This window comes from Phyllostomus discolor, chromosome 1, assembly GCF_004126475.2.
Source record: "Phyllostomus discolor isolate MPI-MPIP mPhyDis1 chromosome 1, mPhyDis1.pri.v3, whole genome shotgun sequence".
Lineage (NCBI taxonomy): Eukaryota > Metazoa > Chordata > Mammalia > Chiroptera > Phyllostomidae > Phyllostomus > Phyllostomus discolor.
In genome coordinates, this window is record NC_040903.2 from 105719516 (window position 1) to 105963308 (window position 243793).

At 38.3% G+C, this 243793-nt stretch overlaps 4 protein-coding genes, 2 long non-coding RNA genes and 2 pseudogenes across 29 annotated transcripts; 7 read left to right on the top strand and 1 right to left on the bottom strand.

Moving 5' to 3' along the window:
• The first annotated feature begins 7568 nt into the window (after nucleotides 1-7568).
• On the top strand, nucleotides 7569-9591 carry LOC118497509 (cAMP-responsive element modulator-like). The gene is made up of 3 exons (XM_036012087.1): nucleotides 7569-7595; nucleotides 8651-8748; nucleotides 8898-9591. Exons 1-3 carry the CDS (start codon nucleotides 7569-7571, stop codon nucleotides 9151-9153), a joined length of 381 nt encoding a protein of 126 aa, XP_035867980.1. The 3' UTR covers nucleotides 9154-9591.
• Nucleotides 9592-56557: 46966 nt separating this feature from the next.
• On the top strand, nucleotides 56558-78931 carry LOC114493236 (cAMP-responsive element modulator). Of its 6 annotated transcripts, none has more exons than XM_028508010.2 (4): nucleotides 56558-56780; nucleotides 61342-61377; nucleotides 65194-65350; nucleotides 78595-78931. In XM_028508010.2, the coding sequence occupies exons 1-4, from the start codon at nucleotides 56741-56743 to the stop codon at nucleotides 78737-78739; spliced, it is 378 nt and encodes a 125-aa protein (XP_028363811.1). In that variant the 5' UTR covers nucleotides 56558-56740; the 3' UTR covers nucleotides 78740-78931. The 6 variants fall into 6 exon arrangements, with proteins under 6 accessions (XP_028363811.1, XP_028363813.1, XP_028363810.1 ...); XM_028508009.2 differs by lacking the exon at nucleotides 78595-78931 and adding an exon at nucleotides 78182-78352 and having other exon boundaries at nucleotides 56573-56780; XM_036027286.1 differs by lacking the exons at nucleotides 56558-56780; nucleotides 78595-78931 and adding exons at nucleotides 57309-57703; nucleotides 78182-78352.
• A 2286-nt stretch (nucleotides 78932-81217) lies between these two features.
• LOC118500909 lies at nucleotides 81218-85689 on the top strand. Its single transcript, XR_004903493.1, has 2 exons — nucleotides 81218-81430; nucleotides 83352-85689. It is a non-coding gene; the product is annotated as an uncharacterized LOC118500909 (long non-coding RNA).
• Nucleotides 85690-101049: 15360 nt separating this feature from the next.
• Nucleotides 101050-102646, top strand: LOC114492007 (annotated as a pseudogene).
• A 9406-nt stretch (nucleotides 102647-112052) lies between these two features.
• On the top strand, nucleotides 112053-134720 carry LOC118500924. The gene is made up of 3 exons (XR_004903510.1): nucleotides 112053-112117; nucleotides 130574-130579; nucleotides 134681-134720. It is a non-coding gene; the product is annotated as an uncharacterized LOC118500924 (long non-coding RNA).
• A 3058-nt stretch (nucleotides 134721-137778) lies between these two features.
• Nucleotides 137779-142264, top strand: LOC118497539. Its single transcript, XM_036012233.1, has 4 exons — nucleotides 137779-137840; nucleotides 138074-138691; nucleotides 141160-141229; nucleotides 141459-142264. The coding sequence occupies exons 1-3, from the start codon at nucleotides 137779-137781 to the stop codon at nucleotides 141209-141211; spliced, it is 732 nt and encodes a 243-aa protein (XP_035868126.1). The 3' UTR covers nucleotides 141212-141229; nucleotides 141459-142264.
• Nucleotides 142265-148819: 6555 nt separating this feature from the next.
• On the top strand, nucleotides 148820-229399 carry LOC114492776 (protein transport protein Sec31A). 19 transcript variants are annotated; one of them, XM_036027318.1, is made up of 29 exons: nucleotides 148843-148997; nucleotides 161447-161529; nucleotides 162185-162308; nucleotides 163699-163897; nucleotides 165361-165456; nucleotides 166837-166977; nucleotides 168575-168717; nucleotides 175075-175174; nucleotides 177851-178012; nucleotides 178211-178363; nucleotides 185037-185276; nucleotides 186444-186518; nucleotides 188149-188187; nucleotides 188675-188752; nucleotides 196083-196158; nucleotides 196592-196770; nucleotides 198447-198573; nucleotides 201888-202033; nucleotides 203237-203410; nucleotides 205797-205970; nucleotides 208278-208370; nucleotides 209054-209180; nucleotides 211012-211350; nucleotides 218843-218881; nucleotides 220322-220380; nucleotides 221407-221661; nucleotides 224822-224941; nucleotides 227398-227469; nucleotides 228824-229399. In XM_036027318.1, the coding sequence occupies exons 2-29, from the start codon at nucleotides 161451-161453 to the stop codon at nucleotides 229001-229003; spliced, it is 3789 nt and encodes a 1262-aa protein (XP_035883211.1). In that variant the 5' UTR covers nucleotides 148843-148997; nucleotides 161447-161450; the 3' UTR covers nucleotides 229004-229399. The 19 variants fall into 19 exon arrangements, with proteins under 19 accessions (XP_028363102.1, XP_035883211.1, XP_028363103.1 ...); XM_036027329.1 differs by having other exon boundaries at nucleotides 148861-148997; nucleotides 161450-161529; XM_036027309.1 differs by lacking the exon at nucleotides 148843-148997 and adding an exon at nucleotides 149102-149532.
• Nucleotides 223847-224673, bottom strand: LOC114491451 (annotated as a pseudogene).
• Nucleotides 229400-243793: the final 14394 nt, after the last annotated feature.

Genomic DNA, 243793 nt, shown 5'->3' on the forward strand with positions numbered 1-243793 from the left:
TGTGTCCCATAAGTGTTGGGTTGTTGTGAGTTCATTTTCATTTATTTCCAAAAACCGTTTGATTTCTTCCCTAATATCATTCTTGGCCCATTCATTGTTTAATAGCATGCTGTTTAATCTCCATGAATTTGAGTGTTTTGGTTTTTTTTCCTTGGGGTTGGTTTCTAGCTTCAGTCCCTTGTGATCCGAGAAATTGCTTGGTATGATTTCAATTTTCTTGAAATTGTTGAGGCTTGTTTTGTGTCCTATCATGTGATCTCTCTTTGAAAATGTTCCGTGTACATTTGAAAAGAATGTATATTTACCTTCTTTTGGATGGAGGGCTCTGTATAGATCAGTAAAGTCCATTTCATCAAGGGTATTCTTCAATGCCACAATATCTTTGTTGATATTTTGTTTGGAAGATCTGTCCATTTTTGATAGTGGGGTGTTAAAATTTCCCACTGTAATTGTGTTGCTGTCCATATCTTTCTTGAAGTCCTCTAAGATTTTCTTTATGTATTTGGGTGCTCCTATGTTGGGTGCATATATATTTACAATATTTATGTCTTCTTGGTGGATTCGTCCCTTCAGTATTATGAAGTGACCTTCTGGGTCTCTCTTTATGGACATTTTTTGGAAGTCTATTTTGTCTGATATGAGTATTGCTACCCCGGCTTTTTTTTCCTGTCCATTTGCTTGGAAGATTTGTTTCCAGCCCTTCACTTTCCGCCTGTGTAGGTCTTTATCCTCAGGTGGGTCTCTTGTAGACAGCAGTTATGTGGGTCATGTTTTCTTATGCATTCAGCTATTCTATGTCTTTTGATTGGAGCATTTAATCCATTTACATTTAAGGTTATTATTGATAGGTACTTATTCATTGTCTTTTATGTAAATGTATTCCCCCCCTCTCTCTCTTTTCCTTCTCTTTCTTTAAGCAGCCCCTCTAGAATCTCTTGCAGAGCTGGTTGGTGGAGATGTATTCTTTTAGACTTGTTTTGTCTGGGAAGCTTCTTATTTGGCCTTCTATCTTGATTGAGAGCCTTGCTGGATAAAGTAGCCTTGGTTGCAGACCTCTGGTTCCCATTACCTGGAGTATTTCTTGCCATTCTCTTCTGGCTTGAAGTGTTTCCATTGAGAAGGCAGCTGTTAGCCTTATTGGGGCTCCCTTGTATGTTACTTCCTGTTTTTTTCTTTGCTGCCTTTAATATTCTCTCTTTGTCTTGAAATTTTGCCATTTTAATTATGATGTGTCTTGAGGTGGGCCTCTTTGGGTTCCTCTTGATTGGAATTCTCTGTGTTTCCTGGATTTGTGTGACTTTTTCTCTCATCAAATTAGGGAAGTTCTCCTTCATTATTTTTTCAACTAGGTTTTCGATCCCTTGCTCTTCTTCTTCTCCTTCTGGTATCCCTATTATACAGATATTATTATGTGTCATATTGTCTTGCATTTCCCTTAATCCCTCTTCATTCTTTGTGAGCCTCTTTTCCTTATCTTGCTTTTTCTGGATGCTGTTTTCTACTTTGTCCTCCAGCTCGCTAATCTGATCTTCTGCTTCATCGATCCTGCTTTTCATTCCTTCTACCCTGTTCTTCAGTTCAGAAATTATATTCTTCGTTTCCTCTTTGCCCTTGTTGAGAGTTTCTGTTTCCTTTTTCTTGTTTATATAGTTTGCAGTGAGATTGTTGTAGTTTCCCTCTAGTTTCTGATAGCTCATTGTGAGTTCATTGAACTTCCTGATAATCATTGTTTTGAACTCACTGTCTGATAGTTGAGTTGCCTCTATTTCATTTAGCATTTTTCCTGAGGCTTCCTCGTTTCCCTTTAATTGGGGGTTGTTTCTTTGTTTTCTCATTGTTCGTGGGTTTCTTCTTTTTTCTTCTTGTTTGTTAATTTGATCTTTTCTGATTCCCTGTAATTATGGTGTGAACTTCTGTGGTAGAATATTTGTGAGATTCAGTGGTGCAATCTCCTTCGTGTATCCTGGTGCTCACAGCTTCCCCCTACTCTTTTTTGTGATCATTTGGAGGAGTAAGGCAAAATGGTTTAAGACAGCAAGACAGTATACTATGATATTTACATTAGCAGCCAGTAGACAAGAGATGGGTTATCCTTTGGCTCCTTACAGTGTTAACCGTGATCCTCCACCCCACTATCCACATTTTAGAAAGGATGGAAAGAGGGTAAGACTGTTATTGGGGACGACAGGATTGATAATTGGATCTAGAAAGCTCTGAGGCTGTGGGAGGTCAGATTCTAAGGTAGGGTTGGATTAAAGATTAGTATATAACAGTAGTGTGTGAAAGAATAGAGACAACCCCCACAATAGAATAGTTCAGTAAATTGCAAAGTGGGCTGAGATCAGGGAGGGGTATTGAGTAGTATTTACAATTGTATGGACTAGGCCTTATTAACAGTAATAGTAAAGTGACAGTCTTGTGGCAGAATCGATGAGATCTAGAGAACAAGAATAAAGAGTATAGAACCTTGAGAGATGTATTAATGGAACACAGATGAAGGATAGTAAATTATCAACACACTGTGACTGAGATACCAGGGGGAACCTATCAAATGACAGTATAACCAGCCAAGCAAAGAAGATTATACAGAAAGAAAAAAGAATACCAAAATATTATTAAAATAAAAAATGTCAGAAAAGTGAGAAAAAGATAGTACAAATTTACAGTAACTTGCAAGATTAAAAAGGAAAGGAAAGAAAAGCAGAAGATGGAGTGCAGGAGAGATAAATTTGTAGTGGAAAGAATAATATTAGGATGAATGGAAGAGAAACATAAGGGATTGCGAGATATAAAAATAATAAGAATTGAAAAATAAAATGTCACTTAAAACACAAGATAAAATCAATCAACCAACAATAGCCACAAAAACCAAACCAAACCAAACCAAACCAAACAAAATAAAAAAAAAAAAAAAACCTCTTGTGGGTTTCTAACTGGCCAGACCAGTTTTTCTAATCTTGCTGGCTTCAGCTGGCTGAGGGACCTTTGAAATGCTTCTCTTTCTTTCTAGCCAGATCTCAGCAGATCCTTCAGGAACCCTGGGCGCTCCCGAGCACACTCGCTCTCCGGAGCTCACTGCCACGTCCCTCCAGACTCCCGGGTCCCTGCAGGGTTCCAGCTCTATGATCTCAGGAGGCACCCATGAAGTTTTGCAATTCACTGCACCCTCCCTGGGGATGGTAAATGGGCGCCCCCCTCCACCAAACTTTTGAGATTCGGTATCTAGGAACGCCCTAAGCACCACGACCCTTCCAGGTTCACAGCACGGGAGTCAGGATTCCTGATGGGGCAAGCGCTTCCACAGATCAGAACTACAGGCTCCCGAGACCTGAGAACTCCCGAGTCCTTCCCGGCTCTGGGTTTTCCACCGATCCACACTCCCATTGGGCTATGGGTGCGGGCGCATTTCGCAGCCACCCCTCGTCGGGCTGGCTGGAAATTTTTGAGTTTCAGGCTATAAGAACACGCTAAGTGCCATGTCTCTTCTGGGATCACAGCTGGCGAGTCAGGATTCCCGATGGGGTGCACTTCCCCTGATCAGAACTGCAGGCTCCCAAGACCTAGAAACACCAGAGCCCTTCCCGGCTCTGGGTTTTCCACTGATCCGGATTCCCACTGGGCTAGGGGTGCGGGTGCTCTTCCAGGCTGCCCCTGGTCATGCCGGCTGGAGGCCCTCACTTCTCCCAGGTCTCTGGGTGGGTATTCATAGTCCCTGGGTGATTTTTTCCCAGTCCAACTGGCCAATCTGTGCCTTCAAGCAACAAGTTTTCCCCTGGTGTTGCTCAACCCCCGTATTCAGGGGAGGGAGCAGCGACTCCCCTCTCCTGGGAGCCCTCAGGCAGACCTGGGAGCACCGGGCCTGGGGACTGACTGCACACCCCTAGCCCCCGCGCTGCTCCCTTTTGTCCTGAAGCAGTCTCCTTTTCGTCTGGTTTTTCAATGATCACAATAATTTTTGATGTCCTGCTTTCAAAAGTGATTTGGTAACCTAGTCCACTTTCTGTTTCTCCACCAAATGGCGAGTTTCCCTCTTCTTCACAGAAGCCGAGAAACACGCTGCCTAGAGTAAAGACACCATCTGTAGTCCGATTCATCTGAATTCTGACTCTAGGGTATGTCACTTGTGCTTGTGCTTAGCCTTTATTTTAGTAGTTTAGTAACAGTGTTGTCTCATGAGCTTTTGCATGCCCAGAATTTGGACATAGGGAAGTTTCATCATATAGCTTATCCCCAGAATTCTAGGAATACAGTTTTATATTAGTGGGTACAGCTCCTTTTCTGCAGCAGGTACCTCGACACTAAACCATTTTGATAGAGCGATTGTTTAGTAAATGAAACTCCTGAAAGTTATACTTGAAAGAGCATTAAAACAACTTAAAGCATGACTTATACTTATCAAAACCCATGACTTTTTGTTGATTTTTCCTTCAGTCCTTCAAAATATGTAATTTCTTTGAGGCTGGCCCATTTGCCCACAGAAAGTGAATGTGGGCAGTATCTGCCGTCTCAATCTACTGGCCTAGTCTGTAAGAATGCTTGGTATTCTTGGGTATAATTTATATAATATTTTGCCCAATCTCTGACATATGAGCCTGCCATCAGGGTTGCTGGAGGTGGTGGTTTGGCTGTGGAGCTGAAATCACATCCTGCTCTTGAAGCTGTGAGCCAATGCTTGGAGCCCCCATGAGGACAGAGCAGCAGTTTTCAAAGTGTGTGCACAGAAACCCTGGGGAGTCTGAGGCCTCTTTCTGGAGATTTGGGAGGATAAAGCTGCTTTCACAATATGCTAAGATCTATTTTCCTTTTTTTCTGTGTTTTCATTTGCATTAATGGTACAAGAATAATGGGGGGTAAACCAGGGTACCTTAGCAGGAATCAAATCGGTGGCACCAAACTGGATGGTAGTCATTGTTTTCTTCACTGCCCTTCACTTGCAGTGAAAAAAAAAAGCCTATTTCATTCAGGAATATTCTTGATGAAGCAGTAAATATCACCAATTGTATTAAATCTTGACCTTTAAGTACATGTTGTTTTAATGTTTTCTGAGTTATGAAATTAGGACATTCACTGGGAGCATTTCTGCTGCATATGAAGACTGATGGCATTCTTGGGGGAAAAAAAACAACACTTGAGTTATTGTTTGAGTGGCAAGAGGAACTAGCGAGGTTTTTTCCACAGGTCATCTTTCTCAAAGAATGACTAATAACCAAATTGTTGCTATTCAAACTTATTTGATAAGAGTTTTTATCAAATGAATGAGTTTGTCACTTCAAGGAAAACAATTGACAGTTTTTATTGCCAAAGATAAAATTCCAGATTTTAAGCAGTAGTTTCGAATTTTGGAAAACCTGCATCTGCCATTTTGAGCTTGACAGCCTCCCCATATCTGCCTCTGAGTCAGAAAACATCAGCCTCAGTTTTATGGTGAGACTGATGTTGGTTTTAGTGAATGTGCTTTTCTGATGGTGTGTAATGAAATGTCAACCTTTTTTGTGATTGTGGAGGCATAAGAGTAACTGCAATTTTCATTAGTATAGAGACAAGGCATTAGTTTGGTCTGGATTAATTCTATAATATCATGTCAAATGTTTCATTTATTAAAAAATAATTCCCCTATTGAAGTTCTGCCTTCAATTCCTCTTAAGAAGTGAGAGGGTAGCTTATACTCTGGCCTAAGTAAGGCTTCACTGTTAGTAGTCGTGAGGTAGTAGTGAGGTAGTTTAACTGCTTTAGAACTTCGTGCTTGGAACATTCTTAGCCACCGAAGCATGGGAACCAAAAGCGAGCAGCGTGGGTTCTTTACTATGTATCACATCAGAGAATGACTGTTCTAGGACAGTGACTACCTCCTAATGGTAAGGTCCTTGGCTTGCTTGTTATTTCTTGGAAGCAGGAAAAATAGTCCGGTCATCATAGCAATGGTATGTCTTTTTTAAAAAAGGCAAAAAGAACAATAAAAAGGTCTAGCCTTAATCCTCAATGATGCTCAGTTTTGCAGATTTCTGTAGCTGGAACAGGCACTGGAAGAGGCTCCCCAGCTGTGACTCTAGTACAGTTACTTTCGGGTCAGACTGTCCATGTGCAGGGAGTAATTCAGTCACCACACATACAAACTGTTCAAGTTATCTTCCTTCCCGCATGATTTGTCTTTGAGTTTCTTGAGCTTGAGCTTCTTTTTTTTTTTTTTTACTAATGTATCATATTTTCCTTGTGTAGCTTTTATGCTCCAGTTGTTTTATTAGAGATTTGGAGGAATTTCCTTCTATGTGTGAAGCACATTGTACTCTGCTAGATACGTGGATTTGACTAAGAGTTGCTGTTTTGTTGTCAGCTTTTAATTTGCAGGATGAGTAATTGCCAAATGAATAATTCTTCAGGTTGTTGGCTGTTCAAACTCATATTTATTTTCCAGAGCTCTCCAGTGGTGCTTAAAAATATTTGAGGATTCTTTGGAGAAGATGTCTGATAAACACAGTAATGTAAAGTTCATAGTATTGATGCTATTTTCATGAATACTCACATTAGTAGGTAGGTAGAAATTTAAGTTTATTTTTAATTCAATATATATAATCCGTAGAGAATAATGATGTCATTGTCTCTTGGTCTTATGTTTATACATCATGTACCCCCTCTTAGACCTTGGTTTTGTAGATGTGGTTGGTATTATGGTTGTGATCCAGATATGTGTTTTATTATTATAAAGGAAACACGTCTCTGGATGTGTTTACACCCTCACCATCTCTGGATTTATATCCTTAGCATTTCTTGAAGCACACTTGTTTACTGAATTTACTTCTCTTTTTTTTAATGTCAGTTTGTTATTGTCCTTTAAATGTTAGAATTATTTGAACCTAATTGATGACAAAAAGACCTTTGAGGAAAAAGTAGATGTACTAATTTAGTCTTTTTCTTTTCTGCATATTTAGTACAATTTACTGCAAAATGAGAATGGGGTTTGCAACATGATATTTGAAGTAATAAACCCACATGCAGTAAAAGCTTGGTTATCTTTGAGGCACCACATGTCTTAATAATTCTCAGCATTGTCTCCCTCCCCTGACTTGATGACCCTTGGTTCCAAGAGTTTCTGACTCTAATTATAAAACAAGAAAGTCTGTCCAGTCTCCTTTTTGTATTTTGACTTTGTATTGGGGTGCAGGTGTTTCTTAGTTTTAACTTAGCTGGTACCAGAAGAAAGTATTGTCTTATATTCACAAGGGTTTTCTTTTGTTTTGTTTTGTTTTATTTTTTGTGAAACAATGATTTAATTATCTTTGTACAGCTAAGTGGTGGTGGATCTTGTCTTAAAATTCCTTCCTTTTGAAGAATGGACAAGTCCCTTAATCTCTGTGTGAACTTCAGTTTTTGCCTTTCTGAAAATTAGCAGCCTACCTCACACAAAGAGGTTGTTAGAATTATGTGAGAGTTGTGTGAAAGCCCAGTGTAAAGTGATAAATGTTTGGTGGCAATATTGCAACATTTTTTCTAATAAATTATATTTGTTGGCTAGTATGCTTATTTGTTGGGTGTCCATGAACAGAGATGCATGGTCATGTGTGCAGGTGAACATGTATGCTCATCCATGTGCTTGGGAGGTATATATTCCTTCTTATATTGTTGACATATTTTTTCCTCACCTGAGGACTTTTTTTCAATGCTTTTAAAGAGAGAGGAAGGGAGAGGGAGAGAAACATTCATGTGAGATAGGAGCATTGATTGGTTGCCTCCTTAACTGGGGATCACGTGCACCCAGACTGCAGATAGAACCTGCAACCTTTTGGTTATGGAATGACGCTCCAACCAACTGAGTCACACTGGCCAGGGTACACTGTTCATAGTTTAATAAACTCTTTTGATTTTGTCCAAATCAATTCCCACATAATCGTAATATTAAGTAAAGTGAGTTTACTGTAAATGCCTAACTGTCCTAGACCTTGAATGATAAATGGCTATATATAATGAGAGCAGTCATGTTGAAGAAAGGTTTTTTATTTTAGTTCTGTGAATTTGTTTAATAATCATGTTATAATTTTGTTACATGACTTGAAAAAAATGAAATCATGCTTAAAAGTCTTATCTTTTGAGGACAAATTCCTTATTTAGACCTTCAAGACCTATCATTATCAAATCTTAACAGCTTGTTGTAACATAAATCCTAACTTCAACCAGGCTTATCTGCTTAAATATTCTCTCATCCTGGGACCTATCTAATGTCTAACCTGAAGACCCAGCTCATGTCAGCTGTGGTGTTGCGAAACGGGCCATGAAATTGAGACTTTTTCCTGCCTCTATCGCTCATTCTTTCTCTGTTGGATTTGTGAGGGGACCTTAGGTTTTATGTATCATATATTTAGGCCTTTCCTGTGAAGTCTCACTTGACATTCCAGCCACTATTTACTTGTATTTCTGTAGTATTTATTGTCTGTACTGTTCCTTTCCATACACACTTGTCCTGCAACTGAAATACTTGTCTCTGTGCTTCCTTTCCTAAGCCAGGCGTGAGCTCCATGAGTGCGGGTTCAGTGTGTTCTGCTGGGTGCTTCCCAGTACCTGGCTTAGTACTGCTGCACACAGAGACTGTTAGTCACACTGTTTTGAAAGAAGGAAATCATATTGTTTATGATGTATTTCAGAAACTTTCATATTCTAGGTAGCAACAATTGCAGAGACAGATGAGTCTGCAGAATCAGAAGGTGTAATTGATTTTCACAAACATAGAGAAATCCTCTCACGAAGACCCTCCTACCGGTAAGTTAAGTTTCCACTGTAATGATGCTTTTTTTTTTTTTCAAAAAGAAAGAGTCATTATACATCAAACCAATTCTTCTACTATAGCTTTTCTGTTTTAAATCTCATTTATAGATCTTAATTATTTGTATTGTTAAATTCTGTTTTAGAAAAGTACTGAATGAACTTTCCTCTGATGTGCCTGGTGTTCCCAAGATTGAAGAGGAAAAATCAGAGGAAGAAGGAACACCACCTCACATCACTACTATGGCAGTACCGGCTAGCATATATCAGACTAGCACGGGGCAATACAGTATGTATGCTGCAATTCGATACCATAGAGTACCAGCTTTAAGACTTCTCTCGTTATATGGAAGCAACTGGGGTTTTGCATTAAACTGTTCCATTTTAAATCATAATACCTAATCTGTATATCAGAATGAAAAGTACATGTTAAAGAAGTAAGAGATTTCAATTGACAGCTGTCATACTTTTGAAAAGTAAAAATTTTTTACTGAATATAGAAGAAAATGTTGAGTTTAAAATAAAGAGAATGTTTTTTCTTATTTATATGTTTATATTGCTGTTTAGTAAAAGTTTAAAGCTTACTATGTCATTGCCTTTATGATGCATGCAAACATAACATATAAATGTCTATTTCATTCTTGCTGGCCTTTACTATTGACAATTACATTTTCTATTTACTAATTTAAAAGAGGCATATATGTTATCTAAATTATGTTTTAAATGTAATTTTGTTGTCACTATTCTCTACTGTGTTGATTTGTGCTGCAGTTTTTCCTAGATGACAAGGAAAAAATAATTAATGTTTAAAACTACAATAATTAGATCATTGTATTTGAAATTTTATTTTTCTGTGTATTTTAAGTATATTTTATTGCTTATGCTATTACAGTTATTCAATTTTTCTCCTCTTTATTACCCTCTGTCCCACACCCCCCTCCCTCCACCACTCCCCCACCCCTCAATTCATGTCCATGTGTCCTACCTATAAGTTCTTTGGCTTCTCCATTTCTTATGCTATTCTTAACCTTCCCCTGTCTATTTTGTGCCTACCAATTATGCTTCTTATTCCCTGTACCTATCCCATTCTCCCCCTCCCCATCTTGCTAATAACCCTCCATGTAATCTCCATTTCTGTGATTCTGTTCTTGTTCTAGTTGTTTGCTTAGTTTGTTTTTGTTTTTGTGTCTTGTGTGGGAATGGGGTTTTGTTTTTAGGTTCAGTTGTTGATAGTTGTGAGTTTGTTGTCATTTTACTATGCATAGTTTTGAACTTCTTTTTCTTAGATAAGTCCCTTTAACATTTCACATAATAAGGGCTTGGTGATGATGAACTCCTTCAACTTGACCTTATCTGGGAAGCACTTTATCTGCCCTCCCATTCTAAATGAGAGCTTTGCTGGATAAAGTAATCTTGGATGTAGGTCCTTGCCTTTCATGGCTTGGAATACTTCTTTCCAGCCCCTTCTTGCCTCCAAGGTTTCTTTTGCAAAATCACCTGATAGTCTTATGGGAACTCCTTTGTAGGCAACTGTCTTCTTTTCTCTTGCTGACTTTAAGATTATTTTCTTGTCTTTAATCTTAGGCAATTTAATTATGATGTGTCTTAGGGTGTTCTTCCGTGGGTCCAGCTTCTTTGGAACTTTCTGAGCTTCCTGGATTTCCAGGAAGTCTATTTCCTTTGCCCGACTGGGGGGCTTTTCTTTTATTATTTGTTCAAATAAGTTTTCAATTTCTTGCTCTTCCTCTTCTCCTTCTGGCACCCCTATGATTCTGATGTTTGAACATCTCAAGTTGTCCCAGAAGTTTCTAAGCCTGTCCCCATTTTTCTGAATTCTTGTTTCTTCATTCTATTCCAGTCAAATACTTACTTCTTCCTTTTGTTCCAAATTGTTGATTTGAGTCCCAGTTTCCTTCCCTTCACTGTTGGTTTCCTGTATATTTTGCTTTATTTCACTTTGCATAGCCTTCACTTCTTCCTTTACTTTGCAGCCATACTCAACCATTTCTGTGAGCATCCTGATTATCAGTGTTTTGAACTCTGCATCTGGTAGGTTGGCTATCTCCTCATCACTTTGTACTTTTTGTAGTGTTTTGATCCATTCTTTAATTTGGGCCATATTTCTTTGTTTTGGTGCACCTGTTATGTTGTAAGGGGCAGAACCTTAGGTATTCAAGAGGGTGGGGCAACCCACTTCTCTCCACTGTGGTGCTGTGTGTGGGGGAGGGGTCTGAGAGGGAATAATGCCACTTTCCTGGCTCTTGCCCCACTTTCAGTCACTTCTCCCCTGTCCAGTGAATTGGGTCCTCTGGTGCTAATTCCTGGGTTAGTGTGTTTGTGTATGTTCTAGCACCCTGTGGGTTCCACCAATGGACTCTTCTGTGAGACTGGCAGTTTCTCTTACAGCCACAACCCCCACAGGTTTTAACAGTCAGAGGTTTTGAGGCTTTATTTCCCTGGGAACCCTAGGTTGTATGGTCTGTCTCCTTCTCCAGTTGTTCCTCCCGATTTATCTACATGTGAATGTAGGACTGCCTGGTCCACCAGCCACTGCTTTGCTAGCCTGGTCTGCCAGCCGCTGCCTTGCTGTACATCCTGTCGCCCAGCTGCCCTTCTCACCTGGCTGCCTGTCTCACCCCTCCTACCAGTCTGGATGAATGTTTCTTCCATATTCCTTGGTTGTCCGACTTCCATAAAGTTTTATTTCCTGGCATTTCTGATTGTTTTTAAATTGGTTGTTGTCCTTCTTTTGGGTGTATGAGGAAGCAAAACGTATCTACTTATGCTTCCATTTTGGCCAGAAGTCTGTATTTGACATTTTAAACACCAAAAGCTCTAAATAAATAAATAAGTTCACATTTAGTCTGGTGCATTTTAGTGGGCTGTTCATCTGTGCTTTTTGCTTTAAACACAAAATTTTTCCCCCAAATCAAGGCCATTTGATAAATAAAAATACTTTAGTGAAAAAGGAGATCTAAGAAGGAAAAAAGTATGGGGAGAACAAAACAGCAAAAGGACTGAAAAAGTATAAAAAAAAAACAAAGCTGCTCAGGTACTAGAATATGTGTGATAATAAGTACTGTGTTGGTACAAAAACAGTGTTAATATTTTGGATATGGTTTCTGTTTTCCTTTAAAAAGTAATAATGCCTAGAAAACTCTCAAGTCTTAATTTAAGATGTGGCTGTTAAAGCAAGCTGTAATGTCCTTTAATCTATGGGAAAACCTAAAGAGTCATTAGTTTTTTAGGGTTTTTCTTACAGGGGTGGTGGATTTGCAGCATTAAACACTCTCCTTTGGTAATTCAATTTCTTAGGTAGCCCCTACAACAGTACTTGGCATAAATGGGCTATACTTTGTCTACAACCTCTACAGGATGGTGAGTGGACATGCCTGAAAGTCCATGTTAGGAAAGGAAAACTCCCCACTGTGTATAAGAGTTGGACCCTGAGGTTATCACTGTCTTTTTTCTTTTATTACACCACTGATTTGTGTGTCTTTGTGCCTGGATCACTGGGAACACGTGGTAGTAGTTGTAGAACTGAAAATTGGAGTTTGCCAGCTGTGAGCTTGGCAGAGCAGCACACCAGTCACAGGAGCACTGAGCTCCTCCTGCCCTCAGCCCCAGAGTGGCTGTGCAGGGGTTATGTGAACCTGCTGTCACCTCCTGGCTGGTCAGCTGTGCACATATTATCATATCCTATTTGTGCTGTGATGGAAAAGATTGGGAATTACTGATGAAATAAATAATGTTCAGACACCTTAAAGTTTGGGGAACTACTATCCAAGATACTGTCATCTTGAAAATCACCTGGCATATCCTAATGCCACCTAGGAATTGGTAAAAGCAGCGATCCCTGTACAAGGTGATATGGATGAGGATGATTTAGGTTAATATGCTTAGATTATTAGCTGAAAATTTGAATCACGAAAACATCGAGTTGAGAGAATGTTGAAGCTACAGATGATGTGGAGAAGGCGTTCTGGTCCTGTCATTTGCCAAATGCATCACAGAGAGTGTTGTTTTCCCATCTTAGGTGTTTGGTGTTTGAAGTGGGCATAATACTAGATTGGCAAACTCTGGGGTTAATGTGAGGACACAAGAAGATAACAGGTAGAAGTGGGGAAGAGAAACATACTACTTAGACATGTCACAGAGAAATGTCAGCTAGCTGCAGCCATATCTCAGTCATGTTTCCAAAGTCTTTATTTCTGTGCTCTTCGTGTGGCTTGGAGAAGAGAGCTCAGAATGAGTCACCACTGTGTCCAGGGGGTGAGGGGCAGGCAGGAGTGCAGTCAGGAGCTCTGCTTGAGAAGTAGGAAATCCAATGTTTAGAAGTTAGGCATTTCTCTATTTGCCATATTGGAAGTCGTGGACTGTCTCCTACTTAGGTTTCTTAATTTGGATCCACACTGTATTGACCCTGGCAATTATTTTAATGAAAAGTTGTGATGGTTCTATATATGCTGTCCCCACGTGAAAATGGGCATTTATTGGTTCACAAAAAGCCGTAATGCCTTTGTTAATGCATTTTGTAAACATTTAGTGACCCATTATGGTTAATAATTATTTCATTTGGAGAGTGAATGTTAATATTTCAAATTTTTATTTTTTTGCATTTTTAATTGTTTAAAAAAATTAAAAACTGCAATAGTTTTAATTGCAGTTTTAATTGTTCAAGTACAGTTGTCTCCATTTTCCTCCTACCACTATCCCCGCAACCCCAGCCATCCCCACCTCCCACCCTCAATCCTTACCTCCTTTTCGTGTTGTCCATGTGTTCTTTATAAATGTTCCTGAAAACCCTTACTCCTTTTTCTCCCTTTATCCCCTCCCACCTCCTCTCAGGTCAGTTTGTTCTTAATTTCAATGTCTCTGGTTATATTTTTCTTGCTTGTTTGTTTTGTTGACTAGATTCCACTTATAGGTGAGGTCATAGGGTATTTGTCCTTCACCACCTAGCTTATTTCACTTAACATAATGCTCTCCAGTTCTATCCATGCTGTTGTAAAGGGTAGGAGCTCCTTCTTTCTTTCTGCTGCATAGTACTCCATTGTGTAAATGTACTACAGTTATTTGATCATTTACTGATGGGCACTTAGGTTGCTTCCAGCACTTGGCTATTGTAAATTGTGCTACTATGAACATTGGGTTGCATAAGTTCTTTTGAATTGCTGTTTCAGGATTCTTAGAGTATAATCCCTGCAGTGGAATTGTCAGGTCAAAAGGCAGTTCCATTTTTAGTTTTCTGGGGAAATTGCATACTGTTTTCCATAGGGGCTGCATCAGTCTACATTCCCACCAACAATGTACTATGGTTGCCTTTTCTCTATATCCTCTCCAAACCTGTTTGTTGATTTATTTATGATGACCATTCTGACTGGTGTGAAGTAGTATCTCATTGTGTTTTAATTTGCATCTCTCTGATGGCTAGTGATGCTGAGCATCTTTTCACATGTCTCTGGGCCCTTTGTATGTTCTCCTTGGAGAACTGTCTGTTCAAGTCCTTCACCCATTTTTTGATTGGGTTGTTTATCTTCCTGGAGTGGAATTGTGTGAGTTCTTTATATATTTTGGACATCAGGCCCTTGTCCAGGGTACCATTTGCAAATATTTTTTCCATAAAGTTGGTTCCCTTTTCACTTTGCTGATATTTTCTTTAGCTGTGCAGGAGCTTTTTATTTTGATGGGCTCTTACTTGTTTATTCTTTCCTTTATGTCCCTTGCTCTAGGGGACATATCAGTGAAAATATTGTTACATGGAATATCTGAGATTTTTGGGTCTGTGTTCTCCTCTGAAACTTTTATTTTGTCACAAATTATCTTTAAGTCTTTTATGCACCTTGAAGTAATTTTTGTGTATGGTGTGAGTTGGTGATCGAGTTTCAATTTTTTTGCATGTACTTGTCCAGATCTCCCAACCCCATTTATTGAAGAGGCTATTTTTACTCCATTTTGTACTTCTTCCCCCTTGTCAAATATTAATTGACCATAGACACTTGGGTTTATTTCTGGGCTTGCTATTCTGTTCCATTGGCCTATGTGTGTTTTTTTTTCTTTTGTTTTTGTTTTGTTTTGTTTTTATGCCAGTACCAGACTGTTTCGACTTCAGTGGCCTTCTAACACAGCTTGATATCAGGCATTGTGATCCCTCTTACTTTGTTCTTCTTTTTCAAAATTGCTGTGGCTATTCAGGATCATTTATGTTTCCATATAAATTTTTGAAATGTTTGTTTTTTATCTGTGAAGTGTGCCATTGGTACTTTAATAAGGATTGTGTTGAATCTATAAATTGCTTTGGGTAGTATGGACATTTTGATGATGTTAATTCTTCCTGTCCATGAACATGGTACCTGCTTCCATTTATTTTGTGTCTTCCTTAATTTCTTTCTTCATTGTTGTGTAGTTTTCTGAGTACAGCTCTTTTTCCTCCGTGGTTAGCTTTATTCCTAGGTCTTTTATTTTTCCTGTCACTATATCTAATGAGATTTTTTTCCTGATTTCTATTGCCAATTTTTCATTGTTGGTATACAAAAAGGCCTTTGATTTCTTTTTTTAAGTATATTTTATTGATTATGCTATTACAGTTTTCCAAATTTTTCCCTTTTATCCTCCCTCCTCCCTGCTTCCCCCAATCTTCCAGCATCCCCCCAACCTTAGTTCATGCCCATGGTTGTACATATAAGTTCTTTGAGTTCTCTGTTTCCTATACCATTTTTTATCTCTCCCTGTCTATTTAATACCTACCAACTATGCTTCTTCTTCCCTGTACTTTTTCCCCCTATTCCTCCCCTCCCCCTCCCCACCAGAAACCCTCCATGTGATGTCCATTTCTCTGATTCTGTTCCAGTTCTAGTTGTTTGCTTAGTTTTTGTTTTCATTATTTTTCTTTCTTTTATTATTTTAGGTTCATTTGTTAATAGTTGTGAGTTTGTTGTCATTTTCCTGTTCATAGTTTTGATCTTCCTTTTCTTAGATAAGTCCTTCTAATGTTTCATATAATAAGGCTTGCTGATGATGAACTCCTTTAACTTATCTGGGGAGCTCTTTATCTGCCCTTCCATTCTAAATGAAAGGTTTGCTGGATAGAGTAATCTTGGATGTAGGGCCTTGCCTTTTCTGAGTTGGAATACTTCTTTCCAGACCCTTCTTGTCTATAAGGTTTCTTTTGAGAAATCAGCTGATCATCTTATGGGAACTCCTTTGTAGGTAACTCTTTTCTTTCCTCTTGCTGCTTTTAAGATTCTCTCTTTGTTTTTAATCTTGGGTAATGGTGATGTGCTTTGGTGTGTTCCTCCTTGGGTCCAACCTCTTTGGGACTCTCTGGGCTTCCTGGACTTCCCAAAAGTCTATTTTCTTCACTAGATTGGGGAAGTTTTCCTTCATTATTTGTTCAAATAAGTTTTCAATTTCTTGCTGTTGTTCTTCTCCTTCTGGCACATCTATAACTTGGATATTGGAATGTTTCAAGTTGTCCCAGAGGTTGCTAAGTCTCTCTTCATTGTTTTGGATTCTTGTTTCTTCATTCAGTTCCAGTTGGATGTTTATTTCTTCCTTTTGTTCCAAATCATTGATTTGAGTCCTGGTTTCCTTCCTGTCACTGTTGGTTCCCTGAATATTTTACTTTATGTCATTTTGGGTATCTTTTATTTGTTCTTTCATTTTTTGACCAAGCTCAATCAGTTTTGTGAGCATTTTGATTACCAGGGCTTTAAATTCCCCATCAAATATGTTGGCTATATTCTCATCATTCAGCTCTCTTTTGATGTTTTCCTCTGTTCTTTCATTTTGGCCCTATTTCTTTGTTCAGGGCCCTTGTTAAGTTGCAATGGGGCAGGGCCTTAGGTATTCACCCAGGCAGGGAAAACCTCCTTTCTACACTTAGGCACTGCCTTTGGGGGCAGTGCCACAGAGGGAACAATGCAGCTCATCTGCTCATCTCTAGCACACTTTTCAACAAACTCTTGTGTGGGACTGGGAGTTTCTCCTACCACAGCAACTGCTGTAGGCCACAGCCACCTCTGAATTTCAGTTTCCCCTTAAGTCAGCCTTCAACACAGCCTGCCACCTCAACACAACACACCCAGACCCCACAGTCTGCTGCTTCCCCTTGGTTTCTCACTGTCCACAGCCTTACCGGTCTGGTTGTTCTGTTTGACTATTTCTTTAATTCTGTGGTTGTCAGAGTTCCATGCAGTTTGATTTTTCTGGCACTACTGGTTGTTTATTGATTTTAGATGGATTGTTATCCCCCTTTTGGTTGTGCAAGGAAGTGAAGGGTTTCTACCTATGCCTCCATCTTGGATGGAACTCCTTTCTCTCATTTCTTTTTTTTTCTATTGCTTCTTTTTTATTTTATTTTAATCATTGTTCAAATACAGTTTTCTCCTTTTTACTCCCAATCCAGTCCCCCGTCCCACCCTCACCACTTCCCTCCCATTACCACCCTCCCCTTAGTTTTTGACCATGTGTCCTTTAAGTTTGTTCCTGTGAACCCTTCCCACTGTCCCCTTAAATTCCTTCTTCTCTCCCCTGTGGCCACTGTCAGCCTGTCCTCTATTTCAGTGTCTTTGGTTATATTTTGCTTGTTTCTTTGTTTTGTTGTTTAGGTTCCTGTTAAAGGTGAGATCATATGGTATTTGTCTTTCACTGCCTGGCTTGTTAAGCTTAGCATAATGTTTTCCAGCTCCATCCACGCTGTTGCAAAGGGTAGGAGCTCCTTCTTTCTTTCTGCTGCATAGAATTCCATTGTGTAAATGTACCATAGTTTTTTGATCCATTCATTTACTGATGGGCATCTAGGTTGCTTCCAGCACCTAGCTATTGTAAATAGTGCTGCTAGGAACATTGGGATGCATAGGTTCTTTTGAATTGGTGTTTTAGTATTCTTAGGATAGAGTCCCAGCAGTGAAATTGCAGGGTCAAAAGGCAGATCCATTTTTAGTTTTCTGAGGAAGTTCCAAACTGCTTTCATAGTGGTTGTACCAGTCTGCAGTCCCACCAACAATGCACTAGGGTCCCCTTTTCTCCACAACCTCTCCAACACTTGTTGTTTGTTGCTTTGTTTATGATAGCCATTCTGACTGGTGTGAAGTGGTATCTCATTGTGGTTTTAATTTGCATCTCTCTGATAGCTAGCGATATTGAACATCGTTTCATGTGTCTTTGGATTTTCTGTATGTCCTCCTTGGAGAAGTGTCTGTTCAAGTCCTTTGCCCACTTTTTAATTGGATTCCTTGTCTTTCTAGAGTGCAGTCATGTAAGTTCTTTATATATTTTGGAGATTAAACCCTTGTCTGAGATATCATTGGCAAATATGTTTTCCCATACAGTTGGTTCTCTTTTAATTTTGATGCTGTTTTCTTTAGCTGTGCAGAAGCTTTTAATTTTGATGAGGTCCCATTTGTTTATTCTTTCCTTTATGTCCCTTGCTCTAGGGGACAAGTCAGTAAAAAAGTTTCTTTGTGAAATATCTGAGATCCTCCTACATACGTTCTCCTCTAGGACTTTAATGGTGTCACGGTTTATATTTCAGTCTTTTATCCACCTTGAATTTATTTTTGTATATGGTGTAAGTTGGTACTCAAGTTTCATTTTTTTGCATGTAGCTGTCCAGTTCTCCCAACACCATTTGTTGAAGAGGCTATTTTTATTCCATTTTATGATGCTGCCTCCTTTGTCAAATATTAATTGACCATAGAGACTTGGGCTTATTTCTGGGCTCTCTGTTCTGTTCCATTGGTCTATGTGCCTGTTTTTATGCCAGTACCAGGCTGTTTTGATTACAGTGGCCTTGTAGTATAGTTTAGTGACAGGTATTGTGATCCCTCCTACTTTACTTTTCTTTCTCAAAATTGCAGCAGCTATTCGCGGTCGTTTATGGTTCCATATGAATTGTTGAAGTGTTTGTTCTATGTCTGTGAAATAAGTCATTGGTACTTTAATAGGTATTGCATTGAATGTGTAAATTGCTTTGGGTAGTATGGACATTTTGATGATATTAATTCTTCCTATCCATGAACACGGTATATGTTTCCGTTTGTTTGTGTCTTCCTTGATTTCTTCAGTGTTGTGTAGTTTTCTGAATACAGGTCTTTTACCTCTTTGGTTAGGTTTATTCCTAGGTATTTTATTTTTCTTTTTGCTATTTCAAATGGGATTTTTTTCTTGATCTCTGTTTCTGCTGTTTCATTACTGGTGTACAGAAATGCCTTTGATTTCTGGATATTGACTTTGTATCCCGCTGTTTTGCCAAATTCATTTATTAGGTCAAGCAGTTTTGTGGTGGAGTCTATACGATTTTCTATGTATACTATCATGTCATCTGCAAACAGTGACAGTTTTGTTTCCTCCTTTCCGATTTGGATTCCTTTTATTTCTTTTTCTTGTCTGATTGCTGTGGCTAAAACTTCCAGTACTATATTGAATAGAAGTGGTGATAGTGGACAGCCTTGTCTTGTTCCTGATCTTAGTGGAAAATATTTTAATTTTTGGCCATTGAGTATGATATTGGCTGAAGGTCTCTCATATATGGCCTTTATGATGTTGAGGAATACTCCCTCTATTCCCACTTTGCCGAGTGTTTTTATCATGAATGAGTGCTGTACCTTATCAAATGCTTTTTCTGCATCAATTGATATGATCATGTGGTTTTTGTGTTTTCTTTTGTTTATGTGATGTATTACATTTACTGACTTGCGAATATTGAACCATCCTTGCATCCCTGGAATGAATCCCACTTGGTCATGGTGTATGATCTTTTTAATGTATTGTAGGGTATGGTTTGCCAGTATTTTGTTGAGGATTTTAGCGTCAATGTTCATCAGTGATATTGGCCTGAAGTTTTCTTTCTTTGTTGTGTCTTTATCTGGTTTTGGAATTAGGATGATGTTGGCCTCATAAAAAGAGTTTGGGAGACTCCCATATTTTTGGATTTTTTGGAATAGTCTGTGAAGGATAGTGGTTAACTCTTCCTTAAATGCTTTGTAGAATTCTCCTGTGAAACCATCTGGTCCTGGGCTTTTGTGTGTTGCAAGTTTTTTGAGTACTGCTTCAATTTCTTTTGTTGTTATTGGTCTGTTTAGGCTTTCTGCTTCTTTTCTATTGAGTTTTGGAAGATTATATTTTTCTAGAAAGTTGTCCATTTCACCTAGGTTTTCAGATTTCTTGGCATACAGCTCTTTGGAGTAATTTCTTACAATCCTTTGTATTTCTGTGGTATCTGTTGTAATCTCTCCTGTTTCATTTCTGATTGTGTTTATTTGGGTCTTGTCTTTTATTTTCTTGATGAGCCTGTTTAAAGTCTTGTCGATTTTGTTTATCTTTTCAAAGAACCAACTCTTGGATTCATTGATCCTTAGACTTGTGCTTTTAGTCTCTATGTCATTTAATTCTGCTCTGATCTTGGTTATTTCCTTCCTTCTGCTTGCTCTGGGCTGCCTTTGTTGTTGTTCCTCGAGTTCTTGTAGATGTAGGGTTAGATTGTTTGTTTGGAATGTTTCTAACCTTTTTAGGTGGGCCTGTATCGCTATGAACTTCCCTCTCAGGACTGCCTTGGCTGTGTCCCATAAGCTTTGGGTTGTTGTGAGTTCATTTTCATTTGTTTCCAGAAACCTTTTGATTTATTCCCTAATATCATTCTTGACCCATTCATGGTTTAATAGCATGCTATTTAATCTCCATGATTTTGAGTGTGTTTGGTTTTTTTCCTTCGGGTTGGTTTCTAGCTTCAGTCCCTTGTGGTCTGAGAAATTGCTTGGTATGATTTCAATTTTCTTGAAATTGTTGAGGCTTGTTTTGTGTCCTATCATGTGATCTATCTTTGAAAATGTTCCGTGTACATTTGAAAAGAATGTATATTTAGTTTCTTTTGGATGGAGGGCTCTGTATAGATCAGTAAAGTCCATTTCATCAAGGGTATTGTTCAATGCCACAATATCTTTGTTGATATTTTGTTTAGAAGATCTGTCCATTTTTGATAGTGGGTTGTTAAAATCTCCCACTATAATTGTGTTGCTGTCCATATCTTTCTTGAAGTTCTCTAAGATTTTCTTTATGTATTTGGGTGCTCCTATGTTGGGTGCATATATATTTATGTCTTATTGATGGATTCTTCCCTTGAGTATTATGAATTGACCTTCTGGGTCTCTCTTTATGGACATTTTTTGGAAGTCTATTTTGTCTGATATGAGTATTGCTAAACCCGGCTTTTTTTCCCTGTCCATTTGCTTGGAAGATTTGTTTCCAGCCCTTCACTTTCAGCCTGTGTAGGTCTTTTATGTTGAGGTGGGTCTCTTGTAGACAGAAGTTATGTGGGTCATTTTTTCTTATCTGTTCAGCTATTCTATGTCTTTTGATTGGAGCATTTGATCCATTTACGTTTAAGGTTGTTATTGATAGTTACTTATTCATTGTCTTTTATGTACGTGTGTTCCTCTCTCTCTCTCTTTTCCCTGCCTTCCTTAAAACAGTCCTTTTAGAATCTCTTGCAGAGCTGGTTGGTCAAGGTGTGTTCTTTTAGACTTCTTTTGTCTGGGAAGCTTCTTATTTGGCCTTCTATCTTGATCGAGAGCCTTGCTGGATATAGTAGCCTTGGTTGCAGACCTCTGGTTCCCATTACCTGCAGTATTTCTTGCCATTCTCTTCTGGCTTGAAGTGTTTCCATTGAGAAGTCAGCTGTTAGCTTTATTGGGGCTCCCTTGTATGTTACTTCCTGTCTTTTCCTTGCTGCCTTTAAGATTCTCTCTTTGTCTTGAAATTTTGTCATTTTAATTAAGATGTGCCTTGGGGTGGGCCTCTTTGGGTTCCTCTTGATTGGGACTCTCTGTGTTTCCTGGATTTGTGTGACTTTTTCTCTCATCAAATTAGGGAAGTTCTCCTTCATTATTTTTTCAACTAGGTTTTTGATCCCTTGCTCTTCTTCTTCTCCTGCTTGTATCCCTATTATACGGATATTGTTACGTTTCATATTGTCTTGCATTCCTCTGAATCCCTCTTCATTCTTTCTGAGCCTCTTTTCCTTTTCTTGCTTTTTCTGGATGCTGTTTTCTACTTTGTCCTCCAGCTCACTAATCTGATCTTCTGCTTCATCGATCCTGCTTTTCATTCCTTCTACTGTGTTCTTCAGTTCAGAAATTGTATTCTTCATTTCCTCTTGACCTTTGTTGAGAGTTTCTATTTCCTTTTTCATGTTTATGTAGTTTGCAGTGAGATTGATGTAGTTTCCCTATAATTTCTGAAAACTCATTGTGAGTTCATTGAACTTCCTGATAATCATTGTTTTGAATTCACTATCTGATAGTTGAGTTGCCTCTACTTCATTTAGCACTTTTCCTGTGGCTTCCTTGTTTCCCTTCAATTGGGGGTTGTTTCTTTGTTTTCTCATTGTTCGTGGGTTTCTTCTTTTTTCTTCTTGTTTGTTAATTTGATCTTTTGTGATTCCCTGTAATTATGGTGTGAACTTCTGTGGTAGAATACTTGTGAGATTCAGTGGTGCAATCTCCTTCGTGTATCCTGGTGTTCACAGCTTCCCCCTTGTCTTTTTTTTTGTATTCAGTTGGAGGAGTAAGGCAAAATGGTTTAAGACAGCAAGACAGTATACTATGATATTCACATTAGCAGCCAGTAGAGAAGAGATGGGTTATCCTTTGGCTCCTTACAGTGTTAACCGTGATCCTCCACCCCAGTATCCACGTTTTAGAAAGGATGGAAAGAAGGTAAGACTCTTATTGGGGACAAGAGGATTGTTAGATGGATCTAGATAGCTGTGAGCCTGTGGGAGGTCAGATTCTAAGGTAGGGATGGACTAAAGATTAGTATATAGGAGTAGTGAGTAAAAGAATAGAGACAACCCCCACAATAGTATAGTTCAGAAAATTGCAAAGTGGGTTGAGATCAGGTAGGTGTATTGAGAAGCATTTACAATTGTATAGACTAGGTCTTGCTAGCAGTAATAGTTAAGTGATAGTCTTGTGGCAGAATTGATGAGGTCTAGATAACAACAATAAAGAGTAACAAACCTTGAGAGGTGTATTAAAGGAATACAGATGAAGGATAGTAACTTATCAACACCTTGTGACTGAGATACCACGGGGAACCTATCAAATGACAGTATAACCAGCCAAGCAAAGAAGATGATGCAGAAAGAAAAAGAATACCAAAATATTATTAAAATAAAAAAATGTCGTAAAAGTGAGAAAAAGATAATACAAATTTACAGTAACTTGTAAGATTAAAAAGAAAAGGAAAGAAAAGGAGAAGATGTAGTGCAGGAGAGATAAATTTGGAGTGGAAAGAATAATGTTAGGTTGAATGGAAGAGAAACATAAGGGATTGTGAGATCAAAATAATAAGAATTGAAAAATAAAATGTCACATAAAACACAAGATAAAATCAATCAACCAACAACAGCCAGAGAAACCAAACAAAACCAAAAAACAAACAAACAAACAACAAAAAAACCCTCTTGTTGGTTTCTAACTGGCCAGACCAGTTTTTCTGGTCTTGTTGGCTTCAGCTGGCTGAGGGACCTTTGAAATGCTTCTCTTTCTCCCAGCCAGATCTCAGCAAGTCTGTCAGGTACCCTGGGCGCTCCCAAACACACTGGCGCGTGAGAGTCAGTCTTCCTGACGGTGGGCGAGCCAAGCCGTTTCCAGCTCCGTTTTTCCCGCCGAACTGCACTACGACCAGGTGTTGGTGCCTTTCCCTGCTCCCCCAGTCGGGCTGGCTGGAAATTTCTGAGCCACTACTGTAGGAATGCACCAAGTGCCACATCTCTCCCAGGATCACAGCGCGCAATTCAGGTCTCCCTATGGGGCTTGAGCCGAGCACGGCCCAGCTCTTACTCTCCACCAATCTGCACTTCCACCGGGCTAAGGGCGTGGGCACTCTCCCAGGCTGCCCCTGGTCCTGTCGGCTAGAGGCCCTCACTCCTCCCAGGTCTCTGGGTGGGTGTTCATATTCCCTGGGCGATTTTTTCCCAGTCCAACTGGCCAATCTGTTCCTTCTAGCAACACATTCTCCCCTGGAGCTGCTCAATCCCTGTATTCGGGGGAGGAAGCAGAGACTTCCCTCTCCCAGGAGCCCTGGAGCAGACCCCGGAGCACCGGGCAGGCCTGGGGTCTGCACACCCCTAGACCCCGAGCTAATCCCTAGGCCCCTTTTGTCCTGTAGATAGCAGGACAAAAGACAGCAGACTCCTTACCGTCTGGTTTTCCAGTGAGTGCAATAATTTTTAATGTCCTGCTTTCAAAAGTGATTCGGTAACCTAGCCCACTTGCTCTGTTTCTCCACCGATCCACTAGTTTCCCCCCTCTTCCCTGTCTCTCATTTCTTAATATTGACTTTGTATCCTGCTGTTTTGCCAAATTCACTTATTAGGTTGAGTAGTTTTTTGGTGGAGTCTATAGGATTTTCTATGTACACCATCACGTCATTTGCAATCAATGGAATAGTCCATTTTTCTTCCTCCTTTCCAATTTGGATGCCTTTTATTTCTTTTTCTTGTGTGGTTGCTGTGGCTAGGACTTCCAATACTATGTTCAATAGAAGTGGTGAGAGCGGACATCCTTGTCTTGTTCTTGATTTTAGTGGGAAAGCTTTCAATATTTCCCCATTAAGTATGATGTTGGATGTAGGTCTCTCATATATGGCCTTTATAATGTTGAGGAATGTTCCCTCTATCCCCACTTTGGTTAGTGTTTTTATCATAAATGGGTGCTGTACCTTATCAAATGCTTTTTCTTCCTCTGTTGATATGATCATGTGATTTTTGTCTTTCCTTTTGTTTGTGTGATGTATTACATTTATTGATTTGTGAATATTGTAGTATGCTTGCATCCCTGGGATGAATCCCACTTGGTCATGGTGAATGAGCTTTTTAATGTATTGTTGGATGTAGTTTGCCAATATTTTGTTGAGAATTTTGGCATCTATGTTCATCAGCTGTATTGGCCTGAAGTTTTCTTTCTTTATTGTGTCTTTATCTGGTTTTGGGATTAGGATGATGCTGGCTTCATAAAAAGAGTTGGGGAGTCTTCCATCTTATTGGATTTTTTGGAATAGTCTGTGAAGGATAGGGGTTAGCTCTTCCTTAAATGTTTTGTAAAATTCTCCTGTGAAACCACCTGGTCCAGGGCTTTTGTGTGCCAGGAGTTTTCTGATTACTGCTTCAATTTCACCAGCTGTTACTGATCTGTTCAGGCTTCCTGCTTCTTCTTGATTCAGTTTTGGAAGGTTATATTTTTCTAGAAATTTGTCCATTTCACCTAGGTTTTCAAATTTCTTGGCATATAGTTGTTCATAGGAATTTCTTACAATCCTTTGTATATCTGAGGTGTCAGTTGTAATGTGTCCTCTTTCATTTCTGATTGTATTCATTTGGGTCATCTCTATTTTTTTCTTGATGAGTCGGTAAAGGCTTTTCAATTTTGTTTATGTCTGCAAAAAAAAAAAAAAAAAGAAAAGCTCCTGGATTTATTGATCCTTAGAATTGTTCTTTTAGTCTCTATGTCATTTAATATTCCTCTGATCTTGGTTATTTCCTCCCTTTTACTTGCTCTGGGTTTTGCTTGTTGTTGTTCTCCAGTTCTTGTGGATGTAGGGTTAGGTTGTTTATTTGAAATATTTCAGTCCTTCTTAGGTAGGCCTGTATCACTAAGAACTTCCCTCTCAGGACTGCCTTTACTGTGTCCCATAGGTTTGGGACTGTTGTGAGTTCATTTTCATTTGTTTCCAGAAACTTTCTGATTTCTTCCTTGATCTCATCATTACCCCATTCATTGTTTAATAGCACACTATTCATTCTCCATGAATTTGAATGTTTTGATTTTTCCCCCTTAAGGTTGCTTTCTAATCTCAGTCCCATATGGTCTGAGAAAATGCTTGATATGATTTCAATTTTCTTGAATTTTCTGAGGCTTGTTTTGTGCCCTATCATGAAGTCTATCATTGGAAATGGTCCATGTGCATTTGAAAAGAATGTGTATTTTGCTTCTTTGGGATGAAAGGTTCTATATATATCAGTCCATTTGATGTAGGCCATTGTTCAATGCTGTGATATCCTTGCTGATATTTCGTTTGTAAGATCTATCCACTGCTGACAGTGGGGTGTTAAAATCCCCTCCTATAATTGTGTTGCTGTCTATATCTTTCTTGAAGTCCTGCAACATTTTCCTTATGTATTTGGGTGCTCCTGTGTTGGGTGCGTATGTTTACAATGTTTATGTCTTCATGGATCTGATGGATTCTTCCCTTGAGTATTTTGAAGTGTCCTTCTGTGTCTCTTTTTATGGCCTTTGTTTTGAAGTCTATTTTGTCTGATATGAGTACTGCTACCCCAGGGTTTTTCCCTGTCCATTTGCTTGGAATATTTTTTTTCCAGCCCTTCACTTTCAGTCTGTGTAGGTCTTTTGTTCTGAGCGGGGTCTCTTGTAGGCAGCATATGTGTGGGTCATGATTTCTTATCCATTCAGCTACCCTATGTCTTTTGATTGCAGCATTTAATCCATTAACATTTAAGGTTATTATTGATAGGTACTTTTTCATTTTATCCCCTTTGAACCTGTGTTCCTTTCTCTCTCACTCTTTTCCTTCCTCTTCTTATAGCAGCCCCTTTAGAATATCTTGCATTGCTGGTTTGGTGGAGATGTATTCAGCCTTCTTTTGTCTCCTTATTTGGCCTTCCATTTTAATTGAGAGCCTTGCTAGGTAGAGTAGTCTTGGTTGCAGGCCTTTGCTTTTCATTAGTTGGAATATTCCTTTCCATTCTCTCTGGGATTGGAGTGTTTCTGTTGAGAAATCAGGTGCTAGCCTTATTGGAGCCCCCTTGTATGTTACTTCTTGTTTCTCCCTTGCTACTTTTAAGATTCTCTTTTTGTCTTTAAAATTTGGCATTTTAATTGTGGTGTGTCTTGGAGTAGGTCTCTTTGGGTTCATCCTGATTGGGACTCTCTGTGCCTCCTACACTTGTGTGGATTTTTCCCTCTCCAGGTTTGGAAAGTTTTCTACCATTATTTTTTCAAACAGGGTTTTTATCCCTTATTCATTTTCTTTTTCTCCTGGTATTCCTGATTCGAGTGTTGTTGTGTTTCATGTTATTTTGGAGTTCCCTTAAGCCATCTTCATATTTTTAGTCTTTTTTTTGTGTAGCTACTCTACCTGGGTGTTTCTTTTCACCTTGTCTTCCAGCTCCCAAATTTTGTCCCCTGCTTCATCCAGCCTACTTGTAATTCCTTCTACTGTGTTTTTTAATTTCAGAAATTGTATTTTCCATTTCTTCCTGGTTCTTGTTTATAGTTTCTATTTCCTTTTTCATACTGTTATAGTTCTCTGTTCCTTATAGTTGTCTGTGAGTTCCTTGAGCATCCTTATAACCATTGTTTTGATTTCTATATCTGATAGTTTGCTTACCTCCATTTTATTTAGCTCTTTTAGTGGGAAATCTTCTATTTCTTTTGATTTCAGGTTCTCTTTTTGTCTCCCTATTTTATGTGACTCTTTTTGTTCATCTGTGTGCTTCCTGATGTTCTGCTGTGCTACCTGACTTTGTAGGGTAAACTTCTACGGCAGGAATTCTATAGGATTCAGTCATGTGGTCTCTTTGATTTCCTTGTCTGGATGCTCTAGGATTGCCCTTCGTTTTGTTTGTGTGGGCTCTCCTGTTGTACTTGGGTTTTTACCTGTTGGTGGTTCCTTTGTTGGTGGTTTCTGTCCTCCAGCAGGTATACTGATGTTTGCAGCTTCCACCTATTCTTGTATGTGATCAGTTGCAGGGTGAAGGCAAAATGGATTAAGACAGTGGGAGAGTATTCTATGGGATTTGAAGTACCAACATGTAGAAAAGAGATAGGAGATCCTTTGGATAAGTACAGTGTTAACCATGATATTTCACCCAACTAGACACTTTTTATAAAAGGTGAAAAAGAGATAAGACTCTTGTCAGAGGGGGGAAGGATTGTGAGCTGAATCTAGAAAACAGAACACTTGTGCAAGGTCAGATGATGAGATATAGTGAGAGTAAAGGACTGAAAGTAGGTGTTGTGTGCAAGAGAATAGAGTTAATATTCTATTACAACAGTAATAAAGCTCAGGAAGATAGTGAAGTGGGCTAAGAGAATGGAAGGGTGGTGCGTAGTATTTACAATTGTAAGGGACAACAATTCTTTACAATAATACCACAAAACAATAATATGACAAGAAATATATGATTTGAATAATAACAATAGGGAGTATCACACAACCTATAGTAGTGTGATATTGGAACACAAGTGAAGTGAAAGAAAGAAAATTACAATATGAAAGAGAGAACAAGGAAAACCAGTAAAACACTGCAATTAAACAAACAAAATGAAGAAAACTAAACAGAAAGAAGAGAAATTTAAAAATACTAATAAATTAAAAGAGGTAAAAATAATAATGCAAATTAACAATAACATGCAAGTTCTCTAGAAACAGCAAACTGAAATATGTCTCAGTTTCTCAGTTGTTGGTGTTAGCCTTGTGTTTCCTCCTTGCGTCTCTCTCTGGACCTTTCACAATTCTAGGCCTTATTGTCTCATTTGAGAGGGGTAAAAGGGCTCCCGCTGACTTTAAACCCAGCAAGTGAGCTCTCCTGGTCTTCCTTGATGCCTCAGGCTGAGGGGGGCTGGGATTCGCTTTTCTCCCTTTGTATGGTTTCTTTGAGGATGGGGGCTGGGTCTGGGAGGCAATCTTCATAGTTGCTCAGCCTCCAGCCCAGGTCCTCTGTACACTGCTGAGCCCCCACTGCCTACCTGCACCAGGCTGTCTCCTTCAGTCCACCAGTTGTGCTGTCCATGAGGTGCACTAACTAGGGGCAACTCACACACCACCTTCTCCCTCTTTGCTGGCCTAGGTGATGCACACTCTCAAAGTCTCTTCAGGGTAGTTCAGCTCCCCCACTAAGTTAAGTCTTTCTGGGGACTGCTATCTCCCTGAGCCCTGCTGCCCTCCTCTGAACATCTGTGCTGGGTGCCTCCTCCTTCCTCTTCACAAGCCAGCCATGGTGCAAGCCAGCCACAGGGAGGGGCAGTAGGGGTGAGGGACAGTTGTGGCAAGGGGCAGCCAAGGTGAGAGCCAGCAGCTGCATAAGAGTTCCTTAAACAGTGACTGAGATCCTTTTTTAGAGTAAAATTCTCTTGTTTAAGCCCACTATTCTTAACGAGTGCCCGACTTCTCACACAGCCCAGCTTTCTAACCAGATCAGAGACTATCCCAGTCAGGTCCATCATGGCCCAACTTTTCTCCCTTCTCCAGGTGTCCCTCAGCTCCCCAGTTTCTCTGGCAATGACCTAGTTGGTGTCCACAGTCCCAGTGGGTGTACACTGACCCTGTGCATCTCCCACTTCATGTTTATTCCCCTCAGCGACTTCAAGCATCCAGGTCTATCCTGATGTGACCTCCCTGTTTGGTAGGGGAGGGAGCTGTTGATTTGGCTGTCCTCCAAGGATCCTAAGCCGTCTTGGTCCCCACACAGATCCCAGGGACCTTAGCATCCCAACACAATCTCCTTATCATCTGTTTTTCAATGTCCTGTACAGTTTTGGCCTCCAAACCTCATATAAGCTGGAATTCCGTTTGCTGTTCACTCTGTTCCTCAGAAGATTGGCTAAGTGTTCCACCTGCACACAGGGGGAAGTGAGCTCCACTCCCACCCACCTCACCACCATCTTCCACTTAATATCAACCTTTCAACTTTTTAGAAGACATTTACTTTAGTTGGAGGGTAAACATATATTCACACATACACAAGATCTATTTTCTTTAGTTTTATTTCTTACTAGGAGTAACTTAAGAGATACTAATGCTTTAATATTCCTAAATATCTAGAAATAGAAACACTCTGGTATCTTTTGGTTTTTATTTTTATTTTTTTAAAAAGATTTTATTTATTTATTTCCAGACAAGGGAAGGGAGGGAGAAAGATAGGAGAAGGGAGGGAGAGAGACAGGGACAGGAAGAGCAACATCAATGTGTGGTTGCTTCTCAAATGCCCCCTACTGGGTACTTGGCCTGCAACCAAGGCATGTGCCCTGACTGGGAATTGAACCAGCGATCCTTTGGTTCACTGGCCAGCACACAGTCCACTGAGCCACACCAGCCAGGGCTGGTATCCTTTGTTTTTTAGACTAGAGGAGTTTATTTTACCAGAATTTCTGGAGATATTTCTATGTATTTTCATGTACCTATCTTTAAAACCCTTTTATACTTTTTTATTACAAAAATGAATTCTTCAACTTTCTTCCTTGGATCACTTTCCTCCAACCTTACTTCTGTTTTTGAAAAATTATTACTTTAGATTATTTATCATTAAAATTTGTTTTTCTTTTATTGATTCTAGAGAGCTGGATGGGAAGGAGAAAGAAAGGGAAGAAACATTGATGTGAGAGAGAAACATCAATCCGTTGCCTCTCCTGGCTAGGGACCAAATTTGGTATAAGTTAAAGTTAAAAACAAAAAGAAGTAAATAACTTTCTGTGTCAAAGTTGAAGAAATAAAAATAACTGTTCAGATTTCCTCATATAAAACTGTTACACTTTTAGTAGTTGAAAGTTAGATTTGACAGAAGTTGGTCTTATTATTTCAACTTGTTTTTTAAAGTATATTTTATTAATTATGCTATTATAGTTGTCTCAATTTTTTCTTCCCTTTATTCCCCTCCACCCTGCATACCCCCATAGCAGAATCCTCCCCCCTTTAGTTCATATCCATGGGTCATACATGTAAGTTGTTTGGCTTCTCCTTTTCCTATACTATTCTTAACCTCCCCCTATCTTGTACCTACCAATTATGCTTCTTATTCCCCGTACTTTTTCTCCTATGCTCCCCTTCCCTTGTGATAACCCTTCATATGATCTCCATTTCTGTGATTCTGTTCCTGTTCTAGTTGTTTGCTTAGTTTGTTTTTGTTTTTTAGATTCGGTTGTTGATAGTTGTGAGTTTGTTGTCATTTTACTGTTCATATTTTTGATCATCTTCTTTTTCTTCGATTAGTCCCTTTAATATTTCACATAATACAGGCTTGGTGATGATGAACTCCTTTAGCTTTACCATGTCTGGGAAGCATTTTATCTGCCCTCCCACTGTAAATGAGAGCTTTGCTGGATAGAGTAATCTTGGATGTAGGTTCTTGTCTTTCATGACTTGGAATACTTCTTTCCAGCCCCTTCTTGCCTGTCAGGTGTCTTTTGTGAAATCACCTGATAGTCTTATGGGAACTCCTTTGTAGATAACTGTCTCCTTTTCTCTTGCTGATTTTAAGATTATCTCCTTATCTTTAATCTTAGGTAATGTAATTATGGTGGGACTTGGTGCATGCTTCTTTGGGTCCAACTTCTTTGGGACCCTCTGGGCTTCCTGGACTTCCTGGAAATCTGTTTCCTTTGCCAGATTTGGGATGTCCCCCTTCATTATTTTTTTCAGATAAATTTTCAATTTCTTGCTCTTCCTCCTTTCCTTCTGGCACCCCTATGATTCAGATGTTGGAATGTTTAAAGTTGTCCCAGAGGTTCCTAAGCCTCTTCTCATTTTTTAAATTCTTGTTTCATCATTCTGTTCCAGTTGGATGTTTATTTCTTCCTTTTGTTCCAAATTGTTGATTTGAGTCCTGGTTTCCTTCCCTTCACTGCTGGTTCCCTGTATATTTTGCTTTATTTCACTTTACATTACCATCATGGTTCCATTTTGTGACCATAGTGAACCATTTCTGGGAGCATCATGATCACCAGTTTCAACTTGTTTTTTTAGTCACAAAAACTAAGAAGTGAAAGTCAGAGTAAACTAATTTTTCTACTCTGGGGGTAGAAAAATAACTTAAAATAGTCAGGGATTCATTACTGCAAAACCAAGAAAATTAGCTACACTTCAAAATCCTTGCTGAAATTACTGATCTTGACTATAGTTTTGCTATTTCTATGCCAATTAAATCATTCTGGTCAAAGAAAATCCATCCTGTCTCTGGAGAATATTTTTAAATGTGGTGGTTTTTAATTAGCAAAGAATTTACTTTCTATGTAAGATATGAATTAAACAGAGTGAATTCATAAATGCATAGTGAAAGCAACTAAAGAGTTTTAAATGTTTAAAGTCTAATTCATTGTTTTCTCTAATACATTTGTTTTTTTATCTCCTTTCTTTTAAGACAGTTTTTTAAATTTAATTTTTTCTTAGTATTATTTTTTAAATCCTCACCCAAGGATATGTTTATTGATTTTAGAGAAAGAAGTAGGTAGATAGGGAGGAAGGGAGAGAGAGGGAGAGAGAAACATTGATCAGTTGCTTCCTGTATGTACTCTGAAGATCTAACCTGCAGCCTAGGTATGTGCCCTGACCAGAAGTCAAGCCCAAAACCTTTTGGTGTATGCAATGATGCTCCAACCAACTGAGCCACCTGGCCAGGGCTAAAGACAGTTGTTTTTTTAATCCCTTACTCTGCTTTACTTAATCTGACCTTTCCCTTACCAATTAAGCACTATCACCCAAGTCTTCATTTTTCCCAAATGTCTCTTGTCTCTTTGCTTGTGCCTGCTTTATTTTACTAGGGACTTTTAGAATGAGTCTCTATTAACTCATTTTTTTACTGAAATTCTTATATACTAAAGGTAAGTGGGTCAATCCAAAATCCACCGTTATGAAAAAGACACACATATGAGCTGTGTGCACTGCAGAAGTCATAATTCTCAGGAGACACTAATTCCAATTCTTCATTAAAATAATTTGCATATGACAGGTTTATGCATTGTAAGGTAAATGCAGTTGCATTTATTATTACTTTTAGTGGTTACTTTGCTTACATTCTCCCAAGGTAATTTCCAAAGTGAACATAGTTTGCTTTACTTAATATATTAACTAAACTAAACTTAATATAAAAGCTTAATATAGTAAGGGAACTTAATATAAAAAAGTTTAAGTATACTTAAACTATTAAGTATTATTTGCTATACTTAATATAAATCTGGCTTTTTAATATTGGTGTTGCTATTCTTGTTCTAACTTGAGGCTGTTTTAGTGTTTCTTCTGCCTTTAAGGTAGGGATACATATATTAATTCAATGAAGATTTTATCATCAATCTTTTTATTGTAATCTGGAATAAAGATGGTTTTAAACTATAATTAATTAAACATTTACATGTTTATGTATTTGAATCAGCTCATTTATACTGGTTTGGGGTTTAAAAGATTTTAGCATCAAGTAAAATGAGAGCATGTGAATTTTTTTTTAGATTTTATTTATTCATTTTTAGAGAGAGGGGAAGGGAGGGAGAGAGGGAGAGAAACATCAATGTGTGGTTGCCTCTCGAGTGCCCCCAACTGGGGACCTGGCCCACAACTTGGGCCTGTGCCCTGACTGGAAATTAAACCAGTGTCCTTTTGGTTTGTGTGATGATGCCCAACCCACTGAGCCACACCAAGGAAGGGTGAGCAGATGAAATCTTAAATAAATTCTCTTTCCTCATTTGCTTATGAACTTCCTCTGCCTCATTTTCAACATTTATTTATCTTTCTTTTCTCCCTTCTTTATTGATTTTACAAGACTTTAAAATATTTTTGAGATTTCATCCTGTAAATAATATTTTCTGTCAATGATATTAATAGTTTTAGGAGAGAAGTGCTCAATGGCAATGAGTAGTGGAAATTGCAGATTTTTAAAATCTGGTGTTGTATACCAGGAATTTTTTAAAAATTTTATTGGCTGGACTAGTTGATATGATAGCATCCCGATAACATTGAAAGATGATTAAGTTGGAGATGAGGAAACCATACTTGGGTTAATACTGATTTGAAACTAATTACTATGACTGTATAAGGATATATTGAGTATATAAAAACATTTGTGTAACCACTAAAACTAACTTAGTAGAAAAACACTTAATAAATTAATGAGTTACACTTTACCTAGACAAACGCTTTCCTGATGAAAGGTCAGTGTGTCCAACATTCAACTAGTGTGTATTGAGTAAGCTACTTAATTATGTGGTATAAATCACCTGAGACTCTGGAGGGGGGTAGGTCAAATAGGCACTTCCCAGAACAACTAGAACAACAGAACTTAACCTCTACCTGCCACTACCATGAGCGTATAACATACTAGCAGGCTTGAGTCAATTAATAATGGGCATTGGAGTAGAATTTAGTTGATTATATATTCTAGCTGTCCATTTTTACTTTAGTTATTTTATGAAACTAATGTTATTAAGGATTACTTAAAAGATGAAAATAAGTGCATATAGTTTAAAATAGAAAAACAGATTTACTCTGCTTGAGTCCCAATTACCATGCATAGACCAGTGTGGACTCTTCATTGTTAACAACATGAGCTTCTTGCTAGAAAATTCCTCTAAGTTTTTTTTAATGAGCTAAAATGAAAGATGTTACTAAACTCATTCCGTTGATTTTGTCTTGGTTTTTCCTACTATTTAATCTATCTTAATGTGTGTTTACTGAAAACACATACTATTCTCGAATATTTTATAAACTAAATGTGTTCTCAAACCTTTTGAATAAACGTATGTGCACACAAAGCCTATTTCCAGTATCCTGAAGCATTAGGAAATCTTATGTATTGTCACATGAGAGGTGACATTTGAAATGGAAAGGTTCTCTAGCATTTGATAATGCCAAAATCGAGAGTACCTTTGTTATAAAAAAATAGAATAAAAGCTAGGATTAAGTATGAGACATCAATTGAAACGTTTTCCCCCTAGAGCTACTTCATCTGTATATTTAGCTTTTGTTCATTACATCTCATTGTATAATGACTTAACCAGAAAATTAAATGATGAGAGTAACAGATCCTTGCTACATCAACGTTTCAGACTGTGAAAGCAGTAAGTTTTGGATGCAATTATGGGGAAACATTGAAGAAAAGAAAAAAGTGCAAAAAGGACAAAGCAAGGACCTCTGTTACCTGTGTATTTCATGGTTCTTATCTGTGGAAGCAACTCCTCTCACCTAGATTTTTTTACTAGTCCAAAAGCTTACTAATTGGTATTGAAAATTAAGTTCTATTATCAGAATTTGAAACCATTCTTAATTTAATTTTTCTAGATTCCCAAGTGGCTTATGGTCTGTCATGAGGAAATGACAGCCATTCATTTGTCATATTGAGTGCCTGCTATGTGTGAGTGTGAGAATAACAGGAATGGGCTGTTTTAAAATGCAGCCGGAGCAGCCATTCCAGAGGAAGCTGCCTTGCTCGTGCTGTTTCTTGGAACTGTGGACTGGGGCCCAACCACAACTGTCTTATAAACAGTTGTTGGGAAGGTCAGCAGGACTCTCTGATCACAAGAACTGATGATTATGCGCCTTCTATCTGAAGACAGAGTCAGTGTAGCCAATAGTAGCTCAGCTTATCAGCACCAATAGGAGTTTTTCTTCTTTTATAATTCCCCCTTTCCTTTTTCTCATAAAACCCCTTGCTTTCACCCTGTAATCAGGATGCCAACTTTCTTTGTGAAACTGTGTTCCCAAAATTACAATTTTTTGAGCCCAAATATAAGCTTGTTGTCTCATTTTGGCTTTTAAAATTTAGGTTAACACTAGACTTTGTGCTACTGTGGTTACACTGCCTGTGCTTGTTCTTTCTAAAGCACTATTACTGTGACATCAAACTAATTATCATCACACATTCAAATGTGTGATAACATATAAAATTTATCCATGTTCAGCCATGGATATTTAAGGAAGATTTAAAATCTCTTCATTTTCATACATCTTTTTAAAGAAGGTAGATGTAGTTAGATCTCTCCCAAATCCTCTTATTGTAAGAGGTGAATCTTGAGACTCTTGAAATGTTTAGAGTCAAGGTGAAATCCGGTTTTTCAAAAGTGTACAGAATATAAAGTTTTGGATGAGCCAGAAAAAGCAATGTTACATCAGAGTTTCTCAACCTCAGCACTAATAACATTTTGTAACTGATTCTTCAGTTTCTGTCAATCCTACTCTAATAGCGGCCTGTCAATAAACTAAAACACAGAGAATGTATCTGGGTTGAACTCTTAAGAAAGTGTTAGCCCAGCTTTTTGTGTCAGGTTTATCCCATCAGGTCTTCACGTAAGTGGTCCTTTGCTTAAATACTGTTAAAATGTCTTGGAATGACTTGGAAATGTTTAGAGTGTATTTTAGATGTTGCAGTAACATTCCTGTAATAAACCATTTACATTGGTTTATCAGTGTTGTGTTATTCTGATGATGTATTTTTTATCTTCATGTTAAATGTAGTTAGCTAGTTTATATGTGATTTTTAATAAAAGGATAGCCCTTGTTCCATTTCATCTTTAGTGTGAACTAAACTAAACCAAAATGTGGAGTGATAGTCCTTGTGTTAGAATATACCAAACTTTCAGATATTTAGATTTATTTGTCTGTTCAACTCAAATTTAGAAACATCTCACTTGATCAATTCTTCTTTTCAAACTCTCAGTTAATGTGTTAATTTTTAAACACAACTGGAAAACCTCCATATTTAGAAGTAATCCTGCCCATATTTGTTGCCAGTAGCTGAGATAGTTATTTCAAGACACTTGGTAGAGGCAAATATTGTAGCACAAATGGTTTCAATAGTTACTTTGTAAGGTCCTTTCCAACTAAACATTTTATATTTCAGGATTATCCTGACATAGTGAAAATGATAAAGGCTAAAGTTTTGTAAATTTGAGCTTTAAAAACCAAAACATATATTCCATGAAAAGCTATTTTTAAGTATTTTTATTGATTATGCTATTACAGTTTTCCCAATTTCCCCCCCTTTATCCCCCCCTCCACCCTACCCCCTCAACCCTCCACCTCCACCACTTAGTTCATGTCCATGGGTTATACATATAAATTCTTTGAGTCCTCTGTTTCCTGTACCATTTTTTATCTTTCCCTGTCTATTTTATGCCTACTAACCATGCTTCTTCTTCCCTGTACCTTCCCCCACTCCCTCTTCCCACTGAAATTCCTCCATGTGATGTCCATTTCTCTGATTCTGTTCCTGTTCTAATTGTTTGCTTAGTTTTTGTTTTTGTTGCTTTGCTTTGCTTTTAGGTTCATTTGTTAATAGTTGTGAGTTTGTTGTCATTTTCCTGTTCATAGTTTTGATCTTCCTTTTCTTATATAAGTCCCTGTAACATTTCATATAATAAGGCTTGCTGATGATGAACTCCTTTAACTTGACCTTATCTGGGGAGCTCTTTATCTGCCCTTCCATTCTAGATGAAAGCTTTGCTGGATAGAGTAATCTTGGATGTAGGGCCTTGCCTTTTCTGAGTTGGAATACTTCTTTCCAGACCCTTCTTGTCTGTAAGGTTTCTTTTGAGAAATCAGCTGATCATCTTATGGGAACTCCTTTGTAGGTAACTCTTTCCTTTCCTCTTGCTGCTTTTAAGATTCTCTCTTTGTTTTTAATCTTGGATAACAAATGAAGATGTGCCTTGGTGTGTTCCTCCTTGGGTCCAACCTCTTTGGGACTCTCTGGGCTTCCTGGACTTCCCAAAAGTCTATTTCCTTTGCCAGACTGGGGAAGTTTTCCTTCATTACTTGTTCAAATAAGTTTTCAATTTCTTGCTGTTGTTCTTCTCCTTCTGGCACATCTATAACTTGGATATTGGAATGTTTCAAGTTGTCCCAGAGGTTGCTAAGTCTCTCTTCATTGTTTTGGATTCTTGTTTCTTCATTCAGTTCCAGTTGGATGTTTATTTCTTCCTTTTGTTCCAAATCATTGATTTGAGTCCTGGTTTCCTTCCTGTCACTGTTGGTTCCCTGAATATTTTGCTTTATTTTATTTTGGATATCTTTCATTTTTCTACGAAGCTTAATCAGTTCTATGAGCATTTTGATTACCAGGGCTTTAAATTCTCTTTCAGATAGGTTGGTGATCTTCTCTTTGCTTAGCTCTCTTTCTGAGGCTTACTTTGTTTTTTCATTTTGGCCCTATTTCTTTGCTCAGGGCTCCTGATAAGTTGTAAAGGGGCAGGGCCTTCCATATTCACCCAGGCAGGGCAAACCTCCTTTCTACACTGAGGGGAGGGGCCAGAGAGGGAACCTCCTCAGCTCTTGCCCCCCTTCCCAATGAACTCTTGTGTGTTACTGGGAGTTTCTCCCACCATGGCAACTGAGGTAGTCCACAGTCAGCTCTGAGTCTCAGTTTCCTGTTCAGTCAGCCCTGCCTGTGTGGTCTATCACCTTGACTTGGGTTCTCTTTGTCCACTGCCTTACTGGTCTGGTTGTTCTGGTTGTTCTTTAATTCCTTGGTTGTTGGAGTTCCATGCAGTTTGATTTTTTGGCACTTTTGGTTGCTTATTATTTTTAGATGGGTTGTTATCCTCCTTTAGTTGTGTGAGGAAGTGAAGGGTTTCTACCTACATCTCCATGTTGTCCAGAACTCTATTTTATTTTGATGATAAATTAGAAAAGTAGTTAGCTGAGTGAAGTAACAAATTCATTGTATTTATGATGCTCAGTGGAATTTCACTGACCATTTTTTAAATGTTAGAAGAATGCTACTTGTATATATCTAAAAATATCTGAAAGAATAGAGAATCAAGACTTCCTGTCTGTCTCTATCTCCATTCTTCCTCTTAAATAATTTAGTTGGATGGATGACAGGGAGGAGGGAGGCTCCATGGGCTCTATGTATTTCAAATAATTCTGAACATAAGATATTTTCAAGTGTTGGACTTTGGGCCAAGATGGAGGCATAGGTAGTCACACTGTGCCTCCTCGCACAACCAAAAGAAGGACAACAACAATTTAAAAACAAAAAAACAACCAGAACTGACAGAAAATCTAGCTGTATGGAACTCCAACAGCCAATGAGTTAAAGAAGAAACATTCATCCAGACCGGTAGGAGGGGCGGAGATCAGCAGTGGGGCAGAGAGGACTCCCAGCAATGCCACAGCTGGCAGACATGGTGAGGTGGTTACTGGTGGAGCAGGTGGTCCCACATTCATGTGCAGATAAACCGGGAGGAACACCTGGAGAACCAGACATACCTCGCAACCCATGGTCCCAGAGTGGGCAAATAAAGCCTCAAACCACTGATTGAAAACCCTTGTGGGTGTAGAGGTAGCAGTGGGAGAAACTCCAAGCTTCACAGGAGAGTTCATTGGAGAGACCCACGGGGTCCTAGAATGTACACAAGCTCACTCACCCAGGAATCAGGACCAGAAGGGCCCACTTTGCTTGTGGGTAGTGGGGGAAGTAACTGACATCTGGCAGAGAGTAGAGCAAGCACCCTTGTTCCCTCTCAGACTCCTCCCCCATATACAGTGTCACAAAGCAGCCATGTGGGTTGCCGCACCCCGGTGAACACCTAAGGCTCCACCCCTTATACCTAGCAGACATGCCAAGACAAAAAAAAAAAATGTCCCAAATGAAAGAAGAGATCAAAGCTCCAGAAAAAATACAACTGAGCAATGAACAGATAGCTAACCTATCAGATGCACAGTTCAAAACACTGGGAGTCAGGATGCTCACAGAATTGGTTGAATTTGGTCACAAATTAGATGGAAAAATGAAGGCTACACTAAGTGAAATAAAGTAAAATGTATAGGGAACCAGTAGTGATGGGAAGGAAACTGGGACTGTAATCAACGATTTGGACCAGAAGGAAGAAAGAAACATTCAACCAGGACAGAATGAATAAACAAGAATTTTAAAAAATGAGGAGAGGCTTAGGAACTTCCAGGACATCTTTAAACATTCCAACATCTGAATTATAGGGGTACCAGGAGAAGAGGAAGAGCAAGAAACTGAAAACTTATTTGAAAAAATAATGAAGGAAAACGTCCTCAATCTGGCAAAGGAGATAGACTTCCAGGAAGTCCAGGAAGCTCAGAGAGTCCAGAACACATCAAGGAACATCATCATTAAGTTACTCAAGACTGAAAATAAGGAAAGAACTTAGAAGCAGCATGAGAAAAGAAGACGGTTACCTACAAAGGAGTTCCCATCAGACTGTCAGCTGATTTCTCAAAAAAGACCTGACAGGCAAGAAGGGGCTGGAAAGAAGTATTCCAAGTCATTAAAGGCAGGGACCTACATCCAAGATAACTCTATCCACCAAAGCTTTCAATTAGAATGGAAGGGCAGATAATGTGCTTCCTAGATAAGGTCAAGTTGAAGGAGTTCATCATCACCAAGCCATTATTATATGAAATGTTAAAGGGACTTATCTAAGAAAAAGAAGATAAAAAGATAAAGGCTTGAAGAAGAAATATGAACAGTAAAATGACAGCAAATTCACAGTTATTAACAACAACACCTATTACAAAAACAAAAGCAAACTAAGCAAACAACTAGAACAGGAATAGAACCATAGAAATGGAGATCACATGGAGGGTTAGCAACAGGGGCATGGGAGGAGAGAGAGGGAAAAGATACAGAGAATAAGAAACATAAATGGTAGGTAGAAAATAGACAGGGGGAGGTTAAGAATAGTATAGGAAATATAGAAGCCAAAGAACTTATATATATGTTCCATGGACATGAACTAAAGGGGGGGATTGTGGGTTGGAGGGGGTGTGCAGGGTGGAGAGGAATAAAGGGGTAAAAATGGGACAACTGTAATAGCATAATCAATAGAATATGTTAAAAATAATCTTGAAAAAAGATATTTTCAAGCATTTATGAGCCTTTCAGAATAGTGTCTTGTGAAATAGGATCTCCTTATGAATTCAGCACATAGAAATAAGGGTAAATTGAGAATGAGAAGCACTGGTAATACATAGACCCAGAGTGTGTCCTTCCAATACGAGATTATTAAAAATGAAGCTTGGAATTCTCTAATATTTCTTTTCTTTTTCTGTAAAGTTGCTATAGCTCAAGGAGGAACAATCCAGATTTCTAAACCAGGATCTGATGTTGTTCAGGGACTTCCAGCATTAACAGTGACAAATTCAGGAGCTCTTCCACCAGGTGCTACAATTGTACAGGATGCAGCACAGGCAGCTGACGGCACACAGCAGTTCTTTGTCCCAGGCAGCCAGGTGGTTGTCCAAGGTATAGTTTATTAACCTGATGCATTTAGAGTACCTGTGGGTTACTACAGCGTACCACTCAGTGGTGGTGTTATGGTGTTCTGAAATATACAGGAGGTAGATGGTGGGCCCTTAAAGGCTTGAAGAAGAAATATTTTAGTATATTAAATACATTTAGTCAGTTAATACATTACATGATTTTTATTTTTTAGCAGGTTTTATTGGCTAAAGAAAAGTTAAGTTCAGAGTAGCATAATGAAAAAAGGGAGTTAAAAACATAAGTGAATTGTTTAATTAAGTAAATAATTTTTTTACTTGAGAGGGTTACAAATGTTATATCTATGTTTATTACCTACAGGGTCCAGCACAAATAACAGGTATGCCCCTGTTTTATTACAAAATCACAAGCATATAATTATGTGACATAACAATGTCACACTCAAGCATACCGTATGACATGGTAGGTGAAATGTTCAAATTAAAACTATAAATTATCACACATATTATTACCCTACCAACCACTCTCAAGCAGGCATTGTTTCTGCCAGACCCTGTAGTTTATGATTGAGGTAGCCAGTCTATGATGCACTGACTTTGGGTCTTTCCCTAACTGTTATACTCAAGTGTTACACTCATAAACATCTTATTTCAAAAATGGCTAAGTTTTTTTTTCTTTAGATCATTCACAGTATGTTCGAAATCTGAGGTGCCCATTCTACCTCTTATGGAAGCTGATAGTAGTGAAATAAAGCAGTTGGAATGTAGCCCTAAGCTTTTAGGGGAACCTAAGCTTTCAATTAAATTTGAGTTATGCATTACTTTAATTTTATGTAGTTGTGCTTATAATAACTATAGTGTGTTTATTAGAACTTTCAGAAGTCTTCTTTTTTAACTTAATTCTATTATTCTTGGACCATATGCTGAGGACTTACAACATAGCACTAATTTTAAGAAGAGTAATACTAGTTCCTTTAGTTTGAAAGTCTTCCAAGTATGGAAAAATGCAGATATAATTGATAAATCTCTTGTTAATTAGTTTCCCTCCTAGGTATTTTGGAGGTTAATGTGGACTATAATAAAGGTATATGAAGAACTGTAGTGGTAGCATTTATGGAGTATGAAAAACTTTCATAGTACTTACCCATCAATGTGCGGTTGTCAGGGGTCATGGCCTGCAACCCAGGCATGTACCCTGACTGGGAATCGAACCCACGACACTTTGATTCGCAGCCCATGCTCAACCCACTGAGCTACGCCAGCCAGGGTTAATGTTTTCTTTTAAGTGTATATTAAAGCTACCCATTAGAGATGCTCCTCAGTTTATGGTGGAATTACATTCTGATAAATCTATCATAAATTGAAAATGTAGTAAGTTGAAAATGTGTTTAAGACACCTAACCTACCAAACACCATAGCTTAGCCAACCTGCCTGATGCATGCTCAGTTGGGCTCAGTCATGCCACACACTGAACACTGTAGAGCTTGGGCTGTTGACCCTTGTGATCACCTGGCTGACTGGGAGCTGCAGCTCATGGCACCTGCCCAGCATTAGGAGACAGGATCAGACCTCATACCACTAGCCCTGGAAAAGATCAAAATTCAAAATTCCAACTGCAGTTTCTACTGAATGCATATTGCTTTTTAACCACTGTAAATTCAAAAATTGGAAGGCAAACCATCTTAAGTCAGGGACTGTATGCATTCCTCATATTCGTGAGACCTCTATGTCTAAATGATTAATCATAAAGAATCATCATTTCTAATCTGTTAAATATAGAAAGTCCACCACAAACTTCATACCTGAACAATGAGAGGTTTTTAATTGATACCCTAACAATGAGTTTTGCATAGGTAACACACAAGTGTTGTGCTTTGGGGGTTTATTTAAGAACTATTTTCTTTCCTCAGTCACAAAGATATTTTCTACAAAAATTCTGTTAGCTTCATAGTTTTTACCTTTTACATTTAGGTTCATAATTCACATGAGGTTCACCTCTGTATACAGTATTAGGCAGGAGTATAGAGCCAATTTTCCCCTACTCATGGTTTGCCCTTTCTCTGTTAATTTCTGAGGCAGTCTTAATTACACAGTAGGTTCTCATGTGCACTTGAATCTGTCTCAGAACTTTGTTTGTTATCTCACAGAACAAGTTCATTTTTTTTTACTTTTTTTTAAAGTTATGACTTTGTTTTTGTGAACCATTACTCTTTCATGTGCATTTGGAGTAAATTTAAGTTTCTAAATAATAATAATAATATAAAACCAATGACAAGATTGAATTTAATTTATAGATTAATTTAGAAATAACTTATGTCTTTTTTATTGTGATATAAATGACATATAACATAATATTAATTTTAGGTATACAACATAACAATTTGACATTTGTATAAGTCACAGCAAATGATCACCACAGTAGGTCTAGTTAACATCTATCCCCACAAATAGTTACAAATTAATTTTTTTGTAATGAAAACTTTTAAGATCAACCCTTCAGCAATTTTAAAATATACATGCAGTATTATTAACTATAGTCACGTCCCTTGGAGTTTGTTGCTCTCTTGAAGGATACCTTTCTATTACATTTTCTAGTTGTTGCTGATGTGGGGAAATATTACTGATTTTTTAAAAAGTATCTTTTGACTATTAACCTTTGAATCTCTAATTACTTCCAATAATATACTGATTCTTTGTGACTCTGTCTCTGATACTGTGTGAATATTTATATCAAACACAAATAAGATGTTTTGTTTCTTCCCTTTGGATCTTTTATTCCTCTTGTTTTCTTTTTCTCCTTGTCTTGCTGCTTCTCTTTTTTCTTTTCTTCTTCTTTTTAAAAATGATGATGGCCAGGAGTTCTAGTTTGGTTATAAACAGAGCAGGTTGGTGGACATTCTTCTCTTAATCTCTATCCCATTGAAAGGTGACAGCAATTTCTTTTTGAGATCTCGGTTCTTATCTTGATTGAATCCCTCAGCAGTATTCAGCACTGTTGACTTGCGCTTCCTTCACTTCCCTGTTACTGAATTCTTTTTTTTATCCTTTTTTTTCTTTCTCTTTTTTTTAAATCATTGTTCAAGTACAGTTTTCTCCCCTCTACTTTCATTCCAGCCCAACCACCCAACCATACCCACATCCCTCCCATCACCACCCTACCCCCAGTTCTTGTCCATGTGTCCTCTAAATTTCTTCCTGTAAACCCTACCCATTCTCCCCTGAAACTCCCTCTTTTCTCCCCTCTGGTCACTGTCAGTCTGTCCTCTATTTCAGTGTCTTTGGTTATATTTTGCTTGTTTCTTTGTTTTGTTGTTTAGGTTCCTGTTAAAGGTGAGATCATATGGTATTTGTCTTTCACTGCCTGGCTTATTTCACTTAGCATAATACTCCCCAGTTTCATCCATGCTGTTGCGAAAGGGTAGGTAGGAGCTCCTTTCTTTCTGCTGCATAGTATTCCATTGTGTAAATGTACTATAGGTTTTTCATCCACTCATTTACTGATGGGCACTTAGGTTCCTTCCAGTACTTGGCTATTTGAATTGTGCTGCTATGAACATCAGGGTGCAAAGGTTCTTTTCTATTGGTGTTTCAGTGATCTTAGGATATAGTCCCAGCAGTGGAATTGCTGGATCAAAAGCCAGATCCATTTTTAGTTTTCTGAGGAAGTTCCATACTGCTTTCCATAGTGGTTGTACCAGTCTGCAGTCCCACCAACAGTGCACTAGGGTCCCCTTTTCTCCACAACCTCCCCAGCACTTGTTGTTTGTTGCTTTGTTTATGATGGCCATTCTGACTGGTGTGAAGTGGTATCTCATTGTGGTTTTAATTTGCATCTCTCTGATAGCTAGCAATATTGAACATCGTTTCATGTGTCTCTGGAACTTCTGTATGTCCTCCTTGGAGAAGTGTCTGTTCAAGTCCTTTGCCCATTTTTTAATTGGGTTGGTTGTCTTTTTAGAGTGGAGTCGTGTAAGTTGTTTATATATTTTGGAGATTAAACCCTAGTCTGAGGTTTCTTTGGAAATATGTTTTCCCATACAGTTGGTTCTCTTTTTATTTTGATACTGTTTTCTTTAGCTGTGCAGAAGCTTTTAATTTTGACGAGGTCCCATTTGTTTATTCTTTCCTTTATGTCCCTTGCTCTAGGACACATGTCAGTAAAAAAGTTTCTGCGTGGAATATCTGAGACTTTCCTACCTATGTCTCTTCTAGGACTTTAATGGTGTCACGGTTTATATTTCAGTCTTTTATCCACCTTGAATTTATTTTTGTGTAAGGTGTAAGTTGGTGCTCGAGTTTAATTTTTTTTTTGCACGTAGCTGTCCAGTTCTCCCAACACCATTTGTTGAAGAGGCTATTTTTATTCCATTTTATGTTGCTGCTTCCTTTGTCAAATATTAATTGCCCAAGTAGAGGCTTGGGTTTATTTCTGGGCTCTCTGTTCTGTTCCATTGGTCCATGTGCCTGCTTTTAATGCCAGTACCAGGCTGTTTTGATTACAGTGGCCTTGTAGTATAGTTTAGTGTCAGGTATTGCGATCCCACCTACTTTACTGTTCTTTCTCAAAATTGCAGCAGCTACTTGGGGTCATTTACGATTCCATATAAATTTTTGAAGTGTTTGTTCTATGTCTGTGAAATATGCCATTGGTACTTCAATAGGAATTGCATTGAATGTGTAAATTGCTTTGGGTAGCATGGACATTTTGATGATATTAATTCTTCCAATCCATGAACACAGTATATGTTTCCATTTGTTTGTGTCTTCCTTGATTTCTCTCCTCAGTGTTATGTAGTTTTCTGAATACAGGTCTTTTACCTTTTTGGTTAGGTTTATTCCTAGGTATTTTATTTTTCTTTTTGCTATTTCAAATGGGATTTTTTTTCCTTGATATCTGTTTCTGCTGTTTCATTGTTGGTGTACAGAAATGCCTTTGATTTCTGGATATTGACTTTGTATCCCGCTGTTTTTCCAAATTCATTTATTAGGTCAAGCAGTTTTGTGGTGGAGTCTATAGGATTTTCTATGTACACTATCATGTCATCTGCAAACAGTGACAGTTTTGTTTCCTCCTTTCTGATTTGGATGTCTTTTATTTCTTTTTCTTGTCTGATCACTGTGGCTAAAACTTCCAGTACTACATTGAATAGAAGTGGTGAAAGTGGACAGCCTTATCTTGTTCCTGATCTTAGTGGAAATGATTTTAATTTTTGCCCATTGAGTATGGTGTTGGCTGTAGGTCTCTCATATATGGCCTTTATTATGTTAAGGAATGCTCCTTGTATTCCCACTTTACCGAGTGTTTTGATCATAAATGGGTGCTGTACCTTATCAAATGCTTTTTCTGCATCTGTTGATATGATCATGTGGTTTTTGTCTTTGCTTTTGTTTATGTGGTGTATTACATTTGCTGATTTGCGAATATTGTACCATCCTTGCATCCCTGGAATGAATCCCACTTGGTGGGATTCTTTCTTAAAAAGATCATGGTGTATGATCTTTTTAATGTATTGTTGGATGTGGTTTGCCAGTATTTTGTTGAGGATTTTAGTATCAATGTTCATCAGCAACATTGGATGAAGTTTTCTTTCTTTGTTGTGTCTTTATCTGGTTTTGGAATTAGGATGATGTTGGCCTCATAAAAAGAGTTTGGGAGTCTCCCGTCTTTTTGGATTTTTGAAATAGCCTGTGAAGGATAGGGGTTAGCTCATCCTTAAATGCTTTGTAGAATTCTCCTGTGAAACCATCTGGTCCAGGGCTTTTGTGTGTTGCGGGTTTTTTGATTACTGCTTCAATTTCTTTTGCTGTTATTCATTTGTTCAGGCTTTCTGCTTCTTTTCCATTGAGTTTTGGAAGATTATATTTTTCTAGAAGTTTGTCCATTCACCTAGGTTTTCAAATTTCTTGGCATACAGTTCTTCTTAGTAATTTCTTACAATCCTTTGTATTTCTGTGGTATCTGTTGTGATCTCTCCTCTTTCATTTCTGATTGTGTTTATGTGGGTCTTGTCTCTTCTTTTCTTGATGAGTCTGCTTAAAGGCTTGTCGATTTTGTTTATCTTTTCAAAGAACCAGCTCTCGGATTCATTGATCCTCAGAATTGTGCTTTTAGTCTCTATGTCATTTAATTCTGCTCTGATCTTGGGTATTTCCTTCCTTCTGCTTGCTCTGGGCTGACTTTGTTCTTGTTCCTCGAGTTCTTGTAGACATAGGGTTAGGTTGTTTGTTTGAAATGTTTCTAACTTTTTTAGGTGGGCCTGTGTCGCTATGAACTTCCCTCTAAGGACTGCCTTGGCTGTGTCCCATAAGTTTTGGGTTGTTCAAAACAATCCAAAAGTGGGTTGAGTTCATTTTCATTTGTTTCCAGAAACCTTTTGATTTCTTTCTTAATATCATTCTTGACCCATTCATTGTTTAATAGCATGCTATTTAATCTCCATGATTTTGAGTATTTTGGGTTTTTTTCCTTTGGGTTGTTTTCTAGCTTCAGTCCCTTGATCCAAGAAAATTCTTGGTATGATTTCAATTTTCTTGAAATTGTTGAGGCTTGTTTTGTGTCCTATCATGTGGTCTATCTTTGAGAATGTTCCGTGTACATTTGAAAAGAATGTGTATTTAGCTTCTTTGGGATGGAGGGCTCTGTATATATCAGTAAAGCCCATTTCATCTAGGGTATTGTTCAATGCCACAATATCTTTGTTGATATTTTGTTTAGAAGATCTGTCCATTTTTGATAGTGGGGTGTTAAAATCCCCCACTATAATTGTGTTGCTGTCCATATCTTTCTTGAAGTCCTCTAAGATTTTCTTTATGTATTTGGCTGCTCCTATGTTGGGTACATATATATTTACAATATTTGTGTCTTCTTGGTGGATTCTTCCCTTGAGTATTATGAAATGACCTTCTGGGTCTCTCTTTATGGCCCTTTTTTGGAAGTCTATTTTGTCAGATATGAGTATTGCTACCCCGGCTTTTTTTTTTTCCTGTCCATTTGCTTGGAAAATTTGTTTCCAGCCCTTCACTTTCAGGCTGTGAAGGTCTTTTATCCTGAGGTGGGTCTCTTGTAGGCAGCATATGTGTGGGTCATTTTTTCTTATCCATTCAGCTATTCTATGTCTTTTGATTGGAGCATTTAATCCATTTATGTTTAACCTTATTATTGATAGGTACTTACCTTTTCATTCATTACCTTTTATGTACATGTGTTCCTCTCTCTCTCTCTCTCTCTCTCTCTCTCCCTTTTCCTTTCTTTCCTTAAAGCAGTCCCTTTAACATCTCTTGCAGAGCTGGTTTGGTGAAGGTGTATTCTTTTAGACTTCTTTTGTCTGAGAAGCTTCTTATTTGGCCTTCTATCTTGATTGAGAGCCTTGCTGGGTAAAGTAGCCTTGGTTGCAGACCTCTGGTTCTCATTACTTGGAATATTTCTTGCCATTCTCTTCTGTCTTGGAGTGTTTCCATTGAGAAGTCAGCTGTTAGCTTTATTGGGGCTCCCTTGTATGTTACTTCCTGTTTTTTCCTTGCTGCCTTTAATATTCTCTCTTTGTCTTGAAATTTTGCCATTTTAATTATGATGTGTCTTGAGGTGTGCCTCTTTGGGTTCCTCTTGATTGGGACTCTCTGTGTTTCCTGGATTTGTTTGACTTTTTCTCTCATCAAATTAAGGAAGTTTTCCATCATTACTCATTCAAATAAGCTTTCTATCCCTTGCTCTTATTCTTTTCCTTCTGGTATCCCTATTATATGAATATTATTACATTTCATATTGTCTTGCATTTCTCTTAATCCCTCTTCATTCTTTCTGAGCCTCTTTTCCTTTTCTTGTTCTTTCTGGGTGTTGTTTTCTACTTTGTCCTCTAGCTTGCTAATCCGATCTTCTGCTTCATCAATCCTGCTTTTCATTCTTTCTACTGTTTTTCAGTTCAGAAATTGTATTCTTCATTTCCTCTTGGCCCTTGTTGATAGTTTCTATTTCCTTTTTCATGTTGATGTAGTTTCCACTGAGTTCATTGTAGCTTCCCTGTAGTTTCTGGTAGCTCATTGTGAGCTCATTGAGCTTCCTGGCGATCATTGCTTTGAACTCAATATCTGATAGTTGAATTGCCTCTATTTCATTTAGCATTCCTTCTGAGGCTTCCTCCTTTCCTTTCATTTGGGGATTGTTTCTTTGTCTTCCCATTGTTCGTGAGACTCTTCTTGTTAGCCTCAGCTTCCTGTGTTGATCTGTTCTGGCTCCCTGGGTTTGTGGTGTGAACTTCTTTAGTAGAATAGCAGTGAGTTTCAGTGGTGCAGTTTCCTTGATCTCCCGAGGTCACTGGTCTTGGTCTGTCATTTAAGTTGGCTTTGTGTTTGTCTTTGGGTTTTGATTGTTGTTGGGTCTTTCTCTGGTGGTTTCTTCCCTCCAGCTGGTTAAATGAGGGTCACTCTGTCCACCACCTATTGTATTTTGTTGTACTGGTGAGGGTAGGTTGTGTGGAAGCTGGTTCTTCTGTGTGTAAAAGATTTTAAGGATTCTCTCTTGCTCTTGTTCAGTTGTTTGTATTGGGTACTGTCTCTACTGTTTAGTTGTATTTCCAGATAGGTCCTGGATTGAGGTTTGTGTGGTTACCACTCCCTCCTTCACCTTCTTCTGTTGTTATCTGTTAATGGTTCCTTTGTTGTTGGGTTTCCTCTTCCAGTGGGTATCCTGGTGTTCACCTCTTCCACCTACTCTTTTTTGTGATGAGTTGGAGGGGGAAGGCAAAATAGCTTAAGACAGCAAGATAGTATTCTATGATATTTACAGTAGCAGCCAGTAGAGAAGAGATAGGAGATCCTTTGACTATGTATAGTTGTTAACCATGATCTTCCACCCAGCTAGCTGATTTTTAGAAAGGATGGAAAGAAGATAAGACTCTTGTTAGGGAAGGAAGAATTGTGAGTTGGATCCAGAAAGCAGTGAGGTTGTGGGAGGTCAGATTCTGAGGTAAGGTGAGAGTAAAGGATAGTAAATAGGTGTAGTGTGTGAGAGAATAGAGTTAACCACTACAGTATTATAGTTTAGGAAACTTTGAAATGGGTTAAGATCTGCGAGGGGTGTTGTGAAGTAATTACAATTGCATGGAACAGCAATTATTTACAATAATATTAGGTCAACAATCATATGACAGAATCTATGAGATCTAGGTAACAAGAATAGAGAGTACAGAACCTCAAGTAGTGTGCTAATGGGACACAGGTGAATTAAAGGACAGTAGATTAGCAATACACTATGAAAGAGATATCAGGGGAAAGCTGTCAGGTCATAGAATATAACCAGCCTAGCAAAGCAAACTATACAAAAAAGAAGAGGGATACAAAAATACTATTTAAAAAGATGTAAGAATACTGGAAAAATAATAATAATACAAATATGCAATAACTTGCAGGTTCTCTGTAATAGCAAAGTGAAATTTGTCTCAGTGTCCCAGGTGTTGTGATGCCCTTTCTTTGGGTTCAACTTTGGTCTTTTCACAGATCCAGGATTTTGTCTCACTTGTATGTATTTAAAAAAATAAAAATAAAAAAGGCAGACAAAGGAAGGAAGAAGAGATAAAATTGGAGGAAAGAAAGGAGGAAGGAATAAAACAAGAATGCAGGAAAGAGAGGAAAAAGAAATTAAAAGAGGATAAAAATAATAAAAATTAAAAAATTAAGAATTGTTTAAAAAAAATAGAATCAAATTAAAAAGTCTCTTGGTTTCAAAGTGGCCAAAGTGGTTTTTCTGCTCTTGCTGGCTGTGGCAGACTGAGGGATGATTGGTATGGCTTTTCTTCCTCCGTCAGTGGTGCGCACTGTCTGGGAAGCTAACGTGGCTCCTCAGCCCCTGCACCCTGGGTGTGGGAATCAGGCCTTTCCCCAGGGTTACTGCTGTGGACTGGGGTGCGGGGATGCTCTCCCTGTGCGCCCGTGCCTGTGTGCCCTTGGCTAGGTGGCAGGGAGGCTGGAGTGATTGATCACTTTAGGAGAATTCCCCAAACAGTATCTGTCTATTCACTCCTTCCTCTTGAGAAATTCCTCCTGTTCAAGCCTGCCGCTCCCCACAGTGGCCTGGCTTCTCCTGCCGCCCGCCGAACTCTCCAGCCAGACCAGTGACTGTGGGGATCAGGGCCCACTGTGTGACCCAGCCCCTCAGGTGTCCACTGCCTCCAAAGGTGCTCACAGCTCTTGTGTGTTTGCTAGTACCTGGATTCCTCCCAGTGCCACTCAGACCCTATTTGGCTGGGGAGGGAGCAGTTGTTCCGGGTCTCTCCCAAGGACTCGGTGGCAAACCCAGCAGCGGGCACTGGGCCTGGGGCTGCAGCCCCCGGACCACACACTGGTCCCTGGGACCCTAGCTTGTTGCAGCACTCTTCTTAGGGTCCAGTTTCTCAGTTCCGGTTCTGCCACAATCCTTGGTCCCTTATTTTCACATATGCTGAAGTATGTTGGTTGCTTGCTTCTCTACTCCATAGATGGGTCAGGATTTTCTCCCCTGAGCACAGGGAAGCGGAATCTGCTCCTTCCTACTCTGACGCCATCTTAGATCTCCGATACTGCATTCTTTCCATTTTTTTCTGTCTCTCCTGCCTCTCTTTCAGGCTCCTTTGTTGGTCTAACCTTCCTCCACCCATCTCTACGCATTAGTGGCAGTCTTCAGAGCTGCATCCTGGGCCTTCTTCCATCTGACTTGGGCACTGTCCCTGGATGAACTCATGCCTGCCCATGGCTCCAGTTCACTGTGACTCTGCCCCTGATTCCAGTCGGCTATGGGCATATTCCTCATACATCTTGACTTCTTAAATCCAAAGCCCCCCCACCCATGTCACAGCCCCAGTTCTCCTTTGTTTACTCTACTTCAGCAATGGATTCTTCCATCCTATTGCTTCAATTCAGAAACATGGGTGTCATGTCTTACTCTCCCTTGCCTTCTCCATTCATTCTTCTTCTTGCTAAGTCACAACTGCCTACACTCCTCTCTACCCCCACCATAATTCTGGTTCTAGCTGCTGTCCCCTCTCACCTGGATTTCTGCAGCAGACTTGGGCCTGCCAGGTGCCTGGCCTCAAGCTGGTAGCTCTGGAGCAGTGTCCTCAGTTTCCTAATCATGCCGGGGACAGCATATGATTTCTTGGCTCATTTTTTTAGGAATTCTCCCTGAAAGTTCAGCTAGGTTCTCCTTCTTCATTCCTCCCAATGATTCTAGGAGCTAATAGTTCTTAAAAGCAAAAGTCCGTTTCTTGAACATTTCCCTTTCTCTGTTATACTTTCAATTCTACAGTTCACAGTGGTAATTCTAAAATTCACATCTTATCATGTCAGCCTCCCGCTCAAAACCCTTCAATGGATGAATGCCTCTTACTTGCTGGACAGAGTCAGACCTTAACATGGCCCAGCCTCTGCTTGATCTGGGTCTTACTTCCTCCTTCTCACTTCTCCCTCTTATGCTGGATTTCTTTAATTTCCTGTATTGTGTTGTGCCTGCTCTCTTCTACGGCCTTCACACATTGCTGTTTGCCCTGAGACGTTGTTCATGCTTCATCTTGGGTAGCACTTCCCCAGAAAGCCTTCCCTGACCTCCACAACTGGCTTAGGTCACCCCCTGCAGCTTCCACTGAACCTTCTCAGAGCATGTATCACTGAATTGTGATTCTCGGGCTCCTGCCTAGATGGTAACTTCTGCTTGGACAGGGATCCTTAGTCCCTAGGACTGTCCCTGGCATATGATAAGTGGGTTCAGTAACCATTTACTGAATGAAAGTAAAATACACTTCCTCTAGTGAAAATGTTACTAGTTCTGTGTGCTGATTAACTGAGTTTTGGGGCACATGGAATTTATTAAAACTTTCTAATAGTAGTCAGCCAAGCAACCAACTTACCTCTTTCCTTTCCTTCTTTACACTTCTTTTACACTAATATTTACTGGGCACCTAAGTGCCAACTTAAACAAATGTTGAGAATAATTTAAACTTTCTAAAATGTGAATAAAACCAACTAGTAGTCTTAGATCCACACCCTTAGGTGTAGATGCAATGACAAGATATTTTTATGAAGCCTCTAATGGGGTTGATGTCTAACGTGCTCCCCATATTTTCTTACACAGTAGCAGGATGTCTTCAGTTTATATGTTCTGGAGAATTAGTAGAAACACAGGTTCTCCTCCTGATGTTTCTCCTCCTAAGCATCTGAGTGTCTCTGACTTTACAAGAAGATTCTTCTTTGAATAAAGTAAAAATGTGATGTCCTTTCATTGATTTAAGGTCAGTTTGAATTCTAACCATACAAGGGGCTGGGCTTTGTACAAGCCACTGATGAAAGTAAAAGGTCTCAAGGACATGTCACTTACTTTTGTGTCCTAGAGATGCCAATCATTTTTCCCCAGGTTATGGTCCATAATACTGTTGAACAGTGCCAATTTTGTGTCCAACCTTGAATTGTAAAATTTACAGTGATCCAGCTCTTCCTGTGCCAAATCTTCATTAAGTAACCCAAATAATTTCAGACATACTTTTTTAAGTGGACATATTTTTAAAATTTATGACTAGTAATTTCAATTTATTTACAAAATTTTATTTTTTAATTTATAAATATATTTTATTGATTATGCTATTACAGTTTGCCATCCCCACCCCCCCATTCCTTTATTCACTTCCACCCTGCACTGCTCTCCCACCCGCATTTCCCTCCTATAGTTCATGCCCATGGGTTGTACATGTAAGTTTTTTGGCTTCTCCTTTTCCTATACTATTCTTAACCTCCCCCTGTCTATTTTCTGCCTACTGTTTATGCTTCTTATTCCCTGTATCTTTTCCCCCATTCTCCCTTTCCACCTCCCCACTGATAACCCTCCATGTGATCTCCATTTCTGTGATTCTCTTCTCATTCTAGTTGTTTGCTTAGTTTTTGTTTTTGTTTTAAGTTCAGTTGTTGATAGTTGTGAGTTTGTCATCATTTTACTGTTCATAGTTTTGATCTTCTTTTCTTTGGAAAAGTCCCTTTAATATTTCATATACTAATGGCTTGGTGATGATGAGCTTCTTTAACTTGACCTTATCTGGGAAGCACTTTATCTGCCCTTCCATTCTAGATGATAGCTCTGCTGGATAGAGGAATCTTGGATGTAGGTCCATGAGGTGGAATACATCTTTCCAGTCCCTTCTTGCCTTTCAGGTCTCTTTTGAGAAATCAGCTGACAGTCTGATGGACACTCCTTTGTAGGTAACTCTCTCATTTTGTCTTGCTGCTTTTAAGATTCTCTCCTATCTTTCATCTTGAGTAATGTAACTATGGTGTACCTTGTTGTGTTCCTGCTTGGGTCCAACTGCTTTGGGACTCTCTGAGCTTCCTGGACTTCCTGGAAGTCTATTTCCTTAGCCAGAATGGGGAAGTTCTCCTTTATTATTTTTTCAAATAACTTTTTCACTTGTTGCTCTTCCTCTTCTCCTTCTGGTACCCCTATAATTCAGATGTTGGAATGTTTAAAGATGTCCTGGAGGTTCCTAAGCCTCTCCTCATTTTTTTGAATTCTTGTTTCTTCATGCTTTTCTGGTTGGATGTTTATTTCTTTTTTCTGGTCCACTCCATTGATTTGAGTCCCAGTTTCCTTCCCATCACTGTTGGTTCCCTGTACATTTTCCTTTATTTCCCTTAGGATAGCCTTCATTTTTCCATCTAATTTGTGACCAAATTCAACCAATTCTGTGAGCATCCTGATTCCCAGTGTTTTGAACTGTGCATCTGGTAGGTTGGCTATCTGTTCATTGCTCAGTTGTATTTTTTCTGAAGCTTTGATCTGTTCATTCGTTTGGGCCATTTTTCTTTTGTCTTGATGTACCTGTTACATATGAGGGACAGAGCCTTAGGTGTTCACCAGGGTGGGGCAACCCAGTCACTGGGTTGTGACACTGTATGTGGGGCAGGGGTCTGAGAGGGAACCATGGCACTCGTTCCACTCTCTGCTGGCTTTCAGTCACTTCCCCAGCTACCCACAAGCAAATTGGGCCCTTCTGGTGCTGATTCCCATGTGGGTGGGTTTGTGTAGGTCCTGGGACCCTCTGGATCTCTCCAACAAACTCTTCTGTGAGGCTGGGAGTTTCTCCTGGCATCTCAACCCCCACAGGTGTTTTCAATCAGTGTTTTGAGGCTTTATTTCCCCATGCTGGGACCCTGGGCTGCATGATTTGTCTTGCTCCCCAGTTTTGCCTTGTTTATCTGTGTGCGAATGTGGTACTGCCCGACCCGCCAACCACCTTGCATGCTGCACCCCTCCACAATCTGCTGCCTCACTGGGTTCGCCAGTTGCCACTTTGCGTGCCTGGGGTCCACCAGCCACCCTGCTGGGAGCCCTCTCTATCCCAGCTCCCTGGTTCCACCCCTCTTACCGGTCTGGATGAATGTGTCTACTTTAACTCCTTGTTTGTCAGACTTACATACAGTTCAATTTTCTGTGAGCACTGGTTGTTTTTTGTTTTTAAAATTGTTATTGTCCTTATTTTGGTTGTGTGAGGAGGCACAGTGTGTCTACCTATGCCTCCATCTTGGCTGGAAGTCTAGTTGTATTTTTCTGAAGCTTTGGTCTGTTCTTTCATCTGAGCCATTTTTTTTGTCTGGCCACACTTGTTATGTACTAAGGGGCGGAGCCTTAGGTGTTTACCAGGGCAGGGCAACCCACTTTGCTGCTTTGTGATGCTGTATGTGGGGAACGGGTCCAAGAGGGAAAAATGCCACTAGCTCAGCTCCCCACTAGTTTTCAGTCACTTCAACTGCTATCCACAAGCAAAGTGGGCCCTTCTGGTGCTGATTCCTGAGGTGGGGAGGGTTTGTGTACATTCTAGGACCCTGTGGGACTCTCCAACGAACTCTCCTGTGAGGCTGGGAGTTTCCCCTGCCTCCGTAATACCCACAGGTTTTTTCAGTTAGAGATTTTTGAAGCTTTATTTCCCGGTGCTGGAACCCTGGTTTGCATGATCTGTCTTGCTCCCCAGTTGTTCCTCTGGGTTTATCTGCACACAAATGTGAGCCTGCCCTGGTCCTCCAGCACCACCTTGACACGAGTACTCTCCATCCTACCTGCCATCTCCGCCCCTCCTACAGGTCTGGATAGAACATTTCTTCTTTAACACCTTGGTTGTTGGACTCTGATACAGTTTGAGTTTCTGGCAGTTTTGGTTGTTTTTTGTTTTTGAATTTGTTGTTTTCCTTCTTTTGGTTGTGCAAGGAGGCACAGTATATCTATCTACGCCTCCATCTTGGCCAGAAATCCTATTTATGAATTTTTAAACATCACAAAGTTTGTTTCAAGGGATTTTAATTTACTAAAATGATGTGTTAGATTGAGCCACATGTTATTGCTGTCTTTGTGGGCCAAAAAGTTCAAATATGAGCTGGCCCATATGGTTAAATCTAATATTTATGGAAGACTGCTATATTATACTGGCTACATTTGAATTTTTAAAATTTCAGTATCCCTTTCAAATGAAATTAGCAAATTATACGTCACCCTAGGAACTGCTGGATTTTCTGGTGTAACAGATAGAAATGTATTATAAGCAAACAAAGGTGGCTAGTTATTTCTTAGTAGGAGAATCTAGAAGCATCTATGAAATACATTTCTGTTTGCTCCACAGCATTTCTCTCAACTGAATGGCAGTTGTTTATTTTTTAAATCTCCAAGTATTCCTTTTCTCCCCCAACTTAATGAAAAGTCTATAGGACTTATGGCCCCTTACTTAGAAACCTTGGACAGAGTAATAATAAAGAAATAGCCCCACAGGAAAAAAAGAGCCCTTCTTTTTTTCAGATTTTTTTTTGTGTGTGTAAAAATGAAAAATGAACATCCAGTGGTTTATTGCAGGACTTTGATAGGGCTTTGGTTTCAGTGAGCTCGTCTGTGACAAAGCAAATTTATGGCAGTGATAGGCTAGTGATGTCATTGTGAGGTCAGCACTGCCACTTATAACTGCACATGCTTGCTAGTCAGAACACTTTGTGTTGGCCTGTGAAAGGAAGAGTGGGCAGGTCTGTATGCAGAAGACTGGCATGGCTGTGACTGGAGATGAAATAGGTAAGAAAACCTTTAGAGAAAGATTTAATTTTGTAAAATTATTTGTGAAGGTTTGGAAACTTATTTAGGAGCCTCTGAGTATATAAAGAATACTACTTTTCTAGTAGCTGAGGAGTTTTATATCTATAGCATGCTTGCAGGGGTGTCTAACCTGCAGCCCAGAATGGCTATGAATGCAACCCAGTGCAAAATAGTAAATTTACTAAAACCTTTTTTTTTTGCTTGTCAGTTTTTGTTAGTGTTTGTGTATTTAACATGTGGCCCAAGACAACTCTTCTCTTCCACTGTGGCCCAGAGACACCAAAAGGTTGGACACTTCTGCAAGGCATCTTAGTGAAATTGGTTCTTTGCCTGGTGTTACATTGGTTACTTAATCAAGACGGTTTCTCTCTCTCTCTCTCTCTCTCTCTCTCTCTCTCTCTCTCTCTCATTCTCTCCCCTCCCCACCCACCACCCCGCCCCTAAAGTAAGCTGTTGCTTCATCAGCAACCTGTTGCATATCCAATGTGGCTTCAAGTTAAACATACGTACTGTTCAAGTTGTAAAAAATTAAGCTTCCGATTTCATTGCTGTGTACAAATGTAGCTCCAAACAGACCAGAATGTTGAGATGTTTGTATGCCTACTCCTTTCTTTGCTCCAGTGTCTAAAATGGTCTGTTCCTCCCTAATGGAGTTCAAAGGGCTGACGTCATTGCATTTCCTGGAATCGTGGGTCCTCGGGAAGTGGAAAAGTTAAACTCCAAGCAGGCTGCACATTGACGTCAGCCCCGAGCCAGGCTGTGACTGAGCCAGTTCCCTTCTGTTCTGCCGAGCGCAGCTGACAGCTTGAGGTTGTTAACTAGCTCGCTGCTTGCCTGTCTCCGTGGAAGCTCTTGGACTGGGTAGCTTGACTTGTGGGCCTCACTTTAGCGTTTCTCTGCAGGTAAGTATCTGCTGTAGGAAGCCAGCACTACCCCCCCCCCCGCCCCCCTCCTTGTGTAGGCAGATACCAGGAACCCTGCACCACTCCAAGGTCCGAATGTGCGTGGGCTCCATCCGGGTTGGGTCAGGCTCCCTCGCTCACCCCACCCTGTTGCTCTGCAGGATCTGCCGCTCACCGCTCCCTACGTGCATGGTTAGGGAAGTGCAAGTCTGAAAATCCGCAGTTCTTTCCGTGGTTCGGTTTCCTTAGTTATAGATAATGTTCCTGACTTAGTCACCAGTGTTCATTATGTTGTTGCAACTGTGTTTATTGAGTGGTGTCCTATTTCTAACCCACTACTGATTTGCATTTGAGTTCACGAAGAATGGATAGTTATAAACAGCTTGCTCACAATTTATGTCTTCAGTTAGTGGATCTCAGCTCCTCCTCCTAAACAGGAGCATTCCATTGTCTTGAGCAAATAACACCTGTATAAAATTGTTTTTTAAATTATCTTGAGCTACTGTTTCTCAAAACTTCTGTGAAATTTTAGAGACAGTATAGATTGCAGAAGCTCTCAAATGGCAAATTTATTGTAAGATATAGATGAACTTAAAGTAACCTGAAATAGTGCATGTCATATGATTCTTAGAACCAAAAAACACTTTTGTGCATATATTTATTTCCTAAAAAATAGTAATTGGTTTATAAATTTAAATTCATCATTTGACTTCTCTAAACATGAGAGAATATCATAACAAAAAAGAAAAGAAAATGATTTGAAATTACTCAAGATATATCTAAATATGAACATTTAAGATAAATATTTGCATAAATTTTTAATCTTTGCTTGAAAATAAACATTTACAGAACGAATATAGCATACTTGAAGAGATTTTTTTTCACAGTTTTACCCATAATGTTTATATATGATTTATCCTTTCCAATTCAAAATTTTCTAAATGGTGACACTTTAAAATGTCAAACTTTTTCACTACCTCATTGTACCCTTGGAAATTATTGTTTTTGGAAATCTGGTCAGTTCTCACAGAATCAATTCTATTTAATGTGCTATTTGAAAATGGAAAGGACATTTCTTTCTCTCGCTCTCTCTAAGGTTGATTGGTATAGATTATTGGCTCACAAACTTTTTGACCATGATCCACATTTATACAACAGTAGACTTGTGTGTACCTTAGGTCTATATTAAAATCTACTTGAAAAGTAATGCTTAGCTTAATATATGTAATGTAGTCATACTTTTTATTTCTTTTTTTTTAATGTTATTCTTGACCCATGAAGTTGACTTTATGACTCACCAATGTTCTACAACTTATGGTTTGGAAAACTGATCTAGACTAGCATCAGTTTGCTGACAATAATGACAGTCTGGGAGAGTTTTTAGAAGCATTTCTTACAGGGCCAAGGGAGTGAATCTGAAAAGAGAATACTTACAGTTTACAGAATTATATTATTCTGTTGGATGTAATTTAAATTTTTATTAGAAATAGTTTTGGCTTTATTTATAAGCTGATTGTTAAGAGTCTAACTCTTCATCTTTTAGTCTCTGAGTCTAAAAACCTCTAATGAATTATATTCAGCCTGGATATCTGAATTAACAAACCTTCCAACTTATTCAAATTTAGAAAATAGTATCTTAATTAATATTTGATACAAAAGAATGAGGATACATTTCACCTTTGTGAAAGGAAAAGGTTTTTGGAAATTTTCACATAAAAGAATGGTTTGCATCAAGTATAACAGCTCCTTGAAGTTGGTAACAAAGCAAATATAATCATGTTGGAAGTAAAAATATAGGAGTCACTTACCTTACGTTTCATTAGAACTCTGAATTTGTATGAAATTGTTATATGCTATTTTCCCACTATTTTTGAAAAATCTTTAATGAAAGATCACTTGGGATAATTGTTTCACTTTGCCCAGTTATATTTGCCTGTGTAAACATATTGACTAATAAAATAATACTTTGAACTTATGTAAACTTTAAAATAAAAACTCTCTTAATCTCACAAATAAAAATAAATATAAATGTAGTAAGTGCTATCAAACTATCAGATTATGAGAGACTCACAGCTACTATAGGTTGAAGGATCAGGGTAGGCCTTGCTGAAGAAGCCATATTTAAATACTCACAAGGAAAAGCACTTTCTACGCATACCCCCTGATTTACTCAAGGCAGACATTATTATGTTCATTGTATATATAATCACACAGATCAGAGTGGGTATATGACTGTTACAAGCTTATAGACCTAGCAAGAGGTGAACCAATTTGGCTCTTCAGAGTCCTTATCTGATTCTGTTTACATTATGCTGCTTCTCAGAATTCACCTGACATTGATAAACTAAAGCTGATGTTAGGTGAGTTACAATAGCACACTACACATTGCTTATAAAACATACAAAGTAAAGTTTGCATCATTTTAAGTAGACAAAATAGATTTTTTCTAGCATTATTACTTTCATAGGACAACAGAGCATAAGTTTGCCATTACATACAACTAAAAATATCCATATAATTTCTCATTTTTACAATTTTTTTTACTCTTATGATTTTCACTGAATGCATAACTCATGTGTAACTTAAAGTAAAAACTACTTAATGACTTGATTCTATGTGGTCTATGTGTTGTAACACATTTGAACTGTTTGGTGGTTAATAGTCCTGTTTACGTGGGATTTAATTTTCCTGGAAAACTTGGAGCAAGGAGGAGGGGAGCCTTCTTGACAGAGTGAGGCACCCTAGTAAGGACAAGCCTGACTTCGGCATTAGGAGCACTGATGTGGTCATAGGGAGGGAGAGAACCAACACAGAAAGGTGAAGATGTCAGTAGCTTTCTGGAGCTCCCTGCTTCTAAGTATGACATCTAAGTTACCTCTATTGCTTATTACTTCGGTGTATTTGTGATTAGTGACACATAGCAAAAAAGACCTATGAAGATAGGAGCTCCACATATAAAAATGGTTTTGTTCAGTTAATGTGCTCAGTACTATAGAGGTATCAATCAATCAATCAATCAATCAATCAGTAAATAAAGTCACCATTGTGGGATGTTGATAAACTTTCACATTGGAAGCTATCAAGATATGAATTGGGTTGGGCTGCTCATTTCTTTCTCTGTTAGGAGGAAGCAAGCACCTCTTTGACTTGTGGGGTTTTCCAGTTTTCTTATTACGAGTCTGATGAGATTGTATCATTCAGTGTTTTGTGATTCTTCACCTTTACAGTTACATATTTTAAATAATTACCTACATTTAAAGGGATATTTTATAATTCTATCTTTTAATAATTTATTCTATAAAGGGATATAATAAAATATAGTATAGATTTTTAAAGTTATTAATAGGCATATTTTTTAACAAAATAATGAGAGTCATACATTTCAATCATTCCATTACCCAGGTTTTGTTAGAAGGAGAACTCCAGGGAAATAATTATGGATGTTATTTGCCTTTTAATTAATATGCAGTATAAGCATAGTTTGGAACATTGCCTTCCAGAACTTAAGGGAGGGAAGGGGAAGGGGACTAACACTTGCTGAATGTCTACCATGAGCCAGGCACTGTACTAGACACTTTGACATACATTACAGAATTTATTGTGAGTATTAAATGAGATAATGTATCCTCATTTTGCAGATGAGGAAACTGAACTTGCCCCAAGTCACATGACTGGTAAGTGGCAGAGCTGCACCAGAACCCAGACTCCAAATACCATACTTTTTCTTCTGTACTGTGTTTAAAGCTCACACAGAGAGGTATGAAGTTAATGACCAGAGTTGGAGAGTTATAGGAATTTTCTTTTCTCATGAAATATTTGATAACAAACCTAAAATGAGTTAGATGGTTGGAAACACTATACAGTAATTAGAACTCCTTTGCTTCTAAAATGGCAAGTTATTTGAGTAGCACCTAAGGGAAGGCTTAGGAAATAATGCCTTCTATCAAGAAAGGCCAGTTTGAATAAATACATAGCATCTTTTAGAGCTTTCCATGTCTTAGTGTTACAGACTTAGTTATGATAATGGCTAATGATAGTCTTATAATTATAAGACTGCTTACTTGAGACATTCCAATTGACAGTGGACTTGTGCAAGCCCTGGGAAGTTCAACATTTCCTTCCTAGTGCACAAGTAAACCCACCAGCCATCCATTATATGCCAAGTGTTGCTGGGTTCTAGGGGACTACATGCAAGGCACAAAAGATATCGCAGCTTGTCTAAAACTTTTGCTGCTTCAAAGTTAAATTAGTGTATCTTTTTATTACCTTTCTTCAATCATGAGTTTAAACTCCCCACTGATGACCCATTTATTTTTAGAAATAATTTATGAAGTGAAATTTTAGAATAAAAAATTTTTTTGGCACATTAGTAGTTAGATGGAGCAGAAATTGGCCTTTATTAGCATACCGGAGTAAGAACGTGACATCCAAGAATGCAGGATGCCCTTTCAACTGTGATGCCGGGTATCTCATCTGCGTTAAATTACCACTGAATTTTTGTATATAAACTTTTTATCACTTGTTTCAATAACAAAACTTTTAACTCTTGGATTTTCTTAAAACAAGACTTTCTCTTTGCCCATATCTTTTTAATGTATTAACTTTAATGTAATAAGATCATTTGAATATTTGAAATTTATCCATTGATATTTATGCAGTGACCATTAGAACTATACCATCACCAGAGAGTTACACTAATTTCTGCTAATTTATACTAATCATATTTCTGGCTTGAACCAATGAGCTTCAGTGTGATTTTTGTTGAGAGAGATAAAATGAATAGATAGTATATCTGAAAAATCATAATAAAACTCAGTGTGTTAGCTAACATCTGAGGACTAATACATCCATACATATAATCCTTTCCAAAATACCATGTTAGGGTATTTTTTTCTAAGCTGTTGCTCAAAATGTTTTAAATATGCCTGCCTCTTTTGGAATTGCCATGATCCTTCACAGTGCCACATTTGGTCTTTGTAAGGTGGCTTCAGTTTTGGAAACAGGCAAGAATTTAGAGCCTGTTCTGATTCTAAGACCAATAAACTTTAAAAATATATATTTTATTTACTTATTTTTAGAGAGAGGGGAAGGGAAGGAGAAAGAAAAGGAGAGAAACACTGATGTGGAAAGAAGAAACATCAATTGGTTGCCTCTGGTGCATCCCCAACTGGGGACCTGGCCTGCAACCCGGGCATGTGCCCTGACCAGGAATCCAAGCAGCAAGCAGCGACCTTTCGGTTTGCTGGAGGATGCCAACCAACGGAACCACACCAATAAGGGCCGAATTTTCTTTTTCATCTGTGAAGTATTCCTGCCTTCCTTTTTAACTTTTTAATGAGTACTCTCCAACTAACTTTTGTATATTGTGTAAACATCCTGCTCTAACTTTAAGTACAGAGAAAAGCAGATGTATACAAAACTAGAGAGAGAATAACAAACACTTCTGTACCTTTGTATTATTTTATTGCACTTGTTTGTGAGCAATTTGGCAAGAATAACCCTAGACCAAGGCCTGCATCCCTGCTGCTTACATATGTCAACATGATGACAGGAAACTTCCCCTTGTCACTGCCGTTGTTTCAGTTTTAGAAAGCCTTTGTCTCCTCCAGCTGTCCCATTGTTTCAGCCTTCATTACCCCATAACCTTCTTCCCTGATGTCGGTGAAGAGAACTGTTACCCCAGGCTCCAATCTCTCTCCTCTACACTATGATTTAAATACATATTTTTAAAATTTTGTCAGTTAACAGTTTATAGCTGACTTTAAAATTCTCTTCTGAAATATTTCAAAGGTATAAAATTTTCTAAGACATCTGTGTATATAGTACTTTAAATTGTCACAGAAACAAATTTAGGATTATCCCCAGGTTGGTGATCATCATTATATTTATCACAGTTACAACTGTGATAATTGTTTCTTAAATTATGTGTAGAAGGAAGAAGCAGTACGGCCTTACAATCTTATGAAGACCTTTAAGTGGTTTTCTCCCAAAGCCATGTTTTTATCATTTTATTCTTTCATCTAATTCTTTAGTCCAGGGAGGACAAAATCTGGCATTTACTCAAAAAGAAACATGTAGATCAATTTTTGATTAACCCTTTAAACCACTTGGCTATTTTCAGTGATTATATTCCATTTACCTGAAAAAAAAAAGCCTTTGCCTCTCTTTTGAGTAAAATTTTAGTTCTTAGTGGAATATGGAAGCGATATGTTTCATATTTGATTGGCATTTGCTTCCCACCAACTCTTATAGGATTTTATCATTTTTAACTCATTTTCTTGCATTAAGTTCTGAGAGAGCATGTATTGGTCATATCTCATCAGAATGTCACATGAACTCTGGACTGTATGTTTTCAAAGTTGAAACAGTGGTGGCAGGAACATGTTTCATCAGTTTAACCCATCTGTCTTAAGGAAGCTGTTTATTGCAGTAGATACAATCATGCAGAATGTAAATTAGGACACTTTGAGGACTGTAGGATTCAATCTCAATAAATAAATACTAAGTCTTTCATTTAACTATGATTATATTATAATTGGACAATATTTTTTTAATGAATACTTAGGAATATATTATTATCCCAAGAAACCTAAGACAAACAAAAATTACCATTTCCCATACAAACCACAGCTTTGAAGCTTTGAAGCAGAGCTTTGCTTTTTTGTATGTTATTTTTTGCTCTTAGATGAAAATATAGTGAGTGAGTATTTGCCTGCCAGTACTCTTTCTGGCAATAGGTCTTGCACTAAAAGACGTTAGGTGAAGTTATAGGGTAAAGGAAAATTCAAATAGATGGAAGTGTGCTGCTTAATTAAAATTTCTGCAGTGGTGTGCTGGAACAAGCTCTCACTGATTTGCTAGAGCTAATTGTTAAGTTTTGGGGATTTTTATGAGCTGGTTGTTAAAATAGCTATTAAAATTTTAAAGATATATTTTAAAAGTTACTTAAAATATTAATACTCAAAATTTATCATTTATAACTTTTAATCTATGCTCTTGCTGTTATTTACATGTTTTATCTGCATGCTATGCTACTTCCTGTGTATGTCTTCCCAGTTCTGCATTCACTGAATTCATACCGGTAGCCTCCAGTTGACCATGGTCAAAGTATTTATATCATGGGCATCAACATGCTACAGATCTCACCTTGCTCCAGGAAAGCTGGTTATTAAACCTTCATCAGCACACCACTGATTTTAGGCTCAACAAACTCTCAGTTGAAAAGCCTCTCTACTTTTAGCCTTTGATAAAAACCTATCTGAAATGCATTAGGGCAATTTTCTTCTTTAAATGTGTAGAGCATGCTAAATATCATTGTTCCTAGTGCTGAAGATCTTTGATACTTACAATTCCTATAATGCTCAAAATAATCATCTTAAATGTTAGCAACATCACCCCTTAAGACATGAGAAGTATGCTTTTCCAGGTCAGTTTTATATAAAATACCAAGTTGTAAAATGTTTATATGAGCATGTAATATTTCATTGCAGCTGCCACTGGTGACATGCCAACTTACCAGATCCGAGCTCCTCCAACTGCTTTGCCTCAGGGAGTGGTGGTGGCTGCCTCCCCAGGAAGTTTGCACAGCCCCCAGCAACTTGCAGAAGAAGCCACACGCAAACGAGAGCTGAGGTTGATGAAAAACAGGTAAGATGGTTCACTAGAAATCAGCAACAACTTAGAGGACATATAATTTGTAACTGTGGGGCTTTTTAAAAAATTACTTTTCCTAAGCTATTTCCCAAAGTTCAGTGTTAAGTGGCATTTTATCTGGGCTTGTGCTCTGCATGTGATAATTGTCTGCTACACATGCAACTATTTCATCAACAGGAGGTAAATCCCTAGGTGTTAGAAAGGTAATGTCTGTAAGATGCATTAATTTTTTTAATGATCATGGGAGGACTTTATTACAAATAAAAATTTATTTTGTACTTGGCATTTACTTTGTGAAATTAGGCGGTAAGTATAATTTCCTAGTTTATGAGCAAAAAACTTTAAGTGTGAGTTAAGAATTTTCTGGCTTTTACATGTTTCCATTTACTTTTTTTGCAACTGTTTTTTCCAATTGTACTGAAATACACCTTTATTCTGATAAATTCTAGTCAAGTGAAAATACAAAACAACAGAATTAAAATTACCTATAATCCCACCACCTGGAGATATCCACTAATATTATAGTATATACATTTCCAACCTGCTCTCTCTCATTTTCTCACTTATTCTTGTACTGTCTCTCTGTAACTTTATTTTTTAAAGAGCAGTATATCATACAAACACTGCTTTCCAACATTCTTTTTAAAATCTAGTTTGAGCCCTGGCCAGTTTTCTCAGCTGGTTGGAGTGTCGTCCCATACACTAAAAGGTTGTGGGTGTGATCCCTGGTTAGAGCACATCTTACTGGAGGCAACCAGTTGATGTTTCTCTCTCACACCAATATTCATCCTCTCCCTCTCTCTCCCTTCCTTCCTCTGTCTCTAAAATCAATAAAACATATCCTTTGGTGACGATTTAAAATAAATAAATCTAATTTGCATATTATTTCTTGGTTTTCTTTTTTATTAGAGAAAATAGTGCAAATGAATCTGCTTTTTCAAAATGAACAGAATAAAAATAGTCTTTTCCCAGTAGTCTTGTCACCTTACTCCTAAGTCCTTGTTGCAGGAGAGTCAAACATTTCAGATGGAATCATGTGTTTGCCTATGATCAGGAATACATGGGAGTAAATTTATTAGGTGTTAGCAACCAGATTAATGTAGAAATTGTGGCTTGTAAGACTCAAATTGAGGAAAAGATGGTGTTGATGTAGCTGGGAGCTGAGCCCACTTGCTCCTACAGTCAACTGGGACACTTAGCCGATCTGAAAAATGAAATGAACAGTTGACAGAATCTCGGCTGATAGGGAGTTTGGAAGCCAAAGTGTGCAGAGGGTGCTTCGAAACGGGCAGTAAGGAGGTTTTATAGGCCTAGGGGAAGGTCTCTGGACCAGCTGCCAAAACCGTGGCTGCTGTGGGAACCCTGGAGGAGAGACGGATCAGTTACAGCAGCCCAGCTGCTCCCTCCCCTCCCAAGGCAGGGAGCCCCAGACCCACCCCAGGAGAGACCTGGATGCATAAAGTTGATGGGGGGAAAGGCAGCAAGCTAAGTACAGCCAGCTGTGTACCAAGGCTGGGGTGGCGGTTGCTGCCTGGAACATTGCCAGAGAATTTGGGGGATCCTAATGACACCTGGAGCTGGGAGAGGAGGAGGGCCTTGACTGGCTGTGACCCTCATAGACTCTGGACTTGCCAGAGGGTTGCAGAGAGGGTGTAGAAAGCCAGGCTGTGGCTTCGAGTAGCAGTGGCACCCTGGAGACTTTTTTCAAAAGGGTGCACCACACTATGAAGGGACCACATGTGACAGCGGTCCAGCCAACAAAGAGGGAAGAGTGTGGGTGCAATTTGCTCCCACTCCGTGTGCCTCACGGACTGATCAAAGGGGTGCAAAGTGAAGTGGTCTGTTGGTGTCAGCTGAACTCAAATGAGCATAGTGCAGAGTGCAGGACGCACAGTGCTCTGAGAGCCTGGGCTGGAAACTGGGCGCCTGTGATTATCGTAGCCCAGACTGAGCCCCCGTCCTGGGGGAACCCGTGGGAATGGAAAAAACGGAGCCCAACCTCCTCTGCCTTCAGGAAACCGGAAGACCTGCAAAACCTGCTGGAAAGGCTTTCTGTTTTCTCAAAAGTGAGACAGTAAGACCTGGGGCTGAGAGAAAACCACAGACAGATCCAGAAAGAAGTCAGAAGGCAAACACCAACAGCTGAGACAAATTTCACTTTGCTCTCTTTCAGAACTTGACTGTTTTTTCTTAATTTCTTTCTTCTTTCCGCTTATTTAGTTTTTGTGTTTGTGTTTGTTTTTGATTGTTTGTTTTGATTTTTTATTCTCCCTTTCATGTTGCATTTTAATCTTTCTTCTTTCACTTCCCTCATATTCCAAATAACACACTATTCTTGGTCTTTCACTTTTTGTTCTTTTTAATCAAATTATGTATTTCTTATCATACTATTGTTATTCCAAATTCCACATAGCACCCTTCCCTGGTCTTAATCCATTTCACTGTCTTCTTGAGCTTTATCACTGTTGTTGTAAACTTTATTTTCTCTCACACTATGCCAAGTTCCTATCCCTGACTCTCACTCTTTCTCCTCCATCTAACCTTGCACAAGCACTCCTCTTTCTTAGGTCAGCTCACGTTCTTTATCCTTTCCTATGAGTCTTATTTCTATTCCACCTTTTATAAACAGTGGCTGGTTGAGTGAACTACCAGGGTTATTGCTGTTTTTCTTCAAAGGAACTCCTATTTGTTTACTACTTGTATGTACTTTAAATCCCATAGAATACTCTCCCACTGTCTTACTCCATTTTGACTTCCACCTGCCTCTAATCAGTTGAGGGAGGAATTTTATTTCATTGTTTTCTCTCTCCCTTTTTTTACCTGCTCTCGCAACCTGATCTTTACTCCTTACTTCTATTAGTTTGCCACCCCATCCTCTCAAAACCATTTTTCTTTACTGTGGACATTTCATATTCACTTTTCACTTTTCTACAACATTCTTATTACCAATCTACCTTTATTAAACTTGATTCAGCTGTCATTGATATTGACCCTGCTGTGGTTCTGCAAATTTGCTCCTATTGATCCAGTTTTACTCCAAACTTCCAATTTTACTCTAAACTTCATAGTATACTCTTCCCTCTTCTTACCCCATTTTCCCCATCACCCTTTTGTGTTTTACTTATGTTTTAAAAATTTTCTCTCCCTTTCTTCACCTTGGTTCTATCCCAGCTCTTAATCATTTCTCCTCCCTTTTACCATGCAATAACATTTTCCCTTCTTTCAGTCATCTCATATGCCCTTTGACATTTCTTATAGTATCAGCAATCTCTCTTCACCTTTGTTACTCCTTGTCCTATTGCAGTTGAGACTACATATGTGGTAGGTGGTTGTTTTTCCTGGCATAGGTTTGGTCATCTGGTATTACTGCTTGTTAACCAACACCTGTACATCAGCATACAAGACAAGGTGGGAGTTACAACTACCAGTAAACCAGCTGGAGGGGAGCAACCACCAGCAAGGAAGCCACCAACAGGTAAAGCTCAAGAGCTACAAGCGAGCCCACACAAATCGAAGAAAGGGCAACCCTAGAGCATCCAGACAAGAATATCAAAGAGACCGTACCAATCCCACAGAACTTTTACCACAGAAGTTCACCCTATGAAGATAGCTGGCAAAGCAGAGCACCCAGAATCACAGAAACAACAAAGAGAGTCACCTAAAATGGGGAGACAAAAAAGAACCTACAATCGAAAGGACTGGAAGATACCCTAGTAAAAGAGCTAAATGAAATTGAGGCAAGCAAACTATCAGACACAGAATTCAAAAGAATGATTATGAGGAACTTGTGGAAACTACAACATCATGAAAACGGAAATAGAAACTATAAACAAGAACCAGGAAGGAATGGAAAATACAATTTCTGAAATTAAAAAATACAGTAGAAGGAATTACAAGTAGGCTGGATGAAGCAGAGGACCAAATTTGGGAGCTGGAAGACAAGGTGAAAAGAAACACCCAGGTAGAGTAGCTGCACAAAAAAAGACTAAAAAATATGAAGATGGCTTAAGGGAACTCCAAAATAACATGAAACACAACAACACTCGAATCAGGAATACCAGGAGAAAAAGAAAATGAATAAGGGATAAAAACCCTGTTTGAAAAAATAATGGTAGAAAACTTTCCAAACCTGGAGAGGGAAAAATCCACACAAGTGTAGGAGGCACAGAGAGTCCCAATCAGGATGAACCCAAAGAGACCTACTCCAAGACACACCACAATTAAAATGCCAAATTTTAAAGACAAAAAGAGAATCTTAAAAGTAGCAAGGGAGAAACAAGAAGTAACATACAAGGGGGCTCCAATAAGGCTAGCACCTGATTTCTCAACAGAAACACTCCAATCCCAGAGAGAATGGAAAGGAATATTCCAACTAATGAAAAGCAAAGGCCTGCAACCAAGACTACTCTACCTAGCAAGGCTCTCAATTAAAATGGAAGGCCAAATAAGGAGACAAAAGAAGGCTGAATACATCTCCACCAAACCAGCAATGCAAGATATTCTAAAGGGGCTGCTATAAGAAGAGGAAGGAAAAGAGTGAGAGAGAAAGGAACACAGGTTCAAAGGGGATAAAATGAAAAAGTACCTATCAATAATAACCTTAAATGTTAATGGATTAAATGCTGCAATCAAAAGACATAGGGTAGCTGAATGGATAAGAAATCATGACCCACACATATGCTGCCTACAAGAGACCCCGCTCAGAACAAAAGACCTACACAGACTGAAAGTGAAGGGCTGGAAAAAAAATATTCCAAGCAAATGGACAGGGAAAAACCCTGGGGTAGCAGTACTCATATCAGACAAAATAGACTTCAAAACAAAGGCCATAAAAAGAGACACAGAAGGACACTTCAAATACTCAAGGGAAGAATCCATCAGATCCATGAAGACATAAACATTGTAAACATACGCACCCAACACAGGAGCACCCAAATACATAAGGAAAATGTTGCAGGACTTCAAGAAAGATATAGACAGCAACACAATTATAGGAGGGGATTTTAACACCCCACTGTCAGCAGTGGATAGATCTTACAAACGAAATATCAGCAAGGATATCACAGCATTGAACAATGGCCTACATCAAATGGACTGATATATATAGAACCTTTCATCCCAAAGAAGCAAAATACACATTCTTTTCAAATGCACATGGACCATTTCCAATGATAGACTTCATGATAGGGCACAAAACAAGCCTCAGAAAATTCAAGAAAATTGAAATCATATCAAGCATTTTCTCAGACCATATGGGACTGAGATTAGAAAGCAACCTTAAGGGGGAAAAATCAAAACATTCAAATTCATGGAGAATGAATAGTGTGCTATTAAACAATGAACGGGGTAATGATGAGATCAAGGAAGAAATCAGAAAGTTTCTGGAAACAAATGAAAATGAACTCACAACAGTCCCAAACCTATGGGACACAGTAAAGGCAGTCCTGAGAGGGAAGTTCTTAGTGATACAGGCCTATCTAAGAAGGACTGAAATATTTCAAATAAACAACCTAACCCTACATCCACAAGAACTGGAGAACAACAACAAGCAAAGCCCAGAGCAAGTAAAAGGGAGGAAATAACCAAGATCAGAAGAATATTAAATGACATAGAGTCTAAGAGAACAATTCTAAGGATCAATAAATCCAGGAGCTTTTCTTTTCTTTTCTTTTTTTTTTTTTTTGCAGACATAAACAAAATTGAAAAGCCTTTACCAACTCATCAAGAAAAAAATAGAGATGACCCAAATGAATACAATCAGAAATGAAAGAGGACACATTACAACTGACACCTCAGATATACAAAGCATTGTAAGAAATTCCGTTCCCAGCCAGGGTACATGCCTGGGTTGCAGGCCACAGCCCCCAGCAACCGCACATTGATGTTTCTCTCTCTCTCTATCTCGCTCCCTTCCCTCTCTAAAAAGAAAATAAATAAAATATTAAAAAAAAGAAATTCCTGTGAACGACTATATGCCAAGAAATTTGAAAACCTAGGTGAATGGACAAATTTCTAGAAAAATATAACCTTCCAAAACTGAATCAAGAAGAAGCAGGAAGCCTGAACAGATCAGTAACAGCTGGTGAAATTGAAGCAGTAATCAGAAAACTCCTGGCACACAAAAGCCCTGGACCAGATGGTTTCACAGGAGAATTTTACAAAACATTTAAGGAAGAGCTAACCCCTATCCTTCACAGGCTATTCCCAAAAATCCAAGAAGATGGAAGACTCCCCAACTCTTTTTATGAGGCCAGCATCATCCTAATCCCAAAACCAGATAAAGACACAACAAAGAAAGAAAACTTCAGGCCAATATAGCTGATGAACATAGATGCCAAAATTCTCAACAAAATATTGGCAAACTACATCCAACAATACATTAAAAAGCTCATTCACCATGACCAAGTGGAATTCATCCCAGGGATGCAAGCACACTATAATATTCACAAATCAATAAATGTAATACATCACACAAACCAAAGGAAAGACAAAAATCACATGATCTTATCAATAGATGCAGAAAAAACGTTTATGATAAAAACACTGAGCAAAGTGGGAATAGAGGGAGCATACTTCAACATAAAAAAGGCCATATATGAGAAACCAACAGCCAACATCATACTCAACATGCAAAAATTAAAAGCTTTCCCACTAAGATTAAGAATGAGTGAAGGATGTCCACTCTAGCCACTTCTATTCAACATAGTATTGGAAGTCCTAGCCACAGCAACCAGACAAGAAAAAAAAATAAAAGGCATCCAAATGGGAAAAGAGGAAGTAAAACTCATTGTTGGCAGATGACATGATAATGTACATAGAAAACCCTAAAGACTCCACCAAAAAACTACTCAACCTAATGAGTGAATTTGGCAAAACAGTGGAATACAAAGTCAATATTCAGAAATCAAAGGCATTTTTTTACATCAACAGTGAAACATCAGAAACAGAAATCATTAAAAAAAAAATCCCATTTGATATAGCAACAAGAAAAATAAAGTCCCTAGGAATAAACCTAACCAAGGAGGTAAAAGACCTACATGCAGAAAACTATACAACACTGAAGAAAGAAATTAAGGAAGACACAAACAAATGGAAGCATGTACCATGTTCATGGAATGGAAGAAGTAACATCATCAAAATGTCCATACTACCCAAAGCAATTTATAGATTCAATGCAACCCCTATTAAAGTACCAATGGCACATTTCACAGATAAAGAACAAACATTTCAAACATTTATATGGAACCATAAATGACCCCAAATAGCCTCAGCAATTCTGAGAAACAAGAACAAAGTAGGAGGGATCACAATACCTGATATCAAACTACATTACAAAGCCACTGTAATCAAAACAGTCTGGTACTGACATAAGAACAGACACATAGAACAATGGAACAGATTAGAGAGCCCAGAAATAAACCCAAATGTCTATGGTCAATTAATATTCAATAAAGGTGGCAGAAGCATAAAATGGCGGAAAAATAGCCTCTTCAACAAATGGTGTTGAGCGATCTGTACAGCTACATGCAAAAAAAAAAAAAGCGAAACTCAATCACCAACTCACACCATACACAAAAATAAATTCAGGGTGCATAAAAGACTTACATATAAGTCATGACACCATAAAAGTCCTAAAGAGAATATAGGCAGGAAAATTTAAGACATTCCATGCAACAATATTTTCAGTGAAGTGTCCCCTAGAATAAGGGACATAAAGGAAAGAATAAACAAATGGAACTTCATCAGATTAAAAAGCTTCTGCACAGCTAAAGAAAATATAAGCAAAGTGAAAAGGGAACCAACTTTATGGGAAAACATAATTGCCAATGGTATCTCAGACAAGGGTTTGATCTCCAAAACATTTAAAGAACTCACAGGATTCCACACCAGGAAGACAAACAACTCAATTAAAAAACGGGCAAAGGACCTGAACAGACACTTCTCCAAGGAGGATATACAGAGAGCCCAGAGGCATATGAAAGGTTGCTCAGCATACTAGCCATCAGAGAGATGCAAATTAAAACCACAATGAGATACCACCTCACACCGGTCAGAATGGCCATCATAAACAAATCAACAAACAACAAGTGTTGGAGAGGATGTGGAGAAAAGGGAACCCTTGCACACTGTTGGTGGGAATGCAGACTGGTATAGCCCCTGTGGAAAACAATATGGAATTTCCTCAAAATATAAAAAATAAAAAATGGAACTGCCTTTTGACCCAGTGATTCCACTGCTGTGATTACACTCTAAGAACCCTGAAACACCAACTGAAAAGAATTTATGTACCCCAATGTTCAGAGCAGTGTTATTTATAATAGCCAAGTGCTGAAAACATCCTAAGTGCCCATCTGTAAATGAATGTGTCAAAAAGCTGTGGTGCATTTACCCAGTGGAATACTATACAGCAGAAATAGGGAACTCCTGCCCTTCGTGGCAGCATGGATGGAACTGGAGAACATTATGCTAAGTGAAATAAGCCAGGTGGTAAAAGACAAATACCATCTGATCTCCTATCAGTGGAACCGAAACAGCAAAACAAACAAGCAAGCAAAATATAACCAGAGACATTGTTATAAAGGACAAACTGACATTCATCAGAGGGGAGGAGGGAGGGAGATAACAGGGGAAGGGGGAAGGATCATCAAGGAACATGTATAAAGGACCCATGGACAAAGAAACATGGGTTGGGAGAGGATTGAATGGGGGAGGTGGGTGTGGGTAGGGTGTGAGAGAGTAATAGGAGGAAAATAACGACAACTGTAATTGAACAATTAAAAAAAGACTCTCAAATCCAGAAATAAGTTCATCACTGTCCTTTGTAACTGAGTATGAAGCAAGTAGCAGCTATATTCAGTTTACTAATAGCCTTTTAAATGTCACAATTTGATGTATTACAGTACTTTGTATTTTTGCTACAGTTCCCAGGCTTATCACAAGTCACTAGATGGAGTTTTGTACCCTGTGGAACTCGACAGATTACCGGCAATAGGACCATTAGATACACACATCTTTGTCAGTGGTTGTGCCAGGTTGTAAGTCCTGCTGGATTCACCTTTTACACCACCAGTATTTTGCTCAGAAAGTCTGAAGGGGCTGAATGGGCAGGGCTCACATAGTATCACAGTTGGTGTGTGGAGATCTTGCCATCGAAGATTCCTAACTTTGATCAGATGGAGGATTGTGGATACTTTAAAACTGCACTTTCAGAGATCCAAGGAGCTACAAATATAATTGCCTCTCCTGGTCACAGAATGCACATTGTGAAGTTCAGTTTATAATGTCAAGTGTGATGATAACACAGAATTGTTTATCGATGTCTTATTTTCCCAAAGAAAATAAAAAAGGAAGAACTAGGAGTTTAGCCTTGTTATCTCCCTGGTGTCATTTTATACCTTTATTTTTAGGTTTAAAAATGTTGTCAGAACTACCAAAATGAAATAGATAAAACATTCAGCAGTGGATTCCTATAAAAGGTGCCCCACAGCTACCTACACATACATATGAGCTCTCCCTGTGGGAAAAATTATAAAATATTGGGATTTTAAAAAGCAATTTGTTAATAACTATTGGATAGCATTTGTGTTTGGACTCTAAATAACCCAAGGGAATGGAAGCTTAATCTTGCCGGTGGTATTTTTTAAAAGATTTTATTTATGTATTTATTTATTTATCAATCTATTTATTTATTTATTTATTTTTAGGGAGTGGGGGAAGATAGGGAGAAAGAGAGGGAGAGAAATATCAATCCATTGCCTCTCATACACACCCAACTTGGTCCTGGACTGCAACCCAGGCATGTGCCCTGACCTAGAACCAAACCAGTGACCTTTTGCTTTGCAGAGTGATGCTTAACCAACTGAGCCATGCTGGTCAGGGTGTAGGTGGTATTTGATCTCACGTTGTGGGTCCAGAGGTACAGGCATCCAGAACCAAGGCCCCATGGTATCATCCAGGATCCAGGCTCCTCCACCTGCCCTGCCATCTCCCGTGCCCAACGTTTGTTCCTGTGATCCAGTGTGGCTGCATCCCCTCCAGCCATTTTTCATCAGTCAGGAAGAGGAAAGAAGAACTGAAGCTTAAATTGGGGGCTGGTTGAGTCTGACCCTTTTTCTGGAAGGCTCTGCCAGCAACTTTTACCCACATTTCAATGACTAGAAATAGCTAATAGAATCCCCAGCTTCAAGGGATTCTGAGAGGGGTCTGTTTTAGCTTTTCAAATCTCAGTTTTGAAGCAATACAAGAGAAAAGCAGAAAATGAATGGCTATTATGTTGCTCAGTATCTGTTGAGTGAGTACCATATGCACATTTTAAGTGCTTTGTTTCTACTGTTTGCATAACTGTCACATAACTTTCACATGAGAATAGGTCTGGCTATTATCCTTACCTTACAGGTAGGAACTGAGGTTCAGAGACTTTACATGAGTTGGTTTTATCACACAGTGCAAACTAGACCAAACCTGGATATGCAACCAGCCAGTCTCTATTCCAGAGCCTATCCACTACACTAACACCAGAGTCACCCCTGAAAGACCTCAGCATGAGCTTCAGATTCAACTTTATGGAAAGAATGTAGGTTTCATTCAATAATGTGAAAGATCTTTTATACATTTTTGTCTTTTTATTCTTTGTTTAGCCCTTATAATGGATATTTAATTATATTTCTACCAATCCGGCCACAGTTTTTCTTTCTTTACAGCCTTGTCAGCTTTTCCCGTTTGCCATGTATTTTTCTCTCCATGCTGAAGATATATCCAGACAAAAGCAAGGCCTGAAAACTGAGCTCTAACTATTAATAGAAGAAACAGGTGTTTTCCATAGCTGAGAAGTTAAGTTCTTAGGATTGTGCCTTCTACTAGAGCTTTGTGCTTGGAACGTTCCACTCTGGTAGCAGCACATGCACACATGTGAAACACCTAGTATGGATGTTTACAGTACATAGTACACCTTGGTAAAAAAAAAAAACTCAGGTTAAATAGCCCATAACACTGCTATTAGATATTTAAAATTTCATTTAATGGTGACCTTATAAAATGACCATCTTCCTTCTAGATTTAGAATTTAATGTAATGATATAATTATGAAAACCTTGGTATTCATTAAATGTATATTTTAGTTTCTTTATGGAATAGTTGAATTCTGTTCCCAAACTGGCATGTTTTTAAGTGTCCTTGGGTTTATTCTTAGCTTTTTCCCACACATCATTAGATTAAATTAATCAGTACTTATCAGATTCAATTCATTTATACATTGTTACTTTTTTGCTAATCAGTTGAGAAGTCTGAGAACTTTGTGGGTTCACAGAGGAGCGCATTGTTCTTGGCTAGGAAATAGGGGTTGATCTTTTCCTGCAGTTTATTGGCATTTCAGGATCTCTTTAATTTCTGCTGACTCTTGCTTCCTGCAGGGAAAAACACATAATCAGTTTTTGGTGAGAATCGACTATCCTAAAAATAAAACAGAATTGGCCAGATATGTTGTACGCTCACTGCTAGTTCAGACTTGCAACAGTGGTAATTGGCAGTAAATTGGTGTTTAGACATCCGACACAACTTTTATTAAATATAGTTGAATTATTTTTAAAAAATTTATTGATTTTAGAGTGTGTGTGAGAGAGAAACACTGATTTGTTGTTCTACTTATTTATGCATTTATAGGTTGATTTTTGTACATGCCCTGGCCAGAGATTGAACCCGCAACCTTGGAGTATCAGGACGATGCTCCAACCAACTGAGCTACCCTGCCAGGGCCTGAATTATCTTTCAATAGGATTTTTTTGGCATGAAAAATATCCCTAAGGCAGTTTTTCTGAATTGAAAACTCCAAAAAACTGTTAGAAGAATACAATCTATAGAGGATTAAGTGATGTAGTTGCCAACCTCTCCCACCCAGAAAGAAAGGAGAGAGAAAATGTTGGTTGTATTCATTGTGTTTCTTTTGGTGGGATGATGCATGAAAATGACTGTGGCTCATCTTTTTATTTGTGTCTGTTGCTTTGGCTGCTGGTCTGTTCTTTCCTTTGGGTATGCCTAGAGTATGTTAAAATTCAGTAGATTGGATAGTAAATGCCTATGATGAGAGAACAGCCTTGAGTAATTAAGTAGCCTTTTTTCATTTTCCTGGTGTTTTCACATTCCTGGATTTCAATTGTCTGAACTATTGAGTATTGTATCTTGTACCCTCCTTCTTTCCATCTTTAATTTTCAGAAGCAGAGTCCATTTCATTTTGGTTTATGAAAATGTGCATGATTTATGATTCATTTATTGTTATTTTTATCCATGTTGTTTCCCAGACAACAACTGTCTCGCAGTCCTGATTAATTTATTTGTCTCACTGTGATTTAATCTTGAAAAATGAAAATCTCTATTGATATTTAAGATCTCTGGGGATTAATTTTAGTAATCATTCTTGATAAAATAAAGTTAACTCATTATGATGGAATGTAGAGCTTTTGGTGGACAAAAATAACTAAGAGATTCAAAAGGATCTGTAAATGTTTTTGTAGAAATTCCACTTGAAAATGTGGTGCTAATGTTTTAGGTTGCTGAAAACCATTCTAGTCATTGTTGTCATGGAATGTGTACCCTACGAAAACACCATTTACGATGAATGCTGGGCAAATGGACTCTGCTCTCAAATCATTCCTGTTGTCTCAGAGTCACCTTACAAAAAGGCATGGGCTTGGGTACATTTGTTGTGTGGCTTCGTGCAGACCTTACTTAGGATTGATTGGCCGTTGAGTTTGGGGGCCCAAAATTTGCGGAGCCCCTCTGGACTGTGCTGGGAGGTCGTTCCTGAGTCATTTGCCTTGTGTTGGTTGCAGGGAAGCTGCCCGGGAGTGTCGCAGGAAGAAGAAAGAATATGTCACATGTCTTGAAAATCGTGTGGCTGTGCTTGAAAACCAAAACAAGACTCTCATTGAGGAACTCAAGGCCCTTAAAGATCTTTATTGCCATAAAGCAGAGTAACTCTTTGACTTGGACCTTGTTTACTGTGAACTCAAATCAAGGCAGGAGATGCAGCAATTCTACTAATTGCCATGTGGACATATGGAAGGGACACTTGTGACCCTTAAGAATCCAGTTTGGCTTAGTGTTTGAAATTGAGTGGGGAGTGTTGTACCAAATTTGGAATGCAACCATGATCACATACACCAAGCTCACTTCAGTCTCTTCAGTCAATAGCATGCAAAAATTGTTTTGTTTGCCCTTTGCTTCTCTTTTTTTTTTTTTTCAGGGAAGCTGCTAAAGAATGTCGACGTCGAAAGAAAGAATATGTAAAATGTCTGGAGAGTCGAGTTGCAGTGCTAGAAGTTCAGAACAAGAAGCTTATAGAGGAACTTGAAACCTTGAAAGATATTTGCTCTCCTAAAACAGATTAGTATAGTACTTTACTATGAACTGATTACATGTACAGTTGCTTTCAAAAGCAATACAATATGTAGTCGGCAAGAATTATGGCTCTTTTCCTTTGTATCATTCATAATATTATCTAACCTCTAACATTCCTAAAATACTTCATTGTATCTAGTGAACTCTTAGCTGTAACTTCAATTTTTAAAAAGAGACAAACTAAAAAAATGTATTTAGAAAATTTTTGAAAGTATATTTTATTGATTAGGCTCTTATAGTTGTCCCATTTTTTTCTCCCCTTCATCCCCTTCTGAGCTGTATGCCCGCTCTGTCCATCATTCCTCCCCACCCCAATTAGTTCATGTCCATGGGTCATACATATAAGTTCTTTGGCTTCTCCATTTACTATACTGTTCTTAACCTCCCCCTAATTTGTACCTACCAATTATGCTTCTTATTCCCTGTACCTTTTCTCCCATTCTCTCCCTCCCCCTTATCCTTGATAATTCTCCATGTGATCTCCATTCCTGTGATTCTGTTCCTGTTCTACTTATTTGCTTAGTTTGTTTTTGTTTTTTGGTCTAGTTGTTGATAGTTGTGAGTTTGTCATCATTTTACTGTTCTTAGTTTTGATCATCTTCTTTTTCTTAGAAAAGTCCCTTTAATATTTCATATAATAAGAGCTTGGTGCTGATGAACTCCTTTAGCTTTACCCTGTTTGGGAAACACTTTATCTGCCCTTTAATTCTAAGTAATAGCTTTGCTGGATAGAGTAATTTTGGATGTAGGTCTTTGCCTTTCATGACTTGGAATATTTCTTTCCAGCCCCTTGTTGCCTTCAAGGTTTCTTTGGAGAAATCAACTGATAGTCTTATGAGAACTCCTTTGTCTGTAGCTGCCTCCTTTTCTCTTTCTGCTTTTAAGATTTTTCTCTTTACCTTTAATCTTGGGTAATTTGATTATGAGGTGTCTTGGTGTGTTCATCCTTGGGCCCAACTTCTTTGGGACTCTCTTAGCTTACTGGATTTGCCTGTTTATTTCCTTTGCCAGACTGAGGAAGTTTTCCTTCATTATTTTTTCAAATAAGTTTTCAATTTCTTGCTCTTCCTCTTTTCCTTCTGGCACCCCTATGATTCAGATGTTGGAATGTTTAAAGTTGTCCCAGAGGTTCCTCTGCCTCTCCTCATTTTTTTTTTTTTTTGAATTCTCATTTCTTCATTCTGTTCTGGTTGAATTTTTATTTCTTCCTTCTGTTCCAAATAGTTGATTTGAGTCCCAGTTTCCTTTCCTTCACTGTTGGTTCCCTGTATATTTTGCTTTATTTCACTCTGTATAGCCTTTACTTCTTCCTTTATTTTGCATCTGTATTCAATCATTTCTGTTAGCAACCTGATTACCAGTGTTTTGAACTCTGCATACAATAGGTTAGCTACTTCCTTGTCGCTTAGTTCTTTTTCTGGAGTTTTGATTTGTTTTTTGATTTGGCCATTTTTCTTTGTCTCAGCATACCTGTTTCACTGTAAGGGGCAGAGCCTTAGGTATTCACTGTGGTGGGGCAACCCACTTCGTTGCATTGTGATATAGTCTGGATCAATGTTTCTTCTTTAATTCCTTGCTTATCAGACTTCTATACAGTTTGATTTTCTGGCAGTTCTGGGTGTTTTTTTTTTTTATTTGTTATTGTCCTTCTTTTGATTGTGCAAGGAAGAAAAGTGTATCTACCTATGCCTCCATCTTGGCCAGAAGTCTGTTTTTAGCAAAATATTAAATGCAGCATTTGTAAGACTTCTCCAATGGCACATATTTGCAGTTCCCAATTTCTATGTCCTGAATAGTGTGCTAGACAATAAAATTTTCTGCAGGTCTTTTAAAAGTATTTTAAGAAAGGATGATCAAAGATAATGCATCCAGTAGTACAATAAAAGTACACTGCAAAAAATACCTCAGAAAAGAATTGAGAGAATCTAATAACATGCCTATATGAAAAAAATAGACTATAAGTGAATTTATGCCATTGGCATATTTTTACATTAGTGTTTTGTAAAGAAAACATTGTATTGTTGTCCTCGGATGCCATAGTTGGAGAGCATTTTTAATAGAACCATGTTGGTTACACTTGTAGTGTTTGGCAGTCATTTAACTATATGAACATTTTCTACAATTTTTACTCGTATATAATAGAAAATATCTCACAGAACCTCTAGTGCCAGTTTGATACTACACAATGAAAGTTACAAGTTGTTAGTACCTGGAAAGAATTGAAAATTATACTTAGAACGGCATTTGCATACCTTCAAAGGTACGTGAACTGATCTGCACACAGGGTCTGATTTCTGGAAATGCTCTGCACTCTCACCAGAAGGATTCCCCAGACCTTTTACACAGAAGAGCCACTATGAGAAGTTCAGCTTGTGTGGTGGAATAGGCCTTTCTGCATATGGTCTGGAAATCTGTGTGGGAATTTTGAAGGAAAAACAACCCAAGATTTTATTTTCCATTTCAAAACATCTTGAAATCTACCTTATATCAAATATTTTTATGTCACACATTTAGATGAAGTTCATTACATTGAGACAGCAGCTTTATTACTGGTATCCACATTTAATTCTATGTTTACAATAAAAAGCTCCATGATATAAGCCCAAAGCCCTAACCATATGATGCTATGTCTTCTCTCCTTCACTCATGAGACCTTTGTTGAAGGCCTACTCTGTGCTACAGTCTGATGTATTTTCTTTTTTAAAGTATATTTTACTGATGATGCTATTACAGTAGTCCCAATTTTCCCTCCTTTGCCCTCTTCTGCCTGGTACCCCCTTTCCCTCCAACCATCCTGTTCCCCCTTAGTTCATGTCCATGGGTCATACATATAAGTTCTTTGGCTTCTCCATTTACTATACTGTTCTTACCCCCAACCCCATCTATCTTGTACCTACCAATTATGCTTCTTATCCCCTGTACCTCTCCCTCCCATTCCTCCCTTTCCCTTCCCCTTTGATAACCCCCCAAGTGATCTCCATTTCTATGATTCTGAGTCTGTTCTGGTTGTTTGCTTAGTTTGTTTTTTAGATTCACTTGTTCATAGTTGTGAGTTTATCATTTTGATGCTCATATTTTGATCTTTTCTTAACAAGTCCCTTTAATATTTCATATAATAAGGACTTGGTGAGGATGAACTCCTTTAGCTTTACCTTGTCTGGGAAGCACTTTATCTGCCCTTCCATTCTAAATGATAGCTTTGCTGGATAAAGTAATCTTGGTTGTAGGTTCTTGGTTTTCATCACTTTGAATACTTTTTGCCAGTCCCTTCTAGCCTGCAAGATTTAGAGAAATCAGCTGACAGTCTTTTGGGAACTCCTTTGTAGGTTACTCTCTGCTTTTCTCTTGATGTTTTTAAGATTCCCTCTTTATCTTTAACCTTTGGCAATTTAATTATGATGTATCTTGGTGTGATCCTCTTTGGGTCCAACTTGTTTGGGACTCTGTGCTTCCTGGACTTGTATGTCTATTTCCTCCAGCAAATTAGGGATGTCTTCTTTCATCATTTTTTCAAATAAGTTTTCAATTTCTTGGTCTTCCTCTTCTCCTTCTGGTATCCCTATGATTCATATGTTGGCACATTTGGAAACATCCTAGAGTCTTCTTATTCTTTCCTCATGTTTTTGAATTCTTGTTTCTTTCCATTCTGGTTGAATGTTTATTTCTTCCTTATGTTCCAATTCTTTGATCTGAACCTTGTTTTCAATGTTTCCCTGTGTAATTTTCTTTATTTCAGTTAGTGTAGCCTTCATGTCTTCCTTTATGCTTTTGTTATACTCTGAGATCTCTAAGCAACCAGTGTTTTAAACTCCACATTTGATAGGTTGGCTATCTCTGTTTCGCTTAGTTCTTTTACTGTGGTTTTGTTCTGTTCTTTCATATGAGCCATATTTCTTTGTCTCATCAATTTGGCAGCCTCCCTGTGTTTGTTTCTGTGTATTAGGTGGAGCTGCTTTGACTCCCTGTCTTGGCACACCTGTTACATTTTATGGGCAGAGCCTTAGGTAATCACCAGGGCAGGGCAGCCCACTTCACCACTTTATGGCTTTGTGTGTTTGTGAGGGGGCAGAAAGTGGGTGATGCTATTTCCTGACTGCTGAAGGCTTGTTTGGCACTCATGCAACTTTCAGTCACTTATACAACTGGTGCTCTGCTAGCTGTTGCCCTGGTGGTGATTCCTGGAATGGGTGGGTTTGCGAACATTCCAGGACACCTTGAGCCCTTTAACAGACTCTCCTGAGAGACCCGCAGTTTCTTCCGCCATCCCAATCCCTACTGGTTTTTACAGCTAGGAATTATGAGGCTTTATTTTCCCTGCACTGGAACCCTAGGCTTCATAGGCTGGCCTAGGGCTTGCACCCCAGGTATCCCTAAAATGAACGGCCTGTTCCACCACCTCACTGCTGCCACATCACATCCTTTCGACCCAGCTCCCCATCTCTGCCCCTCCTACCTGCCTGTATAAATATATCTTCTTTAAATTCTTACAGTTCGATGTTTTGGCAGTTATGGGTATTTTTGTTTTGAGGTTAGTTGTAATCCTTCTTGTGGTTATGCAAGGAGGCAAAGTGTGTCTGCCTATGCCTCCATCTTGACCAGGAGCTCTGTTGTATTTTCTGCTATAAGTCATGATTTGCTGAGGATGCCTCCACCCCACCCCTAGTTTCAGTAGTGGAAATGGTCAATATGTATGGGAGGTACAGAAACAGGAGGTCACTTACATAGCATCTAACTGCTATTCCCCCATTTCATAATTCTGTCACTTATTTGTAACTCCCAGAGGCAGGGCATACCACTTGGGACTTTGTTTAGAAATAGTTTTCCTTCCTTCAGAATCTGAGCTCTGAATTTCTTTTATCTCAATTTTTGTCTTTACAGAGAAGTAAGATGAGGAAAGAAGACAAGAACAAAAAGAGGAAAGGGAAACCCCAAGTTTCAGGTGAAGGGATATGGTGCTTTGCACTCAGTCTTCTATTCAGTCAGTCACTAAACCCAATGAGTACCCAGTGGTGCACACCGAGCAGACTCAGGAATCAGCAGACACCATGGAGGCAGATTAGAGGCTGTAGATGCTGTGTGTTAGAATCGGAGAAAGCTGCAGGCAGGACTTCATAAGAGACTGACCCCATAAGAGGCAGATTCTGAACTGGACCTTGATGTGATCATGCTGGGGAGGAGGGCAACCAGACAGGGAATCCAGACACACACTCCACTCCCAGGGGCTTGAATTTAGGAGATGGGGGGTAAAGTTCATGCTCACACCACAGTTAGTTTAGTGTAAAAGAGTGCATGTGCATGCGTGTGTGTACTCCACTCTATAGAATAGGTGGTCATTTCAGGGAAGAGGATTGTGTTTGATTACTTGGGGCCAGAAATAGCAGATGTCCCCTCCACTCCCCAGTGCTCTAGAAATAAGAACATTTTATTACCTCACCACATAAGTCCAGAGGTAGGAAATCCTAAGGTTGCTCAATGTAATGACTTAATGGCATCATGACCAGGTCCTTCCCATCCCACTCCCTGTTTAGGCTGGGTCCCCTGTTGCTAATATTGTCCCCATAGCTGCAGGAACCAGAGAGGAGATAGGCAGCATCTTGTCCTTTTATCTTGTTTTAAGAGGAAGGACAACTGGCTCAAGGGACCTTCACCAGCACACCCCCTCTGAGTCTCACTAGCTAGTTTTTCATCATGGCCAGTCACTCTGGCAGCAATGGAACTCAAAAGCACTGGATAAACTAGTGCACATTCAACCCCTGGGGCTGGGATGGTTCAGGCTTCTTTGAAGCCTGGCCATCAATATTGAACAAAGTGGCTTCTGGGAGAAAGGTGTGCAGGCAACTGGTGGCGGTAACCACCAAGAGATGGTGAGCGCTGACCCTGCTCTGAAGGTGGGAACAGCTGTGAGGCCTGGGGGCTTCAGCTGAGCTCTCAAAGGGGCATCAGAACTGAATTCTTGCTCATGCAGTTTGTCCCTGATGCCAAAGCTCTTGCTACCAAAATAGCATGATTTTACAACTCTCCAATCAGCCTCCATAGGTACTGCCTACAAACTTGCTGAACACAGCAAGCAGAAAGTTGGAAGCTGCATGGATATCATACATCTAGTATAACACAGAATCCACAGTGGCCTTTGTGGGTTTTTTAATTCTAAAATTCTCAGAATCAAGACTTTTGAATATAGAAATCACTGATTCTAGATCATGGGATTATGCCACCTTGTCATATTTAACTAGGTAGTTCATAATTCTAAATCATTCGAAATCAGAAAATAAAAGAAATGAACTTCTTTGTATTTGAACATGTTAGAGAACCACACTTGCCTGAAACTGACGCCATGTCGCCTCAGTAACCACACTGCTCAGTTTTCTTCATACATCCTTCTATCCTGTACTTGATGTTTCCTGTACACCTAAAGGACACCTTCAGACACACAGTGAGGATTTGTGACACCAACACTGTTTATCTGGAGTGCATCAAAATCAGTGAAGCAGCTGGGACATGCCTGAGACAAGCAGAGCTGTTGCCAGTTGGCATCATTTCCTGGCAGTAGGACAAGACTCTCAGAAACTTAAATGTTCCTCTTCTTCTCTAAAGCCACCCCATACACACAGGCCTGATTCTGAACTGCGTAAGCTTGGCATATCTCAGTCTTTTTGCTTTATGTGTAGCTTTTTTCTGTATAAATTCATTTCCTCATAAGTGCATTTCATAATATACGTTTCACATTTCCAGATGTATTTTTAACACTACTTGTTCTTCAAAACCCCATTTTGCCATGGGCTACTGTATAATGAGATTTAAGATTTTTTCCAGGACTGTTCTCTTTATGCACACACAATTCCATCAGGGGTGGAAAATGATGACTAAAAGGAGAAAACTAACTGCTTTGTAATACCAGACTGTACTTGATCAAATAAAATGCAACCTTTGTTATTTCTAAGCCAGTCAATTTTTAAGAGGATACAGAGTTTTTTCCAGATCTTTCTTTATTATGATAATATTTTGAAAAAACAGCATTGAAGGGTGAGCCAGAGTGGGTTATTTGAATGACACACCCACACACGCTGCATTTGCCCTGTTCTTTTAATTCAGGCCTTTACCTTCCTTGGGCAGTAAATGAGAGTTAGAGAGAAAGCCCTATGCCAAATCTATAATAGGAATTCATTTGGTTACCTTGTACAGAAACCAGTCAAAATCTGAATAATCCTGAACCCGTAAGATTCCCTGCCTTTTCTGTCCTCCCATGCTTCCATACCCTTCCAGCTGGGGGCACGTGGAGGAGACTGCACAAGCTCCCCAGCCCTCACAGGTAAGACAAAACTTGTTTGTTGGTTTAAAAAACATTGAGCTAGAGATTACATATGATACAATTTACCCATTTAAAGTTTATAATTCAATAATTTTAGTAGCATATTCAGAGTTGCTCAACCATCACCACAGTCCAGTTTTAGAAATTTTCATCACCCGCAAAGAAACCTGATGCCCACCAGCAGTCACTGCCCCTCACTCCCTCTGTGCCAGGGCCAGACAACCACTCCTCTGATTTCCGTCTCCACAGATCACAAAGAACTTTTTACAAATGGTGGTAAAATGTCCATAACATAAAATTTACCATTTTAATCATTTTCAAAAGGTTTGTTAAAAAATTGTGGTAAAAGAATACATGAAATTCCCCATCTTTACCAATGTTTAAAGTATACAGTTTAGTAGTATGAAGTACATTCGCATGGTGAAGCAAATCTCCAAAACTTTCTCACCTTGCAAAACTGAAATATACCATAAAAAAGGAGTTGCTTAATGTGTATAGAGTTTCATTTTAACCACTTACAAGTAGAGGTTAGTGGCATTAAGGACGTTCATTCACATTATTGTGTGACCATCGCCGCCCTTCACCTCCAAAACTGTTCCGTCATTTTCAACTGAAGCTCTGTATTCATATATTAGTATCATTGTCAGAGTTATATCATTTATGTATCTCTCTTTGTTCATGTGACAACTGGATTGGTTAAGCAAAACTCACTGGGTTATAATATGCTCATGTAAATGAAGTAGTGACCAGCATAAAGTCATGAATTATAAGCCTCCATACTCCTTGCCTATAAGTCAAAGTTTTTTGACAAACAATATACTAGCTTCAGGTGTACAACATAGTGATTAGACATTTATATACCTTACAGAGCAATTACCCTGATAAGTCTTATTACAATATTCTCTATGCTGAGGCATAACTTTTAAAAATACAAATTATGTCTTACAACTTTTCAAAAATTAATAGGCTAAAAATACTTTTGATGTTCAAAATTCTAAAGATAAAGTGGCATATAGTGAAAAGTCAATCTCCCATCCCTGGCTCCAATTCCCCAGTTGTCCTTGGGGCAATTTCTGTTACCATTTTCTTTTTTGAGAGAGAAAGACCTTTAGTTAATAATTAATTATGCCACCTGTTTCCTTAAATTACTGTCCCAAATTCAGAGTTGTGTGATGTAAAGTTTCTGGAAAGAGACACAGGGGTAATCATATTCATTCATTCCCTCAAAGTCAACAAGTGAGGCTACATTAGTAAGAGCAAGCCCGGGTGGCACTGCTTGCCCAGAACAACACAGGGAACAGGAGAGTCAAAGACCACTGGTGTGGGCCTGGGCTATCCCTGTGGTGGGAACATGTGCGCAGCTTCCCAGGTGAGGTGTGGGTCTTAAGATTAGCCTCCCTTTGGGTTCCATATTTGCCAGATAACCTGATAATACCCTGTTTTTCTATGTAACTGTCTTTAGAAAGGAAACAAACTGTATATGCTGACATAGGTATTTTAGTGTCCATGGTAAAAGTTACATACCTTAGTACAAAATAATAAACCAGGTAATTTATGTAATGTGGGGGGAAACTAAGTCCAGAAGAGAGGACCACAGGCTGTGGTAACACTGTGACTACCAGCACCTTTGTGGACTTTGAACAATTAGATACTTACTCACATGGATGCAGGGTGGGCATCAAAAGCATCCCTGCACATGGACAAAAACTAGGTGGTAATGGGAGGGAAGAGGGGAGGGTTGGGAGGGTGGGCTGGATTGGGAGTAAAAGGGAGAAAACTGTACTTGAACAATGATTAAAATAAAAATAATAATAATAATAAAAAGCATCCCTGCCATTTACTGAGTGCTCACCTTGTGCCAGGCACCACACTATGCACCATATGGGGCTCATCTAATTTGTATAACAACCCAATAGATGTTATCAACCTCACTTTGCAGATGAGGAAACAGGCTTGGAGAGGGTAAGTAACATGCCCCATGTCATAGAGCTATACAGCTGGGCAGGGTGAATGATGCTTTATCTTGGTGGCTTGCCCAGGTGAGACCCACAGACAGAGCTGGCCAGTGAAGTGCAAGCTGGCAAGGGCCCAAGTAGGTGTGGCTGCTGAGGTTCTGAGTGGTTAGATCAGGACTACCCCAGTCTTTCCTGTCCTAATGAACAAAAGCATGTGCTAGTTTCTCTCTGGTTTTTAAAATCCCTGATACTGACCAGGAGAAAATGATTCTACAGTTGAAGGACTGGCTATTGGAATATCAAAGCTAGAGTTGTAGACACTGAAACAGAATCTTCACGCTATCTTTCTATAAACAATAATAAACCAGCTTTTGGTGAAAGCATAGCTCTCTGAGAAAGCATTTATTTGCCTTGTGGTCTGAATAGATGGAAACCCTGGAAGGGAAACTGTCACTCACTGTACAAAACTCATGTCTGGTCTCTAAAGCATTGTGGCCAACTAGTTTATAAAAGGGTGTTTGACACAGGACAGTGTTTTCTAGAACAAATGACTCAGGGCTTATGCTCGATCTTGCTTTTAGTGTTTTGGAACTCTGTGAAGCATTGGCTTGTGGCAAAATAGCATCAGGCTTGACATAGGAACGGATTTTTTAAATTCTTCTATAACTAAATTTTGGTACACTTTTGAGAAAGTAAGTAACCCAAGTAAGGAGGTTCTTAATGAAAAAGGGCTTTTTAGATAAAGGAGAACATGAGTATGCCCACATATTTACTCCAGTTGGCATTCTACATATCTTGAATTTTGATTCAGTAGCTCTGGGTATTTCTATCTTTAACCATTTCCATGCATGTTTGTGATGCACTCTAGTGGTGGAGAATAGTGACCTCTATGGTCTGGGCTTGGGTCTTACCCAGTGTTCCTGAGTGTCCAATGGCTGCACACTCCACCTTTCTTGAGCACCAAAGACCATTTAATATCAAGGCCACAGCCTTACAGAATGTATGTGCTATTTCTGTAATTCCTCATTTCTCTTGAAACATTGTTAGTCTATGAAGACCTTAAAATGAATGGGTGGTGTGTTCTGTCATGAACTCTCCGATTTAAGTCAAACCCCATGAGGGTAAGGGGTAAAAGCAGTTTTCTCTGATCTAGCTTAGTGAATTGTGTTCATAGTAACTCTGGGAAATCTCTGGTAGTGTTGTGTGGGGAAGGGCAATAATTTGACACAGTTTGGACACCTATGCCTATTTGCCCCCAGGAGAACATAAATACACAGTTATTTGCCTAAAGAATGAGCTACTTTATAGAGGAACCTTATAAATGACTTCCAGCTTGTATATTTTCAGCAAATGAGTGACTTTAATATGAATGGATAGTTTCTCAGTAAAACTGAAAATGGAAAATGAGATTAAGGACTTTTTACTCACCACACTACCTGTGGCTGTCCTTCTGTCCTGGCATTTTAGTTCTTATCTCAACCTGTGACCAGACTGTTGGTCTTATGAGGACCAGATGTGTGTGATCATATCATTGGAAAATCCTGGGAAAAAAAGAGTTTTGTTCACTGTGAAAGAGCAGTGATATCTGAATAGTTTAAAATATACTCATATACTATATCCTACATGCGGGAGCCATTTTTGCCTTATTATTATAGCTTGAAAGATCAAGAAAATGTAATTGGAGATTAAGACACTAATGGCATTTGGTGATTGCTTAGACCACAGGTGGCAAACACAAGGCCTGTGGGCCAAATCTGGCCCTCCACATTCTTTTATCTGGCCCAGTACCTTGTTTCTACCCCGTGGCAGTGCCAAGCTCTTGCTTAACTGTTAAGGAGTAGTTACATTTATACAGTCCTAAAATTGCATTCGGCCCTTTGAAGGCATCAACGAGGCTGATGTGGTCCCAGTGAAAATGAATTTGACACCCTTGGCTTAAAGTAATGATAATGGTACCCACTTTGTAACAATTTAAATTCAGGGACTTTTTATGACATGAAATTATGAATAATAAGGGCATGTTAGAAATTCTAATTTTTAGACCTTTAATCCATTTTGGTATTAATTTGTTTAAAATAAATACACAGCCCTAGCTGGGTAACTCACTTGGTTAGAGTACTGTCCTGATTTGTGGGTTTGATCCCTAGTCAGGGCACATACAAGAATCAACCAATGAATACATAAATAAGCAGAAAAACAAAGCAATGTTTCTCTCCCCTTCCTCTCTAAAAATAAAATAAATACACAGACACACATACTATTTTAGCCAAAACTTTTAGTATCCTTTCCTCACCTAACCAGCCAATGTTAAAATACATTTAATGCCACAAAGCTTGCAGCTTTTAAGCAGTGTGGTTTTTTGCAGGCATGTGTATGTCTCTATTATGTATGTGGTTTCATTGTACTGAGCTGTCTGAATTGGTATAATCCAGGTGGAGTTTGTTGGAGTTTAGATGTCGAAGAGTAGAAAAATGAATCTACTTTATCAAGGGTATATATAATATGTTCCACCCATTAGCCTTTTTTTCTTTTCTCTTTATTTTTTGTGTTGACACTGTTACAGATGCCCCTATTTCCCCCTCCCCTTGCCTGCCTCCACACAGTCCCTGCACAGCATTCCGTCTGGTCATCACCACCCTGTTGTACCCAAAGCAATCTATAGATTCAATGCAACCCCTAATAAAATACCAATGGCATATTTCACAGATCTAGAACAAATATTCCAAACATTTATATGGTACCCAAAAGACCTGAATACTTCAGCAATCTAGAGAAAGATGAACAAAGTTGGAGGGGTCACAATACCAGATGTCAAACTGTACTGCAAGACCACTGTAATAAAAACAACCTGGTACTTGTGCAAGAATAGGCATATAGGTCAATGGAATAGAACAGGGAGCCCAGAAATCAATCCACATCTTTATGGTCAATAGTTGACAAAGGAGACAAGAGCATATGACAAAGGGAAGATAGTGTCTTCAATAGATGGTACTGGGAAAATTGGACAGGTACATGCAAAAAAAGTAACAAAAGTAAAGAAAAGGAAAAGAAACTAGGTCACCAACTTCACCCGTTAGTCTTTATAGTCAAGAAACATGACTTATGTCATTAACTATCTGGTTGCTCCTGCTCCAGCAATACTTAGAGGAAGGGCAGCCAGAATGCCCAGTGCAATGCTAGAGAATAAAGAAGCCCAGGTTACTGCAGAGGCTTTACAGGACAGTGAGGGCACAGACTTCATGTCCCAAAGCACATCAGGACTCACTGCATAGATCTGTAGTCATAAGGCATTCTCACCATAACTAATTACTTAAATAGTTCCAGATCACTTAGCATCTCCAAATCAGTCTCATGACTTTGATTTCAAAGCTTTCGAGTTGGCAGTGAATATCTATTTTTAAACATCCATCCTGGATAAAAAGAACTACAGAAACAAAACAAAAACCATTGTTACAGATAACATAAAGTGTATACTGAGTAATGGAATAATGTTTTAACTGAGAGCCATGAGACATAGGTGCTAGTCCTGACTCTTCCTATGGTGCCTAGACCTCTGTTTCCTCTGCATTGACCTCGACATTTAGTGATACTGTGAAGAAACACTTGATACTCAAATTTCTGAGAAGAGCTATTATAAGAAACAGTTAATCAGACCCTATATTTTCTTATCCTTATGAGCACAGCTTCTAGATTCTTGGTACTCAAGTCAATCCAAAAATTCATTCAGGTCGCTTTTGATATTAACCAGAATTTGAAAGCAATATGGCCTTAGGCTGAAACTGGGCTCACAATGAAGGCCGGGGTGTCTACTTTGATTTGGAAAACTTGGTTAGGACTTTGACATATTAAGATTTTTTGGACAAATGTTATTTCACTTATAGTTATTTTTAAATATGCTCAAAATGTGACAGACTGAAAATTTTCCAATTCACAAGCTTCTTCTGCCCTTCTTAACAGGGTCAATGAGTCAAAGGAGGTGTCACCAGCCCAGAAATGGTTGAGTTTTCAATGTGTATTAGAAAGAAGGTTGACCTTCCCATAACCCTATTTATTATTTTTAATGTTATTTAAAGAACTAAAGAAGTAACAAGAGAGATTACACTACTTTCAAAAGACTCCTCCATTTTAACTAGTTTTTTGAAAAGTTTTAACCTGTCAGAAAGGCCATCATCAATAAATCAAACAACAACTGCTGGCAAGAATGTGGAGAAAAGGGAATCCTTGTGCACAGTTGGTGGGATGCAGACTGGTGCACCCACTGTGGAAAGCAGTATGGAGATACCTCAAAAAATTAAAAATAAAACTGTTTATGACCTAATAATTCTACTTCTAGCTATATATCAAAGGAAAACCAAAACACTAATTTGAAAGAATCTATAAACCCCTATGTTCACAGTAGTGTTATTTACAATAGCCAAGCTATAGAAGCAACCCAGGTGTTTCCATATATACAAGTTTATATATACAAATGGAATATCACTCATCCATAAAAAGGAATAAAATCTTAACATTTGTGGCAGCCTGGATGGATCTAAAGGGTATTATGCAAAGTAAAATAAGTCAGAGGAAGCCAAATAACATATGATCTCATTTATATGTGGAATCTAAAGAACAAAATAAATGCACAAACATAACTGAAACAGCCTCATTGATACAGAGAACATACTGATGGTTGCCAGAGGGAAAGGGGGGTGGGAGACTGGGTGAAAAAGGTGAAATTAAGAGAAACAGAAATTGATAGTTACATAATAGTCACAGGCATGTAAAGTACAGCATAGAGAATATAGTAAATAATAATGTAATAACTCTATGGTACTAGCTGGGTACTGGAAATATTGGGGGGGGTACACTTTGTAAAGTTTATGATTATCTAACCACTATGCTGTATACCCAAAAGTAATACAAAGTAATATTGAATGTAAACTGTAATTGAACAAAATTTGTAAAAAACAGAGAAAGTTTGATTACCTGTCTTCAAACTGAAAGTGAGTTAGATTGAAAGTTTTAATATTGTACTTTAAAATAAACAGTTAAAAATGTGCAATGGTCATGATAAAATTTGTATAACATGTTACTAAAATGTATAACTAGTTGAAAATGAGTTTTAAGTGATTTTAATATTTTCAATAGGCAAGAATTCCTAGCTTGCTCACTGAAAATTATTGTGGTGTCCAAAAGGATACGTACTGTGTCCATAAAGGGAAAAAAAATTACTGTGGTGTGTGGGATTTTTTTTTGTATGTGCCATGGATAAAATTATCTAATAGATTCTATCATTGTAGTTTTGCATAAGCCAGTATTTGAAATATTTTCTTATTTCTGATACATGACTGTAGTGTTTGATTACTTCAAGCTCCTGAGAGTAGAAATAAGAAATTTCTTCAGTGAAAGACAGCTACATCTAGTGGCTGGTGGCATTCTCCGTGGAAAATTAGATTTATAAAAAATGCCTTCATGGCTGTCTTTGTTAACATTCTGAGGTTATATGAAGGATTGCAAGTAATTTGGTGTGTGTAACTTTACTGAGGTATAATTTACATGCTATAAAGTTTAATATTTTGAGGGTACAATTCAATGACTTTTAGCAAATTTACCCAATTTTGCAGTCATCACTGTCATCCAGATTTAGAACACTTCCACTACCTCAATAATTTGTTCATGCACATTTATAGTTAACTAATTTGGTTGTGCTTTGCTTGCTGTGCTACAAAGAATGGTAAAGTAAATCCCTGGGTCCAGAGATTCTTGCTATCTATTAAAGCAAGAAAGAGAGCCAAGAATGGAGGGAAGTCTTTATATGAGGGAAATTGTTCTCTTTGGAAGGCAGCATACGTGGTGTCTAGAAGACGGCACTACTGAACAAGCAAAGCTACTGGACAACTTCATGTTTCAAGAGGCAGTGTTGGCAGATGGGCTTCCAAAGTGAGACCTATTGTGTAGACAAGCAATCAAGTATTTAGTGATGAGTGTGCTTAGTAGTGCAGAGGGAATTGTCATGGAGTCAGAAACTGGAGAGACAAAGGATCCCCATGATCTAACCCTGAGTGGGGTTTTGGGTAGCACGCCCAACAGTAGGATGAATTTGCTAAGGAAGCCACTATCTGGGAAATGCAGACAAAGGCATTATCAGTCCAGGCATGGGCATAAAGTACAGGAACTCTCCAAAATAATAAAATAAAATGTAACATTGTCACTTAGCTTTGGGAAGTGCTGTTCCTTTCCAAAAGAGGAATTTTAAATTTCCTTTAGTGAAGGTCCACCTTTCCCTTGCAGTACGAACAGAAGCAGCGAGATATGAATCCTCCTCAGGTGGCACCTGCTTTACTCACATGTGGTGGATCCAAAACTTGATTCTGTGAGCTTTAGAGAAGAGTGTGTTGTTGGCAGAACATCATAGGGATGGGTCCATTGCTGACTAACTGCTGTTCAAGACCTTGAGTCTTCCAGATCTTTAGTAAGACCCAGCTGGAACAGGTGTAAGGGCTCATCAGGTGGGTAGATGGACCTACAATGAGAAAACTTGTGTAAAGTTGTTAGTATTTGCCCTAAATGTTTACATATTGTTTAATTTTTTATTCACATTCTAAATCTATAGAGGGTGTTCCTAAAACAGAAAATTGGAAGGGTCTCCCATAAACCACCTCAAAAGGACTTACTTTAAGACCACTTTGGGGCACTACCCTAATCCACAACAAGGCAATAGCGAGTGCCTGGTTACATTTCACATGTGTTTCCTGGCATATTTTCACCAGGGTCTTCTTTATCATGTAGTTAATTTTCTGAGTCTTCCATACACATTGAGGTCTCCAAAATGCATCTAGTTTCCATTGAATCTATAGTGCCTGCCCTCTCTTCTGGGAGATTTCTGAAGCAAATGATGGTTTTTGATGCTTTGAATGCTGTAAGGGAGTCCAAACCCAGAGATTATATCTTTGAGTAGAAGTTTTGCTACCTCAATTGTTTTCTCAATTCTAGTGGGGTATGTCTTTACCCATCCAGAAAAGGTGTCCACAAAAACTAATGAAAATTTAAAGTTTCCTATGGTTTTAGGCATCTGTGCAAAATCTATTTGCCAGTCCTCAAATGGGCATATCCCTTTTTATTGTATTCCCTTTCCTGTTGAGGCACTCTGTCTTAGGATTGTTTTTGGTTCATATCTGATAGGCTTAAATAATCTTCTGAATGGTCCTTTGTGAAGGAGGACCCTTCCAATGTGGTCTGATGAGGTCCATTAAAGCATCCCTTCCATAATGGGCTCCTTCGTGTAGATGTTTGAGGAGGGGATATACTAGAGCTTTAGGGAGTAAGAACATACCATGAGTGTTGCTCTACCATATAGAATTAAGGTCAGTGTTAGAGAATTCCCACTCATGGGCCTGTTCCTTATCTTGTTCTGTGTCATGGGGTATAAAATCTGAGAAGTCCAGGTGGGGAATTAGAGCCCCAAGAAGTGGAGGCCCTTGCACAGCTTGTCTTGCTGCTTTATCGGCAGTTTGGTGGCCATGGCTTGTTTGGGAACTGTCCTTCTGGTGTCCTGGGCAGTACATTATGGCAATCTAATTTGGTTGATTCACTGCCTCTAGTACTTTTAAAATTTCTTTTGCATTTGATGTCCTTATCCCTTTGAGGTTAAGAACCCTCTTTCTTTGCACATTGCCCCCATGGGCATGGAGTATTATAAAGGAATATTTAGAGTCAGTGTAGATGTTAATGTTCTTTCTCTGAGATAATTCTAAGTCTTTGGTGGGGGCTAGCAGTCCAGCCTTTTGTGCTGAAGTTTGTATGGCAAGGGCCTGGGCTTCTATTACCTTGTCAATGGTGACTACAGTGTGCCTGGCTCACTCTTGACCATTCTTCATAAAGCTGCTCCCATTTGTATACACATATAATTCCCAGTCAGGTTCTGTCAGAGGCTGGTCCAGTAGATCTGGTCTGCTGGAATAAACTTGGTCAATGATTTCTAAGCAATCATGTTGGAGGTCTGAGCTACTCTATAGTCTGGGAGTAAGGTAGCTGGGTTTAAGGTAGTGATGGTTTATAAGGTAATGTTTGGGTTGTCTAATAAAATGGCCTGATATTTTTCTATGTGCCCTGCTGTCAGCCAATTCCCTCCTTTATGTTCTACCAGAGTTAGGACCTGGTGTGGTACAAATACAGTAGTAGGTTACCCCAGGGTGAACTTAGCTTCCTGTAAGATGTCACAGGTAGCTGCTATTGCCCAGAAGCATGGTGGCCATCCTTTTGTCACATGATCTAGTTTCTTTGAGAGATAGGCTATGGGTTGAGGGGTACTTTCCCAGGGTCTGGGTTAGTACCCCAGGTCCAATTCCTTGCCTTTCACAAATGTATAATTATACAGGTTTTTGTAAATTGGGAAATTCTACTGTGAGAGCTGAAACTAGTTTTTCATTCAAGGTGTCAAACGCTGTCTGACAGTCTCTCCTCTATTTGAGGATTCTGAGCCTAGTACTTTCAAAGAAATTATATGTATATAATTAAAATTACATATGTATAACAGAATTATACAATGGTTTCACTAAGAGGCCAAAGTTTAGAACCCAAGTTTGGCAAAACCCTGTAATCCCTAAGAATCCACAAAGCTGTCTCTGGTTCTCTGGGATTTTTATTGTAGCAATGGCCTGTATTCTATCTGCTGTCAAGATCCTAGTGCCCTAATTCAGTTGGAATCCCAGATATGCCACTCCTGTTTGCAAATCTGGGCCTTGTGGGACCATACTTTATACTCTCTTCTTTGCTAAATGGTACAGAACTGTGATGGTGTTGAGCAACCCCTCTTTATAAGTATTGTTAACTATTGATAAGTCATCTACATATTGTAGAAGAATTCCCAATTTCAATTGAATACCTATTAAACCTTTTGCTAATATTTCCCCAAATATAGTCAGGGAATTATGAAATCCTTGTGGCAACAGAGTCCACAGTATTGGAGTGTGGCTTTGGTTTCTGGGTCCTGTCACCCAAAGGCAAATAATAGTTCAACCTGTTCATCCATTGGGAGGCAGAAAAAAGCATCCTTCAAGTCTATTTCTGGGCACTGTGGTCAGCAAAATATAAGGGTCCCAGACAATGTCATTTATAGCCCTAAGACCCTGAACAAATCAATACTCATTATAGTGACACTTTCTGACTGGCAAAATGGGATTGTTATAGAGAGAAAGGCATGGCTTAATTAATCCTGATTTTAAGAATTTCTACAATACTGATTAAGTTTCCTCTAAAGCTTTCTTTTTAAAGAGGTATTTTTTATTCCATGGACTCTGCACCCCTTCTTCTAGGTTAATTTTTATGGGATGCATGTTAGCCAATCTACCTGGGGGTTCTGCTGGCCCCAACAGCTCAATCAACCTGCTCTCCCCAATGGGAAGAGGTCACCTCTGGGTCTTTCTGGACAAGTCAGGAAAACCTGGAGCTAGAAAGTATGTTCAAAGCTACTTTTAAACACGTCTGGTGCTTCTCAGGGGAAAAAAGTTATTTGTGCATGCAATTTACAAAGTAAATCTCAGCCCCAAAATGTAATGGGGTAGTTGGGCATGTAGAGAAAAATGTGTAAGTTTTTGATCCCCAAGCTGGTATTGTAGAGGTTAAAGGAACATCTATTTTTGTAATTGTCAAGTCACTCCAGTAAATGACACCACAGTTAAACTTTTCTTGGTTTTGTATTTAGCACCAAACATGTTGCTGCCATATCTAGGAGAGAGTCAGTTAGCTTGTTCCCGACAATTTACCCAAGGCGCTTGCGGGGAAATAGTAATAAGCTGAGAGGTGTCTATGGGAGTCCCTGGGCCTCCTCAATCATCATCATCAAATTTGTCATTCCTTTCTAATATTTCAAGATGAATGTTTGTATCCTTTTTATATTTATTTTAGAGTTTTTGGGAAGTCCTTTCTCCAATGGCTGTTCTCCTTGCAATAGGCACATTGATTGGCACCTAATGGGACTTTTATCCTTCATTTTGGGCCCCACCTCTCCTTCTGGTTTCCCTGTACTTTTTCTTTAAGAAAACAGAGGTCTGGAGAAGTTCCTGTCAAGATGGAGGCATAGGTAGGAATGCTTCACTTCCTTGCACAGCCAAAAGAAGGATAACAACCAATTTAAAAGTAATAAACAACCAGAAGTGCCAGGAAATCAAACTGCATGGAAGTCCAACAACCAAGGAGTTAAAGAAACTTTCACCCAGAACTGGTAGGAGGAGTGGGGACCAGAGATGGGCAGCAGAGCAGAGAGGACATGCAGCAAGGCAGCAGACCGCACAGGCAAGGCAGGGCTGGCTGAATGGGAAATTAAAGACTAAAAACTATCTTTAAAATACTGCAGGAGTTGCAATGGCAGGAGAAACTCCCTCTCACAGGAGAGTTCATTGGAAAGTGGGGCTAGAGCAGAGAAAGCAAGCAGCATTGTTCCCTCTCTGATCCCTCTCCACAGACAGCACCTGAACACACCAAAGAGGGCTGCCCCGCCCTGAGGAATACCTAAGGTTCTGCACCCTTAGAACATAACAAGTGTGCCAAGACAAAGGAGTATGGCCCAAATGAAAGAACAGATCAAAATGCCAGAAAAAGAACTAAGTGGTGAGGAGATGGCCAACCTATCAGATGCAGACTTCAAAACACTGGTAATCAGGATGCTCACAGAAATGGTTGAGTATGGTAGCAAAATAGAGGAAAAAGTGAAGGCTATGCAAAGTGAAATAAAGCAAAATATACAGGGAACCAACAATGAACAGAAGGAAACTGGGATTCAAATCAACAATTTGGAACAAAAGGAAGAAATAAACATCCAACTGGAACAGAATGAAGACACAAGAATCAAAAAAAACAAGGAGAGGTTTAGGAACCTCTGGGACAACTTTAAATGTTCTAACATCTGAATCATAGGGGTGCCAGAAGGAGAAGATGAAGAGCAAAAAATTGAAGACTTATTTGAACAAATAATGAAGGAGAACTTCCCTAATCTGGACAAGGAAATAGACTTCCAGGAAGTTGAGGAAGCTCAGAGAGTTTCAAAGAGGTTGGACCCAAGGAAGGACACACCAAGACCAGCTGATGGTCACATACGACCATCAGCTGATATCTCAAAAGAAACTTTGCAGGCAAGAAGAGGCTGGAAAGAAGTATTTGAAGTCATGAAAGACAAGGACCTACATCCAAGATTACTCTATCCAGCAAAGCTATCATTTAGAATGGAAGGGCAGATAAAGTGCTTTCCAGATAAGGTCAAGTTAAAGGAGTTCATCATCACCAAGCCCTCATTATATAAAATGTTAAAGGGACTTGTCTAAGAAATAGAAGAAGATGAAAAACTATGAACAGTAAAATGACAACAAACTCATGGAACAAACAATGGAATCTGAAAAACAAAAACAAAAACTAAGCAAACAACTAAAACAGGAACAGAACCAGATAAATACAGATCACATGGAGGGTTTTCAGTGGGGATGGGGAAGGGAAGAATTCAGGGGAAAGGTACAGGAAATAAGAAACATAATTGGTAGGCATAAAACAGATGGGGAGAGGTTGAGAATAGTGTAGGAAATGGAGAAGCCAAAAAACTTATATCTACATGCCATGAACATGAACTAAGTGTGTGTGGGGGAGGGATGCTGGAGGGCAAGAGGGTGCAGGGCAAAGGGGGGCTAAAGGGAAGAAAAAAATTGGGAAAACTATATTAGCATATCAATAAAATATACTTAAAAATAAAATAAATTTTAAAAAGGAAATCCCAATGGTACCCCAACCCAGGCAGGGTGATTCTATGATAGATCTCTGGGAATGCAGACTGCTGCAGCCACTGTGGAAAACAGTATGGAATTTCCTCAGAAAACTGAAAATGGAACTTCCTTTTGACCTAGCAATCTCATTGCTGGGATTATACACTAAGAATCCTGAAACACCAATTCTAAAGAACCTATGCACCCCCGGGTTTATAGCTGCACAATTTACAATAGCCAAGTGTTGGAAGCAACCTAAGTGCCCATCAAAAATGAGTGGATCAAAAAACTATGGTACATTTACACAATGGAATACTACAGAAAGAAAGAAGGAGCTCCTACCATTCATGACAGCATGGATGGAATTGGAGAGCATTATGGTAAGTGAAATAAGTCAGGTGGCGAGGGGCAAACACCATATGATTTCACCTATAAGTGGAACCTAATCAACAAAATGAACAAGCAAGCAAAATATAACCAGAGACATTGAAATAAAGAACAAACTGACTAACTAGATGGACAGGGGGAAGGAGATAATGGGGGAAAGAAGGAGGAGGGTCAAAGAACATATATAAAGGACACATGGACAAAGCCAAAGTGGGGGATTGAGAGTGGTAGGTTTGGATGGGTGGGAGGTTGGAATTGGGGGTGAGTGGTGGGGGAAAATGGAGACAACTGTACTTGTACAACAATAAAAAAATTTCCCAAGCCCATGAAAAAAACTGGACCATGAAATTCAAGAAACTATCAGAATCCCTAAATAGCCTCAATGTAAAAAGACCTCCAAAACATATTAAAACTGTCAAAAATTAGTGACAAAGAATTCTCAAGGCAGCCCCCAAAAATGACTGTAACCTATTTTCAAAAACCTCCATTAGAATATCATTGGATTTTCAGCAGAAACTTTGTACGCTAAGAAAGAGTAGAATCAAATAGTCAAAATATTGAGAGATATCACCAGTCAAGAATAATATAGCCACTAAAATTATCCTTTAGATATGAAGAACAAATAAAGACTTTCCAGACAAAAGCTGAGGGAATTCACCACAAGACGTATATTACAGTAAATATTGAGGGAGGAGCAGGTAGTGGCTAGAGTGGTTGAACACCCAGGCTCTGACCAAAGTAGAGCTGCCGCTATTGTCTCCACACCAGGGCCCAGCCATAGCTGCTCTCACCCTCACCTGCCCATCTTGGGTTAACAGCTGTGGAGTGAGGGGGAAAGGAGCCAGGAGAGCTGCCTGCAATGGCCACCATGACTTGGGTTATATATATGATTTCACTGCTGAAATAATTAACTGATAATTAATGTTGAAATTATCACAATTACAAATCCAGATGTTAGTGGAGGACAGCTAGAAAAAAGAAACAGAAAACAAGAATGAGGTCTCGTTCCCACAGACTATATTGAAATTTTGTCCAGTGATGAAAAAGATCCATTTTTCTTGTGGAAATTCAGTGCTGACCAAGCCTTTCTCTATTCCCTCTCAGCAAATACAGCTGAAGCCAATTCATCAGCTGCCAACGGTATTGACCAGGTCAGCAGTGGCAATGACCCCTGGTCATCCTGGAGAGCTTCCAGATATAACACTGGGACAGACCAGATAACTGAGGAATGAAGCCAGGGAGAGCTGTAGCCCCCAAAATACTTCCAACAACTGGAAAACTGCCTTTGGTCATGCCCAGTTCTACCAAGGACCACCAACTGGTGACAATGATAACTGGGATGAAGGCTGGGATGACCCTAAGTCATATTCTCACTAGTTCAAGGCTTTCTAGTTAGCCAAAGCAGAACATGCTTAGAGTGAAAAGAGTGTGTTGGAGCTTATTCCATGAAGCTGCCACTTAATAAATTTCCTGGACTTGCAAAACCTGGAATGGAATGAAATTAGTGGACCAAGCAACTTGAAAAACCCCAAAAGAAATTTCCTTTCATTGTTTGAAATTTGGCCCAATGTGGGTTTATCCTACATTTATATTTGACTGTGTGGTAGCAGATCCCAGGAAAGACTCCAACATGTTTGGGCTGAGGAGCTGCACTGAATGTCACTTAACACTTACTAGCACTGATTGATCTCCAAACACAGGTATAAGCACTTTGACTGGTTTTGTCAGCTTCTTCTGGTTAAATTTGGGTCAGCCATTCCTATCCCCTCTTCCAGATAAGCAAGTTACAGGTCACTTGGAAGAAGAATTTACCAAAATGAACATGGAGAGACTCAGGACATGGATGACCAGGATGTGCTGTCATCTAATAATTTCAGAAAGTGAGATTTCCCCAGCAATTTCCATATTTTGGGGAAGGAAAGGAATGGAAAACCAAGAAGAGGAACGCTGAGATAGATGAGCTGGTGGGAGTTATATTTTCCACCATATAAGGAGAGGCACCTGACTTGGACTTATTAGAAAGAGAAGTGTGATGCTGTTAGTAAGTTCACCAAAGTCGTGGAGGATGGTGTGAGGCTGCTTCTGACCATAGGCAGGAGCAGTGGGAGCAATGCACAGGACTGTTAACCAAGGAATATCAGAAAGTAGGAAAGGCCTTGAAGAGTTTAGCAAGTGTTCATTTCTAGTGTTTATCAAGATGAAACCATCCTCAATGATGCAGTAACAGAGCAGGAAAGACTTATGAAGAAATTGCCAGTCTCATGGGAAAACAGCCAAAGAAAGATCTCCATTTCCTAGTGTGATATAACCATGAATATAAAGGTTTCCTTGGCTGCTTCCTTAATATTACTAGTGCTCATATGGGAACAGTAGAAAAAGGAAAGTGAATGTCCTGGGTTTCGTGGCTCAGTTGGTTGTACCATCATTTCATACACTGAAAGGTCAGAGGTTCAATTCCAGGTCAGGGCGCATACCTAGGTTGTAGTTTTGTTCTCTGATTGGGTTGCATGTGGAAGGCTACCAATCAATGTGTCTCTCACTTTCTCTCTCCCCTTCCTCTCTCTCTATATCTTTGGGTGAGGATTAAAGAAGAAAAAGTAAGCTGATTAACTGGTTGCAATGAGTGTCAACCAATAGTCATTGGCACCAATTCAATGGCAAGGGGAATCCCCATTAAAGAGTGTGGTGAAAAAGGAAACTTTATTCAATGCAAAATAACTCAGTTGTGATACAGGATTGCTGTGAAAACAATGCAACTGTGAGTCAGCACTGGGGCTAGATCCCTCTCTGGTTAGACAAATCTGCTCTGTGCTGGTATGCTTTGTGCTATATTGGTCCACTCCACTTCCACTCTGCTCTGGCAAGACATCCATGATGTTTCGATTCAAAGGGGAAATGTAGTCTTCAGTGGAAAGAGGAAGTGTGCTCCCAGAGCCAGAGGGGAGCCGGCTTATATACACAGAAGTACCCACCCCTGGTGTCTGATTGGTGCATCCTCATGCAAATGAGGGCTCCAAATCCTCACTGTTTGATTAGTCCAAAAGGCACTATTCTGATTGGTCAGAATAGAGCTGCATTGGTTGATTGAAGCTGCACAGCTCTGATTAGATGGGGAAAGCTTCAGTCCTATTGGTTGACATAGGATTCCAGGAACTCCTTTATAAGGTTTAGCTCAGATGGAAGAAACACAATGCGGGCAGGCAGTTCAGAACAGAGGTAGGTAGTTCAGTGTGGGCTTCTCCTCAAAGGGCAGTTTGCTTGAAAGGCCCCTGTATAGAAATAACTAGTAAGGTGGGGTTTTTTGTTTTGTTTTGTTTTGTTTTGTTTTTAAATTTGAGCCCAGTTAGCCACCAGGAGCCCTTCTTAGTAGGTATCTTTTTCTCAGGGTCCACATTAGCAAATCACTCCACAAAACAAACAGAACATGATGAAACACATCTACACAATGTCTTATGAATTACAAGCTAAGATGAATCACATTCATGATTACAAATGTGTCATCTGCTTGAACCTGAAACAGCAAGTGCAGTTCTATGAAAAGACTGGAGAAAAGCTGAGGCAGCCCTAAGCTGGTTCTCGGTTATATAGGACAGTGGGGAACAAAAAGAAAATGTCAAAGTGTTTCTTTATGATGTGAGGCATTACAATATAATTTTCCCCCATCATCAAAAAAAAAAAAAAAAAACCAGGAAAGAAAGAAAACCAAAAAGAAACAGTTGCAAAAACTACATTTACATTATTACCAGCCTAATGCATCAGTCATTTAGGGATAGTCTTTTGTTCATTTCTACATCCATTATTCAAACTAATAAAAATTGTCTCTGTTTTTGGAAAGTACTTAAAGACATCATAATTTTGAATGGAAAATTAGAGGTTTCCCTACTGATATTTTAGATAAAATTGTAATTTATAAGTCACTCACAACCTTCCAGTTCTTGTACAATGTCAGATAATTACTAATTGCTTTCTTACAAATATGAAATATTCCAGAATAAAAAATGTTTGTAAAAAATATGATGAAAGGAGCTCTTCTACCTGAAATAAATAGATAAAAATGATATAAATGTGAGTAATGCGACAGAAAGAAGTAGGAAATTGGGATTCTATTTCAGAATAGGATACTAAATACTTAATTATAACATAAAAGTTAAAGGGAAAAGCATTTTAAAAGACTGTTTAAAAGAAGTTTTTAAAAAACTTCTGCAATTTATAATCAAATGGACAGCATAAAAAAGATAATCTGTATCAACAAAAACAAAAAAGGAGAGGGGGAAAGAACTGAACTTGCACAGGTGAATGAAGATAAGATGCAATCAGAAGAAAAAGGACTGTTCTACATATAAAACTTCTTTCTGGCATAGACTTAATGGTAGTCACAAAACAAAAATCTAGAACTGAGACATATAACATAAAAAGAAGTGGCAGCCCTGGCTGGTGTGGCTCAGTGGACTGAGTGCTAGCCTGTGAACTGAAAGGTCACCAGTTCAATTCCCAGTCAGGGTATATGCCTGGGTTGCAGGCAGATCCCAGTTGGGGACCTGCGGGAGGCAACAAATGGATGTTTCTCTCTTGCACATTGAAGTTTCTCTCCCTCTCTTCCTCCCTCCTTTCCACTCTCTCTAAAAATAAATAAAAATAAAATATTAACAAAAAAGAAGGGGAAAAATCATAGAAAACTACCAAACTAAAATAGCAGAAACACAAAGGAAAAGAAACAATGGAGATACAGAGCATCCAGGAAACAAAAGATAAAATGGCTGAAGTAAGTCCTCATATAGCAATAATAACCCTAAATGTAAATGGATTGAACTAATCAATTAAAAGACACAGAGTAGTGGGATCGACTAAAAAACAAGACACAACTACATGTTGCCTTTTATGAGATCCATTTTAGCTGCAAATACTAACATAGACTCAAAATGAAGGGGTAGAAGGTGAGACTCCAGAGGAAAGCAGGTGTAGTTGTACTTACATAAGACAAAACAGATTACAAGATAAAAGAGGAAACAAGAGACAGTGATGGACATATTATAATGATAGAGGGGACAATACATCAAGAAGACATAACACATCCATATTTACCCTCCTGAGACCACCAAAATCTATAAAGCAATTACTAACAGATGTAAAGAGAGAAACTGAAAAAATACAATCATAGTAGGGGATGTGAATACCCCATTGACAGCAATGGATAGATCATCCAAAAAGAAAATCAATGAAGAAATAATGACCTTAAATGGCATATTAAACAGACACAATCAACATTTATACAGCTTTTCATCCCAAAATAACAGAGTATACATTCTTCTTAAGTGCACACAGAACATTCTCAAGGATAGACCATATTTGGGACACAAAACTAGTCTCAATAAATTTAAGAAGATTGAAATCATACCACACATATTTTCTGAACACCATGGTATGAAAGTGGAAATTACTACAAGCAGAATGTTGGAATACCACAAATATGTGGAGATTAAACAACATGCTACTGAACAACTATAAGGACAAAGAAGAAATAAAAGATGGGACCAAAAAGCATAGAGATAAATGAGAATAACAATGTGACACAGCAAAATTTTGGGGATGCAGCAAAAGTGATACTTTTCCTAAAGTAAAATTCCTAAGAAGGAATTTTATATAGCATTATGGGCCTACTTCAAGAAATAAGAATAATCTTAAATAACAATCTAATATTATAGCTTAAAAAACTAGAAAAAGAACAAATGAAGCCCAATATCAAGGCAAGGAAGGAACTCATAAAAATTAGAGCAAAATTAGCCCTGGTTGGTGTGGCTCAGTGGACTGACTGAGGGCCTGCGAACCAAAGGCTTTCTGCTTTAATTCCCATTCAGGGCACATGCCAGGGTTGTGGGCCAGATGCCAAGTTGGGGGTGCATTAGAGGCAACCACACATTGATGTTTCTCTCCCTCTTTTTTTTAGCTTATTTTATTTATTATGCTATTACAGTTTTCCCCCTTTATCACCCTTCCACCCTGCCACTGCAACCCTCCAGCATTCCCCCAACCCTTAGATCATGTCCATGTTGTACATATAAGTTCTTTGAGTTCTCTGTTTCCTGTACCATTATTGATCTCTCCCTGTCTATTTTATGCCTACTGATTATGCTTCTTCTTCCCTGTACTTTCCCCGCATTCCTCCCTTCCACCTCCCCACTGAAATCCCTCCATGTGATGTCCATTTCTCTGATTCTGTTCCTGTTCTAGTTGTTCATTTAGTTTTTGTTTTTGTTGTTTGTCTTTTCTTTTAGGTTCATTTGTTGATAGTTGTGAGTTTGTTGTACACATACACATATATAATCGACAACAAAATATTCCAGTTAAAAAATGGGCAGAGGACCTAAACATTTCTACCAAGAAGATATACAGATAGCCAACAGATGTGTGAAAAGATGCTCAACTTCACTAGCTACAAGAAAAATACAAATCAAAACCATAATGAGATACTACCTCATAGCTGTTAGAAATGTTATCATCAATAATACAAGAAAAAACAAATGTTGGAAAAGCTACAGAGAAAAGGGAACTCTTGTGCTCTGCTGGTGGGATTGTAAATTAGTGCAGCCTTTATGAAAAACAGTATGGAGGTTTCTAAAATAATCAAGAAGGGAGCTACCATACAACCCAGGAATCCCGCTGCTGGGTATCTACCCCAAATTTTTTAAAAATACTTATTTGTAAAGGTATAGGTACCCCTATGTTCATTGCAGCATTATTCACAATAGCCAAGACATGGAAACAAGCTAGTTGTTCTTCAGTAGACAAATGGATAAAGAAGATGTGATATAATATACAATGCAATATTACTCAGCCATAAAAAGATGAAATATTGCCATTTGTGACAACATGAATGGATCCTGAGAGGATCATAGTAAGTGAAATGTCAGATAGAAAATGACAAGAACCATATAATTTCACTCATATGTGGGATATAAAGTAAACAGACAAACAGAACAAACAGTATCACAGAGACAAGAGTATGATGGTTACCAGAGGGGAAGGTGGGTTAGGGAGGATGAGGAGGGTAAAGGAGGTCAAACACATGGTGATGGAAGGAGACTAGATATTGGGTTTTGAGCACACAATGAAATATACTGATGATGTATTACAGAGTTGTACCCCTGAAACTGATATTAACTAATGCTTCCCAGATAAGTTTAATTAAAAAAAATTAAAGAAATGTAACAGATATTGGGATTTAAGGCAAAACCTTCACTGTTTAAATTATATGAATATTTTTATGGAGATGTTTTGTGCCTTATTTGAATCATTGATAATCCCAATGCTTAATTCATACATTTGATAATGACAAATTAGAGTAACAGGAGAGAATATCCGGCAACAATGGTTGTTTTAGATTTTATGATAAGGGCTGAAATGCTTATTAGTACACCTCAAGCTCTTCATCTTACTCTGTACATTCCATTCCACACTGGGAATTCTGTGTGCATCAACAGCAGTAAAACTATGTGAATATGAGACTCTGATAGCTGGCAGTGACTCCCCTGAACATAAGAAGGCAAGTGCTTAGAGAGAGATACCTGCATTATTTATGCTGAGCTGCAGCAGTCTAAGAAGATAGCCTTCAAACTTACCTGAGCAGCAGTAGTTGTGTTCTCCAAAGAAGGTGTGGATGCAAGAACTATACCTCACTCCAGTTATAACACTGACAAGTGACTGTGTGAGCTTTGATACAGATATATAGAGTTCTGGCCAAAATGGAGGTATAGGCAGACTCACTTTGACTCCTTGCACAACCAAAAGAAGAACAACAACAAATTTAAAAACAAAAAAATAAAGCCTCAAACCACTGATTGAAAACATCTTTGGGGCTTGAGGCAGTGGGAGAAACTCCCAACCTCACAGGAGAGTTTGTTGGAGAGAGCCACAGGGTCCTAGAATGTACACAAGCCCACCCACCTGGGAATCAGCACCAGAAGGGCCCAATTTGCTTGTGGGTAGTGGAGGGAGTGACTGAAAGACACCCGAGAGCTGAACAAGTGGCACTGTTCCTTCTCAGACCCCTTCCCCACATACAGTGCCACAACATAGGGAAGTGGGTTGCCCTGACCTGGTGAATACCTAAGGCTCAACCTCTTGCTATATAACAGGTGTGCCAAGACAAAAAAAAATATGGCCCAAATGAAAGAACAGACAAAGGTCCAGAAAAAATACAACTAAGCATGGAAGATATAGCCTCTCTATCAGATGCAGAGTTCAAAACACTGGTAACCAGGATTCTCACAGAAATGACTGAGTATGGTGACAAAATAGAGGAAAAAGTGAAGGCTATGCAAAGTGAAATAAAGCAAAATGTACAGGGAACCAACAGTCTCAGGAAGGAAACCAGGACTCAAATCAATGGTTTGGAGCAGAAGGAAGAAATAAACATTCAACCAGAATAGAATAAAGAAAGAATAATTTAAAAAATGAGAGGTTTAGGAACCTCTGGGACAACTTTAAATGTCCTAACATCTGAATCATAGGGGTGCCAGAAGGAGAAGATGAAGAGCAAAAAATTAAAGACTTATTTGAACAAATAATGAAGGAGAACTTCTCTAATCTGGACAAGGAAATAGACTCTCAGGAAGTCCAGGAAGCTCAGAGAGTCCCAAGGAAGTTGGACCCAAGGAAGGACACATGAAAACACATTATAACTACATTACCCAAGATTAAAGAGAAAGAGAGAATATTAAAAGTAGCAAGAGGAAAGGAGAGAGTTACCTACAAAGGAGTTCACATAAAACCATCAGCTGATATCTCAAAAGAAACTTTGCAGGCAAGAAGAGGCTGGAAGGAAGTGTTTGAAGTCATGAAAGACAAGGACCTACATCCAAGATTACTCTATCCAGCAAAGCTATCATTTAGAATGGAAGGGCAGATAAAGTGCTTCCCAGATAAGGTCAAGTTAAAGGAGTTCATCATCACCAAACCCTTATTATATGAAATGTTAAATGGACTTACCTAAGAAAAACAAGATGATCAAAACATGAACAGTAAAATGACAACAGACTCACAACTATCAACAACTGAACCTGTTGGAGTCTGCCCTGCCTGGTCTCAGGAAACTATAACTCCCCATGACTTAAGCTGAGTGAGAGACCTCCAAACCAGGAGCCACTAAGGAGACAAAACTTATTTCCCTGTCAATGAACACTGCCTGTTCTGTGTCTAGCCTCTTATGCTTGATTAGTTAGCCAATGAGGGGTATGATTTCCCATGAAGGGAATCGCCTAAGACAGGCATTATCACTATGAGGCCTCAGGGAAGAGATTCAGGGCTGTGTAAATGAAGGGGTGATCGACATTGACCCCTGTCCTCTCAGCTTTGTCAAAGCCTGAGTCCTTGTTCTTAGTTGTGAGAAATCCAAGTCTCTTGGCTGCCTTTGTCTCCTCTGACCAACTGAGGCCTGCAGAAATAACAGGGGCGGTGCAGTCCAGACCAGAGTTGGTGGACCCCCAGGGTAATCAGGCCTGGGACATAGAATATGCAAGATCCTGTGAGATCTGCTTGCTGGAGAATGCTATTGAATTAGAATATGAAGGCACGGGCAGGAAACGAGACTAGCCTTTTAGGTCCTGTAGTCTTTTTAAGTGATAAAACACAAACTCTCTGCCCAGAATACCAGCAGGAGTTCTGTCAACACCTACTTGTTTGATCTTCCCTGCCAGACTGGAATCCACAAACTGTGTCTGTATTCTTAATAAAAGCCTATTTAGGCAGGGGCTCAGAGCACTCTCCACTAGAGAGGGTGGCCATGGAGCTCTCCACTAGAGAGAGTGGCTATTTCATCCCTATTTCTCCACAGGACTCGGTTGTCCCTGTGTATGTTTTTCTCATGTTTCGAACAGCCATCCGCAGCATTCCACGATCACTGCAGGCTGGTGGCCGAGTCATGAACCTAAAAAGACAAAAACAAAAACAAACTAAGGAAACAACTAGAACAGGAACAGAATCACAGAAATGGAGATCACCTGAAGGGTTATTGGCAGGGAGGTGGAGCAAGGAGAATGCAGGAAAGGTACAGGGACTAAGAAACATAATTAGTAGGTATAAAATAGACAGAGGGAGGTTAAGAATAGTATGAGAAATATGGAAGCCAAAAAACTTATATGTACAACCCATGGATATTAACTAAGCAGGGGGGAATGGGGAATGTGGGTAGGAGGAGGGAGTAGGGGAGAAATAAAAGAAGGGAATGTGACAATGATAATAGCATAATCAATAAAATATATTTAAAAATGTATACTGGACCTACTCATACTATTTATCTTTTAAGCCCTTCTATGTTTCCCATTAATCTTTCTGTCAGGCCTTCATATCTGTCTTCTAGTTCATGAATTATCTTGTTAGCTGTGTGTATAATCTCTTTTAAAATTGTTCATTGAGTTTTCTCTTTCCAAAATTTATTTTAATTTCTAACCATGTCTCATTCTTCAGATCTGCCTATTGTTTCATGATATCTAGTATATTTTAACTTTTCAGTTCCTTTTATGTCACTACCCACTTTAAACATCCTTACTTTAAGGACTTCCAGCCAAGATGGAGGCATAGGTGGACGCACTGTACCTCCACACACAACCAAGATTGGAACAACAACAATTTAGAGGCAGAATAACACCCGGAACTGATAGAAAATTTATTTGAGTGGAAGTCGAACAGCCAAGAAGTTGAAATAGACCCGTTCATCCAGACCGGTAGGAGGGGTGGAGACAAGCAGCCAGGCGTGGGTTGCGGCTCAGAGAACAGGGAGAATTGGGCACATAAGGCAACCGGGAGAGCGTAAGGTATCTGGGGTGTGCAAGATCGCAGCAGGTGGACCCTGAGTATGCAATCGGCAGCTGGCAGACCCAGTGAGGCGGCGATTGTGGAACAGGGCAGAGCGCACAACCCAGGATCCCAGGGAAGGGACTGAGGCCCCACGGAGAATGGAGCTACCACCATTGCTCCCTCTCGACCCTGCCCTCACGTACAATGTCATAATCTAGCGACTGGGGTGCCCAGCCCTGGTGAACACCTAAGGTTCCACCCCTCACCATAACAGGAGTGACCAGACCCCAAAAAGAGAGAAAGAGAGAGAGAGAGAGAGAGAGAGAGAGAGAGATGGCTCAAACAGAAGCACAAATCAGTGCCCCAAAATTCATCCTTTTGAGCGACCAAAAGATAACTAATCTATCAGATGCGCAGTTCAAAACACTGGTGATCAGGAAACTCACAGAACTGGTTGATTTTGGTTGCAAATTAGATGAACAAATACAGGTTACCATAAAAGAAATGAAGGAAAATGCACAGGGAACCAATAGTGATGGGAAGGAAACTGAGACTCAAAACAATAAAGTGGACCAGAAGGAAGGAAGAAACAACCAAACAGGAAAGCATGAAGAAACAAGAATTCAAAAAAATGAGGAGAGGCTTGAGAACCTCCAGGACATCTTTAAACATTCCAACATCCGAGTCATAGGGGTACCAAAAGAAGAAGAGGAAGAGCAACAAGTGGAAACATTATTTGAACAAATAATAAAGGAGGACTTCCTTTCTGGCAAAGGAAATAGACTTCCAGGAAGTCCAGGAAGCTCAGAGAGTCCCAAAGAAGTTGGACCCAAGAAGAAACACACCAAGGCACATCATAATTACATTAGCCAAGGTAAAAATGAAGGAGAGAATCCTAGAAGCAGCAAGAGATAAGGGGAGAGTAACCTACAAAGGAGTTCCCATCAGACTGTCAGCTGATTTTTCAAAAGAGACCTGGCAGACAAGAAGGGGCTGGAAAGAACTATTCCAAGTTATGAAAGACAAGGACCTATATCCCAGATTACTCTATCCAGCAAAGCTTTCATTGAGAATGGAAGGGCAGATAAAGTGCTTCTCAGATAAGGTCAAGTTAAAGGAGTTCATTATCACCAAGCCCTTATTTTATGAAATGTTAAAGGGACTTATCTAAGAAAAAAAGATTAAAAAAAAAAACATGTAGAGTAAAATGACAGCAATTGCTAAACTCACAATTATTGTGAGTTTAGCAGTGTTGCTAAACTCACAATTATTAACAGCCACACCTAAAGCAAAACCAAAAGAAACTAAGCAAACAACTAGAACAGGAACAGAACCACAGAAATGGAGATCACATGGAGGGTTAGCAACAGGGGAGTGGGGGGAGGAGAGAGAGGGAAAAGGTACAGAGAATAAGTAGCATAGATTGTAGGTAGGAAACAGACAGGGGGAGGGTAAGAATAGTATGAGAAATGTAGAAGCTAAGGAACTTATAAGTATGACACATGGACATGAACTAACTGGGGGAAGTGGGTGGGAGAGGGTGTACAGTGTGGAGGGGAGTTAAGGGGGGAAATGGGACAACTGTAATAGCATAATCAACAAAATATAATTTAAAAAACATCCTTTATAGTCTCTCAGAGAGCTAATAGCTCTATTAAATCAACTTCCTATTGTTTGTACGTGTTTATTCTTATATTTGGTAGACTGTTTACCCAGAAATTTTGTAATTTTGAAAGGTGAGCTTATTTTCAGCAGGGCATTTTCTTTACAAATCTTGAGTGAATTTGTTAAGAATAACATTTTTCCAGATAAGTGTTATGTCTCCTTATGTCATATTTCCAGGGCTATTACTGACAAAGTATCAGTATTATTTTAATTTCTTGGCTTCAGAGTTTCCGGAGCTGAAAAGTAGTGTGAATTACTGAGAAAACCCCCAGGCTAATACAGACACTTTCCTCATCATCTTCCTGTGCTAGTGACAGAATGTTTTCTTGACTCCCCTTTTACTGAGGGGGTCATCCTTCATGTATCCCACCTTCATGGTGACAAAGAGAACTATGTATTTCTTAGATTTGTGTCTGGATAACTGTTGTTAATTTTTTTTTTTTTTTGCATTTCAAATTACAAACTTATCTTGGTATATCTTCTTGTAGGCTGTCTTTATTAGTAATAAAACTACCAGTATATATCAAATATTAGTAAATTGAGGGAATGTAATAAACTTAGAATTCTCTATTTAAGAAAGCCTTGAAATCCTCATGGATGAATAAAAAAATGATCAGTTAGATGATAGTATAGGTAAATGAATTTGTAACTAAGTTTTGCTAGTTGGTGTATCCAAAGAGCTTTGAATAACATCATGAATCCTCTCTTTAACCTTGAATGGTATGTCATAAGGGTCCTGTCCTATTAAAATATTCTTATTAATGGCTTTGAAAATTTTACCAAATCTGAAGATAACAAACCTAGGAGAACTGCTAATTTACAGGTAAAAAAAATTAGAATTCTAAAAGATTTTGACAAGCTGGAACACTGTCAGAAAATAAATACGATAGAAATTTATAGGGAACAAATGAGTATTACTTAGGTTTCTTTAATTATAGAATATTCATTGTATGCTGAATACCTGACATATATTATATGCAGCATGATTAGTGATGTTATTTCCATTCACACCTGGGAAAAGTAAAATTTGGATAAATAAAGTAAGTATATTAAGCCCACAATATAGCGAATTGAATGTACAAGTTCATGGACAATCCCTAACTTGAAAAGCTAAAAATTTAAATATAGTCTAAAGCAAATAAAAACAAAGAGGAAAAACTTTGGACTTACTAAAGACTTAATTAAGCTAGTCTTTAAAAAAAATAGAAAGTTAGAATACTGGCTTGAAATAATAGAGAGATGTGCTATTTCAAGTATTTTAATTGCACCTTAGTGAAATGATATATTTTATATAGATTTCTTTTAGTACTATTGAATGTATTTCTTTACTATATCATCACCTGTTTTTTAATAAATATTTCTAAAACAAAATGTATGCTGAGACTCATTCAACTTATTCAAGCCTGTGTGTGGTCTGTGTGCCAGGCATAGTGCTGGTTCCAAGGAAAACAGCAGTGAGCAGGTCAGGCACGGTCAGTCCTTATGGAGTTCAATCTAGGTCAGACCAGGAACTTAATAGGCAGTGTGAACTGGGTAGCTTGCTACTCAGAACCTGTCTGGTATGCTGCATCTCAATCTAAATAGACTGGTAGTTTTTCTTAACTACCCCATGACTAAAAAGCAAATGAATGCTTTTGGGGCCTAGAGAGTGATCTAATGAACATTTCTGAAATCTAAAATATATAAGGTCTGAAATAAATAATGCTCCTTTTTTATTAAAAAACCTTTTATTACAAAATGATAAGCATGTAACTCTGTAACATAACAACATCACACTCAAGCACACCATATGACATTTCAGGAAATGTTCAAATTAAAGTGATAAATTACTACATCTATATTATTACCCTACCAACCACAATCAAGCAGGTGTTACTACTGACAAATACAAAGATTTGACTATCTTAAATGTGAAGTTTGGATACCACATGTTTATTTTTTCTTTTTTGTTACTTTTTTAAAAAACTGAATTTATTGGGGTGACATTGGTTAATAAAAGCAAACATTTCAACTGTGCAACTCTAAAATACTCCATCTGGACACTGCATCGTGCACTCATCACCTAAAGTGAAGTCTCTTTCCACCACTATTTTTTTTACTCTGGCAACCACCATACTGTCGTCCATGTTGTTGTGTTTTTTTACTTAATTCCTTCATCTTTTTCACTCAGACCCCCAAAATCTTCTCTCTTTTGACAACTGTCATTGTGTTCTATGTATCTATGAGTCTGTTTCTATTTTATTTCCCAGCTTATTTTGTTCATTGGATTCCACGTACAGTATTTTTTTCCTTGACTGGCTTATTTTACTTAGCATATTTTATGCATGTTGTCACAAAAGGTAAGATTTCCTTCATTTTTATGGCCCAGCATATTCCATTGTGTAAATGGAACAAGTTTTTTTTTTTGTAACAAGCTTTTTTATCCGTGCCTCTACTGATGGGCACTGGGGCTGCTTCCAAATCTTTGCTATTGTAAATAACACTTCAGTGAACTTAGGGGTGCATGTATTCTTTCAAATCAGCAGTTCGCGTTTCTTTTGCTGTATTCCCAGAGGTGGAATTGCTGGGTAATAAGGCAGTTCCTTTTCAAAAACATTTTAATAGTTCAAGTATAGTTTTCTGTGCTTTACTCCCATCCCAGCCCACCCCTACATCCCTCCCCACCTCCCTCCCATTTCTACCCCGACTTGTTTTTATCCATGTATCCTTTATACTTCTTCCTGCAAACTCTTCTTCTTTTCCCCTGAAATTCCCTCCCCTCTCCCCTCTGGTCACTGTCAGCCTCTTCTCTATTTCAGTGTCTCTGGTTATATTTTGCTTGTTTTTCTGTTTTGTTGATTAGGTTCCTGTTAAAGGTCAGATCATATGGTATTTGTCCCTCACCACCTCACTTATTTTGTTTAGCATAATGCTTTCCAGTTCCATCCATGCTGTTGCAAAAATAGGCACCCCTCCTTTCTTTCTGCTGCATAGAATTCCATTGTGTAAATGTACCATCATTTTTTGATCCATTCATTTACTGAGGGGCACCTAGGTTGCTTCCAACACTTGGCTATTTGTGCTATGAACACTGGAGTGCATAGGTTCTTTTGGGTTGGTGTTTTAGTGTTCTTAGGATATAGTCCAAGCAGTGGAATTGCTGGGTCAAAAGGCAGATCCATTTTTAGTGTTCTGAGAAAATTCCATACTGTTTTCCATAGTGGTTGTACCAGTCTGCAGTCTCACTAACAGTGCCCTAGGGTTCCTTTTCTCCACAACCTCTCCAACACTCGTTCTTTGTTGCTTTGTTTATTATGGCCATTCTGATTGGTGTGAGGCGGTATCTCATTGTGGTTTTAATTTGCATCTGATAGCTAGCAATACTTAGCATCTTTTTTAAAAATATATTTTATTGATTATGCTATTATAGTTGTCCTATACCCCCCTTCGCTCCCCTCCACCCTGTGCACCCCCTCCCACCCACATTCCTCCCCTTTAGTTCATGTTCATGTGTCATACTTATAAGTTCTTTAGCTTCTACATTTCTCATACTATTCTTACCCTCCCCCTGTCTATTTTCTATATACCATCTATGTTACTTATTCTCTGTACCTTCCTCCCTACCCCTCCCACTCCCCTGTTGCTAACCCTCCATGTGATCTCCATTTCTGTGGTTCTGTACTTGTTCTAGTTGTTTGCTTAGTTGTCTTTATTTGTTTTGTTTTGTTTTAGGTGTGGTTGTTAATAATTGTGTGTTTCCTCTTATTTTACTGAACATGTTTTTAATCTTCTTTTTCTTAAATAAGTCCCTTTAACATTTCATATAATAAGGGCTTGGTGATGATGACCTCCTTTAACTTGACCTTATCTGGGGAGCACTTTATCTGCCCTTCCATTCTAAATGATAGCTTTGCTGGATAGAGCAATCTTGGATGTAGGTCCTTGTCTTTCATGACTTGGAATAGTTCTTTCCAGCCCCTTCTTGTCTGCCAGGTCTCTTTTGAGAAATCAGCTGACAGTCTGATGGTCACTCCTTCATAGGTAACTCTCCTTTTGTTTTCCTGCTTTTAAGATTCTTTTGTTATCTTTCATCTTGGCTAATGTAATTATGATGTGCCTTGGTGTGTTTCTTCTTGGGTCCAACTTCTTTGGGACTCTCTGAGCTTCCTGGACTTCCTAGAAGTCTATTTCCTTAGCCAGAATGGGGAAGTTCTCCTTTATTATTTGTTCAAATAATGTTTCCACTTGTTGCTCTTCCTCTTCTTCTTCTGGTACCCCTATGACTCAGATGTTGGAATGTTTAAAGATGTCCTGGAGGTTCCTAAGCCTCTCCTCATTTTTTTGAATTCTTGTTTCTTCATGCTCTTCTGGTTGGATGTTTATTTCTTCCTTCTGGTCCACTCCATTGATTTGAGTCCCAGTTTCCTTCCCATCACTATTGGTTCCCTGTACATTTTTTTCCCTTAGCATAGCCTTCATTTTTTCATCTAATTTGTGACCAAATTCAACCAATTCTGTGAGCATCCTGATTACCAGTGTTTTGAACTGTGCATCTGATAGGTTGGCTACCTCTTTGTCACTTAGTTGTATTTTCTCTGGAGCTTTGATCTGTTCTTTCATTTGGGCCATTTTTTTTTTGTCTTGACACACCTATGAGGGGTGAAGCCTTAGGTGTTCACCAGGGTGGGGCAACCCATTCACTGGGTTGTGACGCTGTATGTGGAGCAGGGGTCTGAGAGGGAACAATGGTGCTTATTCCACTCTCTGCCAGGTTTCAGTCACTTTTCCCACTCTCCACCAGCAAATTGGGCCCTTCTGGTGCTGATTCCCATGTGGATGGGTTTGTGTATGTTCTAGGACTCTGTGGGTCTCTCCAACAAACTCTCCTGTGAGTTTGGGAGTTTCTCCTGGCACGTCAACTCCTATCGGTGTTTTCAATTGGTGTTTTGAGGCTTTATTTCCTGGCGCTGGAGACCTGGGTTGCATGGTCTGTCTTGCTCCCCAGTTTCCCGATTTATCTGCATGCGAATGTGGGACTATCTAGTCCACAAACCGCTTTGCCCATCGCACCACACTCCACAACCTGCCGCCTCGCTAGGTCTGCCAGCCACCGCTTTGCTGCGAGTCCCCTCTGTCCCAGCTGCCCAATTCCACCCCTCCTACCAATCTGGATGAATGTTTCTTCTTTAACTCCTTGGTTGTCGGACTTCCATACAGTTCAGTTTTCTGTCAGTACTGGTTGTTTTTTATTTTTTTTTAAGTTGTTTTTGTCCTTCTTTTGGTTGTGCAGGGAGGCACAGTGTGTCTACCTATGCCTCCATTTTGGCCCGAAGTCCTAGATTCTCTGAGCATCTTTTCACGTGTCTCTGGATCCTCTGTATGCCCTCCTTGGAGAAGTGTCTGTTCAAGTCCTTTGCCCATTTTTTAATTGGGTCGCTTGTCTTCTTAGATTGGAGTCATGTAAGTTCTTTATATATTCTGGAGATTAAACCCTTGTCTGAGGTATCATTGGCAAATATGTTTTCCCATATGGTTGGTTCTCTTTTTATTTTAATACTGTTTTCTTTAGCCATGCCGAAGCTTTTTATTTTGATGAGATCCCATTTGTTTATTCTTCTCTTTATGTCCAGTGCTCTAGGGGACATATCAGTGAAAATGTTGCTGTGTGAAATATCTGAGATTTTCCTGCCTATGTTCTACTCTAGGACTTTATGGCAGTTCCAATTTTTTAATTACTTTGTTGTTCAATTACAGTTGTCTGCATTTTCTCTGCACCCCTCTCTCCCCACCCCAGCCAGACCTCCCTCCTTCCCTTACTTCCACCCTCCCACTTGTTTTTTCCATGTGTCCTTTATAGTAGTTCCTGAAAACCCTTCTCCCCACTGTCCCCTCCCCCCTCCCCTCTGGCTATTGTTAGATTGCTCTTACTTTCAATGACTCTGGTTATATTTTGTTTGCTTTTTTCTTTTGTTGATTGTATTCCAGTTAAAGGTGAGATCATATGGTATTTGTCTCTCACCACCTGGCTTATTTCACTTAGCATAATGCTCTCCAGTTCCATCCATGCAGTCGCAAAGGGTACGAGCTCATTCTTTCTCTCTGCTGCATAGAATTCAACTGTGTAAATGTACCATAGTTTTTTGATCCATTCATTTACTGATGGGCACTTAGGTTGCTGCCGGCATGTGGCTATTGTAAATTGTAAACCTAACCAAGGAGGTAAAAGACCTGTACTCAGAAAACTATACAGCACTGAAGAAAGCAATTAAGGAAGACACAAACAAATAGAAGCATGTACCATGCTCATGGATAGGCAGTTTCATTTTTAATTTCTTTAGAAAACTCCACAGTTTTCACAATGGCTGCACCAATCTGCTTTTCTACCAACAATGCATGAGAGTTCCCTTTTCTCACATCCTCTCTGATAGCCATTCTATCAGGCATGAGATAATATCTCACTGTGGTTTTAAGTTGCATTTCTCTGATGATTAAGTGACACTGAGCATCTTCTCATATGTCTTTTGGCCCTCTATATATCCTCTTTGGATAAATTTCTATTCAAGTGCTTTACTAATTTTTTTTAACTGGATTGATTTTTCCTTGGTGTTAAGTTGTATAAGTTTTTATAAATTTTGGAAATTAATTCCTTATCAGATGCACCATTGGCAAATATGTTTTCTCATTCAGTGCATTGCTTTTTCATTTTGTTGGTGGTTGCCTTTGCTGTGCAAAAGCTTTTTAGTTTGATGTAGTCACATTTGTTTATTTTTTGTTTCCCTTGTCCTAGCAGGTATATCAAAACATATTGTGATGAGAAATATCTGAGATTTTACTGCCTATGATTTCTTCTAGGATTTTTATGGTTTCATGACTTACATTTAAGTCTTTAGCCCATTTTGAGTTTTTTCTTGTATATGGTGTAGAAGGTGGTCTAGTTTCATTTTTTGTATGTATCTGTCCAATTTTCCAAACATTTATTGAATTGAATGTCGTTACCCCATTGTACATTCTTGACTCCTTTACAAATATTAATTGACTGTAAAGTTGTGTGTTTTCTTTCTGGATTCACTATTCTGTTCCATTGATCTGTATGCCTGTTTTGATGCCAGTACTTCCCTATGCTGTTTTGATTATATGGCCTTGTAGTATAGTTTCATATCAGGTAGCATGATAATTATAACTTTGTTCTTCTTTCTCAAGATTACTGAGGCTATCTGATATCTTTTTGTTTCCATATAAATTTATAGAATATTTGTTCTAGTTCTGAGAGATATGCCATTGTATTTTAGTAGGAACTGCATTGAACCTATAGATTGCTTTGGGTGGTATGGACATTTTAATAATGTTAATTTTTCCTATCTATGAACATGGTATATGCTTCCACTTACTTGTATTTTCCTCAGTTTCTTTATTCAATATCCTATAATTTTCCAAGTACAGGGTCTTTTATCTCCTTGGTTAAATTTTTTTCTAAGTACCTTATTCAAATTGTGGTTGTTGTTGCAACTTTAAATGGGATTTTTTTGATCAGAAACACTCTTTCTGATAGTTCATTATTGATGTATAAAAATGCCACCGATTTCTGAAAATTAGTTTTGTATCCTGCTACTTTACTGAATTAATTTATCAGTTCTAGTAGTTTTTGGCAGAGTCTTTAAGGTTTTTTTTTATATACAGTATCATGTCATCTGCAAATAATGACAGTTTCACTTCTTCCTTTCCAATTTGGATTGCCTTTTATTTTTTCTTCTTGTCTAATTGCTTTTGTTTGGCTAGAACTTCCAGTACTATTTTGAAGAACAGTGATGAAAGCAGATATTCCTGTCTTGTGTTTGATCTTACAGGAAACGTTTTAGTTTTTGCCTATTGACTATGATGTTGTCCGTGGGTTTGTCATATAGGACCCTTTTTATGTTGAGGTATGTTTCCTCTTTTCCCACTTTGCTGGGAGTTTTTATCATAAATAGATGCTGGGTTTTAGAAAATGTTCCTTCCACATCGATTGATATTATCATGTGATTTTTACCCTTTATTTTGCTTATGTGGTATATCACACTTTCATATTTATTGACTTGCAAGTATTGTACCAACCTTGCATCTCCATAATAAATCCCACTTGATCATGGTGTATAATCTCTTTAATATACTGCAGAATTAGGTTGGCTAATATTTTTTGAAGACACATTTATTTTTTTAATTAAAAAATTAGTCTGCTTCAGAGTTTCAGGCTCTTTAGTCTAGTTTCTGAAAAAAAATGAATTTTACATAGAGTCAAAGCTTTAACAAAGATTAGATTCAGAGCCCTTGCCTGCATGGCTCTGCTGGTTAGGCATTGTCCCACAAAGCAAAATGTTGCCAGTTCCATTCCTGGTCAGGTCACATGCTTGGGTTGCAAGCCTGGTTCCCAGTGGGGCATGTGCAAGAGGCAATATTTCTCTCCCTCTTTTTCTGCCTACCTTCCTCTCTATCAAATTAAAATAAATAAAATATTTTAAAGAATCAAATTAAGGATTCGGTGAGTAAGGTGAAAATCTTATATAATGAAATTTATTTCATAAATAATTCCTCCATTTGCCCATAAAGTAAACATACATAATTTTTTTAATGTACAACCCTAGGTACACTAATATACAGTGTATGGTTCTAAGAAAGTAGTTTTAACTTCCTCCCTCTTCACATACACAGAGAACATTTAGCAATATCTGAAGAAAATTTTTGTCATCACTGACATGGTGAGAGCATGAAACACTGACTTGTAGTGTTAAAGGTTAAGGTCAGCATTTCTAAACTGGAACAGAAACATGTATGATGGAAATGACCTTGATTTTGCAATGCTACAAGTGTGTTATCATAGCTGGTCTGCTACTAAAGTGTGAATCATTATTTTTTAAAATTGTGGTAAAATACACACAATATAAAATTTATCATCTTAAGCATTTTTAAGTTCACAATTTGGTAGGATTAAATGCATTCATATGGTTGTACATCCAATCTCCAGCATTCTTTTCACTTCGCAAAACTGTAGTTCTATACCCATTCTACAACATTCCTTACTCCCTTACACCCAGCCCTTAGCAACCACCATTCTATTTTCTGTCTATGAATTTGACTACTCTATGATCTTTGTATCTATGATTCCATTCCTGCTCTACTTGTTTATTTTGTGTTTTAGATTCAATTGTTAATAGATATGCATTTGTTGCCACTTTGTTGTTTATATATTTTTTATCTCCTTAAAGAAGACCCTTTAATAGTTCATATAACTCTGGTTTGGTGGTGATGAAACCTTTTAGCTTTTTTTTGTCTGGTAAGCTCTTTATCTGTCCTTTGATTCTCAATGACAGCTTTGCTGGGTAGAGTAATCTCAGTTGTAGGTCCTTGCTTTTCATCACTTTTAATATTTCTTGCCAATTAACTTCTAGCCTGCAAAGTTTCTTTTGAGAAATAAACTGACAGTCTCAAGAACTCCCTTGAAGCAACTACCTACTTTTCTCCTGCTGCTTTTAAGATGTTTTCTTTGTCTTTAACCTTTGGCATTTTAATTATGATGTATCTTGGGATGGGCCTCTTTGGGTTCATCTTGTTTGGGACTCTATGCACTTCCTGGATTTATGAGTTTATTTTTTCCCCAAGTTAGGGAAGTTTTCTGATATTAGTTTTTCAAATAGGTTTCCCATTCCTTGCTCTCTCTTTTCTCCTTTTGTCACCTCCATGATGGGAATGTTGGACCCTTGATTTTCTCCTCAAGGCTCCTTATTCTATCCTAATTTTTTAAATTATTTTTTCTTCTTGCTGTTCTGATTGGGTATTTTTTTGCCTTCTTATATTCCAGATCACTGATTTGATTCTCAGCTTCATCCATTCTATTGTTGATTCCCCATAAATTGTTCTTTGTTTTAATTAGTATATCCTTTATTTTTGACTGGTTCTTTTTTATGGTTTCCGTGCCCTTTTATTATGTTGCTGAAATACTCACTAAATTCACTGCAGGTGGAAGGGGGCCAAAAGAGATGGGCAAAAAAGGTGAAGGAATTAAGAAGTTGAAGGAATTTTACCAAATTGGTAATTACAGAATAGTCATGGAGATGTAAAGTATAGCATAGGAAATAGAGTAGCTGAAGGTCACATACACATGACCCGTGGACATGGACAATGGTATGAGGGTTGTCGGAGGGAGTGGGGGAAGGCTGAGTAGAGAGGGCCAAAGGGGGAAAAATAGGGCCAATTATAACAATATAATCGATAAAATGCAATTTAAAAATAAATAAATTTTACTTTCTCTTGTCAAAAAACAAAAAAAGAGAATAAGACTACTCTAGCTACCTCCTATAATTATTCATCTTTTTTGTGACTGGCTTATTTAACTTACACAATGTCCTTGGGGCATTGTATGCCAGAATTTTCTTTCCTTTTAAGGCTGAATAATACTCCATTGTATGTATATACCACATTTTGTTTATCCATTTATATGCTCATGGACACTTGGGTTGCTTCACCCCTTTGGCTATTATGAATAATGCTGCTGTCAACTTAGGTATACAAATATTTCTTCAGGACCTTGCTTTTAATTCTTTGGGGTATATACCCAGAGTGGAATTGCTAGTGATATTGTAGTTCTATTTTTTAATTTTTTGAGAAGCCACCATATCATTTTCCATTGCAGCTACAGTATTTCACATTCCCATGAACAAAGCACAAAGATTCCAGTTTCTCCATATCCTCACCAATACCTGTTTTTTTATTTTTTATACTAGCCCTCCTAATGGGTGCAGGTGAGTCATTCTTGCAAGAAAAAGGATTGTATACTTTATACAGATCATATTAGTGGCATTGCAATAAATGAGTTTTAGAAGTAAAATATGTTCTTCAACTGATTTTGTGTAGTGTTGTCAGCCTTGCTAGTAGATCTTAATGTTAGGTTGAAAACTACACCCAAAATATTCCCTAGTGTTTTCTGGTGTTTGAATATTCATTATAGACTTGTAATCTTTTATTAATACTACTAAACTCAATGCTTCTTATTTCTTAAACATTTTTAGATAGCCATTATTATGATCTGGAAGAATTTTAAGAAAGAAAATGGTAATCAGCTGGTTGCAGATTGTTTTAAATTGTTGTTTTAAATTACTGCAGTGTAAAACAACATGAACAAGTGGGTTTCATAAGCCTCTCAAACAAATTCAAGGCATGAAAAGGACAAAAATATTTAAAATAATCCCAATACCTTCTATTTCTAAGGAAGGCATAATACCAATGTTGCATAAACTTAGTGATATTAGAAGAGCCCATTTTATGAAGGCAGGATTATTCTTATATCAAAAATTACAAGAAAATGAAATAGAAGACCAGCAGCTTTCATGTATATAGTTGCAAAAGTTCTTCCAAATTTTATTGAATCAATTCCATCAATATATAAAGGCCAAATGGCAACATGACCAAATGGCATTATTCCAGAAATGCCATGTTGGCCTTATATTTGAAAATCAATCACTGCGATTAAACTAAAGGCAAGAATGCCACTCTTTCAGGTCTATTCAACATTGTCCTGGAATTTATAGCCATGTAATAAGGCAAATCGAAAAAATAAAAATATAGTTTGTAAAAAAAAGTACAATTATCTTCATTTGCAAATGATATCATCTATATAGAAAAATCTAAAGGTTCTGCTTTACTTATTTCATTGATTAAGCTATTACAGTTCTCCCAATTTTCCCCCTTTGCCCCTCCACCCAGTACACTCATTCCTTGTAGCAATCCCCACCTTAGTTCATGTCCATGGGTCATGCATATAAGTTCTTTGGCTTCTCCATGCCCTATACTATTCTTAACCTCCCCATGTCTATTTTGTTTCTACCAATTTATGCTTCTTATTCCCTGCACCTTTTACCCCATCCTACCTCTTCCCCCTCCCAGCTGATAACCCTCCAAATGATCTCTATATGTATGATTCTGTTCCCATTCTGGTTTTTTGCTTGGTCTGTTTTATAGATTAAGTTGTTGACAGTTGTGAATTTATTGCCATTTTAATGTTCATAGTTTTGATCTTATTCTTAAATAAGTCCCTTTAACATTTTATGTAATAATAGCTTGGTGATGACGAACTCCTTTAGCTTTATCTTGTCTGAGAAGCACTTTATTTGCCCTTTAATTCTAAGTAATAGCTTTACTAGATAGCGTAATCTAGGTTGTAGGTCCTTGCTTTTCATCACTTTGAATACTTTTTGCCAGTCCCTTCTAGCCTTCAAAGTTTCTTTAGAGAAATCAGCTGACAGTCTTATGGGAACTCCTTTGTAGGTGACTCTCTGCTTTTCTCTTGCTGCTTTTAAGATTTTCTCTTTATCTTTAACCTTTGGCATTTTACTTATGATATATCTTAGCATGGTACTGTTTGGGTCCAACTTGTTTGGGTCTCTCTGTGCTTCCTGGACTTGTATGTCTATTTCCTTCATCAAATTAGGGAAGTTTTATTTTTTCAAATAAGTTTTCAGTTTCTTGCTCTTCCTTTTCTAGCATCCCTATGATTCAGATGTTGGTATGTTTGGAGAGATCCCATAGGCTTCTTATTCTATCCTTAGTTTTTTAAATTCTTTCTTCTTGTTGTTGTTCTTATTGAATGTTTTTTCTTTTCTTGTGTCCTAAATCATTAATTTGATTCTCAGCTTCATCCCCTACACTCTTGATTCCCTGTAGTTTTTTCTTTATTTCTTAATATAACCTTCATTTCTGCCTGGGTCTTTTTAATGCTATTATTGTACTCATGAGTTTTTTGAACATCCTGATAACCAGTGTTTTGAACTCTGCATCTGATAGGTTGGTTATCTCCTTTTTCTTTAGTTCTTTTTCTGGAGTTTTGTTCTGTTCTTTCATTTGGGCTATATTTCATTGTCTCCTCATTTTGGCATTGTCCCTGTGTTTGTTTCTGTGTATTCGGTAGAGTTACTTTGACTCCCTGTCTCAGTAGCATGGCTTAGTGTAGAAAACGCACCTGCAAATTGTGTGGGGTGGGGCTTTAGGTAATTGCCAGGACAGGGCAACCCATTTCACCGTTTTGTATGAGGAGAGGGCTCAGAGAGGGGCACGGCTGCTGCCTGGCTTCTGGTAATTTGCCTGAAAGAAAGCTCTCTCCTGGCACACTTCCTGTTTCTAGTCACTATACTTTCTCCCTGTATGCCACTGCTACCCTTCTAGCTGTGGCCCTGGTAAAAATCCCAGAAGGAGTGGGTCTGCATAAGTACTAAATCTATGCGGGTCCTTTCAGAGGAGTTTCCTGAAAGTGTGGCAGTTCCTCTACCACCCTAACCCCCACTGGTTTTTATAGCCAGAAGTTATGGGAATTTATCTTCCTGGTGCTGAAACCCTTGGCTGTGTGGTCTGGCCTGGGGCTGGGATCCCTTGCTCCCAAGGTACCCTCCTGATTTTTATCCACCATACATGAATGTAGGGAGGCCTGTGTGCCACCTCTCTGTGCCATTTAACCTACCCAATCTGGATTTAAAAATGCTTGGTTGTCAGACTTCCACACAGCTTGATTTTCTGATGGTTCTGGGTGATATTTGTTTTATGGTCCACTTGTAATTTTTTCTGTAGTTGTGCAAAGAGGCAAAGAGTGTTTACCTATGCCCAACTTAAGTACTATTTTTTTTAAAGTCTAGAACCAACATTTTTAACAAGGTCATATGATAAAGGTGATACAAGACATCAATATTGTTTTGTATCAATATAAAACATCAATAATATATTTTTTAAAGATTTTATTTACTTTTAGAGAGGGAAAAGGAGGGAGAAAGAGAAGGAGAGAAACATCAATGTGTGGTTGCCTCTTGCTCACTCCCTACTGGGGACCTGGTCCACAACCCAGGCATGTGCCCTGACTGGGAATCAAACCTGCGACCCTTTGGTCCACAGGCCGGTGCTCAATCCACTGAGCCACGCCAGCCAGAGACATCAATAATATTTTTATATACTACTGTTAACATGTGCTGACTAGGTTCAAGATGGAGTTATTTATTCTAAACCCCATGTCAGCAAACTAAACTTTTTCTGTTTCTATGCTCAGCTCTTCTAGAAAATGTAGGCCTAAGCCAACCTATCAGCACTTGCCTGCTTGGCACAAATTACCTAACCCACCTCTAGGACTTCCCTTTGCTTTATATGAGAAAGTAACCCTGTTTTAACCAATTAACAACACCCAGTATAACTTTATTGTTCCTGCTCATTTTGATCTATGAAACCCTCTCACTTGGTGCTACTCTTGGAAGCTCCTTTCTATTTTCTAGATTGGATGCTTTCCAACTCATGAATTGCTAACTAAAAGCCACCTACATCAGGAAATTAAGTGTCTGAGTTTAACAGTTTAAAATTTTAATTTAAAAGCAATAGCATAAAAAATACTTAGGCATAATTTAAATGAAATACATATAATACCTGTTCACTGAAATTTACAAAACGTTACTGAGAAACCAAAGGCCTAAATATACAGACAATATAAACATGGACATATTCCATGTTCACAGATTGAGTTATTCTATTAAGATAGTACTTCTCCCCTACATTGATATATAAAATCAATGCAATCCAGTCAAATCCCTGCAGGCTTTTTTTTCCTTTTATTTTAGAACTTGACAATCGGATTGTAAAATTTGTATGGAAATGCAAAGAAACTAGAATAAGCCAAAACAATTTTAATTCGAAAAAAAAGTTTGGATGTCTTATGCTAAATTCACAGGAACAAATAAAAGATGATATTGCTATAAAGATAAGACATAAATATTAATGGAACAGGATAAATAGTCCAGATATAGACTCATATATATGCCTGATTGTCTTTTTCATTTTTTAAATTCTTAACCAAGGATATGCTTAATAATTTTAGGGAAAGGTGAAGAAAGGGAGGGGGAAGAGAGAGAGAGATACATGTGAGAGAAACATCAATTGGTTGCCTCTCACATGTGCCCGAAATGGGGACTGAACCTGAAACTGAGGCATGTGCCCTGATGAGAATTGAACCCATGACTTTCTGGTTTAGAGAACAATGCTCCAACCTAGTGAGCCATAACAGCCAGGCCCTAATCGATTCTAGCTTAAGGTTCTATTAAACTTCCAAGGTAGTTTAATAGAAAAAGGATAGCCTTTCCAAAAACTAGTGCATATCCATATGCAAGAAAATGAATTTCAAACCTTCTGTCCCACTATCTACAATTATTAACTTAAAATGGATGACATACTTAAATGAGCTAAAATTATAAAATCTACATAAGACGTCTTTTGTGACTTTGGTTTAAGCAAAGATTTCCTACATAAGACACTAAAAGCATGAAACATAAAAGAAAAATTGGTAACGATCTTTATTAAAATTAAATATTTCCTGAAAAGACATTTCTAAGAAAATAAAAACACCAGCTACAGAATGGCAAAACCATATCTGGTAATTTATTTTTAGAATGTATTTAAATATTTTAACAAAGTAAGAAATTAAACATTTAACTAATTAAAAATGGGCAAAAGATTTGAATACTTTGTCAAAGAAGATATCCAAAGGCAAATAAGCACATTAAAGATCCTCAACATCATAAGCCATTTTGAAAAGGCAAGCTGATGTCTCAATGAAATCATTAATTATACATCCACTATAACAGCTAAAATTAAAATATCTTGTTACCAAACAGAAAGTGGGGTTCGGGGGTCTGCCACCACCCATATAGACCAATTCCAAAGGCAGAGGTTTGGTGAGAAAACAAAAGGGGTCTTTTATTTAAAAGCTACACAATCTGGGAGGATGGCAGGCTCCTGCCTCAAAGCCCATCCTCTCTGAAGAACCCAGAGGAAAATCCAGTCACCCTATGCTGGACCAGTCCCAGGCTGCACCCCGAGTTCCTTCTCCCATTTAAAATACCTACCTCTGGGCATTGCAGCGGGCTTCTGAGTTGTCTTCCATGCAGCTCAACTTCTCCCCTCACCACTGTCAGACCTCAGTTTCCCTCCTTTTCAGAGCTGCCATTTGCCACATGGTTTCCAGGGCAGCCAGTCCCACAAGGCACTAGCCCCTATGTCCATGAGGTGGGGCCAGAAGAGAGTGTGTCTCTCCCCTTTCCTTGGTTAAATCTCCCTACCCAAACTTCACTTGATTGGGGAGGGCCAACCCCTCCCCAGCCAATCCCGTCCTTTTCCCAGGCTAGAGTGACAGGTCTTCACCAGAATGGAAGGGAGTAGGAGGGCATTTCCCTTAGCCAATCACCCTGGCTAGCCTTAAGCATGCTCAACACAATTCTTCCCACCACATCCTGCTTGGTGGAGTGAGGGTATTTGTCCTCAGACTTGCTAGCCCAGTTTCCTAGGCAATGCAGGCTTCTCCTGCAGTCCCTCCCTTCCACTCCTGCTCACTCTGGGCACCAGCAAGGCTACTGGCACTGGCCAGGTTACTGAAGCAGGAGACAGCATAGGAAGAACTCTGAGACTGCAATACTGTCACTGGCCAGCATTTAGCACCCTGGTTGTCAGGAAACGCCTCTTAATTAGGTGGAATAAATAGTAAACTGAGGCAGGGAGGAGGAAGGAGACAAGTCTCACAGCCTAACTCAGCAGTCATGAACCTAGTCTGATAATCTTGCCAGGTGTTCCAATATCACAAGAAACACTATATTAGCAAGCAAGCAAGAAAGTCCTTGAAATTCTATGTAACATTTCCACTATCTGGGGGGAAAAAAAGCCCTGAAACTGTGCTTTCACCCCAAGGCCTGGATGTGGGAGAGGGTCCTCGGTGCCCAAAGAAAGAGCCCGAAAAACAGCTTTGGTTAATTACCTACGTCTGGTGATGGTCTGTCTTATGAGGGAGTCCCTGAGGCTCACAGAAAAAGTCCATAAATAACTTTGGAAATTGCCCCAATTTTAATTAACTGCCTCCTGTCATGTATTTATTTTACAACAACATGACCAAATGGAGTCTAGAGCAAGATAAGAATTCAGACTGACAGATCCCTATTCATCCCTAAATTTGGGTAATCTCATTTCCCCAGGAAAGCTGGCGCTACATTTACCTGTTAATCAATTAATCAATATGTAACTTTTTTCCCTCCTATCCCACCAACTATTTAAGTCCTGAGAACAAAGGACTCTCTCTCTCTCTCTCTCTCTCTCTCTCTCTCTCTCTCTGTCAGGGGGCTCAGGGTGCTCTTGGCTCTCAGGCCACAGGACCTCTGACCACCGGGCCTCAGGCTGCCCAGGGGCTTGCCACCCTGGTCTTCAGCCACTCTTGCTTTTCTCACCCTGCTTTGCCCTGAAACTTTCCCTTTCACCCCCTACTCTCCCTGGTCCTATTCTCTTCCATGGAAACAGGCCACTAATAAACTGATTACATACTACTAGATTTTTTTTAACAGTTAAATAATGCCATTTAATGTCATTTAATTTAGTGTTACTAGTGATTCAAATAGAAAATGAGTTAATTCCAATAATGCTTGGGCGTTTTCATCCAGTTATTTTTTAAAATATATTTTATTGATCATGCTATTACAGTTCTCCCATTTTCCCCCCTTCACTTCCCTCCACCCTGTACACCCTCTCCCACCCATATCCCCTTTAGTCATGTCCATGTGTCATACTTACAAGTTCTTTAGCTTCTACATTTCCCATACTATTCTTACCCTCCCCCTATCTATTTTCAACCTACAATCTATGCTACTTATTCTCTGTACCTTTTCCCCCTCTCTCTTCCTCCCACCCCCCTGTTGCTAACCCTCCATGTGATCTCCATTTCTGTGGTTCTGTTCCTGTTCTAGTTGTTTGCTTAGTTTCTTTTGGTTTTGCTTTAGGTGTGGTTGTTAATAATTGTGAGTTTGCTGTCCTTTTACTATACATGTCTTTTCTTTATCTTCTTTTCTTAGATAAGTCCCTTTAACATTTCATAAAATAAGGGCTTAGTGATGATGAACTCCTTTAACTTGACCTTATCTGAGAAGCACTTATCTGCCCTTCCATTCTCAATGAAAGCTTTGCTGGATAGAGCAATCTTAGATGTAGGTCTTCGCCTTTTATGACTTGGAATACTTCTTTCCAGCCCCTTCTTGACTATCAGGTCTGTTTTGAGTAATCAGCTGACAGTCTGATGGGAACTCCTTTGTAGTTTACTGTCTCCTTATCTCTTGCTGCTTCTAGGATTCTGTCCCTCATTTTTACCTTGGCTAATGTAATTATTATGTGCCTTGGTGTGTTCCTCCTTGGGACCAACTTCTTTGGGACTCTCTGAGCTTCCTGGACTTCCTGGAAGTCTATTTCCTTTGCCAGATTGGGGAAGTTCTCCTTTATTATTTATTTAAATAACTTTTCCACTTGTTGCTCTTCCTCTTCCCCTTCTGGTACCCCTATGATTCAGATGTTGGAACGTTTAAAGACATTCTGGAGGTTCCTAAGCCTCTCCTCATTTTTTTTTTGAATTCTTGTTTCTGCATTCTTTTCTGTTTGGCTGTTTGTTTCTTCCTTCTGGTCCCCTCCACTGATTTGAGTCCCAGTTTCCTTCCTATCACTATTGGTTCCCTGTACATTTTCCTTTATTTCACTTAGTGTAGACTTTATTTTTTCATTTAATTTGAGGCTAAATTCAACCAATTTTGTGAGCATCCTGGTCACCAGTGTTTTGAACTGTGAGTCTGATAGACTGGCTATCTCTTTGTTGCATAGTTGTATTTTTTCTGGTACTTTGTTCTTTGGTTTGGGCCATATTTTTTTTCTGGTCACACCTGTTGCATATGAGGGGAGGAGCCTTAGGTGTTCACCAGGAAGGAGCAGCCCAGTCACTGGGTTGTGATGATGTATGTGGGGGCAAGGTCTGAGAGGGAACAATGGCACTTGCTCCACTCTCTGTCAGACTTCAGACTTCTGCCGCCTCCTCCAAGCAAACTGAGCCTTTCTGCTGCTAATTCCCGTGTGGGTGGGCTTGTGCACATTCTAGGACCCCATGGGTCTATTCATGAACTCTCCTGTGAGGTGGGGAGTCTCTCCTGGAACCTTGACCCCCACATGTGTTTTCAATCAGTGCTCTGAGGCTCTATTTCCTGGCGCTGGGACCCTGGGTTGCTCGCAGTGCCAAGCTTCATAATCGCTGCCTTGCTGGGTCTGCTGGTTGCCATCCTGCACCCAGGGTCGGCCTGCTGTGGTCTTGCACACCCAGGATGGCTTACGCGCCTGGTCCCACCGCTCCTGAAGCCTCGACCCCTCTATGCCCGGCTGCCCAACTCCACCCCTCATACCAGTCTCGATGAACGTGTCTATTTTAACTCCTTGGTTGTCCAATTTCCATACAGTTCATTTTTCTGTCAGTTCTGGTTGATACTCTGTTTATGAATTGATGTTTTTCCTATCTTGGTTGTGGGAGGAGGCACAGTATGTCTACATATGCCTTCATCTTGGCCAGAAGTCTTGCAAGACAGAATTTTATCCTTTTACAAAAGAAGAAATCAAAACCAGAGCCAAGTATAGCCACACTAAATAGTCAGTTGAAATGGGAATTCATGTCTTCTCCTGCTGAAAGCCACCTCTGGCAGAAGAAACCAATCACCTCATACACAGTAATAAATTGGTTTACACTGTTATTCAGAATTCATTTTCTTTCTCCTGTTGACTATACCTTTTTTACACTCTGGCAGGAATTTACCTTTGGCTCCCTGTGCATCAAATATTTTCCAGAAGAGTGGCTAACAAAACCCCTTCTACAGGAAGCTGCCTCTGGGCACAAGGGACGGGGGAAGGAACTGAGGTTTAAGGCTTTAATTATACCTGTAACTTCAGTGTCTTCTACAGAAAACAAAAATCTGAAACTAGGCAAAATGTTAACATCTGCTTAATTTAAGTGATGTGAAATACATATTTGTTAACATATTATTTTTTTGTTTGCCTGTGTGTTAAAATGTTTCATAATTAATAGTTTAAAAACAATTCATTTCAACAATTCTGGCAAAAACTCTTCCAAATTATTGTACATTTATTTCTTTGAGTATGAAATAAATTTAATTTTTTAATCTCTTTACAACAATGAAGAGAATGAGTGAAAGGGTCACTTTAATTTTTAACTTGCCAGTCTCACTTCACACTTAGCTGTTTGTCTTTGTCTGTTTGACACAGCACCAATATTCCCTTGCAGTCTCCACACCTTTGAGTCGTGTTGATTCATGCTTTTCAGTCAGAGCCTTTGCCTATGTCCTTGCAACTTCTGTCACAAGATGGTGATTGTATTGGGAGATGCTGGGGAAGACTTCAGAGGAGATAATATTGGGGCTGAAGAGTCCCCAGGAGTTTGCCACTGCAAGCGGATGCAAAAACAGAGACATAAAATCACTCCTTGGATCTTACTGGCAGATAAAGCATTAAAAAATAATCTGGAGCCTTGAAATGAGAGTACTGAGGTAGCTGGGAGTTTGTTCCAGGTGGGCTGGAGAGGTAGCTGGAGGCCAGATGATGAAGGTTTTTTCTATGCTAATGAGTCGTGGAGCCATCCTTCAGGTCAGCCACAACAACTGAGATTTCAAGAAAATATTAGAATTTCTTTTTATAATTTTTCACCCCATTCTTTAATTTTTGATATAGGTATACTGGCATATCACTTTATACATGTAATTTATAAATCACTATGCATTAGCCCTGGCTGTGTGGCTCAGTTGGTTGGAGCGCTGATCCATGCCTTGAAAGTTTGCCAGTTCGGGACTTCCAGCAATATGGAGGCATAGGTGGACGCACCGTACCTCCACACACAATGAAGATTGGAACAATAACAATTTAGAGGCAGAATAACACCCAGAACTGACAGAAAATTATCTGAATGGAAGTCGGACAGCCAAGAAGTTGAAATAGACCCGTTCATCCAGACCAGTAGGAGGGGTGGAGAAAAGCAACTAGACGCAACAGCTGGGCATGGAGAACAGGGAGAGCTGGGCACATAAAGCAACTGGGGATACATAAAGCATCTGGGGCGTGCAAGATTGGAGTGGATGGACCCTGAGTACCAGGCAGCAGCTGGCAGACCCAGCGAGGCAGTGATTGTGGAGCAGGGCAGAGTGCACAACCCAGGATCCCAGGGAAGGGACTGAGGTCCCACAGGGAATATAGCTACTGCCATTGTACCTTCTCAACCCAGCCCTCACATACAATGTCACAATCTAGCAACTGGGGTGCCCAGCCCTGGTGAACACCTAAGGCTCCACCCCTCACCGTAACAGGAGCAACCAGGCCAAAAACAAAAACAAAAACGAAAGAAAGAGAGATGGCTCAAACAGAAGCACAATCAGTGCCCCAGGACTCATCCTTTTGAGCAACCAAGAGATAGCTAACCTATCAGATGCACAGTTCAAAACACTGGTGATCAGGAAGCTCACAGAATTGGTTGATTTTGGTCAAAAATTACATGAACAAATGCATGTTACTATAAAAGAAATGAAGGAAAATGCATACGGAACCAATAGTGATGCGAAGGAAACTGAGACTCAAAACAATAGAGTGGGCCAGAAGGAAGAAAGAAATAAACAAACAAGAAAGAATGGAGAAATAAGAATTCAAAAAAATGACGAGAAGCTTAGGAACCTCCAGGACATCTTTAAACATTCCAACATGCGAATTATAGGGGTAATAGGAGGGGAAGAGGTAGAGCAACAGATTGAAAATGTATTTGAACACATAATAAAGGAGAACTTCCTTTCTGGCAAAGGAAATAGAGTTCCAGGAAGTTCAGGAAGCTCAGAGAGTCCCAAAGAAGTTGGACCCAAGAAGGAACACACCAAGGCACATCATAATTACATTAGCCAAGGTAAAAATGAGGGACAGAATCCTAGAAGCAGCAAGAGATAAAGGGACAGTAACCTACAAAGGAGTTCCCATCAGACTGTCAGCTGATTTCTCAAAAGAGACATTGGAGGCAAGAAGGGGCTGGAAAGAAGTATTCCAAGTCATGAAAGACAAGGACCTATATCCCAGATTACTCTATCCAGCAAAGCTTTCATTTAGAATGGAAGGGCAGACAAAGTGCTTCTTAGATAAGGTTAAGTTAAAGGAGTTCATCATCACTAAGCCCTTATTTTATAAAATGTTAAAGGGACTTATCTACAAAAAGAAGATTAAAAAAAACCCCATGTATAGTAAAAGGACAGCAAACTCACAATTATTAACAACCACACCTAAAGCAAAACCAAAAGACTCTAAGCAAGCAACTAGAACAGGAACAGAACCACAGAAACGGAGATGACATGGAAGGTCAGCAACAGGGGAGTGGGAGGAGGGAGAGGGGGAAAAGGTACAGAGAATAAGTAGCATAGATTGTAGGTAGAAAATAGACAGGGGGAGAGTAAGAGTAGTATGAGAAATGTAGAAGCTAAAGAACTTATAAGTATGACACATGGACATGACTAAAGGTGGGGAAGTGGGTGGGAGAGGGTGTACAGGGTGGAGGGGAGTGAAGGGGGGAAATGGGACAACTATAATAGCATAATCAATAAAATATATTAAAAAAAAGAAAAATAAAAAAGAAAGTCTGCCAGTTCCATTCCGACTCAGGGCACATATCTCAGTTGTGGGTTTGATGTCTAATTGGGATGTGTACAGGAGGCATACTGTCCATGTTTTTCTCTCTCTCCCATCATTTCAAAAATCAATGGAAACGTATCCCAGGGTGAGAATAAAAAAAAAATTAGTATGCATATATCAGAGGCATGTACTCAAAATTTCTTTTAATGGACAGAATTTTTGATAATGGTATCAAAAAGTGTGATGATGGCAGCTTTACATGATGGGAAATTGACTAAGTCTCTCCTTTGCATATTACCTCTTTTGCTGAGCCCTAAATTCAGATTAATACTACCTTGTTGCTGCTAGGACTATCACCATAGTATTTCAAGTCCTTTACCTATCTCTGTTCTCTCCTGTCTTCCTTGCAGTTTCTTAGGTGGCAAGAAGACAAAGAGGATTCCTTCCTATTCATGCAGATGTTTATTTAATTCAATGTATATGTACAGTAATAGAAATATTATAATTCAGGTTGGAAGAGAGGTATATGAGGAAAGACTTCACAGAGGAGTTTGTACTCTGTCTTTGAGGCATGGGAGAGCCCAAAGGATATAAATTCTTGCTTTAGGAAACCAGCATGATGCAACTTACATTCTTAGAAAAGTCATTGCCAGGAATCTAGAAAATGGAATGGAGGCGGGGAGAAAATCAGGCTGGAAGAATTATAGCACAGTAGTGTAATAATGCATCATTTAAAAAATTAAGCAGGATTTGGTCCTCAATATAACAAATAAAAGCAATACATGAGTTCTTCTCCATTTAAGGAACCTAAGGAGAAGGCACAGGAAACTCAGGGCAGCAGAAACATCGAAGAAATCAGAGATAAGGAAAAGAACTAGAGTGTGTCAGTAAAGCCAAGGGAGGTGAAGAGCTTCAAGGAGTAGCAAATGATTAAAAGTTAAAAAGAGGTCAAAAGGACTTGGAAGTGTCCACTTGGATTGAGCAAGATTATCAGTGACCCTTTGTCAACTTTGTTTCAGTAGTGCAGTGATCACAGGGATATGGCTGCAGGAGGCTGAAAAGCTGAAGAACCTGGTTGTAAAGGGAAGGGCAGTGTAGACGTGCACGTGGGCTCAAGAGTTTCCGTGTCTGTGTTTACAAATGTAAGTACAGGTATCTCCCATTCTGAAATTTCAATCAAGTTACTCCACTTTATGAAAGACATAATCAGTACAGTCATCACTCCCCTCACCCCTGTAAAAGTGAAAATCCTCCGGATTTCTTTCCGTTAGCGAGAACTGGTATTAATGTAGGTCTCCCGTAAAAGCAAACTTTCTGAATGCAAACTTACTGTTCGTTTCATGCCATTTCAGTTTATGAGGTTTCACAGGAATGTTCTACTCTTGAAACTGGAAAACACTGGCCTTCGTGCTGCCTGTCACATACTGAACCCAATAACCAGAAACAGGGATTGAATCTTTATGGGTACTTTATTTAGATGGCAGGTGATCCGAGAAGATGGCGGGTTCATACACTAACAGACTGTCTTAAACTCCATTTTAAAATGGCCCTTTTTATAAGACAAGATGTAAGGGGTTTGGAATTCAGGGGAAAGTTAATTGCATTAAGAAAGCTGCATTAAGAATACTTTCCCCCCCGGGCAGTGGTCATTAGTTGTGTCCTGGGCTGTGGTCATCTCACCCTGGAGGACAATGGCTCAGATACCATCTTGATTTCTTGCAGTCCTCCTGAGGCACAAAGGTGGTGGAACTGCTTAGAGACAGGGTGGAACATACCTTCAGTTCCTGGCACAATAGCTCTTACATGCATTGATTACTAAGCTTATTAGCTATATTACTTAAACTGAAATTTTCCAACTCTTGAAGCCCTATCATTTTCAATAGGGGGAGTGGCAGGGCTGTAATATAAGCTTGCTTACTGACTTGAGGCAAGTAATCTGTAGAGAGAACGGTGCAACTGACAGAAAGAAATCCCAGCGGGAAATGGAATGTATACAATTATAACTGCTTAAGTGGAGAAAAGAGCCCTATTTAAAAACAAAACAAAAAACAAAAAAAGTGACTACAAAAGGCCTACCATACATGGGTGAGATTTCTTAATCTGAGTTTTCAATTTTGAAAAATAACTTGTTTCTGCCCTGGCTAGGGTAGCTCACTGGATTGAGTGCTGGCCTATGAACCAAAGGGTCACTGGTTTGATTCCCAGTCAAGGCACATGCCTGGGTTGCAGGCCAAGGTCCCCTGTTTGAGGCCAGCAGGAGGCAACCACACCCTGATGTTTCTCTCCCTCCCTTCCCCTATCTCTAAACATAAATAAATAAAATCGTTAAAAAGTAATTTGTTTCCAAGCTACTTTTTCCATTTCTGTATATTTTATCTGCACTTAAGTGCTATCTTGCTCCCACCCCATCCCCCAATCTCGGTAAGGTTCAAGGTCCAACTCAATTACCACCATTCCCATAAAGCTCCTTTTGATCTTCTAGTAGTGCTCTGTCAACAGCTTAACCCTACATATCACATTACCTTAATAGGCCACCTCTTTTCAAAGTGCACTTCTTTTAGTCCCTGAGCACATTTACCCACGTTTCTATTTCCCATTTTACCATGAGCATTGATTTTAATGACCTACCTACCAGCCTGGACCATAAATGTGGGTTCAAATTAGTTTGGGCTGAAGATCTGCCCTCCTCCAGAGCTAAAGGAAACTTCTAGCCAATGACCAGATCCTGCCAGAATGCGACCGGCCTCTTCGAACTCCGCGGTGTGAAACCTGATCTGTACTCAAGATCAAGGGCAACCCACACACTCTAAATAGAGGCGCACGCCTTCAACAGTTCTCCCAAATTTCCCTCCTTCCCCATCTCTTCACGTTAAATCCCAAGAAAGGAAGTAGAATTCCTTCCGAGTTAACTGTCACTCAAAGCCACGGAAACGGCAGGCAATGAGACAGTATGAGAAATTTGGAGGCAATCACTGAGCCGGAAAAGCTGGAACAACCTTAACCCTCCAGGTCCCCCGGTTTCCTTCCCTCGCCCCACGTTTCGCAGCTCCAGCGCCTCACGTCCACCGCGCGAGCCCGTTCGGCCCCGCCCCACCCTGGCCTATTGCCCGCCTGGCAGAGCTGGGTTTTAAGGCAGCTCGGAGGCTGCTCTGACGCACTAGTGGTAAAGAGTAGCCGCGCTGGTGGCTCAGCACGGTGTCCCGAGTGCTGCAGCCCACTGCCGAGCGAACTCGGGCCCTCATGCTACTTCGGGCTGCGCTGTCCAACTTCCAGGGGTGGCGTAATTGACGATAAACCCCGCCCCGCCTCTAGGATCTCCGTCCGTGGAGAGGGCGGGCCCTCAAGTCTGGCGCAGGACTCTCATCCTTCCTTCCGGTGGGCGCAGCGCTGGGCGCCTAGTGAGCAATCACAGGTCACGTCACGTAGCAGCAGCCAATCGGAAAGACAGGGGGACTCACGGACGAGCACTAGGTCGCTCCTCCCTCTGAGTTGCCGGGTGGTTCGGGGGTTTTGTTGTAACTGGCTTTTTCTCCTGTTTTCTCTCCCTGTGGTTAAATCTAGTGCCATCGCTGTTCTTGTGAGGCCCGGCCTGAGGATGCGAAGCGGAGTGGCAGGACGAACGCTGAGGCGAGTTCCGGGGCAAGCGATGGGTCTCCGGCAGCGAGCTCTAAAAGGGATTGGAGGACTTGATGGAAAGAAGGGATCAACGCGTGTGTCCTAGAAATACTGAAGACAAATCGGGCCAAAAGTAAATTTACTAAGACGCACACACACACACGAATATATTTTTTTCGCGTTTTACTTGGTCGTTTCCTATTGCGGAGATAATGTAGGAGCTGTTGGTATGGTTGGGCATAGGTATGTGACCCCAAAGGAGCATAAGTGAGTCTAATAGGAGAAGACGTCGACTTTCAGTTCAATGAACAGTTTGTTTGTAAGACCCTTTCAAACCATGCGGGAACTAAGAAGGAAATAAGGTAAGGAAATCCTTGGGGTTTTGGTAAGCCCAGGGTCTAGTGGGGACTCATCAGTAGCAGTCTTAGGAGGGACAAGAGAGAAGGGTTTTGTTTAAGGTGTGGGGCATCATAGACAGCTTTCAGGAGTGGGATTATTTTAGGACGATGCTGTATGTTTACGGTATGAAATTGCAGTTTTCGGAGGAAAACAAAATGGGCCCAGTTAGGGCATAGTTTCTATTTTGCGTCTTGGAAGAGCTCCTTAGCATATTAAATGGCGTATTTATTTTCTGTTTAACAAAAATGTAACCTCTTCGTTTCCTTCTCTTGCTTGCAAGAATGATTCCAACATGTCCAAGCAGTATTGCTTCTTTTCCCCCTTTTTGTTACTTCGTTCAGATTCCAGTCAGAAAGACTCAGCTCAAGGTATTATTTATTATTGACATGTCCTTTGAATTATAATAGGCCTATATTTTATTTGACTGAAATTCACAGAGGTGTTGGTTATATAGCTTTCTTAAAAGTCACATTTGGGGAAAATTGGTCCATGCAGAATGAGCTTGCTTGTCGTGCAAAGGGTAGGACCCGGATTGATTGACTTATAAAGATTGTATTTATTTATTTATTTTTTGGAGAGCGAGAGAGTGGGAGAGACTCGTGTGTGTGTGTGTGTGTGTGTGTGTGTGTGAGAGAGAGAGAGAGAGAGAGAGAAACACAAACACCAGTCAGTTGCCTCTCGCACGCCCCCAGCTGGGGACCTGGCCCACAACCCAGGCATGTGCCCTGACAGGGAATGGAACCAGCTTTCTGTTCCCAGGGCAGCAGCGCTCAATCCACTGAGTCACGCCAGCCAGGGCTGGCTGGACCTGTCTTTCTCATGAGTCTCTACCTAAGGGTGGAATTGCTGGGGTAATATGCTAACTCCTTATGTCCAACCTCTTGAGGAAAGCTAGCAGAACTGTTTTTCCAAAGTGGCTGCACCACTTTACATTGCCACTCGCAGTGGATGAGAGTTCCAGTTTCTCCACAGTCTCGGTCTCGTAGGTGCGAAGTTGGAGCTCCTTGTGGTGGCTGCCCTAATTTTAAGGACTTAGAGTTTGTAAGGAACCTGCTAGAAGATGCTCCTTGAGTGCAGAGACAATGTCTAAGGTGAATTTGTCCTTTCGGTCCCTGGTACACAAATAGGTATGTGTCAGACGTGTTCCTGAAAAAACCTTCTGTCCAACCAGTTGTGCATTTGAAAGAAGCAGGGCTTGTGGGGAAACCCTATGCAATTGGATAATCTTGAAAATAAGCAGCGATCAGCATGGAGAAGTAGTCTTAATGCCCTCCTACCCCATGAAAGGTAACTTGAAATGGAGATCGCCATAGAGTGTAGGTGTATTAAAACAGGAAAGCTGGTGGGACTAGATTTTACAGATGGAAGTGGAGTTGTGGGCGAAAGGGCTTCTGTTCAAATGGGTTCAGAAGCAGGTAACCTACTGAGAACATAGACGGAGGTGGGTGGGGCCGGGGAGGGTACCAGGAATGCAGGCACTCAGTTTTCACTTTTTTAAAGATAGAGTGAAAGGAAAGGTGCTGCCAGTTCGTCTCAGAGTACCGAGGAAAGAGGGCTTTTTTTCCTTTTCTGCTCAGTTGGATTCCAGGTGTTGATGTTCTCTTAGGAAAGATGAAATAGTGGCTGTCACATTATTCTGGTGCATTCTTTGTATTACTGCAGAACAGATCTACTCAAATGTAGACTGCTTAACTGCAAGTCACTAATCCAGGGAAGCCACAAGGGGTCACTTCCATAGGTATTGTCGGTGTACTTGTGGATAGAGAAGTTTGTACTTTGTTATAAATGGAATTTTTTTTAGTTGAGTTGTATTTATTTATATGTTTATCACTTTTGCATGATTTTTGTTACTAGTTTTTATTGTTTTACGATGACACTGAGGTTCTCATTTTGATCATCTTTGCTTCCTCCAATAACTTCATATCCAGTGATTAAACCTTTTCACTGCTGTTCACATAATGAACTGTTGTGATTAGTGAACATGTTAATGAGGATATGTAAGCTATTATAAAGATATTATTTGCAAAAGGCATTGATTGACTATTACACAAAGTAATTTAAAAGAAAACATCTCCTTTCAGGAATTACATTCTTAGAGATGTCAGAGGAAGATTCCTGGGTCTTGGAAAATGACCTGAATATGCAGAGGAGGTAGTGTATCTTTCTGTCTTAACTGTACTTCTGGCACAGTAATGATGAGTTGGAAACGAAGGGTTGTCCAACTAAAAGAAAATGGATTTATAAAGGTGAAATCTATTTTGTTGTCCTGATATAATGAAGTATATTTCTAGTAGCTGATTTACATTCTTGCTGAGTTTTTCATCCCTTTAGATCTCTGGGTTGTGGGATTTTTAATTTTTATTATTATTTTTTTCTTCAGAAAGCCGTGGAGATTTGAAATTACTGGTGACCAAAGGTAAAGGCGATTCTGAATTTTAGACCTTTTCAGCTAATTCATAAGTTGTACATTTTATTTTTTGGATATGGATTGGGGCCCTCTATTACTTATATACCACTATGTAACAAATTACCCAAATCTTAGTAGTTTAAAGTAACAAACACTTATGGTGGGGGTTGGGGGACATCTGCTTCCAAACTGTCTCACTTGGCATGTCTCAGGTTTTGTTTTTGTTTTTTTAATCCTCACTGGAGGATATGTTTATTGATTGTGGGGTGGGGGCAGAGACAGAAATGTCAGTGTGTTTCCTCCCATACATGGACTAAGCAGGGATTGAACCTGCAGTCTGGGTAGTATGTGCCCTGACCAGGAATGGAATAGGCAGCCCTTTGCTTTGCAGAGGGTTCCCAACCAACTTGAAGCACAGCAGTCAGGATCCTCTTGCCTTTTTTCTTAAAGTTTTAAAACTTCTGATCATTGGAAACCTTGTCTAGTAACAAAAGCATTACACATAAAGCAAGGCATAACCAGTTTTGGAATGTACTGAAGTATGATTACTTTGTCCGTAGCAGGTCTGATGGTGAGAGTATGCCTGTAAGTTTCCATAACACAAGCTGTGCAAAGTAGATAGATGATATACTTGAGATGATCTTTGTTGTGGGTTTTTTCTGATCAGTGAAATTAGGGCTCTCATCTCTTCTACCTGAGAGAATTGAAATGTATAGAAATGTGCATGTGTTATGTATTATTTTTAAAAATGGCTAAGCACTGAAAACCTTATGCCTAGAGCATAAGTTAAAAATGAGAAAGCATAAATGTCCAATGATTAAACTTTTTCCACTGCTGTTCACATCATGACTTGTTGTGATTAATGTATGTGGATGAGGACATAATGGAAAATGCAAAGTGTGAGGGTCATAATAGGTATTAGTTTTTGTACATTGATTTACCTGTAAATTTGTTTTCATTTAGGAATAAAGTTGCAGGATGTTTTTCTTAAGAAAACATTTGTATGCTTTATCTGATTAAGAAATCAAAGATTTATTTAATAAGGTAAGAAGTTTGTAAATTAGTTTGGATAAAACATTTAAAAGACTGAGCAAAAAAAAATTGACATTTGACCAGAATTTTGATATTGTACTCGATTAGTACTTTTTTCCTTCATTCAGCTTTCAAAAGTAAATATGATTTCAAAGATAGTATAATTTTTTGAATCAATAGATTAGTTTAAGAACAGGCCATTGGCTGGGTGGGGGGGCAGACCTTTTAACCACAGTCATCTTTTCTTAAAAATAATGACATAATCCTTTCAGCCCCTGAAATTCTCAGAGATCAGATGTTCTGGGGTTTACATTTGCTGAACTACTAGACATTTGATAAGTACTCTTTGATGTGCCAGTGGGTGATCATCCTATGACTTGAGCTTTGTTCAAGTCATAGGCAGGTGGTTGCAGGCTGGGAATCTCGAATCTAATACCAGGTTCATTTGTCATTAATTAGGCATGTTGTCTGAGGGGTTTCTCAAATATGAGAAATATAAAGGGGGGGAAATTTCATAAATACTCAATGTTCATTCATTCTCATTCCCTCTCTCTCCTTCCCCTCTTTCTCTTTCCCTCCCATTCCCCTTGCTCTTTGCTCTTTATTTAGAGAGAGGGAGAGAAATATTGTTGCATGCCTGAGAGATACATCACCTGGTTTCCTCTCGCACGCCCCCTAGTGGGGTCCTGGCCCACAACCCTGGCATACCTCTTGACCTGTAATGGAACCAGCAATTGAACCAGCAAGCTTTCAGTTTGCAGGCCAGCGCTCAACCCACCAAGCCACACCAGCCAGGGCAAGTTAATTTTCTCTTAAAGGTTGATGTAAACTTTGTTTATGGCCCTGAATGAAAAGATATACCATGTAAATGAATTCAAAATCAAAACTGATTACTTTTTCAGCCTTTTTGGCTAAGGTAAAGTGAAAGTCAAAACTGAAACAACATTAATGGGATGGATGCTCCTCTTTTACAGCAGTAAACATGGAACAAGCTGTAAGTACACATGGACTGGTACCTTGTGATGATAGTAAAGTGTTATAATGTAGACAACAGTAGTTTTTGCAGACCTCAAGATCATTTAAATGAGCAAAGGGGGCCTAAGTTGTTGAGAAAAATGTTTTTGGATTGTCTACAAATGCTAATTGGAAGAATTGTGTCAACGTTCCTCTATCTCCGAAGAGTAAATCAGAATCTTGGAACTAGCATTCCCTTGAGAACTAGAATTCCGTTGAGAAGCTTTAAGTTTTATGTAATGTAAGATTAGGCTTGGCTAGTAGTTAACTAAATCTGATTAAAATTGACTGTGGACTAATACAGAGTTTTCTTTTTAGATGCATGTAGTTCTTACTTTGCACCATTCCAACATACATTTTTCACAGCTAAGTAACACCAGCCCCCAACATGGTTGAAATTCAGTTACCAATTATTAACTGAATTGTTACATAAACTTTGCAGCTGGCTCTTTATTCCATAAACCATTATGCAAATAAAAGATGTGCATCATGATCAGAAACCAGTTGCATCACTTCTTTCAAAGTCTGTTGGTGGTGGGTCAGTTCAACACAGCTAGTAAAGAATAGTTGTATTGCTTTCTTGTCTTTCTGTGATAAACCTGTATGACATTCTATAAAAGTAGATAATCAAAAGAGAGAATTGGTTCACAAAGAGGACAGCAGTAAGGAAGCAAAAAGTGATAACATTGGAAGTGAAATTGAATGTGGTTAGATTTGTAAATGGTGACAGCAAAGCAAAGACAAGGCGAGACCTAGGCCTACGTGAAGCTACAGTACAAACCATATTCTAAAAGCCTGATGAATGTAAAAACTAAGGTAAAGTTGCTGCAACCTCTTTTAGGTTAAGTTGCATTAGGAAGAGAAAGCTGCTTATGATTCAATTGGAGCATTTTCTTGTACTTGAGGTTGAGGACTGTAATGAGAAACAAATCCCAATCAGCTTCACTAGCATTCAGGCCAGGGTATCTTAGTGCTACACTGAAGGGGAAGGTAATTACAAGGAGAGAAAAAGAACATTGTATTGCCAGTAAAGGCTGGTTGTATCGTTTCAGAATCCTGCAGGAGTTGACTAACCATAAACCATCTGGTGAAACTGCAAGCTGAGGTTAAGGATGCTACTATGAAATTTGCACCCAGATGCGAAGAGTTCCAGACAGTGCTGGCACCTCACAGTCAGGGAAGACAGCTGTGCAAAAAACTGTAGGATGTGGATGGAACGTAAATGGAGTTCCAGAAATAGTAGATGACTCTGGGAAACTGACACTGCCTCCACTGAAGAAGTATTCCTGGGTATGCAGCCAGAGGAAGTGATGCAGATGAGAAACTTCACTAAAGGAACTCTGTGATTTTTCTGCCATTGAAAGCACAAATAAAACTTCAGAAGCTGGTCTAAATCTGCCGTGGCATAGAAAGGAAGGAAGCTCATAAAGAAATAAAACACTATCATTCTCAATGTTTAATGTTTTAAATATTTTACTTTTTTTACATTTATAACCAACATAAAGACAGCTTACTGTTTTGATGTAAGGTCACAGTAATCATAGATTAAGATTGCTTTCCACAACTTAGGCTAGGGAGTCTTTATATTTCACCAAATATAAATACATCAAGTTTAGAAACGGGTATATTGGAGTCCTACCGGAACCAATTATAGTTGACATTTCTCAAGTTGCCTTTTTATCCTACTATATCAAGTTTTGAAATAATTTATAATACTTACGTGTCTCATTTTTTACTTAAGGTATTCATCCAATTGTAGGCTGAATCCTAACAGAACAGGGTTTGGTAGACTTTTCCTGTAATGGGCCATACAGTAAGTACTCTAGGTTCTGTGAGTCTCTTGCAGCTACCCTGCTTTGTCCTGATGGCCCAGAAGTGGTCATAGGCCATGGAGAATGGCTGTGTTCTCTTAACCTTAAGGAATATTTCTCCACCAAAGTGAGTTATTCTGGGACAACAAATTGCAGTTTGAGGCATCTGGTCTAATGGCGAACCAAGCGCAAATCCAGAAAATAAAGGTGAAGAATAAACGGGGAGTAGGGGTGGAGTATTTCAGAGGGGTTGTTGCAACCAGTTGATTGGAGCAAACAGAGTTTGCAGTGTACTGAGTTTTGGGCTGGTTGTTGGGGAAAGACATAGTACTTCCTGCCAGAGTAGCACAGTAAGACATCTTCCTGTTCAAGGTGGAAAGTGCCTCTTCCTGTTGGGGCAGATGGACCAGTGGAAGGGACTAAGCTCCCACTACAGGCCCTCAACTACACCTTACATGAGGGTTCTGTTTATTGAAGAGTTACTTAAAACTTCATGTACACTGGAATTTGAATTTCATATAATTTTCTTATCGTGAAATAATTTTCTTTTTCCCAGAGAAGTTTTTGTGTTTATGATACTGTTAGCTCATAAGGCCTTAACAAAAGTGGGTGGGGATGGGGAGAATTATAGTTCAACATGTATGTAGGAGGAGCACGTAGTTGGACCATAGGATTATCTTTCAAGTGTAAAGCCGTCTGCTTTAATAGGATTACCTGAGAAACAGGAAGAAAGATTACTTTTTAAAATTACAGGATCCAGCTACCTTGCCAATTCCGTTATCAGAAAGAGTGATTTTAATACAAAAGAGTAACAGATTGAGATCACAGGAATCATACTCCTAAGAACTAACATTTGTAGAGCAGTGACTGAGCCAGTCACTTCGAGCACTTAGCAGGCTCACCTCAGTCCACAAACATACCATCCCTACTTTGCACACCTCAGGAGATTCCATGCACTCAAGGGCCAACAGCTGAAGAATGGGCACAGTAGGCTTCCTAAGCATAGGTCATGGTGCATCTGACCCATGTGACCTGCTCTGGTATACAGATCTACACTGAGGACCTCAAGATCTAGGGATGGCAGAATGACCCAATGGTTGCCACGTGGGCTCTGGAGCCAGGCTGCTCTTCTGTTTCTATCCCAATTTGCCTTCAGTTTCTTAGCTCTGTGCTCGTTTGCTCACCTGCAGAATCGTCACAGTAATGACCACCAACTTGACAGATGTTTTTTCTATGCATTGGACAAGGTTCCAAATCTTCCTGAAGGAACCCATGCAATGGGGCTGCCACAGCCTCCCTTACATGGAAGTATCTGTATAGTGCTCAAAGCCCTGCCTGGTGCAGACTAAGAGCTCTATAAATGCTAGCTTTAATGGAGAAGCCAGTCTGTGCCTCTGCCAGTGCTGGGGTCCCTAATTTGGCTCACTGCTAGGTCTTCATAGCATTGGCACATGGAAGGCACTTGGTCAACCTAAGTGGTGGTAGCCAAAGTTCAGACTGTGCAGACATCCTGAGTCCCCCAGAGAAGAGCAGATGGATCACCAGGAGCTCCAGAGGTACGTGCTCAGTTCCATAATACCAGGCACACAGTGCAGCTAACACTTCTCACGTTTGCCCTGGAGGGCCTGGGCTGATCCATGAGGTCTGCCACCAGGTTCTACCGCCAGTCCCTGGGTGTCCTTCCCCTTGCTGTCCCAGGCTCTCAGCAAATGCCTCAGCCATTCATCCAGGTTACCTGGATACTTCACCTTGAAGGCATCAATCTTGGCCTCAGACACTTCAAACTGAGGAGTCAGCCTTCTCCAGCCCTCCCCTGGGTGATCATAGATTACATAGGATGTCGAATGCAGCACTCAAGTGCTGCTCTTCCTGCATGACTTGGCCGGCCATGTCAGCTTCAAGGTCACCCAGGAACCACAGAGAGTTCTTGGCTTCACAGGGAAGCCAGCACATGGTGTGCTCAAGATCCATCTTGTCCTGTGAGGAGAGGTTGAGGCTGCTCTGTCCGAACTCCAACTTCCTATTGCCCATGGGGCCATGGCACAGGAACTTGAGCTCAGCCAGTTCACTGACTGATCAAGTGACCTTTTGTTTGCAGGAGGACACCCAACCAACTGAGCCACTCTGGTCAGAGCCTAGTTAACATACCTCTATGATGAGCCTTATCCAGTCCTGGCTGGTGTGCATTGCAACAATGTCCCATAATTGGATTCTGTCCCTGGCAACTCACCACATAGATGTTTCGCTCCATCTCTCCCTCCCTTCTCCTCGCCCTAAATTCAATAAGCATGTCCTTGGGTGAGGACTTTAAAAACAAATAAGTGGAGAATGGGTTGGGGTGGGGGGAAAAGGCAGAAAACTACTTGAACTCAACAGGAAAATCAAACAACCAAATGAGCCTTAACCACCTTCAAGAAAGCACATAACCCTAACCTGTAATCTACCACCACCTCCGCATCTTGCTTATTTTCTTCTGTTCCCTTTTTAATTTCAAATACATTTTCTAAAATTTGCAATACCTATTCTCTGGAGCACTTGCGATCTTGCTTCCAGGCATAAGTCATCAGTTTGGCTCAAATAAACTCATAAAAATTCTCTACACATTTGGACATTTCGGACACAAAGAGCCATATTTTACTTTCAGTGTACAAGAAAGAGAAACATTCCTTCCAATGAAGGCACTTAGGGCTTTAGGAAAGAGACCGTTGACTGGTCCCTAGTAAAAAGAGAACTGGTCTAGAAGTTGCCAGAACTTGTATCTAGGTTCTGGTGCTTTAGCAAGTGATTTTCCTTGGGTACTTTCTTCACTGGGAATAATTTCCCCCTAATGTAGGAACAACATCCCAGGCAACACACTAATTAGATACTAATTAGATGCCAGGCTCTCATTAAACTATTTAGTAAAGTTCTAGTAACTGGGGGGGGGGGGGGGCAAATGCTAATAGATCTCAAATTGTACCATAGGGTATTAATGGAACACTTTACCCATAATGCCTCCTTGGAGTAACGAATCAAGTGTAAGTCCAAGACAGCCCTTGGGTGTGGCCAGATCGTAAGGATTTAAAGTTCCCCAAACACAATGTTACAGAACCAACTAGGAAGTTTTAAGAACTGGATCACAAGTTACTGTCCCTGCAGTTAAGGCCCTTGTAGTCCGATTTTCACGTGGGTTGTCCGGTGTGGGCAGTGTTACCAGGGCTGTTCACTTCTCTTGACTAGTGCTACCTGGCATTCCGGCAAGCCCCAGCGGTCCTCGGCCGCACATCTAAATTCAGTAGGATTTTTCTCTTTCGCACAGTCCGGGGCACCGCGTCGCGGGGCACCGCATCGACACCGTGGCTACTCCCCGTCAGCACCGGTCCCTAGCTGTAGGAACCCGCGCGAGGATCCCAAGAGAGCGCCCCGCCCGCTTCAACGCTAGCCCGCGTCGCCTGCTGGGGCTCCCGGAAGTGCCGTGGCCGGTTTGGCGCTGGAGTGGGCGGAGCGAAGCTTCGCTGCCGGAAGCTCGGTGGCCGATTGGGCGGGGTTGCGGCTGCCACGTTGAAGCGGAACGTGGAGGTGTCCCTGAGCCCGGAGGAGGGGCGGTAGCGAATGTTCAGAGAGTCTGACTAGAGTCGTGCTAACGCAGTAACCGGTCCTCTAAAGTCCTTGCCAGGTATGTATACCCTTTTCCCTCCTTACCTCTTCGCCAGCCCTGGGGCCTGAGGTTGAGCATGGGGCAAAGCGGTGACCACAGCCTCGGTCTCCGCTGGTCCCCGCCAGCCTGAGGCCCGGTCTCCGGTGGCTGCGTGCCCCTGGTCTTGGTTTCGGGCCCGGCGAGACAACGCCTGGCCTCACGGCTGTTTTGAAGATTGTGCCGGTTCACGTCCGCCGTCGTTTTCACTGCTGAGTAGGAGTTCCGCTGAGGCTTGCGACAGGGTGGTCTGCCAAGGCGGGTAACTGGGGTCTGAGGCTAGGAGACCTTCAACCCCTTGTGCACAAAGAGGTGCGGTCCCCAAGGGCGAGGGAAGGAAACAAACCTCAGGATTCCTTTGGGTTGGGTAGAATTTTTTTTGTGTTTTAACTGTTGCCAGATTGAAAGGTTGGCAGGTTTTAACTGAAGACTACTGTCGTTCAGCCAGTATTGGTTTATTTTATGGGCAGTGGTCGCCAATCTCAGCCTATACCTCAGAGGAAGTCTCATGAATGCTGTAAGTTTTTGCTAATAAATCATAAGATGGTAAATTACGGGGCAGGTGTAAAATAAATCAAAGTATTGCCTGGGCTTGTGGGTATTGCAAACTTTTCTGTTTGCTCACAGAACTAATTTTACTTAGGTCTTTGATGGTCTGTGGGTAAAACAAATTTTTTTTCTAAACTGCTTTATGTAAGTATAGAAAACTGAACTGTGACTGTCTTTGTCATCAACTGTAACTTTTTAATTTATAATTAGAGACTCCTCCTTGTATTATATACTATACAACATTTTCTGTACGTACCAACTGTTCCAGAGTTGGCTAAAAAAGTTTACTCCTCTTTGATTTGTGATTCTTCTGTGCTCTTTGCTTCTCCTTGTCCCTTAATTATAACTGTGGGAAAGGCTTGTAGGCTGTAAGAACTTACATGAGATTTGGAATGGATTTAGAATTATACTGCTAAATTTCATATAAGTAGGGTCTTTTCTGAAACTAATAACATGAGAATAGAAAGAAGTTTGTAAACTGTAAAGAGCAGTGATTGTTAAGCTTTTGGGATTCTGCTCTCTTTTGAGGGTGTGATGAAGACACTGGGTCATTGTCCCAGAAAAATGCACACACATGTAGGATTTTCTGTATAATCTCATGAAGTTTGCCAATCCCAAGTTAAAAACTCACGGGAGGTGATGTTATTAAATTGTTTTTTCCATTGTTTTAGAAATGTCATTCTTGAATAGATTAATTTCAGCTCAAAAAGTTTATATTTGTTAGACTCCAGATACCTATGACACTTTCTAGTTCAGTGGTCAGTTGCTTCTTTGGTTTTGTTGAGTGAGATGAGCCTAGAACACTGATCAAACCAAATAACTTCTATAGAACACATGTGCCCATCATGATGAGATGTTTTGCCCACACAAGATGGGTATTTTTACTAAAGGCAGTGCAAGCTAGGGACTGTATTTCTGGTTCGGGAGTTAATGTTTTCAATTCTATTACCATCTACACTTTTTACTTTCTGACATGTAGATCCTCTCTCTGTGTCGCATTGTAAGGTTGGTATTTTTTGGAGAGTAGTACTGTTTTGTTTTAATATTGTTTCACAAAATTATCATTTAGAAAATGAGCAGAGCCCTATTGAGTAACTCAGTTGGTTGGAGCATCATCCTGGTACACCAAGGTTGTGGGTTCAATCCCTGAGGACATCCAAGAATCAAGCAGTAACTGAATAAACAAGTCAAACAACAAATTGATGTTTCTCTTTCTCTCTAAAAAATTTTTTAAAAAAATAAGAAAAAGAAAATGAGCAGAAAGAAAAAAGTTTCCACTTAATTGCATGCAGTTATTGTGGAATGTTGGATGAAAATAATAAGAGTTCTAGTCTGGAACATAAATTTTCTTCAGTAGATGTATTCATGAACATTCACTGGGATAAACATTTTATTTTGTTTTTAAAACTCACTGGAGGATATATTTGTTGGTGAGAGAGAGAGAAAGAGAAAGATAGAGAATCATCAATGTGAGAAGAGAAACACCCAACCAGGAACAAAAACCTTAACCTAGGTTTATACCCTGACCAGGAATCAAAGCCTCAACCTTTTGATGTAGGTATGGCCCTCCAGCCAACTGGGCCACCTAGCCAGGGCGAGATTTTTATTTTACTTATTAAAGATTTTATTTATATATTTTTAGACAGAGGGGATGGGAGGGAGGAAGAGAGGGAGAGAAACATCGATGTGTGGTTGCCTCTCTTGATCCTATACTAGGGAACCTAGCTGGCAACCCAGGCAGGTGCCATGACTGGGAATCAAACCAGCAACGCTGTGATTCACTGGCCAGGGCTCAGTCCTGAGCCACACCAGTCAGGGCAGGATAAACACTTTAAATTGTTACTCTGTTAGTAGCTCACAATTAAGAGCATTTATTTACTACCTGCTACACACTCTCCTCAGCATTCTGTGTAATACCTTATTTAATTCTCTCCACAACCCTATGGTATCAATGCTTGTGTTATACTTATTTTACCAAGTGGGTAGGCAAGACACACATAAGTAAGGTTACATGTCTGAAGTCAGAGGTAAGACATGGTGGAGCTGGGAGTTAAACAGAGTATTGGCTCCAGGCTCCGTACTCTTTAACTGCTGTGCTACAGATGATATCTTGTAGATGGTCTCTGTGAACAAGCCACTGTCCTCACAACTTACTTTTGATATTGTCAGAATGATCGCATTCCATGTAAAATAGTCTTGAATGAGAAGTCTGCATAATGTGGATTCTAATCACATATATTATTGAAAAAAATTACACAAAGCTGTTAAAACACATCTCACTTGGAAAGTACACATGGTTTAATTTAAACCTTCTTCATGTTTTAACATTGAGTGATCATATCTTACAGAAGGATTATGTATATTCATCCAGGTGAAACTATATTCCAATAGCATTCTTGGTTTTGAGAATAATTACTACATAGATTATGGGACTCTTGTTTAATTAGATTCAGGTCACAATGTATTTGTAGCTCATTTTTGTAGTATACTGATTATTTATTTATTTTTCAGATAGCATTGAAGCCTTCTGTTCAATACAGGTTGGTCAGTGGAACTGCTTCTGGTGGCACATAGAGTACTAGGACAAAAAAAATAGACTTTTTAAAATGTTTTGAATCCCCACTTATTCATATTATGTTCTTGCAATTTTATCTTCCTCTTTCTTTTTTTTTTTTTTTAAATGGTTACCTACCTAGGGGAGCGGGGTGAAGGAGACACGTATGAAATCAAGATTTCTAGGAGATGATTTTTTTAAAAGATTTTATTTATTTATTTAGAGAGGGGAGAGAGAGAGAGAAACATCAATGTGCGGTTGCTGGGGGCCGTGGCCTGCAACCCAGGCATGTACCCTGACTGGGAATTGAACCTGTGACACTTTGGTTCACAGCCCGCACTCAATCCACTGAGCTACACCAGCCAGGGCAAATTTATCTTCCTCTTTCAGTAAGTGTTACTCATTAACTAAATGTTCGTGAGTTAGGTAGCCCTTGTTGTACCTTTGCTCTTTAGAGATACTGTAATTCTATTCAGTTAGGTTTTTAAAATTTTTATTTATTGATTTTAGAGAGAAAGGGGCAGGGAGGAAGACAGACAGACGTCAAGACGTCCACTTGTTGCTCCACCTATTCATGCACTCATTGGTTGATTCTTGTGTGTACTCTGGGTATTGAACCCACAACCTTGGCATATTGGGACAATGCTCTGACCAACTGAGCTACCTGGCCAGGACTTCAGTTGCATTTTTAAAATATATACAGCTATTTTGTTTTCACTTTTATAAATTACTCTAAAGGCAGTTTATAAAACCTTTTCTCCTAACAATACTTGCCTCTATTTTTCAAATGAGGAAAGGTCTTGTAAATAGACAAGAATTTAAAAATTAAATATTTTATCTAAAATTGGCCTTTCTAGCTCATTAGTCTATTTGAATTTCCCTAAATATAAACATTCAGGAGAAGAACAATTTCTGTAGACCTACTCCCTTGTGCTGAGTAATTTGATCCCAAAAAGGGTAAAAACTATAAGATTCATTGAGAAAATAAGTTATTTGTCTATGTAATGTAGCATGACATATAAAACAATTGGTAAAAAGGCAGTGGGGAAAATATGTCAACAATATGTACCAATATAATGTTACAAAGTTTTGTTAAGATAGAATAAGACACTTTCTTATAAAATGCTTAAGGGTGTGATACAGACAAACATAAAGTTAAGAGGTTGTTTAGATCAGTGTGGATTGGATCATTAGGCAGTTTTCATGAGGGGACTGGAACTTAAATTTGACAGTTGGCTGAAAGGAAGAAGATGGCATTTCATATAAGGAAAATAGGCTGCTTTTTCACTTTTTAGAATATTGGGTGTGTGGGGGGGTTTAATCATAATTTTAGGAAACTATATGCATGGTATTCCTGGTTAACATCATGATAGTAATAATTTCAAAAAGTAGTTAGCACATTAAAACACTTATTAACTTATGTTCAAGGCACTGAGTTTGGCCCTTGATAAAATAAATTATTTCACTTAAACCTCACAACATCCCATGTGGTAGTCACTCTTATCCCAATCTTACAAATGTAAGAACTGGAGCTCTGAGAGGTTTCAATGATGTGTCCATAGTGTCATAAGTAGCAGAGCCAATATTCAAACCAAAGATTGAGTTTATAGGACTTGGCTTTTAAACATGAGTAATTCAACCTCCTAATCCACTTTTGCCTAACCCAGCACACTTTCAAATATATTTTTTTTCTTCTTTTAATTTCATCATGTGTCATAGATGATTTGCCATTAACCATTTCTTCCAAGTGTTAATATTTCATCTGTTATTAAAATTGAATATCTGAACTTGTTGAAGCAACAAGTAAGGGGTTGGACTCTGGACCTGAATTCCTGAGTTTAAATTTTGGCTCTGCCTCTTGCTAGCATATACAGATTATTTTATCTCTCTATGCCTTAATTTATCATCTGTAAAATGTTCTTCAAGTATATAAACATTTAGAACCTGTAAGACACAGGGCATATTATTAGTCTAAGGTCATCTTAAGGAAACTAGTAGAGGATGAACTTCATCCTCTAGAGATGAGTAAGAAACTGGCAATAGTACTGTTGGGGAGCACTGAGTGTATTTAACCAAAGACTTAAGACTAAAGAGTGGAAATAAAGAAAAAAAATAAAGTCTATGTTAAATATTTGACAATATAGGAGTTGGTTATAAAACTTGAAAACATTAAGAGAACTGGTGTGGATCAGTGGGCTGGGCATTCTCCCACAAATCTAAAGGTTCGATTCCCAGCCAAGGTACATACCTGGATTGCATGCAGGCCAGGTCCCCCATTGGAGGTGTGCGAGAGGCAACCAATGGATTATTCTTTCACACATTGAAGTTTCTTTCCCTCTTTTTCTCCTTTCCTTCCCCTTTCTCTAAAAATAAATGAAATCCTTTTTCTTTTTTACTTTTATTTTTCATTACCATTTAACACCCTTATACCCACTTACAACTAAATTCTTTTAAAAAATTAAGAGAACAGGGAAGCAGGAAGAAAATTGAAAGTAGAATAAGTTTGTGGATTGCCTCATCTGTAATGGCCAGGAGTCAAAGGACATCATTTAAAGCTGACAAATCAGTTAGTAGAAGTATAAGTGTATTTAACAGTACAAAGGTAAACACTGAGAAAGATAATACTATTGACTGTAACTGTGTAGTGCAAGAGGGACAGTAATTTTATACAAGCTCATTTCTTTTATGCTCATAGTTATTTTTAGACAATTACTGGTATTAAATGAAAATATTTAAAAGCATAGTTATAAAGATAAAACCAGAACAACGTATTAGAACAAAAGTAAAACATCCTAATTATCAGAAAAATTATAAATACACACAAAAAATAGACAACAGTGAAAGTATTTTTTTAATTATAAAACCAAACATAACAAAAAAATGAGATAGAACTAAGAGCGACCTTATCTGTCCTGTCAATACATTTTAAATGGCCTTGTTAGTTGATCTATTGGAAAAATTTTCCAATTGAATCATTAAGCAAAGCTCTTTTTTTGTGATCACTAAGCAAAGCTTAATTCCTATTTTTAAAATTTAAGACAGCCAGTGAAAACACAGTGGTTCAGAAGTTGAAAAGGACAAAAGTATACATATAAAGGCAAATAAAAAGGAAACTAAGGTATTGATCTAAATATTCACCTTAATATGATAATGATCTTAATTCAGTCACAAAGGCATTATTTAAAACTAGGAAGAATACTTTATGAAGCTAAAATGTTACTTGACAGTGAGTATTTAACATTTTAAATATCTATCAAATTAGAGTGTATTAAATAACAAAGTAACTTTTATAAAGCAAGTTTCAGGAGCTACCAGGAGAAATTGGCACAAATGCATTATTTTTAGAGATGGGAAGGGAGGGCAAAAGAGAGGGAGAGAAACATCAATGTGTGGTTGACTCTGATATAGCCCCTACTGGGGACCTGGCCTGCACCACAGACATGTATCCTGACTGGGAATCAAACCAGCAACTCTTTGGTTCTCAGGCCCTCAGTCAGTCCACTGAGTGACACCAGCCAGGGCTAGTGAGGAGACTTTTAATTCACTGTTGGTTCAAGACAGATCAAATGGAAAAGAATTAGTATAGAGAAGATGTAAACAGTTAAGTAATAGTGTTGATTTGATTGAGAAATACTGAACTTGATCCTGAAAACAGAGCACCCTTTTTTAAACATGTTCAGTGATCTCTGAACTACTTATTGGCCTCCTCTCTACCACAACATGCCCCACTTCTGTTGTTTTAATGCCTCAGAAGTTTGGTGTTGTTGACCTCAGATACCACTTTGCTGTCCAGAGTCCTGTGGGTAGCGGTCTCTTGGATGGATTTCAGAGTTGCTGCTGTCCAGGGTGTTACCAGGACGGACGTCCTCCCCTTGTTCCAGCAGGTAGTGGTAGGTGGCAACCTCACCCTCCAGTTTCACTTTGATGTTCATCAGGGCTCTCGTATGCAGGGTGCTGCCTCTCTGCCTAGGTATGGGCCAGCTCTGACTCCAGGTGCAGCAAGATCTTGTTGATCTATCTGCATGGCATAGCGGGTCTCCACCTCCCTCAGGCTGTTCTCTAAACTGGCCTTCAGATTTAGTCCAGGAAGATCTCCAAGGACAGGACTGTAGTCTCAGCTCCGTGAGTGTCATCTCAGCAGCTCCTATCTTAGCAGGCTGTGAGGTGACCACTGAGGTGCTCTCGTCAATCTACTGGGACCAAAACTAGACTGCTCCTCTCAGCTATTCTGAGCTAGCTCATTATCCTAGGCCTGGCTGTCTGCTGTGATCTTGCTGAGGTCCTGAAATCTGAGGGCACTCCACTCCATGGTCAACCCAGAGCTGGCAAAACCCAGTCTGGGTTTTGTAGACTACTTCGTCCTTGCAGTTCTTTTTGAAGACCAGCTCCTCCTTGAGAGCCCTGATCTTTGTCTGCAGCTCCAGCTGAGTGATATTGGTGTCATCAGTGACCTTTCGGAACCCACTGTTGTCACTCTCCACAGACTGGTGCATGGCCAGCTCCATTTCATGTTTGACTCTGAAGTTGAGATGGGCAGCAAGATGGGCATTGTCCAGAGAACTTGCAGAGATCTCAGCCCTCAGGTCCTCAATGGTCTTGAGATAATGTCCCCAGTGTCTGACCCAAGGTCCCTTCTCTAGGTGTTCCAGGATTTTGCTTTCCAGTCTTCAATTATCAGCCTCCAGACTTCTCACTTCTTCAGGTGGGAGGCCAAGTGGCCATGCAGGCATTGCATAGTCTCTTTCTCTCTCTGGATGTGCCCTCTGTACCCCTGGCCATCCCCACAGCCAGGCACCCGGAACCTCAGAGACTTTGCATGCTGGTGGAATGGGACACAGAGTTCCAGGAGCCCAAGCCCCCAGCACTTGCATAGAGTCTGGCCACACTGTTGGCTTGCCAGGCCTGGTGGCTGGGCAACTGCATGGAATCCAGAGTCTGGTAATTTGTGGAGAAGCTGGAGAGGGTGCTGAAGCTCATGTTGCTCAGGGAAGAAGGCAAGAGGACAAGACTCGGGTTTGAGTAGCCAGAGCTCTGCCCTGTTTAGTCTCCTGGAGGAGTCACAAAAACACCTATGTAGGTCCCAGAGAAAACTTTAGTAAGTGTCATAAAGGAGAAACAGTATCAAAAAGTCACAATGTAGTAAAAATTAAGGCTCTTCCACTTGGATATTGAACTCAAACAATTCTTGGATCAGTGGAGAATACAAATAGCCATTGTAGAATGTATAGGTAATCATAGTAATGAAAACACAGGGAAATATGATTTACCAAAAATGACCTTGAATAAAGAAAATTCAAATAGACCAATTTCCATAGAAAATCACCAAAGAAGCAACTCCCCCAGTAGTATCAGGCCTAGGTGTTTCACAGGAGAGCTCTCTAAATCCTTAAACAATCAGTAATTCCACTGCTGCCTTTCAGACTGTTTCAGAGCAAAGAGAAAGAAGGAAAACTTCCATATTTGGGAGAAGCAAGTATAAGATTGATACCAAAACCTGACAAAGATTGCACAAAAGAAGAAAACCATAGACTGAATCTCACTTTTGTGACTCTAGCTGCAAAACTGTTTTAAACAAATGGAATCCAGCATCACATCAGTAAAATAATGCATCATGATCAAGAGAAGTTTATTCAGTTAGAAATATTTTTCCTGCTGTATTACTCATTTACTGTAACATCCACATATGCAGTGATTTGAATTGGTAAAGTACTGTGGTTATTAGATTAACAGCTTAATTTAAATATTCAGATAACAATGTATGAAAACATCATTACCAGTAAGGATTTTGACTAGTAAATTGACATGGAATGCTATGTGAAGTTGGTGCCATTTCAGAATGTGTCACATAGTAATCTTATACCATAATTTGCATAAAATTAATAGAAGCTCATTTTGAGATGTTAGTATATAATGTACTATACATTACTGTGGTATACATGTTGTAGATATATTTAGGTATTTGGTCACATGGTTTCACAATATATTACAATACTTCAGGCTCTAGGACCCAAGGGGAAAAAGAGAGAGAGAGAAGTTTATTCAGGGTATGAGATAATGGAGCCTTAGGAAATTTATTAGTATAATTTGTTTTATTGATAGGCTTAAAGAGAAAAATCATATGGTTATCTCCAATTACTTAATGAAAAGCATTTGACAAAATTCAACAGCCAGTCTTTATAAATAGCATTCAGTAAAAGAGTAGTCAATGGCTGTTTCCTTACATTATATATACTTAATGTGTACGCATATGTATATATCTCAAATTCCAATATCATGCTCAGTGGTGATACAGTAGGCTTTCCCTCTGAAAAGAGAACAGGATAAGAAATCTCACTGTGATCGCTATTGTTTAATATACTACTTCAGATACTAGCCAACTAGTATCTGAAAAATATCTGAACTAGTATCTGGGACAAGAGAAATTAGAGGAATAACCATTTGAAACAGAGGTAACTGTTACTATTGGCACATGACATGAGTCTATATGTGGAAAACACAAAAGAATATACTGAGAAACTACTCCAGAAAGAGAATTCAATAAGAAAACAGGATAAAAAATTATTTAAAGAAATCATTAGCCTTTATATATCAGTAACAAAAATATAGACAGTATAATAAAAGGGGGGGAAGCCACATTTATAAGCAAAGCCAAAAGGTGAAATAGGAGTAAGCAAATCCAATGTCAAAAAAATTAAAATAATACTGAAAGGGTACAAAAAGAAGACTTGAATCAAGATACCATGTGCTCGCTAGGAAGATTCAGACATTGTGTTAGTTCTCCCTAAATTTATTAATTTGATGTAGATTCCATAAAGTTACTAACACTTTTTCTGAAATTGACATAAACTTTTCTAACGCCTATGTAGTAAAATAAAAAGCAATAACAAAGAAAACAGGGTTGGGGAAAGCAGTGGGTTGGGGTTACTGAAGTCATATATAAAGTCTCAGTATTTAAAACGGTGGACTGCCGAACCTGTCAGTAAGCAAATGGGCCTATGGACTGGAAATGCAGAAATAAGCCTAAGCATATAGAAGAATGTGAATCCTAACCTACATCCTGATACCTACAGGAATATAAACCTAAATAGTAAATTCAGAAATAAACATAATAAAAAGAATTTAGTACATAATGGAAAGTGATACCTAATTTAGTAGGAAAAAGATATTTCAAAAAACAATTTTGGAGTGATAACAGAAAAAAGAAACTTTAAATATCCATTGTATCCCAGGATACGTTTCAAGTGAGTCAAAATCTAAATGTAAAGCATAAACCATAAATGGATTTTCTAGAAGAAAAATCTGAGTGAATTTAGTCATAATCTGAAATGCACAAGTCCTTGCTAACTAATCAAAATTCAGCAACCATTTTTAAGTGAGAAATTTGACTATAAAAAATAAAAATCATGGTACATCCATACAATGGGACATTTTTCCATGCTAAAAAGAATTGAGCTGTCAAGTCACAAAAAGCCATGGAGAAAACTCAAATGCCTATTGCTAAGTGAAAGAAGTCAGTCTGCAAAGGCTAAATATTCTATGATTGTAACTAAGTGACATTTTGGAAAAGGCAAAACTATGGAGGCAGTGAAAAGATCAGTGGTTGCCAGGAGGGAGGGAGAAAGAGAGGGGTGAATAGGTGGAGCACGGAGAGCTTTTAGGGCAGGGAAACTTCTGCATGATACTGTCATGGTGGGTATGAGTCATTATACATTTGTCAAAACCCATGGAATGTATAACACAAGGAGTGAACCCTAATGTACATTACGAGCTTTGGGATATAATGATGTGTCTCTGTTGGGTCTTTGCCTAAAACCAATAAATGTACTCCTATAGTACAGGGTTTTGATGGTGGCAGACTGTGGTTGGGGGGGTGGGGGAGAGGTATGTGGGAACTTTCTATGCTTTCACTCAATTTTTCTGTGAACCTGAAACAATTCTAAAATCTATTTTTAAAAATAAAATCTTGTGAAAGGTAAAAAAATACGTAAGCAAAACCAACAGATAAAGTCTGAGAACATAATGCAAAAATAGGCAAATGATAGCGATAAGAATAGATAGAAAAGATGACAGAGACAGAGAGCCCTTGCCAGTTGGCTCAGTAGGTTGGAGTGTCATCCCATATGCCAAAGGTTATGGGTTCAGTTCCCGGTAAGGGCACATACCTAGGTTTCCCTTTGATTCCTGGTTGGAGCGTATGGGAGGCACCTAATCATCATTTCTCTCCCACATCAATGTTCTTCTCTGAAATCAATAAACATATTTCAAATTTTTTTAAAAATAAAGGTAAGAGAAGGAAATAATGTTCAACATTCTTTAGAGTCTGATAATTGCAAATTGTACTATACAGAGCTAATATTTCACTGATTGGTCCTGTTGTTAAAAGTCAAAAAGTGTCACCCCTCCCCCCCGGCCCCCCCAAAAAGTGGTATTCTGGTAAGGCTGTAGGGCAGCAGCTATTCTATTATTCTTGAGAATGTGAAAAAGTAGTTACCATTGAGGGCAACCTGGCAATATCCATCAGAATTGAAGTCTCATTTGTCCTTTAACCTGGCAGTTTTACTTCTGGAAGTTTATAGCTATCCTTGCCCTTTAATGCAATAATATGTACAATGGCCCTTTATTTCAGCCTTTCTTTTTGCAAAAATAGCAACAAGATTAGAAACAAATCAGGTGTTCATCATTAGTGGACTAAGCAATGAAATTATGGTACATCTTTACAGTGGAATACTGTGTCATGTGAGTGCATTTATATAGAATAATATTCTTTTTATTTTTAAGCAATAACACAGTACCTCCTTAATTTTTTTGCTGAAGTAACTTTAAAAAAGAGAATATATAAACTAGTAGTGTGGATATTGTAGGTTGGAGTGAACAGGTCTTTAAAAATTTCTGCTTTATCTTTAAAATCTGTGGGCTTCCTATAGTCTTCTTTGTAGTTATTCTGTTTAATTTAAAATTAATTTTAAAAACTGCTCCTATTGAACGATCCTGCTCCAGGAAGACGCACCTTGTGCTTTATGTGCCTTCTCTTACCCCTGGTACATTGCCACGTGTCCTTGTCTGAGAAGCATATAGTGTAGCCAATTTTTTTCCACAGTGATTTTCTAGCTGACAGACTATATTCAGTAAACATCAGAATAGCCCTATATTTGTCTCAAAATAATTGACCAAGTATCTCTCCTTTCTAATATTGAACATTCCCAAGAAATGATACTAAATTGGATTTATTGGTGTTTGGACATTACTAATGATGTAATGGTTTGTCCAGTGTATTTTTATGTTCTATGTTACATGTTCAGTATATTTCTGTGTAAAATATTCTCTTCAGCAGGATGAAGTTAAAGGAAGTAGATCGTACAGCTATGCAGGCATGGAGCCCTGCTCAGAATCATCCCATTTACCTAGCTACAGGTAAGTTCAACAAAGATAGTACATCTGACTTATTCACACCTGTTCTTTAAGCTTGAAGTCAAGCTTCTTCTCTAGAAAGCCTCTTCTTCCCTGGCAAGATAACTCCCTCCTTGCTGTCAGCTGGATTCAGTGACCTTCCTCTGTGTTCCCAAAGCACCTTATACATCACATCATTAATCACAATGTATTTATAGTATCTTCCCTACTTTATACAAGTTGTGTTTTATCTTTATTCCTCCAGTATTAAGCACAATAGATACATGTAAACAAAACTGTTAAATATCAGTTTGCATGAAGATCAATGTTGATGCTAGCTTATTTATATAAACAGACTTGGAGTTATATCATTTGTGACTATAAGGAGGCAGAGTAAATCACGGTACTGTTTTTACAGAGAGCTTTTAAAGGATCTGTAGGCTTAAAAAATTACCTGCACTCTTCCCTCTTATAAACATCATCTCTGAACCCTGAGTTAGGATCTCATTGCTGTAGTGATTTAAACATCTGCTCAGTGGTATATGTGCTGTGATTTCAGCCACTATTACAGCACTCATGGGTGAGATCACTGAAAAACATGCATTTAATTTCTCTGTTGTATGGTTTCCTGAGTGTCTTATTTTTGTGTGCATAGTTACCATAAATGTATTTTCTGTAGGAACATCTGCTCAGCAATTGGATGCAACATTTAGTACTAATGCTTCCCTTGAGATATTTGAATTAGACCTTTCTGATCCGTCCTTGGATATGAAATCTTGTGCCACTTTCTCTTCTTCTCACAGGTATGAGATTCAACCATAAATTCATGTGGCTATATTTGAATGAATGTTGTGATTTGTGCCTAGTTTTTCTATCAATATATCATTCTTAGAAACTGCAAAGAATATTACCAACAATGACATGAAATATTTTGTCAAAAAATATATTAGTGAATTTCTGTGGAAGTCAAGAAGAGTCCATGTCTATTGATTTTCTAATTGTTGACTGTTATATGTGAGATAGGAAGGAGAGGATCCAGTTTCTAGTATTTTCCCCCTCATGATATAGTAGAGTTACTTTTTTATATTTATATAAAGATTTTATTTGCCCTGGCTGGTATGGTTCAGTAGATTGGGCACTGTCCCGAAAACCAAAAGGTTGTGGTTCAATTCCAGGTCTGGGCACATGCCTGGGTTGCAGGCCAGGTCCCTGGTTGGAGGCATGCAAGAGGCTACTGATCAATGTTTCTGTCCCACTCTTTCTCCCTCCCTTCTCCTTTCTCTAAAATAAATAAAATATATTTTTAAAGATCTTATTTATTTATTTTTAGAGAGCGAAGGGAGAAAGAGAGAGAGAGAGAGAGAGAGAGAGAGAGAGACATCAATGTGCAGTTGCTGGGGGCCATGGCCTGCAACCTAGGCATGTGCCCTGACTGGGAATCAAACCTGCGATACCTAGTTCCCAGCCCGCGCTCAATCCACTGAGCTATGCCAGCCAGGGCAATAAAATATTTTTTAAAAAATAGAGCTGAAGGGAGGGAGAAAGAGAGGGACAGAAACATTGATGTATGAGAGAAGCCTTGATGGGTTCCCTCTCGCATGCACCCCAACTGGAGATCAGGCCTGGAAGTCCGGCATGTGCCCTGATCAGAATTGAACTGGCAACTTTTGGCATTGCGGGATGGTGCTCAACCAACTGGGCCGTGCCAGCCAGGGCTTTCTTAGAAAATTTTAGGTGATTCCCTTCACATTTACTGTTTAACAAATCACTTGTTGGTAAGCACTTCCATAGTCAAATAGAATTAAGGGAAGTGGTTGATTAGCTCTATTTTTCAGATAAACCAAAAGCAGCCTAGAAAGATCTACTAACTTGCCCAGGCCTAACAGTTTCTAGATGGTGAAACCACTTGTAACTCCGTATCTTTGACACACAAATCAAGTACACTTTGTCATAAGTGTATTACCTTTAACAAAAGCATATTTTTACTCAAAAAAGTTACAAAATCAAATATGAACATGAGTATAATATCTAAAGTGCCATTTCACCAAGTCATTCACAGCTGCCAGGACTAGAGGAGAAGCAGTGTTTTGGCAGTATTTATGAATATGTGAAGAATTAAATGTATGATTTCAAATTAAATTCTACATTTATTTGACTTCCAAAATTAATGGCTTCACTCATTTTCTCTTAAAGGTACCACAAGTTGATATGGGGGCCTCATAAGATGGATTCCAGAGGCAATATCTGTGGAGTTCTGATTGCGGGTGGTGAAAATGGAAATATTATTCTTTATGATCCTTCTAAAATTATAGCTGGAGAGAAGGAAGTTGTGATTGCCCAAAATGACAAGCATACTGGCCCAGTGAGAGCCTTGGATGTAAACATTTTTCAGGTTAGACTTTTGACATTTACTTGAGATATGGGCTACGTATTTGCAATAAGTATATGACTCTATTATGTCTCAGTCTTGGAGTGAAAAGTTAAGAATGTGTGCCTAAGCAGATTGATGAGCGAGTATATGTGTTTGAAGAATGGAGTGTTCAGAGTTGAGTTCAGGATAAATGATACTAACTCCATGGAAGGGATCTGGCTGATTTAATTCATAGAAGTCTGGAGATGTCATACATCTGGGTAGTTTTTAAACATTAGGAGCCCCATAATTCAGAAACCTTGCTTTTTAACTGTTTGTACAATGCAGCATTGGGTTGATGCTATGATGTCTGGGTTAATCCACTGTTTTATTAATTGAGAAATTTGGTATTTATGACAAAGAGGTCACTACTGTATGACATAATTAGAAATATACACAGCTATAGTGCAAATTTAATTAGACAATTAAGAGTCTACTGTTACTATTATAAACATTACTGAATATTAATTTTATAAATATATAGGTTAGTAAATATCTTGAGTTAATAGACTACTAGAGTCTGTCAAGCAAAAAGAATAACTATTATCTTAAAGTTTATATTAGTTTATAAAGTTTATATTAGTTTATAGTGTTATATGTACATACTTAAGATATAGAACTTAAATCCCAAAATTCTTAGTTTCTGCCATCATGGTATTTATTCTTCAGATTAGAAAGCTAGTTCCCTTGTTACTCGAATCAAACAGCTGCTGATTTTTGGTTAACGTCTTGTATTATAGGTACCTATTACCATAGAATTCCTCTATTTTCAGTTATATGTCTGTTGATCAGAGAAGAATTTATGAGAGTGAACAATAAAGGATGAAGATTAATACATGAAACTCATTATCTTGCTGTACTTCATGTCAGTTTTAGGGCTTTTTGACCATAAAGGTATGGAACAGAGAAAACCTAGAAATATTGCCACCTGCAACAAGATTGAGTATAAAGGAAATAGAATTATGTGAGGGATTTAAGAGGAGAGATTTTACTAGCACTACCTTGGTCTGGCTCCAGAAGCTGGTTTGTGATCCCCGGAGGTAGATGCCATTATTTTAGGATTCAGTAGTTGCTTGAAAGGAATAAATGATGATGTTTTTGCTTTCCACAATCAGATTCCCTTCCAGTGATTTAAAACCACAAATGTTAATTCCCATGTGGTTGCATGAATTTAGCCATGTAATTATTTTTTAATGTCTTGTATTAAAATGTCAATACACACATTATCTTTTTGAGTTAAATAGAATTTTATATGTTTTCTAAGAAACTATTTAAATTTTACACTGTTATTCATAGTAGTTAGAAATTCATACTTTCTGCTTCTTTATTTAAATAAAAAAATTTATGACCTAAAACTGACAGATCCTTCCAGGTATGAACTGAGTTAACCTGCGTTCTCTCAAATTTTTAAGTGCTATTTAGTTATTAATTGTTTCTTATTGCAGACTAATCTGGTGGCCTCTGGTGCTAATGAGTCTGAAATTTACATTTGGGATCTAAACAACTTTGCAACTCCAATGACACCAGGAGCCAAAACACAGGTATTACAGATTTTGATGTAATCAGAAGAGCCAAAATCAGTTCTTCTATCCTTAATGTATTTCAGGTTTTTTCCCACACTAAATATATTTGTTTAAAATCTGTGTTTAGATGTCATTGACTTTTCTTCAGGGCAGTGGAGTATTAATCAGTCTTTTTCAAAATACCAGTGAGTCTTTCAACAGCAAATATTTACTCAGTGCATCTGCTGGAGACTGTTCATTGTAGTAGACACACAATAGTGAATAAAATAGTTGTCTTTAATAATTGTTTTAGATACAGTATTTTAACACAATCCAACCTTAGAATAAAAAAATAGACTCTCAGGGGAACTTATTTTATTTTTTAAAAGATTTTATTTATTTATTTTTAGAGGGAAAGGGTAGAAGAGAGAAGCATCAGTGTGTGGTTGCCTCTCATGCACCCCGTACTGGGGACCTGGCTCACAACCCAGGCTTGTGCCCTGAGTGGGAATCAACTGGGGACCCTTTGGTTCATAGGCTGGCATTTGATCCACTGAGCCACATAGCCAGGGCAGGGAACTTATTTTTAAAAAAGCAACCCAGCCCTAGCTTGAAGTCCAGAAGATCCACAGGATTATTGAGTTCTGGACAATTTCAGGTTCCAGGTCAGTCACCTGTTTTATTCTGGTGTGATGGCTCCAAGGCATTATTCCCTATACTTAATAATTTTTAAAATATTTCACTTATTATTTATTTTTAGAGAGAGGGGAAGGGAAGGAGAAAGAGAGAGAAACACCATTCGGTTGGCTTCTGTACACACCCTGACTGGGGACTGAACTCTCAACCCAGGCATGTACCCCATCCAGGAACTGAACTGGCGACCTTTCGCTTTGAGGAATGACCTAGCCGCACCACTCAGGGCTGTACTATGTATTTTTGATAAGTTGAGAAACAGCAGTTCTTCTGCTGCCTCTTTGAGTTTCTTTGTGTTGTGTAGACTACTCAATTTGAGTAGCCATTACAATGATAATGGGACCTAACATTTGCCAGTCTGAGGTTGGCATGATGATAGTGTGTGGTTGACCATTATAATGATATTTTTCTAGTTGTCTAGGCTCTAACTTTTGCTCTGCCTAGTTGTTATATGGACCCACATCTGCTTTGTGGCCCCCCATGTACCTTGTGGCACTTGCAAAATAAAGAAACAGGGCTTTATTTATAACAGGAGCTTAATAAATCCCTAGTGGATGAGACAATATGAAACTGTTGTATATGTTGAGAATTTAGGAATGTAAAGCAGATTTGTGGAGTAGACAGATTAGATTTTTAAGTAATCTATTTTTTAAAAAGGAGGATCAGATGTTATGGTTAAATTTGATTATAATTGAGAAATGGTTTTTAATAGTTTATTCTTTATAGCCCCCAGAAGATATCAGCTGCATTGCATGGAACAGACAAGTCCAGCACATTTTAGCATCAGCCAGTCCCAGTGGCCGGGCCACTGTATGGGATCTTAGAAAAAATGAACCTATCATCAAAGTTAGTGACCATAATAACAGGGTAAGTGTATGATTGATTTGTGATGAATATTTTGTAGGTAATCCTATTCTTCTGTAGGTAATCCTATATCGTTTGTCAGAGCTGGCAACAAATCAAATTTCTGTAAAGTCAAAGCCTGTATTTTTGTGGACCAGTCATGTTGGAACCATAAGACTATTCCTTAGGGAAAATAAAGTTCTCAGTAAACCATGTTGGATATTATTAATGATGAAGAGAGAGAGATTGGGTCCTTAATCCATGATATTCTGCTTGTTCTGCTAGCTGTTCCAAAGCATTACAACAACTTTTTAAAAATATATTTTATTTATTTTTAGAGGGAGTGGAAGGGAGGTACAAAGAGAAGGAGAGAAACATTGACATGTGAGAGAAACATGTTGCCTCTTGCACATGCCCTGACTGGGGACCAGCCTGCAATGCAGGCATGTGCCCTGACCAGGGGTCAAACCAGTGACCTTTCACTTTTCAGGAAGACACCCAACTGAGCTACATCGGTCAGGGCTACAGCAACATTTAAATTCAGCTTTACTTTTCTCTAAAATGTGAAGATTTTCCCTGAAAGTAATTTTATAACTGAACTTGTAGTTTCTAAACTCCTGGCTTCATCCCATCTATTAGGTACTGCTAAAGTGAGCTAATGTTACTGCCTAGTCGATACTGCTTTATAACATATCAAATTTTTTGCTTTAAATTTCTTAATATTATGCCATCATGCCCTGTGAGATAATTATGATACCATTAGGGCCTTGTTTTGTTAGTTTGTTTTTAATTACATTGTATAGCTGGACATTTTCAAAAATAGGTTTGCTTAAATCAGAGAATACATACATGATTTTTCAACAACAAGAAACTAGAAGAATATTTCTCCAGGATGTTGTTTTTCAGTGAATCAGGAGTTTTAAAACAAGTTTAATGAAACAGAGTATACAGTAAACATTCTGGAATACTTAATAGGATCTGAACTTCCAAGTAATTCTCAATAATGTTAATTTATCCCCGTGTGAACATTTGATGGTTCTCGTTGCTTAGACATATTATCTTGATTGTTCTGGTAAAACAGAAAATGATGTGGATTTTTATTATTAAAATCTTTGTTATTTTTATTGTTTGGAAATGTTAAATTTTAAATTTAATATAAAACTTGCTTTTAGTTATAATTTTGGTGGGAAAACCTTTTTGATATAGAATAATTCTATCCCAGAATGGCTTTATGTGTCAAATAGCTGGATGAATTGAAAACATTTAAACTTTTTACTTTTAAGACTACTGTTTAACAAAATTTAATCCCTTATAGATTTTCTTAAATTGAATATTGGGGTGACATTGGTTAGTAATATTATATAGGTTTCAGGTATGCAATTCTATAATATATCATCCCATACATTTTATTTTGTGTTCACTACTGCAAGTGAAGTGTCCTTCCATTACCATATATTTCTCCTATACTCTCTTCAATTTCTCCCCAGATTTTTTTTTTAAATAGACTAAGCCTGAGCTGATGTTTTCTACTTTTTGTTTCAACAAAAGTATATTCTTTAAGTTCATTTTGGCTTTCATAAAATAATATGATTAATAAAATATGGTCCTTAACTATCTGCAGATGCATTGCTCTGGGTTGGCTTGGCATCCTGATGTTGCTACTCAAATGGTCCTCTCATCTGAAGATGATAGGTTACCAGTGGTCCAGGTGTGGGATCTTCGCTTTGCTTCTACTCCACTCCGTGTCCTGGAAAACCATGCCAGGTATCATGCTTCTCTTAAGGAACTTGTTTATTTTTAAAAATATTTACTTACTACTTTGAATTATCAGATAATTTTTATTAAGTTTTTATTTTGATTTAAAAGCAAACATTTTTGAGAAAGTAGGTAGTTTATTCTGCTTTTCAGTTTTAATGTGTGGATGCTCTAAAAAGACATGAGAATTTTCTCATGTTAATATTTTAGTAGCATTAAATGTAGTTAGTAATTTGACAGATTTCCTGCCATTGATATTCAGGTACCCAGGGAGTTTATACATATTTGTTTAATAAATTTTTAAAAATGTACTTACTATTTTTAGAGTGAGAAGAAGGGAGAAGGAGAAAGAGAGAAAGAAAAAATACATCAGTTTCCTGTTCCACTTAATTTATGCATTCATTGCATGATTCTTATATGTTTCCTGATTGGAGACTGAACCTACAGCCTTGGCATTCCGAGACAATGCTTTAACCAACTAAGCTATGCAGCCAGGGCATAAACTAAAGCTTTAAATCCATTTTTCCCTCTGGGTAGTAGATTTGCACACTAAAAAGTCTTAAAATTGTGACCTCTCCTTGAGTTTCTTATAAGGAAAAAAAGAGTCCAGTCAAAATGTAATCCCTATTCAGATGTTATACTTCAGTTAGCTTTTAGTAAAGAAGGGATGATTCTGAGAAATTTTGTTTGTTTTTAATCATATTTTATTGATTATGCTACTATAATTGTCCCAATTTTTTCACCCTTTCCCCCTCCACTGAATACCCCCTACTCTCTCAGGGATGCTTATAAGTTCTTTGGCTTCTAGATTTCCTATACCATACTTTACATCCCATGACTATCTGTAACTACCAATTTGTGCTTTTTAATCCTTTTACCTTTTCTTTTTTTTTTTAAAGATTTTATTTATTTATTTTTAGAGAGGGAGGGGGGGGGAGAGAGGGAGAGAGAGAGAGAGAGAGAGAGAGAGAGAGAGGGAGAGAGAGAGAGAGAGAAACATCAATGTGCGGTTGCTGGGGGTTATGGCCTGCAACCCAGGAATGTACCCTGGCTGGGAATCGAACCTGGGACACTTTGGTTCCCAGCCTGCGCTCAATCCACTGAGCTACGCCAGCCAGGGCTTCCTTTTACCTTTTCACCTCTCCCCCTAGCCGCCCCCCATCCTACCTGGCTGACACCAACTCATTCTCTGTATTTTTTATTCTGTTCTGTTTTGCTTGTTTGCTTAATTTTTTTCATTCTATTGTTGATACATAAGTATTTATGGCCATTTTGTTCATAGTTTTGATCTTTTTCTTAAATAAATCCCTTTAACATTTCATATAATAATGGTTTAGTGATGATGAACCAACTACTTTAGCTTTTTCTTGTGTGGGAAGCTCTTTATATGCCTTTTGATTTTAATTATAGCTTTACTGGATACAGAAATCTTGCTTGTAGGTCCTTGTTCTCCTGGCTTTGAATATTTCTTACCAATCCCTTCTAGCCTGCAAATTTTCTTTTGGGAAATCAGCTGACAGTCTTATGGGAACTCTCTTGCAAGCAACTACCTACCTTTTTCTTGCTGATTTTAAAGTTCTCTCTTTGTCTTTAACCTTTGGCATTTTGATTATGATGTGTCTTGGTGTGGTTCCTTTTGGATCAGTTTTGTTTGGGACCCTCTATGCTTCCTGGACTTGCATCTTTATTTCCTTCACCAAATTAGAGAAGTTTTTTTCATTATTTTTTCAAATAGATTTCTAATATCTTGCACTTTCTCTTCTCCTTCTGGCACCTTTATGATACGAATGTTGAAATGCTTCAAGTTGTCCCAGAGGCTGCTTACACTATCCTCATTTTACTGGATTCTTTTTTCTTCTTGTTGTTTTGATTTGTGGAGGGGGTTTTGTTGTTTTGTTTTTTTGTGTCCTTATGTTCCAAATCATTGATTTGATTCTCTGCTTCATCTACTCAACTGTTGTTTCCCTGTAAATTGTTCTTTATTTCTATTAGTGTATCATTTGTTTATGACTGGACCTTTTTTATGCTGTTGATCCTCACTAAGATCCCTGAGCATCCACATAACCAGTATTTTGAACTCTGTATCTGATAGATTGCTTATCTCCATTTTGTTTATTTCTTTTTCTGGAGTTTTGATCTGATCTTTCATTTGGGCCATGTTTCTTTGCCTCCTCATTTTGGCTGTCTCCCTGTGTTTGTTTCTGTGTATTAAGTAAAGCTGCTATGACTCCCTGTCTTGGTAGTGTGCCCTAATGTAGTAGGTGTCCTGTAGGGTTTAGTGGCACAGCCTCCCCTATCACTCAAGCTGGGTACTCAGTGTGTGTCATTTGTGTGGGCTGAGAACACCTTCCTTTTATAATTGAGCCCTGACTTCTGTTGGCCAGTCAGTGGAAGGGATTTAGCCTGGCCAGTCAGCTGCAAGGACTGGTTGTGACCACTGACCACCACCCTCTGCCCTCTGTGGAGAATCAGCTGTGCAGGGGCCCACTGTACAGAGCAGAGCTTACTTCAGCAGTGCTGTGGAACCCACTTGTGTTCTGTCTGGGGCCCCTATGAATAAGCTATAACATGGTTTGCAGCTGGGTGCTTCTTCTGCTGTGTTTAGAGGTTAGGGTGAGGCCAGTCTGTGAACCAGTGCCAACTGTTGCTAATGTTGGGCCTGGGACCACTTAGCAAGATTCGGGGGCTTGCTGAAGCCAGCCTCTGCTTGTTTGAGTGGATTCAGAAAGATCAGAATCATGTGTCAATACAAGTCATTCATATGGAAAAGCCACTGCTAGCCACTTGGGTGGGCCTGTAAGTTGGATAGGGTGTCAGGGAATCACTATGACTGGGCAAACAGTGTAAGATATGGTGCCCGCCATGTTCTGTGGCTCTTTTGGGGAAGGGCTTAGAAGAGCATCAGTGGGCCCTGGCTGGTGTGGCTCAGTGGATTGAGTATTGGCCTGTGAACCTAAGGGTGTCAGTTTGATTCCGAGTCAGGGCACATGCCAGGGTTGTGGGCCAGGTTCCCAGTAGGGGACACGGAGAGGCAACCACATATCAATGTTTCTCTCCTTCTCTTTCTCCCTTCGCCTCTCTAAAAATAAATAAAGTCTTAAAAAAGAAAACAGAAGAGGAGCAATGACTTCTGCCTTCCTTTCTGTCATGGAGAAAGCTGTCCTCCAAATCTAGCTCTGATGCCAGACACTTCCGTTCCTCTCTATATGCCACTGGTGCCTTTCAAGCTGCTGCCCTGGTGCTGGAGCTCAGTGGGAGTGAGTCTGAGTATGTCCATATGTGGGCCCTTTGAGAGGAACTGCCTAGGAATCCAGCACTTTCTTCTACTGACTTAACCTCCACTGGTTTTACAGCCAGAAGCCACAGGGACTTACTTTCCTGCCCCTGAAACCCATGGACTGGGTGGCCTGGTGTAGGGCTGGGGCCACTTGCTCCCAAGATATCCCTCCTGCTTTTTATCCACCACATGTGGGTATGGTATCAGCCATATCCACTGGTATCGGCCAGTTTTGAGTTTCCATGTCGCCACCCCTCCTACCAGTCTGATGGAGGTGGTTTCTTCTTTAATTCCATTATTTTCAGGACCTTTGTTCAATATGATTTCTGCTGGTTCTGAGTGATGGTTGTGCTATAGTTTAGTTGTAATTTTAATGTGGTTGTGTAAGGAGGTGAGCTGTGTTTACCTAGGCCACCTTCTTGGGTGAAATTGTAGCTCCCAGGTCTGGGAAGACAATGGCACCACCAGCTTCTATATCACTCATCTCACAGAACACGCACCACAAGCCCCAGGCCCTTCCAGAAACCTCTGACCCCATCTCCTGGAAGCTGTTGCAACTGATTCTGAGAAACATTTTTCTCACAACAGATAAGGTTTTTTAAAAAGTTCATTTAACACATTCTCATTGAACACATGTTCTGTACCAAATACTGCACAAGAATTCAGTAATATTGTAGGGGAAATTTATGCCCTCAGGGAGCTTACATTGTAGTGGGAGGATAACTAACACTTATATAACATGTAAAGTATGCAAGCACTTTAAATGTTAGCTTGATTAATCCTTATAAAAAACCTGTGATGTGCATTACTATTATCCCCTTTTACAGATTAGAAATTGAAGCTCAGCAAGATTAAATTTGGCCTGGGTTACATAGGTCAAGTACTGACTTCTAGTCCAAATATTGTAATCTCAAAGTCCATATACTATGAATTTTAGGAATGGTTGTAATTTAGCAAGACAGATACCCATACTGGGTATCAGGAGCAAATCAACGTTTCTTCTTCAATTTTCTTCCTCTAATATGTGTGAGAATTGGATTATATGATCTTTAGGGTTATTTTCAGATCTGTAATTCTGTGATTTAAAAAAAAATTTTAAACCTAAATATTTTTTAAAATGTGATACCAAATATATAGTTTTGTTTAAAAGACATTCTTGATGTGCTTTGAAATTGTTGAGATGTATGATTGGATTCTAAAGGGGGAGGCAGTTTAGAAAGTACATTATTGATGACATGGCAGAAATTTGAATATGGGTTATTTATTTAAAATAATTGCATCTAAATAATATTTTTTTTAATATGTAATTGTGTTTCAGTCATATAAGAGAATGTTCTTATCCCTGGAGATAAGTGTAGGGGTGACCTGTTATGGTATTGGCACTTAATTCTCAAATAGACACAGAGAAAAAGACATGAAGTAAACATGGCCACAATTATGAATCTAGGTGAGGATTATTAGGGTATACATCACATTGTGATCATAATTTTTAGAAAGATTTTAACTTTCTAAAAATAAACTCTTGGAAACAAAAGTCATAAAGTATTTGGGTCCTTTTCCTGTATCAGTTTCCTGATTCTGAGATGACTTAGATTGTAAGAAATATAAAATTAAAAACAACTTTTGGGGGAGCCCTGACTAGTATGGCTCAGTGGGTTGGGTATTGTCCTGCAAACCAGAAAATTTGCCAGTTCAGTTCTCTGTCAGGGCATATGCCTGGGTTGCTAGTCAGGTCCCTGGTTGGTGGACATACAGGGGGCCACTAATAGTTTTTCACTAATGTTTCTCGCCCTCTCTTTCTTCCCCCCTTCCCCTCTCTCTAAAAATAAATAAATACATACGTACGTACATACATGCATACATACATACATAAACTCTTGATAACTTTTTGGGGAAAGTAAAACATCTCTAATATACACGTTGAAAATGAGACTTAATCTTTTTTTTTTAACTATGCATTTTAGAATTACTGTGATGTTTTCAGGAGAAGTGAGGGACATTAATTTGTATGTGTGGGTTTTTTTGTTTGTTTTTTTTTTAAGAAATATGCACATAAGCCCTCACTGGGTAGTTCAGTTGGTTGGAGTGTGATCTCATACACCAAAGGTTATGGGTTAGATCCCTGGTTAGGGCACGTACAGGTTTTAGATTCAAGCCCTGGTTGGGGTGTGTACAGGAGGCAACTTAATTGATGTTTCTCTTTCTCTCTGTCTTACTCTCACTCTCTCTGTAAAAGCAATAAAAACATATTCTCGAGTGAGGATTTAAAAAATATATGCAAATATACTTCTTGTGTTTGTCTAGTCTAGTACTTTCTGCTATCATGTATTTAAATTTTAGTTTCTAGTATTTTCTTTATGTATGATAATGTTTACTTACCTGCTTTTATCTCTAAACAACAAAGGATTAATATAGAAAAGACAAGGTGTTAATAGCATTTTTGCGTGTGTGTGATGGTGAGATTTTTCTTTAACCTAATCTAAGTTTTCAGAACAGGTACCAAAAGTATTACTTTTGTTATACTTAGGATAAAAATCAAAAGCTATTAAAATGCAAAATCAGATCTTTGGCAAATTGTAAAGTTTTTCTTTTAATTAAAAAAATGTCATATACTAGAACTTCTCTGGTAACAAAAGCTAGAAAATGTAGACAAAAAGGAAAATGTGAAATAGTTACATTTCCTACCCATCAATAGGTAAAACATTTTGAACATATTTTTCTTTATATGTACGTAACTTCAATTACTATTGTAAATATTTAATGTAATTATGCATTTTATACAAATTAATGTGCAGAGTTAACCTTTTTTATTAATTATAACCAGCATTTAATAGTTATAAATATTTCTATGACAGAATTTTTAACTACACATTTTCTCATCAAAAGATGATCTGTAATTTTTTATTGCGTAATTCACATTGTTGGGCATTTGTTTTTATTTTTTGTTATTATACACTGCACGCTGTATTGAATTTTTGTATCTTTGTAATTTGTTAGTTGTGTATCTCTTTAAAGCTTAGACAAATAATTTGGAGATTTGGTTGTTTTCAAGGTTAAAACTTTCTTCATCTCTTTCTGTTTCGTGTAAGGGGGATTTTGGCAATTGCTTGGAGCATGGCAGATCCTGAATTGTTGCTGAGCTGTGGAAAAGATGCTAAGATTCTCTGCTCCAACCCAAACACAGGAGAGGTATGGAGAGGAAACATTTCTCAGATTTATAGCTATCATAATATTTTATTTCTGGCTGAATAAGAAACTTTTCATAAGGATCCTTTAACACACTATTACAATTCAGGACATGTGAAAGTAGATGGGCCCTGGCTGGTGTAGCTCAGTGGATTGAGCGTGGGATAAGAAACAAAGGGTTGCTGGTTCTATTCCCAGTCAGGGCACATGCCTGGGTTGCAGGCCAGGTCCCCAGTACAGGGCGTGTGAGTGGCAACCACACATTGATGTTTCTCTCCCTCTCTTTCTCCTTCCCTTTCCTTCTGTCTATAAATAAATAAATAAATAAATAAACAAAAAATAAATAAAATCTTTTAAAAAAAGAAAGTACATGGAGATATGTGTGAAAAGTTAATCTGGTAGAGATTTTTATCAGGAACATTTTCTAGGTTAAGTTGTTTTATCTGGGAAAATTAGTCATTAAAGTAGTGTACTTGAAACTAGTAATCACCTCTACCCCCCATTTCCAATAAAAAGTGTTTACCTAGACTCAGAAATAGTTGTTTTGATTTATTTAACATGTAGTTTCTGAGAATTGGTGCCTTCAGAATAAGAGTGTTCAAGGTTTGGGTCTTTTTCCTGCTTTATCATCTCTGAAGATCTTCTTTGACTTCTGGAAATCAGTAGAAATAGCTTTTTAATTTCTCTTATGAATTATTCAGCAAGGATATAATATTTTGTAATATTAATTTGTTAAATATTTTACCCAAAGAAATTTAGATGTAGGAATGCCCTGGCCAGGTAGCTCAGTTGGTTGATGCTTAGTCTCCATACATAAGAAGGTTGCAGGTTCATTTCCTGGTCAGGGAACATACCTGTCAGCGGGCATATGAGAGGCAACTGAGTGATATTTCTTTCTCTCTCTCTCTCTCCCGTCCTCACTCTCTCAAATCAATGAACATATTCTCGGGTGAGGATTAAAAAGAGAGAGAGAATGTAAAAACTGTCTCCTTAGAAAAAAGAAATTTAGATGTAGGAAATTTTACATATTTAAATGTAAGTGTTATATAAGTATAATTTTATTTGCTTTGGGTTATGTACTAAAATGTTCTTTTAATTATGATTTTATTATTCTTAATAGTTGAATGGTTTTCCTCTCTTTCAGTACTGGCCAAGACACTGCAGATTTTAATTATAGCTTCTAAACTTTTATTTTTTCTAAGTTAAGCTAGATTATTGCAAGTGCTTTGCTAGTTACCCTGATGGAATACTAGTAAAAATAAGAGTATCTTCAATAGGTTTTAATCTATAACATTAAAATAAAAACAAGTACTTCTGTTACTTGATTTGTGGCTTAAAGTTTTCAGATGAAGTGTTGCTTATGAGAATATAGAAACACTAAATTTAGGAGAGACAGGAGAAAAAATTAAAACAATAAGTTTTGCCTCATATGATTTGTAGACTAAATAATAGAAATCTTGCATCTTAAACTGTCTTCCCAGGTGAGTTCAAAATTCATGAAAATTACTGTTTTAATTTTATCAGTTATATAAATTGATGAAGTGAATTTTTGCATTTGATTAGTTTTATGTGCTTAGACTTTGAAGTGATAAACTTTTCATGCTTGCTGCAACTAAAAAAAGAAACAGTAAATGTTTTGTTCAAATGCCAGTTACAAATACACAAGTGATTCAAATATGAAGCTTTGACTCTTAGCAACAAATTTGAGCATCAAAGACAAACAGGCCAAATATCTTTTCATTTAATTGTTTTCTTATAAAATAAAACATTATTTTTAAATATTATATAAGCCAAAGTTAAGCTAATTTGACTTATTTTTCTTTTTAAAGATGCATACTGACCCTCTGTTTTTATTGTGGTAAAATACGCATGACACCATTTTAGCCATTTTTTAGTATGCAGTTCAGTAACCTTAGTATATCCACATTATTGTGCATCCATCACCACCATCCATCTTCAGAACTTTTTTATCTTCTATAATTGAATGTCTGTACCCATTGAACAGTTATTCCCCATTCTCTTTCTTAAAGCTGCAAAACCTGTGCTTTATGAGCATGTTGCTATCACACTTATTTTGAGTTAACAACAATTACTACATTGTAAAGATTTTATATCAGCCATTTCATATAGTTTTTCAATATTCTTTTCCTTATAAGAATTGTTTATGCCAAATTCTGTTTTGATTCTGCAGTAATAAGAATGATGTGTACCTGTTTTCTTGCTTTAATGAAAAGCCAAATTTCTCAGTGAATTCTTTCAAGATTGTTATTAAAATTTGGTCTTCAAGTAGTCTAAATATAATTGTTTGGGTCTTGGCAAGCAAAAACAGTTGGACAACACACCAGTGATCTTTTAGAGTTTAATAAGCTTACTCTGATAAAGTGTTCTGGTCTTTCACATGCATCTACTAATATTTCAATAAAAACAAAAATATCTGTTTTTTAAGTTGTGCTTATTCTAAATCTGGTTGAAATTTTCAGTAGCATTCCCTTTTATTATAACAGATCATCATAATGGACTTTCTTGGCCTTAGAGAAATTTTTATACTTGTTTTTCCTAGCTAAAGACACTGTCTAAAAGAGAATGTTTAATTAAGCTGTATTTGTTGATCATATTAATTCATGTGTTTTGGCTATAAAGTGATTATACTGTTTTCTGACTTTTTTTTTTTTTGTCTAGGTCTTATATGAACTTCCCACCAATACACAGTGGTGCTTTGATATTCAGTGGTGTCCCAGAAATCCTGCTGTCTTGTCAGCTGCTTCCTTTGATGGACGTATCAGTGTTTATTCTATCATGGGAGGGAATGCAGATGGTTTAAGGCAGAAACAAGTTCACAAGGTAATAGGAAATGTTGAGGTTTTTTATTATAGAAACTGAAAAAATCATTTTATTGTGTAATTATCTTGAAAATGATGTTATAGATCAACAAAACTGACTAATTGGATAATTGTGATGAAAAAAATTCTTGCATATGACTTAAAAACGTGTAATAGAGTCTTATATAAATTAGAAGTTCTCACATTATTGTTTTTTTAGCTTTCATCATCTTTTGGAAATCTTGACCCCTTTGGCACAGGACAGCCTCTTCCTCCATTACAAATTCCTCAGCAGGCTGCTCAGCATCATATAGTGTTGCCTCTGAAGAAGCCACCGAAGTGGATCCGAAGGCCTATTGGTGCTTCCTTTTCAGTAGGTGAATTTGTTATTATGGTCCACAATCACAAAAGCCTTACAGGATCACTCTCATGGAAGAAGATTGAGTTTGAGATGTGTCTGTAACTTTTTTCCCCCCAAACATTGATTTCTTTAGTTTTTAAAGATTAATTGATTGATTGATTTTTAGATAGAGGGGAAGGGAGGGAGGAAAGGAGGGAGGGAAACGTGAATGTATGGTTGCCTCTCATGTGCCCCCAACTGGGGACCTGGCCCACAACCTAGGCGTGTGCCCTGACTGGGAGTCAAACCTGCGAGCCTTCAGTTCGCAGGCTGGCACTCATCCACTGAGCCACACCAGCCAGGGCTGATTTCTTTATTTCAGGATTTTACCCAAACTGAGTAAGGTAATGATGTGTTCTTAGTAGAAGGACACTTAAGTTACACATCTTTTTTTTTAACATTGTTATTCTGTTCTAGTTGTCCCAGTTTTTTCCTCTTTGCCCTCTTCTGCCTAGTACCTTCCCTTCACAGTCATTCTCCACCCTGTTGTCCATGTCCATGGGTCATTTATTCATGGTCCTTGACTAGTCCCTTCCCCTTCTTTCCACCCTTATTGCCCTCCCCTCTCTCCTCTGTCAGTCTGTTCCTTGTTTCTGTGCCTCTGGTTCTATTTTGCTTGTTAGTTTATTTGATTGGTTAGGTTCCTTTTATAGGTGAGATCATATGGTCTTTCACAACCTGGTTTTTTGTCTTTCACAACCTGGCTTATTTCACTTAGCAAAATATTCTCTAGTTCTGTCTATGCTGTCCCGAAGGGTAGGAGTTCGTTCTTTCTTACCACTGCATAGTGTTCCATTGTGTAAATATACCACAGTTTTTGATCCACTCATTTACTGATGGGCACTTACACTGTTTCCAGCACTTGGCTGTTGTAAACAGTGCTACTATGAACATTGGGGTGCCTAAGTTCTTTTTAAATGGTGTTTCAGGATTCTTAGGGTATAACTCCAGCAGTGGAATTGCTGGGTCAAAAGGCAGTTACATTTTTAATCTATTTCTGAGGAAATTCCATACTGTTTTCCCCAGTGGTTGCTCCAGTCTGCATTCCCACCAACAGTGCACTAGGTTCCCTTTTCTCCACATCCTTCACAACACTTGTTTGTTGATTGGTTATGATGGCCATTCTGGCAGATGTGAGGTGATATCTCATTGTGGTTTTAATTTGCTTCTCTCTGATGGCTAGTGATGCTGAGTATCCTTTCATATGTCTCTGGGTGCTCTGTATGTCCTCCTTGGAGAAGTGTCTGTTCAAGTTCTTTGCCCATTTTTTAATGGGGTTGCTTGTCTTCCTGGTGTAGAATCCTGTGAGTTCTTTATATGTTTTGGAGATCAAACCCTTGTCCAAGGTATCATTGGCAAGTATGTTCTCCTATACAATTGGTTGTCTTTTCATTCTGATGATGGTTTCTTCAGCTGTACAGAAGCTTTTTGATTTGACGCAGTCCCATTTATTTATTTGTTCCTTTATTTTCCTTGCCTCAGGAGATACAGCGGCAAAAATATTGCTGCATGGGACATCTGAAATTTTGCTGCTTATGTTTTTTTCTAGGTTACAAGGGTGTCCAACATGTGGCCCAGGATGGCTATGAATGCGGCCCAACACTAAATCATAAATTTACTTAAAACCTCTTTTTTAAAATTTTTTTAAATTTTATTTTAATCATTGTTGAAGTACAGTTTTCTCCCATTTACTCCCATTCCAGCCCACCCACCCAACCCTCCCTACTTCCCTCCCATTACCTCCCACCCCTGGTTTTTGTCCATGTGTCCTTTAAATTTGTTCCTGTAAACCCTACCCATTCCCCCCTGAAATACCCTCTTCTCTCCCCTCTGGTCACTGTCAGTCTGTCCCCTATTTCAGTGTCTTTGGTTATATTTTGCTTGTTTCTTTGTTTTGTTGTTTAGGTTCCTGTTAAAGGTGATATCATGTGGTATTTGTTTTTCACTGCCTGGCTTGTTTCGCTTAGCATAATGCTTTCCAGCTCCATCCATGCTGTTGCAAAGGGTAGGAGCTCCTTCTTTCTTTCTGCTGCATAGAATTCCATTGTGTAAATGTACCATAGTTTTTTGATCCATTCATTTACTGATGGGCATCTAGGTTGCTTCCAGCACCTAGCTATTGTAAATTGTGCTGCTATGAACATCGGGGTGCAAAGAAAACCTCTTTTTTTGCTCATCAGTTTTAATTAGTGTTTGTGTATTTTATGTGTAGCCCAAAGACACCAATAGGTTGGACACCCTGCTAGGACATTTATGGTATCACAATTCATAATTAAGTCTTTTATCCATTTTGAGTTTATTGTGACTTTTTCTTCATTTAAAATGTCTTCTCAGGAAAAGTGGTACCTTCCCCCTTTTTTTTCTTTTTTAAAGGTAAAATATATGGGAGACCACCCCAAAACCTGGGATTTACTTATAAAAGATTGTGTATTCTTACATGTTTAAACTTCAGTCACCTTCAAAGTACCCTCCATTTGGTTACACATATTGAGACCTTTTTTTCACTGCTCAAAACAGGTTCTGAACTTGTCAGTTTTGGTGCCTTTTAGTGCCTCTGCTGTTTTTTTTGTTTGTTTTGTTTTGTGTGGGGTTTTTTTGTTTTGTTTTGTTTTGTTTGTTTGGGTTTTTTTGCTTGGCTTCTTCCATATTGGCAAATCGTTTCCTTTTGAGGACTTTTTTTCATGTGGGGAAACAAAAAAGTCACTCAGGCGAGATCGGGTTAATAGAGTGGGTAGGGCACAAGGGTGATGCCATTTTGGATCAATAACTGTTGAACACTGAGCACAATATGGGCAGGTGAACTCATAAATCACCCATCATGAAGTGGGCAGACATGTTGAAAGAGTCTTCATAAAAAAACCTCACTGAAGCTGATTGCAGCCTCTCACAAGACCAGCTGGTACACTGATACAGATGAGTTCCTAGAACACTTACCTAGCGGAGGAAGCCTGTACTACAGGAAAATAATTCTGTTTTTGGGGGGATCCCCTCTTCATACATAACAAAAAATTCACTATTTTTGACCATTTTAAAATATACATTTCATTGGCAAAAGTACATTCACATTGTTGTACAACCTTCATACCATCCATCTCTCCCCATCACCTTCTTAAACTTATCTTCCTTCTCTCTCTCTCTCTCCTTCCTTCATTCCTTTTCTTCTTTGAGGAGATTATGTCCTTTTTTCTCTTCTTCTCTTCCTTCTAGCTTTTTTTTTTACTTGCCAATTTTTTTAATATGGTAAAAACACAAAGTATGAAGTTTACCATCTTAACCCTTTTTAAGTGTGTAGTAGTGTGTTACCTACATACATATTGTTGTGCAACAGATCTCTCAGACTTTTTTATCTTACAAAACTGCAACTCTATACCTATTGTACAACAACTGCCTATTTTTCTCTCCCAGCCTCTGGTGGTCACATTCTACTTCCTGATTCTTTGACTTTGACTACTTTACTTTTTACTTTTTTCTATTTTTTCAAATTATAAGAGCAAGTTTACTTAGTCACAGAGGTAGAAGAAACAAGCTGAAGAAAAAATGGGCTCAAGAAACAAGTTATAGCAGAAAAAGGGGCCCCTAGAGTTTAGGAGAAAGAGAAAGAGAAATGTACGCCTTGAGAGAGATGTGAGAGTTTCATGTGTGTGGGGTTCAGACATGTGGGGCAACAGGAGAAGGTAGAGGGGTGGGACCATGCATGTGGGCCCTGGAGGTAGAAGTGGGTGGGGAAAGGTGCAGGTAGGATCCATAGAGAGAGCCTTTGACTTTTACTATTTTAGATACCTTATATATGGAATCACACAGTTTTTGTCTTTTTGTGATTGAGTTGTTTCTCTTAGCATAATGTCCTTATGTTGTGTATGACAATATTTTCTTCTTTGAAAGGCTGAATAATATTTCATTGTATATATACATACAACATTTTCCTTAACCATTCATCTGTCAGTGGACATTTAGGTTGTTTTTACTGTTGAGAATAATGCTGCAATAAGCATTTATGTGGAATATGTCTTTGAGATCCTAGCTTTCCTTGAAGGTGCAGGCAACTTTTATCTACATATACTATTGCTCCGTGTAGGAAGACAGATGGAAAAAAAAAAAAAAGGAAAAGGAAAAAAAGCTCTTAAGAGCTATTGCAAGCTTTTTACATTTCTTTCCTGAAAAATCATGTTAATCCATGCTCTCCCAGGAGAGTGTCGGGGTGAAGCTGGAAGTGTTCTTCCTCTGCTCTTCCTTTTAACAGAATGCAATGAAAATTCCCTCTCTGTGGCCAGAAGGGGTAAATGGTCTGTATCCCCCTCAAATATCTTTGGGTTACCACATTGTAGAATTTTTGGTTGTTTTGTGATTGTCTTTGGAAATGTAAATAATTTACTTAAATGTTCATGTCTTCTTGTATCAACTTTACATAGTATTAATTGAAACTTTTATGTAACATTAGCACATTTATATTTTTTATTTTTACCTTTCTAAATTTTTTCTTTCCATTTTCATAAATTACATTACCAAGGTTTTAAAAATAGTTTTGTTATTTTCAGTAACAATATCAAGGTTTTCTGTATTTGTTGTGGATGATTTAAAAAACTGATGACTTGCCCTGGCTGGTGTGGCCCAGTGGATTGAGCTCTGGCCTGCGAATCAAAGGGTTACTGGTGCAGTTCCCAGTCAGGGCACATGACTGGATTGCAGGCCAGGTCCCCAGTAGAGAGCGTGAAAAAAGCAGCCACACATTGATATTTCTCTCCCTCTCTTTCTCCCTCCCTTCCCCTCTCTAAAAAAATAAATAAAATATTTAAAAACAAAAAACTGATGACTAAACAGCATTTACATTATTTATAATACATTATAATAATATTACATAAAGCCAAGTAAATGAATAAACCTGATCATCATGTAAAATTCAGTTTAGGTCTTGCTCTTGGGTGTTTTCTCAAACTTTCCTAGAACTTGGGGAAACCCAGTACTTTTGCCCTTCTGTGAAATTCTGTATCATGTGTGGTATTATCCACACTTCATTTGACACTTATATGTGCCTGTTGTATCCAGTTTTATTTTCATGTTAAGTTTCTGAAGGATAGTGATTTGTAGTTTCTTCTGTCTTGGAATTTTCTATAATGTCTGATATAAAAAAACACTTTGAATATATTAGATATTTAATAAGATAAGTTGGTGTAAAGTCCATAATCCTTGTATAAAAATTACCGAGTATAAGAATCAAATTTGTTCCTGTACTTTCTTTTTTTATTTTGATTTTTAAGATTTTATTTTATTTATTTATTTTTAGAGAGAGGGGAAGGGAGGGAAAGAGGGAGAGAAGCATCAATGTGTGGTTGCCTGTCATGTACCCCCTACTGGGGACCTGGCTGGCAACCCAGGAGTTGTGCCCTGACTGGAAATCGAACCAGTGACCCTTGGTTCACAGGCCTGCACTCAATCCACTGAGCCACACTAGTCAGGGTTTGTACTTCCTTCTTTACCTATATTTTTATGAATACATTAATTAGATATTAACTGTCTACTTACTATATACAAGGCAGATACTGGATACTTTAGGCGATACAAGAATAAAGTAGACACAGAACCTTTCTTGTACGTGTAGAGGAGGCACAACTTTGCATCTATCTCCCTTTCTAGGTTTTTCATGCTGGCTTGAGAGTTAAGTTGACATAAGACAGATTAACAGAAGAAAAGCATACAAAGAAGTAGTAAAACCTAGGTCGAACAAATGGGAATTGTAGAAAAGTAAATATATAGAGACTAGAGGGAAATAATTGTTATGTAAAAGTTTTGTTTGTTATTTAACAAGTTTTGTTTGTACAGATTTCTCTCGGCCTTAACTCTCATCGCTAGTGATAAGAATGTTTCCTTACTCTTGGCATAGGGAGAATAGCTCCCATGGGAGTTTCATCTCCTACTTTTAGAAAGAAGAGTGCCTTTCTACTCCTCATTTTCAAGTACTCTTTAGCTCAAAACAATCATTATGCCAAATGGTGTATTTTGGAAGAGTGGCATATACTACCTTCTCCAAAACAGCACCTAGACCAGGAGGTGAGGCAAATACATGTAATTAGTAGTTTAATCAAAAGAGATCTATAGTACACTATTACACTGAAGGCATCTGGGTTGGAAGAGGTGGTGACATTTGCCTAGGCCTTAAAAAGAAGTAGCATTGAGCCCAGGCTGGTGTGGTTCAGTGGACTGAGTGCTGGCTTGTGAACCAAGGGGTCACTGGTTTGATTCCCAGTCAGGGCACATGCCTGGTTGTGGGCCAGGTCCCTGATGGGGGGTGCATGAGAGGCAACCACAGGCTGACGTTTCTCTCCCTCTCTTTCTCCCTCCCTTCCCCTCTCTCTAAAAATAAATAAAATATATATTTTTTAAAAAAGTAGCATTGAGTATGTGGAAGTTAGTAAAATGAAGTAGGTTAGAAATTGTAGGGCACATTTTATCTAGAAGGCGGGTTTTGTGAAGCAGAATAATAATTGAAGACTAGGGTCAGATGGTAGAGTGTGGGAGAGTGTGTCCACTAATTTTACCCAAAGGATATATATTTAGGTCACAGTCCTTTCTTTTAGCATGTGTATAATAAAAACATTTTTTGGCCACATCCTCGTGTTCAAACTGACTTTGTTTGTTTGTTCTTTTATAGTTTGGAGGCAAACTGGTTACCTTTGAAAATGTCAGAACGCAGTCTCAGCAGGGAGCTGAGCAGCAGCAGCAGCAGCAGCAGCATGTGTTCATTAGTCAGGTTGTAACAGAAAAGGAATTCCTCAGCCGATCAGATCAACTTCAGCAGGTCATGCAGTCACAAGGCTTTGTCAAATATTGTCAGAAAAAAATTGACGCTTCTCAATCAGAATTTGAAAAAAATGTGTGGTCCTTTTTGAAGGTAAAGTTGGTATTAAAACAATTTTATTTCATTATCTGCAGATTTAACTGTTACCATTATATTCTAAATCTGTCTTCCTGGTAAAGAAACATTTGGAAGAATGTGATGTCAAGAACCTTAGGATGAAATTAAGGAAACCTTATGAAGAGCACACAGCCTAATTTTTTATGTCATGAGTTCTTCCTTCTCTTCTTCGAAAAGCCTAATATCAAGTACTTTTTTAATAAGCAAAAAACAATATACAAGAAAGACATAATATTCACCAGACCTATTTTAAAATGAGAACATAGATCTTAGAATACTAAAAACATAAATATAATAAAAAGTAGAGAATTTTGTTGTAGTAGATCCAGTTAAGGAAAATGGAAAGAGATGGAAGAGAGATGTGGGGGAGAGAGATTGGAGGCATTTCTCATCCCTTTTACTGAGTTACATTTATAATGGTAGAATAACAGATAGAATTTTTGGTTGATCATTTGCCTCCACTGGAATGTCTATTCCTTCATAATGAATTTCCCAAAGATGAGAGATCTTGAATACAACAAGGTTAAGTTCTAAAATTATAGTTTTTTTAACAGTTTGTTTTTATTTTAGAGAGAGGGAAAAGGAGGGAGAAAGAGAGGGAGAGAAACATTATATGTAAGAGAATGATGTGTGAGAGAAACATTGATCAGTTGCCTCTTGCATGCCCTGAACTGGTGACCTGGCCTGCAACCCAGGCATGTGGCCTGACTGGGAATTGAACCAGCAACCTTTCAGATAGCAAGCTGGCACTCAATCTACCAAGCCACACCAGCTAGAGCTACAGTTTATTTTTTTTTATTTTTTAATTAAGTATTAATTTTGGGAAAGAGTTTTAGGATATTGAATATTTCATATAGTATGAGTTTTTCATTCATATAGCCTTCAGACATGAGTTAAGTTTTTATTTACAAAAATTATAGTTTAAAAGTAAACTTATTCAACTGGGATAATTACAAGTATATTCATTATTTTAAAAATTACTTATTTAAAGGAAGAGTATTTGGATTTTTTTCTTACAGTGAAACTTCTAATTGATATAGTAGACTTTAGATATTTTTAGTAATTCTACTTGAAATTTCATCAGTTAATTAAAATTAGGCCTTTATATGCTGGTCTTTGTTCTAAGAATATGTTTTTTTAAAGGTAAACTTTGAGGATGATTCTCGTGGAAAATACCTTGAACTTCTAGGATACAGAAAAGAAGACCTAGGAAAAAAGGTAAACTTTTAGAAAAGTGAAAAAGTTGTGTTTATACAAGTAAAATATTTCTATAGAATAGGTTTTTTAAATAAAATTCTACACAGATGATCTGAGTCATTCAATAAATATTTAGTAAGAATTTGTGTTTGCTTGGCAAAGTCTTGAATCATATTGTTAAATGTAAAATTCTACTTATACCTGGATTTTGAAGCTCCCAGAACTACCTTTTATTCAAATTTGTTTTAAAGAGCTGTGTCAGGGAGGATTGGGCTTTGAACGATAAGACGCTATGAATCTCAAATACTGGAAATAACAGATTTTAAGAGGGTGTGAAACCAATGGCTCTGGGGAGGGGAGAAAGGGAGAAACCATTAGAGATCATACTACATTCACTACAGCTTAAGTGATAAAAAATGGTACTATTCAAGCTATCACAGTTTTCCAACCTAGCTGTTTATGCCTTTAGCCCACCATTCCCAAAGTGTTTATTGAGTTGGTTCAGCTAACAGCTAACTAGTAAACATTTTGGAACAAGGGGAATTTATTGCACTGAACCTGAGTAAACAAAAAGTCAAGTGATTTGTTTAACATTTTAATTTTAAAAAAGATTCCTTATAAAAAGAAATTATATTCCAGTTTTATAATTTTCTTCTCCAAGAGGGGCTTAATTATTATTATTCTGCAGTGTTGACATGAACAGCAGTAAAAACACTCTGACTTTGGAAAACTTAAAGGAAATAGTGTAGATTCTTTATGTAATTAACATTAGCCCTTGTCATTCTTTAAAAATGACTAAAGTGTTCTGCAGCATTGCATGGTTGTCACATGCAATTACAGGTTGGATACTGCACACTCTAGGCGTGCTGAGCACATCTTTTAATGTCAAGACAGTCTTGGGGTCACATCACAGCTCCACTGCTTATTGGCTGTGTGTCTATGATCACTCCTTAGATTTTTTTATATTTAACTTTATTATTAGTCTATGTAGCTTAATGCTATAACTTCTTTAGGTTTTTAAGAGATTAATATCAAAATTCTACTGCATACCAGATAGCAAACATAGGAAATAGAATTTGTCAGAATGCTTTTTTCTTTTAAGGTTTTTAAATTTTTATTTATTTTATTTATTTATTACTGATTTTAGAGAGAGAGAGAAGCATCAATTTGTTTTTCCACTTCTTTATGCATTCATTGATTGATTCTTATATGTGCTCTGACCAGGGATCTAACCTGCAATCTTGACGTATAGGGATGATGCTCTAACCAACTGAGCTACCCAGTCAGGGCTTCAAAATACTTGGAATAGCATTTGTCTCCAGAGTGAGTACCTGAAGAAATATTTTAGAAAACTAATTGTAGTTATTTTATTTAAAACAAAATAGAAGAAAATACGCTTGTTTTGAAGTTTTGTCATTGAACAACAGAGTGAGATGGTATGTGAGCACTGGAATTCCTTGTTATTGAAACTAGAACCATTGAGAATCAGTTCTGCACAGATTTTATTCTTTTCTTAAACATGCTATCCCTGATCAGAACTTCTGTGGATTTTTGCCATTGAGAATGGAATAAGAGATGAATATTTGCTATATACCTTGAAATAGAATTCCATTGAGTAGGTGAGTGGATTTTTTTTATTTTTTTATTTCAGATTACTTTGGCCTTGAACAAAGTGGATGGACCTGATGTGGTAAGAAGGCCTTTAAAAATAGCTATCTTCTAAAATTTTGGTTTAGGTGATAACAAAAAAGGAAACATAATTTAAGAAATGTGTTCTATTGCTTTATGGTATAAAATAAATGCTGATTGAAGATATTTTAATAAGTCAATAAATTCTCATTTCAGAGCAGTATAAATTTAGCTGGTAGAGCATACCTTCTTCTTGATGGTATTTGAATTTTGCAAAAACAAAGGAAAAACAAAATCAATGACTGCCCAAATACCTAACATTAAGATCTTTGTTGTCGAGGGGACATTAAGTAGAAAAAGGGAAGATCTCAGCTGTAATGGCTCTTTGCTTTTCTTCTAATGGTGTGTCTCAAATTTACTTAGTGTTGCTTCTTATGATTAAAGTAGCTCTGAATGTTGTTTATTGGGTCTTTTGTCTTTATTTTTCACTAATAACCTTTTAATGCTACTAACTTCAACTTCCTCTGCAATTGTTTTGTGTACCAAAGGCTCTTAAAGATTCTGATCAAGTAGCACAGAGTGATGGGGAGGAGAGCCCTGCTGCTGAAGAGCAGCTCTTGGGAGAGGTACTTATTTTTTTTCATTTTTAATTACATTAGAAAAATATATTCTATTTGTTTATCACACACTGAAATATGGAAAATTTTCTTAACTATATGTTTCAAAATTAAGATGGAATATATTGTTTTCTTAGAGATGTTTAGGGTAGGAGTCTGTTTACTAGTTTTACAGAAGTATCATCTCTAAAATTTTTAGTTCTCTGACCTAGCTTCTGGATTATATGGTTTAAAATGAACAGTTGATGTGGGGTTAACTTAGTTTGGTCAGATAGACAATATGATGTCAAACTGAAAAGAGATTTTATTCAGATATCCACTGTTCATTGTATGTGAAGTTAATGTTTTTATCTTGACACTTTAATATTTAGGGCCCACTATTAGTGGCATAGGCTTCTGAATTAGTTTCTTGAATTTTGGAGTTCAAGTAAAGAGTATTTCACTAAATAAACTGATTGCCATGATTACTGTAAACATTTTCTCAGTTGTATTTGATAATTTTTACAACTAGTTTAAAAGAGTCCTTGAACACAATGTTGTACCATTAATTTTTTTCTGTTTAATTTTCTGGGGTATTTTTTAACCACTAACAAATAATTCTGTAATTACTTTTCTTGCTTTTTATTATATTTCATCTTGGAAAATTAAGAAGTTTTTTTTTCCATCTCGTCTTTGACTTTTCCATTCTTCTTTGTGATATGGGAGTATCTGACTGTAGAATATTTTTTACTATCTTTTACTAAGTTATGAACACAACTCATCAATAAATTTAGACTATTACAAGATAACTATAAAAAACATCTTTCTTGGAAATAGGTCTAGCATTTATTTAAGTTGAGAATAAAGGATATGGGTAAAATCTTACAAAAGATTTGAACTAATTTTGAGAATACCTACACAAAATTGTAGGGTACGTTAAAAAATATACTTTCAGCCCTGATGAGTGTAGCCCAGTTGGCTGGATGTTGTCCTGCAAAGTGAAGGACTGCCAGTTTGATTGCCAATCAGGACACATACCTGGGTTGCAGGTTCTGTCCTTGGGTGGGGCACCTGCAAGAGGCAACAGATTGATTTTTATCTCCCTCCCTTTCTTCCTTCTTTCACCTCGCTCTAAAATTAAAAAAGTAAAATCTTTTAAAAAAATGTACTTGCATTTATATACAACTGAATAAACTATGTATTATCAAATAGAAGATCATTTGGAAATGCACTCAAGAATAATATGTATTTTGGGACTTCCAGCAAGATGGAGGAATAGGTGGACGCACCGTACCTCCTCGCACAACCAAGATTAGAACAACAATAATTTACAACAATAATTTACAGACAGAACAACACCCAGAACTGACAGAGGATTTATCTGAATGGAAGTCGGACAGCCAAGAAGTTGAAGTAGACCCGTACATCCAGACTGGTAGGAGAAGACGAGCCGGGAGGGCGTGGGGCTGGCCCGGGGCTGGCATGGGTTGGCGGTGCATGGAAAGTTAGGGAAAATTTGGCACGAAATCAGCGCGACAGCCATCCGGGGCGCAAGAACGCAGCGGTGGTCCCTGAGTACACAAGCTGCGGCTGGCGGACCCAGTGAGGCAGCGATTGTGGACCAGGGCAGAGCTCGCAGCCCAGGATCCCCGAGAAGGGTCTGAGCCCAGGAGAACGGAACTACCGCCATTGTTCCCTCCCGTCCCCGCTCCTGCCCCCGCCCCCACATATAACGTCACAATCTAGCGACTGGGGTGCCCAGCCCTGGTGAACACCTAAGGCTCCGCCTCCCACCATAACAAGAGCGACCAGACTGGAAAAAAAAAGGAGAGACAGGGAAAAATATGTTTCCAACAGAACAGATCAGTCCTCCAGGACTCATCCTGTTGAGCAACCAAGAAATAGCCAATCTATCAGATGCACAGTTCAAAACACTGGTGATCAGAAAGCTCACAGAATTGGTTGATTTTGGGCGCAAATTAGATGAAAGGATGCAGGTTACCATAAAAGAGATGCAGGAAGATATACGGAGGAGAGCCAATAGTGAAAGGAAGGAATCTGAGTCTCAAAACAATACAGTGGACCAGAAGGAAGATAGAATCAACCAAGCAGGAAAGCACGATGAAATAAGAATTCAAAAAAACAAGGAAAAGCTTAAGAACATCCAGGACACCTTTAAACGTTCCAACATCCGACTTATAGGGGTACCAGAATGGGAAAGGGAAAAGCAACAAATTGAGCACATATTTGAACAAATAATAAAGGAGAACTTCCCCAATCTGGCAAAGGGAACAGTCTTTCAAGAAATCCAAGAAGTTCAGAGAGCCCCAAAGAAGTTGGACCCAAGAAGAAACACACCAAGGCACATCATAATTACATTAGCCAAGGTAAAAACGAAGGAGAGAATCCTAGAAGCAGCAAGAGATAAGGGGATAGTAACCTACAAAGGAGCTCGCATCAGACTGTCAGCTGATTTCTCCACAGAGACCTTACAGGCAAGAAGGGGCTGGAAAGAAATATTCCAAGTCATGAAAGACAAGGACCTACATCCCAGATTGCTCTATCCAGCAAAGCTCTCATTTAGAATGGAAGGGCAGATAAAGTGCTTTTCAGATAAGGTCAAGTTAAAGGAGTTCATCATCACCAAGCCCTTATTTTATGAAATGCTAAAGGGACTTATCTAAGAAAAGAAGATAAAGAAAAGACATGTATAGTAAAAGGACAGCAAACTCACAATTATTAACAACCACACCTAAAGCAAAACCAAAAGAAACTAAGTAAACAACTAGAACAGGAACAGACCCACAGAAATGGAGGGTACATGGAGGGTTAGCAGCAGGAGGGTGGGAGGAAGAGAGAGGGGGAAAAGGTATAGCGAATAAGTAGCATAGAATGTAGGTTGAAAATAGATAGGGGGAGGGCAAGAATAGTACGGGAAATGTAGAAGCTAAAGAACTTATAAGTATGACACATGGACATGAACTAAAGGGGGGAAACATGGGTGGGAGAGGGGGTACACGGTGGAGGGGAGAGAAGGGGGGAAATGGGACAACTGTAATAGCATAATCAATAAAATATATTTAAAAAAAAGAAGAATATGTATTTTGCCTTGGCTGGTATGACTTAGTGGATTGAGTGCTGGGCTGTGAACCAAAGGGTCACCAGTTCGATTCCCAGTCAGGGCACATGGCTGCGTTGCGGGCCAGGTCCCCAGTAGGGGGTACACGAGAGGCAACCACATACCAATATTTTTGTCTCTTCCTCCCTTCCCCTCTCTCTAAAATTAAATAAATAAAGCCTTTTTTAAAAAAGAAGAAGAATATGTATTTAACGAAAGAGTAGTCATCAGCCCTGGCTGGCGTAGCTCAGTGGATTGAGCGCAGGCTGCGAAGCAAAGTGTCGCAGGTTCGATTCCCAGCCAGGGTACATGCCTGGGTTGCAGGCCATGACCCCCAGCAACTGCACATTGATATTTCTCTCTCTCTCTCTCTATCTCCCTCCCTTCCCTCTCTAAAAAATAAATAAATAAATAAAATCTTTTTAAAAAAAGAGTAGTCATTAGTGTGTACTTTCAGAGTATTTTAAAAAATTTTAAGGAGATGAAATCTTCCTCTTTATCTTAATGATGCTATTTGTTTACCAAACATAGTAGATAACACATTGAAGATACTCAACACATAATAAATTGTGCGTTTGTTGGCCTTATGCATATTTCAGAAGTTCATATATAGAGGTTTATCGGTTGGAAAGCAGATTTGAAAAATTGTGATTTTTAAAAAAGAAGGCTTTTTTTTGTTGTGTTAGTGAATATAGTAATCAAATCAGCATCTGGTTTATTTTTTCTCTCTATAAAATATTTTTATTTTTTAAATGCTACTTTATTGATTATGCTATTACAGTTGTCCTGAATTTTCCCCCTTTGCCCCCCCTCCACTCTGCACTCCCCCTCCCTCACGCATTCCTCTCATCATTGTTCATGTCCATGAGTCATGCTGTTAAGTTCTTTGGCTACTCCATTTCCTATACTGTACTTTTATATCCCCATGGCTATTCTGTAACTAACTACTTATTTGTACTTCTTAATCCCCTCACCCCTTCACCCATTCCCCCACATTCCCCTCCCATCTGGCAACCATCAAAATGCTCTCTGTATCCATAATTCTGTCTCTGTTCTTATTTGCTTAGTTTGTTTTTTAGATTCATTTGTTGATATGTATTTTTCATCATTTCATTTTTCATAGTTTTGATCACTTTTTTCTTATATAAGTCCCTTTAGCATTTCATATAGTAGTGGTTTGGTGATGATGAACTCTTTTAGTTTTACCTTGTCTGAACTTTGCTGGGTAGAGCAATCTTGGCTGTAGGTCCCCTCTTTTTATAACTTTGAATATTTCTTGCCAGTCCCTTTTAGCCTGCAAAGTTTCTTTTGAAAAATCAGCTGACAGTCTTATAGGAACTCCCTTGTAAGTAACTACCTACTTTTCTTTACAACTTTTTTAAAGATTCTCTTTAACCTTTGACATTTTAATTATGATGTGTCTTGGAGTGGGCCTCTGTGGGTCCATCTTGTTTGGGACTCTATGCTTGCTGGACTTGCATGTCTATTTTCTTCAGCAAATTAGGGAATTTTTCTTTCATTACTTTGTCAAATTAATTATTCCGATTTCTTGCTCTTCCTCTTCTCCTTCTGACACTCCTGTGATGTGATGTTGGACCTCTTAAAGTTGTCCCAGAGGCTTCTTATACTATCCTCATTGTTTTTAATTCTTTTTTTCTTGTTGCTCTGATTCATTGTTTTTTTCTTCCTTATGTTCCAAATCATTGATTTGATTCTTGGCTTCATCCAGTCTGCTGATTTTTCCCTGTAAATTATTCTTCATTTCAATTAGTGTATCATTTGTTTCTGACTCAGTCTTTTTTATACTATTGAGGTCCTCACTAAGTTCATTGAGCATCCTTGTAACCAGTGTTTTGAACTCTGCATCTGATATAGTGCTGATACCCCTTTTGTTTAGTTCCTTTTCTTTTGATCTGTTCTTTCATTTGGGCCATGTTTCTTGTTTCCTCATTTTGGCAGCCTCCCTATGTTTGCTTCTGTGTATTAGGTAAAGCTGTTTTGACTCTGTGTCTTGGTAGTGTGGCCTAATGTAGTAGGTGTCCTGTATTGTCCAGTGGCACAGCCTCCCATATCACCCAAGCTTGGTACTTGAGGTGCACACTTTGTGTGGGCTGAGTATACCCTCCTCTTATAATTGAGCCTTGGTTGCTGTTGGCAGATCATTGGGAGGGATTTAGCCATACCAGTCAGCTGCAAGGATTCGCCGTGATCACTGATCACCAACCTTTGCCTTCCAAGGAGGATCAGCTATACAGGGGCAGGGTGGTGCTCCAACATGGTCCATAGCTGTCCATTGGGTGTGCTGGCCCTGGGGTTTCCCAGGTGGTACAGGCCAAGGTCAACCCCCACCTGTGTTTTGCATGGGACCACCCTGTCTGAGCTATAAAGTAATCTGCTCCTTGTCCTGGGCTTAGTGAAGCCAAACTGTGAATCTAGGCTGTCTGCTGCCAGTGCGGGGCCTGGGGCCTACCGAGGCCAGCTGTTGTTTATTTGAGAGGATTTATTTTAAGAAGTTGTAAAGCATGAGCCAAAACCAGCCATTCATATGGAAAAGCATCTGGGGTGGGGCAGAATCTCAGGAATCTCCAAGGCAGGTCAGAAAGTGTTATCCAGGTTGATGGAGTCTTAGATATGGCACCAGCTTGCCAGCTCTATGTGGGGGGTAGGAGGGGGCGTTCTTTAAGAGGAACTGCTTGAGGTTCCAGCCGTTTCCTGCACAGACTCAATCCCTGCTTGTTTTTGCCATCAGAAGTTGTGGGGATTTATCTTCCTGGCACTAGAACTATGGGCTGAAGGGCCATGTCTGGGGCTGGGACTCCTTACTCTCAAGATATCCCTCTTGAATTTTTTTCCATCACACATGGGTGAGGGGCCAGCCCATTCTACATCTGTGCTCCATCCTACTAGTCTGTATGGATGTGGTCTCTTTAATTCCATAGTTGTTAGACTTCCATTCAACTCGATTTCTGATGGTTCTGAGTGATGGTTGTTCTATGTTTTAGTTGTAATTTTGATGTGGTTGTGTGAGGAGGAGGAGAGCCATGTCTGCCTATGCCACCATCTTAACCAGAAGTCTTGTTTTATTTCTTAATGTGAAGTATTTAAGTTCTGATACTCTTTTAAGTTTTTAAATTCTAAATGCTCTTTAGTTGGAGAAAGAGTTAAAGTTATAGTTATTCTCTTGTAATAGTCCATATTAACTATGACTAAGCATTATTTACCTATGATGTCATGCTGTGCTCTTCACTAAAATTGCCCAATCCAAAAATGCCCCTGATTTTTAAAACTAGACGCTTTTACATTAAGGCATGTAGGTTAGAAAAGTATAGAAATAGGTCTTTTATCTCATATAAGACAGCTATGCTTTTCTTTAAAATTTCTCGGTAATCTTTTATATTTTTTTAAAAAAAATTAAAGGTTTTATTTGTTTAATTTTAGAGAGAGGGGAAGGGGATGGGGAAAGAGAGGGAGAGAAATATCAGTGTGAGAGAGAAACATGAACTGTCTGCCTCTTGTATGTGCCCCAACCAGGGATCAAACCCCCAACCCAGGGATGTGCCCTGACTAGAATCGAGCAGTGGCCGCTGACTTGGCAGAGGGATGCCCAACCAAGTGAGCCACACTGGTCAGGGCTGATATATTTTATCTTTTGTCTTTTTTTTATTTTTATGCATAAAAGTGAAGGCATATATGCCTCCATTATACTTCTTTTCTCCTAAAGAAAAAAAATATTGAATTTATATTTACTCAGTCTCAACACGTAATCTCAGAAATTTATATCAGAACTGTATATATTTTTATCAGACTAATCTGTTCTGGGTATGGCTAGTTGAAGAGAACACAAAATCTAGAATTGTAGTATATTCATAAACAATCTGTTTACCTTGCATTTATGTGATTTTTTTCATATTTTGCATGTTTCAAGTTACTCTTAGTTGAGGTATCTAAGAAAACAATGCTTGTTTAGCTTCGATAACTTCTGAGCTACCAATAATGGATATGTATACTTCAGTTTGTGTAACGTTACTTCTGACGATCTTGGCTTTTACTTATGATTGTATAACAGGAGTTAATCCTTAGTGAAGTTGTAGATCTTAAGTGTAAACTTGGAGCTGAGCACTCCCTAGAATAACTTGGCATGTTATCCAGTCAATAAGTGAATAATCATGTATAAATTTTGTTTTGCCAGTAAATTATTCCACAGTTTCATTCTTCTAAATTGTTGCCCTTTCATTTCTTCAGCATGTCAAAGAGGAAAAACAAGAATTTGAATTTCTACCTTCAGCTGGAGGACCATTTAACATCTCCATCAGTGGAGGTAAGAACCTGTTGGTTTTTTACTTCTAGTTTTTTTTTTAATCATTTCAAAGCATATAGTTCTTAAGTTTAAGTTAGAAATATTTTGCTACAGGTGTTAGAAGGTTAAAAAGAAGAACTCAGTTATCATTTAGTATGTGTAATTAGTGTCTTAGAAATGGTGGGATATTCTGGTACCTATGTAATAGAAACCGTGTGATGTTTATTACTCCAGTTCAAGCAGTCTGTAAAGTGTGGTATCTTACCTGATTTTACTTACATGCTATCAGTGTATTGCCACAGATCTCAACAGTTTCTGTTAAAAATTAATCACCAGTAATAATCAGAAATTAGAATTTTTTTCTTCTTTGGGTGTGCATATAAAAGTTGATATGTGTAATATTTTTTCTTATAACAAAAAACTTTAACTTGGGTGTATTATATCTTTATTGCAGATATTGATGGTTTAATTACTCAGGCTTTGTTGACGGGTAACTTTGAAAGCGCTGTTGACCTTTGTTTACATGATAACCGCATGGCCGATGCTATAATATTGGCCATAGCAGGTGGACAAGAACTATTGGCTCGAACCCAGAAGAAATACTTTGCAAAATCACAAAGCAAAGTTACCAGGGTATGTTATTTTAAAAATAGATAAACAAATGATAACTTTTATCTGATTATAAAAGCAATACACTTTTATTATAGATGATTGAAATGCAGAAAACAGTAAACAATAAAAAAAAAACCAATCCATAATTTCTTGACCCAGAAATAGTTAATGTTCATAGTTGGGCATGATTATTTCAATTTTTGTTCTTTTATAATTTTTTTAACTTACTGATTTTAGAAAGAGCTATAGAGAGGAAGGAAGAGAGAGAGAAACATCGATTTGTTGTTCCACTTATTTATACATTCATTGGTTGACTCTTATATGTGTTTGGGGATTGAACTGCCGCAACCTTGGCATATTGGGACAATGCTCGGACCAATGGAGCTATTTAGCCAGGCAATTTTTGTGCTTTACATATAAAATGAGTAATACTTTCATGGTTTTTTATTGTGGAAAAGATAGAATATAGAAATTTTTTTTTATCCTCACCCGAGGACAATTTTTCGTTGCTTTTAGAAAGAGGAAGGGGGAAAGAGAAAGAAACATCAATGTGAGAAACATTGATTGGCTGCCTCTCGTAGGTTCCCGGGCAACTGGGGATCAAACCTGCAACCTAGTATGTGCCCTGACCAGGAATCAAACTCATAACCTTTTAGTGTATGGGACGATCCTCCAACCAAATGAGCCGCACTGTCCAGGGCTAGAAAACTTTAAAGATAAACATTTAACACCCTCTAATTCTTCCATCAGATTGGTATTTCTCAATCTCAAATTGGGTCCAACTTTCCATAGCTCTTCCCATGTGTTTGTAGAGTTTTTTAAAACAGAATCAGGATCATATATGTATATATGTGTGTGGTTTTACTTACAGATATTGTCACAAACATTTTCCTATATTATTAAAGATTCTTACAAGAATTTTCATTGGTCTGTGAAATTCTACAGCAAGGATGTATTTTTTCTCTTGCTTGGGGGTGTTTAGGTAGTTTCTGATATTTTCCTAACACTGATAAGTTAGTGATAAACATCTTTGTTATACCTAAAGATCTGTGAGAATTTCTAATTATTTAATGAGGTTACAATCCTAGGAAAGGAATTTCTGGAGCAGAGGGTCTAAACATTTTAAAGTCCCTGCTTGATGTTATTATTTTCTTCTAATAAAAGTTGTCCCAGATTTCAGTCCTTTTAGCATTGGTTGCCATCAGTCTCCTTAGCCTTGTCTCTTGTCACTTTCTCTCCTGTTATTTTTTAGCCACTCTGGCCACCTTTCAGTTCCTAACGCATTCCATGTGCCTTTCTCTATTGGGACTTTGCACCTAGAGTTCCCTTGGCCTGGAACATTTTCTTCCCTCCTTGATGAAATTAATTCTGACTTCGTATCACATGTCTGTATGCTTAGAAAGTTGTTCTTGATCCATCAGACCAGGTTATGACTTTCTGTTAAATGTTTTGATAACACTCTATACTTTTTCTTCTCGGAATTCTATAAAGTGAGTTGTTGTGATATTTTTTAAAGGAAAAAATAATACCATACTCTATGTTAGTTGGTTCAAGGATATATTTCACTTTGCTGCTGTTTATTCTATATGAAATACTATGAATAATAACAGTTTTTGAAAGATATGATTGATTAACCAGAGTTAGTTATTATTAATATACCAACGGCTTTTAATATTCCCTTTTTTCCCTTTCCCAAGCTAATTACTGCAGTGGTGATGAAGAACTGGAAAGAGATTGTTGAGTCTTGTGACCTTAAAAATTGGAGAGAGGCTTTAGCTGCAGTATTGACTTATGCTAAACCTGATGAGTTTTCAGCCCTTTGTGGTAAGAAAATGAGCTTTATATTATGTATGTGGCATGGTATATTATAAATAAAATTGACAAATATTAGAAATTTTCAATCTCATCAAGATGGAGACATAGGTAAACACTCCTTGTTTCCACGCACAATCACAACAAAAAGTACAAATAGACTACAAAACAGATATCTCCCAGAATTGTCAGAAAATCTAGCTGTATGGCAGTCTGACAACCAAGGATTTAAAGAAGCCACATTCATCCAGATGGGTAGGAGGGGTGGAGATGCAGAGAGACACAGAGAGGTGCCAAGAGATGCAGAGAAGCGCATAGAGACATGGAGAGATGTGGGGTGGCACAGAGAGGTGTGGAGATGCAGAACAGTTGGTCACACATCCATATGTGGAAGATGAAAATCAGGAGGGATACCTTGGGATCAAGGGGTCCCAGCCCCAGACAAGACAGTGCAGTCCAGGGTTCCAGCACCAGAAGGATAAGTCCCCATAACTTCTGGCTGTAAAAACCAGTGCAGGTGGGAGCTGCAGAAGAAACTGCAGAATTCTCAGGAGACTCTTAAAGGGACTGCAACTGACTTAGGACTTATGCAGGCTCACCCCCTCTGGGATTTAGCATCAGGGCAACAGCTGGAGGGTACTAGTGGCATATGGGAAGAAATTGAAGTGACTGGCAACAAGGCAAGGCAGCGGCATTATCTCCTCTCCAAGCTCTTCCCCACACAGAGCCACAGAGTGGTGACACGGGTTACCCCTACCCTGGTGACTACCCATACAACTTACAGGTGTGCTTTTCTACAGTAGGCTACACTACTAAGATGGGGAGTCAAGCCTCTGTGTCTAATACACAGAAACAAAGGGAGGCTGCCAAAATGAGAAGACAAACATGGCCTGAATGAAAGTAGAGAATAAAACTCCAGAAAAAAACCTAAATGAAATGGAGATAGGCAAACTATCAGGTGTAGAGTTCAAAACATGGGCTGTTGGGATGCTCAAGGAACTCATTGGGTACTTCAACAGCATAAAAAAGACCCAGGCAGAAGTAAAGGTTACATCAAGTGAAATAAAAAAAAATCTACAGGGAACCAACAGTGGAGGGGATAAAGCTGAGAATATAAGATAGAAAGAAATTGTTTAATCAGAACAGCAGGAAGAAAAAAATTTTAAAAAATGATGATAGGCTAAGGAGCCTTGGGATGTTTCTAAACATACAAACATCAGAATCATAGGGTGCCAAAAGGAGAAAAGGAAGAAAAAGAAATTGAAAACTTATTTGAGAAAATAATAAAAGAAAGCTTGCCTAATTTGGTGAAAGAAATAGACATGCAAGTCCACAAAACATGGAGAGTCCCAAACAAGTTGGATCCAAAGAGGACCACACCAAAACACATCATAATTAAAATATCAAAGGTTAAAGATAAAGAGAGAATCTTAAAAGCAGCAAGAGAAAAACAGTTATTTACAAAGGAGTTCCCATAAGCCAATCTGCTGATTGCTTACAAGAATCTTTACGGGCTAGAAGGGGCTGGAAAGTATTCAAAGTGATGAAAACAAGGACCTACAACCTATTCTGCAACAAATTTTTCTGTCCAGCAAAGCTATCATTTAGAATGGAGGGGCAGATAAAGTGCTTCCCAAACAAGGTAAAACTAAAGGAGTTCATCACCAATCCACCGTATGAAATGCTAAAGGGAATTATACAATAAAAAAGATCAAAACTATGAACATTAGAATGGCAATAAATTCACAACTATGAATAATTGAATCTAAAAAACAAACTAAGCAAACAAGGCAGTACAGGAACAGAATCATAGGAATGGACATCATTTGCAGGGTTATCAGTTTGGAGGGGAAAAGGGTGACTAGAGGATAAGGTCCAGGGATTAAGAAGTACAAATTGGTGCATACAAAATAGGGGGATGTTAAGAACAGTATAGGTAATGGAGTAGCCAAAGAACTTATATGCACAACTAACTCATGGACATGAACCTAGGGAAGGTTATTGTTCAAGCGGAGGGGGGTACTGGATAAAGGGCAACAAAGGGGAAAAATTGGACAACTGTAATAGCATAATCAATAGAATATTTTTAAGTTATAGAAATCCCTATATCACAAATGTGTGTTTAGTTTAGCCTTTTTGAAACTATATTATGCATGCCCTGATTTTTAAAGAAATAAAATATCTTACGTTGGGGGGAAAAATAAATTTTCATAAACCTACCAATCACAAATAAGAAAAAGGGTTCTCATTTGAATGCTTTTTTCAGAATTATTTTCTATATTACTTTTCCATATCTAATCATTTTTAATAATACTGTTTAATGATTTTGATTTCAGACAGACCAGACTTAGAATCTTGTCTCTGCCACTTACTAGCTATACAACCTAGTCAAAAATGCCTTCTAAGCCTTGATCTGTTCTTATGTAAAATGATACAGAATCACCTCTCACTTAATAAATGTTAGCTTGATAAAATTAGTAATTATAGCCTGTCTTGTGTGGCTCAGTGTGTTTCACATCGTCTGCCAAACTAAAAGATCATTGGTTCAATTCCAAGTCAGAGGACATGCCTGGGTTTTGAACCAACTCCCCAGTTGGGGGCATGTGAGAGGCAACTGATGGATGTGTCTCTCACACATCGATGTTTCTCTCCCTCTGTTTCTCCCTTCCTTCTCCTCACTCTAAAAATAAATAAAATCTTTTTAAAAATTAATAATTATAACATTTGAGTAGAAATTACCTTTGAGAGTCTAATATTTCTTAGACTGAATATTTCTAAACTGGTGACTAAGGAATAATATTTATCTGTAAGAATGGAAACTTTAGGCTGCTTAGTGTGGAAGGAACAGCAGTTTGTCAACTTGAAAGTATTATAAGAATATGAAAATTAAAAGATAACAACTTTATTGTTATAAATAATTTATAGTAATCTTAGCTGTCATTGATGTTTATTCCAATTGTGCCATATTTTAAACTAGTACTTACAAAGATATCTGATGTGATGAATTGGAGTTAAATGCTTATTAGGATTTTTCTGTACAAATAGTGTTTCCATTTATTTTTTCCCTAATATAATTAATGTAAATCCATTCTATAGCTAGGTATAGAATCTTGTCACTTAGAGTCTTGTCTATTATATACGATTTGTCATGCACTTTTATTTCACTTGACAAATATTTACTGAAACTTTACATGGCACAATGATTTTCTACCTGCTACTCACTGGTTGTGAAGTTTATACTTTTGAAAATGTTATTGGGCTGCTCACAATTTCACATACAGAGTGTCTTAGCTATAATCTTATTTTGTTTCTCTTTTGATCTGTAGATCTTTTGGGAACCAGGCTTGAAAGTGAAGGTGATAGCCCCCTGCAGACTCAGGCATGTCTCTGCTATATTTGTGCAGGCAATGTAGAGAAATTAGTTGCATGTTGGACTAAAGCTCAAGATGGAACCAACCCTTTGTCACTTCAGGTTAGTATCTTTGAAACTTTTTTAGTTGTCTTTCACCCTATTTATAGAAGTAATTTGTTCTAGTTCATTGCTTTTACCCTTAGTTATTTACATTTTAGAAGTTCTTGTACTAGATAATTATGTATATTTATTGCTGTATTTGGAGGGATACAGTTTGAGATGATATTATAGTTAAAAGGGGTTGCAATAGTTTATGAGGTCAGGGTTGTGATTTGGTACTTAATTGGGGAAAGTAGATGCCAAGATCATGAAAACAGCCTTTACATTACCTCTTTTTTTCTTCCTGCTCCTCTCTCTGCCTCCAGTGATCCTGTCTGTTTTGGGCAAAGAAAGAATCAATGTAGGGTAACCAATGAGAGGTGTCCCCAGTACCGATAGAGAATCGTCATGGTTAAGGAGAAATGAAAGTAAGAAAATAGTGTATTCCCATGTAACACTAATACATGGAAAAGCGAGGAAGTAAAAAATTATTCTCAGGCACTGAGTAATTATATATTTAAATTTTTTCCCTAAGCATTTAATCAGCAGTGTCTCATATTTCAGTCTAGTATTTTTTTTTTTTTCTGGAAAGAGGTTTACAGGAAGTTTGTTGCTTTAAATATTACTCTGTTGAAACTGAAAATCTGGTAGGAAATCCAGGTTTCCTTCTATGTGCTTCTGAGAGAAAACACTTGTTTCACACTTTTGGATTTGTGTACTTATAAAGGGCAATAGGTAGGATATTCTTGTGCTTTATACCTGAAGCATAACTCCCCATTGTTGAAAGAATTGGTATTGAGGAGCAATATGAGAAACTTTGGGTTGAAATAGTAACCCCATTTGTAGGTCACCTCATAGTAGTACTATTTTTATAATACAGATAGTATGATGTTTTCATTCATAGTTTCTCCTGTTCCTGCTAGAACCCAATTTTCTGCCTTCGGACACTTTGGATATTTGCCTCTTTTAGCTTACAAATATCTGGCAGTCTAAGGATATTTAGGAGAAGGTGGTAACCTATGCCCTATTCATAACATGAGTAAGAGACCTTCCTCCTTACTTTTTCCGTTCCTTAAATGGTGGTAAACTATTCCAGACCTTTCTAAGAGAGATGATAATAGGTACTGTACTTTTTTGGAAATCGTAGTAATTATCTTTTCCTGTTTCCTCTCATACAGATCTTGGTATCCTTCTCTTTTACTCTCCTTTCTTTTTCTCACTTAGGATCTGATTGAGAAAGTTGTCATCCTACGAAAAGCTGTACAACTCACCCAAGCCATGGACACTAACACTGTAGGAGTTCTTCTGGCTGAGAAGATGAGCCAGTATGCCAGTTTGTTGGCAGCCCAGGGCAGTATTGCTGCAGCCTTGGCTTTTCTTCCTGAAAGCACCAACCAGGTAATTATAATTGGTCGTTTTTCTTATTTTAATATATGAGTAAGGTGAGCCCAGTAGATAGCACTCAGTATTAAACATAAACATGCTAGTAGGTGGAATGTTTCAGAGTGGTTGAATGTCTGTCACCTGACTATAGGTGAATGTTGTCGGACAATTCTTCAAGGATCATTATAGGAGTGCCCTTAAAGCTGTGTCAAACAGATAGTATGCTCTTGTAGTATGATAGAACTCTTTGTACAGAAGGTCATAGTATTTGAGGAAATAAAATGGGAAAAGGACTAACTTTGTTTCTTAAGCCAGATGCTACTTCTGTGTACAAGGGGCCTTTGTAAGAATCTTCTGTGTTGAAAAGCTGTAAGTGTTCGTGCTTAATCAGACTAGTGGGTTGTAATGTCAGAATTCCCACAAGTTCCATCCCAGATACTAGTGAAGAAGTTCATTCTGTATGCCATCAGTCTGATACCTTCTATGGGCAAGTTTATTTTTAAAGTATTTAAGGCAGAGAGAACTACACTACATTCCTAATTTAGTTTCCTTATTTGGTGTGCAATAAAACTCAGGGTTTTTCATGGTATTGGTTTTAATTCAATTCAATGAGTAACTGACTATACAGTGATGAAAAAGAATGCCAAGATCCTATCCCTGAGGGAATTTCCAAACTCAAAATGATGATAGACAAACAAACATAGGATTCCACAAGTGCAGGGTGCTGTGGTAGAGGTAGTAGTGCTGTGGGAGCACAGAAGATAGAAACCTAAAACCCATCATGGAGCATGGGTGGAGTCAAGATGGGATCTGAGGGAAGTTTTCCACACGTGGGGTATTTATATCTATACTGTGTGTCTGACAGAACTTAATTTTGAACCTTCTAAGTATTTTATTTCTTTATTTTTTATTGTGAACTTTATTCTGTTCTTATGGGGTTTTTTTTTTGTTTGTTTTGGTTTTTTAGTTAAAATCGTTTTCAGTATTTTGTCTGTTCTAGGGAATTATCAATAAATTTCATAGGGTAAAAACACAAACTGTGTTCCAAGACCATGGAGGTTTGATTCTCCAGTTGGTTTTATAAATACTTACATGTAGAAGACAGCCCATATCTTTCTAAACTGTTAATAAGCATATTGGGTAGAATAGAAACTTAGTCTTTATGATGACTTTAGCTTAATAGTTTTATGTGACTTTTTACTTAATAAAGTCTCATTTTTATTCATACATAAGACCCTTTTATTTTTTTATTTTAGGACTAACTCAATCTAAGATCTTTAGATCTTCTAGCCTTAGAATTAAACTCTTTTATTTTCATTACCATTTATAACTACATACATTTTCTACACATTATTCTTTATTATTTTCTTTGGACTTTTAAATAATATTCTTTATGCAATGTCATAATATTTTTTAAATATTTTATTTATTTATTTTTAGAGAAGGGGAAGGGAAGGAAAAAGGGAAAAAAATCAGTGTGTGAGAGAAACATCTATCAGTTGCTTCTCGCACCCCAACTAGGGTTTGGCCTGCAACCTAGACATGTGCACTGACTGGGAGTCTAACCAGTGACCCGTGGCTCTGCAGGAGGACACTCAACCGACTGAGCCACACTGGTCAGGGTGCAAATATCGTCATTTTGATGTTACTTTGCCTATGTATCTCAGTAGATGCTTAGATTTTTTTATGAGACTCTGATATCATTATAGTATACAATTATCCTCCTAAAAGACAATAAAAAATACCTGAAATGTTTAAGTGGCATGAACTTATAGAAATATATAATTTTTGAAGGTAGTAAAATGAATTTTTGCTGAAACATTTCAACATTGCTTTCGTGTTGTTAATATATGACATGTATGTAGTCAACTCATGCTGTATATCAATATAGCTGTAATCTGTACAAGCTTGAGCTTGACATCTCACTCTTTTATTTCAAATGTCTTTTTAGATTAATTTTTGCTTCTTTCTCAGATCATTACTTTCTTTCATCACCATCTTTAGCAGTTGATTCTCTTTGGGAGCCTTTTTTCCCTACAAAAAACAAAGTTATATTTTTAAACTACTTTTGTGATTTGTGAACATTACTTAACTATAAGAAAACAAGAGAGCAGCGATGAGAAGTGACATTGATCTTGCATGCCACCATGTAGTAAGCATAATTCAAATCACTGCCTCAGTTAAATTGCAAGTTACACTGTATATTATGGACCTTTGGTGTCAGTCTTGAGTGTTAGAAACCATGATGTCAGAACCTGGTGTGCCAAGGTTTGTTGTAGAATACACAGCACATAAACAAATATATGAATGATCAAGCTTACTATAAGAAAATCAACATACTGTCATATATTTGGATGAACTCTTAATAATTTGTGTTGTTTTCTTCCATTGCTTCTTATAGCCAAATATTGTGCAGCTTCGTGACAGACTTTGTAGAGCACGAGGAGAGCCTGTACCAGGACAGGAATCACCCAAAGCACCTTATGAGAGACAGCAGCTGCCCAAGGACAGGCCTGGACCAATTGCTGGCCACACGCAGATGCCAAGAGTTGCACCTCAGCAATACTATCCCCATGTGAGTGATGTGGTCCAGATTAAGGAGGAACATTTCATGTGTTTCTGTTCAAATGAGTGGTTTTAGTTTGTTGGGTAACAGACCTTATCCACTGTGATAAAACTAGACAACATATTGTTTTGGTAGGTATACTTTTTGTATTCTTCAAAGTGGTATTTATGTTTTTAAAAATTATCCCTTTAATCTAGTCTAATAGATTATATTTTAGACACAAATTAAGCTCTCCAGGCAGATTTCTTATTTCTCCATAACTCAAACTTTTATAATGCATGTACATCTGTTCTTGAAACTTCTACAATTTGATTCATCTAACAAAGTTTAAGTAAAGTGGTGGCAACAATTCTGTAGTTAATTTTATAAAATATTTTTAGAAAATAGTCTTTTTTTTTGAGTATTCTTTTCTGAATCATTAGTGTAGGTTTATTATGTCTTCTGTATCAGCATGATGAAGGGTATTGAGAATATTCACTTTTTGGAGAAAACTGAATGACCAAAAGTTTATGAAGTTATAAGTCATGGGGAATTTGAAGATGATTGAATATTTTTATTAATTTATTTATTAAATTAAACTTACCATGTTTAGTGGCAAAAAAGTGGCCTATATTGTCTTTTACTGTTTCATGTAGAGATGTATTTCTAGACCATCAGATAACATTTATGTTCTTAAAGGAAAGGTATATTTTTATAAATAATAAATGGTCTTGATTGAAAACAAAGCTAACAGATACTGTGCCCATTTTAAAATAGAATAAATTGCTGATAGAATTGACAGGGTCTTTCTTACATTTGATTGAGGCAATGTAAATATAAAATCATGAAAACTTAAAAAAAAATCAAATTATGCTTTTTGGTCTTTTGTACTTTTGGTTAGTACCTAATCAGGATAGATTACATTTGAATATAACTATCTGCAGTACTCTGTGTTTTAATAGTTTTCTCATTCATTTGACAAATATTTATTGAGACCCTTACTGTGACTGCCCATCTTTATTTTACATGTTAGGGGTATGTTGGTAAACAAAACAGATTGAATTTCCCACTCTCGTGGAAATTAAACTGCACTTGGAAAGTCTGTAACATAGGTAGGGCAAATCAGGTCACGGCTGGGAACACTTGAGAGGTGGAGAGGTCAATCAACCAACCAGAGTTTAAAGACATAGCATTTGAATTTTTCAGCATTGTGTGGCTAATTAATTGGCAGTTTGGGGCTAGAACTCTGAAGCACCGTGAGTTGGACTATGCTGTTTCTTGGGATACTGACATAGTAAGGCATTCTCTGCATTGAGAGAAGACAGCATTTGCCCTTTATGTCTTTGGGTTTATCTCTCTTTCTGGGAAAACATAAAATATCAAAAGACTTTTGTTTTACTTTGACTTACCAGTGTCATGCTTTAGAAAAAGAAAGACAGATTCAACCATAAATTAAGCAATGATTTTCTTTATTAAAGCTTATGCTATGCTGAATGAGGACAGTGGCTTGTAGTTTTAAAGGAAGGTTTATAGGCAGGAGTAAAGGAATGAAAGAGAGACCAGATTTGTAGGAGTTCTACTTCAAACCAGTACATCTTGCTATTTATGTATTGGAGTTTCTATGAAGATTTACTTGACAAAAAGATTTTGATGGTTTAAAACAATTTAAAACCTCTGGACTCCAGGGTAAGCAACACAGTGTAGCAGACACTGGTTTGGGAGTCAGGAGACTGGGAATGAGTCCTAGCTTCCTTCACCAGTGAGTTGTATTGACCTCAGCAAACCACTTTATATGTCAGGGCCTTGGTTTTCTCATTGGTGTAGGGTGGGGATTAGACTGGATATTCTTTGATGTTCTCTATGATTCTAAGCCTCATATGGGACTAATTTTTTTTCATGGCTCTAATGAAATTTAGAAAAGGAAACTTATAGCAATATGTTTACAGAACTATTAGTAGCATGAATACTATTAATGCTTCAGAATAACTTTTTAATCAGTTACCTTTTTTTCTCAGAATGTCTTCTTTCCTTCCCTACTTACAGGACCTAGCCTTTCCTCTTATTCTTGACATTTGAATGGTATTGTTCTTTGTGCTTTGATTTAGGTTTTTATATTGATTTTTTCTACTGCCTCCCTCCCCTTATTTTATTGTGAACGTGTGCTTTTCTTTTGGAATCCCAGCTACCTTAAAAGCAATTGCCTGACTAATATGCCATCTTGCTGCCCTTTAACATTTTGCTTTGCATATGGCTGTTAATGCCTTTTGGGGTTTTTTTTCTTCTTTTAGCATTTTCATTTTTTATTTTCTGTGATTGATGTTTCTTTGTTCAATTCAGGTTAGAATTGCCCCTACTGTCACTACCTGGAGTAACAAAACTCCTACCGCCCTTCCCAGCCATCCACCTGCAGCCTCTCCCTCTGACACACAGGTATATCCTTCATTATTCCTCTTTGAGCAGAATTCTGCTCACCTAAATATATATAATTATATATTCTCTATCCCCTTTTCTCAGGTTCCCCTTCACCATCTCTCTGTCTGCTTATTGCATTTGAATGCTTTTAGGATGCAAGAAGCCATTAGCACAATTAATTTATTTTTCTTATTCCTTTCTCCTCCTTTGCAGTTCTAAATTGACTTGAGCGAGAAAAACATCAACCAAGGTTCTAACAATGGTTTAAATCTGATTTCATTGAAGATTTTCTTTTTTTTCTTTCTTTCTACTTTTTTTATTTTTATTTTTGAGCATTGCAGAAATTGAAGAGAAGCAACCTTCCCTTGTGGCATTTATACTTATATTTTCAAAGTGTGGAATTGTGGATGGAATTTAGTAGAGATGAGAAATCCTGGTGACTTATAAATATCATTGACACTTTTTTTATGAGGCTTTTAGCATCTGTGGTTATTCATTGCAATTATTACTTTGAACCTGTCTGATTTTTAAATCACTCAGAATGTGTTGTTCAGAAAATGTGCTCTGAAGAAAAAAATGTGCAAAATGCAATGTTTCTTATACAATAAAGTATTTTTTAATAGAATTCCATTTTGGAGATTATAAATCCATCATATAAGATTCTTGGTGAATTTTCCTTTTACTATATTCTCATTTCCTAGGGAGAAAATCCTCCACCTCCAGGTTTCTTGATGCATGGAAATGTTAACCCACATGTTGCCGCAGCTCAGCTCCCCACATCACCCGGTCACGTGCACACCCAGGTACCACCTTATCCACAGCCACAGCGTAAGTAGTGTGTCCCTGAAGTCCTTTTATAGCAGCATGTCTTGTCCAGTGTGGTAACTATTTATTTTGAGGCTTCAAAGCCATGATCTAATTAATTTAACAAGAAAGAACCAATGTGCATAGGGCCCAAGTCCTTGCTATGGAGAAACATGGTTTCAATAGGAACCATCCTGAATCACTACACTAACAAATAGTTCTGTCAGTCCATTCAGACCACTTGGCTCCTATTCCTGAGTCTTTACTAAGACATATTAAAGAGAGTCAATTAGCCCATGATTTGGTCTAAAAAAAATAGAATTTTAAAAATTACTTGGTACATTCTGTTTTCCTTCAAGCAAGATGACATAAATCATTTTTGGAAAAATGGTTCCAAGGGACATTTGTTGTTTTCCACTTACTTTATTTTTTAAGAAATAGGTTTTACTTTTTTAGAGCAGTTTTATGTTTAGCAAAACCAAATGGAAAGTACCTAAAGTTACAATATACCACCAGCCCCTCTATGCCAACCTCCCACACTGTTGACATCCTGCACCTCAGTGGTACATCTGTCCCAGTCATTGAGCCTACACCGACACATCATTATCATCCACAGTCCGTGCTTTAGGGTTCACTCTTGGTGTTGTACCTTCTGTGAATTTTGGCAGATGTATAATAATGACACATATACACCAGTGGCTTTTTTTTTCCTCCAGAAAATATTGCTCTTGGAGAGTAAAATATCACCACTGTTTTAGTTTTAAAATTTAAATGAAGAACAAAACATAGAAATCTCAAAGGGGAATATTATATGAGTAAACAACTATTATAAAAATAAGAGGTTATCACCTACTAAGAACTAATCTTAATGAGCATGTTCTATGCTAAAATGAATGTTTATACTTAACATGAATACAAATATGATACAACTTTTCATTCAAGTGCTCAGTGTGAAAGTGCTGTCTTCAGAGTTATAACCAAGTGCGGTTCTACTGGATTCACTCTGTAGAGGTTCCTATCTACCCCTGGTCATACAGAATGTAACAGTATTAAGATCTCGAGTCTGAGTTCAGTTCATTGCATTAAAATATTAGTTGGCTGCCTGATTACTTACTAACCAACTATATAATATGAAACATAGTAATTGTTTTGTCAGGGATCATAGAGAGTTGATCATTAATTTGGAACTGTACTCAAACTCAGAACTTGAGTAGCTGATGATTTTGCTAAATGTTGGAGAAGACATTTGATTCATTATAGTAGTGCTTATGCTACAATTCTTACGGTGGGGGAGATCTTATGCTGCCACCAAACTCCCTTTAACTAAAGGATGTATAATTTCTCTTTGAATGTATAATTCCTCCATGGTTCCATCTGGTGGCTAGCAGATGTCACTGCAGTCTTTTCTCAGAAACAGGAAGTCTCAGAGCCTCTTTTAACATTGATTTTACTTTTTAAATTTATCTCTCAATTACAGTTGATACACAATATTATGTTAGTTTCAGGTATACAACATAGTGATTAGACATTTATATACCTTATGAAATGATTCCTCTGGAAATTCTAGTATAGAAAAGAGTCAGTCTTACAGTTCTTGGGTCTAGTGTTTCAAAGATTTTCATAGCCCATAGCAGTGTGGAGATGACAGGTTTCAAATATGGAATTCAATGACTTTTAGTATATTTAGGGCATCTGAGCATTGAAAAGCATAACATATAAGTGTTTATGTTTGTTTATAATTTATTGTTAAAAGAATGATAAAAACAATTTCCATAGAATGAGATAAGTGATTTTTTGTTGCTGTCCAAATAAACTTGTAATTAATGAAAATTTCTGTTTCTTCTCCTTGGTGTAGCTTATCAACCAGCCCAGCCATATTCCTTCGGAACAGGGGGGCCAGCAACATATCAACCTCAGCAGCCTGTTGCTCCTTCTGCTTCAAACACTTACCCTAACACCTCTTACATATCTTCTACTCCTTCCTATTCTGGGCAGTCTCAGCTGTATGCAGCACAGCACCAGGTCTCTCCACCTACCTCCAGCCCTTCTGCTTCTTTCCCCCCTCCCCCTTCCTCTGGAGCATCCTTCCAGCATGGCGGACCAGGAGCTCCACCATCTTCAGCTTATGCACTGCCTCCTGGAACAACAGGTACACTGCCTGCTGCCAGTGAGCTGCCTGCGTCCCAAAGAACAGGTCTGAGCTTGAAAAGGATTTGGTTTGGCTCCCTCCTTTATTTTTCATGAATACCTGGGTGGAAAGAGGGGAACTATTTCTGTTCATATATTGGATAATGTGAGGTGTTCATTAAGTTTTTATAACAAGTTCTCAAACTTTCTAAAGGGGTGATTTTCTTATAATGAATTTAGTTACTAAATGAGGAAAGCTTTAGAGCTTCAAAAGGGTAAGAGTGTGCAATCCACATTGAATTTCAGGTAAGGGGTGAGAAATTAATTGGCAAGATCAGTGGTGGTTGGAACCAGATCTGATTGACACTAGTATCTTTACCAGAGTAAAACTAATGCTCTGTGTTCTCACTGTGAAGTTTACACTTTTAAAAATTACTTGTGTCTTAAAATCATTCATGGAGGCTAAACAGTATGGAGTCTTAGTGAGATTGTACAAATTTTGTAAGTATATTTATTTGGAAAGTGAGGAGATATGCTTATCTAAAGGAAAAAAGTGAGAGAACAAAAGTGACAGAGAATTGCTAATACAGCAGAAAGTCATTGTACAGCATTGTTCTAGTTCTCCAGTAGGGCAATACCAAGCATCCTCTGAAACATTTTGGAAATTTCTAGGTGTGTTTTTTTTTTGGGGGGGGGGAGTCTAATAGTATAGTTGTGCATGAAATTTGTAATTAAAAATTATAATTTTAAGTTTTATAGTGAAATACACATTTTATTAATTTTATTCTCATGTTACAATTATAGCATTATGTTAATTTGGGGGGGTAGGTTACATTATCTGATTTTTATTTTTGGATAGTTAAAAAAAGTTTTAAAAGCATGTGCCATAAAAAGGCATCAGTGAGTCAGGGTTAAGAACTACTAACACAGTAGATAAAATGTAGACTTTGAAATTAAAGTTCCTGGGTTTGTATCCCAGCTTCACTACTTTCTATGTATATGACCTTGAGTAAGTTACCTATAACTTCTTTAAGCATCAGTTTCCTCAAAATAATAATGTTCTCACTTACAAGCTTATAAAGGGGATTAATGTATTAGTATATAAAAACTACTGAGGGACAGTGACTACAAAATTAGTTGTGATTACACAAAACCTTACATAAAAATTAGAGTTCTGTGCATTTTGGTATTTGAAAATAGGTTCTCTTTCAGATTATAACTGATGGTTTTGAACTAGAGGGGCAAAAAGATACATGAGTGCTGGCTTTGCTCCTAATACTGAAGTTGCTCCTGGGGAGTCCAGTATATTTTTTCCTTTTATGTGCTGATCAGTAGCTTTATATACTGAAAACATTTATCAAAAAAGAGAGTCTATTAAGGAAATTTTTTTTTCTAATAAAGCCTTATGGATCCAGAACTACACACATATCTCCTCCTCTCTTCTTTGATATATATTAAAATCCAAAGTACCAAAAATCACATACACATTCACACATAATATGTATCATCTTTTATAGCACAAATAGGATTTCTAGAATATTCAATACAGATATTTTAGCAAGCAGTGGTAGTTCAGGTGTAGAGTTTTTAAAATTACATTTTAAAGCCTGGCTGGTGTGGCTCAGTGGATTCAGTACCAGCCTGCAAACCAGGGGGTCACTGGTTTGATTCCTAGTCAGGGCACATGCCTGAGTTGCTGGCCAGGTCTACCCCCTGTACCCCGGAGAGGTGTACAGTGAGAGACAACCACACATTGATGTTTCTCTCCCTCTCTTTCTCCCATCCTTCCCCTCTGTCTAAAATATAAAATCTTTTAAAAAAATTACCTTTTAAAATCTGGGTGAGTGAAACTGTATGAATAGTGTTTCAGTGAATAGTTGGATACTAGACTTTGTGAATGAAAGATGGATTCGAGTAAACCCCTATTTAAAAGATGGTGCAGGGAAGTCAATGATCATGTATTGAACATTCATTGGACATATACCAGCACTTGACAAGTATTTTGTTATTTAGTTCCCACAGCCATGAGAAATAGGAAAAATTATTTTTTAAAAAATCGACATGAGGAAAGTTAAGTTTTCTAGGAATTGTATTATGTTCTTCTGGTTACAGTGTGGAAATCTCCAAGTTGAGATACAAACCTAGGTCTCTCAGTCTTCAAAGCCCTATCCATTCTTATTTATCACAGAGTATAGTCTAATATGATAGAATAGCTATCAGTGTTAGAATTAGAAAAATCATTTAGCAACAGTTTTAGGTATTTGTTACCGCATTATCTAAGTTAAACATTTGTATGGGTATGTCTTTCTTCTTCAGCAAAAGTGCATTTGGCTGTGAGATAAAATGTTTGCTTATATACAGAGTAACAGAATGTTCTAACCTGGCTGAGAAACAGTGACTATTAAGAAGAAGCTAAACAAACTTTTTCAGTAATCAGCATGCACTAAGCTAGCTGCTTTGTTGCCTTTTGCATGTTAATAGTCCCATATATTTTAATTAACAGTTACAGCTTTATCATAATTTATTTTTGACTTCCTAAAATTTTTGCTTAGGTTATATAAAGGATTGTGACTGAAAATTTTATCTTTGTTCTGATGAGTCTTAGATCATATCATGGTTCTCTATAGGATTTAAGAATTCTGCTTGTCCAACAAATGATTCTTGACAGAAACTTGGGTTTTTCAGTCAAGCCCTCTCAGTGTTAGTGAATCACGAAGTAATGTGCCCATACTCAGAAACTAATGTTGCAATCATAACATTCATTCAGTAAATTCTTTTTTGTTTTTTTAACTTAGTAAATCCTTAATGAGGGTCTGTTTGGTCTGTAATCACAATCATTCCAGACAGGTATGGAGGCAGAAAAAGACAGTGCAATTCCAATGAATAGCCCATAGCTTTGTTATAAGTTGGAATATAAAATTTGTACTTGGGCCAAATTTTGGAAAGCCTTACATGCCTGGGCAAGAATTTTCTACTTCATATGGTAAAAAGAAAAGTTCTTATGAAGGAATTTTCTTATGAAGAAAAGTTCTTATGAAGGACCTGGTCATAGGCATGATTGAATTGGTACTTGCAGAAGGCTAGTCTGAATGTGGTCCTACAAAATAGATTGTGGGCAGCATGGCAGAGTCAGTGGTGAGGAAAACAGGCCCTGTCCTAGTTCTAGGGGTAATGTGGTAACAGCCTGCATTAGGGTAGTGCAGTGTTGGTTCAGTGGTGGCAGCACAGGAAGCAGGAAGATTTCCCTGTGATTCCTCTAGGATAAGTAGGACAGTGCTGGCCACGTTTGTTTTTGTTGTTGTTCTTGTTTTTTTTTTAATCTCTCATTTAATGTATGTTTGTTACTAAGGGTGAGCACTTTCAAATATGAAGACCTTGGAATTTTACTAAAAAAAATATTTTTTGATAAAATGACCTTTAAGCTATCATGAAATTTATCTTTGAACATTATTGCTTTTGTTAAACAATGGAAAATTTAATTTAGGTATATAGTCCTATTGTTTCTTCACATAGAAGAGTCTTCAAGGGACATACATACATAATATTGCATATTTTCATTAAACAGTATTCTGAAAAATTTTAATTTCCATAAATATTTCTTAGATTATAAGGACCTGGTTTTAATTTTGAAATAAAGGAGAGAACTTTTCTTTTGGAAAATTCTTTTTTATGTCATTGGAAATTACTTCCAAAATGCACATCTTTCTAAATTTTAATGTTTAATTTTGTCATCCTTTTTTTAAATGTGACTTGCTAGACTTAAAAGGGAAAGAAGATGTATATTGTTGACAAGAATGCTCTGTTCTCTTTATCTCAAATTATCTTCTAGCCAAAGTCTCCATACTATTGGAGCTATTATTTTGTTCATCCACTGAAAAGTGTCTTAGCTAGTACATAGGCAGTACATTATGTTCCTGCAAGAATACCTAAGGAGGTTCCCAATGAGAAATGGGATTCAAGTAAGGGTGGTATGCAAGTCCACTCCCATACATAAAACCAAGCAGTTCCCTCTTTCTTCCCTAAAGACCTGTAGAGGGCTAATCCCTGCACTGACATGGATAAGGGTCTCCAGTATTCTGTGACATACCCTATTCAGTTTTTAAATTAATTTTCTCTTGTTTTTATTAAGTTTTCACTGTAGGATTTTGAAAGACTCTAAATAATATAAAGAATAAAATTTAAATTAGTTGTAACTATCACCCAAATATAACCACTAATTTAGGTTTATATATTCCCTTTATATACATATATACATGCATGCATACACACACATATGTATGTTTGTATATTTGCATGTAATAAAAAATTTTAATGTGGTTAAAATGTATATGACATACAATTTACTCTTTTAATCACTTGTTAAGGGTATATAGTTCAGTAACATTAAGTACATTCATGTTGTCGAACAACCATTACTACTATCTATTTCTGGAACCTTTTTGTCATCCAGTAGTGGAACTACAACTCCCCTTTCCCCCTCAGGTAACCACTGTTCTACTTCTTGTTTCTGAGTTTAACTACTCTAGGTACTTCATATAAGTAGAAGCATACAGTATTTGCCCTTTTGAGACTAACCTATTTCACTGTCTTCAAGATTCATCCATGTTGTAGTTTGTCAGAATTTCTTTCCTTTTTAATGCTGAATAACATTCCACTGTATGCATATACCACATTTTGTTTATCCATTTACCTGTGCCATAGGCATTGTGTCTATTGCAAATAATGCTGGTATAAACATGGGTGTACAAATACCTGTTCAAGTTCCTGCTTTCAGTTGTTTTGGGCATATACCCAGAAATGGATTTGCTGGATCAAATAGTGATTCAGCATTTAATTTTTTGAGAAACTAGTGTACTATTTTCAACAGTGGCTGCACAATTTTACATTCCCACCAGTAGTACACAAGGATTCCAGTTTCTCCACACTCTCAGCAACACTTGTTTTCTGGTTGGGTTTTTTTTCCCCCTTTAAAGTCATGTCATGTTTTAAAGAGTATGAAAGAGATTTGTCCCCATTCTGTAGTTTTTTTTAAAGAGCAAAAGATTATCCCCTTTTTACAGTTTTATAGGAGAATTATGTTCTAGATTAAACAATGCTGTGTTGATTTTTTTAAATGTTTACTAAGGGTATCACTGTGCACATTCGTATTGAACCTCCATAATAGTATCTTCTATGGATATTCATGTTCTTCATGTAGCTTGCTTTACCTGAGTTGATACTAAAATGTTTTATAGTATCCTTATAAAGGAGAAGCTAATTTCACTGTGTTTTTAAAAGTCATATTTAAACAATCTAAAGACATAAAAGCAAAAAGATTGAGAGGGGTTAAAATTATAGCTGAGACAAAACTGCATTAAATTAGTAAGAAATTTGAACAAGGATCATCTGGGCTGGAATAAAACATGGGTAATATATTTCATGGTTTTAAGTTAGGTATAGTCAGTTAGGCATATATCTGGGGGAGGGGACTTTGGTTATTGTACATCTGTTACGTTCTATTCAGAAGACACCCCCTGCCCCCTGCCCCTTAAGTTACGCAGGCTAGCAAACTAAACTGACTATGACCAAAGGGTCATACGATATTGCTCCATAAGCTTTTTTGTGCTACTCATAGTTTGTAAAATCAGGGTACACCCTCAGGCTTTAATAGCCAGGGCTTAAGTCATTGCTATGAGAGGTTAGAGAAAAAACTGCTTTCATCTTCTGCTCTTGCCTCTCATTGGACAGGGGATAAGGGCTTGTTGTTGGGACCACTTCCTGAAAAAAAAGAGTTAAGGTCAAACTATTTTCAGTACCTTTAGGTTTGTAATATATCTACCCCTTAGCCCAGAAGCTGAAGCCTATTACTAGGAAGTACATTAGTAATTGCAAATCATGTCAGTCCCCTCTCATGGGGCAGGCATGATTCCCGGGGGTTTATTAACTACTGTGCTATGAGGTCATATTTTTTCAGTGGGAGTTAGGTTATAAAGTCATTATTTAAGGCAAAAATAGGCAGTCACTTATAGTCAGTTATGTTTGATCACTCCTTTCTGCAGTCAAGCCCTTGGTGAAAAAGTTGGTTTGTGTTTAGGAGCCATATTGGGTAGCAGAGCATCTATTGGTAAACTCCACACAGTGTGTGAGGTTTTGAGCTGTGGGATTACCTCTCCCACCATACTTTAGAATTTCTTTGAGGTTTGTGCTTCTTGAGTAGAGCTCGGACTGAATTGAATGAACTCTCCTGAATTGAATGAACTCTCTAATAAATTGCTATATTGTCTTAGTTCCTCTCTCCCCAAGTAAAGATAGTTGAGTTGAATTCCCATAAGTTATATGTGCATATGACGTACCTCTACTGCATGCTTTTGATTTGAGGTTGGGCCTGGCCTAACCCTGAATATTTGCAGAATAGCTTTCAGCCTTCTTTCCTCTTGTCTGCTGCCAAAATCCAGTTCCCTTAAAAGAACTAGTAATTTCTGGAAGACTTGCCCTAAACAGTCTGCAAATCCTTATATTTTTATGGAAAAGGTCATATGAGGTGGTAACATATTAACTGAGCCTGTTCTCATGTATACTTATATTCAATGGTGTGACTCCAGAAATTATGGTTTTTCTAAAATACAGACACTTGGGGTCTCCCAAATTCAGCAGTGAAGTGGTACCTTGTTAAGATTGGTTGATACGCGTATCTTTAACAAGAGCAGTGCTGACCTCTACAGGCCAATGTAGAGATCTCATTTTGACCAGCTGCATCAGCATTACTTGGGAGATGGCTGGAATGATAGAATCTCAGGCCCTGCACTGTGCCCGTGAATTAGGATCTGCATTTTAACAAGATCTTCAGCTGAGTTGGAGTCACAGATTTAAAGAACACTAAAATGGACACACTAGTTACAATATGTTAGGCAGAACTTTTTCCCCCAGTAATATTTCTGAACTTCATTGATCAAATGGTAGAAAAACTATTGATTCAAACAATTAGGGAGAAATTATTTTAAATAAGAAGAAATTGTCTTTTTTTTTTAAAAGAGACAGTGGGTATAGTAAGAGAAAAAACATACTGTTTAAGAGTGAATTGGATATGACACAAGTGATTTTGCTTTACCTCCAAATTGGTTACTTTCTTAATTAGGTAAGAAGTATTTCACATGACTTGATTAAAGTTTTATTCCCTCATATACATTTTCATTTCATTATTTTTTTAAAATTGCAGTTACAGTTGACATACATTATTAGTTTCAGATATACACCCCAGTGAGTAGACATTACATAACTTACTAAATGTTCATCTGGATAATTCTTGCACCCATCTGACACCATACTTAGTTATTAGAATATTATTGACTATAGTCCCCATGCTGTACTTCACATCCCCTTGACTGTTCTGTAACTACCAATTTGTACTTCTTAACCCCTTCACCTTTTTTACCCATCACCCCTACCCTCATAACCCCTTATAAAATTTTTTTTTTCTGGGAGTTGTTGGTGGGAGAAGAAACAATTATAAAATGAAAAGTAGAGTTTAGAATGTTTTTGAATATAATATTGTTTAAGTGACTTTTATATTTTATCTACAGAAAATCAGTTTATACAAGACCAGGCACCTTTGTTGGAAGGTGAATTGGTTATAAAATGTACTTTTGGAAATCTTTGAATCAATGAATGCAATAATGATTGGGCATTCACAATAATGCATGTGAACTTCAAAGCTGATGATATCCTAAGTCTGATCCGTGTCATTATTTTAAATTTGGCTTCTTAATGAATCAGATCTCAGAACTGATTGAATTAATGTGGTGATACTAATAGCTTTAAATCATAAAAATCATCTATTTTAGATAGACATAAAGACTAACTATACCAAGATTGTCTTAGATATGTATAAAATGATATATGAATGATTAATTTGTATATGATCAAAACTTGGAGAATTTGTTAAACAGATACCAGCATGTAGTTTAATATGTTGTATGTTGTCTTGAGTATTTTGAGGTTCATTTGGCATCCTATCTCATAGTAAATTTGTAGAAAATTTATTCTATCTTTACAATCAAGGCAAATGAGTACATGGCTCATTAGGAGATCTTATTTTCAAAAAAGTTTCCATGACATTGTTATTAATCATAGGTTCTTTGGTTTGCTAAGCAATTTTGTGATTTAACATCAAGGATATCAATAAAACAAAAGGTAAAATACTGAAAATATTTAATTTATTGAAAGAAGAGTAATTTCTGTCTTTACATATACACATATATAAAACTCCATGAAATATAACATGATTATACTGTGATTTAGAAATTATCTTATTTCTGGCATGTTTTGTTCCTTTTCCTTTAAAGATACCAGCACTATGGTACTTACTAAGTTCTGCTGAGATTACAGGGTTTTTGGTTTTTTTTTAAGAGGACATTTACTAAAGTTGACAGCAGTTTAATTTTATATTTGCTGCCAGCCTGGAATTTAGTTTTGTGGCATTAAAAAATTATCACAAGTATTTGAATGTCCTTTTCTATTTTGTAAGTAATCCCTAAAGCAAAGATGATAAAAATTTCTAGTGTTGTATAGTTGGGCTCTCTTTTTTTAAACAGTGTTTCTCTACTGTGTGGATGGTTTGCTTATGCAGAATTGCTTATGTTGAATTCATCTTTTGGGAAATAGGAGATTAGTACCTTTACTTTTTTTTTTCTGTTGACTATGAGCTTTTTAAAAGCAATCTCTAGTGACTTATTTTTTCTTTATTAGGAGAGAATTATTAACAGATCTTTGAAAGTTATACACTAATATAGACATAAAGACTTTACTGTCCTTAAATTTAGCACAGCTCTTTCATTTTAATGGCAAGATGTCTTGCCTACTAAGCTGATGCCTTGTGATTTTTTTAGAGGTAATGAGTTTGAGAATCTAGGGCTACCCAGTGACCTTCATAGCTCAGCTGGTAAAACTTATGACAGTTATCGCAGGGTTAAGGCAGAATTTGAAGGTATTCTATAAAGGATACAATTTAGTTTCTTCTATTTGGAATTCTAAAGGAAAATGCCCTCTATTATCTGTTATAGGTCCTCAGAATGGTTGGAATGATCCTCCAGCTTTGAACAGAGTACCCAAGAAGAAGAAGGTACTAGAAAAAGATGTCTATGCAATTGCCTACAGATGTTTTGTTAATCATGTAGCTACCCTAGGGCACATCACACTTTTCTGATCCTTTAAAGGCAAAGCTTACTAGATTGATAAAGTATATTTCAACTTACATCTTCAAATCCATGAAGGAGAGGAAAGAAAGTAGAAAACAGTATGGTGGTATGGATTGCACCTCTTTGAGAAGGCAAAATATAAATTTCCAAACAGGTCTCTTTCAAAGAATAAGAAACAAAATTTCAGGCTTCTCAAATGACTTTTTTTTAGGTGTTACTTTGGTTTTTGGGTTCCAGCAGTAATCATGAATTTGGTAATTATATTTTGCTTGTCACATATAATATGAATGAAGAAATATTCTTATAGCTGAGCATTGTTTAGATGCCAATAACTGTTGAGAGCTGTTAGAGGACAAGATAAGATTTTTCTTTCCTTCCCCCCAAGCCATTTTCTACCTTTTTTTTTACTCCTAGTGCTCTCCTTCCCCCAAATATGGTAATGAGAGGCCATAACATAAAATTGGGAGACACTAAATGGCTAAGAAAACCCAAAATTTAGGTTAGTAATAATCAGAAACTTAGTCTACTACTTTTTGTGTGGTTGAATTGACAGGTAATCCACTAGGAAAAGTGTATTACATTGTGATTATATTAAACACACAAACATATTTGGTATATCTGATTTTAGTATTGCCAGATAAAATTTTCCAGACTTTTATATCCTCTTTCAAAAACGCCATGGTTTTGGCTCCCCATTTTGGGAATAAGGAGGGAAGGCAAAGAGGAAACTAAAAAGGTCTAGGTTTGGACTCTCCACCCCTTTAAGCCAGATTAGCTCTGCTTTTATGTTTTTCTCCATAATTTTGCAGAAAATTTCATTTGAAAAGTAGTCTATTAAAAAAAAACACAACTTTTTAAACCATGGACTAGTCTAACTCCCTCATTTAAAGCTGAGGAAATGTTGCTACCATTTTTTTCTCACTCTTATCTTTTATTACTATCTTTTACAGATGCCTGAAAACTTTATACCTCCTATTCCCATCACAAACCCCTTGGGTGACCCCCAGTCACAGATGCTGCAGCAGCAACCTTCAGCTGCAGTACCACTGTCAAGCCAAGCTTCATTCCCACAGCCACATCTTCCAGGTGGCCAGCCCTCCTTCCCTGGCATGCAGCAACCCCTTGGTCAACCAGGCATGCCACCATCTTTCTCAAAGCCCAATATTGAAGGTGCCCCAGGAGCTCCTATTGGAAATACCATCCAGGTAACAGTAAAATCTGTGAAAATGGAATGGGGAGATGAGTCTATTTCAGCAAACTTTTTTAATGTGTTAACTTTTATGGTTACACCTTTATTAACATTTTTCAAAATTTGGTTTCAACTTAGACACACTGAATAAAAAATAGTATATTATTCTTCAGTTACATGGCCATATACAGACTTCTACAAGAGCCTTACATATTTGCTAGTGTATGTTTCCAGTAACTTGGTGATTGTGGTATACCTAAGCAGTAGCCACAATTTCAGTTGAATCCTTTGTTTGCCTCCAAGGTCCTAAGCAGATGCTCTTTTCAAAGGTTCTTCCCTTAAAATGTAAAATAAAAATGTAATGAGTTACATCTTTTCTTATATTTGAGCTAATAATATATATATAGCCTTATCTTCAAATAAAACTATAAATTTGTACTTGCTTTTTACATACAAACTGCTAGTTGGCAGAGTTCCAGATGTGAAAAATCTGTTACATTTACATGTATCTGACTTTGACATATAATGATAAATACTTTGATCTATTAATGAAAAGAAGTGGGAAAATTGAGACAACTGTACTTGAACAACAATTTAAAAAAAAGGTCAAAAAAAGAAAAGTAAAGAGCTTGGGCCAAAGTTCAGTGTAAGGTGAAACAAATTCCTGTCCAAGTATAAAATTAGTTCTTCTGTTTTTGTCTTTGACTTATTGAATTCAAATTTGTACTGATTGTATTTCTGTCACAAGAGTATGCCTTTTTGTTAAGAAATAGTTCCACCTAAGGAAATTCTAACTATTAAAAGTTGTATTATAAAAACCAGTGTTTTGAGGGAGATAGGGAAACTTGATTCTTTTTTTTTTTTTTTAAGATTTTATTTATTATTTATTTTTAGAGAGAGGGGAAGGGAGGGAGAAAGAGAGGGAGAAAAACATCAATGTGTAGTTGCCTCTCACATAGCCCCCACTGGGGACCTGGCCTGCAGCTCAGGCATGTGCCCTGACTAGGAATCGAACCAACAACCCTTTGGTTCGCAGCCCATGCTCTATGCAATGAGCTACCCAGCCAGGGCAGAACTTGCTTCTTTCGACAAGAATATAAATTATAAAGATGCGTTGTGAATTTTTTCTTTGATTACAAGTCTCTGTTAGTTTGGGGAACTACCCAGCAATTCACTTTTGTTTAGACCCGGGTGCTCATGTCATACTCGTTTGGACTGGAACTTCAGTTACAATTGAAAGGGAGAGCTGTTTATAATCTTTTTCCTTCAGCTTCTTTTAAAAATTTATCCCCAAATCTTGTTGCTGTTACTTTAAAATCTCCCTCAACTCTCTTAACATTTCCAGCCTGGTCCATGCCACCTTCTTCTCTAGTCTTCAGCAATGCAGGAATCTTGAATTTGTCTGCCAGCATTTACTCCATCCAACTCTTATCTGGCCTTGTCTCCTCTTTGCTTAAAACATTACAACTTCCCATTGTTGTCAAGATAAAACCCAAAATATTTCACATTGTCTGGAAGGTCTCAGCTCATTCACCTCCTGCTCTCTCTGTGCTCTAGCCACACTGGTCTCCTTTTAGTCTTTTTGTATCATGATCCTTCCTTTGTGCATGATCTTTCTTAGTCTGGAATGCTTTGAAACCCATTGCAGTGGTTAACTTCTACTTATCCTTCTAACCCCTGAAGAGGGCCTTCTCTTTGGTTAAATCTCAGTTGGCTTACCACAGACAATATAACTGAGCTGCTATTTTACAAACATTTATAACATTTTAAAACTTCCTTTCTCTTCCATTAGCCTGTAAATTCCCTGAGGGCTGAGATCATTTCTATATTGGCTCATAACTAGTGCCTGGGCCATAATGGCCTATTTTTTTTTCATGAATGAATGAACTAATATATCAAAATTTTAAAAACTTAAACATTCCTTCTTTGTTTTTTCATATTTATATTCTGTAACATCATGGTCTCTTCTATTCTAACCTTTGGCTTAATCTTGCAATTTGTTAACAGCCCAGTTAACGGATAGAAGAGTGCCAGAATAAACAAAAATGAGCCAACAAACAGAACAAGCAGTTGTTTTAACCAGCCAACTTGATAAATGCCTTGTTTTTATTTCTTATTGGCATAGATCTACTTCCCATCAATTTATATATATTAGTGATCAACATATGTTCCATAATTAGTTAAATACTTTATATCCAGTCCTTTTTGTTGTTGTTTCATTTTTATTTCATAATCATAAACTTAACTCTGCAATCCAGCTTGACTTGGAAGGGTTAAGGGAAATATGGAACCCAAAGAACTGTGGCGAGAACGTGAAAATTACAGAACGTTCCAAGCAGATGGGGGTGAAGGGGTGCTCTCCTGAACTACAGAACACGAGTCAAATTTATTAGAGTTCTCCACAATCAGTAATGGTGATCCTCTTGCTGGTCTTGCCATTCCTGGACCCATAGCACTCCATGGATGTCATAACATCCATGTGTCTTTCACCTGGCCAGAGACCACATGCTTACCATCCAGCCACTGAGTCTTGGCAGTGCAGATGAAAAACTAGGAACCATTTGTGTTGGGTCCAGCATTTACCATAGACAAGGTGCCAGAACCCATATGTTTCAGGATGACATTCTCGTCGTGAAATTTTTCCCTGATGGACTTTCTGCCTGTGCCATTGTGGCGTGTGAAGTCACCACCCTGGCACATAAATCCTGAAATAATTCTGTGAAAGCAGGAACCTTTAAAGCCAAATCCTTTCTCCCTGTTGCTCAGAGCACACAAGTTTTCTGCTGTCTTTGGGACTTTGTCTGCAAACAGCTTGAAGGAAATGTGGCCCATGGGCTCTCTGTTGGCAGTGATGTGGAAGAACACAGTAGGGTTGACAAGACAGTAGGGTTGACCATGGATGGGAGAGGGAAGGTCCAGGGGGCAGAGGTGGAGTCTGCAAGGCCTCCACTCCTAGTTTTAAGAATTAGAGCTGTAGGAAGAGTAGTTATACCTTCTACTAGATACCTGGTTTTCATTTTTACTTAACTTAGTGATTTCATGTGTTAATTTTTCGTCTGGTTTTTGAATAGCCTGTCTAGAAGGCAGTTGGTTTCTCTGTACCACAGGGTTTCAGGGCTTTGTGTATAGGGAGCTTCTGGCCATTTCTACTGATTTTGTGATATTATTTCTTCCAGCATGTGCAGTCTTTGCCAACAGAAAAAATTACTAAGAAACCTATTCCAGATGAACACCTCATTCTAAAGACCACATTTGAGGATCTTATTCAGCGTTGTCTTTCTTCAGCCACAGATCCTGTATGTATTTTTTCTTATATTTTCCTTTATGAAAGTCTTCTATAATCATTGCTTAAAGTCCTGCAAGATATACTTTAAATGTTTGCACAAAAGTAATTAAGCTAGTAGTACTTACATAGTTTGCTTTAACATATAAAAATATATTTAAGTACGTTTTTGTATATAAATGTTTTTAATCCTCACAGCAACCCCATGGTAGATAGATTATTGTCTTTATTTTACAGATGAGGAAATTTAAGCAAAAGGCAGTTGAGTAACACCCAAGGTCAGAGCCAGCATTCAAACCTAGGCTGACTCCAGAGTTTATGCTCTCAGCCACTATGGTACTGCTTCTCATCAGCAAACCTCATGCTTGGCACTATAATAGAACAGAAGAGTTGTATGCAAGAAAGTCAATCTTCAGGTTTATTTCTGAGCTTACATTGAAGCTTTTAAAAGTAGACAATCTTAAAACTTTACAAAGATCTTAAAAATAGATAAATGTAGATGTTGGAGTCATATGCATGATTTTACATAGTTTACTTAGAGGATGCCTGTGTATTGGCAACAACAGAAACTCTACAAAGCCACTTTTGTTTTCAATGAAATTTTAATTTCTGCCAACAAATGTTGAATAGACTTATTTAGCCACTAGGCACTTGTCTATTTGAAAAACAGCTTCTGGAATTTGTTGTTTCATCAACATTGAGTATTACTAATATGTGCAGCCCTCTGCTGATTTTTGGAAAGCAATTCCCTGAACTGAAGTTTTCGGGAAAGCAGAGGCAGGGAAGGTTTAAGGTAAACCTTAGCGCCTGACATTCTGAGAATAATGGGAATGTTAAACTAGTATGGAAAGGCAGATGAAGCTCATAGCCAGGTAAATACTATACCCTGTGCATACCTCTAAATAGGCCACAGTCATTCAAAAATAGAGGTGTTTCCATAAAAATGTGGGGAAACTTCATTCCTCCTTCAGGGATGAGTCAGTATAGAGAGGGTGGGAGGACACTTAGTTCATGGCCCAGCTCAGTAAATTCTTAACTGAATTTAACCTCCTCTAGGTCTCCGTGCCGTCTTCCTTCTGGGTCCACAGGAGCACTAGGCAGAAGAGATCCACAAAAGACAAACTGTTCCTGTAATTTCTGTGACTAGTTGGAGGAGAACTTCTAATATCCTCTCCTACCCAACTACCACCACCTTCACCCCCTTGGGTTATGTGGGATTAACTTTGAACAGGAACTGCAACAGTCCCTCCACATAAATCCATTTTAATCAATAATTGGAACCATTTTTATAGTATGGCTTTACTACTGTTTTCACTTTAATTATGTCCAAACAACACAAAGTAATTTTGCAGCATAGCTTAGTTTATATTATTATTCTCGGCTTCATCTCTTCTTCTTTCCTCTTCTGACGTGCTGACATTCCTTCCTCAAGTATACCAAGACACTTCCACATCAAGGACTTGTGTTTGCTGCTCCTTCTGTCTAGAACTCTTCCCCCACATAACTGCACTGCTCACTCCTCACTTGTTCCAGACTTCTGCTCCAATGTCCTATTAGTCATTAGGCCTTTCTTTACCACCCCCTCAATTCCCAACACCTCCAGTCCTTCTTACTCTGTTAACTTTCCTTCATGGTACTCATCACCATCTGGCATAGAACATATCGTTTATTTAGTATCTTTTCCTACTCAGTAGAGTATGAACTCCATGAGACATAAGACTGTATCCCCAGCATAGCACATAGTAGACACTCAATAAATATTGAAGAACAGTGTCAGTTCTATAGCTGTTGCATAATGTAGATCATTGTTAGTTTTAAACTTTTCACTTTGGTTTTAGATTAGTTTTCTCTCACTGTACTTATAATATTAGGATGGGGTGGGTGGATCTTCTTAATTTAAGAACTTATTTTACTGCTTCCTTCTTAGTAGTCTTAAGTTACCAGATGACAATTTTCTTTTTTTCTTGATGTTTTTTAAATGCTCGGAAAGAGTCAGGATTAAACATACCAAATGACTAAGTATGTAAGTAATATTTTTGAAAGATTCTAGTTTACCTATATGTTTGCCTTCCAACACCCACAATTTATAATGAGTGTACTTAGACATTTTCCTCTGTAGTATACTGACCCATTGCCGCCTCCAGATGGCCCTGCTATTGTTTTTTGATATAGTGCACCTGTACATTCATACACCTTGTCAAGTGAGTTTGCAGTTCACATGAAATCCAACCAGTCCTCTAATTTTGCATACCAGAAGAAAGAGGCCCATCCTCTTGTCTTCCTCCCATTAGATTACTGACCTTTGCTTCATAATCTGTTCAAGTTTCTTGGTTATAGTTGCCTCCCTTTCTTTATAAAATGAAGCTGTTCACCATCATGAGTGTAAGGTTTAGTGAAATGAGATAGGGCAAAATTTTTGGATAAAAGTTAATGTTCAAATATAACATACCTGTTTTTCTTCTCCTGCAGCAAACCAAGAGGAAGCTAGATGATGCCAGCAAACGCTTGGAGTTTCTATATGATAAACTTAGGGAACAGACAGTAAGTTTGTGGGGAATCGGATTCATTTATTCCTAGTTGCTAAAATAAGCATCTTATCAGCACTTGCCTGTAGTGTGCCTGGGGACAAACTGGCATGTTAAGATAAATGGCCTTCTGTTTGTTTTTTATGTCCCATGAATCAAGAAATCAGAGTGGGAAGATACTCTGTTTTTCAGAGACCAAAACTGTAGTCTTTCTCATGGTCAAGACTCCTGATCCCTTTTCCTCTAGCATGCCTATTATACAAAGGCAAAGCGAAATGTGGCCAAAAGATGAGCAACTTAATGTTCTATAACCATGAAGAGAGCCAGCAGTAGGAGAAAGTGTACTGTCTTCTGTTCCTTTGTTCCCACCTCGCCATTCTTTCCAGAATAGTTTTGCTTTATTAATAGAAGCACTAGGATAGGAAAAAAGAACTGGGACTTTTTATATTATTGCATTTCAGCATTTCTCTTTCCCATTCCCTACACCAATTCCATCAGATAAAAATAAGCATTTATTTCATGAGAGCCAAACCAAAAAAAGCTAGTTGATATAGCTGTGGAAGTGGTGTGGTCCATGGGCTGATCCAAATAAAGTCTTCCCTCAAAAGTGTGAACATTTAAACCAAGTAATGGAAAAAGCAGACTATCGGTTTTATGGTTTTAAGTGATGACAGAATTATTAAAAGCAGTTAAGAATAGATCAGTTGAGCACGTAATTAGGGCTGTTGCCCTACTAAGGGAAATAGATCAAAAGTTCAGGATATCTATTATAGACAGGATTTAAGATTAAAATGGGTCCTTACTTTGAGATATCATGATTAAGAATCTTTTTTTAAAGGTGTGAAGCTATATCTAAAATAATTAAAGAATTAAAGCTCTTTTTAAAAAATTTTTATTTATTGATTTTAGAGAGAGGACAAAACATCAATCTTGTTCCACTTATTTATTCATTCACTATTGCTTCTTGTATGCCCTAACCAGAGATTGAACATGTAGCTGTGGCATTTTGGGATGATGCTCTAACCAGCTGAGCTATCTGGCCAAGGCAAGATTAAAGCTTTTAAGTGGAGAGACTCATTAGTGGTTCAGCTTAGGGGAGGAAATCTGGCTTTTCTGTAAGAAAGTCCTGGCTTATCATACATATTTAATTTATAAATAATTTCCTTACATGTCATTTTGTCATGGTTCTGTTTTATAATTTAAATATTGCTTGGTCTAAAAAAACTGCATCTAGATATGTTAAATGGTTTATATATTTTGTTTTATAGTGTTTATATCAAACTCCTTTTAAATATCGTGGTTTAATGTCTCTAGAGGGTCTTAAGGGAAATTCTCCTTTAATTCCTTCTTTTGGTTCCACCTTTTTTCAGCTTTCACCCACAATCATCAATGGTTTACACAACATTGCAAGGAGCATTGAAATGCGAAACTACTCTGAAGGCTTGACCATCCATACCCACATAGTCAGCACCAGCAACTTCAGCGAGACTTCTGCTTTCATGCCAGTCCTTAAAGTTGTTCTCACCCAGGCCAATAAGCTGGGTGTCTAAAAGGACAGCTTCACTTCCCGCCAACATTGCCATTTTTCCAAAGAAACATGTTTTTAAAAATGATAAGATGTGGACCAATCTTCATTAGCATGTTTCCATAGCATTTACACTATTTCTGCAAAGATACTCACCTTAGAACCGCTCCAAACCTTGGTGCTTTCTTTTATTTTAATCTTTTATTGCCTGTAATGATTTTCTTATTATGCAAATAGTGTATTTCCTGGATTACACATAGTTTTCCTGAAGTATTCTGATAAATTGTGGTTTTTAAAACCTTAGTGTACTTTTGCAATAGAGCATCTGGTTATGCATAAAGCAGAGCTAAAACTAAGTTTCTTTTGTGTCCTCCATACTCCCTCTATGTCAATCAGATTAAAGTGTGCGATCTTATTTTAAGTGTATGCAGTATTTTTTTTAAATAGCTGCCCAGTTTACTTTAATTTTGATTTCTTTATGTCTTTGGCTTTACTTTGGTTCTGAATAAATAATTAAATCTAGAGCCTATTACATAGATTTTAGCAAATATTAATGAAAAGGGGGATCACTGGCCTTAAGTGTCAAAGGAAAAGACTGAGCATTTGCATTCTGTAGGATGAATTTTATTAATAAATGTTTTCAATATTGTTTGAATTTTAAGATTGAATTCTTTTATATATAGATATTTGTTCATCTGATTTTTAAGAAGCACCTATAGATCTGAGATTTAAGTACAGAAAGAAAACTTTCTGTTAGCCTCCTGAATCAGAGAGAGATATTTTTCAGCAGTTTTCTGTCAAATGATTTTAATATAATCTGTTTTAAGATTATAACAAAAGATAATGGTCCCCTAGAATCTTGGAGAATCAGATACTAGTAATTTTTTTTAATTTTGTTGATTTTTTAAAAGATTTTGTTTATTTTGTAGAGAAGGGAAGGGAGGGGGGAAGAGAGGGAGAGAAACATCAATGTGTGGTTGTCTCTTGAGTGCCCCCTACTGGGGACCTGGCCCGCAACCCAGGCATGTGCCCTGACTGGGAATCGAACCTTGATTTGAAGGCAGGGACTCAACCACTGAACCACATCAGCCAGGGCTTACTTGTTGATTTTTACAGAGAGAGAGAGAGAAACATTGATTTGTTGTTACACTTACTTATACATTCATCAGTTGACTTTATTTATTTATTTATTTATATTTTTAAAACTATATTTCATTGATTATGCTATTACAGTTGTCCCCCTTTGCCCCCTTTTGTCCGGTATTCTCATTCCCACCAGCAGTACCCCCTTAGTTAATGTCCACTGGTCATAAATATAAGTTTTTGGCTACTCTATCTCCTGTGTTGTTCTTAACATCTCCTTGGCTATTCTGTACCTACCCACTGGTACTGCTTAATCCCTGTACCTTTTCCCCATCCTCCTCCTAGCTGATAACCCTCCAAATGATCTCCATCTCTGTGATTTTATTTCTGTTCTACTTGTTTGCTTAGTTTGTTATTTATTTATTTATTTTTAGACAGCGGGGAAGGGAAGGAGAAAGAGAGGGAAACATCAATGTGTGGTTGCCTGTCACGTGCCCCCTACTGGGGACCTCACCCACAACCCAGGTATGTGCCCTGACTGGGAATCGAACCAGCAACCCTTTGGTTTGCAGGCCCCACTCAATCCACTGAGCTACACCAGGCAGGGCTAATTTGTTTTTTAGATTCATTTGTTGATAGTTGTGAATTTATTGCCATTTTAATGTTCATAGTCTTGATCATATTTTTCTTAGATAAGTCCCTTTAACATTTCATATAATAAGGGATGGGTGATGATGAACTCCTTTAACTTGACCTTATCTGAGAAGCACTTTATCTGCCCTTCCATTCTAAATGAAAGCTTTGCTGGATAGAGCAATCTTGGATGTAGGTCCTTGCCTTTCATGACTTGGAATACTTCTTTCCAGCCCCTTCTTGCCTGCAAGGTCTCTTTTGAGAAATTAGCTGACCATCTTATGGGAACTCCTTAGTAGGTAACTATCCACTTTTCTCTTGCTGCTTTTAGGAGTCTTTTGTCTTTAATCTTTGGCATTTTAATTATGATGTGTCTTGGTGTGGCTTTCTTTGTGTCCACCTTATTTGGGACTCTGTTTCTTGGACTTGTATGTCTGTCTCCTTCACCAAATTAGGGAAGCTTTCTTTCATTTTTTTTTTCAAATAAGTTTCAATTCTTGCTTTTTCTCTTCTCCTTCTGGCCCCCCTATGATTCAGATGCTGGTATGTTTGATGTTGTCTCAGAGTCTCCTTAGTCTATCCTTGTTTTTTAGGATTCTTTTTTCTTCTTGCTGTTTAGGTTGAATGCTTATTTCTTCCTTATGTTCCAAATCATTGACTTGATTCTTGACTTCATCCAGTCCACTGTTGGTTCCCTGTAAGTTTTTTTTTAATTTCACTTAGTGTAACCTTCATTTCAACCTGAGCCTTTTTTATGCAGTTGAAGTACCCAGTGAGTTCCTTGAGCATCTTAATAACCAGTGTTTTGAACTCTGCATCTGATAGATTGCTTATCTCCATTCTGTTTAGTTCTTTTTCTGGAGCTTTGTTCAGTTCTTTCATTGGACCATGTTTCTTTGTCTCCTCATTTTAGGCAGCCTCCTAAAATGTTTGTTTCTATGTATTAGGTAGAGCTGCTTTGACTCTCTATCTTAGTAGTGTGGCCTATTATAGAAAAGTTCACTGGTTAAGTTGGGTGGGGCAGAGCCTTAAGTAATCTTCAGAGCAGGGTAACCCATGTGAACCAGGTTAATGGAGTCTCAGATACAGTGTTGCTGCTCTGTGCCTCTGTGTGGGGGAGGGCTCAGGAAAGGAACAGTGCTGCTGCCTCGCCTCTGGAGTTTTGTCCTGAAGGAAGCTGTACCCCAGCTCTCCCTGATGCCAGACACTTCAGTTTCTCCCCATATGCTACTAGTGCCCTCCCAGCTGCTGCCCTGGTGTTGTAGCCCAGCAGGAGTGAGTTTATGTAAGTCCTAAATTCGTTGGGCGCCCTTTAACAGGAGATTCTTGAGAATCCTGCAGTTACTTCCACCACTCTAACCTCCACTGGTTTTTACAGCCAGAAATTATGGGGACTTATCTCCCTGGCACTGGAACCCTGGGCTGGGTGGGCTGGGTTGGGGCTGAGATCCCTCATTTCCAAGGTATCCCTCCTCATTTTTATCCACCACACGTAGATGTAGAATCGCCTCTTCCACATCTCTGCTGCTCCTACCTGTCTGGGTGAAAGGGACTTCTTTAATTCCTTGGTGGTTGGACTTCCATACAGGTTGATTTTCTGATGATTCTGGGTGCTAGTTATAGTTTAGTTGTAATTTTTTCTGTGGTTGTGCAAGGGCATGAGCTGTGTTTACCTACGCCTCCATCTTGACCGGAAGTCTGATTGATTTTGTATGTGTCCTGACTGGGGATCAAACCACAGCCCTGGTGTATTAGAACTGAGGAACCCACCAGGGTCTAATAATTTTTCAATGCCTATGCAATTTTACCTGAGTGGGTTGGAAAACTAAAAAATAATAACTGTGACTCTTGTGGAGGTAGAGATGCTATTCCAAGGAGTAAGAGTACTTTGTCAGGTTTTTTGTAGCCTAAGGGGAAAAGTTTGCAAGAATCCTTCAATTTTCTTTGCTGAGATTCCCTTCTCTCCAAATAAAACTCCTCTTTATGAAAATAAATAATAATAACCAACTCACTTTTTAGCTCAGGATAGTTTTATAACTAAGAAAAGGAGGAACTTGTTAGCATATATGAGCATTGGAGTCTTAGGAATGGGTAATAAATCAACGCCCTGCCCTGCAGTCTCCTGGGAGTTTGGTAGTTTGTATAGTTCTCTGACTAATCAAGTGGCAACTTGATCTTTGTACCTGACCCTCTAATGTAATGTCAGCCCAAGACCCATCAAAAGAGCAGGCTGCCCTCTTGTAATTTCTTATTTACTGTGGTACCTCAGTATGGTACTCGTTAATTTGTTCTGGAATTCGTGACCGGTGCCAAAACCAATGAGTACTCAGCAAGCAGCAAGTGATGAAGCATATTCTCTTGAAGGGTGGCATTCTTGCTAGAACTTGCTAGAACACAAGTTCTAGCAAGTGCAATAAGTCCAAGCGAGCGCCAAGTGCCAAAACATTTTTTTCTTGTCAAAATGCAATGAGTACAGGGTTTGATGAGTTTTGAAGCTGATGAGTACTAGGATATGACTGTATTTCCTATATAGTTAGGATTTATGTTATGTCTGCTAGTTTACCCTAACATGACAGTGGCATAATTGGCAGCATTTTACCAAAAAAAAAAAAAAAACCCACAAAAAACACAAATTCCCAGAAGATGAAAAATGAGAAGGGGGCAGTGGACCCTGGCTAGCCCCAAGGATTTTACAAGTGTGAATGTGAAAAACATTACTACTGGCATCTGAGCAACTATCTCTCCTTTTTCAGTACAGTAGTGTGATTTTTTTCCACTGTGGAGATACTTCTCCACATGGCTTATGACTTTGGAGAAGTTTCATGTAAACGGATGGAGGTAAGAAAAGCTAAAACCCAAATATTGTTTTATTTCTGAAGGATGACAGTAATAAGAGATTATGGAAAGAGGTGTTTCTTATCCTGAAGAGAAGTAAAACAACTTTCCAAAAGTTTTTTAAGTAGAGAAAAAAATTTCAATTTAATTGTCAATGAGTATGTTTTCAACTCTTGCCATTACTTCATGTAGTTATTATTTCTGAATCCCAAGTCTGTTCAGTTGTGCTTAGGTTTTGTGCTTTTTATTGTCTTAACCTACTTAATTTTAAAACAAGGAAAGGGGTGTGAGGGGAACTGGTAGGTGGGGCTGTGTATTAGCCAGGAGCTTTGTTCCACCAGTAGGGGTGGTGCTGTTTTTATTTTGTACCTCTCCTCTGTTCTTCAGCCCTTTGGGCTGGGTAGAATGGATGCACCCATAGTCCCCACTTCAGAATCTTTATGTGTAATGGGATACATAGCTGATAGAAGTTCATTTGACTAGTGTGGCATCAGAGGGATTGAAAAGAACTGCTCTACACCTGACTGTTAAGGTCCATTGAACCTATATATTCCCTTGAAGTCAGAAAATTTCCTTGTTTTATCCTAGGGAACAAGAAAGATGCAGTAGGATTCCTGGCAACCACATATACCCTGATTAGCACCTGCCTGAGAGATAAAGGGAGGGATGGTGACTGAGTTACACTTTTCTGATAACCACTTGTCCCCTAAACCAGATTTGGGTTTGCCTAAGAATGACTACAAAGCCATCTGTTGACTCCTCTGCCATAGTGGAGACTTCATTTGGAACTATCATGAAGATTCAGCAAATATGTACCCACATCTATGCATGTGTGCATATACATATGTGCACATGCTCCCCTCTTCCATATTCTATTCCACTGCTGTGGTGGCAGCATTCCCAAATTGAAACCCTGTCCTGACTAGTGTGGCTCAGTGGCTGGGTGTCACCTGCAGACCGAAAGATTGCTGGTTTGATTCCCAGTCAGGACACATGCCTGGGTTGCAAGCCAGGTCCCTGGTTGGGGGCATGCTAAAAGCAACTGATAGATGTTTCTCTCTTTCTCCCTCCCTTGCTCGCTCTCTCAAAAAAAAAAAAAAATTAAGTAAATAAAGTAAAAAAAAAAAAAAGAACCCCTGACGGGTGCATATGAAATGCTGAGGGTATCACAGGTAGAATCTCAAATTTATCAGTGAATAATAGGGACTGTCTGTGCACAGAAAATCTTAACTATTTGATCTTAGGAATAAATGCCCTGAATCTTTCAACCAAACTAGATTACAAAGAAAAGCAATCAAATCAGCTTTCTATTTCCACTTTTTCTGCTATACTGTTTTATCTACATTTCTGTAGCATCTGTTGGGTTCAGTGCTTTGGTAACCATACCAATCTCCTAGGCTCAGGTTGCATAGTGTGCTTAGAAGCCTGATTGGGGTCGAACTGTACTGTTCTCTAATATCTAGCTGTTTACTTTTTTTTCCCCTTTCTGGGATGTTTGGGTTTTAAGTAGTTGGAGTAGATCTTGAAAAAGCTAATAAAATCAAACAAAAAGAAATAGACTTTGTTTTAACACATGTATATTTTTTGCAGTCTGGATTTATGTTTCCAGCAATCAGCTAATGTATTTATTTAGCAAACAATGTTAATGTTATATCTGAAACATCTAGAATGACTTTGTACAAACATCATTCATTACTCAGTAATGTCTACATTCTTTACTTTAATGCTGTACTTCCTGTTGAATTTGAATTTGATTTGGGCTGACATTCCATAAGCCTAGAAGCCTTTTGTTCACCAGGCAAGACTGTCACTGCTTTTATTTCAGGTAGCTCATAGTTTCCCAATCCATGACCTTTCTAAAACCACCTTTTGTGTATCAGTGGCCTCATACTGTGCAAATAGGAGAGGGTGTTGGTTTTAGAAAACTTGTGAAATAGAGGAAACCTTCCTGTTTTAAAAAGATACATGAGCTTATTGGCTTTTTAGTTCTTGTGAAGTTAAAGCTCAGAAAACCTGTGTCTCTGCCCATTATCTCTTTTAAAAGCTATAACATTTCCCAGCTTTAGGGAGTATCATCCCATAGTTATTACTAACTTGGTTTCTTTACCTTAGTAAATATAAAGTGCTTTATGCAGTTCAGTAGAGAATTCATGTCTAAACAGATATGTTTCCAGGCAGGTAGTGTAAAATGAACCGGTAGGGAGCCTATCATGGAATGGATTCAAATTTGATTAGAAGAGGAAAGTTTCAGACCTTTGTTCTGAATAGTAAAAAGGCAGTGAGTACAATATATAATTTAAGGGAGCCTTAAGAATGACTAGTAACTATGATTTGATTAATGATGAAAAATCATTTCATCTTGTACTTTGTCCAATAAATGAACTTTCCACACTAGGAAGACTAGAATGTGTGGTGGAACTGAATATAAACGCATTTTAGTAGGAAAGAAGGAAAGCAGCCATCTCCTAAAAGTGAACTAAAAGTAATTTCCTTTCCCACCAAAGATATTCCCTTTGGTATATCTCCAAATAGTAGATAACCTTCTCTGACCATCTTTTTTGCCTTAAGGAGTCTGTGGGAGAGAACAAACGAGTTTTAACAGACCAAAGTCAAGTCCACAAAGAACACACTGTTTCTGTGAGCTGGGCAGTGAGCTAGGTATTTAAGCTCTCTCACTGAGTTATTAAGAGCTGAACTATTAATTCCAGTTATTTGGCACAGCTGGTAAGTGGTAGCATCTGGATTCAAATCCACTTCTCAGCCTAGTGAGCACATCATTTTTTCACAAACCCATATTTTTGCTACTACAGCAAAAACCTTAGTTTTCCCTTTGGACTTTGCTTTTCTTCGCCCCTCTTATTTGCCTGAAGATGTCTGACATTTTCCATAAAAAAAGGAATGTGGTTTATTATAAGTGGGTATACTTATTGAGCACTGTATGTTCACCTCTTTTCAGACAGGTTCTCTACATGGTGGGAAATATAGCCCCTGGCAGCCCTAAGCCTCCATCTTCATGGCTTGTGATATACAAAGGGAAGAGAGAAAACCGCTCACAATATCCAAATACTGCTCACAAAGACCAATTGTCTCCTTCTGGGTCTCATGCCCACTTTTTAATCGAGTTCTGTGCCTAGAGAGGTAGAGTACCAGACCAGAACTGTCTGGCCCAGCTAGTGTGCCCACAGGGTTCCAGACTGGAAGGAAGTCCTGGGCAGTAACAGTGAAATGCTACTAGGAAGCCCACTTTATCCCTATGGCAGTAAGTTGTGTCATCATGAGAGACAGTGCTGAAGAGCACCTATCAGTCAAAGAACTAGATTTTAATGTCTCCTCTGCCACTTATTGTTAGTCAAATCATATCAACTCTTTCTGTCTTCATTTCCCCATCTATAAAATGAGAGAATAAGAAAAATGAGAGGGTAGGACTAGATGATCTCTAATTTCATTTCTGGCTCTAGAAGTCTGTGGCCCATCTAACTTTCCCACAGCATCTTTGTATATTACTGACATGTCTTCAAAAGAAATTGAAAACAAATTTGGATAAGCACCAAAGCTTTGAAGTTAAAGAATTCAGGCCTATTTACATTTGAGTAACTTTCTTCTTGTAGAGTAAAATTCATTTCTAACCTGGAGAAAAATCAGTGCAGCACTTTCCTTGATTGAAAATGAATCGGCAGGCATCAAAGAAATAAATACTTTGTAATTTAAGGACTTAGAACCAATATAGTTGCTTGGCCTTGAGGCCCTTAGGTAGTGAGTCCCCTCTTACACAGTTTTATGAAATTACCCTTTCTATACACCTGTTCCCCACATCAAGAATAGGCTACATTTGATTCTTTTTGGTTACTCAGATGGACTCATTTTTCCTCTGGTGCTACAAATCTAGGTTACCCTTTTGACATTTCTGAACTCTGTTAAATGCCCCCTCTGTGCTAGATAGAGAGCAACCAGGGTCTTTGCCTTTTAAGAGCAGCCCATGGTAACTGACATAGCAGGAAAAGGAAGAGGTCATTGAAACAGAAACAGTAACTGCTGCTAACGCTGAGAAATAAAGAGCTTCTCTACATGTATTTGCCACTGGAAACCAAAATAACTATCTTAAAAGAAAATGGGTGGATGTTGGTGGGGAGAGGAGAGCTGGAAGAGATGTGGGTGAAAACCTTGTCAATACTCTCTTTGGTCACAATAATAGGGATTGTTTGTTTATTTCAGAGAGCTGGGAATTGGGAGCAGGGAGACAGAGAGTGAGGAGGAGTTTGATTTGTGGACCTTGCTCTAGACAGATGTTGGTCAAGGGAGGATGTGGTATATGTTAACATGCCATGGCTGGGTCTTAAAAAGCATGATCAGTGATTCCTCCATAGCACTTGCTTGTATTTGTGGTATACACTGCTTATGGTGGTTATTTGATTATGACCTGTCCCCTACTGAACTGTGAGCACCTTGAGCATAGTCATATACTCCTGTGCATGGAGCTGAGCTCATGCTTGGCTTCTAGAGGAGGCTCAATAAATAGATATTGCAGGAGAGAATTAATTGATTCAAACTGAAGAGAACTAGGAAACTTGCAAAGGGCAGTGTATCACTGACAGAAGAGAGGGATTTGGGTTGGCCTCAGCACTTGAGTGGGTTTTTCATCATGTAGATGCTCTTATCTGTGAATTAGGAAATAAGAGCCTGGCCATCTCCCATGCTCACTATACTGCTGCCAAATTGCAGCACTTTATTAAGAGTGGTCAGGAATTGTGGGAAGGGTCTTAAGCAATAAGGCTGGGGTTTGTGTTGAAAGAAAACCCCTCTCCACATCCAAAGCAATAGAAGCATTCATTTTCAAGGAACAGGTCACTCCTTGTACACTGCTATACAATCTCAATGGGAAATTTTTCCAATCTGTTTAGTACAGGAAGGGGCAGGCCAACCTTCCTGTGACAGGAGGAAGCTGAGAAGATTAATTTTCTGTTAACCCACAGTGTTGCTGTCTGAAACCCAATCTTCCCATAATCTTAGAGGCTAACTTTCCAACTATATCCTTCCCTGAAATAATTCTAATCTAAAGCCTGTGAGTGGTTTTCTCACCCTAGGGGTACAAGGATTGTTTACATTTTTAAAATGTTTTTATTGTATTTTTTTTTCTATTACCATTTAGTCCTCTTCTACCTGCCTCCCCCCAGGATTGTTTACATTCAAAATGGTTGTCCCTGCACATCATCCATGAGGCAAGTCTCCCCTATCTCTCCACTAAAATACCCAAAAACCACAGAGCACATCCCTTCCTTTACCAAAGGAGTTGCCTCTCAAAGCAGAGCAGGTGATTTTATTTCCAGTTCCCTGGTGCTGCTAAAATTCATTCTTTCAAGCTTTGTATCCCTGCAGCCCACCCAATTATGCTTGTTTTTCCAGTCTGGGACCTCCAGATATACCCTGGCTTCCTGGCCAGACAGGTTTCATAACTTCATTGAGTCCTCCCTAGGATGATTTAAAAAACAATAAAATACCCACATTATTCAGTAGTTAGTAGGCACCAAACACTGTACTAAGCTCTATTCCTGTAAGATAGGCAGTATCTGCATTTTTCACACATGAAAAAACTGAACTTAGATTATTAGGTAAATTGCACAGGCAGGAATTCTCAGCATAGAGAATTCTTAGCTTACATAGTATAAAATTGAAGATCTAAGAGACTGTTAATGTCTCCAAATAAGAGAGACTTTTTAAATCAGAGGGAGGAGCCACATTCAAATCTGGATTTTTCGATGCCAAACCTGGGTCATTTCGCAACACTAGCTCCTGATGCCAAAACCAAAATTTCCTTAAGAAAAGCACAGAGGTGAGAATCCTTGTAAATCTCTGATTTCAAGAATAGATCTTTTTTTCCCTGTTTACTTTCTTCATAGAGCCTGTATTTTCTCCACAAATGTTTTGACACAATTTTTAAACATCTTGATATTCAGCCTTTGAAGGAGTACAGCCTTAGCTAGATACTTAGTCAGGCTCACTCCCATTTCTGAGCCTTTTCGTACACAATTATCCAACCAGGAGTCTCTATGAAGTCATTCTTTCAGGGCCTTGCTTGCTGCCACCTCCTTCATGAAGCCCTCCTGACCATGCCAGACCACATGCCTCACCAAGCATCTCTCACACACAGCTTTTGTAGGTGATGTTACCATCGAACACTTTCCGTCTTCTGTCTTTGTTCTGTCCTCTCTACAGGAAGCAACCTCTTCTCTAAGACACATACTGCTGGCCAGAATCTAGGCATTCTGTCTATGATGGTTTTTACTTAGTGTATCTCAGACCAAACCTTACCTGGTAAAATTAACCAAGAAGCCAAAAGACTTGCACACTGAAAACTACAAAATGTTGCTGAGAGAAATTAAAGAAGACACAAATAAGTAAAAAAAAATCCATGTACATGAATTGGAGACTTAATATTGTTAAGATGTCAATACTAACCAAAGTAATAAGCATATTTAATGGAATCCCAGGGGTAAATTTTTTGCAGAAATAGAAAAATCCATCTTAACATTCTTAAGGAGTTTCAGTGGATCCAAATGGCCAAAACAATCTTGAAAAAGAAAAACAAAAAGTTGGAGGTCACATACTTCTTAATTTAAAAACTTGTTATAAAGCTACAATACTCAAACAATGTGATACTAACATAAAGATAGAGATATAGTAGAATGGAATAGAGTCCAGAAATAAGCCTATGCAAGTATATGGTCAAATACACTTTAACAAGGAGTTAAGACCATTCAATGGGGAAAGGAGTTTTACATTTATTAACAAATGGTGTTTATAAAACTCAATTATCTGCATGCAAAAGAATGAAGTTCGACCCTTACCTTACATCATATACAAAAGTTAACTTACAATGGATCAAAGACCTAAATGTAATTGCTGAAACTACAAAACTATTAGAAGAAAACATAAGGAAAAAGCTTCATGACATTGGATTTGGCAATGATTTCTTGAATAAGACACCAATCACAGGTAACAAAAGTAAAAATAGATAAAATGAATTATGTCACCCTGAATGGTGTGGTTCAGTGGGTTGGGCACCAGTCCTGCAAAGTGAAAGGTTGCTGGTTTGATTCCCAGTCAGGGCACATGCCTGGGTTGTGGGCCAGGTCCCGTGTTTCTCTCCCTCTCTTACTCCCTTCCCCTTTCTCTAAAAATAAATAAAATAAAAAACTGGACTACATCAAAATTAAAAGCTACGTATCAAGACACAATCAACAGTGAAAAGGCAACCTATGGAATTGGAGAAAATATTTGCAAATTGCTTATCAAATAAGGGACTTATATCCAGAGTATATAAAGAATCCCTCTAACTCAACAACAAAACAAACATTAAAAAATAAGCAAAGGACTAGAATAGACATTTTTCCAAAGGACACACAAATGGCCAATAAGCATATGAAAAAATGCTCAACATCACTAATCATTAGGGAAATGTTAATCAAAACCACAATGAGATATCATCTCATATCCATTAGGATGGCTATAATAAAAAAAGTTACAAGTGTTAGGATGTGGAGGTTGGAACCCTTGTGCACTGATGGTAGGAATATAAATGGTACAGCTGCAATGGACAACAGTATAGAAGTTTGAAAAAAAAAACGAAAACAGAATTACTATAAACTCCAGCAATACTACTTCTGGATACATATCCAAAAGAGTTGAAAGCAAGGTCTTGAAGAGATAGTTGTTTACCTATGTTCACAACAGCATTAATCACAATATCCAAAAGGTGGTAGCAATCTATTGTCCATTGTCAGATGAACAGATGAGCAAAATGAGATATACACTGTATTTTTGGACCATAAGACACACCTAGGTTTTAGAGGAGGAAAATAGGGAAAAAAATTTGAAGCAAACAATGTGGTAAAATATTTAATAACATGAATAACATAATATTTCACCAATGTAAATGTAAACAGAACTCAACAGCAGCATTAACAACCATTATTCCTCCCAAATTTGGTGGGGGGGGGGGCCTTATAGTCTGAAAATACGGTACATGTGGGAGAACATTATTTGACCTTGAAAAAGGAAGGAAATTATATGCTACAATATGGATGAACCTTGAAGACACTGTCAAGTGAAAAAGCTAGTCACACAAGACAAATACTATATTATTTCACTTTATGAGGTATCTAGAGTAGTCAAACTCAGAAACAGAAAACGTAGTGGTGGCTGCCAGCAAGTAGAGGGAGAAATGAGGAATTGATGTTTAACGTGCATAGAATTTCAGTTTTGCAAGAAGAGTTCTGGAGATTGGTTCCACAACAATGTGAATGTATTTGATGCTACTGAATACTTAAAATGGTTAAGATGATAAATTTCATGTTATGAGTATTTGACCTCAATTTAAAAAGTTAACCGACTTTCCAAAAAAAACCCAAAAAACCCTTATGCAGATATGACCTCCCTTCTCCTAGCCCTAGTGTGAATTAACAACTCCCTCCTTTGTGCCTCCACTTTATCTTGAAAATACCAATATTAGGACTCTTATCATATTTTGGGTAATTATTTGACAGGGTAATGGTTACTGTCCCACTTGCCCCCATCAAGGGGTAAGATGAATACTCATCCACTTCTGGAGTCTTGGCCAGAAACTAAGAAAGAAAATATACTAAGGTCTTTCAAGGGAAAAAACAAACAAACAAATGAAAAACAACCTTAGGTGGGAAAAAAGACAGTGGCTCTGATGAAATAATATACTAAAGGGAACAGTCATTATTAGCAAAAGTACAAGGTCTGTCCGGAAGGTATCCAGCCACATACTATGAAAAATAGACATTTATTGAAGAAGACACTAGACACGAGAAACATACATAGGACAATGACATTTCAGTCCACTGCAAAGTAGGCACCTTGGGACCTCACACAGTTCTCCTAATCAATATGAGCTGCTGCCTCATATTTTCCTGAATCTCACTGACAGTCTGAAATCTCTTCCCTTTTAAAGGTGATTTTAGTTTTGGGAAAAGCCAGAAGTCACATGATGCCAAATCTGGGCTATAGGGGGGCTGAGTCACCTAGGTGATTTGATGTTTCTCAAAAAAACTGCATGGGACATGTTGCATGAACAGGCACATTGTGATGAAGCTGCCAGTCACCAGTTGCCCATAGCTGCAGCCTTCTGAATCATCTGCATAGTTTCTGTGGAGAAATGTTCAAGCTTAATGTAGAGTTTGACGCAGATTTGTTGCTGTACTTGCTCAGTCATTTTTGAATGCCATGGCCACACAATAAACGAGAGGTGTTACTCTGAGGTGAGATCTGGAAGGACCATTTTCCTTCAGTCATCCTTTTGCAGGCAGGATCTGAAAGACCTAAAGAGTACTTATCTCCACGCCTGACCCACATACAAATATCCCTGTACCCACCCTTAGTCCAAACAGATGAAGTGGACTGGTCTAACCCAGTCTGACCAATTGGAGGGAAGAGAGTAAGATGCTCATCCAAGATATATTCAAGACTCAGTATCTTATCTAATAGATAAAGTACCCAGGGACCAAGTAAAGAACTTTTTTTGCTGCCTCCCTTGGTCTTTTTGTATGTATTCTTGACTCCTAGTAAGAATTTATTTTTTTCTGATAATGGACTGGACATTCCTGTCCTTCCAAGGTCATTGTCAAAAAGTTCCACTTGTTCTATTTTCCCTCCTTAAGGGCAGACACCTAACTACTTATCCTTGTATCTCCAATGTCCACTAGCTCTGACACACAGGAGGTGCCTAATAAGTGCCAAACAAATGATTGAATGGTTAGTGAAGGTGAGGTGAGTCATTACAATAACCCACATAGAGACTTTGAGCCAAGCAAGTAGTCTACTCCAGAAAAAGGAGAGTCTGAACTACAGAGCCACAGGGAATATGTGGGTCTGGTGGGTGTGGGAGCAGAGGGAGCATGAGAAGAAAAAGTGGTTATTATACATCCCAGATTGAGCTGGCTGATGAAATGCATACCCTCCCTCCAGTTTTGTGTTGTATTGTCTCATACAGTGCTGACATTTATTTGGTCCCTAGGCGAATTTCCTTTCATTCTATAATTTCAGCTCCATCTGACATACCACCATAACACTTGCTAAGTGGCCACAATTCCACAGACACACATACTTTGCTTCAGTTTTAAATTAGACATTATTGTATCCGCCTAATTGGACCTGTTCAGGTCTGTTAACAGTAAGATGCTCATGTATAGCTTTTTCATACAGTCAGCTCTTTGTAATTTTTTGGAATCCTGGACAGGATTCTCAG

Bases quoted from the DNA above. Each gene is read 5' to 3' on its own strand.
- LOC114493236 (XM_028508010.2), top strand. From the start codon at position 56,741: ATGCAGAAGACTGGCATGGCTGTGACTGGAGATGAAATAG. The intron at 56,781-61,341 runs GTAAGAAAACCT...CTCATTTTGCAG, and splicing joins TGTGACTGGAGATGAAATAG to ATGAGGAAACTGAACTTGCC. The intron at 61,378-65,193 runs GTAAGTGGCAGA...ATTTCATTGCAG, and splicing joins TGCCCCAAGTCACATGACTG to CTGCCACTGGTGACATGCCA.
- LOC118497509 (XM_036012087.1), top strand. From the start codon at position 7,569: ATGTATGCTCATCCATGTGCTTGGGAG. The intron at 7,596-8,650 runs GTATATATTCCT...TTCATATTCTAG, and splicing joins CTCATCCATGTGCTTGGGAG to GTAGCAACAATTGCAGAGAC. The intron at 8,749-8,897 runs GTAAGTTAAGTT...ATTCTGTTTTAG, and splicing joins TCACGAAGACCCTCCTACCG to AAAAGTACTGAATGAACTTT.
- LOC118497539 (XM_036012233.1), top strand. From the start codon at position 137,779: ATGACCAGATCCTGCCAGAATGCGACCGGCCTCTTCGAACTCCGCGGT. The intron at 137,841-138,073 runs GTACTCAAGATC...TTAACCCTCCAG, and splicing joins CGCGGTGTGAAACCTGATCT to GTCCCCCGGTTTCCTTCCCT. The intron at 138,692-141,159 runs GCGAGTTCCGGG...ATCTCCTTTCAG, and splicing joins GTGGCAGGACGAACGCTGAG to GAATTACATTCTTAGAGATG.
- LOC114492776 (XM_036027309.1), top strand. The intron at 161,530-162,184 runs GTAAGTTCAACA...TATTTTCTGTAG, and splicing joins TCCCATTTACCTAGCTACAG to GAACATCTGCTCAGCAATTG. The intron at 218,882-220,321 runs GTGAATTGGTTA...TATCTGTTATAG, and splicing joins CCAGGCACCTTTGTTGGAAG to GTCCTCAGAATGGTTGGAAT.